The 288,358-nt window shown below is 42.4% G+C and overlaps 2 protein-coding genes across 10 annotated transcripts; one reads left to right on the top strand and one right to left on the bottom strand.

Moving 5' to 3' along the window:
- The first annotated feature begins 57,511 nt into the window (after positions 1-57,511).
- On the top strand, positions 57,512-89,748 carry ERAP1 (endoplasmic reticulum aminopeptidase 1). The gene is made up of 18 exons (XM_068979381.1): positions 57,512-58,038; positions 60,158-60,296; positions 63,224-63,358; positions 66,241-66,361; positions 67,055-67,209; positions 67,568-67,681; positions 69,037-69,168; positions 72,557-72,688; positions 72,849-72,920; positions 74,217-74,371; positions 76,629-76,708; positions 77,485-77,668; positions 79,491-79,647; positions 80,287-80,471; positions 82,163-82,324; positions 82,755-82,895; positions 83,443-83,524; positions 87,684-89,748. The coding sequence occupies exons 1-18, from the start codon at positions 57,512-57,514 to the stop codon at positions 87,837-87,839; spliced, it is 2,829 nt and encodes a 942-aa protein (XP_068835482.1). The 3' UTR covers positions 87,840-89,748.
- On the bottom strand, positions 89,531-222,545 carry CAST (calpastatin). Of its 9 annotated transcripts, none has more exons than XM_068979384.1 (32): positions 222,452-222,545; positions 206,362-206,424; positions 181,172-181,243; positions 146,966-147,025; positions 139,970-140,035; positions 139,205-139,246; positions 137,779-137,835; positions 137,268-137,381; positions 135,751-135,837; positions 131,847-131,915; positions 130,455-130,553; positions 128,867-128,947; positions 127,253-127,291; positions 126,665-126,757; positions 126,103-126,192; positions 124,985-125,086; positions 121,018-121,101; positions 120,034-120,081; positions 117,621-117,716; positions 115,737-115,832; positions 110,445-110,546; positions 109,919-110,002; positions 107,254-107,304; positions 107,017-107,088; positions 105,795-105,893; positions 104,113-104,220; positions 101,441-101,533; positions 99,832-99,879; positions 99,309-99,401; positions 97,923-97,994; positions 92,854-92,919; positions 89,531-91,673 (listed from the first exon to the last, which is right to left on the bottom strand). In XM_068979384.1, exons 1-31 carry the CDS (start codon positions 222,518-222,520, stop codon positions 92,869-92,871), a joined length of 2,400 nt encoding a protein of 799 aa, XP_068835485.1. In that variant the 5' UTR covers positions 222,521-222,545; the 3' UTR covers positions 89,531-91,673; positions 92,854-92,868. The 9 variants fall into 9 exon arrangements, with proteins under 9 accessions (XP_068835485.1, XP_068835486.1, XP_068835487.1 ...); XM_068979385.1 differs by having other exon boundaries at positions 104,113-104,217; XM_068979386.1 differs by lacking the exon at positions 137,779-137,835 and having other exon boundaries at positions 104,113-104,217.
- Positions 222,546-288,358: the final 65,813 nt, after the last annotated feature.

Below are 288,358 nucleotides of genomic sequence, written 5' to 3'. Positions count from 1 at the left end.
TCAAATGTGCAGAAAACTTTGAGAATCACTGGTCAAGGAGAGTGAAAGGGTAAATAGACCAGAACAGTTGTCCTCAATCTTTGTGGGTATCACCACCAAATACAGAGAGCCAGGCTGACGGACTAGGATAGACCCTGAGCTCTTGTATGTGCCAAGTTTCCCATTGGCTCTGATGAACACCAGTGTTTAAGAACCGCTCAACCAGGAAAGCATACATAACCATCAGGCAGCTTTCAGGGTCTCTTTGACATTGCTGGGGCATCTCCCTTTGGTTCTGTTTTTATGACTTGGTGAGAACACTGATACGAGTATCTGTGTTACCATTCTATTAACTCCCTATTTTATCACCTAAGAAGTATCTAGAACTGATTCTTCAGGGATTAAATCATGCCCTGATTGTTTGCTGCTGCTGGTAAGTAGCGTAGTGCTACTAAGAACATTTTTTATGTGGGACGGAGTGAGTGAGTACCCCAAGGTCACACAGAGAAGGGCAGAGTATGAGCAATAGCTCTGATAATCTTTAAAAGTTTGAGCAGATAAGCCTGCAACCTCAGCCTAAACCATATGGTTAATTATTACAAAGATAAATTAATCCAATAAAAGAATGAAGTTTACTGGTAATATATTTACTGACATGCACGTACCATCATTTGTAGCATAATTATGCCCAAATGGTGAGGAGTTTGACTAGATGGCTATAATTAATGTTGCTTTCATACTGGCATCCTTGTTTTTATCAATTTTTCTATCCCCAATTTAAGTCTGTGTTATATATCAATACAATCAGCACAAGAGCTTAGTTTTCCCCCAGTAGCGTACAGTTTGTCCTATGAAACATGCATGTCATTCTGTAGGCATTTGTAAACGTGGAGGAGAAGCCTTAGCACCCCAGCGTATCACTCAGTTGGCTTTGCCCCATTTGCTCTATAACTCCTCTGGCTCCCATCTCTGCTCCTCAAAGCTGCTGTCTCTCAGCTTTCTTACAGAATCGAAGATGAGTGCTTGTAAATAGACAAACCTGGTGTCCATAGTGTTTGGATCAATTGCCCTTCTTAAATATTTGAGCAGTTCTCTCCAAAGGAAGTCGAGCATGCCCTGCTGGGCAGATTTCTGAAGATAAGGCTTCTTTTTCATGCTCCCTTGCCATCCACTGCACCTGTGACCTCCTCAGTGTCTCCCAAGAAGCACACGGTGCCCTTGAGCTGCCCTTTGGCTGCTTGGTATTTCCCCACTGGAATTCTTTTACCAGGCCCACCCTCTAGTAGTTCTTCCTTCATCTCTCAGGGACTTGAGAATCTGATAGATTTTGATCTTAGATTCATATAGGTAATTCTGCATTAATGAGTGACCACATTATTTTCAGTCGTTGTTGTTGTTGTTTTTTTTTTTTTTTGGCACACACAGAAAAACTGGTTGTAACTAGCTTAAATTTTTAAAAAGATTTACAAAGGAAAATGAACAGGAAGGAGGGAGTGTCTCAGAGAATTTAAGAAAGAATTGCACCACTTTGCCCTGGAAAAGGCAAGGGATAGGGCAGAGAGAGTACTTGAATCTTACCAGAGGAGCTGAAAGTAAAGTGGAGCTGGTTCAGAGAGGCTTGGCAGAACAAGTTATATTTTCTGGAGTTTTGCAAACCAAATGACATTACGTTAGTACCTTGAAATCGGCCATAAGGTATTTACACCAAGGGAATTGGCAGCTGCTACAAAAAGCATTACCAGCATACCACCACTCAGGTCTATCTTTGTTCTGAACTTCAGATTCCAAAGGGTTGTATTGGAATGGGGCATTTTAAGTGTCCGTTTCTGTGTTAATTATGTATGGCAAGGAGAACAGGGTTATAATATACAGACACGGCAAGCACTGTTTATCAATGATGCCCCCAGGAAAGGGGATCTTTATGAACTGGGAAGCCACCCAAAGCTTTTCTGCACAGTTTCTATCCCTTTTCAAATGTTTGCTTCTTAAACGAGGTTAAGCAATTAGGAAATTATGAAATATGACATGTTTCCCTCACTGGAAGAGAATTTATGTACTTAGCCATGACTGTAATAAATGCTACAGCCACTTCAGAGGGTCACAACTGACTGCGTGTTGTAACCACTTGGGACCTTTAACAGTAGACCAATTCCTGGGCCCCATCAGACAGATCCATGCTTGAATTGAGTGTCACCAAGTTTTAAAAGCACCTCAGCATGGAGACTGTTGTTGTATAGTTGCTAAGCCGTGTCCAGCTCTTTGCAACCCCATGGATTGTGGCATGCCATGCTTCCCTGTCCTTCACTATTTCACACAGTTTGCTCAAATTCATGTCCACTGAGTCAGTGATGCCACCCAACCATCTCATCCTCTGCCGTGCTCTTCTCCTTTGTCCTTCCATCTTTCCGAGAATCAAGGTCTTTTCTGATGAGTTGTCTCTTTGCATCAGGTGGCCAAATCATTGGAGCTTCAGCTTCAGCATCATTCCTTCTATTGAATATTCAGAGCTGATTTCCGTTAAAAGAGTATTATTTTGTATGTTTGAAAGTTGCTAAAAAAAAAAGTAGATTTTTCCTGTGTTTTCATTGCAAGAAAAATAAAATTGTAACTATAGGTGGGGATGAATGTTAAGTAAATCATTTCATATATATTTCACAATATATACATGTATCAAAGCACATTCTTCTGTACATAAAACAAATACAAGATTTCACATCAATTATATCTCAACAAGAAAAGAAGAAAGCATCTCATATAATTCCAAAGAAAACCAGGGCTGAAAACAACTGAAGTTATGAGATGGCATCATTAAAGCCTTTGTTGTTGGTGTTGCTGTTGTTCAGTCGCTTAGTTGTGTCCAACTATTTGCTACCCCATGGACTGCAGCATGCCAGGCTTCCCCGTCCTTCACTATCTCCCTGAGTTTGCTCAAACTTATGTCCATTGAGTTGATGAGGCTATCCAACCATCTCATTGCCTGTCATCCCCTTCTCCTGCCCTCAATCTTTCCCAGCATCAGGGTCTTTTCAAATGAGTCAGTTCTTTGCATCAGGTGGCCAAAGGATTGGAGATTCAGCTTCAATATCAGTTCTTCCAATGAATACTCAGGGTTAATTTTCTTTAGGATTGACTAATTTGATCTCCTTGCTGTCCAAGGGACTCTCAAAATTTGTTCCAGCACCACAGTTCAAAAGCATCAGTTCTTCATTGCTCAGGCTTTTCTATTGTCTAGCTCTCACGTCTGTACATGACTACTGGAAAAACCATCGCTTTGACTGTACAGACCTTTGTTGACAAAGTAATGTCTCTGCTTTTTAATACGCTGTTTGCCATAGCTTTTCTTCCAAGGAGTAAGCATCTTTTAATTTCATGACAGCAGTCATCATCCGCAGTGATTTTGGAACCCAAGAAAATAAAATTTCTCACTGTTTCCACTTTTTTCCCTTCTATTTGCCATGAAGTGACGGGACTAAGTGCCATGATCTCAGTTTTTTGAATGTTGAGTTTTAAGCCAGCTTTTCCACTCTCCTCTTTCACCTTTATCAATAGACTCTTTAGTTCCTGTTTGCTTTTTTTTAGTTCCTCTTTGTTTTCTGCCATTAGAGTGGTGTCATCTGCATATTTAAAGTTATTGATTTCTCCCCACAATCTTGATTCCAGCTTGTGATTCAGCCAGGTACATTCTTTTCACATGATGTACCCTGCATATAAGTTAAATAAGCAGAGTGACAATACACAGTCCAGAATGAATGGAATTGTGCAGTAGTTTGAACATTCTTCAGCATTGCCCTTCTTTGAGGTTGGAATGACAACTGACCTTCTCCAGTCCTGTGACCACAGCTGAGTTTTCCAAGTTTGCTGACATAATGAGTGCAACACTTCAGTAGTATCATCTTTTAGGATTTGAAATAGCTCAGCTGGAATCCCATCTTCTCCATTAACTTTGTTCGTAGTATTGCTTCCTAAGGCCCACTTGACTTCACACTCCAGGATGTCTGGCTCTAGGTGAATGACCATACCATCATGGTTATCCTGGTCATTAAGACCTTTTTTTGTACAGTCCTGTGCATTCTTGCCACCTCTTCTTAATCTCTTCTGCTTCTGTTATTTCCTTGGAGTTTCTGTCCTTTATTGTGCCCATCTTTGCATGAGATGTTCTCTTGGTGTCTCTAATTTTCTTGAAGAGATCTCTATTCTTTCCCATTCTATTGTTTTCCTCTATTTCTTTGTATTATTCTTTGAAGAAGGCCTTCTTTTTTCTCCTTGCTATTCTCTAGAACTCTGCATTCATTTGGGCATAGCTTTCCCTTTCTCCCTTGCTTTTCCATTCTCTTCTTTTCTCAGCTATTTGTAAGGCCTCCTCAGACAACCATTTTGCCTTCTTGCATTTCTCTTAGGGATGGTTTTGGTCACCACCTCCAGTGCAATGTTACATACCTCCATCCATAGTTCTATAGGCACTCTATCATGTCTAATCCCTTGAGTCTATTTGTCACTTCCACCATATCATAAGGGGTTTTATTTAGGTCATACATGAGAGGCCTAGTGGTTTTCCCTACTTTCTTTAATTTAAGTCTGAATTTTGCAATAAGGAGCTCATGATCTCAGCCACAGTCAGCTCCAGGTCTTGTTTTTCCTGAGTAAATAGAGTGTCTCTATATTTGGCTGCAAAGAATATAATCAATCTGATTTTGGTATTGACCATCTGGTGATATCCGTGTGTAGTCATCTATTCTGTTGTTGGAAGAGGGTGTTTGCTATGACCATTGCATTCTCTTGGCAAAACTCTCTTAGCCTTTGCCCTGCTTCATTTTGTACTCCAAGGCCAAACTTGCCTGTTACTCCAGATATCTCTTGAATTCCAACTTTTGCATTCCAGTTCCCTGTGATGAAAGGGACGTCTCTTTGGTGTTAGTTCTAGAAGGCCTCATAGACTGTAGCCTACCAAGCTCCTCTGTCCATGGGATTTTCCAGGCAACAGTACTGGAGTGGATTGCCATTTCCTTCTCCAATAGGTCTTCATAGAACCATTCAACTTCAGCTTTTTTGGCATTAGTGGTTGGATATAGACTTGGATTACCTTAATGTTGAATGGTTCGTCTGGGAAACGAACTGAGATCATTCTGTCATTTTTGAGATTACACCCAAGTACTACTGCATTTCGGACTCTTTTGTTGACTATGAGGGTTACTCACTTCTTCTAAGGGAGTCTTACCCACAGCAGTAGATATAATGGTCATCTGAATTCAAGTCGCCCCATTCCCATCCATTTTAGTTCACTGATTTCTGAAACGTCGATGTTCACTCTTGCTGTCTCCTGTGTGACCACATCGAATTTACCTTGATTCATGAATTTAACATTCCAGGTTCCTGTGTAATATTGTTGTTTACAGCATTGGACACTTTCAGCACCAGACACATCCACGAATGGTCATTGTTTCTGCTTTGGCTCAGTCCCCAATTTTTTGGAGCTATTTCTCCGCTCTTCTCCTGACTTGCGGGGCTCGTCTTTCAGTGCCTTATCTTTCTGCCTTTTCACACTGTTCATGGGGTTCTCAAGGCAAGAATGCTGGAGTGGTTTGCCATTGCCTTCTCCAGCAGACCACGTTTTGTCTCCACCATGACCTGTTCATCTTGGGTGTCCCTGCATTGCATGACTCATAGTTTCATTGAATTGCACAAGGCTGTGACCCATATGATCATTTTGGTTACTTTCTATTATTTTGATTTTCATTCTGGAGGCCATGGGATTGAAGTTCTTGCTGCTTCTGTCTGCCCTCTGATGGCTGAGAATAAGAGGCTTGTGCAAGGTTCCTGATGGGAGGGATTGGCTGTGGGAAAGACTGGGTCTTGCTCTGGTAGGCAGGGTCATGCTCGGTAAATCTTTAATCCAATTTTCTGCTGATGGGTGGGGCTGTGCTCACTCCCTGTGGTTTGACCTGAGGCAGCCAGGTTCTGGAGTTTGCAGTCTCTATGGCAGGGCTTCAGGCTCTGTGGTAGGACTAAGGGTGACTTTCTCCAAGAGGATTTATGCCAGCAGGCTGCGCCTCCCAGGATTGCTGCTGCCAGTGCCCGTGACCCCGTGGCAGGCCACTGTCAACCCATGCCTTCTCCAGAGACTCCCAAAACACTCACAGACAAGTCTGGCTCAGTCTCCTGTGGGGTCACAGCTCCTTTCCCCTGCGTCCTGGTGCACACAAGGTTTTGTCTGTGTCCTCCAAGACTCTCTATTTCCCCAGTCCTGTGGAAGTTCTATAATCAAATCTTGCTGACCTTCAAATTCAGATTCCCTGGGGATTCCCAGTCCCTTTGCCCGATCCCCAGGTGGGGATGTCTGTTGTGGAGCCCAGAATCTTTGTGACAACATAAGAATTAGGGAAGTGAAATCTTGACATGTTTGTCACTTGCTGCTAAGTCAGAAGTCTTATCTATAGACTTACACCACACATAGACTTAAATTTTACATGATATTAAAGGTTCTGAATGGTTCCTGATTCATTGTGGACTGGGGGAAAGCAATTGACATGCCCTCCAGGGTCAGGGACAAGCTCACTCCCTAGGGAATGAGAAAGAGTGCAATTTCAGGCTGATAAACTGAAAAATGATGGATTTAGGAACTTGGCAATGAAGTGTCAGGCTCCCTGCTGGGGTTAATAAATTATATAATACCTATATGTGAATCTTAAAAGTTTTGAGACAGATAGTATGGGTCAAGGGATTTTCACTATTGGAAAGATAAGAATGCTTAAAAGCAGCATTTTAGTCAGCTTTCTAAGAGATGCAGTGGAAGAGACTCCGCCTGCCAATACAGGAGAGACAGGGTCCATCCCTGGGTTGGGAAGATCCCCCGGAATAGGAAGTACCAACCCACTCCAGTATTCTTACCTGGGAAATCCCATGAAGTAGTCCATGGGGTCGTAAACAGGCAGACATGACTAGCACATGCCCATAAAAGCAGCATTGACTCAGTCATTTATTTCACTCTTTCCTTTATCCAGTGATTATTTATTGGGCAGGTATTATATGCAAGATGCTGTGTTAGCCTCTCGTAAACTAGCACTTAATCCTGCTGAATTTCCATTTTAGCAGAAGAACCAAGAAATAAATCATTACACAATTAAGCATTTAGTTACGAATGTGAACAGTGCTATGAAAGAGAAGGACAGATTTTATGAGACCATGAACAGGAAGGTATGAGACCTGAGACCTAATCCTGGGAAGTCAGGTGAGGTCAGAGGAGCCTTCTGAAAGTGGTGTTTGAGCTAAAAATCTGAAAAATTGTGAGACTTATTAAGGAAAATTGAGGATGGAGATTGTTTCTAGAAGGTAAAATATCAATCATGCCTAGGTAATAAGATTCTTATAAAAATTCTGGACACCCGAAGAGCTCGGGTGAGTTTCCTGTTCTCCCCTGCCCTTTAAACACACACACACACACACACACACACACAATTGTATGGGTTGTAGGAGCTCATTTCCCCAAACGGGTTGAACCCAGGCCCAGGTAAAGCCTGTTATCCTAAACCTAGGCCACTAGGGAACTCCCTTGGGTGAGTCTTCTGGTTGGTTATAGACATCAAACGCCCAATGGTGAAATGTCCTGGGGACACAGAGGCTTCGGGACTCTGACCTTGCCCCTGTGTCTCTTCATTTGTCTGTTCCTGATGCGTCCTTTACAATAAAACTGTAATTTTAAATATGTGCTTTCCTGAATTCTGTGAGTCACCCTAGCAAATCATCAAATCCGAGGGGTCATGGGAACCCCTGAATTTGTAGACAGTTGGTGAGAAGTATGAAAAGCAAGGAATCCCCAAGCCTGTGGATTATATCTGACATGAGGAGAGCCCTGTGGGAGGCTATATCCTTTCCCTGTGAATCTGCACCAATTCTGTTGTTCAGTTGCTAAGTAAGGTCCAACTCTTTTGCTACCCCATGGACTGTAGCCTGCCAGGGTCCTCTCTATGGGATTTTCCAGGCAAGAATACTGGAGTGGGTTGCCATTGACTACTCCAGGGTTTCTTCCCCACCCAGGGAGTGAATCTGCGTCTCCTGCCTGGCAGGTGGAATCTTTACCACTGAGCCACCTGGGAAGCGCACTAACTCTGGATAGTTACTCTAAGAATTGCATTGCAAATAGAGCGTCTGTGTGCGAGGGCGAGTGATTTACTCGGTTCTTTCATGTTTCTTTACTGGGCTCAAGCAGTTGTGTACTTCCTCTTAGAAGTGCTTCCCTGTGGCTCAGATGGTAAAGAATCTGCCTGCAATGAAGGAGACTCGGGTTCAGTCCTTGGGTTGGGAAGATCCCCTGGAGAATGGAATGGTTACCCACTACGGTATTATTTTTTTTTTAATTTATTTATTTATTTTAATTGGAGGCTAATTACTACAATATTGTGGTGGCTTTTGCCATACATTGACATGAATCTGCCGTGGGTATACATGTGTCCCCCCATCCTGAAATGCCTCCCACCTCCCTCCCTGTCCCACTCCTCAGGGTTGTCCCAGAGCACCAGCTTTGAGTGCCCTGCTTCATGTTTCCAACTTGCACTGGTCATCTATTTCACGTATGGCAATATACATGTTTCAGTGCTATTCTCTCAAATCATCCCACCCTTGCCTTCTCCCACAGAGTCCAAAAATCTGTTCTTGACATCTGTGTCTCTTTTGCTGTCTTGCATATAGGGTCATTGTTACCATCTTTCTAAATTCCATTTATAAGCACTAATATACAGTATTGGTGTTTCTCTTTTTGACTTACTTCACTCTGTATAATAGGCTCCAGTTTCATCCACCTCATTAGAACTGACTCAAATGTGTTCTTTGTTATAGCTGAGTAATATTCCCTTGTGTATATGTACCATAACTTGTCCATTCATCTGCTGATGGACATCTAGGTTGCTTCTGTATCCTAGCTCTTCTAAACAGTACTGCAATGAACATTGGACTACACGTGTCTCTTTCAATTCTGGTTTCCTCAGTGTATATGCCCAGTAATGGGATTGCAGGGTCGTATGGCAGTTCTAGTTAGTTTTCTAAGGACTCTCCACACTGTTCTCCATACTGGCTGTACTAGTTTGCATTCCCACCAGCAGTGTAAGAGGTTTACCTTTTCTCCACACCCTCTCCAGCGTTTATTGTTTGTAGACTTTTTGATGGCAGCCATTCTGACCAGTGTGAGATTGTACCTCACTGTGATTTTGATTTGCATTTCTCTGATAATGCCACTCCAGTATTCTTACCTGGAGAATTCCATGGACAGAGGAGCCTGGCAGGCTATAGTCCATGGGATCTCAAAGAGTCAGACACGACTGTGTGACTAACACCAATAGCCTGGTTCTACTAATGACAGGGCTTCAACAAACTTCTGGACTTAATTTCTCATTTTTCCTTCCTCTTAAAAACTTTTCCAACTCTTTAAGGCACCATTTATACCTCCTTACTGTACTTGCATTCCCAAAGTCTTTCATTCTTTTCTTTGTTCTGATATTTATCCAATGTATGAAAAATAATTGATTCACATGGCTCATTTGGCTGGAAGCTACTTGAGGGCAGGGAGATTGCCTGCTTCTTCTTCAGATCCTCAGGCCCCATCCTAGGCCCTGAATAAATGAATGTTAGTTCAGTTCAGTCACTCAGTCATGTCCGACTCTTTGCGACCCCATGAATCGCAGCACGCCAGGCCTCCTTGTCCATCACCAACTTCCGGAGTCCACCCAAACCCATGTCCACTGAGTCAGTGATGCCATCCAGCCATCTTATCCTCTGTCGTGCCCTTCTTCTCCCGCCCTCAATCTTTTCCAGCATCAGGGTCTTTTCCAATGAGTGAGCTCTTCGCATCAGGTGGCCAAAATATTGGAGTTTCAGCTTCAACATCAGTCCTTCCAATGAACACCCAGGACTGACCTCCTTTAGGATGGACTGGTTGGATCTCCTTGCAGTCCAACAGACTCTCAAGAGTCTTCTCCAACACCACAGTTCAAAAGCATCAATTCTTCAGCACTCAGCTTTCTTTATAGTCCAACTCTCACATCAGTACATGAGCACTGGAAAAACCAAGCCTTGACTAGACAGACCTTTGTTGGCAATGTCTCTGCTTTTTGATAGGCTGTCTAGGTTGGTCATAACTTTCCTTCCAAGGAGTAAGTGTCTTTTAATTTCATGGCTGCAATCACCATCTGCAGTGATTTTGGAGCCCAGAAAAATAAAGTCAGTCACCATTTCCACTGTTTCCCCATCTATTTGCCATGAAGTGATGGGACCAGATGCCATGATCTTCGTTTTCTGAATGTTGAGCTTTAAGCCAACTTTTTCACTTTCCTCTTTCACTTCCATCAAGAGGCTCTTTAATTCTTCTTCAGTTTCTGCCATAAGGGTGGTGTCATCTGCATATCTGAGGTTACTGATATTTCTCCCGGCAATCTTGATTCCAGCTTGTGCTTCCTCCAGCCCAGCGTTTCTCATGATGTACTCTGCATATAAGTTAAATAAGCAGGGTGCCAATATACAGCCTTGACATACTCCTTTTCCTATTTGGAACCAGTCTGTTGTTCCATGCCCAGTTCTAACTGTTGCTTCCCGACCTGCATACAGATTTCTCAAGAGGCAGGTCAGGTGGTCTGGTATTCCCATCTCTTTCAGAATTTTCCACAGTTTATTGTGATGCACACAGTCAAAGGCTTTGGCATAGTCAATAAAGCAGAGATAGATGTTTTTCTGGAACTCTCTTGCTTTTTCCATGATCCCGCGGATGTTGGCAATTTGATCTCTGGTTCCTCTGCCTTTTCTAAAACCAGCTTGAACATCTGGAAGTTCATGGTTCACGTATTGCTGAAGCCTGGTTTGGAGAATTTTAAGCATTACTTTACTAGCGTGTGAGATGAGTGCAATTGTGCGGTGGTTTGAGCATCCTTTGGCAGAATGTTAGAGGCAATACAGGCAGAGCCCTGCTCATTGAACTTGAGCAGTTTTTATGGCTTCTTACATGGCTTCACATTGTTATCATGGATGGACTTTGGGAAGAAGTATCTGGATAGCAGTAAGGAAGTAATAAAACTGGACAACTTTATCTCCTAAGGTCCCACAAGGTACAGAATTCAAACTGCATGAAATAAATACTATATTATTAACATGTGCATATGGGTAAATCTACACCTCTAAATGACTGTTTGCCAAAACTGGGGAGAAAGCGTAAATGAAAGTGTTCTCCCCAAGTTGCAGTCCTTGGGACTATTCGCATCAGAATCCCCCTACAGCCATGACAACCCACTCAGCAATCCAGATATTAGCGTATCCCTATTAGCCTACCAATGGTCCTAAGTGTTTTGCTGCTTTTTCTTATAATTTTGAAAAGCTATGTACCCTTCCAGCATTTGAAACAATTTCTATCTAAATTTCACATATTTGAATTACTTAGATACTTTCTATAGCTGAAAATGATGTAATTTCTGGTATGTTATAAATATTGGCATTTACAACTCGTATATTACATTTTAGAATATGTCCAATAGAACAAAAATGTGACTAGCCTTTGATACCTATCATATGTATACTGAAACAATGAAAATGTTCTTTTTTAATAGTCAAATTTTTTCCTTTGTCCCCACTTCACTTCTTCTCCAGAATTTTAACCTAATATAATTTGTGATTGACAGTCTTTCCTCAATCATGATCTTCTGAAACAAAAATATGTATATAAATGGACATTAAGATTTAATTAAATTGAGATTTAAATTAAAGTAAATTAAATTTTAAATTAATTTAATTTTAAATTAAATTTAAATTAAATTAAGATTTAATTTCCAATAACTAGTAGGCTATTTTGTATTATAGGCTATTAACAGTCAATGTTGTGATAGTTTCAGATAAACAGAGAAGGGATTCAGTCATACATATATCTATTCTCCCCTAGACTTCCATCCCAGGCTGTCACATAACATTGAGCAGAGTTTCATGTGCTACACAGTAGGTCCTTGTTGGTTATCCATTTATAATATAGCAGTGCATACGTGTCCATCTCAAACTCCTTAACTATCCCTTTCCCCTAACCTTACCCCCAACAGCCATAAGTTCATTCTCTAGGTCTGTGAGACTCTGTTTTGTAAGTAAATTCATCTGTATCATTTCTTTTTAGATTCCACATATAAGGACTGTCATACAATATTTCTCCTTCTCTGACTCACGTCATTTAGTGTGACAATCTCTAGGTCCATCCACATTGCTGCAAATGGCATTATTTCATTCTTTTCAATGGCTGAGTAATATTCCACTGTATATACGTACCACATCTTTAGCCATTCCTCTGTTGATGGCCAATTAGGTTGCTTCCGTGTCTTGGCTATTGTAAATAGTGTTGCAGTGAATGTTGGGGCATGTGTATCCTTTCAGATCGCGTTTTTCTCTGGGTATATGTTCAGGAGTGGGATTGCTGGGTCAGATGGTAGCTCTATTTTTAGTTTTTTAAGGAACTTCCATACTGTTCTCCATAGTGGCTGTACCAATTTACATCCCTAAAACCAACAGTGTAGGAGTGTTCCCTCTTAAAACTATTTTTTAAACCTCTGGTTTGCACTATCATTAGAATAAAAATAACATAAATATTGATAATTTTTTGACAATTGACAAAACAAACATTGACAATTATTTATCATTCTCTATTTATTAAGGAGATGAATGAGTCTTACTTTTCAATCAATGCATCTGTGTATGATTCTTTATTGCTAGAAACAGTCAGAATTCAGTGTCAATTTTATTTCTATTTAAAATTATTATTGTATAACTGATGAAGAGCTTTGTTCATGTAGATTAGTTGAGAATGTAGTAAGTTTTATTCTGATGGTGTCACTCAATTCTTTGAACTATTCTCCATTTACACACCCAAAATCACACCTCAGTCTATCATTAAGAACTATTTCTAATTATCTATTAGCTATGTATTCCTTTAATTTTGTTGAAAGCAAACTTTGAAGTCATTTAGAAATGAAAATGGATTTATTACCCAATCATTAGAGGCATTCATTTTCTCAACTTCAACAAAAATACTTCATGTTTTTCTTTATTCGCATCACGGAGGTTTTCTTAACCTAGGGATTGCATCATAGAACGATTAGCCATGGGGAGAGGTTGGCTTTTCTTTGTAAAGTAAAGCAAAGGTGGAAAGAAGATTTTGTATGACTTTTAAACCTTAGGAGGCACTTGGATAATGTGTGAAGTTGGGGTTCTGGAACTGATCCCCTGAGAGCCACCTGTTTGCCTGGGCATCCCTTGGCTAGTCCTGTATTCCCAGAGGCCTGATTACTCCTATTGAAGTCTCTGACCTGGCTAATGACCTAGCTAATGAGGTTTATGATAACTAACAAGGAGGATGGGCCTGGCCCCTTACTGCTTCTCCTGGCTTCAGATGATTTATTTACATTTCTATAACTGAATGTAGCTGTCATCATGCAGTTTAAAACATGGTTATACAGGAAAAGGGCACACTATAAACTTTGACTTTAAATTCATGTACATAGAGATACTAAATAATAAAATAATCAGCAATAAAATGTTGAAAGCATCTGTTTTTCTTTTCTTTTTTTTAACATGATTGCATACATTTTACTGTTAAACTGTTTGGCAAAGATTTCTGACCACAGGATTAATATTTGAGACCAGCATCTGAGCTTCTATCTGGCTTTCATTTGTGTTTTTCAAGATCCTTGTAGTGATTCATACTATTAAATGAGGGAAATGTCCTGACCTCAGTGTTCTCAGGGAACTTGCTAAGTCCCTGAGGACCTCTGATGCAGCAAGAATCACTCAAGCCCCAGAGCAGTTCCAGACCAGCTTTTGTCATAACCCACTTGGCAGTTCCAGTTACCTTTGAGCCTCTAGGATAGTCAACAAACAGGTTATGCTTTCCTCAACTGGCAATGTTATAATATTACCCCGAGCCACAGACAGTGTCATGGTGTTACCTTTTTCACTGGAATCAAAGCAAACTTCTCAACCACCTGTATACTCTAACAGCTTCACAGTATTTCCTAAGATCTGGAAGTGTCCAACATATAGCAATTACTATTCTAGTGGTTCCAAATTGGTTGTATGCATAAGAATCATGTGGAAGTGCGTCTTTAAAATGTAAAATTAAAAGTTGGAGGGGGAGGATAAATTAGGAATTGGGGCTTAACAGATATGCACTGTTTATATAAAACAGATAAACAAGGACCCACTATATATCTTAAGAGACTATTTTCAATATCTTGTAATAACCTATAATAGAAAAGAATCTGAAAGCTGAATCGTTTTCCTGTATATCTGAACCTAATGCAACATTGTAAATCAACTGTATATCAATAAAAATAAATAAAATAAAAGTCCTTCAATCAGTTTGATTCAGTTGATCTGAAAAACTGCATGTTATTAGGGAATTATTATCTCATGTTTCTTTGTATGATCAATATTTGTATCTTAACAAAACTTTAGAAATGAATCTTCATTAAATGACAAACAGTTTGGGTTCAACACAATGCATCAATTATTCAGTAATGACAGTGAAATAGAAAAATTATTTCTTCACACAGCATCAAACACTTTCAATGATCGCATGCCCAGGTCTGTTCTCAATGTTCTTTACAGAAGAATATCAGCAAATTGCAGCCACTGGTTTTCATTGATTTCATTTTGATTATGTTCCTAAATCTATCTTTATTCTTCTTCAAGTAACTCATTTTGCTGTGTACCGGGCAAAATATGAAAATTCTGTCTCATTGGAAGTTTATATTCATCAAACTCAGGATGCCTCTTACCATACAACAATTTGGCAACTAAATTAAATTCTTTAAATTGGTCATGGCCTGATAACTGTGTTAAAATGAAAGAAGGAATCAATATTAACAAAATGCCTGCTATGCACAGCACTCTTTATGATTGGGGTTATTATTTCCATTTTACAGATGAAAAAACCCAGGCTAGAAAGCTTAAGAAACTGTCATAGATAGAAACTGGCAGCGCTGGAATAGAAACTCAGTCTGTTAAACTGCAAACCCATGAGTTTAGCTTGTTTGTCAAACTACACACACATCTTTGGAAAAAAGAAAGTTAATGTATAGAAGGAGACTCCTGTAACAGTGAGCTAATCAAATCATTTTTCTTCGATGAAATCCCACTATAATTATGGATGCAGTTGAGTTACTAAGGAGCCCCAAATCCTATGGTACTAACAATTTAAAGCAACTCTTTTTAAAAATTAATTTATTTTTAATTGAAGTATAGTTTATTTTAAATGTGTTAATTTCAACTGTATAACAAAATGATTCAGTTATATATATGTATGTATATATATACTTTTAAAGATTCTTTTCCAATATAGGTTATTATAAGATATTGAGTATAGCTTCTGAGCTATACAATAGGTCCTTGTTTATTTTATACATAGTTGTGTGTTTATGTTACTTCCAAATTCCTTATTTATCTCCCCCACACCCCACCATCTTTCCCCTTTGGAAGCAATAAGTTTGTTTTCTTTGTCTGTGGATCTGGTTCTATTTTGTAAATAAGTTCATTTGTATCATTTTGTTTAGATTCCACATGTAAGTGATAGCATATGGTATTCATCTTTCTTTGACTTACTTAGTATGATAACCTCTAGGTCCATCCATGTTGCTATAAATGGCATTATTTCACTCTTTTTCTGTGGCTGATTAGTATTCCATTTGCGTGTGTATGTATGTATGTATCACATCTTCTTTCACCAATTATCTGTCGATGGATATTTAGATTGCTTCCATGTCTTGGCTATTGTAAATAGTGCTACAATGAACATTGGCAGGCATGCATCTCTTTAAATGATGGTTTTCTCTGTGTATATGCCCATGAGTGGGATTGTAGAATTACATGGTAGCTCTATTTTTAGTTTTTTAAGGAATCTCCATAATATACTTCACAGTGGTTAAAGCAATTTACATGTTCACCAATAATGTAGAAGGGTTCCCTTTTCTCCACACCATCTTTAGCACTTATTATCTGTAGACTTTTTGATGATGGCTGTCCTGAACAGTGTAGAGTGATACCTCATTGTAGTTTTGATTTGCATTTCTCTAATAATTAGCAATGTTGAGCATCTTTTCATGTGCCTTTTGATCATCTTAGATGTCTTTGGAGAAGAAGACATGTATGTCTTGTTTGGAGAAACGTCTATTTACAGTTGCTTATTTTTTGTTTGGTTTGCTTGCTTGTTTTTGATATCAAGCTGTATGAGTTATTTGTGTATAATTGGTTTTCAGTTACATTGTTTACAAATACTTCTTCCCATTCTATAGGTGGTCTCTTTGTGTACGGTTTCTTTTGCTGTGAAAATGCTTTTAAGGTTAATTAGGTCCCTTTTGTTTATTTGTGCTTTTAGTTTCGTTACTGCGAGAAACAGATCAAAAAAGATATTGCTGTGATTTATCTCAAAGAGTGTCCTGCTTATGTTTTTCTCCAGGTGGTTCACAATATTGGGTCTTATATTTAGGTAATTAACCCATTTTGAGCTTATTTTTGTGTATGGTGTTACAGAACATGCTCGTTTCACACTTTTACATGTCCAGTTTCCCCAGCACCACTTATTGAAGAGACTGTCTCTTTTACATTGTGTATTCTTGCCCCCTTTGTTGTAGATTAATTGATCATCAGTTCACGAGTGTATTTCAGGGCTTTCTGTCCTGTTCCATTGGTGTATATTTCTGGTTTTGTGGCACTACTATGCTGTTTTGATGACTCTACCTTTGTGGTATACTCTGAAGTCAGGGAGTATGATTCCTCCAGCACCCTTTTTTGTTTGATTTTGTTGTTTTCTCTCAAGATTGCTTTGACTATTTGGGGTCATTTGTGTTTCCATACAAATAGAAAATATTTTTGTTGTAGTTCTGTGAAAAATGCCATTGGTAATTTGATAGGGGTTGCATTAAATCTATAGATTCCTTTGCATAGTATAGTTGTTTTGACAATATTTATCCCTCCAATCTAAAAATATGGTATATCTTTTCATCTGTTTCATCTTTGATTTCTTTCATCAGCATCTTATAGCTTTCTGAGTACAGATCTTTTGCCTCCTTACATAGGTTTAATCCTAGGTATTTTATTTCTTTTGATAAAATGTCAAATGATATTGTTTCCTTAATTTCCTGTTCAGATACTTCATTGTTAGTGCATAGAAATCCAGAATCTTATTTGTTAATAAACACAGCAGAGCTCTGTGTTATTAGTTTTGCATCTTGCAACTTTACCAAATGCATTGATGAGCTCTAATAGTTTTCTGGTAGCATCTTCAGGATTTTCTGTGTATAATATTGTATCATCTGTAAACAGTAACTGTTGTGTTTCTTTTTCAACTTGAATCCCCCTGTGGCTCAGAGGTTAAAGCATCTGCCTGGAATGTGGGAGAACCAGGTTCGATCCCTGGGTTGGGAAGATCCCCTGGAGAAGGAAATGGCAACCCACTCCAGCATTCTTGCTTGGAGAATTCCATGGAGGGAGGAGCCTGGTAGGCTACAGTCCATGGGGTCGCAAAGAGTCGGACATGACTGAGCGTCCCCAAAGCAAACCAAAGCTATTTATTTTTATTCTCTGATTTCCGTGCCTAGGACTTCCAAATTTTTTTTAATATAAATTTATTTATTTTAATTGGAGGCTAATTACTTTACAATATTGTAGGGTTCAGGGAACACACGTACACCCGTGGCGGATTCATGTCAATGTATGGCAAAACCAATACAATATTGCAAAGTAGAACTTCCAAAATTTTAAGTAAAGGCGGCTAGAGTGAACATTCTTATGCTTCACCTTACTGGAAATGCTTTCAGCTTTTCACTGTGGAGTATGATGTTAGCTGTAGGTTTGAATTTTATCAGAAGCTTTTTCTGCATCTATTAAGATGATCATGTCCTTTTTATTCTTTATTAATGTGGTGTATCACACAGATTGATTTTTGGATATTGAAAAATCCTTGCATCCCTGGAATACATTCCAGTTGATCATGGTGTATGATCCTTGTAATGTATTGTTGGATTTGGTTTCCTATTATTTTGTTGAGGATTTTTGCATCTGTGTTTATCAGTGATATTAACCTATAATTTTGTGTGTGTGTGTGTGTGTCTGTTTTGATATCAGGGTGATTTAGCACTCATACAATGAATTTGAAAGTGTGCATTCCTCTGCAAATTTTAGAACAGTTTCAGAAGGATGTGTTAACTCTTCTCTAAATATTTAGTAAAATTTACCTGCAAAGCCATCAGGTCCTGGATTTTTGTTTGTTGGGAGGTTTTTAAACACAGTTTCAATTCTAGTACTGGTGATTGCTCTGTTTATATTTTCTCTTTCTTCCTCATTCGGTCTTGGGAGATTTCACATTTCTAAGAATTTGTCTATTTCTTCTAGCTTGTCCATTTTATTGACATGAGAAATAGTTACTTGTAGGAGTCTATTGTGATCCTTTGTAGTTCTGTGGTATAGATTGTAAATTCTCCCTTTTCATTTCTAAAATTTTTTTATTGTGCCCTTTCCTTTTTTCCTGATGAATTTTACTAAAGATTTATCAATTTTGTTTATCTTTTCAGAGAACAAGCCTTTAGTTTTTTTTTTTTTTTTCCTATTGTTTTCTTGGTCTCTTATTTATTTCTGCTCTGATCTTTATGATTTCTCATTGATTAACTTTGGGGTTCTTTTTGTTCTTTCTCTGTTTGCTTTAGATGTAAAGCTAGGTTATTTATTTGAGGTTTTAGGGTTTTATTTATTTATTTATTTTATATGTTTCCTGAGGTAAGGGGTAAGGCTGTATGGCTGTAAATTTCCCACTTAGAGCTGCTTTCCTGCATCTCATAGGTTTTGGATCATCACAGTTTTGTTTTCATTTGTCTCCAGGTGTGTTTTTGTTTCCTCTTTGATTTCTTCAATGATCCATTCGCATGTTGTTTAGCCTCCATGTGTCTGTCTTTTTTGCAGTTTTTATTGTAGAAGATTTCTAATTTCATATTGTTATGGTAAGAAAAGGTGGTTTTAATTTTCCTAAATTTACTGAGAATGGGGAAACAATGGAAATCGTGACAGACTTTATTTTTGGGGGCTCCAAAATCACTGCAAATGGTGACTGAAGCCATGAAATTAAAAGACGCCTACTCTTTGGAAGAAAAGTTATGAGCAACCTAGATAGCATATTAAAAAGCAGAGATATTACTTTACCAACAAAGGTCCATCTAGTCAAAGCTATGCTTTTTCTATTAGTCATGTATGGATGTGAAAGTTAGACTATAAAGAAAGCTGAGCACCAAAGGATTAATGCTTTTGAACTATGGTGTTGGAGAAGACTCTTGAGAGTCACTTGGACTGCAAGGAGATCCAACCAGTCTATCCTAAAGGAAATCAGTCCTGAAAATTCATTGGAAGGACTGATGTTGAAGCCGAAACTCCAAAATTTTGGCCACCTGGTGCAAAGAGCTGACTCATTTGAAAAGACCCTGATGCTGGGAAAGACTGAGGGCAGGAGAAGAAGGGGACGACAGAGGAATGAGATGGTTAGATGGCATCACCAACTCAATGGACATGGTTTGGGTAGACTCTGGAGTTGGTGATGGACAGGGAATCCTGGGGTGCTGCAGTCCATGGGGTCACAAAGAGTTGGACATGACTGAGCGACTGAACCAAAATTTGCCAAGGCCTGCTGTGTGGCCCAGCATGTGATCTATCTTGGAGAATGTTTCATATCCACTTAAAAACAGTATGTATTCTGCTGTTGGATGGAAAGTTCTATAGATATCAACTAAGTTTATGTATTCTAATGTGTCATTTAAATCCCAGTAGTGCTTATTGATTTTCTATGTGGATAATCTGTCCATCGATATAAATGGTGTGTTAAATTCCCCCACTATTATTGTGTTACTGTTAGTTTCTTTTTATATCTGTTAATACTTGCCTTATATATTGAGGTGCTCTTGTGTTGGGTGCATATATATTTAAAATTGTTATATCTTCTTCTTGGATTGATCCCTTGATCACTATGGAGTGTCCATCGTTGTCTTCAGTGTTCATCCCCTCACTTTCAGTCTGTCTGTGTCTCTAGATTTGAATTGAGCCTCTAATAAATAACATATATCTGGGTCTTCTTTTTCATTCAGCCAGACTATGTGTTTTGGTCAGAGCATTTTGTACGTTTACATTGAAGGTAATTATCAATATGTATGTTCTTATTCCCATTTCATTAATAGTTTTGGATTTGTTTTAGTAGACCTTTTTTCTTAATTGGCTCTTTTTTTTCTCTTATGATTTGATGACTTTCTTTAGGGTTGGGTTTGGTTTCCTTTTTATTTAGGGTCCTTCATGTCTGCATACAAATTCTGAGATTTTGTTGTTGTTGTTCTAGTCCTGTGAAAAACGTCATGGATAATTTGATAGGAATTTCATTGAATCTGTAGACTGCCTTAGGTAGCTTAGTGATTTTGATCATTTTGATTCTTCTAATCCAAGGATACTCTATATCTTTCCGTATGATTGTGTCTTCTTTGATTTCTTTCATTCAGTTCAGTTCAGTTCAGTTGCTCAGTCGTGTCTGACTCTTTGCCACCCCATGAATTGCAGCATGCCAGGCCCTCATGTCTATCACCAACTCCCGGAGTTCACCCAAACTCATGTGCATCGAGTCAGTGAGGCCATCCAGCCATCTCATCCTCTGTCGTCCCCTTCTCCTCCTGCCCCCAATCCCTCCCAGCATCAGGGTCTTTTCCAATGAGTCAACTCTTCGCATGAGGTGGCCAAAGTATTGGAGTTTCAGCTTCAGCATAAGTCCTTCCAATGAACACCCAGGACTGGTCTCACTTAGGATGGACTGGTTGGATCTCCTTGCAGTCCAAGGGACTCTCAAGAGTCTTCTCTAATACCACAGTTCAAAAGCATCAATTCTTTGGTGCTCAGCCTTCTTCACAGTCCAACTCTCACATCCATACATGACTACTGGAAAAACCATAGCCTTAACTAGAGAGACCTTTGTTGGCAAAGTAATATCTCTGCTTTTTAATATGCTATCTAGGTTGGAAATAACTTTCCTTCCAAGGAGTAAGTGTCTTTTAATTTCATGGCTACAATCACCATCTGTAGTGATTTTGGAGCCCCCCCAAAATAAAGTCTGACAGTGTTTCCACTGTTTTCCCATCTATTTCCCATGAAGTGATGGGACCAGATGCTATGATCTTCGTTTTCTGAATGTTGAGCTTTAAGCCAACTTTTTTATTCTCCTCTTTCACTTTCATCAAGAGGCTCTTTAGTTCCTCTTCCCTTTCTGCCATAAGGATGGTGTCATCTGCATATCTGAGGTTATTGATATTTCTCCCAGCAATCTTGATTCCAGCTTGTGCTTCTTCCAGTCCAGCGTTTCTCATGATGTACTCTGCATATAAGTTAAATAAGCAGGGTGACCATATACAGCCTTGACGTACTCCTTTTCCTATTTGGAACCAGTCTGTTGTTCCATGTCCAGTTCTGACTGTTGCTTCTTGACCTGCATATAGGTTTCTCAAGAGGTAGGTTATTGTGATCCACACAGTCAAAGGTTTTGGCATAGTCAATAAAGCAGAAATAGATATTTTTCCGGAACTCTCTTGCTTTTTCAATGATCCAGTCGATGTTGGCAATTTGACCTCTGATTCCTCTGCCTTTCCTAAGACCAGCTTGAACATCTGGAAGTTCATGGTTCATGTATTGCTGAAGCCTGGCTTGGAGAATTTTTAGCATTACTTTACTATCATGTGAGATATAATTGTCAGAATACAGTTTTTGTAGGTTTATTCCTAGATATTTTATCTTTGTGATAGAATGGCAAGTTGAATAGTTTCGTGAATTTCTTTCTGATTTTTCATTGACTAACACTAAGTATAGAGATGTAATAGATTTCTGTGTATTAATTTTGTAACCTGCAACTTTGCCAAATTCATTGAGTTTTAGTAGTTTTCAGGTAGCATATTTAGGACCTCCTATGTATAGTACTATGTCATCAACAAGTAGTGACTGCATAACTTCTTTTTCAACTTTGGATTCCCTTTACTTCTTTTTCTTCTCTGCTTGCTGTAGCTAAGACTTCCAAAACTATGTTGAATAAAAGTGGCAAGAGTGGACATCCTTGTCTTGTTCCTAATCTTAGATGAAATGCTTTCAGCTTTTCATTGTTGAGTATGATGTCAGTTGTAGGTTTGTCATAGATGGCCTGTCTTATGTTGATATATGTTCCTTCTATGTTCACTTTCTGGAGGGTTTTTATCATAAAACTTATCAAAATCTTTTGAGATACATATTTTTTTAATTTTTCATTTTGTTCATGTGAAACTCCATTGGAAATATTGAAAACTTCTTGCATCCCTAGGTGAATCCCACTTAGTCATGCTCTATGACGTTTTTAATGTATGGTTGGATTTTGATGACTATTATTTTGTTGAGAATATTTGTGTCTATATTCATGGAACCAGAGATCAAATTGCCAACATCCGCTGGATCATGGAAAAAGCAAGAGAGTTCCAGGAAAACATCTATTTCTGCTTTATTGACTATGCCAAAGCCTTTGACTGTGGGGATCATGATAAACTGTGGAAAATTCTGAAAGAGAGGTGAATACCAGACCACCTGAACTGCCTCTTGAGGAATCTGTATGCAGATCAGGAAGCAACAGTCAGAACTGGACATGGAACAACAGACTGGTTCCAAATAGGAAAAGGAGTACGTCAAGGCTATATATTGGCACCCTGCTTATTTAACTTATATGCAGAGTACATCATGAGAAATGCTGGACTGGAGGAAACATAAGCTGGAATCAAGATTGCTGGGAGAAATATCAGATATGCAGATGACACCACCCTTATGACAGAAACTGTTGCTGAAGAAGCTGAAGTTGAACGGTTCTATGAAGACCTACAAGACCTTTTAGAACTAACACCTAAAAAAGATGTCCTTTTCATTATAGGGGCCAGGAATGCAAAATAGGAAGTTAAGAAACACCTTTAGTAACAGCCAAATTTGGCCCTAGAATACAGAATGAAGCAGGGCAAAGGCTAATAGAGTTTTGCCAAGAGAACACACTGGTCATAGCAAACACCCGCTTCCAACAACACAAGAGAAGACTCTACACATGGACATCACCAGATGGTCAACACCGAAATCAGATTGATTATATCCTTTGCAGCCAAAGCTGGAGAAGCTCTATACAGTCAGCAAAAACAAGACTAGGAGCTGACTGTGGCTCAGATCATGAACTTCTTATTACCAAATTCAGACTTAAACTGAAGAAAGGAGGGAAAACCACTAGACCATTCAGGTATGACCTAAATCAAATCCCTTATGATTATACAGTGGAAGTGAGAAATAGATTTAAGGGACTAGATCTGATAGATACAGTGCCTGATGACCTATGGACGAAGGTTCGTGACATTGTACAGGAGACAGGGATCAAGACCATCCCCATGGAAAAGAAATGCAAAAAAGCAAAATGGCTGTCTGGGGAGGCCTTACAAATAGCTGTGAAAAGAAGAGTAGTGAAATGCAAAGGAGGAAAGGAAAGATAAGCATCTGAATGCAGAGTTCCAAAGAATAGCAAGAAGAGATAAGAAAGCCTTCCTCAGCGATCAATGCAAAGAAATAGAGGAAAACAACAGCATGGGAAAGACTAGAGATCTCTTCAAGAAAATCAGAGATACCAAGGGAACATTTCATGCAAAGATGGGCTCAATAAAGGACAGAAATGGTATGGACCTAACAGAAGCAGAAGATATTAAGAAGAGATGGCAAGAATACACAGAAGAACTGTACAAAAAGGATCTTCATGACCTGGATAATCACGATGGTGTGATCACTCATCTAGACCCAGACATCCTGGAATGTGAAGTCAAGTGGGCCTTAGAAAGCATCACTATGAACAAAGCTAGTGGAGGTGATGGCATTCCAGTTGAGCTATTTTAAATCCTGAAAGATGATGCTGTGAAAGTGCTGCACTCAATATGCCAGCAAATTTGGAAAACTCAGCAGTGGCCACAGGACTGGAAAAGGTCAGTTTTCATTCCAATGCCAAAGAAAGGCAATGCCAAAAAATGCTCAAACTACCACACAATTACTCCCATCTCACATGCTAGTAAAATAATGCTCAAAATTCTCCAAGCAAGGCTTCAGCAATATGTGAACCGTGAACTCCCTGATGTTCAAGCTGGTTTTAGAAAAGGCAGAGGAACCAGAGATCCAATTGCCAACATTTGCTGGATCACCGAAAAAGCAAGAGAGTTCCAGAAAAACATTTATTTCTGCTTTATTGACTATGCCAAAGCCTTTGACTGTGTGGATAACAATAAACTGTGGAAAATTCTTAGAGAGATGGGAATACCAGATCACCTGACCTGCCTCTTGAGAAACCTATATGCAGGTCAGGAAGCAACAGTTAGAACTGGGCATGGAACAATACACTGGTTCCAAATAGGGAAAGGAGTACGTCAAGGCTGTATATTGTCACCCTGCTTATTTAACTTCTATGCAGAGTACATCATGAGAAATGCTGGGCTGGAGGAAGCACAAGCTGTAATCAAGATTTCTGGGAGAAATATCAATAACCTCAGATATTCAGATGACACCACCCTTATGGCAGAAAGTGAAGAGTAACCAAAAAGCTTCTTGATGAAAGTGAAAGAGGAGAGTGAAAAAGTTGGCTTAAAGCTCAACATTCAGAAAACGAATATCATGGCATCTGGTCCCATCACTTCATGGGAAATAGATGGGGAAACAGTGGAAACAGTGTCAGACTTTATTTTGGGGGGGCTCCAAAATCACTACAGATGGTGATTGCAGCCATGAAATTAAAAGACGCTCACTCCTTGGAAGGAATGTTATGACCAACCTAGACAGCATATTAATAAGCAGAGATATTACTTTGCCAATGTGAGAGTTGGACTGTGAAGAAAGCTGAGCACTGAAGAATTGATGCTTTTGAACTGTGGTGTTGGAGAAGGCTATTGAGAATCCCTTGGACTGCAAGGAGATCCAATCAGTCCATTCTAAAGATCAGCCCTGAGATTTCTTTGGAAGGAATGATGCTAAAGCTGAAACTCTAGAACTTGGGCCAGCTCATGCAAAGAGCTGACTCATTGGAAAAGACCCTGATGTTGGGAGGGATTGGGGGCAGGAGGAGAAGGGGACGACAGAGGATGAGATAGCTGGATGGCATCACCGACTCGAAGGATGTGAGTTTGAGTGAACTCCAGAAGTTGTTGATGGACAGGGAGGCTTGGCGTGCTGCTATTCATGGGGTGGCATAGAGTCAGACATGAGTGAGTGACTGAACTGAACTGAATTGAAGTTTGTCATAGCTTTTCTTCCAAGGAGTAAGCGTCTTTCAATTTCATGGCTGCAGTCACCATCTGTAGTGATTCTGGAGCCCCCCAAAATAAAATCTGTACTGTTTCCATTGAGAATTCCATTGAGAATATCTCTGAAGAGAACATGATTAATATGGTTGAAACGCCCTGCACCAGTAGTCAACACTACCCTGAATTTTATGATTGTTGCCTTGCTTTTAAGTTTGACTACATTATATATTCCTGAACAACATGTTATTAATACTGCTTGCTTTAGAATTTTGTATTATTAATATCACACTATATGTAATCTGCTATATAATTTTTCTGCTGAATATTATATTCATGAGATTTATCTGTACTGATGCATGTAGCAGTAGTTATTATTTTTGCTGCTTTATATTTTGCAATTACATGAATATCTCATCTTGTTGATGAACATTTGGATTGTTTCCAGTTTTTAGTCATCCCTATACTGCCATGGATATCCTTTGCACGTCCCCTGGTACATATTGCTACAGTTTTCTGAAGTTACATAGCTGGATGGTGCTCATTTTCTTCTCTAGAGAAAATTTGGGGCCTAGGATGATGTTATTTTCCTCCAAAGAATATTTTTGTTTCCTTCTATCAAGTGTCAGAATTGTCATCCAACTTCAGGGCCTCCTTAAGGACCTGGAACTGGTCTGCAGTTGGTGTGATGGTTCCTTTCCTTCCAAGTTTATCCTTATTCTTGGTGGGGGGGTGGGGTGGGAAGCAGCCTTCCCGTGTCTCATCCCACAGTGGGATAGGGTTTCCCAGGGTCCCCAAATTCGGATGACCCTGGACTCCAACTTTTTCAAAATTTCTTTCAAAGTGACCCCAAATGTCTTTCTTTGACATCTCATTAGGTGTTTGGTAAATTTTTTAAAAATTCCTTTTAAGAATTGTCATTCTTTTTTAGTCATCATTGGGAAAATTGGTCTGTTTTCCCTCATCATTAGCAAAGGAAGAAATTCCACACTTTCAACCCTACTAGTTAATGCCAACTTGGTATCCAAACATGTTTTATGTACTCCCTATTGGAGAACAGCATTCCCACTGATAAGAGTGACTTACTTTCCCATGTGTACCATTTTGTACTCTTTGCCTTTTGTGCTCGGGCATATATTAGTCATTCAAAAAATACATATAAAAATCATGAAAAATAAAAGAGTGAATCATCATTAATTTATAAGGCAATTTGCCCTCAAGGAAACTAAACCACATGTTGCAATTTCTTAATCCTAGTGTTTTCTTTAATTCAATATTGAGCTGATTATTATGTCAGCCAGGAAAGTTTTTTTTATAGATAACAATGTCTGTGTTCATAGAATCTAAAATGGTTAGTGTTGTTGGATTAGAATGTATAAAAAGATCACCGTAATGGGAAAAATTCAATCAGGAAGTCTTAATGTATATAGAAAAATGGCTAGTTCATTTGTTGCTATGGGGAAAATGATGGTTTCAATTCCTTCTCCATTAACGGCATTCTTGGATTTAGTAAAATTTAAAACAGGTCAGCATGCCAGTAATGCTAATGCTGTAGGATATAATGGTTTAAAGAAACTCATACTGAATTCTGAAAATCCTTTGTATTTTATTTAGTATGTGAAAAAAACAAGTAATCTTCTAATAGGGCAAGTATCTGTACACATGTGTAAGTTATTTGGGATGAGCTCCTAGGGAACTGCAGAGTTTGTTTAAGGTAATGAAAAAGCAGAACTAAAATGCCAGGAAGAATACAAAGTTAATTTTGATTGCAGTGAGTGAGTAATTTCTTAAAATCTAGATTATTTTGAAGCGTATTGGCTTTTCCCTATCAGGTATCTAGAGTTGCTGAAATGTAACATGAAAGTAATGTTTATAACTGAGAATTTAATATCTAAAAGACTAACACCTAATGTGTCCAATAAATGCTTATTATTATTACTAAAATACATTTAATACTGAGTCTAAAGCCTTTTATATTATTAGTAATCCATTTATTTTTATCCATTTAAATTAAATAGTTGATTATAAACTTTAAAAATGTATCAATATTTATTTTGTAGTTATGTCCCAGGTGGCTTAATGGTGAAAAATCTGCCTGCAGTGCAGAAGCCACAGATTCGATCCATGTATCAGGAAAATTCCCTGGAGAAGGAAAGGGCAGTCCACTCCAGTATTCTTGCCTGGAAAATCCCACAGACAGAGTAGCCTGGTTGGCTACAGTCCCTGGGGTCGCAAAAGAGGCAGATATAACTTAGCAACTAAACAACAAATGATCCATCAAAGACCTATAAATTAGATTATCTCAATAACAAGAAAAAAGTATTTGAGAAAATGTAACACCCTTTTTAGGAGAAGGCAATGGCACCCCACTCCAGTACTCTTGCCTGGAAAATCCCATGGACGGAGGAGCCTGGTAGGCTGCAGTCCATGGGGTCGCTAAGAGTCGGACACGACTGAGTGACTTCACTTTCACTTTTCACTTTCCTGCATTAGAGAAGGAAATAGCAACCCACTCCAGTGTTCTTGCCTGGAGAATCCCAGGGACGAGGGAGCCTGGTGGGCTGCTGCCTATGTGGTTGCACAGAGTCGGACACGACTGAAGCGACTTAGCAGCAGCAGCAACACCCTTTTTAGGACAAAAGCCCTGAACAAGTTGGTTATAGAAGGAACATACCCCAAAATAATACAGGCCACAAATAACAAACCTATGTCATACTCAATGTGAAAGGTTGAGTGCTTTTCCTCTAAGATCAGGAATAAAGCAAGGATGCCCACTCTCACTAATCTTATTCAGCTGGTAATCTGAGCTACAGAAATCAAGCGTGATAAAGAAATAAAAGACATGCAAATGGTAATTATATGATGGGATGGAAGTGTTAGCTGATGCTATGTTGTTAATCATTTTCAATACATAAATATATCAAATCAACATGCTACACACCTTAACTTAACACAAATTCATACGTCAATTATATCTCAATAACAAAAAAATCTATAAAGGCTTGATCCTGTAAGAGGTAGAAAATTCAAAGGTACTTAGAGTTAGACATCACAAAAGGGAGGAGAGATGGTGCCTGTATTTTCAAGGGTTCTATTCTGTGTGTGCTTAATAGGAAATTTCTATTTTTATTTAAAAGCCTGGAGAATTTCAGGCTGAAATTTAAAATAATTTACAAGTTGAGTGTGGGTCATTTCTAATAGACCTAATTTATCACAGTAGCTTTAAATAGGTTAGTCTGTGAATTAAAAAGTCTTATTGGAAAATAATTCTAAAACCTAATAAAGTTGACTTTAAACTGGCCCAGTAGAGAAAATAATGGTTACTGTTCCAGAACCCACTGCTCTTCTGTCACCTTCACTGAGTTAACCAGTACAGAGGTCTAGTGTTCTTTAAATAAGCATTTGAAACCTTCAGGTTTTTTTTTTTTTCTGTTTGTTTTTTGGTTTTTGTTTTTGCAGGGCTGAGGAGCGTGCAGGGAAGAGGAGGCAGAGGGAAAGGTGAGGTGGAGGGAAAGGAAATGGAAACTGCTATTAAAAGATGAAAAGCAGCCAATTCCAGAGAATGTCTTTGTATTTTCGTTCCTCAAAACAGACGGAAGCATTTAAGTTTTATTTTTAACTTCCTAATCACTTGTTTTCTATAGCCAATTGACTTTTAAAAGGATACAAAAAAGCACTTATCCCTTGTGGCCATGAATTAAAGGACTCCCTAGAACTACTCCAAGTCTTTGCAGTTTCATTCAAAACTATCTTCCTGTGCCTGGGCTTTATTAAAATCTAAGCAAAAACACAGGAAAGCTCTATTTTGGAAGGTGTGAATTAGAGCTAGGGTTTAGAGGGAGGTCTCAGATCCCAAAACGCTTGATACAATTTTAAACGTTAACATGGTGACACTATTTTTTATTCTGTCCCCTCCCCTCTTCAATACTACCTCATAAATACCGTGGCTGTTTAAACCTTGTGGGAATAGAGGCAAGGGTTATTTTTACAGCTACACCCTGCCCCAATAAGTATATCTAATAAACATTTCTATAATCCAGTTTATTTCAACTTCAGGGTATCGTGTTTTTTTGCAGTTAGAGAAACGGAACCATCTCTAATGGCCAATTAATCTCAAAATCACCGTGAAAAACTTAAGGGGCCATGGTGAGCTGGAGGTCTTCCTGGACAAGAAAACCACACATTCAAGCCAGGGGTCAAAAATTCAGATACTTTCAAGGGTCCTGTGGGTAGTAGGAATATGTGAAACTACTGCAGTAAAATTGTTCAGAAATGATGTGCTGGCCAATGGGAAAATGCCCTGGCAATTCACATGTTTAAAAAACACCCCGCTGGCGGAACTGAGAAGCCATATTTACTCCATCACAGTAAATACGGGTTCCCAAAGGAACCCATGTGGAATCCTTTTTTTAAAAGTCCTGTATAAAAGAGATGAAAAGGAATAGGATTTATTTGACTAGGGTAAAACCCTTGAGTTTTACTTCTTTTTTTCACTTTTCCTAAATAGACATTAAAAAACAAATAAAACTTAGGCAAAAACCATCTCAGTAAATCAGTTCAGTTCAGTTCAGTTCAGTTGCTCAGTCATGTCCGACTCTTAGTGACCCCACAAACCGCAGGACGCCAGGCCTCCCTGTCCATTACCAACTCCCGGAGTCCATCCAAACCCGTGTCCATTGAGTCGGTGATGCCATCCAACCGTCTCATCCTCTGTTGTCCCCTTCTCCTCCTGCCTTCAATCTTCCCCAGCATCAGGGTCTTTTCCAATGAGTCAGCTCTTCATATCACGTGGCCTAAGTATTGGACTTTCAGCTTTAACATCAGTCCTTCCAATGAATATTCAGGACTGATTTCCTTTAGGATGGACTGGTTGGATCTCCTTGCAGTCAAAGGGACTCTCAAGAGTCTACTCCAACACCACAGTTCAAAAGCATCAATTCTTCAGTGCTCAGCTTTCTTCACAGTCCAGCTCTCACATCCATACATGACCACAGGAAAAACCATAGCCTTGACTAGACGGACCTTTGTTGGCAAAGTAATGTCTCTGCTTTTTAATATGCTATCTAGGTTGGTCATAACTTTCCTTCCAAGGAGTAAGTGTCTTTTAATTTCATGGCTGCAGTCACCATCTGCAGTGATTTTGGAGCCCCCCAAAATAAAGTCAACCACTGTTTCCCTATTTCCCATAAAGTGATGGGACCGGATGCCTTGATCTTTGTTTTCTGAATGTTGAGCTTTAAGCCAGATTTTTCACTCTCCTCTTTCACTTTCATCAAGAGGCTTTTTAGCTCCTCTTCACTTTCTGCCATAAGGGTGGTGTCATCTGCATATCTGAGGTTATTGATATTTCTCCTGGCAACCTTGATTCCAGCTTGCGCTTCCTCCAGTCCAGCATTCCTCATGATGTACTCTGCATATAAGTTAAATAAGTAGGGTGTCAATATACAGCCTTGATGTACTCCTTTTCCTATTTGGAACCAGTCTGTTGTTCCATGTCCAGTTCTAACTGTTGCTTCCTGACCTGCATACAGGTTTCTATATGCCTTAGATGAGACCACAGTCCTGGATGACACCTTGAATGCAGTCTTGTGAGACGTTTAGCATAGGACCCAGAGAAGTTGTGCCTGGACTCTAGACCAACAGAAACTGAAACAATAGATGTATATTGTTCAAGCTGATAAATTTGTTACATAAAATAGGAAACAAATACAATGTCCTTAAGAGCATCTTTCTGTTCCCACCCACAGGCAAATTTTAATTATCAGATAAGAAATAATGACTTTCTATTCACACTCTTTCTCAACTTGTTCATCTTACTGAACTAGTTATAGCCTCTCTGCCCAAGACCTGGCTTTTGAATCTGTGCAGGGTCCTAGTTGGAATGATACCTCTGCTGGACTTTATGTAGCTGTCTGGGCCCACCTTTTCCCTGGATGATAATTTTTATTCTATTTCCCTTTCCACCAATCTTCTTGTATCCTAATCCCACTTTCCTACACTCCCTGCCCTCCTTCCCCATCAGGAGCTGTTCTGTCTTAATCCCTTGCCAATCTCTGGTTTCCCAGGTAAGATTTATGGGACCCTTGCTTGTATAGGGTTGGCAGTTTAGACAGGAGACAGAAAGGGAACAGACTGAATAAGGCAAAGAGATTCTAGGTTAAAATACTAGTGAAGGTGATATTATCTATATAATAACATAAGTGAAATGGTTAGAGGTTGTGGGAATGGAAACGAAAGATTCAAGACAACTTTTGGAAGTAATATTGACAGGACCTGGTGGGGCTGAGTGGCAAAGGAATGAAGGGTCCTAGATGATGTTACTTAATTGACCTAGCTTGGAGGAATAGGTCAAAGGCAAACTCTTCAGTTCAGTTCAGTTCAGTCGCTCAGTCGTGTCCGACTCTTTGCAACCCCATGAATCGCAGCACGCCAGGCCTCCCTGTTCATCACCATCTCCCGGAGTTCACCCAGACTCACGTCCGTCAAGTCCGTGATGCCATCCAGCCATCTCATCCTCTGTCGTCCCCTTCTCCTCCTGCCCCCAATTCCTCCCAGCATCAGAGTTTTTTCCAATGAGTCAACTCTTCTCATGAGGTGGCCAAAGTACTGGAGTTTCAGCTTTAGCATCATTCCTTCCAAAGAAATCCCAGGGTTGATCTCCTTCAGAATGGACTGGTTGGATCTCCTTACAGTCCAAGGGACTCTCAAGAGTCTTCTCCAACACCACAGTTCAAACACATCAATTCTTCGGGGCTCAGCCTTCTTCACAGTCCAACTCTCACATCCATACATGACCACTGGAGAAACCATAGCCTTGACTAGACGGACCTTAGTCAGTGAAGTAATGTCTCTGCTTTTGAATATGCTATCTAGGTTGGTCATAACCCCACTTTAAATAGTCTACCCCTCACTGATGCCAAGATAGCAGACAAGTAGAAAGCGGGAGCACTTAATCTCTAGAATTCATCCCTGTCCCATCGCTAACTTGGCTCTGTCATTTCCGAGCCATATATCTCACAGCTAACCTTTCAGAGCCTCCATTTTCTCAATGGAAATGATAATGGTATATACCCTGTAGGGTTGTGAGGAATAATGACACAGTTCATATAAAGTGTTGGATGGTGCTTGGCACACAGGAAATGCTAGAAATATTCCAGATCTTATTGTTGAGATGTGCTCCCTCTGGTCCACTCATGCTTTTACCAGGCTCAGATTTCCTACTGTTTATTTCTTTTTTAAAAAAATAACATTTATTTATTTATTTATGGCTGTGCTGGGTTTTTGTTGCTGCTGGGGCTTCTCTCTAGTTGCAGCCAGTGGGGGCCACTCTCTAGCTGTGGTCTATGGGTTTGGTTGCTCCACAGCATGTGGGATCTTCCCAGGCCAGGGATCGAGCACATGTCTCCTGCATTGACAGGCAGATTCTTTACCACTGAGCCACCAGGGAAGCTACCAGAGGGCAGACAGAATGAAAACTATAATCTCAGAACACTAACCAGCTGATCACATGGACCAGAGCCTTGTCTAACTCAATGAAACTATGAGCCATGCTATGTAGGGCCACCCAAGATGGACCAGTCATGGTGGAGAGTTCTGGCGAAACATGGTCCACCGGAGATGGGAATGGAAAACCATTTCAGTATTCTTGCCTTGAGAACCCCATGAACAGTATGAAAAGGCAAAAAGATAGGACACTGAAAGAGGAACTCCCCAAGTCAGTAGGTGCCCAATATGCTACTGGAGATCAGTGAGAAATAACTCCAGAAAGAAAGAATGAAGAGACAGAGCCAAAGCTAAAACAATGCCCAGTTGTGGATGTGACTGGTGATGGAAGTAACGTCTGATGCTGTAAAGAGCACTATTGCATAGGAACCTGGAATGTTAGCTCCATGAATCAAGGTAAATTGGAAGTGGCCAAACAGGAGATGTCAAGAGTGAACATCGACATTTTAGGAATCAGTGAACTAAAATGGACTGGAATGGGTGAATTTAACTCAGATGACCATTATATCTACTACTGTGGGCAAGAATCTCTTAGAAGAAATGAACTAACCCTTATAGTCAACAAGAGTCCAAAATGCAGTACTTGGATATAATCTCAAAAAATGACAGAATGATCTCTTCGTTTCCATGGCAAACCATTCAATATCACAGTAATCCAAGTCTATGCCCAACCAGTAACGCTGAAGAAGCTGAAGTTGAACAGTTCTTTGATGACCTATATGACCTTCTAGAACTAACACCCACAAAAGATGTCCTTTTCATCACAGGGGACTGAAATGCAAAAGTAGGAAGTCAAGAGATACCTGGAATAACAGGCAAGCATGGCCCTGGAGTACAGAATGAAGCAGGGCAAAGGCTAAAAGTTTTGCCAAAAGAACACACTGGTCATAGCAAACACCCTCTTCCAACAACACAAGCGATGACTCTAGGTGTAGACATCACTAGGTGCTCAACACTGAAATCAGATTGATTATGTTCTTTGCAGCCAAAGATGGAGAAGCTCTATACAGTCAACAAAAACAAGACCGAGAGCCAACTGTGGCTCAGATCATGAACTCCTTATTACCAAATTCAGACTCAAATTAAAGAAAGTAGGGAAAACCGCTAGCCATTCAGGTATGACCTAAATCAAATCCCTTATGATTATACAGTAGATGTGACAAGCAGATTCAAGGGATTAGATCTGATAAAATGTCTGAAGAACTATAGAGAGCGGTTTGTGACACTGTACAGGAGGTAGTGATCAAGACCATCCTCAAGGAAAAGAAATGCAAAAAGGCAAAATGGTTGTCTGAGGAGGCCTTTCAAATAGCTGATAAAAGAAAAATGAAAGGCAAAGGAGAAATGAAAGATATACCCATCTGAGTGCAGAGTTCCAAAGAACAGCAAGGAAAGTTAAGAAAGTCCTCCTCAGTGATCAGTGCAAAGAAATAGAGGAAAACAATAGAATGGGAAAGACTAGCGATCTCAAGAAAATTAGAGATACCAAGGCAACATTTCATGTGAAGATGGGCTCAATAAAGGACAGAAACGGTATGGCCCTAACAGAAGCAGAAGATATTAAGAAGAAGGGGCAAGAATACACAGAAGAACTATACAAAAAAGATTTTAATGACCTAGATAACCACGATAGTGTGATCACTCACCTAGAGCCAGACATCCTGGAATGTGAAGTCAAATGGGCCTTAGAAAGCATTACTATGAACAAAGCTAGTGAAAGGGATGGAATTGCAGCTGAGCTCTTTCAAATCCTGAAAGATGATGCTGTGAAGGTGCTGCACTCAATATGCCAGCAAATTTGGAAAACTCAGCCATGGCCCCAGGACTGGAAAAGATCAGTTTTTATTCCAATCCCAAAGAAAGGCAATGCCAAAGAATGTTCAAGCTACCACACAGTTGTACTCATCTCACACGCTAGCAAAGTAATGCTCAAAATTCTCCAAGCTAGGCTTCAATAGTACATGAACCGAGAACATCCAGATGTTCAAGCTGGATTTAGAAAAGGCAGAGGAACCAGAGATCAAACTGTTAACATCCATTGGGTCATAGAAAAAGCAAGAGAGTTCTAGAAAACCGTCTACTTCTGCTTTATTGACTACACCAAAGCCTTTGTGTGGATCACAACAAACTGTGGAAAATTCTTAAAAAGATGGGAATACCAGAACACCTTACCTGCTTCCTGAGAAATCTGTATGCAGGTCAAGAAGTGACAATTAGAACCGGACATGGAACAATGGACTGATTCAAAATTGAGAAAGGAGTACATCAAGGCTGCATATTGTCACCCTGCTTATTTAATTTAAATGTGGAATACCTCATGCAAAATGCCAGGCTGGATGAAGCATGAGCTGGAATCAAGATTGCCAGGAGAAATATCAATAACTTCAGATATGCAGATGACCCACCCTTATGGTAGAAAGCAAGGAGGAACTGAAGAGCCTCTAGATGAAAGTGAAAGAGGAGAGTGAAAAAGTTGGCTTAAACCTCAACATTCAAAAAAACTAAGATCATACTGAGTGACTGAACTGAACCAGGGAAGCTCATCAGATTTCCTCTTGTTTTGAAAGCTCCTTTAAAAAAAATTAATTAAAAGGTTATTGATTTACAATATTGTGTTGGTTTCTGCCATACATCAACATGAATCAGTCATAGGTATATATATCCCCTCCCTTTTGAACTTCCCTCCCACCTCTCTAGGCTGTCACAGGCCTGGTTTGAGTTCCCTGAGCCATACAGCAAATTCTCACTGGCTATCTGCCTTGCATATGGTAATGTAAGTTTCTGTATTACTCTGTCCATACATCCCACCCTCTCCTTCCTCCCTAACCCCCCCACCCTGTGTCCATAAGTCTGTTCTCTGTCTGCAGCCCATTGCCGCCCTGCAAATATGTTCATCAGTACTGTCTTTCTCAATTTCATATATATACATTAATATACAATATTTGTTTTTCTCTTTCTGACTTACTTCACTCTGTATAACAGGCTCTATGTTCATCCACCTCACTAGTATCGGCTGAAGTGCGTTCCACTATATGGCTGAGTAATATTCCATTGTATTTATGTATCACAACTTCTTTATCCATTCATCTGTTAGTGGACATCTAGGTTACTTCCATGTCCTAGTTATTGTAAATAGCGCTGCAGTGAACAATGGGGTACATGTGTCTTTTTCAATTATGGTTTTCTCAGGTTATATTCCCAGTAGTGGGATTGTTGGGTCATATTGTAGTTGGGTCATATCCTAGTTTTTTAAGGATTTTCTATCCTGTCCTCCGTGGTGGCTGTATCAATTTACATTCCCAACAACCATGCACGAGCGTTCTCTTTTCCCCACATCCTCTCCAGCATTATTGTTAGTAGTGTTTTGATGATGGCAGTTCTGACCAGTGTGAGGTGATATCTCATTGCAGTTTTGCTTTCCATTTCTCTAATAATAAGTGATGTTGAGCATCTTTCCATGTGTTTGTTATTCATCTGTATGTCTTCTTTGAAGAAATGTCTGTTTAGGTCCTTGAGATCTCCTTTGTAAGCTGTATGTTTTATCTCCTAATTTCCACTGAGCTCCTGGGTTAGACGTGTGTCACGCAAGTGTGTGTTCCTCGGTTCTTTGTCTCGTCACAACAAAGATTTGGAGTGACGGACATTAAAGCCCCCTCGGCGTGTTACAGCTCTCGGGTCTTGAATGGACCGTGTTATAGCTCTTAGACAAATCAGTGTTACAGCTCAGTGCTACAGCTCTATTTTATTTAGAAGATAGCAGGAAAATCTATCTTCGAGGCATGAGGGCACGTTGATCTAAAGACACGAGGAGAAGAGCGCCCCAGCGCGCAGGAGAGAGCGAGCTGGCTCTGGCTCCTCTATTTATACGTTTATCTCGCCCTGGGCCTGTCCTATGTAAAGTGGGCCAGCCAGGAGTGTTGTTTGTTTTACCTGAGGTCCTCACTCCGGTCCTCGGACCTTCTTTTGCTTTATTTTTGCGGGCGTTTTTCTTCCTTGTCTTGTAGCCACCGCCATTTTGGACTCCTTTTCCCGGTCTGCCTACCTGACACTTGTTTTACCTGCTTTGACTTTGGCACTCATCCGGGTATAAGACATGCTCATCAGTAGCTGGTCAAAGACAGGGAATCCCTCTGCGCCTTGCCCTTTACTTGGTCTTGCGTTTTCCTCAAGTCCGTGGGACTGAATGATGAGTCCTGCCTTTCTTCTAGATTCACCAACGGGGTCAAGAATCGAAAAGGGAAGATAGAAGCGGGTTATGGGCTTGTGAGGGACGAGGGCAGCTTCTTCTGGAGTCTGTTGAAAACTTCCCAAAATAAGTAGTGTTAATAGAGATACACGGTTCAGGAGAGAAATCAAAGTAAGTAAATACATTTGAAGTTATTAATGTAAGAGTGGTATCTCTAAAACCAAGGCAGGTAAGAGATTGCAAGTGAAACTATTACCTCCGATTGGGACTCAACCCCACATGGCTGGGACTTGAACCCAGCCAAAACCTTGCTTGGGACTTGAACCCATGTGGCTGGGACTCAAACCCCAACAAAACTCATAGTACCTGGTTTCAGGACCTAATGAAGCTCAGGTTCTGGATGTCTCCTTGCAGAAAGAATTCAGTGAGAGACAAAGTGATAGGCAAGACGTGGATTTATTCAGATACAGAGAGAGAAGCACACTCCATAGATAGACTGTGGGTCATCGCAGAGGGTGAATGCAGTCATGAAACTTGGAGTGGTTAGTTTTTATAGGCTGGATAATTTCATATGCTAATGAGTGGGAGGGTTATTCCAACTATTTTGGGGAAGGAGTGGAGATTTCCAGAATTTGGGCCACTGCCCACTCCTTGGTCATTTAACAGGGCTCTCATGGCGCCTCTGGGTGTGTCTTTTCACTTGTTGATTGAGGATTAAGGGCTAGTCTCATCTGCCATCTTGGTCCCATGTGATTCTAATCAGTTTATATTGTGTCCTTGGGCCATGTCATTCTTTCAAAAGTTGTGCCCTGCCTCTTTCCCTCCTGTTACACAAGGGAGAGGTTATAAATGACATCAAATACTGCACAAAAACGAACAGGGTAAAAAGTGAAAAAAGAGCATTTGATCTGGCAACTAACCGGAATTTTCTGTTCACAAAGGATATGAGTCTTTTTTTTTTTCTTTTTTTTTTGACAAGTGAAAGAAAATTTCTTTTTCTGGAATACTCACAGTTTTATAGGACTCACTCTAAAAAAAACCTTATGTGGTCTTATTCATGGTTTATGCTTTCATCAACAGCTTAAGGAAAACTAGTAATTTTTAGATGATAGCATATTTTCCTAAGACTTCAGTCTCAAACATCATTTGAGTATGCACTTTTCCCATGAAATATACAAAAATGCATTTTGGAATGTTAAGTAACCCCTTTAAGATACTTAATGAAATTGTAGAAGGCAGCTTCAAATTGTTTCGCTTTTGCCACCTCAGAAATTGACTGTGCCTGTGACGCTGACTTGAGACCAGCAGACGTGGACTGGGATGTGGATTCTGAATGGTTGGGCAGGACACTCAAGGCTTCTCCTGGAGCTCCAGCCAGAATAAGCCTGAGCAAGGCCTCTGATTGCTCTGGTTTGAGTCACGTGCCAGTCCTTGGACCTATCACTCTAGCTAGAGAACGCAGATGCTCTGATCATCCCAGACTCACACTGAGCCACATGACTGTGTATTTCCCAGAAGGAGCAGAAGAACCAGTGCTGAATGGGCAAAAGGGGAAAAAAATGAGGCCCTAGAGACATTTCAGAGATACCACATCATACCCTGTTGCTTGACAATATGCTTACATCACAGCAGTACTCAATCCCACTCCAAAGTACCCCATGCTTCTCATAATCTAAATGTACCATTGATTTCCCAGTTACGTTTTTGTTCATAAAAACACTCAAAATTCCCTGAGGTTTCCTCATAGTTGTTTCCTTTCTTTTTCATTTGTTCAGTCTCAACACCGTTTAACATCGGGGGTGTAGATTGTATCTGGTTCACTCAGTACCTCATCCAGCCCCTTTTCAGGATTCCTTACTCCACTGCAGAGTCTGGAAAGCAAAATCTTCATCTCCCAGAGGCCCTTGCTCCAGGTTCTGAATGTTCATCAGGCTCGGCCAAACAGGGGCACTGGTAGGAGACTTGAATCTGGAACTGAGTTAAGTGGGGAGAGAGGCAAAGCTTGAGTTATTCCTTTGGCTGGGACAGTTGTAGCATCCCCGACATAGTTCAGGAGCCAGCAGCTATAGTAATTGCTGCCCAGAATAGCAGATAGCTTCTGGGTCATGGCAAGGGAAGCAGCTTTGTTGGTGGCCAAGTTCTACATGGTGGCTTTGGGATTTGTTCTGGAAGCTCCTTCCAGTGTGTGTGTTTTAAGCCTTCCCAATGATTATGTAATAGCCTGTAATAAATCATTTTCTGGTTAAATAGCTTGAATAGATTCAGTTCTCTGTGACTGAACCCTGACTGATACAGCATAGAGGTTAGATTTTTAAATGTCACTGGTCTTTTTGGCAATTTTATTTTTCTTTCTCATCTTTGTAATTACATGGATACAAAGCTTGAAGTGAGGTTGGCATTGTTTGTTGATTTCAATGCACTGGTCAGTTGTAAGGTGATCACCGTCCCTAACTGACCTGTGGTTAGTTAGATTCCCAGGGACACACTCCATTATTCAATATACCTATGCTGAGATCTGCCATTCATGTCTCCAGATCCACTGGGCACCCCTCTCATTCCATTTCACACCCCGGGCCTGCCCAGCAGCAGGGGGCTCCCTTGTGCCCCGACTTTGCCAGTGAGGGGGCCTGCTTTATGCTGGCCCCCTGCCCCTCCCGGCCCCCACTACCCCTCCCCATCAGGGAGGCATTCACTTTGTTTTTCAGGAGTCTCCTTGCTGATTTAGCCCTCCTATCTGTGGGCCATTTTTCTCCCTAGAGTTCGAACTCTTGGAACAGTTCTCATGTATTAATTTCTCCCTGTACAGCCTCTTTCACAAGCTGAGGATTCAGAAACCAAACCCACAAAGAGAATGCCCTCTCTGGCCCTTTCCCAGCATTAAATGCACATATTTTGATCTCCAAACTTGAAACTTTCCCATTCTTCATTGGTAAAGGGCAGTTTGATGGAACGCTCTAGACAGTTGTCAACAACCATAGCAGACTCCAGACCCTGTTCGCCTCTTTCTTCCTCTATCTGCATTATTTTCAGTAGTTCCTCCCAGGTTCCAGAACTCAAATAGCTGGTGCTGCCTACTTTTGAGGTCTGGCCCTCAGGAGTTCACTAATCCTCCTACTTCTCCAGCTAAGGTAAGGAGAATGCCCTTTGTCCTCAGGGCAGCAGTGTAAATGAAGAAAGAGAAAGTTTATACTTTCCCTTGAATTTAATGTATATATCAACCAAGATCGGTTGAATCAGAATTTCTCATGGTGGAGGTAAGGAATCTTTTGCTAAGACAACTACCCTAAAATATTCTGGTGCACTTCTTTGCTTCTGTTTACTCACTGCATCAATTAATATCTGTTGAAAGGAAGGAAGGTAAAGGAAAAAAAAAAAAAGAAATTTCAGTAGTTTGGGTATTTTATTTACTAGTGCACTACAAAGGTTAAATGAGTAATATAAAATTGTACTGTATTACGATTTTTCAGTTTTCACTCTTTAGAAAGGGGACTGTTGGATGGCTAGGCTAATATAGATGCTGTAAAAGTTTAGCAAACCACCACCAGAACTGGGAAGCTCAGAGAGGGAAAACAAATCCAACACAATGCTACAGAAACAGAAGAGCCCAGTATTTTCACTAATTTAACTCGAGTTTCATTTTGACATCTTTGGTTGAACCACCCACTCATCGCTGGACTCTTCCCCTTCTTGTGGCCCTTCCGCTGAAGCAGGTTAGCAACTGAACAACCAGAATCTCTGGTGCTGGACCCAAGTGACTCAGCTCTGCAGTGCTCTGCAGCTGCCCTGGCCTTCTCAGATCTTGCCCGGACTCTTTGACTTTGGGTTATTCCTGGACCTTTAATACATTCCCTATCCTGTATAAGCTCTTTCTACCTTTGGTCACCTTCTTTATCAAATCCATGTACTGTTCAGACCATTTTATTGAGCTCTGATCTCTTTATTAGTTAGAATCTCAGATGTAATCTTTCTTCTGAGCTTGGAATAAGTTCTTCTGATAGAAGCTGACTCATTTTCCATCAGTGAACATTTTCAGCCTGCTATTAGTTTCTCATTTCTTATTTGGGAGATATTCACATTTTCAGCAAAATGAAGAATCAAATCTTTCGTTTCTGGAGTCAAGGTCCTTCCTTAGTTTCTGATCAAGTATTCCCTCATCAATCACTCCCCAGAGCTACATATCCTTCTTGCCTCAATGAGATAGACTGTCATATCCTGTGATTACAATAACAGAAATACCTAGATGTACAGTGTACAGTAATATTAATGTGGCGAATAGGCATTTTCCTCTCCCCTCTCTCATGTGAGAGAACATGAGAACTGTTCGGTAGCATGATACTCTGGTTCTTTAGAAAATATAGTTGACATCTACTTCTGCTTCATTGACTATATTAAAGCCTTGACTGTGAGGATCACAACAAACTGGAAAATTCTTAAAGAGATGGGGATACCTGCCTCCTGAGAAACCCATATGCAGGTCAAGAAGCGACAGAACTGGTCATGGAACAACAGACTGGTTGAAAATTGGGAAAAGAGTATGTCAAGGCTGCATATTGTTACCCTGCTTATTTAATTTAAATGCAGAGTACATCGTGCAAAATGTCGGGCTCTATGAAGCACAAGTTGGAATCAAGATTGATGAGAGAAATCTCAATAATCTCAGATATGCAAATGATACCACCCTTATGACAGAAAGTGAAGAGGAACCAAAGAGCCTTTTGATGTAAGTGAAAGAAGAGAATGAAGAAGTAAGCTTAAAACTCAACATTCAAAAAACTAAGATATGGCATCCACTCCCATCACGTCAAGGAAATTAGCTGAAGCTCCAATACTTTGGCCACCTGATGGGAAGAACTGACTCATTGGAAAAGACCCTGATGCTGGGAAAGATTGACGGCAGGAAGAGAAGGGGACGACAGAGGATGAGATGCTTGGATGGCATCACCGACTCAATGGGCATGAGTTTGAACAAGCTCAGGGAGATGGTGACGGACAGGGAAGCCTGGGTAGCTGCAGTCTATGGGGTTGCAGAGTCGGACATGCCTGAACAACAACCTATGTTTTCAAACCAATATTTTTATTATTTCTTTTGGAATACGCAAAGAACATGCTCACTCCTGGGTAACTCATTTGTTTTTCTCAGCTTTTTGTTGTTGTTCAGTCACTGAGTCTTGTCCAACTCTTTGGTAACCATGAATTCATTCTCTAAGTCTGTTCCTGTTTTGTGAATAAGTTCATTTTTTAAAGATTCCACATATAAAAGATATCATATGATAATTGTCTTTCTGACTTACTTCACTTAGTATGATATAATCTCCAGATCCATCCATGTTGCTGCAAATGGCATTATTTCATTCTTTTGAATGGCTGAGTAATATTCCACTGTATATAGGTACCACATCTTCTTTATCCATTTATCTGTCAGTGGACATTTAGGTTCCTTCCACGTCTTGGCTATTGTAAACAGTGGTGCTATGAACATTGGGTACATATATCCTTTCGAACCATGGCTTACTCCAGATACAGGCCAAGGAGTGGGATTGCTGGGTCACATGGTAGCTCCACTTTTAGTTTCTTAAGGATCCTCCATACTGTTCTCCATAGTGGCTGTATCAATTTACATTCCCACCAACAGGGTAGGAGAATTCTGTTTTCTCCACATCCTCTCCAGCATTTATTGTTTATGGACTTTGATGATGCCCATTCTGATTGGTGTGAGGTGGTACCTCATTGTAGTTTTGACTTGCATTTCTCTAATAGTGATGTTGAGCATCTTTTCATGTGCCTATTGGCCATCTGTATGTCTTCCCTGGAGAAATGTTTCTTTGGGTGTTCTGCCCATTTCTTTTTGACTGGATTGTTTATTTATTTATTTATTTTGATATTGAGCTGCATGAGGTGTTTGTAAATTTTGGAGATTAAGCCCTTGTCAGTCGCTTAGTTGCTTTGTTTGCAAATAGTTTCTCCCATTCTGTAAGTTGTCTTTTAGTTTGGTTTATGGTTTCCTTTGCTGTGCAAAAGCTTTTGACTTTAATTAGGTCCCATTTTGTATATTTCTGTTTTCATTTCTGTTACTCTAGGATGTGTACCCCAAAAGATGTTGCTGCAATTTATATCAAAGAGTGTTCTGCCTATGTTTTTCTCCAAGAGTTTTATAGTATCTGGTCTTAAGTTTAGATCTTCAATCCATTTTGAGTTTATTTTTGTGTATGGCATTAAATAATGTTCTAGCTTCATTTTTTTAAACATGTATCTGCCCAGTTTTCCCAGCACCATTTATTGAAGTCATTGTCTTTTCTCTGTTGTATATTCTTGCCTCCTTTGTTATAGATTAATTGACTGTAGGTGTAGGAGTTGACCATAGGTGCATTAATTGATTGTAGATTATTTCTGGGCTTTTAATCCTGTTCCATTTGGTATATATTTCTATTTTGGGGGGCCAGTATCACATTGTTTTGATGACTATAGATTTGTATAGTTGAAAGTTAGGGAGCCTGATTCTTCCAGCTCTGTTTTTTCTTAAAATTACTTTGGATATTCAGGGTCTTTTTTGTCTCCCTACAAATTTTACAATTTCTCTAATTCCAGTTCTGTGAAAAATGTCATTGATAATTTGATAGAGATTGCATTGAATCTGTAGATTGCCTTGGGTAGTATATTCATTTTTTAAAATATTGATTCTTCCAATCTAAGAACAAGGTATATCCTATCTGTGTCATTTTTTATTTCTTTCACTAGCAAGTTATACTTTTCAGATTACAGGCCTTTTGCTTCCTTAGGTAGCTTTATTCCTAGGTATTTTATTCTTTTTGATGCAATAGTAAATGGGATTTTCCCCTTAATTTATCTTTCTGATCTTCTGTTGTTAGTTTATAGAAACACAACAGATTTCTGTATATTAATTTTGTATCCTGTAACTTTACCAAATTCATTGCTGAGCTCCAGTAGTTTTCTGGTAGCATCTTCAGGATCTTCTATGCATAGTATTGATGGCTTATGGTGTCGGAATCATGATCTCCAAAGAAGATTTAACTTCAGGACCAGGGACCAGGCTTGATCACTCAAGAGGTTTTGTATAGCAGAGTTTTAGTAAAGTGAAAAGAGACCGAGAAAACTTCTGATGTAGACATCAGAAGGGGGATGGAGAGTGCCCCCCTCTCTAGTCTAAGCAAGGGAGTCATATAATTTTTTAATTAGTTATTGCAATAAATCGAAAGAATATCTCAAGGTTGTAAAGATCTTACTAGACCCACTCCCATAATTTACATTTTAAGATAACAGGATTAGCCAGAAGGTTTTCAGGAAGGAGAAACTGTCCTCAAGCAGGATACATGTTGTTATATAATCCTTAGTAGAGAGTTTAAACTGAGCTGTTTGTTGTATAATCATCAGTTCCAGGCTTAGAGAAAAAAGACATTTTATGTGACTAAGACTAAGGAACACAGAAAAGAAAAGAAACAGATATTTGTCCTTTCCTCCTGCTTGAGAATTCTAGACCCCTATCTCCGCTTTGATAGCCCCAGACCCCTTCCTCCTCCTTGGGGACCTGGGACTTCTTATCAACCTGCCTAGGAATTGACTCTCTCGGTATCATGCCATCTGCAGACAGTGACAGCTTTACTTCTTTTCCAACTTAAATTCCTTGTATTTCTTTTTCTTCTCTGATTGCCATGGCTAGGACTTTGAAAGATATGCTGAATAAAAGAGGTGAGGTTGAACATCTGTATTTTATTCTTGATCTTAGAGAAAATGATTTCAGCTTTTTGCTGTTGAGTATGATGTTAGCTATAGGTTTGTCATACATGGCCTTTATTATGTTGAGGTAGATTCTTCTGTGACCACTTTATGGAGAGCTTTTATCATAAGTGGGTGTACAATTTTGTCAACAGCTTTTTCTGCATCTGTTGAGATGATCATATGGTTTCTATTCTTCAGTTTGTTGATGTGGTGTATCACATTGATTGGTTTGTGGATACTGAAAAATCCTTGCATTCCTGGGATAAGTCCTGCTTGATCATGGTGTGTGATCCTTAATGTATGGCTGGTTTCAGATTGCTTGTATTTTGTGGAGGATTTTTACATATATTTTCATCAGTAATATTGGCCTGTAACTTTCTTTTTCTGTGGTATCTTTGTTTGGTTTTGGTATATCAGGGTGATGGTGGTCTCATAAAATGAGCTGGGGAATTTTCCTTTCTCTGCAATTTTTGGAAATAGTTTCAGAAGGATAGGTATTAGCTCTTCTCCAAATGTTTGATAGAATTTGCCTGTGAAGCTGCTAGGTCCCAGGCTTTTGTTTTGCGGAGTTCTAAAATCACAGTTTTGATTTCAGTACCTGTGATTGGTCTGTTTATACTTTCTAGTTCTTCTGCTTCATGCTTGGGAGAATGTACCTTTTTAAGAATTTGTCCATTTCTTCTAGGCTGTCTATTTTATTGACATATAGTTGCTTGTAGTAGTCTCGTATGATCCTGTACATTTTTGTGGTGTCCATCGTAAATTCTCCTTTTCCACTTCAAAATTTTATTGATTTAAGTCCTCTCCCCTTTTTTTTCCCCTTGATGAGTCTGCTTAAAGATTTATCAATTTTGCTTGTCTTTTTAAAGAATCAGCTTTTAATTTTATTGATCTCTTCTGAGTTTTTCTTTATCATTATTTCATTTACTTCTGCTTGGATCTTTATTTCTTTCCTTCCACTGGCTTTGGCTTTTGTTTGCTCTTCTTTCTCCAACTGCTTTAGGTATAAGGAAAGGTTGTTTATTTGAGATATTTCTAGCTTTCTGAGGTAAGGTTGTATTGCTATAAACTTCCTTCTTCAAACTGCTTTTGCTGCATTCCATAACTTAGCATCATCATGCTTATTCTTTCATTTTCATTTGTTTCTAGATTCCTTTTGCTTTCTTCAGTGATCCATTGGCTTTTTAAGTAAAATATTGTTCAACCTCCACGTGTTTGTGTTTTTTAGTTTTTTTCTTGTAGTGATTTTTAATCTCTTAGTATTGTGGTTGGAAACGGTTTTTGATATGATTTCACTTTTTAAAAAATTACTGAGGCTCAGTATGTCGTCCAGAATGTGATCAGCCCTGGAGAATGCTCCACGTGCCCTTGAGAAGAACGTGTTGTTGTTCAGTCACTCAGTCCTGTCTGACTCTTTGTGACCCCATGGACTGTGGCACAGCAGCCTTCCCTGTCCTCCACCATCTTCGGAAGCTTGCTCAAACTCATGTCCATTGAGTCAGTGATGCCATCCAACCATCTCATCCTCTGTCGTCCGCTTCTCCTCCTGCCTTCACTCTTTCCCAGCATCAGGGTCTTTTCTGATGAGTCAGCTCTTCGAGTTAGGTGGGCAAAGTTATTGGAACTTTAGCATCAGTACTTCTAATGAATTTTCAGGGTTGATTTCCTTTAGGATAGACTGATTTGATCTCCTTGCAGTCCAAAGGACTATCAAGACTCTTCTCCAACACCACAGTTCAAAAGCATCAGTTCTTCAATGCTCAGCCTTCTTTATGGTTCAACTCTCACATCCATACATGACCATTGGAAAAACAATAGCTTTGACTATACAGACTTTTGTTGGCAAAGTAATGTCTCTGCTTCTTAATATGCTGTCTAGGTTTGTCATAGCTTTTCTTCCAAGGAGAAACCGTCTTTTAATTTCATGGCTGAGAAGCACATGTATTCTTTTTCTTTTGGATGAAATGTTCAGTTGTTGTGGCAGAAAGAGCCATAAACAAGATCAAACCTGAATATCAGGTTTCCTGAACCACTATTTGTTTAATGTTCAAGTTAACAATATCTGGTAAACAAACTCCAACATCTCAAATAACTTAACAAAGCAGATACAGGTCTGGGATTTTAATAAACTGACATGATTCATTTAGACATACTTGCAGGATTGCTTTGAAACAACAAACCTTACTGATTGTGATATTTTACATTTTTAATAGAATTCAGGGATTTCTCTTGAGTGTCATAGAAAATTTTTATGTAACTAAGTAATGACTTTCTAGTAGATAAATGGGCAACAAACATAAACATATAATTCTCAAAATAGGAAATAAAAAGTAAAACATCTAATCAACATATATTCAGTGTAGTGTTGAACCTCACGGTAATGAAAGAAGTGCAAAGCTTAAAAACATGTGTTAATGATGACTTACTTCCTAGTTGAAATGAACAGAGGGAAAACCCACAGGAATACAGATTGTCGGCTGGAGAGGGGTGAGGTCGGCCTGTCCTTTACTGAAGAGGGACAGAAGAGGGTGAGGTTTCTGGGTTCCGTCAAGCTGCAGGAACTAGGGGCACGCTCAGATTACTCTAGGTGGCAGAAGTTTGTCAAATAGATGTCTAGGGTGGGGAGAATGGGAAACAAGTCATTAGTCCTCAAGACACCCAAAAAGTTCTCCATGAGTCCTAGCAGTCTGACTGCAGTTTTGATCACTTATTGAGAACTCTTGTTGTTCACTCTTAATAGAATCCACCTATACAGGTACACTCTGAGGATTCAGTGAGATAAGAGTACATGTAAATACTTTCAAACCACAATGTTTTAGAGGGATTTATTAGTTGTTGTGGGGTCACTGGCCTTCTTTGAAGTAGTGTTTCTTTTAACTTGACATCTATATTTTCGTCCTTTTTTTTGATTTTCAGTACAATGGTATAGATTTTGTTGAGTAGGCCTGGCTTGTGATTTCGCCTGTAGGGGAGAAAACTATCATTCTCTTTGTTAATATCAAGATATCAGGAATATCAAGAATGAGGGACATTGCTCTTTTTTGTTTGTTTGTTTTATTCTTTTTTAAGGTGGTGTTTATAAAATTAAGTTCTGGGGTCATAGGAGCCTATGGAGGTACCTAAGCATTCACAGTGTGTGTGAGGGGGTAGATGTAGGAATGGAGTTGAGAGCCAGTTGACAAGGACTGAACGGGCGGGTTTGTTCCTCTTCATCAGAACAGCTCTGTCTGTTTTTGACATCATGATTATTGGTAAGACTTTACATTGAAAAGGAAAGTGGTGACAGGTTCAAATGGTAGCAACTTTGGCAGCAAAAGAGAAGAAATGAACCCAATGCTGACATTAATTTGCAAAAGCTAATGAAGACAGAGAGGCCTGGCGTGCTGCAGTCCATGGGGTCGCAAAGAGTTGGACACAACTGAGAGACTGAACTGAACTGAACTGAATGAAGACAGAACTGATGCAATTAATCAGAGCAAAACTGAACACTACTTGATCAACATCTGGAATCCAAGCTGGCAAAAGAGAACTGATCAACAATAAGCCACTGCAAGGAGATCTAACCAGTCCATCCAAAAGGAAATCAGTCCTGAATGTTCATTGGAAGGACTGATGCTGAATCGCCAATACATTGGCCACCGGATGGGAAGAGCTGACTCACTGGAAAAGACCCTGATGCTGGGAAAGATTGAAGGCAGGAGGAGAAGGGGACGACAGAGGATGAGATGGTTGGGTGGCATCACCGACTAAATGGACATGAGTTTGAGTAAACTCTGGGAGTTGATGGTGGACAGGGAGGCCTGGCGTGCTGCAGTCCATGGGGTCGCAAAGAGTCGGACACGACTGAGCAACTGAACTGAACTGAAGCCATGGTTGTATGTGTTGCAATGGCTAAAGCCTGAGATGGACTGCCTCCTCCTCCCGGGCTCCGTCTGAGACTAAGGACGCTGAACTTTTGAAAGGTAAGACTCCTCTGACCCTGTTACACTGTGTGGAGGACAATATTAGTGTTTTCCAACCTCGCCCTGTATTTGCAGAAGACCATGTAGCTAGTTCTGGTCAATGAAATGTGAGTGGAAGGGATATATAGTATTCAGCAATGAGGTGGGAAAAAGCTGATGCCTAATTCTTTGGACTTACTCTTCCTTACCGCAGTGATCAAGAAGGCCAAAAGCTTCAGATGGATGTACCAACAGGGTGATGGTCCTCCAGCTGGCTGTGCGGGGCAGAGGACCCTGCCTACAGACAGTGCACCATGAGCGAGGAATAAAGCTTTGGATTCTTTAGCTACTGCTGTATAGAGCAGCATATACTGAATATCCACCAGGAGGTGGAGCAGCATAACTGAATATCCACCAGGAGGAAATGGGGAGGCTCCAGGAAGGTTTTTCAAGGTGGGAAATTCCCAGGGGCTGCTTGGAAGACGGCAAAGGTAGAAGTGCCAAGTGAAGCGGTGGCAGGGTGAAGTGGGTGGAGAGTACATAACAGCTAGCTGAGGAAGGGGTGTGAGTCAGTGGAAAAAACATGTACTTTGGACACAAATGGACCCACCTAGGGTTCAAATTTAGGTGCTTTTTTTTTTTTTTTTTTGAGCAAGTTGCCAATCTCTCTTACTTTTCTAAGTTTATAAAGCATAATACCTACATTACATGATTGCTGAAAAGATTTAATTATACATACATACATACAAATCCATTTAGCACAATATCTAACAGTTGGTAAGTAATCAAAAAACCTAGATGCCCCTTCTTTCTGGCCACTTCCCTCTAAGACCATTTCTGAGCTTGGTGGCTGCTAACTTTTGATCTCACGGACTCTACAAATGGGAATTCTTCAAGTTTAAAGTCCCCACTCCAAGGTCTGCATCCCACAGATCCCTGCTGGAGCTTTGAAACAGGAAGGGAATGCTGCCAAATCCTTGTCTTAATTGTTTTATTTGTAGTGTCCTTGGATTTTGAAGAGGGAATCTTAGCACTGTAACTGAGTCTAAAGTCTGGGCAAGGGGATGGCTGTGAGAAAGAAGTCTGGTGGCCAGCGTTCTCCTTACTGACATTTCAGTTCCCTTCTGCCCAGCATGGGTAAAAGAATTCCTCTCTCCCTGCCTTAACTGGTCATTTAGAGCACCCTCTGGGCTTCCCCGGTGGCTCAGCTGGTAAAGAATCCGCCTGCAATGCAGGAGACCTGGGTTCGATCCCTGGGTTGGGAAGGTCCCCTGCAGAAGGGAAAGGCCACCCACTCCAATATTCTGGCCTGGAGAATTCCATGGTCCATGGGGTCACAAAGAGTCTGTCATAACTGAGCAACTTTCACTTTCTTTCCCACCTGTTTGGTGCCTTCACTTCCTTCCATTCTGACCATCAAGAAATCTTTTCAAAAAAACTAAGCTTATTAGAAACTGAAGGGAAACACCAAGTCCCAAAATACAAATATGAAAACAAAGAAATGCAAGAGTTTACTGAACCAGTGGCTCTCATCTGAGCAAACTGGAATCATTCCCTGACACCCAGAGGCCTGGGAACCATGAGTACAATGAGATCGTGGGAAACAGGCAGAAATTACCTGATCCCAGAGTTGGTTTTATTGTTGAATTTTAGTGAAAATACTTCCCTTGGTCCCTCTCTGGTTGGGCTCAGGGACAGGGCGTTAATTTTTTATTACAAAATAACCTTGACTGGAGAGACTATGCAGAAGAAAAAAAATTCTATTTTTTAAAAGGAGGCATAAGATCAAGGGGGAAAAGAACTTGAGAAATACTCTTTGAGTAACTTAGAACCCCAGGGTTTCAAAGGCAGCAGAGAAGGAAGTGAGAAGAGAAAGCCTGTATTTACTGAGAAAAAGATCTGAGAGAGGCCAGGGCAGCATTCGGTGAGTAGGAACATTTGTGTCTTCTTGGCCTCTTACCCCATGTACTCTCAACTGTTTAAAGGTGGGCTTCTTGGGACATTTCATCCAGTCTTAATGTTCCAAGGGGAGCACAGAAATGGTCATTCGATTTGAAAAAGTAGGGGGAATTTTATTGAGTTCTTTATTTTTAAGGAACTTTAGTAAGTTCTTTATTAAGATTTATTTTACTGGCTGGGTTGACTCTTCGTTCTTGCATGAGCTTTCCTCCAGTGGCAGCAAGTGGGAGCTACTCTCTGATTGCAATGCGCAGACTTTCTTTGCTGCAGAGCAAGGCCGGGGCTCTGGGGCGCCATGGCTTCAGTGGCCGTGGTGCCTGGGGTCGTAGTTGCAGCTCTTGGGCCCAGAGCACAGGCTCAGTAGCTGGGGCGCACAGTCTCTGCTGCTCTGAGGCATCTGGGATCTTCTGAGATAAAGGCTTGCACACATGTCTCCTGCAATAGCAGGCAGATGCTTCACCACGGAGCCACGGTGGAAGCCCAGGGAGAAACTTGTAGTGTGGGTGGAGCATCTCCGCGGGGTCCGAGGGCCCCTTGTATGGGTGGGGCAGTTTTGCACCTCTGTTTCTCTCTTCTTCCTCTTCCGCGTCTGCAGCCCAACGTCTCTGCAACGGAAACGCTGAACCAGCCAGCATTTTGCAGAGCAGTTCTGGGTTCCTGCTTCGTTCTGAGGCGGGCCCGGGGCTCTCGGCTCATTTGCGGAGGTGAGATGATGGACATGCCTTGAGTCCAACGGCGCTGTGAGCTGGTTCAGGCGGGGCAGGGGCGGGGGGAAAGAGGGGAGCTCGGCTCCACCCAAGTGCCCTCAAAGAGTGCCAGCCCTCTCCTTAAGTCCCCAAACCTCCGCTGCCCCAAAGGCTAATCTATGGGGGACCGCCCCCCCCAACTCCAGAGAAGTGCAGGGAAAATAATTTGCATCCCTAAAGGGGTGCTTCTGCCCGCTGGTTCCCTGTGCCCCGTACGCCTTATTGTTTTGTGAGTCCCTGTCTTGGGATGGCATCACCGACTCGATGCCATGAGTTTGAGTAAACTCCAGGAATTGGTGATGCACAGGAAGGCCTGGCCTGCTGCGGTCCCTGGGGTGGCAAAGAGTCGGACACGACCGAGCGACTGAACTGAACTGTCCTGGGAACATGGGGGTCTGCTCGTCCTGCCGGGTTTCCCCTGCCCCAGCTAGCCACCCCCTCGGCGGGGGCTCCCCTGCGCTTGCAGGGCTCGGCGCAGCGCCCCGCGCGCCTGTGCTTGCCGCTCCGGCTTCACTTTCGCTTTCACTTTTGGTCCCGGTCCCGGGGCGGCCAGGGCAGGCGACAGCGGCGTGGTCCCCGAGTCCCAGGTACTGAGTGAGAGAGGCCCCAGTACGTCCCGCTGTGGGGGGAGGCTGAGCGTTTGGGGGAAGAGCGAGGCCAGGGCATCCTTTCCGTGCCGAGAGGTGTGGCGGTCCAGGGACCCGGGGAGGAAGGGAATCAGCCGGGGGCGGCGGCGAAGTGGGGCCCGGGGGTGCGGGGTGGGTCGCGAGGCTGGGGATCGTGTCCGCGGGGAGGGTGGTGGGGTTGGCTCAGGCTCAACAGTAGCCTTCCCTCTTTCTGCACCGGGGGCTGGCCAGGGGCGCAGAGCTCCCCTAAGCCCCGCCACTTCCCAGCAGGCAGGCAGGAACCGTCCTCTGCGCTTCTCCTTGAGGCTGGGTTCCTGCCAGCCTCGCCTGCTGGACTCCAGAGGAGGGCCAAGTGAGGTGGTGGGTGGATGGCGGGGGAGAAGGGTTGGGGTTTGCCCGAAGAGAGCACCTGGCCGGTAGTAGTTGGAGAAACAAACCTGAGTTCGGTGAGTTGCAGGCGCAGGGATGTCGGCGCAAGGACAGTTAAGCGTGGAGAAGGCAATGGCACCCCACTCCAGTACTCTTACCTGGAAAATCCCATGGACGGAGGAGCCTGGTAGGCTGCAGTCCATGAGGTCGCTAAGAGTTGGACACAACTGACCGACTTCACTTTCACTTTTCACTTTCATGCATTGGAGAAGGAAATGGCAACCCACTCCAGTGTTCTTGCCTGGAGAATCCCAGGGACAGAGGAGCCTGGTAGGAGGCCATCTATGGGGTCGCACAGAGTCGGAAACGACTGAAGCAACTTACCAGCAGCAGATCAATTCAAGTCTGTCCCTTCTTCTGCACTTCTTGCCAATAGTTGTCTGTCCTCCCTTCGCTGTGGCTCAGCCTGGAGTTTACTGAGTTTAAAGGCCCTCCTGTTGGAGCAAGTTAAAATTCCCTCTTGGTGTCTTACTAGCCTGGTGGGCCTGCAAGTTAATTTCGGGAGGAAGGAGAAAATGCAGACACTTCCTTACCTTTTTCTTGAAGGTTCTTTGTGAGGCCAGGTTCAGAAAGAAGTGCTCTGGTTTCTACTAAATCCCTGAAGTGTTTGCTCACAATCAGGATGGAGTCAACGACTTAAAAAAAAAAAAAAAGACTGAAAAATTGGCCAGCTTGTCTCTTTTTGCACGGAGTTGTAGTGGTACTGATAGGCAGCACATTTTCAGGTCGGCCTAAATAGAAAAGTTCTAATATGTTAAAAAACTGAATCAACAGTTTAGAAGTATTTACTACCGGTAACTAGCTGTCATCAGTGCTTGTTAATTTCATTGCTCAGAGCCTTTGGAAGAAGGCCTGTTTGTTACCTCTTGATGATGGATTTGACATTCCATGGTGTCCCAAAAAGGGAAGGAGGAGACAGCCTAGGACCAATCGCCCTGACTTCCTCTGTGAGTGGGAGAAGTCAGGATCACCAAAGGCAGTTAGTATCTTGAACTCTTTCTGCCTGTGAAAGAAAGTTAGGAACTCTGTTACTGCAGCACTTTAATCCACACCATTGATTGTCAAAGAACATTTAGTAAGATCAGATGTCGAAGGAAGATACTTTTTAAAACCTTAAAGGAGTACAGTCAAGAACAGGAAATTCCTTTAAAGCCGTTATGTCTCAGTCTGTGTATATTTAACTGCCTTCTTGATATTTCCCCTTGGACATCTCATAGACATCACAAATTAAACATATTAAAAAATAAAGCCTTGGTTCCCTCTCCTCCCTTTAAGTTTTTCCACCTCCGGCCTTCTCCATTTCAATAAAGGAAACCTACCACCACCCAGATGTTCATTCTAGAAACCTGGCAGCCATTCTGATACATCCTGTCCTTTCCCTCAGTCCCTACTTCTCCAGTTCCAGTTCAACCGCTCAGTCATGTCCTACTCTTTGCGACCCCATGAATCGCAGCACGCCAGGCCTCCTTGTCTATCACCAACTTCCAGAGTCTACTCAAACTCATGTACGAGTCGGTGATGCCATCCAGCCATCTCATCCTCTGTCGTCCCCTTCTTCTCCTGCCACCAATCCCTCCCATCATCAGGGTCTTTTCCAATGAGTCAACCCTTCACATGAGGTGGCCAAAGTATTGGAGTTTCAGCTTTAGCATCAGTCCTTTCAATGAACACCCAGGACTGATCTCTTTTAGAATGGATTGGTTGGATCTCCTTGCAGTCCAAGAGACTCTCAAGAGTCTTCTCCAACACCACAGTTCAAAAGCATCAATTCTTTGGTGCTCAGCTTTCTTTATAGCCCAACTCTCACATCCATAGATGACTACTGGAAAAACCATAGCTTTGGCTAGATGAAACTTTGTTGGCAAAGTAATGCTTTTTAATATGCTAAGTTGGTCATAACTTTTCTTTCAAGGAGCAAGCATCTTTTAATTTCATGGCTGCAATCACCATCTGCAGTGATTTTGAAGCCCCCCAAAAGATACTTTTAAAAACTTTGTTTCACCAGCTATTTGCCATGAAGTGATAGGACCACATGCCATGATCTTAGTTTTCTGAATGTTGAGCTTTAAGCCAACTTTTTCACTCTTCTCTTTCACTTTTATCAAGAGGCTTTTTAGCTCCTCTTCACTTTCTGCCATAAGGGTGGTGTCATCTGCATATCTGAGGTTATTGATGTTTCTCCCAGCAGTCTTGATTCCAGCTTGTGCTTCATCCAGCCCAGCGTTTCTCATGATGTACTCTGCATATAAGTTAAATAAGCAGGGTGACAATATACAGCCTCAGTGTACTCCTTTCCCAATTTGGAATCATTGTTCCATGTCCAGTTATAACTGTTGCTTCTTGACCTGCATACAGATTTCTCAGGAAGCAGGTAAGGTGATCTGGTATTGCCATCTCTTGAATTTTCCAGAGTTTGTTGTGGTCTACATAGTCAAAGGCTTTGGCAGAGTCAATAAAGCAGAAGTAGATGTTTTTCTGGAACTCTCTTGTTTTTCGATGATCCAACGGACGTTGGCAATTTGATCTCTGGTTCCTCTGCCTTTTCTAAAACCAGCTTGAACATCTGGAAGTTCACGGTTCATGTACTGTTGAAGCCTAGCTTGGAGAATTTTGAGCATTACCTTGCTAGCATGTGGGATGAGTGCAATTGTGCAGTAGTTTGAGCGTTCTTTGGCGTTGCCTTTCTTTGGGATTGGAGTGAAAACTAACCTTTTTCAATCCTGTGGCCACTGCTAAGTTTTCCAGATTTGCTGGCATATTGAGTGCAGCACTTTCACAGCATCATCTTTTAGGATTTAAAATAGCTCAACGGGAATTCCATCACCTCCACTAGCTTTGTTCATAGAGATGCTTCCTAAGGCCCACTTGACTTCACATTCCTGGTCTTGTTTTTGCTGACTGTATCGAGCTTCCCCATCCATTAACAGAAAATTGGATTAAGGATTTACTGAGCATGGCCCCACCCATCAGAACAAGACCCAGTTTCCCCCTCACTCAGTCTCTCCCATCAGGAAGCTTCCATAAGCCTATTATCCTTCTCCATCAGAGGGCAGACAGACCGAAAACCACAATCACAGAAAACAAACTGATCACATGGACCACAGCCTTGTCTAACTCAATGAAGCTATGAACCATGCCTTGTAGGGCCACCCAAGACAGATGGGTCATGGTGGAGAGGTCTGACAAAATGTGGTCCACTGGAGAAGGGAATGGAAAACCACTTCAGTATTCTTGCCTTAAGAACACCATGAACAGTATGAAAAGGCCAAAATAGGACACTGAAAGATGAACTCCCCAGGTCGGTAGGTGCCCATTATGCTGCTGGAGATTGGTAAAGAAATAACTCCAGAAAGAATGAAGAGACAGAGTCAAAGCCAAAACAACACCTAGCTAGGTGTGCATGTGACGTGATGGAAGTAAAGTCCAATGCTGTAAAAAGCAATATTGCATAGGAACCTGGAATGTTAGGTCCATGAATCAAGGTAAATTGGAAGTGGTCAAACAGGAGATGGCAAGAGTGAACACTGACATTTTAGTAACCAGCAAACTGAAACGGACTGGAATGGGTGAATTTAACTCAGATGAGCATTGTATCTACTACTGTGGCCAGAATCCCGTAGAAGAAATGGAGTAGCCCTCATAGTCAACAGAAGAGTCTGAAATGCAGTGCTGCTGCTGCTGCTAAGTCGCTTCAGTCGTGTCTGACTCTCTGTGACCCCAGAGACGGCAGCCCACCAGGCCCCCCCGTCCCTGGGATTCTCCAGGCAAGAACACTGGAGTGGGTTGCCATTTCCTTCTCCAATGCATGAAAGTGAAAAGTGAAAGTGAAGTCGCTCAGTCGTGTCTGACTCCTAGCGACCCCGTGGACTGCAGCCCACCAGGCTCCTCTGTCCATGGGATTTTCCAGGCAAGAGTACTGGAGTGGGGTGCCATTGCCTTCTCCACTGAAATGCAGTACTTGGATGCAATCTCAAAAACGATAGAATGATCCCTGTTCATTTCCAAGGCAAACCAGTCCATATCACAGTAATCCAAGTCTATGCCCCGACCAGTAATGCTGAAGAAGCTGAAGTTGAACGCTTCTACAAAGATCTACAAGACATTCTAGAACCAACACCCCCAAAAGCTGTCCTTTTCATTATAGGGGACTGGAATGTAAAAGTAGGAAGTCAAGAGATAGCTAGAGTAACCGGCGAATTTGGCCTCAGTACCAAACAAAGTAGGTCAAAGGCTAACAGAGTTTTGCCAAGAAAATGCACTAGTCATAACAAACACCCTCTTCCAACAACACAGGAGATGACTCTACACATGGACATCACCAGATGATCAATAGCGAAATCAGATTGATTATATTATTAAGGCTTACTGTTGCATTCCCACTCCCGCTTGCTACTGAGCATGTATTTCCTTCCTTCCTTCCTGTGTTTTAAGGACTCTGCTTTGTGAGCTTAGTGGGAAGCAAGGCCTTTCTCCTGCTGAGCGGCAATAAGGCCAGATGCCTGCTTTGTGTACCTGCCTGCTGGTGGTGTGGACACCTCACTTTTGCTGAAACAACAGAAAGTTGCAGGGTAGTAGAGACCTCCTCCTTTGATGACTTCACATCAACATCTACACATTGGGGTGGCTTCCTCTAAGGTCTAGTGTGGGCAGGGAGTGGTCATCTCATCACATATTGGTCTAATATAGTTCTAGTTGCCCATCTTTGCTTGTTTTATGAGCCTGGTTTCCCAAATGACCTGTCAATTCTGTGATCCATTTAAGGATCTTCAGCCAGAGCTGGTTCTTGCTTTCAATGGAGGATCCTGACTGATAGAGTTAATTTAAACTTTGAAAGCTAAATGATGCTTTTTAGTAGATGTTAATAATTGTTGTTAACCATAAACTTCTCTCTTCTTGTGACTCATTAACATAGGAAAGATAATTTTACTTTCAGGGAAAGACCTAGTATTTTTTTAAGTTAGTATTTATATCTGTTAATTCTGGGTGGATACATTCTGAAATTATGCTCTCTTGATAATATTTTAGTGATTTTTTTTTCTTTTGTACATTTGTATATCTAGCCATTTCAAGCAAGATGATATCTCCATCCATCAAATGGCCGCTTCCAACCAGGCCCTTGCTGCTTTCGACACTGTTGATTCTCTTAACCGTGGCAACTCCATCCTCATGTCAGAGCAGGGAACCAACATTTCCAAAAGCTAGCAACGGGGCACCATTTCCTTGGAATAAAATGCGACTTCCAGAGCACATCATCCCAGCTCATTATGATCTCATGATTCATGCAAATCTCACCACTCTGACTTTCGGGGGAACCACACGGATAGAAATCACAGCCAGCAAGCCCACCAGTACCATCATCCTGCACAGTCACCACCTACAAGTATCCAAGGCCACCCTGAGGAAGGGAGGTGGCGAGAGGCAAGCTGAAGAGCCGCTGAGAGTCCTGGAAAACCCACCTCAGGAGCAAATTGCGCTTCTGGCTTCCGAGCCGCTGGTCGTCGGCCTCCCGTACACCATTGTCATCGACTACGCTGGCAATCTTTCTGAGAGTTTCCATGGATTTTATAAAAGTACCTACAGAACCAAAGAAGGAGAAGTGAGGTAATTTTTGTCTCTTTTTTTTTAAGGTTCAAGAGCTACCCACACTAAATTTATTTCAGGTGGCTTGTCCTTTAAAGCTCCCTTGATTGCTGAATTCTTTCTTTGGGTTTTCCTTTGCATGTCTTTGCATATTTAAAATGGCTTATAGGCTTTTTCTTTTTTTTTTTTTTTAATCTCATTTTTCATTCTATTTGAACCAATTTTCTTTCCTCCAGCTCTATCAGAGTAAATACCTATTTGTTTATTTAATTAGACTTCTGGGATAGAATAAATGTTTTAAATTCTCTTGGCCTAGGTACCAGTTTCCAAGTGCTGCTTTAACAAAGTACATAAACTGTGTGACTTAAAATAGTAGAAATTTAATATCTCACCATTCTGCAAGGAGATCCAATCAGTCCATTATGAAGGAGATCAGCCCTGGGTGTTCTTTGGAAGGAATGATGCTAAAGCTGAAGCTCCAGTACTTTGGCCACCTCATGCGAGGAGTTGAGTCATTGGAAAAGACTCTGATGCTGGGAGGGATTGGGGGCAGGAGGAGAAGGGGACGACCGAGGATAAGATGGCTGGATGGCATCACGGACTCGATGGACGTGAGTCTGAGTGAACTCCGGGAGATGGTGATGGACAGGGAGGCCTGGCATGCTGCGATTCATGAGGTCGCAAAGAGTCAGACATGACTGAGCGACTGAACTGAACTGAACTGAACTGAACTGAACTGGAGGCTAGGATCAAGGCGTCAGGAGGCCTGTGCTCTCTAGGTCTCTGAATGGCCTCATTCTTTGCCTCTTCCTAGCTTGTGGTGCCATCAGTCTTTGACATTCTTTGAGTTGCAGCTACATCACTGGGATCTCTGCCTGCCTGTCACATGGCCTTTCTCCAGGTTTCCCTCTTGTTTTAAGGACACCAGTTATATTGGACTAGGGCTTGACCCAATGGCCTTATCTATACTTGACTGCATCTGTAAAGACCCTATTTCTAAATAAAGTCTCACTGATATTAGGTAATAAGACTTCAAAATATCTTTTGGGAGGACTCAATTCAACCTGTAACAGCCCATTAGAGGAAATATTTTGTCTCAGTTGAAACCTTTTTAGGGATCCTCTCCTGCTTGTTTTAGTTCTGTTTTTAAAAACACAATATATTTTGGGAGATTTTATGCTAAATTTTAAAATCAAAATTTTTTAGTAGCTTATACTTACTTTTCTGATTCCATATTATTTTTTGAGGTTAAAAAAAGTCAAATACTACAGAAAAGAATTTTTGAAAAGATAAAATGTATCCCCATTATAACCCTTAGAGATAACTACTGCTTCTGGTTTAGGGGAACATCCTTTAGACTTTCTTCTGGATATACGTACAGGTCATTTTATGTAAATGGAACTATGTTGTATTTTATGTTTCATGAGGGAGCTTTTTTATTAAAAATATATGTTGACATGTATTTTACAGGATGACTGTCACTTTACATCATTTTAACAACTTTATTAAAATACATGTTTCTGTGTTGATTTTTTTAACTAATCCCCCTATGGATGGAAATTAGGTTGTTTCCAATTTTTTAGCATCAGCAATACTTGGACAAGCATCTTTGTAAGTCATTTCTTTAGAATAAATGCCTGGAAGTATAATTGCTAAGTTAGGGGGTCAACAAACTTTTGATATGCCTTGCCATATTTCTCACTAATACTGTGTACTGGCAATCCTTTTAAAGCTAAAATACCAACAGATTTCCCCCTTTAATTTGTTACATTGATTATTAATGAAGCTGTGCAGCTTTTGATGTGTTTATTAACTATTTGTATGTTCTTCTTTTGTGAGTTGCCTGTTTATGACCTCTGCCTGCTATTCTGCTTGGTTGGTGGGTGAATTTTTACTTATTTTTAAGAGCTCATTATTTGTTCAGGTTATATTAACACTGTGTTAAATACGTTTTGATCAATTTTCCCTGTTCTTTTTACTTGTCTTTTAGTTTATGATAGCTTTTGTCATATAAAAGATTTTTTGGTAGTGAGATTCATCAGGATTGTGATAACTTTTGGAATTAAGACATGATCATACACCTAACTTACAGTCCCTGGTACTTCATGCTGTGATTTTATTTCCCTTTACGGAATTTTAGGGTACTTGCATCAACACAGTTCGAACCGACTGCAGCCAGAATGGCCTTTCCATGCTTTGATGAACCTGCTTTCAAGGCGAGTTTTTTAATCAAGATCAGAAGGGAACCGAGACACCTCGCCATCTCCAATATGCCATTGGTGAGTCTAAATTGTGTATCTCTGATGAGAAGTCCATTCATTCCCTGTGGCTTGCATCTCCCCATTGATAGTTAACATTCAGGCTACCTGTTTTGTTTGTTTTATTGCCTGACAGATAGCAAATTTTTCTTTTTCACTTCCAACCTATGCTTCTGGTTCAAGCAGCAATTTATTTATGGTCAAAGGAAAAAAAAAATTGTCCCTAAAACATGCAAAATTTAGGTAAGAGTTACACTACAGGTCATCCATGTTGACAAGAGAGAGACCGTATAGGAAATTCAGGTCAGGTTCAAGTGAGAGTGCCTTTCATAAAGCTCTTACACTTTTCTCATATGCTCTTTTAAAAGGATTTTTAAAGGAAATGTTCTTTCGAATAAGGCCATATTCCTATGATTTAGTTATTTCCTATAAGTTCTGTATACTATATTACTGATATTAGCTATGCAACTTGTATTAAAAATAACTGGCATGAAGTTGGGCAGATGGAAATTTAAAAAGTAATCTTTTAAGGATATAATGGTAGTGAAGGTAGCTACCCCCAGTTGCCTTTAAAGGTCATTATTTTCCAGTTCCAGAGCACATGTGGACAGTGTTCCCTCTTGGTTTTATTTTTTTATTCTACTTTTTGGTTTTCCATTATGGTTTATTACAGGATATTGAATATAGTTCCCTGTGCTATAAAATAGGACCTGTTGTTTATCTATTCTAAATATAATACTCTGCATCTGTTAGGCTGAAGCCCCTCTGATTTTTAAAAGTGGAAAGGAGAAGATGACCTTGCCAAATGAATAAAATTACTCAGTGAGATCCATTACCCTGTGATTCCGGTAGCGCTGGAAACACAGAAGCTGAGCTGTCAGTCTGTCACTGATACATGCCAACTGCTAAAGCACATACATCCTTTGTTCAGAGAAGCTCACCGTGGATGAGACTCAGGCTGGAAGAGGCTTTGCCCAGAGTCCGGAAGGGTATCACACCTCATCCCTATGCTGGGTGGGGAGGCAGTATCTTCACATGAAGGGACTCAGAGAGCCATGAGCCAACCTCCAGTGTGGTATTCCCCAAGCTTTTGAACGCTATATTGCTCACTGAATCCCTTAAGGACCCCCTAAAAGAGATTCTGACATTCTGCACCAGAAGCCTGCATAAAAGGCAGACTTGTGAATCCTTACCAGACAAGAACTTTTGTCTCTTTCCCCAACACACTTGTATATAGAAAGATGAGAAACAGTTATGCTGTTTTCCTAATATAAATTTGAGATAGAGAAAATGCTTTTTTAAATTATAATTCCCTCCCCAAATATTATGGTATTCCTGCCTGGGGTGGGAGTGACTTCTCTAATTAGAGAATTACAGCTTAAGAGGAATAAAGGAACAGGGGTGGTTGGGAAGTGAGGGACAGACTGACCCACTAAACAAGACTGGTAGAGATTTCATAGGTGTGCAGGGGGAAGGGCAAAGCCCAGAGGCTCCACAAAGATGCTGGAGTCCAAATCCGTGAATGTCCGGGACCTACTTGTTGAGGATCCGAAAATCTCTAATGTAATCTTGCTCTTGGATGGGCCATCCCTCCTCTTGGCAGAAATCTAACAGAGGCGCCTAAACTTAAGCTTCAGACATGGGGTTGAGGGGAAGGACAGCGGGGTTTCAAAGGGTCTTTTTGGAGACTAGAGAAGAAAATATACCTTTGGAGCACCCAAGTGTTTGGGGCAGGAGTTAATCACATCTAAATTTGAATTCGTTTAATTAGCTTATTTTCCTACTAATGAGCGCAGCTTGAAGAACAGAAATTTTTGTCAGGGGTAAGCTGAAGACGTTTTAAAGAGAAAGGTAATTTCTGGCCCTTCAAGAATAAAGCTAGGTTGGCTGTCAGAGTCAGGGTATGAATGCCCAAAGGCTGCCGAGCAGACAACCATAGGTTGTGGCTGGTGGGTATCACAAAGGACAAGGGCGTAGAAATAGAGGTGGAAATGGGGTCACAGGAAAGATGCGTCCTTAATGTGGATGTTCTCAGACTAGTTCAGACTGGTCTTTTCTCCAGGACCCTGCCCACTGCCTTCTGTTGGCTGAGGTAGTAGACTTTCTTCTCGGAAAGCCTCTTAGCCTGCATCTCTGTGGCTCCAGCCCCACTCTGCAAGGCTGCTCCCTGATTACACGGCAAAACCTGACTTCAGTGAAGCAGATCAGAGTCTGGAGGAGACTTTGCAGGGTCAGGCCCAGGCATGGGTTTCTTTGAATTGTTTAAGAAAGCAGAAGCTCTTTTAGGTTATCCATGGTGACACATGCACCCAGTTGGACACTGCATTTCCAGATTTTTCTTGCACTTTGTATTATGTGGGCTACATCCTGGCAGAATCGGCAGTCTCGGTTTTGCTTTTTCCCAGCCATGTTACCAGTCCTCATGTGCCAATAGGAGTCAGTTTGTAATCGTTTAGCTTATTTAGAAGAGATTTAAGTGGTGATGGTTATATAACTGTGAATATAATTAAAAAAAGAAAACACTGAACAGTATACTTTTAAAACAGTGAATTTTATGGTATATGAATTATATCTCAATAAAAACATGGAGGAGAATGGTTTGGCTTTCCTATCTAAATTACTTAAGAAAGAGATACATTTTTTGAAAAGTCTTTATCGATTTTGTTACAGTATTGCTCTCATTTTATGTTTTGGTTCTTGGTTGTGAGACGTATGGGATCTTACCTTCCCAACCGGGGATTAAACTCACATTCCCTGGATTGGAAGGCAGAGTCCCAACTGCTGGTCCACCAGGGAAGTCTCTGAAAGAGATATTCTTAAATAACTATACAAATGTCATGTCATATGCTTTCAGTATGTCTGAGACTTAGGACTATTTCTCTGTATAAAATGTTTTCAGTGTCTTGGGTAGTTGGATTCTTTGATGATCTCAGTTATCCTGATTTTAGGTTAAATCTGTGACTGTGGCTCAAGGACTCATAGAAGACCACTTTGACGTCACCGTGAAGATGAGCACCTACCTGGTGGCCTTCATTGTTTCGGATTTTAAGTCTGTCAGCAAGATGACCAAGAGCGGAGTTAAGGTGAACTTGTGATTGTCACGTAGGGTGACCTGCTTGCCCTGGTCTGCCTGGGGCGGTCCTGGTTTTATAACTGGAAGTCCCACATCCTGCAAACGCCCCTCATTCTCGGACAAAGTAGTTGGTGGGCCTTCCCACTGTCACAGATGCTCATGTTTGCAGCGGGGTTCTAATAGCAGAAACACGTGGGGAGACGCGGCCTGGCCTGGGTCATGGTGCTGGCTCCGCCAGTAACTGGCTTTCTGCTACCTTTGGAGATGAGCTTACAGTCTGTAAAGTGTATAAGTTGGATCAGATCCTGCAGTGGTTTCTCAGGTTGCCTCTTCTGTCTATAACTTTCTGCAGTGTGGAAGTGAATGTCACTGACTATCCGAGCCGGGGATTTCTAGCCATGGGAAGGAAGTAAGAGAAGACAGCTTGGAGTATTAAATGGCTCTGGGGAGAGCATCTGGGTCAGGGAGTACTGGAGTGTCATGGGAAGAGGTCTTGTTTGGAGGAGCTCTTGCCACTGGGTGGGTCTCGTGTAGTGAACAACCTACGCAACTGTACGCTGCGGCCCTGAATGCGAAGAAGATTTTCAAAGAGGAGGCAGGGGACATTTTATTTAAAATGACCTCATTTATTTGTGCTAGTTTTAACTGACGCCTGGGATAGTTAGGATTTCTCTTCTGAATTGCCTTGTCTTCTGTAGGGCCTGAATAAGGTCCTGAATAAAGGGTCTTCTTATCCTTGTGGAGATATCTCTGCTTACCTGGGGATGTGAAGCTAAGGCTTGAGACTTGGCTGTAGGAAGCAATCTAAGTTCAGCAGTGAAAGTAACAGTAAAAACACCCACTCACTGATTTGCCCACTTCAGTGAATCTTTTTTGAATGGTTATTTTTATGTGTCTTTCATACTGTGATATTGTAATTCATAATAAGAAATGTTATTTGGTCTTCATCCTTGATGAAGGCTCAGAGCTACTAAAACTCTTAGAATGTCCTATGTGTTGAGAACCATGAGTATTATCTCTTGTTATGTTAATAAAAATTTTCTAGGTAACCTAACTAAGGCTGGTTGACTGGGAACCAACCATGTGATGGGAGAGTTGGGATTGGAGACTGTTTCGTCACCAAAGGTCAATCATTTATGCCTGCGTAGTGAAAATGCCATAAAAACTCAAAGGGTGGCTCCTGTGAGCTTCTGGGTTGGTGAACCAGTGGAGGTGTAGGGAAAGTGGTTTGTAGGAGAGGGCATGGTCGTTACACTCCCTTTTTCCATACCTTGTCCTAAGGCTCCTCTCCCATGTGGCTGTTCGTTCCTGAGTTATGTTTGTTTATAATGGACTGGGAGTCTTGTAGAGTAAAATGTTACTCTTGAGTTCTGTGAAATGCTCTAGCAAATTAAACTCAAGAAGGGGGCTGGGAACCTCCAGCCAATAGCTGCTAAGTCAGAAGCACGGGTGATAACTTGCACTTTTGATTGGCATCTGAAATCAGGTTAGGGAGCAGGCTTGTAAGACTGAATCCTGTAGAATGATGCTCTCACGCCAGGAGGGTCAGCATGGAACTGAATTGTAGGGTAGCCAGCTGGTGTTGGAATGTTGCTTGGAGATGTGAGGGAACCGCCCCCTCCCACATGTATCTACATTGGGATTAGGTCCCCAGACCGCTTTTGTGTGCCAATAGTGTGAGCTGTTTTCTTTCTTTAACACATTGAACTCACACTTTATATCGTGTCTAGAAGTTGTCATATATGAAGTCTTGGTGTGGCTGGTGCTGTGATTTGTTGTTTCTGAGGCTCCCGTTCACGGTGTCTTGTTCCCTTGTGCTGTGCACTGTGAATTGTGTCTGTGAGCTTTTCTTACCTGAGTTGAAGGTGAATTTTTCCAGAGAGAATTTGTATTTTGCTCCTGTCAAGTGACCCGGAGACTTTGCAGCCTTGGGAATCACTTTAAATTATCGGCTTCAGGTTTTTGGACCACCTAGGTTTATTGTGAGTTCAGCTGTTAGACGGCATGAAGTTTAACTTTTAGCCATAAATTCTCTGAGGGCATTCTCTCACTATTCCTCATACATCACCAGGGTTTGAATAATGCATTTTTCCCCCCTTGCAGTCTCCTGGAGGAATTTGGTGATTCTTTCTAGTTTAGACTTCCAGTAAGGGCTTGGTCCTTTGGGATGTAGCAGGGGACATCTCCTACCCACCTTGAGCAGATTCTGGATTTTGTCTCCTTTCCCTGTTGAGTTCTCCAGTGCCATGAAAACCTCAGCTCAAGTCCATTTGTACTGGGCTAGTGTCTTCAGGACAAAAGCTGGCTCCAGTGACCCTCTGCTGACTTCCCAGGGTCCTGCGGTCATTTCAGTTTGGGAAAACTAAGTTGTCTTTACCTTTGCACTATCTCATGTAAACATTTAGGAAGACATTTTTATATTTGTTACTCATCATCTGTTGTTTTCAGTAGGGGGATTGATGAGAACAATCAGCATTAATATAAGAAATAGCAGCCTGCAATTGTTAACTTTAATACTGGCAACCATGTCTCACACTGCTGCTGCTAAGTTGCTTTAGTCATGTCCGACTCTGTGCGACCCCATAGATGGCAGCCCACCAGGCTCCCCCGTCCTTGGGATTCTCCAGGCAAGAACACTGGAGTGGGTTGCCATTGCCTTCTCCAATGCATGAAAGTGAAAAGTGAAAGTGAAGTCATCCAGTCGAGTCCGACTCTTTGCGACCCCATGGACTGCAGCCCACCAGGCTCCTCTGTCCATGGTTTTTCCAGGCAAGAGTACTGGAGTGGGATGCCATTGCCTTCTCCATGTCCCACACTAGGAAGCTGTTAATGTCAGCCTTCTAGAAAAGCCGCGATGGCATTTGGATAACTTCCTTGTGTCTTCCTCTTCAGGTTTCCGTATATGCCGTTCCAGACAAGATAAATCAGGCAGATTATGCACTGGATGCCGCGGTGACTCTTCTAGAATTTTATGAGGATTATTTCAACATCCCATATCCGTTACCCAAACAAGGTATAGATCTTGCACAGATGTTTCAAACTGGCATTTCATGACCCCAGCAGTAGATTATATCTTCCTAACTGGCATCTTCCCCCATCAGCTCAGCAGCCTCTCAAGTCATTAAAACCCCAGCAGGTTTTTGAGGCATGTAGCATGGGGAAACTTTTGCCTTCTGATATTAAGACAAACACAACTCTATTAGTGGGCAGATAGCAAAGGACAGAGGCTGCATTTTTTCCCATGACTGGCATGCATTTGGTAGGAACATAGAGTACTCAATAAATTTTTTCAATGAATTCCGTGATAGAGCATAAGAAAATATGCATTTTCTTTCTTACATGAGCCCTTAAAACTATTATGTGCTTGAGTTTTTAGTGCATGGGAGTCTTGGGGATCCCAGCTAGAGTGGATTATTGAGACAATTTTTAAGATTGTCCAGTCCCCAAACACCTTGTCAGAGAATTAGAAATGGAGTCAGGAGGTCTGAAAGCCAAGCGTGACTTTATCATGCAGGAGCAGAGTAACTGTGAATGGGCCACTGAGCCCCTTTACTTCATTGTGAAAGGTTCTTCAGTCCAGAACCCAAGATTCTGTGGGGGTCACTCAGTTTCTCTTTGATCCCTGCATCCATCCATTCTGAGAGTTAATGTGTTTGGGCCGTGTGTAGGTTAAGACTGATAAGATGTTTTTTGCTTCCTTCCCAAGATCTTGCTGCGATTCCTGACTTCCAGTCTGGTGCAATGGAAAACTGGGGACTGACAACGTACAGGGAATCTTCTCTGCTGTTTGATGCTGAGAAGTCTTCTGCCTCAAGTAAGCTCGGCATCACAATGACTGTGTCTCACGAACTCGCCCACCAGGTATATGAGCTCAATCACACTTTTCAAAACAGTATAAACTATGCTTTTATTGCTCTTCTGGGACATAGGCTATTCATATTGATATATGAATTCTATGGATTAATTTTTACTTTGTCTTTCTCTCCCAGAGGAAAATTGATGTCTTCAAAACATTAGGTACCATGTTTTAAAATACATATTGAAAAGTTTTTCTTTTTACTTTGAAAAAAATATTAGCTTTATAAATATGTTAACATTCATATACTGACATCACACATACAGAATATATTTCCTTCTGAATGTTGGACGTTTATGGCCGTGTAGGTAATCCGGTTGCCATAGAAATCTGTGGATAAACTGAGTAATATTTTCCTTTCAGTGGTTTGGGAACCTCGTCACTATGGAATGGTGGAATGATCTTTGGCTAAATGAGGGATTTGCCAAGTTCATGGAGTTCGTGTCAGTCAGTGTGACTCATCCAGAACTGAAAGTTGTAAGTTGTATTTACTTACTTTTTTTTTTTTTTTCTACATTTTAGGTTAATCTGTTGCTGGAAAACATTATATTTACCAATGCTTGATTATGGAATTTATAGAAAGATTGATAACCTCCCTGGGAGTTTAAATATGGATCAGGTTTCCAAAATGCTAGTGTACTTTGAAGATATCTCACAAAGACTTATTTCCACACTCAGTTGCTTATTTCCAAATCTATGAGTTATGAAGTTAGTACTAAATTGTCCTCCCTGAGTGTCAAAGAAACAGAAATAATGACAACTTGTCTGTTCTGTATCGCTTTCCCTCCTTCAGGCTGCTCACTGGAGAAGTATTAGGTACAGATTGATGCTATTTCAATAGGGTCCTACTTGCCAAATCAAATGAGTTTTAAGATAATTGCACATTTGATTGTATAAGAACCTAGACTCATGGGTCACAAACTTACTGGTTTGGAATGTCTACATGATAATTTCAAAAGTCATGTGTTTAACTTGTGAAAACCAAATGCAGTATAATTAGAAAGAAACATTATGTAAAAACAATCCTTTACCATATTTTGATTTTCATTTGTACATATTCATATTCCCATTTTCATCTTCCTATATACATAACTTATATGTGAAAAGAAAGTGAAAGTGAAGTCGCTCAGTAGTGTCCGACTCTTGGCGACCCCATGGACTGTAGGACTGTAGGACTCTAGCTTACCAGGCTCCTGCATCCATGGGATTTTCCAGGCAAGAATACTGGAGTGGGTTGATTACAGTATAGTAGATCATAATAAGTATTTTCCTGTTTCCATATAGTCTTTAATAATAAAAGTAATCATGTATGCTTATTGTTTCATTGTGTAATATGCCCTAATCAGATTATAGTTGGAATTTGTTCTCCATTGCTTTTTCTTTCACTACATGGTTAATGCTAAATTTTTTTGCTTTAAAACCACTACAATATTGTAAAGTAATTAGCCTCCAATTAAAATAAATTAATTAATTTACAAAAAAAATAGTATAGATGAAGACTGGAGATACTGAAATCATTATATATTTTAGTTTCATATTTGGGTACGATCGGGCTGTAGGCATAATGTTTTTATTTTTAATAGGAATGTTCTTTATTCTAAGGTGATAAATATTTAAACTTTTCAATATTAAGCTAAATCACTGTTTCCTGTCTGTTCCTTAGAAGACAATTCTGTTTAATTTTGTAAATTCTATAAATATATAATAAATATATAATAGGTCACATCAGAAATGTGGAGTGTAAACCTGTTATCCCATGTGCAGCCAGCCTCATTTCATAGTTTTTGATCTAAATGTGAATCACTGGTGATGTTGTCTTTTGATCTTAATAGGAAGAGTATTTCTTTGGTAAGTGTTTCGATGCAATGGAGGTGGATGCATTAAACTCCTCACACCCTGTGTCCACACCCGTGGAGAATCCTGCTCAGATTCAGGAGATGTTTGATGAAGTTTCTTATGAGAAGGTAAAAATGTATTCTAAGGATACAGTTTGCACACCAAACTTACTGGAGTGGAGAGGCTATAGCTAGGGCTGTGGGGGGACTTTCCCTTCAATAGGACCGACCTGGATTGAAGGCTTTCTCTTCTCACTCAGGCTGCCCAGAGTCAACTTTTTTAAGGCCTAACTTTAAGTATGGCTTAAAGTCCTAAAGATTATACTGTTGTCAGTTCTTCATTTACCTTTGTAAGTGAATATTCACAGTCTACAGAAACTTTTTATTTATCCTTCAGCAAATAGCTCTGGATTGAGCTTTAGCTTTGTATCAGGCAAAAACACCTGCCCTTTTGTAACTTTGGGTGCCTTCAGAAACAGTTATCATGCAAAATGTGTTTAATAAAAGAAGTGGAAATTGTTGCCGACGTATAATAGCTGGGAGATTTTATATGAAAATCCATATTACTGGCTTCTCTTTGAAGGAGATAGAATTCTGGTTATACCAGGCTTCTATTTCCCTTAGCAATTTGGACTGGAGGTAAGTCATTGCTAGTTTACGAGATCAGGATTCTGCTTTTCAACTTTCCCTTCCATCCCCAACCATTTCCATTATCCTCACTAAGGCAGAGAACGTGTCATTTATCATAAAGCTTGGCTGCTTTATGTGTAACAAAGGGAAAAGTATTTCATGTTTGCGTGTTTCCATCAATGGTGCAGAGTAGATAAAAGCAGACAAAAACAGACATATAAACTCACACACAGATCAACGCAATCGAATAGAGCCCAGAAGTCAGCTCAGGAATATAAGGTTAACATATGAGAAAAGACCCGAGAATACACAATGGTAAATGGAGTCTCTTTAATAAATGATCATTTAGTTCTTCTGACACCATATACGAAGGAAGAAAACTGCACCACTGTCTTACGCGACTCACAGAAACGAACTGAAATGGATTAAAGACTTAAATGTTAGGATCAGAAACCATAAAACACCTAAATGGAAAATAGAGAGGAAAAGCTTCTTGACATGTGTCTTCGCAGTGATTTTTGTGTTTTTTTTTAATATGTGACACCCAAAGCATAAGTGCATAAGCAACAAAGGCAAAAATCAACAAGTGGAGTCACACGAGACTGAAAACCACATGCACAACAAAAGTGGAGTGAAAGGCAGCCTGCTGAACGGGAGGATATCTGAAAACCAGGTGTCCGACAAGGGATTAGTGTCCACAGTATATAAAGAACGCATCAACTTGATTACTAAACAATCTGATTTTATTTTTACTTTTTACACTTTATTTTTTAATTTAAATTCTTTTCATGGAAAGGCATTTTAAATATAGCATTGTGTACATGTCAATCCCAAACTCCCAATCTCTCCCTCCCCACCACCCTTCCCTCCTGGTAACCATAAGTTTGTTCTCTGGGAGTCTGTCAATATGTTCATTTGTATCATTTGTTTTAGATTCCACATTTAAGCAATATCATATGACATTTGTCTAGCTCTATCTGATTCACTCCAGTTAGTATGATATAATCTCCAGGCTCATCCATGTTGCTGCAAATGGCACTATTTCATTCTTTGTACTGGCTGAGTAAAAACAATCTGATTTTAAAAGAATTGAATAGAAACTTTTCCAAAGACACACATATGACCAATAGGTACATTAAAAAGTGCTCAACGTCGCTAATCCTTGGGGAAATGCAAGTCGAAACAACAGTAAGACATGGCTCCACACCTTAGAATGGCTAGTCTCAAAAAGATGAATAGCAAGTGTTGAGATGATGTGGAAAGGGGCAACCCATGTGCACAGTGGTGGGGATGTAAGTGGGTCTGGCCACTGTGGAAGACAGGAGAGAAAACAAGATATTACAAAATAGAGATATCATAGCCAGCAATTCCACTTTGAGGTATTCAGAGAAAACAAAAACAGTAGCTAAAAGAGAGACATGCACCCCGTGTTCCTGGCAACCTTATTTGCAATAGGCCAGATGGTTATTTCCACAAGTGTCCATTCCATGGTAGAATATTCAGTCATAGAAAAAGGAAAGCTTGGTGCTTGTAACTACATGGATGAATCTTGAGCATTCTGCTAAATGAATTCAGACAAATCCTATATGGCCCCACTTATAGGTTAAATCTAAAAACAAAAACACACAAAGAGTGAGTTCATAGGTTGGTGGTTGCCAGGGGCTTAGAGAATAGGTGAAGATGTCAAAAAGTAAAAACTTGCAGTTATAAAATACATCATAGGGATATAATGTACAGCATGGAGCTGTAGTTAATAGCATTGTATTGTGTGTTTGAAAGTTGCTAAGAGGAAATCTTAGAAGTCCTCCTCACAAAAAAAAATTGTAACTGTGTCGTGATGGGTGTTAACGAGGTGTACTGCGGTGATCCTTGTGTAGTACATGCAAGTATTGTATACCTGAAGCTAATGTTCTCTATCAATTATACCTTCATAAATTATACCTCACAAATCCTCATCCTCTTGGCAGGGATATGCACCAATGCAGACCTTCAGGGACCCAGGCTCTGCCCATCTAGTGACTACTGTCTCCTAGAACCAGAGAGAGGGAGACTGTCTCTACCGTGAGGGGACCCAAGACATTCTCTTGGAAAAGGAGATTTTGAGTTATGTCTGAAAGATGAATTGAGGCATTTCAGGAAGTGAGGTAGGAAGGGTTTCCTAGGAAGGGGCACTCATGATTTCCTAGAAAACTCAGGGTGGTGTTTTGAGCGAGAGGGAAGGAGGAAGGAGGAAAAGTTCTTGGTGGTTAGTTGTATGAAAAGTTCAGGGGGAGACAAAGAACGTGAAAGCATTTCCCTTATCCTTGGACTCCCGTCCCTCGTTTGTCACCTGTCTGACCACTGGAGGTATTCGAGTTTGTGGCCCGTGATCTAGGAGAGTGGGCGAGGAGGGGGTAAGCTCTTATCGCGGGAGTGCACAGTGTCTAGTTCTCTTGCCCCCTTTCTCACCTTGCTCTTGCTGGGCCAGTTTTCTGTGCTCAAGGCTGCCAATTCTTGCCCAGTGGGCTCCGCCATTTCTCACCTGTTTTCACCTTTGATTCCATCTCTCCCCACTCCTGCCCCAGAGGGGCGGCGGGAGAGCCGCGTGGTGGTCCGAAGTCCCGTGTTTATTCTGCACCATCGGCCACTCGCCTGTGAATCATGGAAGCTGGCAGATGATGGGGAAGTTTGAATGCTGACATAAAATAGCAGTCCTGGTGACTAAAGCATGAAGAGTCGCATTGATCCCCTGCCTCAATCGGTCCAGGTGTAACTGGGTGTTTCTAATTGTTCTGCAAGTGATCAGACGCTAAAAAGGTTACGCATCTTAACGAATGGCTCCAACACAGTGACAGTAGGTGAGACGGAGGTGGAAGACAGCTAACAATTATTTATGTGGTCCTTTCAGGGAGCTTGTATTCTGAATATGCTAAGGGACTATCTTGGTGCCGACGCATTTAAAAGTGGCATTGTAAAGTATCTGCAGAAGTATAGCTATAAAAACACGAAAAACGAGGACCTGTGGAATAGTATGGCAAGCGTGAGTATGTTTTCATGTATCTCTGTGTTTGGGGTTGGTAGGCTTATTGCCTTATTTTGTTTTTGTTCTGTACCACATTAATCCCTCTGAGAAGAATCATGAGTGGTTTTTCTTTTTTTTTCCCAAAGGACTGAGTGATGTGTTTATTTTTCGTTTTTAGATTTGCCCTACAGATGACACGCAACACATGGATGGATTTTGTTCTAGAGGTGAACATTCATCTTCAACCGCGGTAAGTTTTCACATCTGTACGCGTTACCCCAAAGCCCATTCTTTTACTCCCTTTCCTTTGAAGGATAACTCTGTGCCAAGCTTTCTGAGATCCTGGATCTTATCAGTCTCTCTGTAGATAAGGCTGCATTTAAACTATACCAGAGTGACAGCCTTTTACAATTTTTCTTAAGTCTCGCTATACAAGGAAGTTTTCCAGCCATCTTTGGTAACATTATCTCACTGATATTAATTTCTTCAGCTTCACTCTCTGGAAAGCAGTAGATTTATGATGTGCTTCTGTGATAGATTAGGACTATATCCATCAGGCTGTGTCGATTGTTTCCATAGCCCTTCATTTGTGGGAAAAAAAAAAAATAGATGGTGTGAGCATTCTCAGGCACTTACGATGTGTCAGGCACGTGTGAAGCACTTATGTGTATAATCTGCTTTATTCTTCACAATAAGCCTATGAGCAAATGCTATTACCCCTATTTTCACAGCTGGGGAAATGAAATCCAAAGGCATATGATTAGTAAATTGCAGAGCAGGGATTTGAATTGAGATCTAACTCATGTCTCTAACTGCTAAGCTATAAAGAATTCATAACACCTGAATCACAAAGCAGCCTGAGTCTCTGTTTATCTGGCCTTGTGGAATATTTTCACAGGTAACTTAGTGTGAGCCTGGAGATTCAACAGAATTATATCCACTCGATTTTTATTTTCTTGGCTGTTTTGCTTTCAGAGACAGATTTATTCCATAGTTTCTAGACGTGTCCCGTGGAATGTTTTATCCTTTCATTAGCTCTTAAATATTATTTGAAAGCTTTTTTAGTATCAAAGAGTAAATGCTTGTTTGAGTTAATGGCTGGCTGTTGGGTTGTGGGCCACATCGGTTTTATCACTTGGGAAGTACGGGCTCTCAATACAGCACTTTCCCCCCACCTTGCTTGTTGGATAGACAGCATCCTTATGGAGGTGTTGCACACCCGGCCACTTTCTGTCCTTTCTCTCCCTGCCTTCATACACATGCCTGCTTTTGTGCCCAATGCCAAACCCAAGGTCTGCCCAGGAGATCCAGCTGTGGTACCTGTTTTTAAGACAGAAGAAAGGGAGAGAATGAAAAGCGACTAGTTGGTGCTCTGGTGGATATGCCATGGCTGGAGCCAGCAGGGGAAGGGAGCGGGCTGCAGGCTGGGAGCAGTGGAAGGGACAGAGGAGAGCTTCACTGGCTGCAGCCCCTGCAAGCTCAAGCTTGGGTTCTCTTAGAGGTGGGTCCAAGTAGTTCACGTATCTGCCTTTTTCGCATAAACCAGCACTGGCGACGGGAAGGCCTTGATGTGAAAACCATGATGAACACCTGGACGCTGCAGAAGGGTTTTCCCCTGATAACCATCACCGTGAGAGGCAGGAACGTCCACATGAAGCAAGAGTACTATGTGAAAGGCGTGGCCAATGCCCCAGAAACTGGGTAAGGTTCACAGGCAGAAACTCATCTGTTGCCTCGGTAGTGACGTCTGCCTGGGAGGATGAACCCTTGTACTTGAACTAGTGCCCTTCCCTTTGTTGCAAAACACGTTAATCAAACCTAAATACCCTAAGAAGCTGACTTACACACCACCATCTTTTCAAAAGGATAAAGATGATCTATAATTACTTAAACATTCTCATGGTTTGTAGTTAGACATGATGGTAATTTTCAGTTACTGGATGGAAGTCAGCTCTGAGCATTTGTTACTAAATTACAACAGTGCCTGTTGGTAGGGTTGGAGCTGAGGACATAAACATTCAGGTGATTTCCGGGAAATGCAAGGGACTTGATTCTCTTCTTTGCCAGTCTGATTTGGATCCCCAAACCTGTTTGTCAGCTTAACGCTACAGAGGGCATCGCTGGAAATGAGACACTGCAACTTGACTGACGCTGCTGCTGCTAAGTCGCTTCAGTCGTGTCCGACTCTGTGCAACCCCATAGATGGCAGCCCACCAGGCTCCCCCGTCCCTGGGATTCTCCAGGCAGGAACACTGGAGTGGGTTGCCATTTCCCTCTCCAATGCATGAAAGTGAAAAGTGAAAGTGAAGTCACTCAGTCTCTGGATGGACACTGTTAAAAAAAAATTTTTTTTTTGAAATGATTTCAGACCTCTGGAGAAGTTATAAGGAGAGCAAAGAATTTCCTTATAATCTTGGCCCAGATATGTGTTAATTCTTCACCACATTTATTTTATATGTCTATATATAACCTAAAATATCAAACAATTCCAAAAGTGTGATCTTTATTTCTTTCTGTATATATGGCAAACATATTTTTAACTGTTTGAGAGTAAGTTGGAGGCATGATTCCTCTTCACCTGAAATACTTCAGTATGTTGTCCAGTTGCTAAGTCGTGTCCAACCCTGTGACCTCATAAACTGCAGCACGCCAGGCTTCCCTGGCCCTCACTGTCTACTGGAGTTTGCTAAACTCATGTCCATTGAGTCGGTGATGCCATCCAACCATCTCATCCTCTGCTGCCCCCTTCTCCTTTTGCCTTCAATCTTTCCCAGCATCAGGGTATTTTCCAGTGAATTAGCTCTTAGCATCAGGTGGCCAAATTATTGGAGCTTCAGCTTCAGCATCAGTCCTTTCAATGAATATTCAGGGTTGATTTCCTTTAGGATTGACTGGTTTGATCCCCTTGCTGTCCAAGGGACTCTCAAGAGTCTTCTCCGGTACCACAGTTCAAAAGCATCAATTCTTCGGCACTCAGCCTCTTTATGGTTCAACTCTCACATCCGTACATGACTACTGGAAAAATCACAGCTTTCACTACATGGATCTTTGTTGGCAAAGTGACGTCTCTGCTTTTTAATATGCTGTCTAGGTTTGTCATAGCTTTTCTTTCAAGGAGCAAGCGTCTTTTAATTTCCTGGCTGCAGTCACTGTCTGCAGTCCAAGAAAATAAAATCGGTTATTGTTTTCACTATTTCCCCATCCATTTGTCATAAGTAGTATTTTCTAAAAAGAAGAAAATTGATTTCTATAATCACAGAACCTTTATCAAAATTATGAAATGAACTTGATACAATACTATTATCAAATGTATCAACCTTATTCAACTTTACTCAGTGGTCCTAATCATGTCTTTATAGCAAAAGAAAAAAAAAAGAAAAAACCTGGTTCAGGATTTAATATAGGATCAGATTGTATTACTTGTCATATCTCCTTAGTTCTTTGAGTTCTGAACCAGCTCCTCAGTCTGTCTTTCTTGACCTTGATATTTTTGGAGAGTAGAGGATAGCTCTTTTAAAGAATGTCCTTTGGTTTGGGTTTTCTGCTGGTTTTATTTTTTCACAGTCAGATTCAGCTTGTGCATCCTTGGCAGGAATTCCATGGAAGTGATGCTGTGCTCTTCTGAGTATATGATCTAGTAGAAGGCACAGGCTGTCAACTCCTCCACGTCTAGTGGTCTCACTTTTACAGTCACGCCCCCTGAGATCCCTGTGAGACTATCAGGGCTTCCTTGAGCCCAGATTCCTGGCTCTATTCAAGGAGTCCAGGAAGAATGAATCAAACCCAAACTGGCAGCTCCCACAAAGCTGGAAATGGGCTGGGATGTTTTGAGCTCTTAACTCTAGCTGTTTCGGGTACCCTCTTTCTTTAAACAAGCCAGTGCCTGGCACACGGTGGGTGATTTAGGAACTGCTTGCATTGAATCAGCAAGTGAACTGTCTGTCTTCCTTTCTCTTAGGCTCCTGTGGCATGTCCCACTGACATTCATTACCAGCAAATCAGACGCCGTCCAACGCTTTTTGCTGAAGACAAGAACAGGTAATTTATTGTGGACCTAACTAGCTTACTTCAAGAAGGAACTGTTTAAATGTATAGGATTTAGATAATCAGTTTTCCTGGGTATTTATCTTGGGTAAAACAAAAACGATTGGGTCAGACTTCATCTTCAGCAGATCCCTGACTTTCAATTTCTAGTGAAGAATATAGGTTTGAAAATACTGTCCGATTGCAAAAAAAAAAGGCCAATATCTTGCCAGGTAGGGAGTAAAACAGGTGAGTTATATAATTCTGAGGACGAGAGACACTTGGGAAAATCGCCCCCGCCTTTAACATTGATAAGTTAAGTGAATCACTCAGTCGTGTCCGACTCTTTGCGACCCCATGGGCTGTAGCCCACCAGGCTCCTCCGTCCATGGGATTCTCCAGGCAAGAATACTGGAGTGGGTTGCCATTTCCTTCTCTAGGGGATCTTCCCAACCCAGGGATCGAACCCAGGTTTCCTGTATTAGAGGCAGACACTTTAACCTCTGAGCCACCAGGGAAGCCCTTAACGTTGATGGGTTGTATCATACATGTGGCCTGAAACATTTACATTCTCATAAGTCTATAAATCTCACAAAATTCGTCTCTTAAACTAGTATTGGCTTTTGTCTATTGGGATGCTGTTTTCTGGTTTCTAAAAGCAGTGCGTTCGATATGAAACTCATTTCAGTATTAAAGTTGTTGAGTATTAAGCCTGCCTTTAGTCTCTGATCAGAAAAGCTTTTACCAGTCAAGAGAGAAAACGGAGCTGTGATTTACTTTATTTGCTCTAGATGTGCTCATCCTCCCAGAAGAGGTGGAATGGATCAAATTTAATGTCGGAATGAATGGCTATTACATTGTGCATTATGAGGATGATGGATGGGACTCTCTGACTGGCCTTTTAAAAGGAACACACACGGCAATCAGCAGTAATGATCGGGCCAGTCTCATTAACAATGCATTTCAGCTCGTCAGGTAATGCAAGCACCCCTCACAGTCTTGGTTTATTCCTGAAAGCTGCTGTTATCATTCAAATCTCTGATTTCTAAAGATGAAAACGATTGATTGCTAGTAAGAAATTGAAGGATGTTTTCTCCCAAGTTCTCCTAACAATTCAGGGTTGCTTTTAGCCTCAGGATTAACCTCTTATCTGTGTCTGCTAAGGACCAAGGTAAAGAAAGGAATCTGTATTTTAATCTTTTTCATTAACAACTTGGATCAGATGGAGGCAGAAGTGTAGAAAACCAGGAGACCAACATCCCGGAGAAGCCCCTTGCCTGGCCCTTAAAGCCTAGCCCAGCAGCTTTTCCTGGCCTTGCTGTATGTAACAGATCAGGTTTCTCCCTGCTGGGTGAAGGCTTCTTAGAAGACTGAGGTCACCCAGACCCGAGCTGTCGTCATAACATCTCTTGGACTAAAGGAGAGTGGTTCCCCTGTCCCATCGCCATGCTACCCAAACTGGATGCCTGGACATCACAGCATCTTTTTGGCATGCAGCTCAGAGGACATGGTCCAACCGAATGAACTTTGAGTGGGAGAGGATAATGTTCACTTTTTTTTTTGCCCCATAACATTGGCTTTTCAGGAAATCTTCCCCATGCCTAAAACTCAAACTTCTTCACTCTTTAGGTAGAAGTGACGTCCAAGAGGAATCCCCCAAGTGGGAGAGAATACTGTAATTCTCAGCTCCATGTCTCTCTGCTCTAAAATGTTGAGTTCTTCCTTTGGGGGGCCTCTCGAGGTGACAGAAAGCAGTGGGGGATAAAGATAGGGGTTGCTTATGAAGCCGTTTCTGCCTGCCTGAATATATTCCCCTCCACAGTGCTGCTGCTGCTGCTGCTGCTAAGTCGCTTCAGTGAGGTCCGACTCTGTGCGACCTCTTAAGTCACTGTTTACTTACGTCCGCACGTACCCTTTCCCTGAGGCTTTTAAGACCAACTCTCATTATAATGACGAATTTTTTAAATCTCTGTTCAGTTTCTTTTTGTATTGTTGTTTTTTAAAATTTGTACAAATTTTTAAAAAATTTATTTATTTTAATTGGAAGCTAATTATTTTACAGTATTGCAGTGGTTTTGCCATACATTGACATGAGTCAGCCATGGGTGTACGTGTGTCCCTCATCCCGAACCCCCCCTCCCACCTCACTCCCCATCCCGTCCCTCTGGGTCATCCCAGTGCACCATCCCTGAGCACCCTGTATCATGCATCGAACGTGGACTGGCCATCTGTTTCACATATGATCATATCCATGTTTCAATGCTATTCTCTCAAATCATCCCACCCTCGCCTTCTCCCACAGAGTCCAAAAGTCTGTTCTTATATTCAGTTTCTTTTTGAAATGGAGATGAGGATGTATTAACTCCAGGGACTCATACTGGTGACTGAGTGGCGCGCTCTCTGGTGAAGCTTCCTGAGGGATCTTTGATCACAGTTCCTGTTTCACTCTGGCAGTCCAGCAAGGTTCGATGTTTCCTAGAGGGACAGATGCTGACCTGCTGCCAGCTCTACCATTATATGTGGGTATATAATATAATATAATATATTACATTATATTATATTATATATTGTATGTGGTTAGCTCTACTATTCGAGAAAGTTCCTTCACGGTGCAAACACGCCATGTGTTATGTTATATGTGACAGGAAAGCTATTAGTATAAAGGCCATTATCTGTAAGGAGTTGTCTATATCTGACTGAATATTTTGCTGGAAGCTTGTTAAAATAACTTTTGAAGCAAATAGTTGATTTCCTGGATTTTTCTTTCAAACTGCTAACCCCGGTGTCTCTTGACCAGCATTGGAAAGCTATCAATTGAAAAAGCCTTGGATTTAACCTTGTACCTGAAGCATGAAACTGAAATCATGCCAGTGTTTCAAGGTTTGAATGAGCTGATACCGATGTATAAGTTAATGGAGAAGAGAGAGATGAATGAAGTGGAAACTCAATTCAAGGTAAAAGGCTGGAATAAATTGAATAGTTTTAGATAACTGGTTTGCTTTGGTGCGGGTGTGGAAAAGATTTCTTACCATGGTGTATATTTTTCCATGTCTTGATATATTTTAAAGAAAATTGCAATTATCTCCATATTTGAGTTGACCCATGAAGATTTTGGTTTTATTTTGGCACTGAAAATAGGCATGGCACTGTTAGACACTTATCCATCCCCTCGTGTGGCTAATTCTTTATGTCATTTTACTTCTGTGTTGTGGTGGTTGCTCTTAAGATTTTATGGGACTCAGGTACTCAGGTACTTAAGTAACGACACAGTCGTTACTTTTGGCAAAATGTCATGAAGTCTTGTTCTATAGTTTGCTCTCAAAATGTCACATTGACTGTCTCTTTTAGTGAGTTTTGAAAGTGGCAGCTCATCCTGATTTTAAGTAGACAAAGTATATAAGATGGTTAGGGAAATACTCGAATCATTCATCATTTCTTGCTTTTGACCCCTTTTATAATTAAATAGAAACCGAACCGCATGGTTTTGAAAATCTGAGTTGGCCTAAGCTTTAAGAAGCAATCCCCATCACCCGAGGGTGTGCTGAGTTCTATAAACCACGAGATGACTGGTGACTGGTGTGGCTTTCCCGCAGGCCTTTCTCATCAGGCTGCTGAGGGGCCTCATTGACAAGCAGACGTGGACGGATGAGGGCTCCGTCTCAGAGCGAATGCTGCGGAGTCAGCTGCTCCTCCTTGCCTGCGTGCGCAAGTACCAGCCCTGTGTGCAGAAGGCAGAAGGCTATTTCAGACAGTGGCAGGAAGCCGGTGGAAACCTCAGGTCTGTTTTTCTTGAGCAACTAGTTTGTTCATGTAAGGGGTTTCTTTTCTGTTTTCTATCATCATGACTCAATGTTGGGGGCAAACAAGAAACAAGTATAGATAAGACTCTTCTGGTGCTCTTCGGGGAAAATAATGTTATTTTTCTTTTAGATTTATCTATGCCCCTCTCAACTTTCTGCTTGAAGAAATGCTAAGAGGAAACTTCTATGCATAAAAGTCAAATATCTGAACAGTTAGAAAGGGATTAGAATATTTACTGGGGTTTTTTGTATAGCTAAGGATACAAAAGGGCTTCCCTGTGGCTCAGCTGGTAAAGAATCTGCCTGCGATGTGGGAGACTGGGGTTTGATCCCTGGGTTGGGAAGATCCCTTGGAGCTAAGGGAAAGATTACCCACTCCAGGATTCTGGCCAGGAGAGTTCCATGAACTGTATAGTCCATGGGGTCACAAAGAGTCGGGACACAACTGAGTGTGACTTTCACTTGGCCCCAGATAATCCTTTCTTTTGAGTTTCCCTGATAGCTCAGTTGGTAAAGAATTCGCCTGTAATGCAGGAGACCCTGGTTCTGTTGGGGTTGGGAAGATCTGCTGGAGAAGGGATAGGCTACCCACTTCTGTATTCTTGGTCTTCCCTGGTGGCTCAGCTGGTGAAGAATCCACCTGCAATGCAGGAGACCTGGGTTCGATCCCTGGGTTGGGAAGATCCCCTGGAGCAGGGAAAGGCTACCCACTCCAGGATTCTTGCCTTGGGGAATTCCATGGACTGTGTGGCAAAGTGTGACACAACTCTCACAGGAGTGACATGGGGTGGTGAAGAGTCGGACACGACTGAGCAACTTTCACTTCACTTCACTTTAAGGATACAAAGGTGGCTTCCCAGCTGGCTCTAGTGGTAAAGAGCCTGCCTGCCAATGCAGGAGACGCAAGAGACACAGGTTCTATCCCTGGGTTGGGAAGATCCCCTGGAGTAGAAAATGGCAACCTGTTACAGTATTCTTGCCAGGATAATCCCATGGACAGAGGAGCCTGGCAAAGTCAGACATGACTGAGTGCACGCACACACACACACACACACACACACACACACACACAAGGGTACAAAACCTTATTAGAACTGAGACAGCTGTGCTGGGCAGGAAGAGAGGCAGTGCCTCTCATCAGAGCTTTTTCAGGCCTCTCAAGCTCCCGACAGGTGGGGAGGGGACACAGAGGGATACGGGGCCGGGACCAAGGCCTTTTATATTTGTGGCTTAAATCCCATGCAGGAAATACTAAGCTAACAATATACATACTTCCATTTAAAGAAGTGCCTACAAACAGTGGTCCTATTGGGGTCCTGACTTTTGTTCATAGACTTCATCTTAAGTCTAGTTTGAATTTTTTTTCTTTTGTCTTGAAAAGTGACTACTATTGAGTCACTTGGCATCATTCAAGTATGTTAGAAACAGATGTATTTAAAGACGTGGCATTTCACAGTGAATTTTTGAGAAAGCTACTTAAAACCAAACTCAGTTACTCTTTCTTGCCTCTTTCATAAAATGTTGCTGAAGGAAAGAGGTTATTTTGGTTTCTATTTCCAAGCACACGTCTCTGATTGTGGAGCCGGTTTATCACTTCATAAGTAAGTCTCCTACATGCAAACACACTTTCTTCATCCCAGCCTCTCTCCTGCTGTGTTCTTTCCCACAGCCTGCCCAACGATGTGACCTTGGCAGTGTTTGCCGTGGGGGCCCAGACCCTCGAAGGATGGGATTTTCTTTATAGTAAATACCAGTCGTCATTGTCCAGTACTGAGAAAAACCAAATTGAATTTGCTCTCTGTATCAGCCAAAATAAAGAAAAGCTTCAGTGGTGAGTAATTCATTCATGTTCATGTAGCCAAGAGGAACTAAATGAGAGCAGATCCTTCTGGCACCTATTTTTGTTCTCTTGGCCAGGAACCACGTTTTCTGCTGGGAACATTTATGCAGGGGGGGCGCATATCTAATGTGTATGGTAAATAATTAGGGAGCAGCGAGTGTTAGGAAAAATATTTTGAGGAGTATGTATTTGTGTATCTTTAACACATTTAGAAATATATACTTGGTATCCTTATTTAGCCACTGTGAGCAAAAAGAGAGACTATATGAGAAGGGGTGTTGTAAATATAAATGTTAGTTTTTATTATTATGTAGCTATAGTGAGTTTCTCAGCTTTTTTTCTTTCCACAAATCATTGTATTAAAAAGTTCAGAACTTTTTCAGGGCCTCTTCATTGCTAACATGTCTCTTAATCATTCTAGGCTACTAGATCAAAGTTTTAAGGGAGATGTAATAAAAACTCAAGAGTTTCCACATATTCTTAGAGCTATGGGCAGGAACCCAGTGGGATATCCGTTGGCCTGGCAGTTTCTGAGGGAAAACTGGAACAAACTTGTGCAAAAGTAAGTCATGCCAAAAACTGTGCTGTGACTGGGAAAAATTACTGAACCTCGCTGTGTTTTAGCCGAGTTTGTCAGATACCAGGGGTTATCCAAAGGGATTCTTTTCACTGAAGATAGGAGGTAGAGGTACCCAAAATATCCTTAGAAAATATGAAGCTCTAATTCAGTGCTAACTAGTGGATCTGGGTGGTCAAGTTTTTCATGCCACGTGGAATAATCTCTTCCTGTACCCTGTGACCTATATGAAGCCTTCTTCTGCACAGTTCAATCCAAGTCTTTTATTTAGTACTTGCACATTGCATCTGCCCTTGTAAGTAGCACTTATTACTTGTGTCATTTTCTTTTGGGTACTTTATCTTTTATTCAGTGGCTGGCGTGTTTATTTTTTACAACTATATCTTAGCCCCTTGGAGCCAAGGATCATGACTTATCTTTTTCATGCCTAACTAGTGTTTGGTGGATTGCTATAACATATGTTGAGGCACTTAAAAGTACATATGGAATGAGCAAATACTTTATAACACATTTTCGCGATTTCTATTTCTAGGTTTGAACTGGGCTCAAATTCCATAGCCTACATGGTAACGGGAACAACAAATCAGTTTTCAACAAGAGCACGGCTCGAAGAGGTAAAAAAAAATAAAATAAAAAGCTTTCTTTTTAAACCTAAGTGACAGTTAGCTAATAAGTTACCTAATAAATAGGGGGTCAGCAAAATACTTGAAGGGTCTGCTGAGTTAGAAATGAATTTTGTCACTGAGTGCATATTCTTTCTGGATGTGTGTTTTGTTCAGTATGGTGGTTTTGATTTTAGCAAAAAATCAGTTACAAATAATTGAAAGCTGTGCCTCTCGCCAAACATAGAAGTCTTAGCTCTGCCACTGGAAATTTTAGGGCTTAAAAAAAATTACTTTAGACATCTAATCCCTGTTTAGGATGTTAAAAGTGATTATTGGAGGAATAAGTGACTGACATAATCATCCAGTTATTTTGAAAGAGGCCGGTCTGGAAACTAGGTTCTCCACTATTCAAGCTCAGGGTTTCCCATTGCTTCCTTTATGTACTATCTACTTGCAGAAAGGATTTTAGGCCACTTGTAAGGTCTATATATAAAACAATGTTAACAAACAGCTGCATAATGTTCGGAAAGAGGTAATTGTATGAGGGGTTTATGCTGAGGACAATTTATTGCAGTTGTACCCTACATTTATCACAGCTTCCTAGCAGCCAAGCAAAGATGAGAAAACAGTATGAGTCACTGTCAGGCAAGAGACCCTTGGAACATGCAAGTTTTCCACAAAAGCACACTTTTCAGTTTTAATGGCTCGTTTTGTTGTGGTGCATGTGTGTGCGCTGTCACCTCAGCTGTGTCTGACTCTTTGCGACCCCATGGACTGTAGGCTCCTCTGTCCGTGGGTTCTCCAGGCAAGAATACTGGAGTGGGTTGCCATGCTGTGCTCCAGGGGATCTTCCCGACCCAGGAGTCGAGCCCTCAGCTCCTGCAACTCCTGCATTGCAGGCAGATTCTTTACCCACTGAGCCACCTGGGAAGCCTGGCTCTTCTCTAACAGTGTTCTCTATAATAAAGTTGTAGAACGCATTTTACGTGGCTTTAAAAATGTTGCATTTAGGTAAAAGCCGAGAGCCTAATATTCACTTTTTTAGGAATGGTTCAGTTGTGTAGTTCCATCATCTAGCTTGATAGAGACTGCTTTGAAAAATGAAAAAGAAATGTGACAACCCTTATTTCTCCAGTTTTTCACCCAGGCTTGTAATTAACTTGTACACAATAATTCAAGCTTGAGCTTCTAGTGAGGTCTACGGCAGACATACTCTGTGTGATGACTGCAGAGCCAGCCAGGGGCTGTGACGATGTGTAGCAACAAAAGATTTCATTTACTGAGTGATCATTCATTTTCTCATTAATTCATTCAAGACGTATTTCATTCTTACTCGCCAGCAGTTAACGGTTTTAGGTGTCAGGGCTACAGTGATGAAACAGGATATACAAAGTCCCTGCCCTCACAGAGCTGATATTCTACCGGGAGAATCAGACAGTCAGGGACACGTCAGCCTATGTCGGGTAGTTATATGCCCCGAAGATGAATAAGGCAGGGGAAGGAGAGTGAGTGACTGGGTAAGGGATGATGCTGTTCTGTGGGATGACGAGTGGACGTGTGAGCAGGTGCAGACGGAAATGGAGACGTCTAGAAGGCGAGGGTTGTGTGCAGAGGGAGCATCAGGTGCAAAACCCCTGTGTCAGGACATGTAAACGAAAAAGCCTGACATGTTGTCAGAATGGAACGTGTGCTGCTGACATTTAAAATGCAGGCGCCAGCCCGAGCCCTTCCTTCCCCTCGCCTCCAGTTCCTCCTGAGTCCTGCTGGCTCTGCTTCCGGCTTGTCCATCCTCTCTGTGCTCCTCTCTGCTCTTAGCGCAGCCCAGCCTTTCTCATCTCTCGCCTGGGTCTACAGTGATAACCTCCTGACTGGCCTTCCTCCTGCTGCTTGGCCAGTGCCAAACCATTTTCCATCCTGAAAACCAACCCACCGCAGACTGGGTTGGTTTTCTTGGAACTCTTGCCCGTTGCTCTTGACATCTCAAACCCCTCCTTCCCATGTGGGTGAGTCCGCGATGACCTGGCCCCGGCCCACCTCTCTGGCTCATTCCCGAACACTACTGTGTTCTCACACACTCAGCCTCCCTCTGTTCCTGGGCCCCACTGGGTGTTTCTCCCGGCTCGAAGCCTCTGCACTTTTTCCTTCTTCTTCCTGGCTTGCTCTGTCCCCAGCTTTAGACTGGGAAGGTTCGTTTTACTCTGTAGAGGCCTGAGCTCAAGTGTCATCACCTCCGCAGACCACTTTGTCAAAGGCAGGCCACCTCCTCCCCAGTTGCGAATGTGGCCTGGGCTTATTTTTCTCCACTGCAGTGCACAGTCATCCCAGTTCACTTCTTGTCTCCTCTGGCAGACTGTAAGCTCCATGAGGACAGGGTGCTTGCCTGACTCATGGCCTCATCCTCAGTGTCTTGTGCAGTAATTAAGCCAGAGGAATGATTAAGTATCAGAGTCAGTGTTCATGAAGAAATGGATGTGGGTGAGCCCCTGGCACACCCGCTGGGCTTTAGGTTCTGCACTTAACCCACATTACACAACGGCATCCTCACCATCGCTCTGCAGTGTTACAGACGAGCAATCTGAGTCCTGGAGAAGCTAATCATTTACTCTACCCATGTATCAGACTGCTTATTGCACAGAAAATGTTCTCAAGGAGGCAAGGGTGAATCATCTATGTCCTCAGCTAAGATGCTGGATTTCCCAAGGCAGATGAAGATAGGAGTGATAAAGCTGAGCCTGGAAAAGTTGAAGGGCAGGGGTTAACAACGGGCTTTCTTAGAGCTCTTGTAGGTATCTTTTAGTACTATCGTGTTAAGCCTCTTTAGGACTAATTTAATTTGCCCAATTAGTAAAACCGCTGATGTGGTTTGACTGAAGAGTGCCTAGAGTGATTTTTTAATTTTTTACATTTTATTGAAGTATAGTTGATTTACAATGTTAATTTTTCTTGCATAGCAAAGTGACTCAGCCACACACATTTTCTTTTTCATATTCTTTTCCTTGATGGTTTATTGCAGGATATTGCCCAGAGTGATTTTTTTAAATAGCATATTAATTAATCTTGAATTCTGATAGAAAAACAGTAGGTTGAGCTACAGTTTAAGGCAGGACAGTGAAGCGGGGTGTTCTCTAGGTTGTTATAGTGGGAAGGCATGCCTTCAGCTCACTGAAAAGTTCTACTGAGATTTAATTTTAAAACAACCCTGAATCATTTAAAATTGGAATTTGATCTTTCAAAAGGCTATTCTTCCCCACCTCCTCTCCCCAAACTTATGATTATGACATGGATTTTTAAGGAATTAACTGTCTGGAATCCATGCTGAATAAATAAAACATTTTGGCTGAGACTTGCTTCCTGTCTGCGAAATCAAAAATTGATGGATTAATGCTGTGAAAATTTATGGGAAAAGGTTAAGAACCCTTGACAGTGAGACAGAGTAGCATAATGGTCAATGCTATTGCCAAGCCAACCTATTCCTCCTGTGAGCTTAAAGGGGATAAAACACCCAGAAGGGAAACAACAGCAGATATTTTTGAGGCGATAGCCAAGTGACTCTTATCTCTCTAAAACCGTGGGGAATGCTGTGTGGATTTTATCTTGAGGGAACAATGCATCAACTGTGGATTAGGAGAAAAAAAGTTGGCAAGGTTTGGGGTATTACCACCATAACTTGCTAAGAACTCCGCTCCCTGCAGCGTTTCTATAATAACATACGTGGCCAGGGCCATAGAGAAAGACTGCACTTTATGGGGCTGAAGCTGTTTGGCTTGGCAAAGAAAAGATTCTGCACATTCTGCTTTTCTCAGACACGTTTAAAAATGTTAAGTTTGCATCAGTGTGTATGTCACAGACGACACATAAAATAGATACCCAAGATTAAAACTTAATTATAAAATGGTAAACCCCGAAGTCTTTTAGAATCTGGCAACTGTGAATAAATTTTAAAAAGCTGCAGAGAGAAAAAAAAAAAAACACAACACTTGACATCATGAGGCATGAGCTCATTTCAGAGCTCAAGTTTATGTACATAATCGTATCCAGACACCTGGCCCTGCCTTCTCTGTAGAATTTTGACAAATGCTGGAATTCTGGCTTCAGTTTTAACTAGCCTGAACTTACATTTGTGTAACCTGAAAACAAAATCTTAAAAGCCTGATTTTTCCCCCACAAGGTAAAAGAATTCTTCAGCTCTTTGAAGGAAAACGGGTCTCAGCTCCGTTGTGTTCAACAAACCATCGAAACCATCGAGGAGAACATACGCTGGATGGATAAGAATTTTGATAAGATCAAAGCGTGGCTGCAAAATGAGCAGCTTAACCTTCTGTAATGGTTCTGCTCTTGGTCGGTTCCTGTGATGTGTAATCTGCAAACTTTTGTTGAATGTGAATATTTTTGAAGTGGAGATGCGCCAGCCTGGCACCCACTGAAGATGCTTCTTGCCCCTTCAATTCATTTCACTCCTTCCTTTTCGTGAAGCCTGGCTGCTTCACGTTTTCCTCAGGGAGTTGCTGCCACCACATGCTCCATTATAGGTATGACCCCAAAATGTACACCCAGGTCGGGAGTTCCCTACTGTGGAGAACTAAAGTTCCTGTTTCTTCTTATACTGTATACTGAAGCCCCGTGGTCTCCACACCCCTGCTCCCCACGCGTTTGTCATTCGTACTCTGCTGCGAACAGTGATAACTACTGAACCGTGAACCCCTGGAGCGCTGACTGAGCCAGAACGGCCCCTCTCCATCCAACTTTCTCCCTCTTGCTGCTTGCAAGAAGGCAGTGGCAACCCTCTCCAGTGTTCTTGCCTGGAGAATCCCAGGATGGCGGAGCCTGGTGGGCTGCCATCTATGGGGTCGCACAGAGTCGGACATGACTGAAGCAACTTAGCAGCAGCAGCAGCAGCAGCAGCTGCTTGCCCAGGGGCTGACCTGTCCGGCCACATCACGAGGGTCCCCTGTCCTCCAGCTTCAGCTGCACTCCCAGGAGGGCAGATCAGAGCTGGGGTTGGGGAGAGAGCACGTGAGGGTCTTTATTCCCCTGGCTCCCTTGCAGGTAGCCTCAGGCTGAGCCTCCAGCCGAAGGGCTCAGCTCCAGGGAGGTGGCCCTCTTTCCCACCAGTCTTCTGCATCTCTGTGCTAGTAAGATGCTTCCTCCTCTCAACTCTGCAGGGGGAAGTGGAAGCCTGGCTTTCATCAGTCCTCTCTGGACTTGTGGTTTTCATACAGCCTGCTCATATTCTTTATATAAAAACAAATAAAAACATATAAAAACAAAACAAAAACTCCACAAACGCCTTCCATAGAGCCCTCCTGATATGATTCTAATTAGAGGGTGCCATCTATTTCTTCAAGGCCACTGACCAGCAGTGTCCCTTTTGAAAAAGCAGAGTGCTTTCAGGTCTAGGAGAAACCTTTCATTGAAAGTTGAACCTGAGAACTATTGATCCTTCGGTAGGGGATGCTTCCCCTTCCCTGTTCCTTATTTGGTCTGGTCTCAGTTCAGTTCAGTTGCTCAGTCGTGTCCGACTCTTTGTGATCCCCATGGACTGCAGCACGCCAGGCCTCCCTGTCCATCACCAGTTCCAGGAGTTTACTCAAACTCATGTCCATTGAGTTGGTGATGCCATCCAACCACTGAAGAACGGACTCATTTGAAAAGACCCTGATGCTGGGAAAGACTGAAGGCGGGAGGAGACAGGGCCAACAGAGGATAAGATGGTCTGATTTATAATCCCTAAATAACTTGTTGTTGGCGCTTACTGCCAGTGGGCACTGCAGACTCTACTAAATGTAAGCTACTGTGGAATGGAAAGTACTTGCTTATATCAGCCTAAGTGAAGACCAGGTATGGTGTTGGAGTTGAAATCTTTTATGAGTTTAATATATTGCAAAACTTAAGATAAAGGAATAGGATATGAAAAATGTCAATGTGTTCTAATACACTATGGAATAGAAGGTCTTTTCTGGACATAAATGTGTCTATTATAATTCCATTTTCATACATACTGCCTGACTTAATGGTTTAAGAACTAAAAAACAGAAATCACTGGTCATTTCTACCCCCCAGGTGTTTTCCTTCTAAAAAACATACAAAATCAAGATTTTACTGTAAAATACTTTGCTTTAATTGCATCTTGTATCTTGAGTAATGAAACATGGAAATAGTGGTTTTCGGTTTTGGTCACCTGAGGCACCTATTTTCATTTGCTTTTGGAGAAGTCCATTTTCTAAAGAGACACGCATCACACAACAGTGTGCAAAACCCTTTTTGGTAATAAAAAATGTTATTTACCTCTAAGCAAAGCTTTGCAATTATTTACTGCAAATTAGATGGGTAAAAAGGACTGATTTAGATCCTGTAGCTTCCTCAGTTCATCATTAATTACCAGCAGACACCCAAGTCTTGAAGACATTTTGAATAAACAAAAGGCATAGTCAGAGAACCTTAAATAAATGTTTTCTTTTACAGGCATTTCTTAACTCTCCAGATTTGGTATGTAATTTAAAAAACTTTATATATGCATGTAAATTAGTAATACTGGAGTCATAGCTTTGCAAACACATCTGTCAATGTCAAAGGTTTCACTTTCTTTTTTAAAACAAAACAACTTTGTACTACCTATAGACACATAGTTAAAATCCCTCAGGAAAAGTGTTTATTTTCTTGTTAGTGCCTTGAAAAGGTCTGTTTAAGTTACCGTAATCCTGGCTTATATTTCCCAGATTTAGACTAATAATGCCTTTATCTCTCATGAGATGAAGACAGAGCATTTGAAGTGGATGAAGTTTGCAATCTCAGGCATATGCATGATTTTTAAAGAAAAATGTTAGACAGTATTAATAGAACTGGATACCCATTATAAGCAGTATTGTTATTTTGCTCGCCTCCTACCCCATTAGACAGTATCAGTGATACTACTTATTTTTAGTGAAATTGCCAAGTCCTAAGAAATAGTTTAAACAGATGTGAAGGGAGGCTGTACCCTCTGAAACCAGGAATCCCATATCAGTTTTATGATGTGTATCTGATATCTTTTCCTACGTTCACTCTCAGAAAATGAAGATGGGATTTTGATCATTTAATTTCATCAGTGCTACGTTCATCAACCATTCAGAAAAATACGAGAAACCATTCCAAGTTGTGGGATATCAGACCCTCCCTAGTTCTTAAATGGCTATGGGGGGAAAAAAACAGATTTTTTTTTAACGTTAAAAAGATCTTTTTTCTTTATTTTTAAGCAGAAGTTTGTTTCTGTATTTGGTAATAAACCCACTTCCATTAAGCCACATGCTGTACAGTGCGAGACTGGTGTGGCAGGGGCTCTAGGCTAACAGCTGCTGTTCAGCTTTCACAGAGAGAGGATGGCAAGCCCAGCTTAAGGCAGCACTGCGGCAGAGATCGAGCCACGTGAGTATTCTAAGCATTAGGTTTTGTTATTCTTGAAACTTGCTATGAAGTGACATAGTCTGCATTTTGCTCTTCTGACTTGAGTCACGTCCCGGTGGGTCTCTGCGGACAAGGTGCGGAAGTCCTAACCTCTGACAAAGAGAAGTTCAACCTGAAGGGGGGGGTGGTGACGCTTCCTGGTCTGTCCAGGGTCTCTATGATTAGCAGCTCAAGAGGAGACATGTGCACAACGCACAGTATTTTATGGCTGACTTATAAACAACAACCCAAAGAAACATCAAATACAGTTCAAAAGTCCAAGAGGAAAGGGGTCATGAGAAATCAGAACACTGAAGAACACGCAAGGCATCGTTTTCCAAATGCTAACAACAAAAATAATTAAGTGCAAATTGAAAATACTAATGGGATTTACAGGCACTGTGGGGAGAATGTGCAAAAGTCTGCAAAGGGTTTCCCTTTTATGTGTGCTGCTTTAAGAAACTATCAAATATATCTCTTAGAAATATAAAGTTCCTTTCTCTCCCAACTGAAGACAATTTTTAAAAATTTAAGGTTTATCAATACTCAGTAAAATAACACAGGTGAACCAGACAAATTCAGTTTCTTTTCAGGAAAAGAATAACAGACAATGTTTAGGATGTCAAAAGACTCAACAAATACCACTGTCTAGAAGCCACCCAGAAATTGTTTCTGTTGTCAAAGCCTTTTGTTCTTCAGACGTCACCATCTACCTGCTGCAGATTTTATATGCAGACACCTTGAAAAAGTCAAAGAAGAAAATCCAGTGAACCATTTGATATGTTATTTTCTTATTACAGGCATAATAAATCTAAGGAGGCATTTACTATAAGCAGATATTAGAGTAGAAAATTAGAAGAAAAACTTTTTTTTTTTTTTCAAATTTTGGAGAAAATCTTTGGAGCAGTTCTAATCAGTCTACCTTCCTCTATAGGAAATAAAAGTGAATCATGGTGAGAGAGGCCAATCCAATTTAATCTCCACTGTTATTTCTTTTAGATTTTTTGCAGCAAGTAGTTATATGCTTTTGTCATTTAGAATAAGACCTCTTCTCTTTGACATTAATAAGGGCCTAGGAGAAGGCAATGGGACCCTACTCCAGTACTCTTGCCTGGAAAATCCCATGGACGGAGGAGCCTGGTAGGCTGCAGTCCATGGGGTCGCTAGGAGTTGGACACGACTGAGTGACTTCACTTTCACTTTTCACTTTCATGCATTGGAGAAGGCAATGGCAACCCACTCCAGTGTTCTTGCCTGGAGAATCCCAGGGATGGGGGAGCCTGGTGTGGGCTGCCGTCTATGGGGTCGCACAGAGTCGGACACGACTGAAGCAACTTAGCAGCAGCAGCAGCAGGTCTCAAGACAGATGTCAGAGTCTCCCTCATCCAAACCAGCTCTTCAGTTACCATAAAGTAGAATCAGGGCTTTACTTTCTAAAACTAAGATGATCACAAGTTATCAGTCTTTTCCTTTGCCCTATTCTTAAAACCCTGTAATTACCATCAGACCGTAGGTGTGCCCTTCTCCTCACCCAATGAGTGTTTTGAGTAATATCTAGATCATGAGGCCATTTCACCATAAGATGTAACTTGTCAGTTTTGCTTTGCCACAGTAACCTGCAGTCATGAGCATTTGGGTTTCAAAGAGTCAACTAGACTTAGATGGTCATTTTGTTTAAGAGCCTGCCCTAAGATTTTAAAGAGCTTTTACTTACAAGATTAATGTTTTTAAACATTCTGGAAACACCATTTATTGCTTTTCAGGGAATTACTCTGCAGCTTTTGCAGTGTCCATTTCATTGCCATTAGCATAAAGAGAACATGAAATACTCAAGAAATGGACTTAGCTTCTCTCACCTATAACACACAGGCTGGTTAGAAGGTACAGTGGTCTTCATTTGTGACAAACACCCAACTTACCAAATAGTGTGAATTTTAACTTGTACTTTTTCCATCAGCTTTTGGCTTGGAAGTTTCCTCCTTTGCCTAAAAGGACAAGCAAAAACCATCCATGAGTTCTTTATTTTCTGGACTGAGTAACCAAAACTGATCAACCAGAAGAGCTTTATAAGGAAAAATGCTTTTCAGATTTAAAAAGGTAAAAGATGGCAGTTAGCAGGGGAAAATAAGATAGTCCTTTTTAAGTATTTTATTTAGCCCAAACACTGAATTCTTCCCCTTGAAGTTTATAAACTAAAAATAACCTTAAGTGATTCTAAATGTTTTACTCTAGACTTTGTTTTTTTGTTTGTTTGTTTTTTTTAATTTGAAGGCCAACATAATTGGTTTCCACTTACAAGGCCTATTTTTTTCCTATCTCTTCACTTTCAGTCTGTCCTTAAATTTGAAGTGAGTTTCTTATAAGCAGTACATATAGACATGTCATGTTTTTTTTATCCATTCTGCCTCTCTGTATTCTGGGGAGTTTAGCTCATTATTTTCAAAAGTACTTATTAATAAGTATGTACGTATTGCCACTCTGTGAACTGTTTCTGATATTCTGTAGTTCTTTGCTCCCTCTTCCCTGGCTCTCTCCTTTTGTGATTTGATGACTTCCTACAGTAGTATGCTAGGCTCTTTTCTCTTTTGTGTACCTCCCAAAGGTTTTCATGTAGCTACTTTGTGGTTACCATAAGGCTTACATATAACAGCTTACATTTATATTTTAAGTTGACAACTACTTGGGTTTGAACGCATTTCAGAGCTCTACAGTTTTACTCATCATCCTCATCTTTTATGTTTTTGATGTCCATTTTATATCTTTTTAATTATTATAGCTAGCTATTTTTTAAAACTACTTTTGTCTTTTAAACTTCATACTAGCTTTATCAGTGATTAATATACCACTTTTACAACATTAAATTATTCTGAATTTTGCTGTATATTAACCTTTACCAGTGAGATTTGTACTTTGATTGTTTTCCTGTTACTAATTAGCACCCTTTTCAGCTTAAAGAAGTCTTTTTAACGTACTTGTAAAACTGGTCTAATAGTGATGAACTCCTTTAGCTTTTGCTTATAGGGAAAACTTTTTTTTCTTCTGAATGACAGTTTTTCTAAGAAGAGAATATTCTTGGCATTTTTTTTCTTTCAGCACTTTGAAAATATATCATGATACTCCTTTTCTGGCCTGCAAAATTTCTGTTGAAAATCTGCTGAGAGTCTTAACGGAGGCCCCTTGTATGTAAAAACTTGTTTTTCTTTTGGTACACTCAAATTCCACTCCTTGTCTTTAACTTTTGACATTTTAATGTGTTTTTGGTGTGGGTGTCTTTGGATTGTTTTTATTTGAAAGCATCTGGGCTTCCTGGTTATGAATGTCTGTTTCCTTCCCCAGGTTAGGGAAGGTTTTAGCCATTATTTATGTCAATAAATTCTTTGTCTCTTTCTGTCTTGCTTCTCCTTTTGGGACTCCTATAATGCAAATGTTCATCTGTGTTGGTCTGTGTGATATTGTCTGATAAGTCTTTTTGGCTATCTTTCTTTTTTTTGCTGCTTTGACTGGGTGAGTCCCATTGCCCTGTCCTTGAGTTCCTGGATCCTTACTTCTGCTTCTAGTCTGCTGCTGAACCCCTCCAGTGTGTTTTTTGGTTCCATTATTGTATTCTTCAGCTCTGTGACTATCTGTTACTTTCTTGTATTTTTCCTATATCTTTGTCGAAGTTCTCACTGTGTTCATCCATTCTTCTCCCAAGTTTGGTGAGCATCCTTACGACTGTTACTTTGAACTCATCAGGTAAACCGCTTCATTAAGGTTTCTATCCTGAGGTTTTAATCATTTGGAATGTATTCTTCCATTTCTTCATTTTCCTTGAGACTCTGTGTTGGTCCGTGTGCATTAGATAAAATAGCCACCTCTTCCAGCCTTGAAGGAGTAGCCTTGTGTAGCAGATGAACTTTACTGTTAAACCCTGCCCTGACTCTTGATTATCTCTCAAAACACTGTAAGCAGCCTATTTTATTTTCATTGGTTCAATATACAGACATAATAGTCTTGAAGGGCCACAGCAGGTGATCAGGAAGTACCCCTCTGGGGGGCAGTTACAAAAATTTGGCCTCTAGGTAAGTGTCAGAACCCCCTTTTCTGGGAGATACTGGAGCAAGATGGAGCAATAGCTCGATGGTGGTGAGCAGCCAGCTTATGTCTCCTAGGAGCACATCTGGGCATCTTCTGCCAAATCGGAAGCCTGCTCCTTACACTGGAGCTGCAGGACAAGCAAGGAGGCCTCTTACACAGAAAGCTGGGGTGTGTTTTGGTCTGCGGCCTGTGCAGCACTCTGGGGATGGTGGCCGGCTAAGAACTGTAGCTCTGATTGCTTTGTTGGGGGAGCGGGTGCGTCTGAGCTCAAGAGCCCTTGAAGAACCTTGCCTCAGTTTGTTATGGCCTTCTCGACACAAGCTCCACTGGCTTCCCAAAGCTAGAGGTTTGTGTGCTCATTTCTCAGGTGGCCTTTAAATGTTGGGGTACTGCCGTGGGGGTTCAACCTAGTTTGCTCCTCAGGAGAAGCTCTGAGTTTTGAGTTTTCTTCTGATGGTGAGTTGACTGTGTTGGGACTGGATTTATGCTGAGAGTCTGTCCCAGCCTCTTCTACCGTCTTTGATGCTGGTCTTCTTTTATTGGCCCGATGGATAGGAGTCATTCAGATCACTGTAGGAGTTTTTTCCTAGAGGAAATTGTTGCAGACGTAGCTGTAGACCTGGTGTTTCCATGGTACGAGGTGAGCTGATCTTTTCTACATCACCACCTTGAACCAGAACTCACCGTCTTGCTTTTTAAGAGTTTGGATGCAGCTGGATTATTGTTTCTGGACCTGTATCTTTTATTTCTCATTATAATTGGAATTAACAGTCATAACCATTTGAATACTATGGTTTTAGAATTGGAGGGGGCCCAGAAGTTGTTTATCCAATCCAACTTCCATTCCTTTCCTAACCACAGTTTGAGTTATTTTAATAATAGGAAACTTTGAAAGTGCCATGCTGCATTAACGCCTAGCCCTGAGAAACCAGATCCACTCATTAGCCTCAGTTCTGCTTTCTGTAACAATGTGAAAAATGAGATACCACTTGGGAGGAAAGACTACAAGTATTTAATGTGAGTATACTGGATCTCAGAAACTGTAAGAGCTTCTCTAGGTCTCTATACTACTTTCCTATTCCAAGATTCATAGAAACTACGTTCTCTGGTGGTGTCATCTCCTTTGCCACACACACATATTTTAACATCTTAATTTGCTGTTATGATGACTAACATCGTAATCAAACTGTTGATTTTTTTCTTAATAATTGGTGATGATTTAGACTTGATGAAATAATGTATATGGATCCGTACTGTCAATGTTTATCCAAGTGGAAACGTGAGGTAGGAAGTGTTAGTCTGGGTCTTTGGGGAGGTGAAGCTATAACATATTCCCCCATCCCGAAGTCTCAGTCATTACAGCATCAAATCTAATGCCCCAAAGTACACCCCGAGAGAACACGCAAACTAAGGACTGATAAGGAAACAATACAGCAACCAGCATGTCATTGCTCTTCTCAGGGAGAGCTCAAGAAGTGGGAGCAGGGGTCACAGAGACAAATCTTCCAAGGAGGTGAAGGGATGGAGGGAATAGGGCTTTTGAGTTGCTGAAGAGCTTGAATATGTTTGTATACAAAGGAAATGAATTGAGACAAAGAAACCAGAGAGAATTCAGTTCAGTTGCTCAGCCGTGTCCGACTCTTTGTGACCCCATGGACCGCAGCCCGCCAGGCCTCCCTGTCCATCACCAACTCCCGGAGCCTACTCAAACTCATGTCCATTGAGTCGGTGATGCCATCCAAGCATTTCATCCACTGTCGTCCCCTTCTCCTGCTTCCTTCAATCTTTCCCAGCATCAGGGTCTTTTCCAATGAGTTGGTTCTTTGCATCAGGGAGCCAATGTACTGGAGTTTCAGCTTCAGCATCAGTCCTTTCAGTGAGACTGACTCTTTGGGACCCCATGGACTACACAGTTCATAGAATTCTCCTGGCCAGCATACAGGAATGGGTAGCCTTTTCCTTCTCCAGGGGATCTTCCCAATCTGGGGATCAAACCCTGGTCTCCCCCATTGCTGGCGGATTCTTTACTAGCTGAGCAACCAGGGAAGCCTGGAGAGAGTTAGTGACCCCTTGAGAGAGAAGAGGCTGCAGGCAAGGAGGGGAGAGTGGGTTTGTTAGGAGGAAGATAGGAAGGGGGTCTTGGTTATTTCCTGCAAGGCACCCTCAGTTTTCTCTTTAAGTAGAAGGCAAGGCTTTCTGCACACGGTAGGGGAGAGTAGCAACAAGGGAGTGCAAGGTGTTTGGGGCTGATGAAGGGAGAGGGCCTCTGCTCACCCCAGACCAGCACAGCTGACACTGGCTCTTTGTGCGACAAGGGCTGGCAACGCAGGACGCTTCAATTGCGTTCGGAATCTTTGTTGCTTCAGTAAGTTGATACTTACTGAATACTGAGTATTGATAAGTAATAGTGATACTTAAGTATTGATTACTTTTAAAAATAATATATATCATGGCTGATTCATGTCAATGTGTGGCAAAAACCACTACAATATTGTAATGGAATTAACCTCCAATTAAAATAAATAATTAAAAAAAACAAACATCTTTAAAACTTCAGTTTCTTTGGCAAGATGTGCTAGGGTATAGATAGTGCTTAAAAACGGTCTTATTCTAAATAGACCCCAGGCAGAAAGTAAATGACTAAGAACGCGCCATTCCCTGTAATTGCCAAGCTCGTTTGTCATCTATCTACTGCTCTGGTGGGGACTTCCCTGGTAGCTCAGATGGTAAAGAGTCTTCCTGCAGTGTGGGAGACCCGGGTTCGATCCCTGAGTCAAGAAGATGCCCTGGAGAAGGAAATGGCAACCCACTCCAGTACTCTTGCCTGGAAAATCCCATGGATAGAGGAGCCTGGCGGGCTACAGTCCATGGGGGTCACAAAGAGTCAGACACAACCGAGCTTTGAACTTACCTTTGTGGAATCCTTTGCTTTCCCGCCATTCCTGGGTGCTTTGTCACTGGAAGCAGGCTTCTTGTCTTTGTCCTAGAGCAGAGGAAATGTAATGAGGCTGCTGCGGTCAACACCATCTAGCAATTAACTGCTGCTGCAAGCAAACTGATCCAGACTCTTCTTTTTAGGAGCCTGGACTCTCCAGTTTAACTAAATAATCAAAAATTGAGTATTTCACAGTCATGACTTTTTGAACCACAGTGAACACACACAGAGGTATTCAAGGTGGGAGGTAAGAAGGGAAAAAAATGAGGAAAAGGTGACTCACGTTGATGTCCTGCCAATTTTCATGATGCACTGACTGTATTTTGCTCATCAAAATAGAGCCTGGTTCTATCAGGGCTGGTTTCTATGTGCCAAGAGGACACTGCTTTCAGAGTTATGGAAGAATAATCTAACAACTAAGAATAATCTAACAACTCTGGAAACAACCAGAGTGAGCTAGGGCCAGTCACATACGAAAGTAAAGTCCATTCACCAAAAAGGCAATATTGATGAGGTTCCAGGAGTTGAGAAATAGGATACTGATGTGATCTAGAAATTAAATCACGCAGGATAGGGAAGACTGACAATTCAGTGACTGGGAAATATGTTTAATACCCGCTGAAACCATGTGCATTTTAATTCTTCTGAAAATAACAATGCAAGACACTCATTTCACTTTTCTTTCTATTTGGTGGATTACACTTTTTCTTCCATTTGCATTCGATCTCCTCTGCTATGCACCAGGCATTTTGCTGATGCTGGACACATGACTGCTCTCTAAAGCCCACAGCTCAGTGGGGTGAGGCCCCCAGGACAGGTAACTCACAGCGCAGGGATGGCAGAGGAGAAGCCCCTGACCTGGGAAGGGAGAAGCAGGCAGGGAGAGCTTCCTGGAGCAGCTGATGCTTGAACCGGTCTCTGAGGGGTAAGGAGGAGAGCTGCTCAGGGCAGAAAAGGGGATGAAACCCCAGAGGACAAGGGGCACGGTGTATACAGGGAGGGACTGCTCTCCTTTTAAATGATCACAGATAAAGCAGTACTGTTACACGCCAATATAGCTTGGCAATCGAAAATGGTGGCTATGCAGCTTATAAAGCAACATGGAAAACATTTATGATATACTCTTAAGAAATGTATTATATGTAGAATCTAAGTATAATTATGTAAAACCTACATATGTGAAAAGACAAGAAATAACACCAAATAATGGTGTTTGGGGGAAGTAGAATTTTTTTCAAGTTTTCTAGGGCATTAATCAGTTTATTTTATGGTATAAAATTATATAATATGTGTGTGTGTTGTTTGTACAGAGATACAATAAAACAAAAACCCAAAAAACGCCAAGAAGAAAAAGCCCAGTACCTTTGCTGTGTTTGTTGAGGTTTCTGTAGTTGAGGGACAGCTGTCCAAGTCCCCTGAGAGGGCGTCAATGGGGTCCTGGGCACCTGCAGGTTTCTGAGATGTCAAGAGAAATAACCATCAAGATTTGCTTTTTGGAAAAGCAAAGGAAAGATGCTTTGTGGGCCATTTCCCCACAGCCCTGAAAATGTGTTTGTTTAAAGCAAAGCCTTGCTGACATTCTTTTCCCAACAAACTATTATAAAAGAGATATTAAAACAGGAAAATCTTGACAGCTCTATTTTCTTCCACTCTGTTATACAAGGTGCTTAGTATTCTCTGAGCTATGATGTCTAATCTGGAAAATGGAACTGCCTATGTTGAGTGGCTCTTGGGAAGACAGAAATAATATACTCTCATATACGTGCCTTGGCATCAGACCAAGCACAGGGTAGGCATTCGCTGAATTTTAGATTTCTAAAATGTGAAAGCTGCAGCCAGAGGTTAAAAACATCCTTTTCTGGAAATACACAGCTATGATATTTACCTCTGATGCCTCGGGCTTCTCTGATGCCTTTGGCTTCCCGGGTGTGCCCTTAAAAACAAAGCAGACAATTGGTTAAACAGATTGTTTTTGTAAAGGTTTTACTTGGGCCTAAGTCAGTATTTACCTGATCTTTTATCCAGTGGAGTTCAGTCATCCCCCTGCATCTGTGGCTTCTGCAGATTGAAACTATTTGGGGAAACAGAATCCTAGGAATTTCCAAAAAGCAAATCTTGAATCTGCCACATGCTAGCAACTGCTTATGTAGCACCTGCACTGTATTAGGTATTCTGAGTAATGCAGAGATGATCTAAAGTCCCCTCAGATTTTGGTCTCTGGGGGTCTTGGAACTAACCCCCTCTAGATACCAAGGGACAACGGTATACGTTGCATAACTGATAAACCTGGGTCCGTATTATCTCCTCACCAGGTTTGCTTAATGACTACCTCATAACTATTTCAATAGCCTTGGGGAAAACGCAAGGATGAGTCTGTTCCTGGAAGTGAAAGAAATACAATTGTAGCAACTCTGTCACTGCTTTACTCTAGTTAAAACATCACAAAAAGTAACTTGTGCTTTTATGTCTTATTTGCTATTTTACCATATACCTATCTACTACAGCTTATTACACTTCAAAAGGATTTGGGGCACTGAAATGGACCAGAGGTGATTGTTTTTCAGTGAGGATTACAAGGACAACTCATCAGGGATTTTTCCCACCGGCAAAGGCCAGGACACTAATGAATACATTTCCCAAAGAACACAATAGGGTCAGATGGGACCATCAGAGCAGGGGGCATTCTAGCAGGGTGCACAAGCGCTGTCATGAATACTGAATGCAAGCGAGGGGAACTGATTTTTGTAACAGAAGACAGTGAAGCTGATAGTACTTTACACAGTCAAACCCTTCACAAATCATCAGTGCAGAAAGAGAAGCTGTCATTTGGACTTCCTTGTTTTTATCTGATGAACAGATCTGGAAAGGGTTATTTAGCATCTAGAAGCCAAACAGGAAGGGGCAGGGAACACAGCAGGCTGACCAGGAGAGCCACAAAGACAGATAAACTTGTTGACGATACTGTTGCTGTATTGAGATAGAGCAACAGAGCTTTCGATTGGGAATATGGTTTTGCCAGTCTTCACTCTCAACAGCGCTGGTGGTAGTGGTGTCGGGGAAGAAAGAGAGACAGCAGCCCTTGGATCGTATTTGCCCCATGAATTATTTCCATCCTAGCTCTTTTTCTGTTCTGCTTCAACAGAGAGACTCTGCTTCAAGTAAGATTTCAAATATCATTCACTGTTATTATAGCCTTTTCTTGCAGAGAATTCATCTGTGTACCTGCCTCGGAATCACTGTTAAGCATCAGTGAGTGATGGAACATTCTTCAGTTCTCTTTACACCACAGTGCCCAGCACAGTAAACATTCAATGATACTGACTCAAATAAATATTAAACAGAATTCTAGACAGCCTGCTCAGTGGGGACAGATTAAATGTGTCAGTCATGTTACATTTTTATGCTGTTGTTACAGTGTTCTGTTCATTTCAAGTGAGGTTTGAATCTCAAAAGCTTTGGAGCATAGGTCCACCCAGGACACCACCTTCACTTACCTCCTTGTTATCATCCAGAAGATGCTGGTATTTAGGTGGGATGGTGTCATCTCTTTCTCCCAGCTTGTCTCTGTGTTCAGCTTTGGCTTTTTCCTGTAAACAGTGAACATACAGAATCCCTATTCTGCTCCACCTTCATCTAGCCCATTCGAAAATGCAACATTCAGCACTTATTGGATATTTCTGAGGCAAAATATAGTCCCTCTAAGTTTTATAAGCAACTTAGAGCAACAATGTTAACAGATTTCCAGTTGGATAGAAAAAAAAGCAAACCCAGTGCTTCTGTTTGTCATTCCACACCTATGAATTTTCTACTTGTATTTTAAACTGAAATAAGCTTTTTAAGTAGTTGTTTTCAGTCACTCAGTCATGTCCGACTCTTTGTGACCCCCTGGCAGCATGCCAGGCTTCCCTGTCCATTACCAACTCCTGGAGTTTACTCAAACTCATGTCCATCAAGTCAGTGATGAATTCTCCAGGTAAGAATACAGGAGTGGGTTAACATTCTCTTCTCCAGGGCATCTTTCCAACGCAGGGATCAAACCCAGGTTTCCTGCATTGCAGGTGGATTCTTTACCAGCTGAGCCACCAGGGAAGCCTGACTCCAGGCAAGTGAGGGCTATCAGTTCAGTTCAGTTCAATTCAGTCGCTCAGTCGCGTCTGACTCTTTGCGACTCCATGAATCACAGCACACCAGGCTTCCCTGTCTATCACCGACTCCCGGAGTTCACTCAAACTCATGTGCATTGAGTCAGTGATGCCATCCAGCCATCTCATCCTCTGTCATCCCCTTCTCCTCCTGCCCCCAATCCCTCCCAGCATCAGAGTCTTTTCCAATGAGTCAACTCTTCACATGAGGTGGCCATAGTACTGGAGTTTCAGTCTTGGCATCAATCCTTCCAATGAACACCCAGGACTGGTCTCCTTTAGGATGGACTGGTTGGATCTCCCTGCAGTCCAAGGGACTCTCAAGTCTTCTCCAGCACCACAGTTCAAAAGCATCAATTCTTCAGTCTTCAGCTTTCTTCACAGTCCAATTCTCACATCCATACATGACCACTGGAAAAACCATAGCCTTGACTAGATGGACCTTTGTTGGCAAAGTAATTTCTCTGCTTTCAATATGCTATCTAGGGTGGTCATAATTTTCCTTCCAAGGAGTAAGCGTCTTTTAATTTCATGGCTGCAATCACCATCTGCAGTGATTTTGGAGCTCAAAATAATAAAGTCTCACACTATTTCCACTCTTTCTCCATTTCCCATGAAGTGATGGGACTGGATGCTATGATCTTCGTTTTCTGAATGTTGAGCTTTAAGCCAACTTTTTCACTCTCCTCTTTCACTTTCATCAAGAGGCTTTTTAGTTCCTCTTCACTTTCTGCCATAAGGGTGGTGCCATCTGCATATCTGAGGTTACTGATATTTCTCTCAGCAATCTTGATTCCAGCTTGTGCTTCTTCCAGCCCAGCGTTTCTCATGATGTACTCTGCATATAAGTTAAATAAGCAGGGTGACAATATACAGCCCTGATGTACTCCTTTTCCTATTTGGAACCAGTCTGTTGTTCCATGTCCAGTTCTAACTATCACTTCCTGACCTGCATATAGGTTTCTCAAGAGGCAGGTCAGGTGGTCTGGTATTCCCATCTCTTTCAGAATTTTCCACAGTTTATTGTGATCCACACAGTTAAAGGCTTTGGCATAGTCAATAAAGCAGAAATAGATGTTTTTCTGGAACTCTCTTGCTTTTTTGATGATCCAGTGGATGTTGGCAATTTGATCTCTGATTCCTCTGTCTTTCCTAAAACCAGCTTGAACATCTGGAAATTGACGGTTCACGTATTGCTGAAGCCTGGCTTGGAGAATTTTGAGCATTACTTTACTAGCGTGTGAGATGAGTGCAATTGTGTGGTAGTTTGAGCATTATTTGGCATTGCCTTTCTTTGGGACTGGAATGAAAACTGACTGGAGATGGGAATGGCAAACCACTTCAGTATTCTTGCCTTGAAACCCCATGAACAGTATGAAAAGACAAAATGATAGGACACTGAATGAGGAACTCCCCAGGTGGGTAGGTGCACAATATGCTATTGGAGATCAGTGGAGAAATAACTCCAGAAAGAATGAAGGGATGGAGCCAAAGCAAAAACAGTACCCAGCTGTGGATGTGACTGGTGATAGAAGCAAGGTCCAATGCTGTAAAGAGCAATATTGCATAGGAACCTGGAATGTTAGGGCAAATTGGAAGCGGTCAAACAGGAAATGGCAAGAGAGAATGTCAACATTCTAGGAATCAGCAAACTAAAATGGACTGGAATGGGTAAATTTAACTCAGATGACCATTATATCTACTACTGCGGGCAGGAATCCCTTAGAAGAAATGGAGTAGCTATCATGGTCAACAAAAGAGTCCGAAATGCAGTACTTGGATACAATCTCAAAAACGACAGAATGATCTCTGTTCGTTTCCAAGGCAAACCATTCAATATCACGGTGATCCAAGCCTATTGCCCCAGCCAGTAACGCTGAAGAAGCTGAAGTTGAATGGGTCTATGGGTCTATGAAGACCTACAAGAGCTTTTAGAACTAACACCGCTCCCCCCCCGCCCCGCCCCCGCCAGCCAAAAAAGAGGGCTATAAAAACTTTCAATTTAAATGACTTTTTTCTTGTACCTTGACTTTATCCTCTACAGGTTTATTCTCATCTGGATCAGGCTGTCTTTGCCCGAGACTGTCAGAAAGTTGATCCAGGGCATCGTCAAGTTCTTTGTTGTCACGCTGCTAAAAAGTAAATCTGAATTAGTCACTGGTTAGCCGCATTAGGTCACCTGCAGCCCCAACAGTGCCTCTAAGACTTCCGTAAGCTCGTGGGTTTTCCCCAGGGAGGGGGCAGGTGGGCAGAGGCGCCGGATCTTCGTCCCTTGCTTTTCACTTAGCACCTCTCTGCACCTGTCTACCCTGCCCCACCCCTAGATGCCTTTTTCTTCCTAGAAAATAGGTCCCTTCCTAAAAAGCTGGGGTTCTTGGCCTGATTTTCTAGAAGCCTTATGATGCCTTCAATACATGTAATATTATGTTCCCCGCAAAATCACTACATTTACTCTTTGATTCCCAAGTGTACTGTTGTAAATAAAGCTTTATACCTAGTTTTAATGATAGCTTCAAATAAAATATTAACTAAAACTAAAAACTCTGATGGAGGAAGTGATGGGGAAGGGATCATTCTAAAACATACTGTGAAAGGTCAAAAAGGCTTTTTGATTGTGGATGTTTCTTAATAGCCTCGATCACTATTCTAGGGACTCCTAAACTCCGAGTATTAAGAACTGATGTGTAAACGGCAGCCTGGTTATTGATGGGTCTTCCTCCTGTTGCACAGGGCCTTTTGTCACTGTCGGTGTGTGTACAGACATACACACAGACAAGTGGAGAGAGGGCATTTTACTGGTTTTCAGTGCTTCATGAGAGCCCAGGGTTATGGCAGCTAATGGTGGCGCCGCCCACAGCCAGATCTGGGCTTTGCTTTTTGTGCCTCTCGATATTTTCAGATAATCCAACAGGAGGAAAATTCACTCAGGATCTCAGAGCGCAGCAGGAAGCAAGCTGTGCTGCTGCATCAAAAGGAAAGGGGGCCTAGCTGACTTCACTCAAGCTACTTCGTCTCCAGCTCACGAAGCACTTCCATCTCAACCCAAGGAGCTGGGGATCTGGTTTAGGGCCATCTCTTTATCTTTTGATGTGCCGTGGTCTCCCGCATCATGTATAGTTTGGTACCGTAAAGAAAATTAATCAAGGAAGTCAGGAAAAGCATTGGTCAGGACAAGACTGGTCCCACAGTCTTGCCTCAGAACGTGTAAATAATTAAAACAATATTGACACTGAGGTTTTTCCATTACTAGCATGAAAATGACAAGTTTTTACTGGTATGACTGGGAGGAAAACAATGCTTTTCTACCAGGAGTCTGTGATTTGGTGGGCAGAGAGAAGCTCAAACACTGAGTAATTCCTTAAAGTAAACTTAAGGTTAAATGATGAGTAGTACTTACAGCATGTATCAGGAAAAATATAAAGGAAGGAAACACTGTCAAGAAAGCTAAACAATTAAAAAAATCTGAATATATACACAATGTGCATTATTGCACTTCAGTTCTAATAAAGCAACAATATATTAAGCTCCTTCACTGTGTGTAAAATACTTTCACAGGTATTGTTTTATTTAATCAGTTTGGATAGTCTCTGTCATCTCCCTCTCGCCAGTCTTACTTCTTCTGAAACAGAAGGTGACTGTGGTAACAATTTTGTCAACCCTCTAGTTGCTGCTCAAAAACCAAGTACTTATAAGCCATGCTGCTTACCGCAGAGTCGCAGGGTGGACCGGCTGCCTGGGTGGTTGGAGCTGGGGTTTGGGAAACCACTTCAGAGACAACAGCTGAAAGTTTAGCATCTTCAAATTGCTTTTGTAAGAAAACAATAACAAGAAAAGGTTTGACTCATAATATGTTGTAGCAAATTATGCCCACAACGCCATTCCTTAAATAAAACCCTCGGGACAGCTTTATGATGGTTGTTCTCTTGATCCGAATGGAAGCACAGCAACACAGCAGCTTAAGAGCCATTTTATTCTACTTTCTACTCCAAGCATGATTTTATACAGTTTCCTATTTTCTCTTCCTGCTTATTATCCTAAATATTCAATAAGCTAATTGTTTAAGAGTTTTATGGCTTATACATTTCTTGTTGCACATTTAGGTTGATGGAAGTGTTTTAGTTTTGCTCTTTGTAATGAGTTGCTCTGAGTAAATTTCAGAAGTGGCTCTCTTTATGGTGCTAGCTGTATTGTACCAAATACCTTCTCTTTAAAAGCTGCTAGAAAATCATGCTGCTAAAAGCAATGAATGGGTATGCCTGTCTCCAATAGCCTTGCTTGCCTAAATTAGATACTTATCCTATTTTTAATTCATGTATTAGGTATAAAATATAAGTGCTACTATTGCTTTAATATTTGGCATACAGGATGAGGTTTCAGTTGTATCCTTTTTTTCTTAATGTTAAATAGTATATTATTTTAGCATCTTTCTGAAATAATGACGTTTCTCACTTTAAAGATATACTAAATCTGTCATTGATGGGTTATTTTCCCATTGGCTTTTGGCTTCGCTTTCTGAATCAGAACTTTACTTTTTAACATTGCTATATAATAAATCCTGGCACTTAGTTGGATTGATCTTCCCTAAAAATACTAAAAAAAAAGAAAAAAAAAGCTTTTCAGTTTTTTTCATATTTTTATGCATTTATTTTTCAAATATATTGGACAGCTCAATTTTAAATTCTCTTTTCACGTGTAAACTTGATAGAGTACATGCCATTGGTTCGATTAGTTACAGTGTTGAAAACACCCACTGTGTTGGACCAATCTTTCCTGATAGAGTGCACCTTTAATGTCCACAATGGGCTGAGGGCCACTGATTTCAGGACTGTTTCCTCATCTCTCATGTCAGATTCTGAGTCACAAGTTTCTACTTATTTCTGCTACCCTAAAAAGTGAGGCACTAAACCCAGGACTCTCAGGAGACTTACAGGCGATGATGTGTCTGAGGGGACAGTGAAGTCCTTGGACAGAGCATCGAGGAGGAAGTCTTCACTCAAGGGCTGTAAAGAACCAGAAGACGTGTCAGCAAATACTACCTCATCAGTCTCCTCTCCAAAGTACTGACACTGCTGATCAGCTCACTACACAGAAAGCTCTGCTCTTCCTAAATTAACCATCAGGACTAAAGGAGAAAGATACACTCAGAGAAAAACTGGCTTGCTTACTGGGAGCGGTTCCTTGACCTCTTTTGGCGGCAGTGGTTTTCCGTCTTTATCCTGTGCAGGTGGAGAAAAACATGGCATTGAGTCATCTCACACGTATTCTAAGTGTGCACTCTGTACTTGGCATTGAGTCATCTCACATGTATTCTAAGTGTGCACTCTGTAAACAGCATAAGAGGTTGACAGGTTATATCTGATGATGTGCATTATGAAGCCGATTCCTCATTCCAGGAAACAGATTCTCTCACCAGGAAATAGGCTCTGATGAGCTCATGTCAAGAAACAGCTGACAGACATCCCCTAGGCATGGGGGCTGCTAATGGGGCTTGCCAACTCCAGAAGCCCACGCACAACAGCTGCTGTGGGTGTGGCACAGGACACTTTCATGGGGGTGAGACCCTCGCTGGCCTGGGGAAAGCCGGGTAACTTTAGAGGCAGTGCATCCAACCACTATGCACCGACTCTGTGCCAAGCACCTATACCAAGCACTGGGAAAATCCACCCTAGGGCTGTGACGCTCAAAACCTACAGTTCAGATGATGCCAACCTTCAAATGACCCTAAGTGCCACTTCTGAGCAATGGGACAAAATCAATAAAGCATTTGGAGCTCTTTATTATTAAAAGGCGATTTATAAATAAATGGTAAAATCCCATTTGTCTACACATGCAAAAAGTGTAAGCACAAGATTCTCTGTTTGTACACACAGTTAACCCTTGGAAAACTGCAGGGGTTAGGGCACCGACATCCCAAGCAGCTGAAAAAATCCATGTGTAATTTACACCTGGCCCTCGGTATCCTCAATTCCGCATCCGTGGATGCAGTCAACCACAGAAGGTGCGATGCCGTAGTGTTTACTAGTGAAAAAAGTCCAAACAGAAGTGCACCCAGGCAACTCAAACCCGTGTCGCTCTGGGGTCAACTGCACAGTTCCCCCGATAACAAGGGGTCAAGGTGGTTTTTGTTTGCTTTGTTAACATTCGAGGAGATGCAGAGGTCAAGGGTATCACCAGCTTCTCTTGTTTCAAAGTGCTTTCCCCCATTTCCACATCCTCTGAGTCCTCACGGACCTTCTGATCACTGTCCAGTTAGGAGGGGAACAGAGCCTGGGGCGCGCTTTCGGCCACCCCTTAGCTGCCAAGGCAGCAAGTCTCCCAAGGGGCACACAGGGGCGGGGATGCGGGCACACTTGCTCCACACTCACACTGAGATCACCCCGAGTTTGGAAGGGGAAGCCTGCAGTCTACCTCAGGGAGCTGACTCTCCTGAGGGGGCCTGATGGGAGCAGTTGAAGAACAACACAAGGTTTAACCCCGAGACTGACCAGCACCTGGACATGTTATGAAGCCATAGGTAATTCATAATGGGTGAGATTCACAGTTGAGGAGGAAACAACCACAGAATAAAGTGGTCAGGAAAGCTAATCGGCCACATTCTTAGAAGCTGCAAAGCGAGAGAGAAAGTAACCAACCTCCAACCTCCTGCTCTAAAGAGAGTGCAGGCATTTGACCAGCTTTACTGACGCGACAGCTACTTACGGGCCACGTGGTCTAAGAAGCTTATGAACAAACAAGCCCAAACCAACAGAAATGCCACAGTTTCGACTGAAGAGTGAAATGCAGAAAGGAAGCAGACTAGAGACCAGCGTAATAAACTTTCAATGAGGGGGAGCGCTCAGTACAGTTCCTATCTTTGCCACATAAATGGACTAGAGCAAATCGATGAACACAAAGTATCAATTTGATTTTCCTGCCTCATTCATGAAGTCTGGTAGAATATTCTCTTAAGTAGTGCTCTCTCTCATTTCACTTATTCTGTACAATCTGTATATTCAAAATAAAGGAAATGGGTCAATTTATCACTGGCTATATTGAGTCGCTCAGTCATGTCTGACTCTTTGTGACCCTACTGACTGTAGCCTGCCAGGCTCCTCTGTCCATGGGAATTCTCCAGGCAGGAATACTGCAGTGGGATGCCATTTCCTGCTCCAGGGGATCTTCCTGACCCAGGAATTGAACCTGGGTCTCCTGCATTGCAGGCAGATTCTTTTACCATCTGAGCCACCAAGGAAGGCCGTATTGCTCACTATAATACAATTTCAAATAGCCTATTTTTCAACTCGTATCTAAGTTTTGTAAATCCTTCCTCAGGAAGTGATTGGTTCTCAGACGGTAGAGCGTTTATCTGCAATGCGGGAGACCTGGGTTCGATCCCTGGGTTGGGAAGATCCCCTGGAGAAGGAAATGGCAGCCCACTCCAGTACTCTTGTCTGGAAAATCCCAGGGACAGAGGAGCCTGGTGGGCTACAGTCCATGGGGTCACAAAGAGTCGGACACGACTGAGCGACTTCTCTTTTCTTTGGTTTTCCTATCTATCTGTATAAAGATTTCCTGAGTTTTCTTTATTTCTGGTATGGCAACAAACCACGTTATCAGACAAGAAAATGTTAGACTTCTTTCACCTAAGGAAGGAATGACAGGCCACTGACAAATATTTTAGCTTTACAGCAGGTGTGCTAACAGGGCATCAGTTAAGTAATACCACTTGATGGTTTAACGACTAAGAAACACGACTTTTATATCCCAGGTCTGTTCCCATGTCCCTTCTTCATGTCTATGAAATTCAATATGAGTGAAAATAAATTAGAAACAAGATCCCAGCCTGTTTACCTTGGCCTCTTCTAATCTGTAATCAGGAGGAATCGTTTCTTCTCTTTCACCAAGTTTCTCACGATCCTCTTCTTTGGCTTTCTCCTGAATAAAAATTAAACCGTTTTCATTGTTAATGCACCGTTCTCTGATAAAGTGGATGCCTGAGTGACTAAATCCGAGGTCAGTGAATCCACTGTGAGGTTCCCACAGCAACTGTGTCTTTGACGCTGTATCCTCCTGGGTTAGCAGGCTCAGACACCACTGGTTTTCAGCCTGCCGGGTTAAAGGGCAGCTGTGAGGAGCAGCAGGCAGTACCACTTCCCGCCTTAGTCCTTGGCAATGGAAACCAGGTGGACAAGGTGAGACTCAGAACTCCGATCTCTGCACGCCAGCCATCCACTGCTGCACCTAAACACTGGTACTCACTCTGGTTTCACTCATTAAACAGGACACACACCGTAACAGAGGAATCCAGCTGGCCAGGTGTTGCAGGAATTTTTTTGAAATGATAGCTCCTTTCTAGAAGTTTCTGAGCTGCCATTACCTTGACTTTATCCTCCACAGGCTTTCCGTCTTCTGGATCTGCTTCCTTTTTGCCCAGGCTTCCCGCCAAGGCTTCGACAGCATCGTCTGGCACCATGCCCTTCTGAAAGCACAGCAGCGGGTATACTAAATAGATGGTTAACCACGCCTTTTAAGAGACTACAACGAACAACTCAGATGAGCATATCCTTCTTTCAGGCCTAGATAAGAAGCACATGTCATCTTTTAATAATTTGGAAAATCTACAGAATTAGAATCTAGGTTTAAAAAACCTGACGGGTTAAAAATGAGGGCAAGTTTCTTACATTAAACATTAAGAGTGTGCAATTTGTAAGCTGGCACTGAGAAGCTTATAAGATCTAACCAGCACTCTGGTTCAGGAATAGGGCAGTTCACTGAATGGGGAGGACCACGGAGAAGCCAAAAGCCAAGAAAGAAGAAATAGATGTGATCTTCGGGCACCTGTCCTAGAGATAGCACAGGAAAGAGGCCCAGAAAAGCCCTCGAGAGGACCTTTTTCCCACTGAAACAGCCAGGCCTGCCCTGGAGGTGATGGCTCTGGCTGAGCCTGTAGGCACAGAAGCCTGTATTCTCTGTGTGGCTTCTACTGGTCAGAGTGGACTCATGCCAGTTCAGATGATGGTCTGTGTGACCTACTAATCTGAGTGACACAGTGAGAGCAGCCTGCCTGTGGTCCAGCTGATGAAAATGAAACATGCTCCCTATGATAGAGTAATAACATTGGACACACTGTTATTAAAAACAAAACAAAACTGGGTGAACACAGAATGTAAATGGCATAAAGGGAAAATAAAGAATAAGTTATGTTTGGGCTAAGAGATAGGACTAGAGCTGCCTTTTTTTCAAACTATAGGTCATGATCCATATGTGAGCAGTGCTTAAATCAATTTAGCAGGTGGTGGTCAGGCCTATTTTTAATGAAGGCTATAAAGCTGAATGCATCATGCGTATCAAGGATAAGGACCGTTGACTAAACCATTGTTGCTACTGTGTGGGCTGCAGAATTGATGAATTTCCCACAGTTGATCTTGATCCAAAGTGTGAAAGGTCCTGAATTAAACAGTCTCAAAGATTATTCTTATCGTAAAAGATATATGACCTCACACGGAGTACTTATTGGAGTAAGAGCGTCTTTCTGTTTTCTATAGCTTAGCTACCCTCCTAAGTAAGAAAATTTGTTCTGCTGCTAAGCTGCACCACAAAAGATCACCAGGGAATAAAGGGCAGTTAAGTGGGAAGGGATTTATCACCATCTAGTGGTTAGAATATTCATTGGAAAAGGACTGATGCTGAAGCTGAAACTCCAGTATTTTGGCCACCTGATGCGAAGAGCTGACTCACTGGAAAAGACCCTGATGCTGGGAAAGATTGAAGGCAGGAGGAGAAGGGGATGACAGAGGATGAGATGGTTGGATGGCATCACCGACTCAGAGGACATGAATTTGAGTAAACTCTGGGAGTTGGTGATGGATAGGGAAGCCTGGCATGCTGCAGTCCATGGGGTTGCAAAGCATTGGACATGACTGAGCAACTGAACTGAACTGAGTGGTTGGAAACTCCATAGATTTTTTTTCTCCCTCAGGGACAACAAACATCCCTGATGTCTTCAACCTGCTTGGTACTGTAACCGAGAGTTGCTGGGGTCCCCAGGTCTTACCCAAGCCATCTCATTGCTGCCTGATCCCAGTCACTCGCTCACACTTTTGTTTTCTAGTCTCTGCTGCAGAATCTTTGGAAACCAACGCTGCCTTATTCTGTGTCCTCTGGCTCAAGAAATAAGTGAAACAGCATTAGAAAAGCTAGGAGAAGCAGCAGTCTTGATAACGAACGGATCTAGAAACAGGACTACGGACAAAGGCTTCTGTTTCCATTGACAAGTTCAGAACTAGAACTCAAATCTCCGGATGTGCTCAATAAACTTTCTTCTACAAGAATGCAGACAGCAGACACTCATCCCCGCCCTTCTGGCTTACTGTCTGCTTTTGCTCACTCATCCTCCAGCCTCTCTGGAGTTCTCTGACCTTTATCATATTCTGTGCCTATTCTTTCTGGCTCCCGTGGGCGTCACAACCCCAGAAATGCCAAGTGACCTCAGTGGTGAGAAACTCAGCAACCGTGGTAACCAGAGTTGGTGGAGTAGAGGCCCAGGAGTGGGGATAAGAGAATGGAAAGTCCAGCGCTCCTTTTTTTCCCCCTCTCCAATGCTTGGCTCTGGACAGTCAAGGTAAAGTTGGAAAGGAGCTAACTTGCTCTTAAGCCCTGGCAGTCACACTCAGCATGACAGGCAGCGGCCGTATGTTTAGGTACGAGAGTTCTGCACTGGAATGTTGGCTACCGTCTTTTTGACTCCAATCACTGATTCTGTGCCTACTCCCTGCACAGTCTCTGCCAAGATTCTCTCTCCCACTTCTGTTCTTTACCACTCTGGTCTGTGGCCTGACTCCCACAACGTCATAGTTTTTGGAGGGTACCCTGAGAATCTCCCATGCAAAGAAGGAGGTCACATCCTGTCCAAGGAAGGAGGGAGACTGTGACGGGATTTGCCGATGGCACCCAGGGTTCCCTGGCAGGGGGCAGCCACTCGGGGTACCCAGGACACACATCCCACACCTTCCCCAAGGCCCTCTTCTCTCAAACAACTAAACGCACAGACCCCAGTATCCCAAGGGCTCCACACCTCTGTGCTGGCCTGTCCCGGGCTCACTGGTCTCCCCAGGAAACAAGTGCTATTCTCACTTCTCAGCAGGATCCTGTCCTCCACATGCAAGCCTTTCCAAGTTCCTCCAGGAGAGGAGTTTCTTCACCCGCTTTCCTTTTTCCATAGGAGAATGATCCAACTGAACTGTGAGCATCAGACCTGGCCCATATCCACACCAGGCTTGAAGGGGACTGGGTGCAGGACCCTAGCTGAGGTTCTGAAGGGGGAAGTGAATTGCTCAAGGTCCATTCAAAGTTCATTTTCCTCATTAATAAGAGAGACATGATCAGAACAGACTTCACGGTGTCCTCATGAAAACTGAATGAGAAGATACTGCAAAGCATCTAGCAGAAGTTAGGTGTTTAGCCTGTAGGTTCGCTAAGTCTATAGTAAGGAAACAGTTCCATCAGCTGGTATCCTCTGAGTCAGAATCTATCTGCTAATGAAAACAGAAGAACACAGATTCAACCAGTTAAATACCATACTTCATACAAAAGTCAAAAAGTCAGAGACACAAAAAGAAGAAAGGGAAAGGAAGTGAGTCCATCTGTCGCCATTCAGTTGGGAGAAAAAAGGAGTCATGATGATAAAGGTTCTTCTGGGTTCTTCTGTGTATTCACAGAATTCCGTCTATACACAGAACTACACAAAAAAGATCTTCATGACCCAGATAACCACGATGGTGTAATCACTCACCTAGAGCCAGACATCCTGGAATGTGAAGTCAAGTGGGCCTTGGGAAGCATCACTATGAACAAAGCTAGTGGAGGTGATGGAATTCCAGTTGAGCTATTTCAAATTCTAAAAGAGGATGCTGTGAAAGTGTTGCACTCAATAAGCCAGCAAAGTTGGAAAACTTGGCAGTGGCCACAGGACTGGAAAAGGTCAGTTTTCATTCCAATCCCAAAGAAAGGCAATGCCAAAGAATGCTCAAACTACCACACAACTGCACTCATCCCACACGATAGTAAAGTAATGCTCAAAATTCTCCAGGCCAGGCTTCAACAGTACATGAACTGAGAAATTCCAGATGTTCAAGCTGGATTTAGAAAGGGCAGAGGAACCAGAGAGCAAATTGCCAACATCTGCTGGATCATCAAAAAAGCAAAAGAGTTCCAGAAAAACATCTACTTCTGGTTTATTGACTACGCCAAAGCCTTTGACTGTGTGGATCACAACAAACTGTGGAAAATTATTCAAGAGATGGCAATACCAGACCACCTTACCTGCCTCCTGAGAAATCTGTAGGCAGGTCAAGTAGCAACAGTTAGAACTGGACATGGAACAAGAGACTGGTTCCAAATAGGAAAAGGAGTACGTCAAGGCTATATATTGTCACCCTGCTTATTTAACTTCTATGCAGAGTACATCATGAGAAATGCCAGGATGGATGAAGCACAAGCTGGAATCAAGATTGCTGGGAGAAACATCAATAACCTCAGATATACAGATGACACCACCCTTATGGCAGAAAGCGAAGAACTAAAGAGCCTCTTGATGAAAGTGAAAGAGGAGAGTGAAAAAGTTGGCTTAAAACATTTAAAAAACTAAGATCATGGCATCTGGTCCCATCACTTCATGGCAAATAGATGGGGAAACAGTGGAAACAGGGTCAGACTTTATTTTGGGGGGCTACAAAATCACTGCAGATGGTGACTGCAGCCATGAAATTAAAAGACACTTGCTCCTTGGAAGAAAAGCTATGACCAACCTAAATGGCACATTAAGAAGCAGAGAGGTTACTTTGCCAACAAAGGTCCGTGGAGTCAAAGCTATGGTTTTTCCAGTGGTCATGTATGGATGTGAGAGTTGGACTACAAAGAAAGCTGAGTGCCAAATGATTGATGCTTCTGAAGTGTGGTGTTGGAGAAGACTTTTGAGAGTATCTTGGACTGCAAGGAGATCCAACCAGTCCATCCTAAAGGAAATCAGTCCTGAATATTCATTGGAAAGACTGATGTTGAAGCTGAAACTCCAATACTTTGGCCACCCAATGCGAAGAACTGACTCATTGGAAAAGACCTTGATGCTGGGAAAGATTGAAGGCAGGAAGAGAAGGGGATGAAATGGTTGAATGGCATCACCGACGTGATGGACATGAGTTTGAGTAAACTCCGGGAGTTGGTGATGGACAGGGAGGCCTGGTGTGCTGCAGTCCATGGGGTCGCAAAGAGTTGGACACAACTGAGTGACTGAACTGATGATAAAGCTGCAGACTTTTGCATCAGGACAGTCAATAAAAAGTACGTCTGGCTGTTGGTGGGACTCCAAGTCAGCTTGAAACACACAGGAAAGTGAAGAAGCATGATTATCCACAGTAGCTGAGGAGCTAGAAAGCATGTCAAGAGGTTAAAAACAAAACCACCTGAAATAGTGTAAACATTTAAATCTAGCCTGAGTTTCCAGCTCCTCCCTGGAGCTGTATTATCCTCCCTGGAGATAGTACAGCTATCCAAGATTTCATTTTTATCTTGTTAGAACAAGGTAATACATTGGTAATACACAGCAGGAAGGGCAGGGGAGGGAGAACACTGCTTTCTCAATGCATTTCTCAAGGCCCAGAGGGTCACTCACCGCTGGAGCTGCTGTGGGTGGAGCCGACTGCACAGAACACATGGAGGTCCGAGGCACGTCCTCTGCCACAGGCACGGGGGCAGCGGCCGGGGATGCCTGCAGAAAGAAGCAGACACAACGAAGGATTTCTGTAATACCCAGTTATTAAAACGGGACAACAATGAACCAACAGTATGGTCTGCTACCCTACCCGCCATGAGCATGATTTTCTTGAATGCCTAAGGATCCTGAGCAGTGAATAATAACTCTAGGCACGTTCAACCTCTCCAGCTTCCACTACTTCAATTTGGTTTTACCTCTTACCTTAGGTAGGTTACTTAACTTCTCAGACACAGTTTCCACATCTGCAAAGTGAGAACAATGACAGTACCTACATCTCAAGGCCCTGAATGAGACAAAACATGCTAAGTGCTTTGCATAGTACGTGGGAACACAGTAAGCTCAAAGATTGTTATCAACTGTCATTATTTAGATGATTTGCCATCATATAATACATAATGTTATACAACATAATATTATATGGCTGTATTATATATATTGCAATTATGCAATATTTAAATATATCATTTTCATATATCTAACAGCACCCTGTGAGTTGTAAATAGCTAGGTACAAATGCAAGGTAGTAAGACTATCTCAGGGGTTCTCAAAATGAGGTCCTGCGACCACCAACCTCAGCACTGCTAGGGAACTTGTTAGAAATTCAAATTCTTATGCCCCACCTTAACATACTAAATCAAGAATTCTGGGGGTGGGGCTCAGTAGTCTGTGCTTTGATAAACCCTTCCGGTCATCTTGATGAGCACTGAAGTTTGAGAGTCACTATCATTTTGTCACAAGAGCAAAATTTCAAACAGGTTGCTTTTATTCCAGACATTTATGGAAGCAAATCCTGTATGCAAGGTGCTTACCAGACGATCATTAATAGTGTATGATCTCTTCTTTCAAGAAATTTACTATGTAAAAATATGTACACAGGTGAGAAGTAAAGACCAAAGCAGCTAAAACCTTGTTTGCAACAAATGTCCCAACAGGGATATAAAAAGAAAGCATGACAGACTTCCCTGGCGTGTTGTATTCTGCTTCTTAAAAGTTGTAAGTGTGGTAAGGTTTGGGAGACACGCAGGAGACAAACGCCATATTTTAGCAGAGCCTTTTAGGGCTGACTACAATTTTAGCTGATCTAGAATCTGGAGAGGTTATTCCAAGCAGAAGGAACCACATGAGAAAAGCTTGAAGACGCATAAGTACTTACTATCAGAGTTTAGTGATGGGGGAAGGAAGCTGCTGGTGGTGGCGTTTAGTCGCTCAGTCGTGTCCAACTCTTGCGACCCCGTGGACTGTAGCCCACCAGGCTCCTCTGTCCATGGGATTGTCCAGGCAAGAGCACTGGAGTGGGTTGCCATTTCCTTCTCCAGACCCAAATAAACCAGAAGGAACTTTTTGGGGAGGCTCTTGGCATTGGAACAGGGGGATGTTGTGGCTACAAACATGCCTGAGAAAGAATAGTGCCAGTGGACACATGGGGTGGGCTGGAAGGAGACCAAAGACAGAGGCCACGGCCGTCTTGAGGTGATGAGTGATGACAGCTTTAAGTAGGTCAGTTACCGAAGCAAGAAGGGAAAGAAAAGCATTAGTGTCAAGGCTCTCCTGAAGGGAATACTTGAGTACCGGACTCAAACTGCAAGAATATCAGGGTCAGCTTGGGAAAACAAAGCACATCCATGACAGGCAAGACGAACACGGCATGCGAGAAAATATGGCAAGACGGGCCTTTTCATCAATTGCTTCCTGTTAAAACAGTTTTGGTCTCGGCATTGTCAAGATCATAGAAACACACTGGAAAACAACCAAAACTGGAGATTTTAAGTTTTAGAAACATACCTCTGTTTTTTCAGTTGACTTAGATTGTTTTTCTTTACACTTAGACCAGTCAAAATCTTCTGAGAGTTCATCGATGAGTTCCGATTCACTCAGGGGCTGTAATATAAGGAATATTATATAGTATGAAAAGAATTATTATTATTTTTTACTTTGATAGAAGAAAAACGCTTTCCTAGAGAAAAAGTTTTTCTAGGTAACATATATTAGGTTGCATTTTAGGATCTAAAACCCAAAGCTAATTTATACAGGGCATACATTTCATTCATCAATATAAGATAAATGTCACACAACAAATAATGAACGCTGAACACCTGAGTACCACAAAAAATGTTAAAGGTTTATTCAGCTAAAATTTTCCTGATATTTCAATTTCAAAGTAATTTTGTTCAAATAAAACTGCCCATTTCCAGTGAAGAGCTGCATGGTTTTTCTTTATGTGATTGCTTTTTCTACTTCCTTCTGACTTCCGTAATGAAGAAGTCGGAGGAAACACAGATCATATGTTCCCTTTCTATGAGAACGTGGGCTTTGGCAGGAAGGTTCTGTTATCTCTAGTTCCTTCCAGAGAAGTGGTATTATTTATTTACTGTCATTGGTCAAAATCTCCACATGCCCTAATCTAAGAGATGGCATGTAATTCAGAAGCTCGGCCCCAGAGATAGACAGGCTGAGTTTTGAGCCCTGGCCTTGTTACTTCCTAGCTACTTGACTTTGGGCTATTTACAGGATCCTTTTATGTCTTAATTTCCTCACCTGTCAAATGGGGATAATAATAGAGTTCTCAAAATGATAACACACAAACACCATTCACTGTAGTGTCAGGCACACAGTTCAGTTCAGTCTCTCAGTTGTATCTGACTCTGCAACCCCATGAATCGCAGCATGCCAGGCCTCCCTGTCCATCACCAACTCTCGGAGTTCACTCAGACTCACGTCCATCGAGTCAGTGATGCCATCCAGTCATCTCATCCTGGGTCGTCCCCTTCTCCTCCTGCCCCCAATCCCTCCCAGCATCAGAGTCTTTTCCAATGACTCAACTCTTCGCATCCGGTGGCCAAAGTATTGGAGTTTCAGCTTTAGCATCACTCCTTCCAAAGAAATCCCAGGGCTGATCTCCTTCAGAATGGACTGGTTGGATCTTCTTGCAGTCCAAGGGACTCTCAGGAGTCTTCTCCAACACCACAGATCAAAAGCATCAATTCTTCGGCGCTCAGCCTTCTTCCCAGTCCAACTCTCACATCCATACATGACTACTGGGAAAACCATAGCCTTGACTAGACGGACCTTAGTCGGCAAAGTAATGTCTCTGCTTTTGAATATGCTATCTAGGTTGGTCATAACTTTTCTTTCAAGGAGTAAGCATCTTTTAATTTCATGGCTGCAGTCACCATCTGCAGTGATTTTGGAGCCCCCCAAAATAAAGTCTGACACTGTTTCCACTGTTTCCCCATCTATTTCCCATGAAGTGATGGGACTGGATGCCATGATCTTCGTTTTCTGAATGTTGAGCTTTAAGCCAACTTTTTCACTCTCCTCTTTCACTTTCCTCAAGAGGCTTTTTAGTTCCTCTTCACTTTCTGCCATAAGGGTGGTGTCATCTGCATATCTAAGGTTATTGATATTTCTCCCAGCAATCTTGATTCCAGCTTGTGTTTCTTCCAGTCCAGTGTTTCTCATGATGTACTCTGCATATAAGTTAAATAAGCAGGGTGACAATATACAGCGTTGACGTACTCCTTTTCCTATTTGGAACCAGTCTGTTGTTCCACGTCCAGTTCTAACTGTTGCTTCCTGACCTGCATACAGGTTTCTCAAGAGGCAGGTCAGGTGGTCTGGTATTCCCATCTCTTTCAGAATTTTCCACAGTTTATTGTGATCCACACAGTTAAAGGCTTTGGCATAGTCAATAAAGCAGAAATAGATGTTTTTCTGGAACTCTCTTGCTTTTTTGATGATCCAGCGAATGTTGGCAATTTGATCTCTGGTTCCTCTGCCTTTTCTAAAACCAGCTTGAACATCAGGAAGTGACTAATAAATGTAGTTGTTTAGTATCATCATGACAGGTAACTATGCTAGTTAATACCAAATTAAGTAAAGGTAATACAGAATCAGAGCATTTGATAATAAGATTAGGATCAAAGTAAATGCTAATGACCTAATTTGAGGGCCCTCTTGATATCAGCTCCTATGTTCAATGAATGTCACCTGTAAACTTGTAATAGTTAATTCATGATGTAAATAATCATTAAAATGCGTGAAATGGCCAAATGCTGCTGTCAAAGGTTCCTTTCTCCTTAATCCCAGGCTGGCATATGAGTCTCCACAGTGAGATCGGGTCTATGAAAATTATCTGTTTATATCTTACAGTTGTATTGTTTTTTTTTAAGTATCAGAAAAAAACTTATTTCCTCACCTTGGGTTTTTCTTCAGCCTCTGGCAAGAGTGGTTTTCCATCTTTATCCTGTGAATGAGATTGAAAATTCATTTAAAATGAAACAAAAAATTTTGCTTTCTTATACCATTAAGTTTGTTTTTGAAATTTCAGGATATGAGAGAAGAGACTGTCTTTTTCTGATATGGTTGAGTGAGTTTGTATTTCAAATTAATTTTTAAAATAAAGTATCAGAATAAGGAGCTGGGTTATAAAAATCAAGACCAAATTCTATAAAGTTCAATGCAAGTACTTTCTTTTAAAAGTTACTAGAAAATAATTTCCATCTTTGGATAGGGAAGTAGAATTTTTTAAAAGGTTCTTTGGCAGGAAAGATGCAGCTTCATCAAAGAAAGGCTGAAAAAAAGGTTTTGATTCTCCAACCAGGGTGAAGAAGTAGATCTCATTCCTATAAAACTGTTTTAGTTGTTTGGACATTCACATTCTAGAATATTTCTTAAAATACTTTATACTTTCCATATATAACCATTACAACTATTTCCCATCATACGTTTATGTGCATTATTTCAAAGATAAATGACAAAGATAATTACAGGGATAGGTCCAGTCTCCTCACACCAAACCAAACCCACTTGCACTGAAGACACTGGTAAATCATTATACGTTTCTCTACCACTTACAAGATCAATGTACTTTTATCCATCGGCGGTTAGAGAAAATATAAACTCCCAATTATTCCTTCCGCTTCAAGGTTAAGGATCTATGTCAAGCATGGTTAATAGCTGAACCACTTGAATTTGTGGGAATTTTAGTGACCACACACGGTCACTACTTAGGAAACCCTCTTTTAAAGGGTTCAACTGTTCAGGACAGAAAATAAGTTTCAGGGTTTCCAGAGTTGTTATCTGAACTTGGCCAGACATGCCCTGAAACCTCCCGGGGACAGACAGGGCACCACGGGCAGGAGCAGCGAGCCGCCGGCACGCAGTGAGGTGAGCAACGTACTGTGGCCGGCTTTAATCTATACTCCGATGGGACTGTTTCCTCATCTTCACCACATTTCTTTACTTTCTCTTCTTTGGCTTTTGCCTGAAGAAAGTGGAGAGGAGAAAAAATAAGGTAAAATAAGACGTCCCTTTATGTACTCCATGGGTGTCGAGAAGACCCAATCAGATTAAAGGGCCTGGTGAGCGGCCGGGAGGAAGGTAGCATAGGAGACTAGAGGCAGAGGAGAAACAAGCCAGCCAGGAGTCCCGGGGAGGCGTCCCGGCCCTGCCTCCGTGACCCTGGGAAGCCACCCAGACTTTCTTTGCCTCAGTTTCTTCAGCTGTAAAATGGGGCTACTTCTTTAAGAACCCTTACCGAGCTCTCTTGATTTGTAAAGACCAGCAGAGAAAATGAAATAAATATTCTTTGAAGAAAGTTAAGAAGAGTGCACAAGTTAGCTGCAATGATTTTACAGCCTTCATCTGTCATACTCAATGGGGTACTTAGCTAAGGGGGAGGAAAAAAATAAACAATGCTCAGGAGTGTTAAACTTGTTCAGTGTTAAACAGATGAGAAATGGGAGAACCATCCCATCACATATCTGGTTGATCCATGGATAACTGGTTTTACTTCTTTTAAAAGAACTTGGTGGCCCTTCAGTACCACCAAGATTCACTGGATTACTGAACCATGAGCAACCAAATGCATGTACATAAGAGTGCACTGCCACAGCAGATCAGTGGCTGTCAGGATGGGACATCTGCATTTTAAGTTGCTGGTGGGTAATGTGATTTCATGCTATGTAATAATTTGTATCAGTATCAAGTCATGGATTTAAATCACAAGCCAAGGAGCGACTGGGCACAAAAGTGTGTGTATGTATGTGTGTGTGTGTGGGGGGGGGAGTGGGTGGTATTTAGCTGATTCTAGCTCACCTTATTGCTCTCATCTACGTCTCAGCCTAAAATCGTGGTTCTCTTTCGAATGCTTAGTTAGTTGATTAATTTTAAAATATTTAATGAGCACTTTTAATAAGCCAGGTACTGTTTCTAGGCTTTGGTATTATAGTTTCATTGTTCTATAGAATAATAACCGTCATTAAGGGATGAAAGGATTTTTAAAAAAAATATTTCCAGTTATATTCTATTTCAGGATATAGTAGACGTCATATTACACCGTAGTTCTCCCCAGTTCAGGGGTCTGTGAGGTCTCTAGCTATAAAACAGTCCTCATGGAAGAGTCACCCATATAGGACTGTGCCCCGACTTGGGCTTGTGAACAGTGAGTCATATGCACAGCTAGATACCTTTCTATTCCTCTTCGATCTTTACATTTCTTAAATGTCTGCACTGTGGTCTGCATTCAATAGGCAATGAAAACGAACATCCCTGAACTGACATAATTCCAGACTAGTTAACTGCACTAGAAACGGTGGTGGTTTAGTCGCTAACTCATGTCTGACTCTTTTGCATCTCCCGTGGACTGCAGCCCACTAAGCTCCTCTGTCCATGGGATTTTCCAGGCAAGAGTGCTGGAGAGGGGTGCCATTCTCTTCTCCAAGGGATCTTGCAGACGCAGGGAGTTTCCTGCATTGCAAGCAGCTTCTTTACCAACTGAGCTACCAGGGAAGCCCTAGAATCAGGGGAGATTAATAATGAGGTGTCACTAGAGAATAAACATGCCATGGTGCGTTATTTATGAGAACGACAAGCAGGCATGGACCTCCCCTCTGAAGCATCCCCTGGCATAGAATGTGCTCGAGCGGCCATGGACTCCTGTACCATACCAATCTTTATGGGGTTATCACAGCAGACTACCCAAAGTAGTGAATTCACCATCAGCTGAATGTAAGGATTCAATGTAAGGATTGAGGATTTCCAGAGGATTAGAAAATCTTCATACTTTATATATAATTAAAAAGGAAAACTAGTGGAAAGAGTGAAAAGGAACTGTTCTTTTTGTTTAAATTTTAGGAGTTTGCTAGTTTTCTGGAGGAAATTTAACACATTCCCTGGTATTAAAAAGCAGAGACATTACTTTGCCAACAAAGTTCCATCTAGTCAAAGCTTTGGTTTTCCCAGTAGTCATGTATGGATGTGAGAGCTGGACTATAAAGAAAGCTAAGTGCCAAAGAATTGATGCTTTTGAACTGTGGTATTGGAGGAGACTCTTGAGAGTCCCTTGGACTGCAAGGAGATCCAACCAGTCCATCCTAAAGGAAATCAGTCCTGAATGTTCATTGGAAGAACTGATACTAGAGCTGAAACTCTAATACTTTGGCCACTTGATGCGAAGAACTGACTTTGGAAAAGACCCTGATGCTGGGAAAGATCAAAGGCAAGAAGAGAAGGGGATGACAGAGGATGAGATGGTTGGATGGCATCACCAACTCAATGGACATGAGTTTGAGTAAACTCCAGGAGTTGGTGATGGACGGGGAGGCCTGGCGTGCTGCAGTCCATGGGGTCGCCAAGAGTCGGACACAACTGAGTGACCGAACTGAACTGGTGCCTCAGAGGGTAAAGAACTTGCCTGCAATGTGGAAGACTTGAATTCGATCCCTGGGTTGGGAAGATCCCCTGGAAAAGGGAATGACAACCCACTCCAGGATCCTTGCCTGGAGAAGTCCATGGACAGAGGAGCCTGGAAGGCTACAGTCCATGGGGTCGCAAAGAGACACGACAGAGTGACTACCACTTTAATTACTCTATATCCGTAAACTCAAACTGTTTTACTTTGACATAACTTGTTTCAACTCTACTCATCTGATTTTAGTCGCTCCTAAGAGTCTTTTCATCCTGGGATTTATGTCTATACGTTCCCTCCCCAAATTATCACCTCCTTAAACCACCCTAATCAAACAGCCCCAAGGCAGAAGTGCCCTTGGCAGGCTGCCACGGAGCCCTCAGTGGTGGACCCCCAGGGTCCTGCCAGGACCACCCTTTCCTCGAGATGCTGTGCCCCCTCGCACCCTGCTGCAATCCAAGCTCCCCCTCTCCCCGTACATTACTTGGTCCTGGAGGACAAGGGTGGCTTCTCCCGATCCCTTGCCTTCGCCTTCGTAAAGCCTTTTGTGCCATATGGCACCCTGTGAGCCCTCAAAGAAGGTCGACGATAGAAACTGGCCCATTGGGGACCGGGCGGTCCCAAACTCCGGGGGAGCTGCTGGAAGTGGCTGAGACCCACCTTCCCCCGGAGACCCGGAACAGGAAGTGACAGCAGAGGCTGCCGCATTGTGACAGCAACAGCCGCCAGGCCCCACCTGAGCTGGGAGGTGGGTGCTCCGGAGGGTCTCCCCACCACTGCCTGGCCAAGGGTGCCCCCAGGACATCCGTCTGCTTCCCCTCCTCTTTTCCCCGCAAAGGACTCCTCAACAATCCCTTAAAAACTGAAACAACATGAAAACTCTCTTCTACCAAACACGAGCAACTCCCTAGCTCCATACTCTAAACATGCATTCGTTTAATTATAAAGCAATTATTGCTTGATTTTGTTCTAATTGGCAACAAGGTTTCAACATTTTTCCCCAGAGTTATATAAAGGATTTCGCACCCCCATCTGCAGCCATCTCCCCTCTTTCTTTATAAATAGAAGTACCTAGAACCCTTGTGCAAAGACAGATTTCTAATTTCCGTACGAGCAGACAAACTTGTTTCTCACCAGGCCACCAGCTCTATGTTATCTTGTTTAGCCAGGTGTCACTTAAGAATTGGCAAAGGAGATTAGTTGTTCATTTGAAGCATTACAATTCTAGATGATTTATAAAACAAACACTCAAATATCCTTCCTGGTTGTTAACTCCCCAGCAATAAAATACCTGAATTAGCCAGAGCCTGAAAGTAAGGCAGAACAAAGCACAGTTCATTTGAGATCTCTAATAAAAACAAAAGTGGTGCAAAACTTCTAAACATGTGTTGGGCATTAGTTTTGTAACCTTGTAAGCTGCAGACTAACAGGCTTTGTACGTGAGCCCCCAGGTCAGTACCTCATCGACCTCCTTAATGGAGCTGGGGTCGAGCTCGGGCTCCGGCTTCCGGGTGCCCAGGGAGGCTGACAGGGCGTCCAGGGCTTGCTCAGTCATGGTATCCTGCGGAGAAGCAAAGAATTCTGTACGTGAAAAAAGAGATGCTCTCCTCAACCTCGATAAGCCACCTACTTCTTTGGGACATTCATGTTTTGTCAGTAAATCTCTAAGAGTGAACTGTGGCTTGAGGAAGGACTCTAGGAAGGCAGTTTTACTTGAAACCCAGCAAAAAAAAAAGCGAAAGAAATAAGAACTTACCGGTGAGAGGAAACATGGGATAGGACCCGTTTGCACAGTAACGGTGCTCCTGTGCGGGGGTACACTTCACCTCGTAGCAAGCGAGAGGTGCACGTAGAGTAATAATTGTATAATACTCGTATCAAAGTACTGTTTTTCTTTTTCTAAACATAGGTCCCTTAAAAAAGACTCTGACAACCCTGTCCTTTAGCCCAGCGGAGCCCAGGAAGCAGGGGGGCCTGAAGTGGCTCACGGCTGTAGGAATTCCCACTCTCAGGGGTGTGGTGCTCTCTGCTCCTCCAGATAAAAAATAAACGGCCACCCTACGAGCCAGAGGCAGAGCGGCGCCCACAGAAAGCTCCTCCCTGCAGTATCTGGGTGATCTGCAGACAGGGCAGGTCTTCTCATCCAGCCCAGAGCTGCAGGGCCACCTCTCAGGATTCCTGAGAATCACGTTATAGCTGCCTGTGGTCAAGGTGAACAGAGTAACTGCAGCAACGCTCCCTTTGAGGGTCACAGGACTCCAGGCCCTTTAGAAAATCAAGTCAAAGATCTGATGTCCCCAGAGAGTGGTGTGCAGAGTAACAGTGAGACAGTCTTCTCCCATCACCAAGGCACATGTGCCAAAATCACCCATAAGCATCTGCAGAAACAGAGAAGGCCTGCCTGACCAATATAAGCCTTACTGGTTTCACTATGCCACGCAGGCCCGAGGGGAACAAAGGAGGTCTACGGGTATAATGCACTACTGAGATTCCCCCCCAGTCAGCTGGATCAGCCGCAGGAAAGCAAACTGCTATCCAGGGGACCGTGCTGAAGTTCAAAGAAGTAATCATTGATACCTCTTCCACTTTTCTTCTTTTCTCTTTGGGTGGAGCAGCACTTCTGATCACCCCAGCTGACTGAGCTTTTAAAGTCTCTTCTGTAGATTTCTGAAAAATGAAATACAAAAGAAGGTTTGACTGGCAGATGAAGGAAACATATTAACCAGACGGTAAGAACCAGAAGTAAAAAGCCTTGGCATCTTGGGGCTTCCCTGGTGGCCAGCGGTTAAGAGGCCACCTTGCAATGCAGGGGACACGGGTTCGCTCCCTGGCCAGGGACGATCCCACGTGCCATGGAGTAAGCCTGTGAGCCACGACCACTGAGCCTGCGCTCTAGAGCTCTCGAGCCACAACAACTGAAGCCTGTGCACCCAGAGCCCCGGCTCTGCAACAAGAGAAGCCACCTGCAGAAGGCTGCACATCGCAACTAGAGAATAGCCCTCACTTGCCCCAACTAGAGAAAACCCGAACACAGCAATGAAGACCCAGCGAAGTCAAAAATAAAGTTTAAAAGAAAGTTGTTGTCTTAAAGTGGGAGGTAGTTTCTAACAAGTTTCCCTGAGTGTATTAAAAACAATACCTCTTTCTCAGTTTTCTTTGCATCAGCTGTAGGGGAACTGCAGGTGAAGTCTGATGACAAGGCATCGATGGCATCACTGGGCCCCAGGGGTTTCTAAAGAAACAGGTAGCATGACGGGTCACACATGGGAATCATTCAAGTGCCAGAACAGATTATAAACCCAGCAAATGGTGAATGCACTCGTGCAGTTCTTTGACTACCAAAGGAGATACTTAACGAAATAACTCAGATGAAAGCCTATGTTTGGGAGGAAATTGGATGCTCAATGAATATTATTTTTCTGTTTCTCTCAACATACTTGTTACTATGTTGGGAGGATATTCTCATCCTATTTTTAATAATATTTATTCTGTCCTAAAACTTTCTTGCCCCATTCTTTTTTCCCCTCAAAAAAAAAACTAATTAGGAAATAAACAAGCACTGAAATGACCCCCATCCCCACCCTCTTCCTCTGAATAGATGGAAACTTCATCTGATTTAGAGATCACTATAGTCATAATCCAAAAATACAGAATTGATAACTATTCCCCCAACCAAAGACATGAAAAATGTTAAATCTGATCTTGGAAGACATTTATGTAAACTCACCGAGGAGTCTGGAGGAGGCCCTGCGATCCCTTCTTCTTTCTGAAACAAATATTAGTTTGATGATGCTGAGAAGGCAAGATTAATCCTTACAGTCACCAAAATGCATACCTCAGCGAATGCAATGGGCTGAACTGTATCCTCCCAAAACTCACATGCTGAAGTCCCACCCCCCAAAACCTCAGAATGGGACTCTATTTGAAGATGGGGCCTTTCAATTCAGTTCAGTCACTTAGTCGTGTTCGACTCTTTGCGACCCCATGAACCGCAGCACACCAGGGCTTCCTGTCCATCACCAGCTCCCGGAGTCCACCCAAACCCAGCTCCATCGAGTCAGTGAGGCCATCCAACCATCTCATCCTCTGTTGTCCCCTTCTCCTCCTGCCCTCAATCTTTCCCAGCATCAGAGTCTTTTCCAATGAGTCAGGTCTTCGCATGAGGTGGCCAAAGTATTGGAGTTTCAGCTTCAGCATCAGTCCTTCCAATGAACACCCAGGACTGATCTCCTTTAGGATGGAATGGTTGGATCTCCTTGTAGTCTAAGGGACTCTCAAGAGTCTTCTCCAACACCACAGTTCAAAAGCATCAATTCTTCGGCACTCAGCTTTCTTTATAGTCCAAATTTCACATCCATACATGACTACTGGAAAAACCATAGCCTTAACTAGACGGACCTTTGTTGGCAAAGTAATGTCTCTGCTTTTTAATATGCTATCTAGGTTGGTCACAACTTTCCTTCCAAGGAGTAAGTGTCTTTTAATTTCATGGTGGCAATCATCATCTGCAGTGATTTTGGAGCCCAGAAAAATAAAGTCAGCCACTGTTTCCACTGTTTCCCCATCTATTTCCCATGAAGTGGTATTTAATTTAATTACCGAGGTAATTAAGGTGAAATGACAACATTAAGATGGGTCTTATTTCAATATGACCAGTGTTCCTATAAAAGGGGGAAGTGACCCAGAGATCCACATAGAGAAAACACGACATGCAGATATGTACACGTGGAAAGAAGATGTAGTATTCCACATGGAGGGATCTACATGTGGAGACCAAGCAGAGGGCCCTGAAGCAGAACCAACTCTGCCCACATCTTGACTCCAGTCTTCGAGCCCCCAGAACCGTGAGACAGTAAGTTTCTGTTGTTTAAGCCATCCAATCTGTAACACTCTGACATGGCAGCCCCATCAATCTAACGCGGTGAGCTTCAGAGTAATGATAGTTTCACAAGCCCCTTATTTTATCTAAGTTAAAATAACTGGATATATTAGTTATAAAAATTATAATTCCAAAGAGAAAACTGCTGCTGCTGCTAAGTCGCTTCAATCGTGTCCAACTCTGTGCCACCCGATAAGACGGCAGCCCACCAGGCTCCCCCATCCCTGGGATTCTCCAGGCAAGAACACTGGAATGGGTTGCCATTTCCTTCTCCAATGCATGAAAGTGAAAAGTGAAAGTGAAGTCGCTCAGTCGTGTCCGACCCTCAGTAACTCCATGGACTGCAGCCCACCAGGCTCCTCCGTCCATGGGATTTTCCAGGCAAGAGCACTGGAGTGGGGTGCCATTGCCTTCTCCTAAAGAGAAAACAATAAGGTGTAAATATGTCACTGTTTAACTTACATTCAAAAGTTCCCTGTATTTTGGAGGAAGTGTGACTTCTCTTTTACCCAGTTCCTCTATGTAGGTAGAACTCATTGGATCCTAGAGAAAAAAAAAAGTACATGTAGGGATTTTAGCTGAGAATGTTGTATACAAAACTCTTAAATCAAAGTACTACTGCATTATTAACTTATGGAACCATTGAGATTAAATACAAATCATTAAGAAGCCAGCACTTTGTGCAACTGTGAAATTTTATGTTTCTACAGATACCTGCCATATTATTTGGCTTAACCCATAAATAATGCTATAAAATAGTCAAACCAATATATTAAATTTGATTCCTATATAAAATACATTTTATTTTTAAATAATTTGTATTATCTAATATTTCTATACCTACAAAAGAGCAGTTGATAACAGTGAATTTCTATATAACTCAATAGACCTAGTTATTTCTTGTGTAATGAAAAAAAGCCAGAGTGATGTCTCTGTTTTAGCACTCTGCAATCCAATTTTTCTTCCTTGTTTTCCAGAGATAGCCACCACCCCAAACTTTATCACATCCATCAGTATAAAGCTGAGTATATTTCAAAACAATTATTCCACATGTAGGTATCCATAAACAATATACACCATTACTTTGCCTATTTTCAAGTGTTACATAAATGGTATCAGATCAAATTCTACTGTCATTCTGCAATGTACTATTTTTTATTCAAAATTATGCTTTTGTAATGAAGCCAGATTGATACATGAACAAACCATTTTAACCACCATAAGGCATTCCACTTGTCATCATTTTGTTTCCTGTTGAATGAAATTATTTCCAAATGTTTCACCTATTCTTGTAACTCCTTACACACTGGGCAAGGCCCCCTCCAGGGAATCTGTCTTGACGTGGAACTGCTGGTTAGAGGGAATGCTTATATTCATGTGATATCCACAGCCTCTGTCACATGTCAGACTTGTACACTTCTGCCAATCAGTTAAGTGTGAAGGGCTATCCCTCTGTGTTTCAGTGTCATTTTCCTAATTACTAGAGAGACTTTCATGTGTCTACTGGTCAAATTTTCTCCTAGTTTTATACTGGATTGTTTTTTTCCTCTCTCTCAAAAATTCTTCATAAACTCTAGAAACAAGTCCTTTGTTGTGTCTGTTGCAATATTTTCTTCCAATCTATGGAATGTCTTTCTTAATACCAAAGAATGTATAATTGCTTTTTGTGAATCAGGAATAGAAATGAACTGAGGGCAGAAAACATCTAGAAATCAGAATAAGTTCAAGTCACAGGATGGAAATATCTGGAAACCATGAGGACGTAAACCTCGAGGACAGAAAACAAGTCTTTGTGACTCAACAGAGCACATCCCAGCTATAGTCTCAGAAGAAACAAGCAATCAGTGTTTGCTGATCAACACAACTTGCATAGCTCCCTGGGACAGTTTCCAACCACAAACTCATGTTCATTTGCTCTCACTGACACCAACAACATCCTGTTCCTCTTCAAGTGGCAGAGCACGGCGCATCCTTGTGTGCATCAGGGCCATGACCTTCTAGGCCTCTTACTCACTAGGCATGAATCTTTAGAGACATCAAGATCACGTACCGAAACTTCCGGTCCAGTATATGTTGTGGTATCTTCTTTCGTCTCTTCAGGTTCTCCTAAAGTGTCTATTAAGTCATCCAGAGCAGTATCCATGTCTGACTGGAAAACGGAGCAGATATGTAAATGCTACCTGCTACACCTCCTTCCCTTTGACATTTTAACTACCAAAAGAAATTCTACGTAGAAAAATGCCAAACACCAAAAGTTCTTCAGCTATCAAAATGGTTAAAATCTGGCCTGTAATAGAACTTATTGAAGTCCCAGCGTACAGACTCTAGGTTGGCAAGGTAGAAATCCACATTCAAGTAAGAATCACAATTTCAGTAAGTCTAAAGGCATTAACTGGGAGAGCAAGCACATGATTCATTACGGCTGCCAGACCACTGTACCAACAGCCAAGAGAGAGAAGAAGACAAAATACAAAGACTGATGATCATGTTGCTGCATGAAAGAGGGGAAATGCTTGGTATTTTTTATCAGTTGTTTCCACCTCTTCCAAATAAAATGTATCCTGAAAATGGATTGCCCTGTGCTCTTTTTTTCATCTGTGGTTTTCTGTTCACTTGCTTGTCTGAGGATGTTTACAAATAGAAATTTCCTGAAAGGGATGTTAAATTTATATGAAGTGACAGTTTATTCTGTCGAGATGGGCTTAAAATGGTAAAAGAAACAGTGACTCCATCCGATTTCTGAGGTTAAGAATCATACATTGTGGGACTTCCTCTGTAGTCCAGTGGTTAAGACCCTGCACTTCCACTGCAGGGGACATTGCAAGGCAAGGGTTCCACTCCTGGTGAGGGAAGTTCCACATGTCTCACAGTGTGGCCAAATAAATAAAACAACTTGCTATTTTTTTTAAATGATTCATTGTGAAGACTAAGTTGCTTTTAAAGGGAAAAATAACAAGTTGAAGAAAGACCCTTTACTATTTAATTCAGCTTAAAAATGATCGCTTATTCTTTTTTTTTTTTGCAACTACCATATATCTACTATAACTTCAGGAACTCACCAGACTGTGTAATAGAATCTGGGGTCTGTTAGCTTTGGGGTGATTCAACTGGAAATTTCAGAATAAAGAAGTGCCTGGCATTCTTTAGATTTCTTTAAACCTGTGTTTAAAGAAAGTACATTTGCAGGAGGGAAACTGGAATGTAAACTCCTCGATATGTTACTGGAGTTTTCAGAACAGAGGGTTACAATATAAAATGTTACAAACATACACGAAAAAAGTCACACTTCCAACCCAGTTACATTAGCTTCCAACAACAATTCATTAAAAAGGTCCTTTAAGTTACCCTCACCTCATATTGCTTGCCCTCGAGAAATGGGATCATGATAAACACAGAGACTGTGAATAAATACCTATGCAAAAATGCCCTGCTGTCTTCATACCTTTGCAGAAGGTTTACTTGGCTTGGATTCAACTGGTACGGCCGATGTTAACAATTTACTTTCTTTATTCTGGTGGGGTTGAGAAAGAGATAAAAACTCCTCATATACTTTCATCAAGTTTAATAATATTACATACTTGAAAGTGAGTACACTATAACATAAATAATATTGATCATACACTGGACATCTGCTCTGTGCCAGACACTACATGTGTTATATAATACTTTCTAGAACAGCAGAAGTAATAATAACAATGATATTAATCTCATTTAGTGATGCAAGAAACAAGGCTCAGAGAGGCTGAGCCACTTCTCAGGTCACTCAGTAAAGGACAGCACGAGGATCTGAATCCAGGTCTACCATCTCTTCATTGCTCTTGGCTGCCTCTCCCAGGACCCACAGCTAGTCTTTGCAACGCTCAGGAATTCTTTCTTATCACAAGGCAGCCGCTGCTTCTAGGTGCTGTTTTCTCGGTCTTTGTACCCACACGTCAAGACCTCCACACCCCTCGTTTTGTCAAATCATCGCACACTCTTTCCTTCCTTTCCGTGAAACGAATGCCCTTCCCAGCACCGCTTCAGCTGCTCCGTTAGTAATTGCCAACAACTTTCTAACCTGCGATTTCCATGCCTTTACCCAGACATAATCTTCCCTCCGTTCCTCTGCCAAGCACCCGTCTCCTGACTCTCATCTCACAGCACCATCCTGGTTCCATGCTGGCACCTGTGGCCTCTGTTCTCTGCCCCCTCTGGCAAATCTTCTGCTTTGCCCCTCGCCCCGCACACTCTGCGTGTTTCTGCTGTGCTGCTCGGCCCAGGCAATCATTCTCTAGGGTCAGGGGCCAGATGCTTCTGGGGCCAGGCAGAAACTAAATGGCGAGGTTGTTGGGTTGAAGACTGTGGGAAACTGTCTTATTTGAAGGTCTCTGCAATCTGCGCAGTAGAGCTTGGAGGCGGAGTGTACAGGCTCAGACGCTCTGGGTTTGCACATCAGCCCCCACACACACTGGCTGCAAGAGGCTGCTGGCAGGTCATGTCTCCTTCTGAACCTCTGTATCCCCGTGTGTGAGAACCAGGGCAGTCACTGCACCTACTTCAGGGGGTTGTGAGGGTTCAATTAATTAATCGATCACAGTGCGAAAGCCGGTGGTTGGGCACATGCTAAGCTCTTCCGAAGTGCTGCATAAGCAGGTGCTGTGATTGCTGTATTAAAGATACTGTGCAGGCACCAGGGTGAACCGAAGTCCTGGCAACTGAATTCAGTTCCCCGATTCATCCACAGCCTCGCGCAGGTGTTCACTCAGTGTCATTCTCTCCCTGCAGCCCGCTTCTCCTTCTCCATCGTCACCTGGGCTCCAAAGTGATGTTCGAATTGCCTGTCTCTTGGGACATCTCAGAAACGTCAGTTCAGCCTGTCCAAAGGCAGGCATCCGTTTTCCGCCTCCACCAATTCCCCTCCTTCTGACCTCTGTCCACCCGTCAGTGGTAACCAGGGCCGGGCTCACTGCTTAAGAAGATGCTCGCCTCACGGGTGCTGACTCTGCACTGGCACAAACCTAACAGTACCTGGCTCGGTACCCAGCTCTCTTGTCTCACCTTAGGGTTGCCAACCTAGACCATTCAGACGCTGAGGCCCCAGGTCATCTGAGATTTTACTGCTGCCCATCGTTTGCTAAAGCCTGAAGCCTGCACCTCTGCAACACCTCCTGCCTTGCTCCCTGCTCACTGATTCTAGCCTAGCTCTAATTCAGGCTGACTTCGGACTCCCCGGAACAGCCCCTGACCAGCCTCCCTCTTTCCAATCTCTATGCTGTCTCATCACAGCCATTGCGGTCCCTTAATCCTCCTGCAGCCTGGTTTTAATCCCATCGTATCGCTCCATCTGTTCTCTGATCCCCAGTGTTTACCTGCTGCCAGCTGTAACACTGCCATGGGGATTAATGCATCTCAGCGTGTTCCTCAGCAGTGCCTCGACCTGTCTTACTCTCCTACTCATGTCTCCAGTGCCTCACCCACACTGGAATGCCCTTTGTACTCAGATCACACTTCTATTTTTCTTTCTTGTTATGTTTGCAAGGCTGCAATCCCAGTTTTCCTTTCATGACTTACTCAGACCGTATTCACTCAAAGTCTTCCTGGGTTCTCCAAATCAGACAGAATCCCTGTCTCCACAAACAGCTCCCTGTGGGGGCCTGTTTCAATCTGTTTGAATGCAGCCCCAAGCACACTACAGGAGCCAGGGATACCCAGGTGGCTCAGTGGTAAAGAACCCGCCTGCCAACACAGGAGCTACAAGAGACTCGGGCTCAATTCCCGGGTTGGGAAGAAGCCCTGGAGGAGGAAATGGCAACCTGCTCCAGTGTTCTTGCCTGGAGAATCCCCGCGGACAGAGGAGCCTGGTGGGCTACAGTCCATGGGGCCACAAACAGCTGGACATGACTGAGCAGGGTACATCCTAAAAAAGAGAGGCCAGCCTGCAGCCCAGTGTCCTGCAGAGCCAGCCCGCAGTCCACAGTACTTCACACACGGTGTGGACTGAAAAAGAAAACGCAGGTCTCATCAACCTCATCTTCTGGGAGACAAATTAGAGGCAAAGAAAAGTGAAATTATTTGCCCCAAGCCCCAGCACAAGCCAAGGCAAGCAGAATCCCATACAAACCTTGCCTAACTTTACTGTTTGATTTTACAGATAACCCTGGCTACATAATGTGTGGCATACATTTTCAAATTTTGAGTGCATTTTAAATCTATTCCAAGAGATCCAATCCTCCGCCTTCAATCTATCCACTTTTCCATCTGTAGCATCTAGGTATCTCTCATCAACACAAGAGTGAGGTATACCCTGGGGTCGGGAGCGAGAGTCTCAAGGTACATACAGGGGGTCTGCTGGGAAAAACAAAACAGTTTAAAATTCGAGTATTTCCATTTAAAGTTCATTTAAATTTTGCCATCATGCCACCTGGTATCTGCGTTAGTTTGGAGAAAAATAAGCGTGCCTTTTCCTTTTCAAAATCTAAGAAAAACGGATGTTTCAGCGAGATGGGCCATACTTTTATCCTATGACTTTCCTTACCATCTAGTCTGCAGGGGGATAACAGTTCCCATTTTGAGAAGCAGGAAAATAAACATGCTACTTTTTTTTCTTTTTGCTTTCATTTCCATCTTATTGTTGCTGCAATTAGTTACCTGTGGCTTTAAGAGAAATAAGTACTAGCAATTCTGGGACAAGATGACTTCCAAACTGATTACTAACCAACTGCTAACTCTGTATTGCTCTAAGCAGAAACAGCAGAGCATTTCTTGTCTTACACTCTTGGGCTAGTTCCTTCAAAGGATCCAGGGAAGCTGCCCATAATTTGCTAGCAGGGCACATATACTCCTGAGAGGGCTTGTGAGACTCCCTCGAAAATCTCCCCTATCAATTAATGTAGGTGCCGTGACCACACATGATTTACTTGCTTCAAGAGGGTAGTGTTCATATGAAATGTTGAGAGTAATGCTAATTCAAATGCTAACGGCAGTTTTATGTGCTTCATTCCAAACCTATAAATCCTGCTGGCAGGGTCTGAGTCCAGCTGCATTTTAATTTTCTTGGTATTGACATGAGGCCTTACACATGGCAGGTGCTCGGTAACTGTATTCAATACAGGAGTTTAAATTCATTTTTGGTGTTTTGCTCTCTTCTTTATTCTTTAGACGCACGCTCCTCTTCATCAAATGTCACACAGGACGTGTTCAGTTTTACCGAATGACGGGTTATTTGGGTATGACAGCGCTGGAACGCTGAATGGTTAAACAGAGGCCAACCCAGGGAGAGCGGGTCTTCGCTGAGCATATGTTTCTCATAAACAGACCTGACAAGCGTCAAGGCCCATGCACACGCCGTATCCTTCACGTGTGCTCACCTTGTCAGCTGGTTCAGCAGATGCTGCAGCGGCAACAGCAGGAACAGCGCTCTTTCCACCACCGGAAATCTCGTCCTGTGACTTGGTCTAAAAGATCGACAGAACTAAGTTAACTTTGAATGACCATTTTCAAGATCATACATTTCAAATGTTACCAGGGAGCCCATTTCCCCTCGTGGACATCTTGTAGAGAAATGGTCAGTAGCTTCTGCTGGACATGATGCAATGTGGGGGACACAGAGCTGGACTCCAGAGCTTACAGAGGCCACGTGGGTAAAACACACAGGTGAAGTGGGCCGGGGAGGCTCACACCGAGCTGCAGGGATGCCAGTCAAGTGTTGCCATGGGGGCCCACTGCTGCCAGCGATTCCAGTTCTTCAAGAGAAGCTAGACATTGGCATTTTATGTGAAGTATTCTGACTGTGACTGTTGGCAGCTAATTGAAATTCATTTTGATTAGGGTAAGCCAAATAGAACACACAAGTGGCTGCAGCTGGTGGGCCACACAGCAATCCTGATACAAGGTATATTGTTGGGTACGAGATATATGGTCTTCCAAGAGCTCATAACGAAAAAGTTCTTCTCACAGATGCTTATTCTTCTTATATATGACTACTGTTACTTCTGGAAATACAGAATATTTTTCTAATTTTTTTGGCTCTGTAAGTTGATGTCTCCAGTAAGAGCCACAAAATTCTAAGACCTCCAGGTAAGGAGCAGATCACGCAGGGCATCTGAATTCCCACAGCCCATAAGGAGAGGGCTTCCCTCATAGCTCAGTCGGTAAATCATCTGCCCGCAATGCGGGAGACCCGGGTTCGATCCCTGGGTCGGGAAGATCCCCTAGAGAAGGAAATGGTGACCCACTCCAGTATTCTGGCCTGGAGAATCCCGACAGAGGAACCTGGTGGGCTACAGTCTATGGGGTTGCAAGCATCAGACACAACTTGGCAACTAAACCACCATGAGGAGAGGGGTGCAGGGGGCAGCCTCAACTCCCAGCTTCCTCTCTGTAAGATACCAGAGCCTGCTCCCTCAAGGTCACAACTGGGCACTGCTGGGCAGTGGCAGGGTGTGATGGAACATCCCCCAGACCCATCTGATGCCCTCTTCAGGCCTTACATAGTCCCAGGTCCCCTCAAGGCTATTTGCAACACCAGGAAAGTGATAACATCAAATCTTGACTATACCAGATACATTTGGCATAGCTCCGAAGAGTCACCTGCACACATCAATGTAGGCAGACGATCTGTATCTTATCCCCTAGCTGACATTAGTGTTTCCCCATCTATCCACCTGGTAAAGCATCTGCCTACAATGCAGGAGACCTGGGTTCAATCCCTGGGTCGGGATCCCCTGGAGAAGGAAATGGCAACCCACTCCTGCACTCTTGCCTGGAAAATTCCATGGACAGAGGAACTTGCTAGGTTCCTCGGAGAACCATGGGGTCTCAAAGAGTTGGACACGATTGCGAGACTTCACTTTCTTTCTTTCATCTATCTGTCTGCTTTATTTACCTTTGGTTTTGTTGATTTCTCTGATGGTGGCTGCTCGCTTGATTTGGAAACAGCTTTTTCCTTAGGAGCATGCTTGCTTCTTGTATCTGAGGGGTGCTTGGGTAGGCTTTTTGGCTGAAAACACACACACACACCCCACAGGGTTAACAATATGTCACATATTGCTACCTTTCTCTGAGGAGTAGAAAGCAATTTATAACAGTTGTGTTTTATGTAGTCAATTGTGAGAATTTAAATTAGTATGATATACGTGTGACAAATTTCACTTTGGGTACAAAATTTGAAACAATGGCATTCCTTCTCTCCCAAATTCAGCAAGAATCACACAAGCAAATTGCAATGCCTGCTGATGCCACACAGAGGTGCCATTTTAACAGAAAAACAAATAACTGCCATTCTAGGTAGGACTTAAGTGTTGAAAGATGAGAGTTCAAAATTTTATCCTTCATAAAAATAAGGAAAAAAAAAAAGCTTCATCTTATGATATCAAGTCCTAATAATGATCATTTACCTCTGTGTGTTCCTTTGGCTTTACTTCTTGGGTTTTTTTCTCATGAACCACAGATGGCTGTCAATTTCAAAAGATAAAATTGCAATTACATTCTAGGCCATTGTTTTTGTATTTTGCAAATAAGCTCAGAAACAAAGATCCCAATTAGACCATTCTGCCTCTCTTGGGAAAGGCCCAGTGAGAGAAGTGGCTGTTGATGTCTGGTTGATAATAATCCTACCAACAGTCTGAAAATGATAATTATTTAAAAAATAATGGAAAATGTAGTGTTTCATCTGGAATGACTTTTCACATAGGTATGTATCTAAATTATAGGCTGTTTACCACAATTCATGTAGATCATTTGGTAACTGCAAGTCCATCCACAGAAACATCAAAAAGATCACTCTGAACACTGAGTTTGTTTATAGGGGGATCCTACTCTAGAAATTAAATTAATTTTTTAAAAAACCTCCTTTCATAGGACATGAACACTATTTTTTTCAGTTAAATGATTTACACGATCTTTTCTGTGTTACAAGTAGAGAAGACAGGTATCACCAGAAACCCAATTCTCCCGAGGCTGGGCAACCAAAAACATTTAAATTTGGAATAGAAGACAACTTCCACCAGCTGCTGAATTATACGTCTACAGGGGCCACCAAGAGGTCTTACACAGAATCACGTAAGCTTCATCTTTTACCCAGATGACCCTGGACCCCCACCCCTGCCTGCACTTAAAGTCCTCCAGCCCAAACCGCGTTTGTGCTTTCCGACAGGAAACCTTGCGATCGTATCTGAGTAACTGCTCAAGTGTGCTTGACAGAAGTAACGCACAGCCCCTTACGGAAGAGAGACGCTTGCCCCACCTGCAGACATTCCGGGGTCCGTCTCCACACAGACGGGAATCGGCTTTCAGTCTAGACAGCCATGCATCAGGAAAGAAAGGGAAGCTGTTCCCAAGGGCAAGTGAGAGCTGTATCCTAAACAACTGATAACTAGTCCACCAACGGAGGTGAGACCACCACGGTAAACTCAGGGCCTCTGGGGAGAGGCTGTCATCTTCAAGTTATCTAGGTGCTGGGTTCAATAGACACCTTTATTCTCCATGTCTCATCATTAATCAGATACTCATCACCCTTGGTCTCTTGTCCTTTGCTCCTGTTTTTTAATTACTTCAGCTAGAACGAAGACCTAGATTTGAACAAAATGCTTTCTGAAGTAAACTGTTTTCATTTATAAAATATTATTCATCTTAACTATATATATATAGTTAACATTATAATTATTTTATATCCACTCTATACAATGATATTCAAAAGGGTAATCCAAAATTAGTTAGCTCACAATTTTCTTTTTTACCATTCAGCAACCAATGTAGAAAATTGGCTATTCATTATTATTTCAAAGAATTCCAATAATTCATTAGTTGACTTAAATCATTTACCTTAGATGATTGTGGCTTCTTCTCAGGTTCTGTTTTTACAGCCTAAATGCAAAAGAAAGAAAAAGAAGGGAAGGAAAAATAAACAGAGTTTATAAAGTTTATCATATATTTTCTTCAACTAAGGGAGCTAAAAGATAAGTTTTATGTATTTATAAATGTAAGTGTTGTGAGGTAAGATTATTATGCTTCTCTTGGAACTGTAACTGCTATTTATGTGGTCATGCCACATGGCTTGTGGGATCCCGGTTCCCCAACCAGGAGTCAAATCTGTGTCCCCTCCAGGGAAAGCAGAAAGTCCTAACCACTGGACTGCCAGGGAATTCCCGGAATTGTAACTCTTTCGATAAATACTGAAGCACGTCTGCTCTTATGACTGAGATGGCAATCTGCATCTTACTTCTGCGTGTATTACAGATATGTAGAGATTTGTTATCATGAACACTGTAGCTCACACATAAACAAAAATAAAAACCCTCACCCCTCAAAGCCACTAACATGACTGACCTCTTTATGAGTGGAATATTCAGCACAGGTTTCAGCTGATGAGGTACAAGAATGGGATGCTGACAGTGTTGAGAACATTGGAAGCAGTGAAGTTTATTTTTAGGGCCAGAATGTGAGTGATGGGTAAACTAAGCCTACTAGAAGTCTGTGATGGGCCAAAGCGTTACAGAAGATGGTGAACTGAAATTATTAGCTCATGCTAAGCAGCTGCAGTGACGATTAGTCAACATACGTGTCCCCTGGTACAATGAACCACATCACCTGTTTTTTGTGTCTTTTCTTGTTAGGAGAATGCGGTCCTTCCAGCTGTTTGCTGCCTGGAATAGCCTAATATAAGAGCACAGCCCCAAGTGTGACTTTATTTTATCTGACAGTCAGGTAAGCAACACGAATTAACAGAGCTAAAGGGTTTATCAAAAGTTTTCTGAAATGCTGTCTGCACAATATTACAATGGTTTGATCAAAGAGCGCATAGATTCTTTGTTGCACAATAAAAATCTAGTGATCAAATCTCAAGTTTGAGGAATGCTTCTGAAGAGCTGGCTATGATTCACGTTCTTTAGTGGAGTATTGGACAATTTCACCCAACCAAAAGTTACCTGTGTCAAAAAAGACAATTCCTTAAGCGCACACATCCCTTCTCCATATAGGGAGGAAATGGAAACAAGAATAAAACTTGACAAAACAGTTTATGAACTTCTCAAAAGAAGGGATTAAAAATGAAGCCCGATGCTTCCTGCTATTTCCTTCCTCTTTATGTGCTCGGTGGTATCAGCACAGACTTCTATATTTTACTATCTTATCTGAAGACAGTGATTAAAACTCCTCTTAATTTATCAGGTCTTACGCTTCAGTAATGAAGGTACATGTGCTCCTCACGTAACAAGCCCTTTTATGCCAGCACACATTGCTTTGGGAAGGAAACAAAGTTCATGAACAAAGAAATGTTTTTAAAATTTAAAATTTTGGTTCCTTTCAAACTCGATCCTTGTGAATGAGTTTCTATACTTGCAACACTGCTTTTTTTAGTTTATGCAAATGTAATCTATTAAATGATTAACAAGGAAAATAAGCCAGCTGGTATTGTAGTGGTTTGAGTCTATCAACAGTTTCTAATTTGTAATCTGGCATTATGGCAATATTTTGCATGGAAGAACTCTACAATACAATTAAGAATGTATAATCACAAGAAAGACTGTATAATCACAGAATCAAGCAGCTTCTAATGAGATATACATTTGAATCAGTAATCACTAATACATCTCTTAAGTTTATTTTTGGTGGCGGTGAGGCTGATGAACATAATAATGATGACAATAATAACTAATGTTTATTGATAGCCCCTCAGTACAAGGGACTGTTCTAAACTCTCTGAGTCCTCACAATATTCCTATAAGAAAGGTATGGTGAGTATCATTATTATCATCACCACCATCATCCCCATCTCACGACACGAAGAATCACTTTGCTGTACACCTAAAACTATCACAACACTGTCCATCAACTATGCGCAAACATAAAATAAAAATTAAGTTTAATTAAGTTTAAAATCAAGTTAGGAGGAGTTTTCCAATATCATAGCCAGCATGGAACCAGGAATAAAAGCCAAGCCATTGGGCTCCAGTGTCCACTCTACAGAATCTCTAAGGGATCTCCCCTGATTAACAATGATCTGACCTTTCACCCTACCCATAGCAGTGTGCATGACAAGTGTGAGGGACAAGAGAGAGAACTGAGACCCAGACATACTGCGCACAGCTAGACTGACTTTCATTTTAAAGGTGCCGAACATGACAAAGATCTCATACAGGCTTTACCTTGCATTAACACCTTTTCTCTAAAAGCTCAAAATATTTAGAGAAATATGCTCATACAATTTGCAAAAATCCCCAAGAGGAAGCTAGTATAAATGTTATAAGCCAAATATCAGAAGTATATGAAGGGAGGTGGGGACAAGACATGGAGTGGGAGGACATGAGCTCTCATGGACACACTAAAATCACAACCACTGAACAGCCAGCAACAAAAATCAAACAACAGCAGCCAAAAAAAACTAAATATATATTGCAATCAAATTGGCAAAAATTAAAGACAAGGAGAAAATATTGAAAGCATCAAGGGAAAAACAGCAAAGCGGGCATGGAGAGAACACACCCCAAAATAATAAAGGCCATATATAACAAACCTATAGCTAACAACACACTCAACAGTGAAGGGCTGAGAGCCATTCCTCTAATATGAGGAACACTACAAAGGTGTCCACTCTTTCCACTTTTATTCAACATAGTTTTGGAAGTCTAAGACATGGCAATCGGAGAAGAAAAAGAAATAAAAAGAATACAAATTGGAAAAGAAGACCCAAAAATGCCCTTGTTTGCAGATGACACGATACTATATGTAGAAAACCCAAAAGATGATTCCAGAAAACTATTAGAGCTCAGCAACGAATCTGGTAAAGTTGCAGGATACAAAATCAGCACAGAGAAAACTGTTGCATTTCAAGACATCAACAATAAAAGATCAGGAGAAATTGAGCAAATAATCCCATTTACCATCACATCAAAAAGAATAAAATACCTAGGAATAAACCTACCTCACGAGGCAAAAGACCTGCACTCCGAAAGCTGTTAAGACACTGATGAAAGAAACTGAAGATGACATAAACAAATGGGAAGATACACCATATTCCTGGATTCCAAGAATCAATATTGTCAAAATGACTATACTACCCTAGGCCATCTACAGACTCAATGCCATCTCTACAAAATAACGGCATTTTTCACAGACCTAGAACAAAAAATTTTAAAACCTGTATGGAGAAACAAAAGACCCCAAACAGCCAAAGCAATCTTGAAAAAAAAATGGAGCTGGAGGAATCGGGCCTCTAGACTTCAGTCTATACTACAAAGCTACAGTCATCAAATAACTATAAAAACAGAAATATATAAAAAGAGAAACACAAATCAACAGAGTAGGATAGAAATTCTGGAAATAAACTCATGTACCTGTGGTCAATTAATCTCAACAAAGGAGGCAAGACTATACCATGGAGAAAAGATAGTTTCCTCAAAAAGTGGTACCAGGAAAATTGGACAGCTACATGTAAAAGAATTAAGCTAGAAAATTCTGTAATATCATACACAAAATTAATTCAAAATGGGCTGAAGACCCAAATACAAGACCAGATACTTGTATAAAACTCTCAGAGGAAAACACAGGCAGAACACATTTTGACACAAATCGCAGCAATATATTTTTGGAGCCATCTCCCAGAATAATGGGAGTAAAAATGAAAATAAACAAATGGGGCTTAATTAAAAGCTTTCTCACATTAAAGAAAACCACAAACAAAATGAAAAGACAACCTACAGAAAGGGAGAAAATGTTTGCTAATGATGTGACTGACAAGGGATTAATATGCAAAATTTACAAACAGCTCATGCAACTCAGTATTAAAAAAAAAAAAGTTATAAAATGGGAAGACCTAAATAGGCATTTCTCTAAAGAAGTCACACAAATGGGCCAAGAGGAGCATCAAAAGATGTGCAACATCACTAATTATTAGAGAAATGCAAATGGAAACTACAATGAGATATCACCTAACACCAGTCAGAATGGCCACCATCAAAAAGTCCACAAACAATAAACGCTAGAGAGGGTGTGAGAAAGGGAACCCTCCCATACTGTTGGTGGGAATGTTAAATTGGCACAGCCATGATGGAGAACGGTATGGAGGTTCCTTCAAAAACTAAACAAAGGACTACCATAAGATCAAGTAATCCCACTCCTGGGGACAGGTCCAGAGAAAACCATTGTTCAGAAGGATACGTGTATTCCGGTGTTCACTGAAGCACTGTTTACAACAGCCAACACATGGAAGCAACCTGTATGTCTTTCAACAGATGAATGGATTACAACTTATTTACAAAACAGAAACAGAAAAGAAGCTTTTGGATATTAAAGGGGAAGGGAGGGGGCATAAACTGGGAGTTTGGGATTATACACACTAGTATTTAAAATAGATAACCAACAGGGATCTTCTGTAAAGTACAGGGAACTCTACTGCCCACTATCCTGCAGTGAATGGAAAAAGCATGCGCACCACAAACTAACACAATCAACGGTGGGTGTGGGGGCTCGGTCGCTCAGTCGTGTCTGACTCTTTGCGACCCCATGGACTGCAGCCCGCCAGGCTCCTCTGTGGGATCATCCCTCCTTATGGGACTATCCAGGCAAGAATACTGGCGTGGGTTGCCATTTCCTCCTCCAGGGCATCTTCCTGACCCAGGGATCAAGCCTACAGCTCCTGCATTGGCAGGCAGATTTTTTACCACTGAGTCACCTGGGAAGCCTACTACAATATAAAATACAAATGAAAAGTAATTAAAATTAAAAAAAAAATTAAAGAAGCACATGAAGATAAGATGATTGATGAGAACAGTGTGACTGAAATCCACCAAGGACAGAAAATTAAGGCCAAGAGTGCTTCTGAGTCACCCACTGGGCATCCTAGTCTTGTTCCTCCCTCGCTTCCCTCAGTCCACGTCTGCAGGAGTGCCAAGAACTCTCATGATTCACGCTCAGCAAAGGCTGAAGCATTTGCTGACATTTACTCTGGAAAACAGGACACACTTGAAATAAGCATCGGCCCTTAAGCTGAGAGTCAGCAGGGATGAATTATAATGAGGCGTTGTGTCAAACGTGAACCAAAATAATAAATAAAAGGAAATTCCATATTTCTGGCTCTCCTTTTTATCTCCTTACTTTAATTTTCATGGACTCTAAGTTCAATGAGAATTTTGGGGGGCAGGGGCTAAATATTGTTTCTATAGTCTTAAGACCATTTTAAAGATCAGATTTTCTGGTACTTTTTAAGATTAGTTCAGTTCAGTCGCTCAGTCGTGTCTGACTCTTTGCGACCCCATGAATTGCAGCATGCCAGGCCTCCCTGTCCATCACCAACTCCCGGAGTTCACTCAGACTCACATCCATCAAGTCCGTGATGCCATCCAGCCATCTCATCCTCGGTCCTCCCCTTCTCCTCCTGCCCCCAATCCCTCCCAGCATCAGAGTCTTTTCCAATGACTCAACTCTTCGCATGAGGTAGCCAAAGTATTGGAGTTTCAGCTTTAGTATCATGCCTTCCAAAGAAATCCCAGGGCTGATCTCCTTCAGAATGGACTGGTTGGATCTCCTTGCAGTCCAAGGAACTCTCAAGAGTCTTCTCCAACACCACAGTTCCAAAGCATCAATTCTTCGGCACTCAGCTTTCTTCACAGTCCAACTCTCACATCCATACATGACCACAGGAAAAACCATAGCCTTGACTAGACGGACCTTAGTCGGCAAAGTAATGTCTCTGCTTTTGAATATGCTATCTAGGTTGGTCATAACTTTTCTTCCAAGGAGTAAGCGTCTTTTAATTTCATGGTTGCAGTCACCATCTGCAGTGATTTTGGAGCCCCACCCAAAAAAATTTTGACACTGTTTCCACTGTTTCCCCATCTATTTCCCATGAAGTGATGGGACCAGATGCCATGATCTTTGTTTTCTGAATGTTGAGCTTTAGGCCAACTTTTTCACTCTCCTCTTTCACTTTCATCAAGAGGCTTTTTAGGTCCTCTTCACTTTCTGCCATAAGGGTGGTGCCATCTGCATATCTGAAGTTAGTGATATTTCTCCTGGCAATCTTGATTCCAGCTTGTGTTTCTTCCAGCCCAGCGTTTCTCATGATGTACTCTGCATATAAGTTAAATAAGCAGGGTGACAATATACAGCCTTGACGTAATCCTTTTCCTATTTGGAACCAGTCTGTTGTTCCATGTCCAGTTCTAACTGTTGCTTCCTGACCTGCATACAGATTTCTCAAGTTAAGCTTGGTATAAATTTTAAGGTTAAGCTTGGTATAGCGCTTTGGGCTTCCCTGGAGGCTCAGAGGGTAAAGCGTCTGCCTACACTGCAGGAGACCCGGGTTCAATCCCTGCGTCAGGAAGATCCCCTGGAGAAGGGAATGACAACCCCCTCCAGTACTCTTGCCTGGAAAATCCCATGGACTGAGAAGCCTGGTAGGCTACAATCCACGGGTTCGAAAAGAGTCGGACACGACTGAGAGACTTCACTTTGGTGTAGATAAGTAGTGACACCTAATAGGTGGTTAATCACAAATCAGATAACACATATTTTGAAAAAATTAAGAAATTAATTACTAAATAAAAACATAACTTTACATTTAAAACTAAAAATGAGTGCTAAATGACACTGGATAAGGGCTTTGAGTTTGACAGTGTGTTTCAAGATATTTGCAATCTCCTTTAAATACAGTTCAAGTAATGCCACAGGATTACTAAATAGTACTAAATTATGGTGCCAGTATTAAATTATGGCATAGGATTCTACTTGGGACAGTAAAGTAACAAGAAAAACACAAAGCAAAAATATGTTGGTAATTTTAAACAAGGGCAATTTGATAATAATGGAGCTGGGGTAGCTCTTAAAGGCACTGAAGAATATTAACTCATTAGAATTAGCTGAGAGCATCTTGAAAAATGCTTCCTCTTTAATCTTCCATCCTAGAACATTCCCAAGAAACTCAGTTCAAGTCATAGTAAGTAGGTGAGAGGGTTTCGGTCGCTCAGCCAACTCTTTAGAAATAGGCTTATTATCCTATGTGGCAATCCCACCGTAGGCCATTCTTTTATTTTTAATTCTGAAATTCCAAGAAATTGTCAGAATACACCCCAAGAGCTCAACAACGGTTTGTCAATAAGATGGTGACCCACATGACTCAAATGTCAGAAAAAAAACTTCAGAAAGCACCTGAAATAACCAGAATCTGTGTCACTTCTTTCTATGTTCATTTAGTGTAAACTTTCTCATTCTTGGATTTCGTTTTAAATGGTTAGGATAATAAAACCATTTTAGTAAGACACTAAAAATTTATATTTCTATCTATGCCCTGATATATATACTTAGAAAAATTATCTTACAATTAAAAAAACTCAAGGCTAGAACCAAAAGAACTCTCACTGACTACACTTTTCTAGATATTCTAAAATGATGTATAAGTATATAGATAGTGTTTGAAGGAAATACTGAAAGGAAAGCTGAGTTTTCAAAGACCCTCATTAATTAAGAAAATATTTACTTCCATAGTGTAGGTCTCCTAGGACACACAAGCTATCTGTCAAAGTCTCTATTCATTTTGCTTTACAAAATGAAGGGCATACACCCAAGTTGACCCTTGAAGACTCTCCATACCTTGGCTTCTGTGGGATTCATACTGGAAGACTTGCTGGCTGAAGCAGAGGAAGTAGTCACCTAGAAAGAAAAGAAACAGCAAGTTTGATTCTAGCTAACCTACAACCGGCTTTGTCCTCCAGCTCCTTTTAACCATAGCAGGGTAGTAGTGTTAGTCACGCAATCGTGGCTGACTCTTTGCAACCTCATGAAGTGTAGCCTGCCGGGTTTCTCTGTCAATGGAATTCTCCAGGCAAGAATACTGGAGTAAGTTGCCATTCCCTTCTCTAGGGGATCTTCCTGACCCAGGGTTGGAACCCAGGTCTCTTGCATTGCAGGCGGATTCTTTACTGAATGAGTCATGGTGGAAGTCCCTTTAAAGCATACTTACTTTTAACTGTTTACCTTGGTTTTATCTCACCTAGAGATCTTCACGACCAAGATAATCACAATGGTATGATCACTCATCTAGAGCCAGATCTCCTGGAATATGAAGTCAAGGGGGCCTTAGAAAGCATCACTACGAACAAAGCTAGTGGAGGTGATGGAATTCCAGTTGAGCTCTTTCAAATCTTGAAAGATGATGCTGTGAAAGTGCTGCACTCAATATGCCAGCAAATTTGGAAAACTCAGCAGTGGCCACAGGACTGGAAAAGGTCAGTTTTCATTCCAATCCCAAAGAAAGGCAATGCCAAAGAATGCTCAAACTACCGCACAACTGCACTCATTTCACACGCTAGTAAAGTAATGCTCAAAATTCTCCAAGCAAGGCTTCAGCAATACATGAACCGTGAATTTCCAGATGTTCAAGTTTGCTTTAGAAAAGGCAGAGGAACCAGAGATCAAACTGCCAACATCCACTGGATCATGGAAAAAGCAAGAGAATTCCAGAAAAACATCTATCTCTGCTTCATTAACTACGCCGAAACCTTTGACTGTGTGGATCACAAAAAACTGTGGAAAACTCTTCAAGAGATGGGAATACCAAACCACCAGACCTGCCTCTTGAGAAACGTATATGCAGGTCAGGAAGCAACAGTTAGAACTGGACATGGAACAACAGACTGGTCCAAATAGGAAAAGGAGTACGTCAGGGCTGTATATTGTCACCCTGCTTATTTAACTTATATGAAGAGTACATCATGAGAAACGCGGGGCTGGAGGAAGCACAAGCTGGAATCAAGATTGCCGGGAGACATATGAATAACTTCAGATATGCAGAGGACACCACCCTTATAGCAGAAAGTGAAGAGGACCTAAAAAGCCTCTTGATGAAAGTGATAGAGGAGAGTGAAAAAGTTGGCTTAAAGCTCAACATTCAGAAAACGAAGATCATGGCATCTGGTCCCATCACTTCATGGGAAATAGATGGGGAAACAGTGGAAACAGGGTCAGACTTTATCTTTGGGGGCTCCGAAATCACTGCAGATGGTGACTGCAACCATGAAATTAAAAGACGCTTACTCCTTAGAAGAAAAGTTATGACCAACCTAGATAGCATATTCAAAAGCAGAGACATTACTTTGCCAACAAAGGTCCGTCTAGTCAAGACTATGGCTTTTCCAGTAGTCATGTATGGATGCGAGAGTTTGACTGTGAAGAAGGCTGAGTGCCGAAGAATTGATGCTTTTGAACTGTGGTGTTGGAGAAGACTCTTGAGAGTCCCTTGGACTGCAAGAAGATCCAACCAGTCCATTCTGAAAGAGATCAGTCCTGAGTATTCTTTGGAAGGAATGCTGCTGAAACTGAAACCCCAATACTTTGGCCACCTCATGTGAAGAGTTGAGTCATTGGAAAAGACTCTGATGCTGGGAGGGATTGGGGGCAGGAGGAAAAGGGGACAACAGAGAATGAGATGGCTGGATGGCATCACCGACTCGATCGACATGAGTTTGAGTGAACTCCGCGAGATGGTGATGGACAGGGGGGCCTGGCGTACTGCAATTCATGGGGTCACAAAGAGTCGGACACGACTGAGGGACTGAATTGAACTGAAGTCTATTGCTGCCTGGTAATTAAGTGCTCAATAACCTCAGATATGCAGATGACACCACCCTTATGGCAGAAAGCAAAGAGGAACCAAACAGCCTCTTTATAAAAGTGAAAGTGGAGAGTGGCTTAGAACTCAACATTCAAAAAACTAAGAGCAAGGCATCCAGTTCCATCACTTCATGGCATAGAGATGGGGAAACAATGGAAACAGTGACAGACTATTTTCTTGGGCTCCAAAATCACTGTGGATGGTGACTGTAGGCATGAAATTAAAAGACACTTGCTCCTTGGAAGAAAATCTGACAAACCTAGACAGTATATTAAAGAGCAGGGACATTACTTTGCCAACAAAGGTCCATCTAGTCAAAGCTATGGTTTTTCCAGTAGTCATGTATGGATGTGAGAGCTGAACTATAAAGAAAGCTGAGCACCAAAGAATCGATGTTTTTGAACTGTGGTGTTGGCGAAGACTCTTGAGAGTCCCTTGGACTGCAAGCAGATCCAACCAGTCCATCCTAAAGGAAATCAGTCCTGAATATTCATTGGAAGGACTGATGCTGAAAATGAAGCTCCAGTACTTTGGCCACCTGACTTGAAGAGCTGACTCACTGGAAAAGACCCTAATGCTGGGAAAGATTGAGGGCGGGAGGAGAAGGGGACGACAGAGGATGAGATGGTTGGATGGCATTATTGACTCAATGGACATGAATTTGAGTAAGCTCCAGGAGTTGGTGATGGACAGGGAGGCCTGGCATGCTGCAGTCCATGGGGTTGCAAAGAGTCAGACACAACTGAGCAGCTGAACAACAACAACAAAATATCATTGTAATTTTTGTTTGTATTATTTTCAGAAGGAACATCGACTTGGAAACTTACAGAATTTTGCTCAAATGTCAGCTTTCACCATTACTAGCTCTGTGACTTTGGGTCTTAACTTTTCTAAATATATAAAATGGAGCCTATAAGACCTATTTTGCAGGGTTGCATGTATTTGAGATAATGTGGGTAAAATGCCTGGCACATTCTAGGTGCTCATAAAATTGCCAGGGCATTATTTCTAAGGTATTATACAAGACAGAAGAGTAGGCACAGCTCTCGGAAATAGACTCACATAGATCAGAACTCAGAGAAGGCAATGGCACCCCACTCCAGTACTCTTGCCTGGAAAATCCCATGGACAGAGGAGCCTGGTAGGCTGCAGTCCATGCGGTCGCTAAGAGTCAGACATGACTGAGAGACTTCACTTTCACGCATTGGAGAAGGAAATGGCAACCCACTCCAGTGTTCTTGCCTGGAGAATCCCAGGGATGGAGGAGCCTGGTGGGCTGCCGTCTATGGGGTCACACACAACTGAAGCGAATTAGCAGATCAGAAGTAGAGGGCAAAACAGACTCCTCCCTGGAGGGCAAAAGGTGATAAATGGTAACTGAAGTATTCAAGAAACCCCTTTCCTAGTGGTGTGGTGTCAGTCCCTGCAATCTAATCACCCCAGGAGGGCAACGTGCACGGTACTGAGAACTACGTACTCTAGTACTTAACTTGTATTACACTGGCTAATATTAAACACACAATTAGTAACTTTGAGAATTCCAACTCAGGCTCATGTAAACCTCCTTAACATGTGAGTCCAATGGGTATTAGAGTCCAGGGGTTCCATCTGGCGCAGTTGCCTTCTTAAATAACTGGCTGTCTTTCTACCAACCAGTTCTCTACCAACAGCACCTGGAGCCCCGGGCCTGAGGGCTGGCCTGGAGCCACATCCAAGGCTGAGTCCCCAGGCAGGATATGACCATCCCTACTGGTCCCCAGCTCCACACCACTCTCAAGGTGACTGCATGAACCCACTGTAACCCATGGCCCATGAACATGATCACTTCTCCTACTGACCTCACTTAATGTTGAACAGAGTGGTGCTTACAGTTAAATTGCCACAATTGACAGATTAAAGCCCAAAGCTTTATTATACTGATTTTTCAAACACAGTTATATAAACTTAATTATTCCTGAGCACCCTTAGGCAACAATTGGGCACCCCCACTCCAAAGCACACGCATACACACACAGACACACACACATACATATACCTGGCCACTGTGGCAGGCACGCACGGTCTCTCTTACCTTCCCTTCAGGATAAAGAACTGGAGGACGTACCAAAGTAGATTGTCCCCCATCAAACTAGCAAATAAATATGTGAATATTTAGTCTTCTGTGATAATTTTTTTTAATATGTGGGAATTAACATATCCTCTTGGCTTCCCCGGTGGCTCAGTGGTAAAGAATCTGCCTGCCAATGCAGGAGACGAGGGTTTGATCCCTGGGTCAGCAAGAGCCCCTGGAAAAGGAAATGGCAACCCACTCCAGTATTCTTTCTTGGAGAATCCCATGGACAGAGGGGCCCAGTGGGCTACAGTCCATGGGGCTGCAAAGAGTCGGAGACAACTGAGCAACTAACAGTTTCACTTTCACTATCTATATATTAATGACTGTCCTTCCACAGGTATAATTGGTTGTACAGATTTCTATTCAAACTCAAGTTCCACTTAGCTATATCCCACTCCTTCGATGATTTCTCTCAGCCATCTAAAACCACCCAAGACCAAACACTCCATACGAAAGTGCTTTTTTAACTGCAGATCTTCGGGTGAATAGTCACTTATTCTAAACATCCAAATTTATTAAAACATTCTTGCAATTCCATAGCCTTGGGTTTTCTAGTGTGTCTTACTGGTTTATTAAGCGATAGCTGGATGGGATCCTTAAATCCTAGAAAGGAGAAGACCTTCAAAGGCTCACCAAGAACAGTAAAATCTCCGTGGAATGCCTATAAATAAGCATGGAGCAGATTGTAATGGGAACTGACCTGCAGCCTTGGCTGCACCTGTTTTCAGCATAGATTCCTTCCTTAAAGTTTTATCCCACTTCTAGGGCATTAAATATTTTGAAACTAAAAGAGGAAAACCAATTCATGGGGGCTGGAAATGAAAACAATCCCACCCTGTTAAGGGCTGGTTCAACTCTGGCTAAGTGTGGTGTGTTTAATTTTTATTCTATGTATAACTGAATAACCTTGTTGTACAGAAGAAATTAACACATTGTAAATCAACTATACTTCGATAAAATAAATTAAAAAGAGAATAGTCACTTTAGTAACTACTTGTGGTAAGTGCTATAAAGGAAAATCACAGGGTCCAATGAGAACACAGCCTAAGGTAACCACATCTAGCTGAGGAGACAGTTAGGACAGGTGAGGCTGAGGATGCAACAATTGACATGGAGACTGAAGGATAAGCGGGCATCACCCAGAGGTGGGGCGGCCCCTCTGAGCTGTGATTTCTAAACCACTGCCTCTGCTGCAGGATCTACGACCCAGTGGCTCCTGCAATCAAGGGACATCCAGATTTAAAGCCATGCTGGTGCTGCTAAGTCACTTCAGTCGTGCCTGACTCTGTGTGACCCCATAGATGGCAGCCCACCAGGCTCCCCCGTCCCTGGGATTCTCCAGGCAAGAACACTGGAGTGGGTTGCCATTTCCTTCTCCAATGCATGAAGGTGAAATGAGAAAGTGAAGTCGCTCAGTCGTGTCCGACCCTCAGCGATCCCATGGACTGCAGCCTACCAGGCTCCTCCATCCATGGGAGTGCTCAAATACCAAAATCTCTCTAAGGGAGCAGGACTGTATATCAGACTAAAGTGCAGCCATAACGGTGCTCTCCCTCCTAAATGACCCAGGCAAATCTCTTGACATACATACAGAGTGTTATTATGTATAATCTTAAATTAATGTATAAATCAGAGCAACAGCAGAGAAAAAGTAATTATTTTCCAACTACCCACTCAACAACTGTCTAAAAGGCAACGAGCCTGGGGCCGAGGATACACAATGAATAAGTCGCCATCACAGCTTTGAATTTATGTTTCATCATAAACAGACAATAAGCAGTCGGTGCAACAGACATCAAGCAGGTTTAGCTACAGCTTGAATGTTCTAACAGGTATGGAGAAAATCCTACGGGACTGGGCAAATGTTTTGGTTCTATGTAAGCTGCAGGCCCACCTGAAATAATCTTACTGGGTTATCAAATACCATTAAAATGAGCAATTATTAATAAAGAAAAAGTAACTGCAGCCATAAAAAATTAATGTTTACTCCTGCACTTACCCAGGTTGGCTTCTTATGTTCTGGCATTATTCAATAAAACCTCTTTAGATTTGTTCACCTGCTACAGTAAGGATTTTGGAAGTTTACTGCTGGAAATGATGAGAGATATGAAGGGCTTTTCAGATCCTTCAGAAATAGAAACTGATTTTCTTGTTCACATGTATTTGGCAACGGTCTCCCCGACTACAGCCATTTAGCTCTCTCACCCATTTTGGCCACATGAGTCTTCCTACATATCTCTCTCAAGCCTCCCTCTAAAGTAGATGCAGGGGGCATGATGCCTGTAAACCACTGTATCACACAGAAAGCCTTTCTCTTGCCTTTAAAGACCCCCAGTCTCCAATCCCAACCATCTCCCAGCATAGAACATCTCCTCCAGGCAGCGGGCCCATCCCTTTCTCAGAGCACACCTCACTCATCTCTCCCTTTATATTTTTCTTTTTTTTCACAAAAGTGCAACTGGTTGGGATGCTTCTCTTCCCCAAATATCCAAATCCTAAATGCCTTTCTTTCAGGTACATCTCACTAGCATCAGCCCTGACATTGTAACATCCAAACCACCACAGTCCAAAGTGGGCATCCATCCATCTTTGTTAATCCCCACTTGCTTTCTCAAAATACCTTACTGCTGCTGTTGTTGAGTAGCTAAGTTGTGTCTGAATCTTTGTGACCCCATGGGCTGTAGCATGTCAGGCTTCCCTGTCTTTCATTATCTCCTGGAGCTTGCTCAAACTCATGTCCACTGAGTCAGTGATGCCATCCAACCATCTTATCCTCTATCATCCCCTTCCCCTCTTGCCCTCAATCTTTCCCAGCATCAGGGTCTTTCCCAATGAATCGACTGTTTGCAGTCACCATCCACGATGATTTTGGAGCCCAAGAAAATAGAATCTGTCACTGTTTCCACTTTTTCCCCTTCTATTTGCCATGAAGTGATGGGACCAGATGCCCTGATCTTAGTTTTTTGAATGTTCAGGTTCAAGCCAACTTTTTCACTCTCCTCTTTCATCCTTATCAAGAGGATGGTATCATCTGCATATCTGAGGTTGATACTTCTGGCAATCTTGATTCCAGCTTGCGATTCATTCAGCCTGGCATTTCACATAATGTACTCTGCATATGTTAAATGAGAAAGGTGACAATCTACATACAGCCTTGACATATTGTTTCTCCATTTGGAACAAGTCAGTTGTTCCATGTCCAGTTCTAACTGTTGCTTCCTGACCCACATACAGGTTTCTCAGGAGGGAGGAAAGGCGGTCTGGTACTCCCATCTCTTCAACCGTTTCCCACGGTTTGTTGTGATCTACACAGTCAAAGCCTTTAGCATCGTCACTGAACTAGAGTAGATAATTTTCTGGAACTCCCTTGCCTTCTCCATGATCCAATAAATGCTACTTCCTCTGCCTTTTCGAAACTCAGCTTGTACATTTGGAGTTTCTCTGTTCACATTTTGCTGAAGCCTAACTTGAATGATTTTGAGCATTACCTTACTAGTGTGTGAAATGAGCCCAATTACAGTAGTTTGAACATTGTTTGGCATTGCCTTTCCTTGGGATTGAAATGAAAACTGACCTTTCCCAATCCTGTGGCCACTGCTGGGTTTTCCAAATTTGCTAACAATTGAGTGCAACACTTTAACAGCATCATCTTTTCAGATTTTAAATAGCTCAGCTGGAATCCCATCAGCTCCACTAGCTTTGTTTGTAAATAGTCCCTTACACAGACAGATGATGACGTAATTGCGTCTCAAGGTGTCTCCTCCACCACCTTGGGGTCCGTTCAAAAGATCAGCATTGGCTATACTCATCTACTGACCCTACTCTCACTCAAGGCAGGTCTCTGTCGAAGGCTTTCCCTAGATTCTGCAGGGTGCCTCGTGAGGCTGCAGGAGAAGAGAAGCAAGACGCGGGGTGAGGTCCACCATCCTGTGATGCTAGGTGTGAGTGGCCTCGCCCATGGGTCCCAGCTGAGAGAACAAGGGTTTCTTCAGAAGGGGCGGTGTCCTAGACGGCTGAGTCATCCACTCCTCTGCCATGAAGTGCGGCTGATGAAAACATCAATCCCTTGGCCCTCTACTTCTCCATCTCCCATGGCGCAGTCTTTTCACTTGCGCGGGCTCCTATCAGCTTCTTTCTGGACACTGTCAGAGGGTTCACAGGGACCCTCAGTCTCTCCCCTCCATTCTCTCCACCTCCCTGTGATCACCCTCCCTGCCCCCAGCTCAGTTCAGAGAGCACACGCAGAGGATGCCAGCAGATGAGTCAAAGGCCACGCCTCGCCTCAGACCTGGCTTCCTCTCTCCACCCCTCACTGTCAGCATGCCCACTCACCCTTCACACCGGAGCTGCCTTTGTTTGGGGAGGTGATGAAGATCGCTGGCCCAAGTCCGTGCCAGCCTTCCCCACCTGACAGTCCATCTGCAGTTTCACTCTGAATCACTGACCATCCTCTTCCTCCAGGGCTACTGTGACCTGGAGAGCTGCAGGACCAATGCCCAGCCCTCTGACCTGTTTCTGTCTGGAAGCCTCTTCCACTTGGCTCCATTCTGCCCTGCATTCTTTAGTATGTAGTCACCAACCCTCTGCCTTCTCTCTCATATTCCTGCGTCCTTGGAGATGCAAGAATCCCCATGACTTTATCGTTTCGTCTGTGAACAGTTCTCAACATTTTAACAGCAGCCTTGCGTTATTACCAAACATTATTTTTACCTTAAAGGGAGGAAATCGAGAAAGAGGGAGGCTCTAAAGCCTGCTCCAGCCCTTAATTATTCTCCCAGAAGCCATCACCCTAATCTGCAAAAGGCAAGTAATACTACGTGCCTCTGGAGTCGCCCAATGATGTAATGGGGGAGACTCGCCTCTTCTGAATCAGCTGGAGTTGGCACAGGGCTGCCTCCAGTGCTCAGCACCATCCCACCCTTCTGCTTTGGTTTCCTGCCCACACTCCTGGTCTCATCAGGCAGCTCCCACACCTGGATTCTATCGAGTCCTTTTTATAGCTTTCATGCCTTGTTCTCTCCCACCCCCAACCCCACCCCAATCTCCAGCTCAGTCCTTCTATCACTGCCTGATTTATCTGAAATAAATGCACACCAGCTTCCCACTCTGATGAAACACTACACTCTTGGGGGTTTCCTGCCATCCTTGATGAGGTTCAATGTCTTCCGCCTGGACTTCAGACTCTTCCTATTCGACCTCATCTGCTGATTCCATCGTGCCTCTTGCTATGTCCTGTACCATATCTCCCCATCACTCTCCCCCGCCCCAGGATGCTGTCCTTCCTGTTTTAGGAGAACTTCATCAGGCAGCATCACTCACTGGCTAAGAGAGTGAGAGCGAACTTGAGACTGGTGGAATTTCAGCCAACACTGAATTCATGTGCAAGTTCAAGCAGGTTCCTTAACCTCTCTGTGCCTCAGTGTCCTCATCTGTAAAATGAGAAGAGTAAAAATTCTTCCTTTACAGGGTTGTTTTAAGACTTAGCTAATGTACACCAACCCATTATAACAATGCACGGGAAGTGACTAATGCTGGACACAGGCTAGTCAGTGTTAGCATCACCACCATGCTCCCATCCACCACTGAGCCTTGCATCTTGCCATCCCCATGGCAAGGAAGTCTTTCTCTGCTCAGATTCCTCCTGCCCTTGAAGACTTAGCTCAAGATACAACACCTATATCTGCTTCAGCTCCTCCTATCTTCTCAACTCCCTTATATGTTTGTGCTTCTTATTTGAACACTTAATTTTATATGCTGTCGAGGGTTACTGAGTCTCTTCTATGTATCAGTCATGTCTTATCAAAAAAGCTGTAAACTGACCAAGAGACAGAGATCATTTCCACTCCTCAAGGTGCCTACCATAGTGTGTAGTAGCAGAGAGGAGCTCAAAATCCACTGCTGATTCCAATCTTTGTTTCCATTTGCTAATTGTCAACGTTTCATTAAAACAAAGAATGAAGTATGGTTTTAATACCTTGCTTTTTTTTTAAAAAAGAAAGCTAAAATCAAGAAAATAATTAATAAATCAGAAGAAATGTTCAATCTGATTGCTTCTTATGGCCATGAGTCCACAAGCAAGTCAATTAAACCTGAAAAGTGTTTAGTTTCCCACATAGGAATACCATGTACTCCACAGGGTTACTGTGAGAGAGTCAGATACCAAATACTAGCGCAATTTGAGCAAAGCACAAAACAAATATTAAAAAAATTTAAAACTAAGAAGTTCTGACAAATCAGTAACTAACTTTTAGTTAGGTCTGCTAGATGCACAAGAGAGGAATGTATAATTTGTTTCTGAACTATAATGAGATTCTTATTTTAATGATTCATCTCAAAAAAAATGAAAGAAAAAATCATAGATTTTCTTTAAAAACTTATTTTTTCACAGTTTCTGTCAGAGACCCAAACTTGAACTCCATGAGGCCAGGGACCATGCCTGTCTCAGCAGCTACACATATCCAAATGTCGCACACAATAGGTGCTTAGTAAGTATTTGTTAAATAAATTAACGTATGAATTTGTACATGAATAAACATGAGTATTATGTGATGGCTCAAATCAACATTATATTAGTTTTATTAAATCACCAGAAGTTTTGTTTAAAGCACAGGTCAGAAAACAAGTTAGGAAAACAAACATCTAGTCTTCTATACCCTTGCTGCCGGCAGTTGTATAACTTCAAAAAAATACTCAGAGGCACACAACCAAACCCTTAGCTGCTTCCTGTGAGACACCTGGAACAAACAATAGATGGCCCATGAGGGGCTTTCTAAAGAAAGCACTGCTGTTCTTCATAGACACCGTTCAGGGACCAGTGAGAACACGTTTATGGGGATGGACTATTCACTTTAGGAAATGAATATTCAGATGTTTAACTGTCTATTGTTTGCCCTGCAGTCACACCATGACATACCATCTTGTCTCACAATGCTTTTAATTATTTTCCATAATAATGATGCTTCTCAAGAGAACCACAGTTCAGTTACCTAACAAAGTATGATATTTAATCCTAACAAAAAATATGATTCCCATGAAATGGGTCATTTATGAATGAAGCTGAGCCATCTCTTTCAGGGAGAACATGGCTTGGTGCCAGGAGACCTAGTTAGGGCACCAACTTCCACATCCGCACGTGTGCAATATGAGGCCAGGTCCACTGTGAGAGGATCCTAAGTACAACACCAAGTTATAAGAAATCAGAAGAGGTAGACTGTATTTCTGAGATGCAGGTTTGAAGATGGCTGGGAAAACGTCACAGAGGAGATGGGAACAATTTACTTAGTGTTCATGGCAGCTGGGATCGGGAGGTAGGTGAGGACTATAGAACCTTCCATGGGCCAGGAACTGTGGCAGGTGCTTTAGGCATCTGATTTCAGAGTATCTTTATAAACTCTAGGATCCAATCATTATTACTTGCATTTTACAAAGGAGAATATTGAGGCTCAGAGAAGTTAGGTAACTTATCTAAGATCTCACAGTTGAGAAGCTGTGGAGCTTGGATCTGAACACAGACACTGACAATAAGGTCCATAAGCTTTATGCTATAACAAGTTGACTCCCCTACTTTCAAAAAGTAAAACGAAATATTTCAGTTTTAGAAAACAAAGAGTTGGAGCCAGGGACAGGGTAGTCATTCCAGATGAGCAAAACAGCTTGAGCAAGACTCAGAGGCGGGGAAGTACCAGAGATCATCAGTCCGGAGTCTGACCGGCTGGATAAAGTAGAACATGGCAAAATGAGGCGACCTGAACACTGCCTGGGGGAAACAGAAAGTGATTCTATCCAGGCTGAGGATGCTATACACTCATGAAATATATTAAAAGGGACTGCACAGCCTTAAGATAAAAATAGAAAGCCTGAGCTCTACTTGCTCTGGGAAGTGGAGAGCACATGCATCTTTGGCCTCTGATGCAACCCTGTGGGCAGACCTCAAAATAAACATCCACACGTTGCCCGGCAACTGGGACAGTGGCCATAGCTGATCTGTGATCAAAATCCAAGCCCGAGAGACCTTAGAACAGTTGGCCACACCCTGTGAGTGCCTGATTATGAGCTGAGACACAGGAGCACCCCAAACGCTTAGGAAAAAAGCCACAAAAGGCGTGAAGCTCGGTACCTAAGCCAACTGCTGCATTTTCATTGCTTTGTGAGCCCCACTTTTCCAGAGTTCCCCTTCCCTCCCTCCGGGGCTGATTATTTTGTAGGCAAGGAAAGAGCAAGCCACGCAGCCTGGATTCATCAGAGAGGAGAAATGCAGCTTTTTTTTGGTTTGTTTTGTTTTTTTTTAAGTTGTGTTCATGCCTTTGGGAGCCTGGTTACTTTACTTGATACATGAATAATTCCAACTATGTCTGACTTTGGCTGCCCCAAACAAGCCAGAGAAGTTAGACCCGGAAAAGACAGCTTACTTTCCTCTTGTGGTCCCTCCCCTAGAAAAGGTTTGCTTGGCTAGGACATTCTTAAGCTTGTGAGTCATGCAATTTAAGCAGATTAGAAGTGACATAATGAACAATGAAGAAGACAGCTCATGACAAGTTCTTTGAACTTAAATCTTAACCTCTCTAGAACACAGTTTCCTCATCTGTAAACTGTCAGGTTTGAGAACTCTGGAGTTCTGCAACTCTAATATGATACGCTATAAATACGTAAAGTTTGTTAAATAGTGTACCCAGTGATAGATGTTCAAAGGGAAAACATAGGAGTTTAGCTTCTGGAATTCCATAGACCTGGGGAATCACACTATCCGTGTAAGTTCAGACAAGTTGCTTAAAGTTTCGTGTCTGACTCTTTGTGACTGTAGTCTGCCAGGGTCCTCTCTCCATGGGATTCTCCAGGCCAGAATACTAGAGTGCGTTGCCAGTCCCTTCTCCAGAGGATCTTCCTCACCCAGGGATCAAACCCAGGTCTCCTGCATTGCAGGCAGATTCTTCACCATCTGAGCTACAGGGAAGTACTAAGCTTTCCAAGATTGCGTTTTTTTATTTGTTAAATGGTATAAAGGTGCCATCTACCTCATAAGATGGTAGTGAGGAATTAATGAGGGTGTGTTCATAAGGCCTGGCACATCATAAGTTAGTAAACAAAAGTAATTTGTATCATTTACATATATCAATTGCCTGGGCTTCCCTGATAGCCCAGTTTGTAAAGAATCCGCCTGTAATTTGGGAGACCTGGGTTCCATCCCTGGGTTGGGAAGATCCCCTGGAGAAGGGAAAGGCTCCCCACTCCAGTATTCTGGCCTGGAGATTCCACGGACTGTATAGTCCATGGGGTCACAAAGAGTCAGACATGACTGAAGGACTCTCCTCAGTCTCAGAATGGTGAAGCACTTCAGTGGTGACCACTGCTTTGAGAAGTCTCATATTGTTTACCCTACAGAGAAAGGGCAATATTATTTTACATGACAAAATTTTGTTTGGGTTGAAATGCATCACTTATTTATCCTAAAAGATTATGAACTCATCTGAAGCATATATGGTTACTGGCGATATGATTATTGTACAAGAATTAAAAATTCTGAGCTCTGGTGAACAGTTGCCTGAGAGCCTTTCAGCTTGGTTTTCATAGTGCTTTCAAATTCATTCCTTAGGCACAAAACTAACAAAGAGTGAAAGAAATGAGAACTTTTTATGGACTGCTGTGTAATAAAACCAACGGCCCATCTCAATCTCTACAGGGATGACAGGCTCAAAGTGACTGAGAGATGAGTCTATCACACGGCCATTCTTGTAGCTGGCTTCTCCCTGAAGCATGTTCTTAATAAGAAGACTTAACTGACAGGAATTAGTACAAAGTTCCCTTCTCCAAGCTGATTTCCAAATAATGAATATGAAAATGCAGGGTGAAATAAAACATTGTTCTAGAAACCACGTAAGAAAAACAAATTCAGAAATGTACACTAACAGCAAGCTTAATCTTTGCAAATATTAAAGAGGTAATGTTATTTAGTCAGGAGAACAGCTGTGGAGCCCGACCACTTGCGTTTGGATTCCAGCTCTGCTACCAGCTGTATGACCTTGCGCAAATCTCCTAACTGCTTTGTGCCTCAGTTTCCTCATCTGTACAGTGGGAATAATCAATACCTTCCACATTTCATCCCACTTTCCCTGAAAATTAAAAAAAAAAATTCAATAGAATAGGAGAATTGATTTTTAAATAGGTTTCATTTTAAATATGTAAAAAGTTTGTAAAAATATGAACAGTGCTGCTTATCCTTAAGTCTAAGCAAAAGTTCTGCATTCCGACGCCAGAAGGATGTTTTTCACTACGTATTTTACCTGTTTTTTTTTTTTCTTAAATTTCCCTATATTCAGATGTGTAATTTATTCCTTCTTTACTGCCCATTAAGACATCTGACCATGGGGTCGCAAAGAGTCGGACATGACTGAGTGACTTCACCTTCACCTTCAAGACATCTGAAGAAACTCTGTCAACAAAACTCTTCTTTGCTAATTCCAATCAGTGTACAATATACTCTTTCACAGAAGCAGGAAATTTAATCAATCAGAATTTCCACAGCATTAAGATGTTGAGCATAATATTGAGGGCATAATATAATTTGTAGTGCTTTTCTGAATTTAGATACAAATTCCTCTCTGTTATTTAAACTGCCTGAATATAAACTACTGAGTCTAGGATTTTATGACTGGTCTACTGAAAAAGACACTGGAATCAAATAGAACCTTGCTATCTATGTGACCCAGAGTAAATTATTTAATCTAAGCCTTAGTCTTCTCATTTTAAAAACTATCCTAATACCCATTTACCTAGTTGCAAAATATGCAACTCTTAAGAGGATTAAATGAAATCCATAAATCACTTAGCACAGTAGTTGTTTAACAAATTAATAAACAGTTGGGTTTTCTTCTTTTCATTTATTTTCCATTTATCTAGATCCTGGAGAGCTTCTCCAAACTACAGACATACTGCTGGACCTAACCCCTCTCCCACAGCATTCCAGAATTATCTACAGATTATCAGAATGTCCTTTGTTAATCGTTTATTTCCTATCGGTTGTCTCTCCATTTTAAATAGTAACCAAATCTTCAGTTCATTGGTCAGTAGAAGAATGTGGAGAAGTTATACACAACAGAGAAAAGTTACGGTTTATCACTGGTTCAACTGGAAATCAACTGGGGTATTTGGCCAAGATTTTAAGTGCAAATATGTAGATCAATGTTCATCACATTTAGGCTTTGGAAACTCAAGTAGAGGTGTAAGAATATGATTGTCAGAGGACTATAGAGAATGAGACAGTTCTAATTTGCCAGGCTAGGAATCCTACCACAAGAACACTATCTGAGAATAATTCAGCACTCATTCCTGTAATAATTGAAAAAAATGCTTGAAACCAAGGAAGAACTCAAACTCAACAGCCAAAAGAGGGGAGCCTTTCCCTAACATTTTCAACAAGGGGGTACACTGTTTCTTAATAATGTGTGGACACTTTATGGCTAAAATTTCTAACAATAATTAGCTAATGAGCCAATTAAGTTAAAACTCAAGTTACAGTAGGACATCACATAGAAGATGATATAATTTTATAATATTGCTCGGGAAAAATGATCACTAATTTTAATCAGTGAAACTACACGAAATATGCAGGAACCCATATATATTTAACTATTTTATACTAAAATTATAATGATTGCTGGCAATGAATGTTATATCAAGCTATTGGGCACTGTGCCAGGTCAAGCATTAACACCTTTGCTGGTTGTTTAGTCACTGAGTCGTGTCTGACTCTTTGTGACCCCATGGACTATAGCCCGCTAGGCTCCACTGTCCTTTGGACTTCCCAGGCAAGAATACTGGAGTGGGTTGCCATTTCCTTCCCCAGGGGATCTTCCTGACCCAGGGACTGAATCCGTGTCTCCTGCGCTGGCAGGCGGATTCTTTACCATGGGCTAATAATTAATAAAGCCCTGTGGAGGGCAGGCAAAGAGCAGCTGAGAACCACGATCACAGGCTTCGAAGACAGGCAGCACTGCCCAGTTTTCCAGTTTCTCTCTAGACAGGACCTCTGCATAGGAGGTGTGAGTGAAGTCACAGAGCTGCCTGGCACTCGAAGCGCTCCCCAGCATGCTCGCCAGCTTGTTGCAGGACAGGCTTGCCAACTTGGAGATGTTCTTCCCATGGTTCATCAAGGAGCGACAGTTTTTGGCTTTTATCTCTGGCATTTTTAACAAGACATTCTGGGCACCAGGGTTATACTTCTCTGCTTCAGGGAGGGTCTCGGAATTGGCAGTCATAGTCGATTAACACCTAGCTCAGTGGTTTGGGGGCTTCCCTGGTGGCTCAGGTGGCAAAGAATCTGCCTGCAACGCAGGAGACCTGAGTTCAGTCCCTGGGTCGGAAGATATTCTGGAGAACAGAATGGGTACTCACTGCAGGATTCTTGTCTGGAGAAGTCTGTGGACAGAGGAGCCTGGTGGGCTCCAGGGAGTCCATGGGGTTGCAAAGAGTCAGACAGAACTGAGCCAATTCATTTTTCAGTGTTTTTTGGCCCAGAAGCAGAACCACTGTTGGGCACTGTGTGGGGAGGGGCAGGGCAGGAATGGACACTTAGAAACTTACAAAGGAGTTTGTCCAAAAGCATAAGGCAGGCGGAAGAGAAAGGAAGGGTTACAGCCTAAAAAGCTGTAAGCCCCCCAGGGGATTCTGAAACTCTTTGACACTGAGAATGACTGCTTTAGGTAGTTTTAAAGGAGATGGCTTTATAGAGAGTTGGTGGAAGGGCCACTATTTTCTATTAAAACCATCTATTGTTATCCATGGGCACTTTTCTTCCGGTAACAAACTTAAGTCTCTTCCTGCTTTCATTTGGTCAAGAGAAAGGTACCAGAATTCATTAGATAATGAGTCAGATTCACAAAATTACTTTTCAAAAGTACTTTCCAGCTGGTTTTGAAAGGAAGATTTGTGGTGCTGACATGGCCAGTCCAGGTTACTAAATAGCACAGATGCTCCCTAAAAAAACAGTCCTGTAATACCCCAAAAGTACCTGTCTTCTCCAGTCTCATGACCGCAAACTCTGAGGACAATTGATAATTGGGATTATGTCTATAGTGTACATCTTTCTTACACCAGAAAAATGTAGAATATAGGCTTCGCCAAGCTCAGTAGTGCTGTCATCTTATAGGCAGATATTCTGGCCCAGAGGTGTGAGTGAAGGAACTCACAGAGGTGTGAGAGAGGAACTCAGTGTTACACATATCCACACATCTAGCATACAGCTCAGTTGCAAGGATTTATTTAAGAAAAAAGTGAAGTTTTTTTCTGAAAAATTTTCAGAAACATAATATTTGTCTATCTCTGTAGGTCAGGATTCTAATACTCAAATGAAAATATACTTTGGGGGATGTGAATGAGTCTAACAGGCCAGGATGAAGAGGGGGTAGGAGGCTTCATGACAAAATAGAACGTGCAGTTATTATCTAAAGGCTTTCAAAAGTTTTAAAAACACTGTGCAGGCTTAATAAAATTAATCTCAATTCTGATTCAAGAGCCCCTTTCTGTTCTAGACACATAGAAATACTGTATAAAATTTAACATTAAAACATTAATTAAATAAAGCGATAAATCAAGAGATGGTGAGTATAAAAGAGAAGTCAAAAATTCTGGAAGATAAAAATTCTGGCCACAAGTTTCAGTTCCCTGCTGTAGACCAAGCCCTATGAACCTCATGCATCTTTGTAAACAAAATATTATGAAAAGAAGCATGTCCAAAAGCATATATCCCAGGATCTGATGATGACAAGTCATGGTAATGGCATTATATTAGACGATTTTATTTGCCTTGTTAGATATAAACAGAATTTCCTATTCCACGATAAGAAGGAAACAGAAAAGACTTACACGACTGAAAACCATACAAATAATTTTCCCTCTGCTACTCTGGCCAACCTTAGTACAGCTAATGAGGAAACAATACGCAGGAGGCTGAGTCTCTGGTTTCTCTGCAGGAGCAACTCTCTGCCCCCGCAACTCTATTCTAGACAACTCTGGAGGGATCAAGAGCTCATCGAGGTATTTATATGGAGGAGCTCAATCCATGACAGGGTCCAAAGAGTATGCCTGCATACTCACCCGGCTGCCTTCTCTTATACCAGCTTTGAGTGAAAGAGGAGTGGTTCAGGCCCTTTCTTAGGCTCCAATAGAGATCAATCAGGTCAGTTCAGTGGGGCCACTCAGGATGGCTCAGAAGTCTCAGCTTCCGTCAGTAGAAGAGCCACAACTCTCAGCAAGACTGCACTGCACCGCTGCTCACAGACCGACTCTGGTGAGCCAACTCCCTTCTTAAAGCAGTGCTCATTCCACTTTTACAGGTTTAAGGATTTACCTTGAAAGCTTACTGGGCCATAGATTCCAGCAATGCTGACTGGGCAGGTGCGACCTGGGCCATCTCCATTTTTAATTAAGGATCTCAGGTGAATTTCACACAGATGCTTTCCAGACTTCATATCACGAAACACTGCATTAGAGAATTCCAAGAGGGAGAAGGAAGTACAACCCCAGGACACAGGTCAGGAGAGTCCCAGGCCCATAGATTAGCCTGGGATTATCCCACTGGACTGCCTTCTCTATTTGAGAAACAAGAAACCTCTCTCCTCTGAGGGGACCCTGCTGCTAAAACACAGCTCTGTGCAATTAAGGAAGCTCTGCTGCAGTTACAGTCCACTTCCCCATTGCTTAGTATTACCAGTCCATGGCAGGGCTCCCTGGGAAACTCCTCACGTTCCAGAACTCGGATGATGGCGAGCCACGGAATCATCACCACTCACACACATCTTAGCCATTATGATCAGTATGTACCATGGGACCTAGAGAACTGAGGATAATTCTGTTTTGGCAATATGTAAACCTGTTTACCAAAGCTAACTTGACTAATCAGTAAAAGCAGACCCAAATCTTCTTTCCAACATATAAGAAATCCTCCCAAATAAAACTGATTGTTAGGGTTTTGTAAGTGTTGCAAAGACATCTAAGGGAAAAAAACAAATACTATCAACAAAAGAGACCAAGAGGCACCTTTGTAACTAAAATATGCCAATTATTGCTAGCGAAGGAATCAATAAAAATGATAAAGGGTGAGCAGGTGAGCATCTGAGCTTCTTCCTTGTTTTGCTAAGGATACGTATCCACCACGTGGCAGCTGGCAAACATGAAATATTCAATCAGAAGCGAAATGGAGACAATGTGCCCTTAGAGGTAAGTGTCTGGAATGCAGGGGTAGGTTATCCTGTTGGTGAGCTTGTCTGCCCTCCCTGCATCTCACCTTGGGTTGTGAAGCAATAGGAAGATGAACAGGACGACCTGTCACCCTCAAAGCTGGTTTGGCAGACAGACAGCACAGACTCAGGCAGCTATGGAGTCTCCAGTTAATCTGTGCACTGCACAGGACAAACGGAAATCTCAGGTTGTCACTGACATCTGATGGGAATCCTGTCTGCAGGGGACAGTTGTCAAGAACATCTCACGAGAGAACCCTAAAATGAATCCGAACTCTCAGCCCCACATAAGAGTACATGGAAAAGTGTGCGGGGGGAGATCAGAGTAACTCCACTGGTAGTCAGGGGCAAGTCTGGAAAGATGGGTCAAGAAAATAATGAATGAGGCGAGCCAATGCTTGGGGACTTGGATGTATTCAGATCTCTGAAGAGGCCGACCTTGACTGGTTACAGATCTCCTTTAAGGGACTCGTTTTACTAATGTTTATTCCCAGAAAAACAGGCCCATCATAACCTCATCCCCCTTCCCTCAAACTTGCACTGCTTCATAGCACCTTGACAGCAATGCTTTTCAGCACTTTTTACACTGTGTTTTTATACTTGTTATATGGGCCATGCGTCACGTCTGTATCCTCTGCACCATGACTGGCCATTGTAGAAGTGAAACAAAAAGAGTTCATATTGAACTCCCTGATGTTCAAGCTGGTTTACAAAAAGGCAGAGGAATCAGAGATCAAATTGCCAACATCCGCGGGATCATCAAAAAAAGCAAGAGAGTTCCAGAAAAACATCTATTTCTGCTTTATTGACTATGCCAAAGCCTTTAACTGTGTGGATCACAATAAACTGTGGAAAATTCTGAAAGAGATGGGAATACCAGACCACCTAACCTGCCTCTTGAGAAATCTGTATGCAGGTCAGGAAGCAACAGTTAGAACTGGACATGGAACAACAGACTAGTTCCAAATAGGAAAAGGAGTGCATCAAGGCTGTATATTGTCACCCTGCTTATTTAACTTCTATGCAGAGCACGTCATGAGAAACGCTGGACTGGAAGAAGCACAAGTTGGAATCAAGACTGCCGGGAGAAATATCAATAACCTCAGATATGCAGATGACACCACCCTTATGGCAGAAAGTGAAGAGAAACTAAAAAGCCTCTTGAGGAAAGTGAAAGAGGAGAGTGAAAAAGTTGGCTTAAAGCTCAACATTCAGAAAACGAACATCATGGTATCCAGTCCCATCACTTCATGGGAAATAAATGGGGAAACAGTGGAAACAGGGTCAGACTTTATTTTGGGGGGCTCCAAAATCACTGCAGATGGTGACTGCAGCCATGAAATTAAAAGACGTTCACTCCTTGGAAGAAAAGTTATGACCAACCTAGATAGCATATTCAAAAGCAGAGACATTACTTTGCTGACTAAGGTCTGTCTAGTCAAGGCTATGGTTTTTCCTGTGGTCATGTATGGACGTGAGAGTTGGACTGTGAAGAAGGCTGAGCGCTGAAGAGTGATGTGTTTGAACTGTAGTGTTGGAGAAGACTCTTGAGAGTCCCTTGGACTGCAAGGAGATCCAATCAGTCCATTCTGAAGGAGATCAGCCCTGGGATTTCTTTGGAAGGAATGATATTAAAGCTGAAACTCCAGTACTTTGGCCACCTCATGCGAAGAGTTGACTCATTGAAAAAGACTCTGATGCTGGGAGGGATTGGGGGCAGGAGGCGAAAGGGATGACAGAGGATGAGATGGCTGGATGGGATCACTGACTCGATGGATGCGAGTCTGAGTGAACTCTGGGAGTTGGTGATGGACAGGGAGGCTTGGCGTGCTGCAATTCATGGGGTCGCAAAGAGTCGGACACGACTGAGCAACTGAACTGAACTGAACTGAACTGAACTGATGGATCTTTTTCAATTACCTAATCTTTAGCTAATGGACAAACAGATATTAAGCTGTAAATGCTCATACAGCTTAGAGAACAAAAACGAATATTGTTTTACCTTTTCTGCCTACCTAGCGTAAATCTCTACACTAGCGCAACAGTATCTTAGGGCTCTGTTCAAATTGAGGGGAAAAAAAAAAATCTTCTTTTTCAATTCAACAAACATTTATCAAGCAATTAGTATGCAGAAGGCACCATGGAAGATGCGGCGGTGGTCCAAAGATGTGGATCGTGTCTTCAAAGGCCTCACAGTAGAATAAAAATCTGCTATTCTAACAAGAGTAACCATAGCCAAATGAGACGATATAGTCAAACGAGACTTCAATGTGCGTTAACTTCACCCACTGCAACTCATTTTTTAGGAAGTGTGTTATGGAGAGCTGTTAAACATGTCCTGAGAAACAACACAGGGCAGTGGTTAAAAGATCAGGCTCCTGCTCTCTTAATCTGTAAAGTGGGCATGATAAGGGTGTCTGCCTCCTCCCTTCCTCGTCATCAGATCATGTAAAGTGCTTGACATATGCCTAGAACACAGTAATTGTCAATAAGTGTAGTTATAACTATTAATGCTGTTTTTTTTTTTTTTTTTTGCTATTTAGTCAGTAAGTTATGTCTGACTCTTTTGTGACCCCATGGACTGTAGCCTGCCAGGCTCCTCTGTCCATGGGATTCTCCAGGCAAGAACACTGGAGTGGTTTGCCATTTCCTTCTCCAAGGGATCTTTCCAACCCCGAGACAGAACCCATGTCTTCTGCTTGGCAGGCGGAATCTTAACCACTGAGCCAAAACGCTGATCTAATACAGACTGTGTTGATCTGTTCGTTTTCTGAAACCTATTAAAGTCACTTGCTAATAATTTATTATTATTGCCTAATGTGAACAGGAGGGCACAAGGCTAACAATGTCACTTTAGCACTAGGATTACACATAGCCTCCACCCAAATCTTCAAGGTTCAAATATATGTATGGACTTGCTCAGAAGTCAACCTGTCTTAAGAGATGCTGTAAAGGACCCTTAAAGACTGGAAACAATGGGACTGAGTAATTATATTTATGGCTTTATAAAAATACTGTATCGACTGATCTTAACCATGGCGGGGGTGGGGGGCAGCATCCAATGAAGGGGTATTTTAAAATGTGTGCATGACAGCGTTTTTGTCATGCTCTGGCATTTAGTGGGAACAAGAGAGCCCGCCCAATTAAGAACTGTCAACCCAAATGCCATTAGTACTCTGTTGAGAAACACTGGGTAACTGACAGTTTTTAGTTAAAAGCTATTCACAGAGAAAAAAAATAAAACACAACTGTTTGTGAAGACCCATTGTACTTTCTCAGTATCAGTTCAGTTCAGTCGCTCAGTCGTGTCTGACTTTGCGACCCCATGAATCGCAGCACGCCAGGCCTCCCTGTCCATCACCAACTCCCGGAGTTCACTCAGACTCACGTCCATCAAGTCATCTCATCCTCGGTCATCCCCTTCTCCTCCTGCCCCCAATCCCTCCCAGCATCAGAGTCTTTTCCAATGGGTCAATTCTTCGCATGAGGTGACTGAAGTACTGGAGTTTCAGCTTTAGCATCATTCCTTCCAAAGAAATCCCAGGGCTGATCTCCTTCCGAACAGACTGGTTGGATCTCCTTGCAGTCCAAGGGACTCTCAAGACTCTTCTCCAACACCACAGTTCAAAAGCATCAATTCTTTGGCACTCAGCCTTCTTCACAGTCAAACTCTCACATCCATGCATGACCACAGGAAAAGCCATAGCCTTGACTAGATGGACCTTAGTCAGCAAAGTAATGTCTCTGCTTTTGAATATGCTATCTAGGTTGGTCATAACTTTTCTTCCAAGGAGTAAGCGTCTTTTAATTTCATGGCTGCAGTCACCATCTGCAGTGATTTTGGAGCCCAAAAAAATAAAGTCTGACACTGTTTCCACTGTTTCCCCATTTATTTCCCATGAAGTGATGGGAGTGGATGCCATGATCTTCTGAATGTTTTCTGAATGTTGAGTTTAAGCCAACTTTTTCACTCTCCTCTTTCACTTTCCTCAAGAGGCTTTTTAGTTCCTCTTCACTTTCTGCCGTAAGGGTGGTGTCATCTGCATATCTGAGGTGATTGATATTTCTCCCAGCAACTTTGATTCCAGCTTGTGTTTCTTCCAGCCCAGCATTTCTCATGATGTATTCTGCATAGAAGTTAAATAAGCAGGGTGACAATATACAGCCTTGACGTACTCCTTTTCCTATTTGGAACCAGTCTGTTGTTCCATGTCCAGTTCTAACTGTTGCTTCCTGACCTGCATACAGATTTCTCAAGAGGCAGGTCAGGTGGTCTGGTATTCCCATCAATTCAATATATAAAAAACTACAGGATAAAATAGCTCCTTCTTATGAGGCCAGACACACTGATGCTAAAACACATATCCCAGATTCAAATAGTCTCTAAAATGAGGGCACTGTGAGGTAAAGAGAAGAGACAAAGATATCTATGTATACAAGAGAACATAGATTGTGGGCTTTTTATTTAAATAGGGCTGAATGATTAAGTGGTTCATATTGTGGGAAATGTAAATACTTCCAGCTAAGAAGTAGTGATGCCTTACAGATAGTTGTTATTATAAGCAATGAATAGGAACACAAATATTTGGCTGACTTTATGAACTGAATTCAAATTAACTTCCCATGTTACCCTTAATCTTTTTCAAATGATCAGTTTACTCGTTCTCTTTTAAATCTTCATTGCTAAGAGAAGAATTATACTCAGCCAGTTCATGGACAATCAAGAAACCTAACTGACCACTAATAAACTCCTCTCCGCACTGAGAATCTTCTCTCAAAGCATGAGAACTGAAACAGACACTGTTTATAGTTGAAGGCACTGCTTCGTAAACACATCAGGCAGTCTGCAAAGGTCACTTTTTTTTTTTTAAACAGTCATCAAGGGTTCTTGCTGCCTGTACCAGGATTCCCCCTCTATCCTCACTGCTACTGGCCAACTACCCCTTCTCCAAGTCTGTAGATGTAGCCTTGGCTAGTCTAGCATGATTTTGCCAAGTGTCACTATTCTGTTTTAGTCTTACACAGGCAGCAATCTCCTCCCCAACCCATTCCTAGTAATACATATCCTTTAGATACTGAAAAATCAGCGTGCAAAAGTTAAATTCAGTTTCCACAAACAACATGTCAGGAAGAGGCACTCTTCATTAGAAAATAAACTTGCCAGCTCTAAACAGCAGGTGCCACTCCTTATTGACCCTCCCTGCAATGCAGAGGTTTTCCCTCTCGAAAACATCTCATATAACAGGAACTTTCCAGAACTGCCAATTAGGCAGTCCCATGCCTCTGATGTAGGTACAGGGGGATTCCCCAGGGGACTAGTCAGAGGTCCCACCTTTGGAGGACGCTTCTTAAACTCTCAGCTTCCTTTTCTCAAGCTGTAAAACGGGAATAAAGAACCAGCCCGGTACGCGTTTATAACTGAGGCACAGGACCACTCTAACAGTGCAGAAGAGACTGTCAAATCTCCACGAAAACATTTTGCATTCTTGAAAGACAAGCACTAAACACCGCTCTTTGTGATGTCATCCGACCACTGCCTCAGGCTGTGTTCAAGGAAACAGAACCAAAACAAGTCACAACATCGGCCACGCCACACCCAGCATGTTATCAGGTACACGGAGAGGTCAGTTCAGTCGCTCAGTCGTGTCCGACTCTTTGCGACCCCATGAATCGCAGCACGCCAGGCCTCTCTGTCCATCACCAGCTCCCGGAGAGGTTACACACAGTGAAGTCATTCTCTAAAACGTAGGCCACCACGGCGGAGAGGGCAGGGCGCGGGGAGAAGACGGGGTCTAATCCCAAAGATCACAGGGCCAAACCGAGTCCACAGAGCTGCTGCTCTTTCTTTTTTGTCTTTCAGCATTTTTTCCAGGTCACACAAATCCCTGGTTTTGGAACTCTACCCTGTACGATCACGAGATTCATTCCCAGTCCAGCAGCCAGCCACTGCGGCACCGACAGGGAGGAGGGGTCGGCAAGTAACGCAAGGGAGCTTAGAACCCACTGGAAGGAGATGGATCTTAAAGGTCAAGGGACTGGTCGGGGCGCCCGTCCAGGCGCTGGGAGCCCGCCGGCCCGGGAAGCCGCCGCAGCCTCGGGGACAAGCGGCCGAAATCAGTACTCACTCTGCGTCCGGCTTCGGGGCCCTGGAGACTTCAGCCGGGCTTGCCGGAAGTCTGCATTCCCGATTGCGCTTGGCCCCCGCGGTTTCAGTTTGCAGCCGCAGCCGAGCGCTCGGAGAGGGACGCGGCGGGGCGGTCCCGAGACGCGCGACGCAGGCCGCTCCCCGCCCTCCTCTGCCCGCCCCGGGCAGCACCTCCCCCGGAGCCCCGCGCGGTTCGTGGAGGGGGCGATGCCCGCTCTGACTGCGGGGCTGGCATCCTCCGGGCTGGCTAACAAAACAACGCGAGGCAGGTCACCCGCTGATGGCATTGGTCTACCGCTCCAAGGCTGTCTCTGCGAACACACGCCCCCAAACGTCGCTTTTAAAACTACGGAGTAAATTAACATTTTACATCCCATAACAGATTTTGCTTTCTAAAGAGTGGTTTAACAGAACCAAAATTCTACTGAATTACTGTACATTATACATTATGACTAAACATTTCAAAATAAGAATGGATTTTAAGCCACTGAATAAAATAAGAATGCTAAATTCATACTGCCATAAATAAATGTGTTTTTATATTACTCAACCAATTCATGGGCAATCAAGAAACTTAACCGATCACTAATAAATTCCTCTCCGCCCTGAGAATCTTGTCTCAAAGCATGCGAACTGAAACACAGACAGCGTTAGCCACCTACTCCTTCTTCTGTTGGTCAGCTACCCCTTCTCCATCAGCCGGCGGATGTAGCCTTGGCTAGTCTGGAATGATTTTGCTAAATGTCACTATTTCGTTTTAATCTTACACAGATAGTAATCCCTCCCCACCGCATTCCCACCAATAAATATCCTTTAGATACTGAGGAGAGATAAGAAAATGCTTTTCCTTATACAAGAATACTCTTGCACTTGAAGTTGCTCAGTCGTGTCCGACTTTTTATGACCCATAGACTGTAGCCTGCCAGGCTCCTCCGTTCATGGGATTTTCCAGGCAAGAGTACTGGAGTGGGTTGCCATTTCCTTCTCCAGACGATGTTCCCGACCCAGGAATCGAACCTGGGTCTTCCACATCGGAGGCAGACGCTTTACCGTCTGAGCCACATGGAAAGTCAATAGAAGAATTCTAACTAATAAATATAAAATAAGTGATTAGGGTTAGGGAAAACACTTACAAAATTTTAAAGAAATATGGGAAGCCAGTTTTCCCCAAAGCCATAAATTGGTTACAATAAAGGCTCTAGACAGGGAGCTGGGGGTGTGAGTGGAGGAGGTAGTGGCAGTGGGTAGTTAAGGACCAGAAATTCAGGCCTCACTAGTGACAGCTGAGCAGTGACTCACTCCGTGTCCAGCCAAGGCAGAGGTGACGGCCAGCAGGCATTCAGAAGAGTGTTCATCTGGGCAGGCTGGTACCCACATCCACCCAGCAATCAAAGCATGCGGGGTCCCACTGACTTCTCCTGCAAGATGTTCCCCACAGCCACCTTATCTATTATCATTTTTCATTTACTTCTGTTAAATAAAGTGAAAGAAAAGCCCTTCCAACACTAATATTCTATAATTCCCCGAGGAGAAGACCCCGTCCTCATAATTCTTCTAGATGAAAATGTAGCTTAAATTCCTTTTTGGCTCATGGTCACTATGTTCTCTGCTTTTTTGTTTCTTAACCTCAGCTTATCAGTGACATTTCAAACAACCAACATGACTTACTTGGGCAGCTTCTCAAGAGGGATGAGCCCTGAGTCCCACAGCTCCAGGGTTAAGCAGCATATCTCTCAGTGAGGGTGAGTATATTTGAGCTCTTCAAGGGTACAGATTACTAATTACATGGTTATGAAATAAAACTTCCAAAGATGCTGATCCTGCAGGACAGGTAGAAAGGGACTCTTTTGCTTGGAGATGAAGAAGGACGGTATTGCTCCCAGATAAGCTATGTCTATTCTAGTCCCTATTCTAGTCCTTTCTTCCAGCGTGGCCCCCACATCACCTGCATCTAAAAAACTGGAGGGTATTTATCAAATAAAGAAAATCCTGGGCCTTACCCCCTTATGAGGAATCAGGTTTTTGTGGCTTGGAACCTGAGAATCTGCATTTTAACCAGATTATCTCTGTTAGATAATCTCATTCCCTGATCAGTTTAGGTAATCTAAGATACAAGTAATCTAAATTACCCACATTCAGCACAATTCAGCATCTCTGCAGCTCAAAATGCAGTTGCCAAACGACCAGCAGCAACTGGGAGCTTGTTGGAAAAGCAGAAAGAATCTCAGTCTCACCACAGACTTCCTGAGTCAGAATCTGCATTTTAATAAAAAACCTCACTGACTGAATATGCACATTAAAATGATACTTCTCCATCCATGGGATTTTCTAGGCAAGAGTACTGGAGTGGGTTGCCATTTCCTTCTCCAGGGAGTCTTCCCAACCCAGGGAGTGAACCCGGGTCTCCTGCATTGGAGGCAGATGCTTTACCCTCTGAGCCACCAGGGAAGTCCTAGAATGATACTGCTCTGAATCTTGTTTCCCAAACCTCGGTTATTTGTGTATGTGTGTTATCGTCCTTCAATCATGTTCAGCTCATTGCAACCCCACGAATTGTAGCCCACCAGGTTCCTCTATCCATGGGGTTCTCCAAGCAAGAACACTGGAGTGGGCTGCCATTCCCTTCTTCAAGGGATTTTCCCAACCTAGGGATTGAACCTGGGTCTCCTGAATTGCAGGCAGATTCTTTACCATCTAAACCACTATTTTTTTTAAATCTGGCATAACTATATTTACTTAATATTTTAAAAACAGATTTACGTTTTAACCATATCTAGCTTTGGCTTCCCTGGTGGCTCAGCCGGTAAAGAATTTACCTGCAGTGCAGGAGACCCAGGTTTGATCCCTCCATTGGGAAGATCCCCTGGAGAAGGAAAAGGCAACCCATTCTACTGTTCCTGCCTGGAAAATCCCATGGATGGAGGAGGCTGGTAGGTTACAGTCCGTGGGGTCGCAGAGTCAGACACGACTGAGCGACTTCACTTAGCCTTGTTCTAAGCAAAACTACCCAAGAGATCACAAGCTGGAATCAAGACTGCCGGGAGAAATATCAATAACCTCAGATATGCAGATGACACCACCCTTATGACAGAAAGTGAAGAGGAACCAAAAAGCCTCTTGATAAAAGTGAAAGAGGAGAGAGAAAAAGTTGGCTTAAAACTCAACATTCAGAAAATGAACATCATAGCATCTGGTCCCATCTCTTCCTGGGAAATAGATCGGGAAACAGTGGAAACAGTGTTAGACTTTATTTTGGGGGTCTCCAAAATCACTGCAGATGGTGATTGCAGCCATGAAATTGAAAGACACTTACTCCTTGGAAGGAAAGTTATGACCAACCTAGATAGCATATTGAAAAGCAGAGACATTACTTTGCTAACAAAGGTCCATCTTGCCAAGGCTATGGTTTTCCCAGTAGTCATGTATGGATGTGAGAGTTGGACTATAAAAAAGCTGAGTGCTGAAGCATTGATGCTTTTGAACTGTGGTGTTGGAGAAGACTCTTAAGAGTCCCTTGGACTGCAAGAAGATCCAACCAGTCCATCCTAAGAGAGATCAGTCCTGGGTGTTCATTGGAAGGACTGATGCTAAAGCTGAAACTCCAGTACTTTGGCCACCTCATGCAAAGAGTTGACTCATTGGAGAAGACTCTGATGCTGGGAGGGATTGTGGGCAGGAGGAGAAGGGGACGACAGAGGATGAGATGGCTGGATGGCATCACTGACTCGATGGACATGAGTTTGGGTGAACTCCGGGAGATGGTGATGGACAGGGAGGCCTGGCGTGCTGCGATTTATGGGGTCACAAAGTCGCACACGACTGAGCGACTGAACTGAACTGAACTGAACTGATCCAAGAGATCATGAGTTTGGAAGTTCTACTTTACTTTTTCTAGCACACTGAAACACATGCAGAACTATTGAAATAAAAAAGCTTGCTTACTTAACAACATACAGAATCATCTCACCTACCACATGTGGTCCAAAGGTTCTGCGGGTGAGGCTGACACTGAACGCTGGGATGCCTGAGCGTTCAGTGTCAGCTGAACATGAGTGTCCTGAGCAACCCACAGGATGCTCAGTTTATTCCCTGCCCCCTGCCCCTTATTCACATTATGCATGAGGAAAGTAGGGCTGTGCTGCCAAGGTTAACAGGTATTTATGGCAGAATCAGGACCAAAAGCACAGAAGGAATTCTCTGGTGGGTGCTTATTCCTACAGATCTTCTCCCCTCCAACTGGGAGCAAAGCTGTATGTGCCCTCTTCTGTTTAAAGGGTGTAATGTTGCTACATAACCTGTTGTTTGTTGTTGTTTAGTCACTCAGTCATGTCTGACTCTTTTGTGACCCCATGGACAGTGGCCCAGCCAACCAGCTCCTCTGTCCATGGGATTTTTCCTGGCAAGAATACTGGAGTGGTAACCAGCGATTTTCCCTCCAGTTCAATTAGGCAGTTCTCCTGTTTTCCTTTCCATAGTAAATAGCTGGCAGCTGGCAATACATCTGAAAATCCTCATTATTGAAAGTCACTCAGTCGTATCTGACTCTTTACGTGGAATTCTCCAGGCCAGAATACTGGAGTGGTTAGCCTGTCCCTTCTCCAGGGGACTTTCCCAACCCAGGGATCAAACCCAGGTTTCCTGCATTGCAGGCAGATTCTTTACCAGCTGAGCCACCAGGGAAGCTCAGTCAATACAGCGTGAGCCTTCCCAGCCCCAGATTCCTCTGCAGCAGGGTTAAGGCACGTGACCCGCACTGGCCAATCAGCTGTGCCTCACACGAGGGAGCCTGGCAATGAGCCCAGTGGAGGCGCCACCCTCTGGTAGGTCTGAGTTAGAAGGCCTTCCAGCCTTCAAGGTTGTCAGTGTCCAAGTTCCCAGCATCCAGGCCTAAACGTGATAGGTGCTGAGCTGCAGTGGCAGCGAGGAGGAGCTGCCACAGGGAGGCAGGGCGTTGTTCCAGGCTGTGAAATAGATTCTTTCTGCTGGACCCTTTTGGATTTCTCTAGGAACTACCTGCTAGCCCTTACGAATCCCTATAGCGTGAAGTTATCAGAGTGGATTCCAATGGGAACTGATAACTTTACCCAGCATATCTTCTGCCACAGTCTTCTGCAGAGACGTTCTTAATGTAAGTTCAACCTTGCTTTCCTCACCAGAGTTAGTTGGTGGTTACAATAGAAGTTGCCTGAGACTTTCGGTAAAATACAACTGCATGACTGATTATGGATCCCAGCTATTTATTCAGTAAGAGTCTAATTTGTATAGCCTCATTAGACCTCATTATTAATTTATAAAAATTAAATTTTAAGCACTAAACACCTTAAAATAATGATTTTGAGTTAGAAATATTTATGCCACTTAACACAAGCTGGAATCAAGATTGCCAGAAGAAATATCAATAACCTCAGATATGAAGATGACACCACCCTTATGGCAGAAAGCGAAGAGGAACTTAAAAGCCTCTTGATGAAAGTGAAAGAGGAGAGTGAAAAAGTTGGCTTAAAGCTCAACATTCAGAAAACGAAGATCATGGCATCCAGTCCCATCACTTCATGGCAAATAGATGGGGAAACAATGGAAACAGTGTCAGACTTTATTTTTTTGGGCTCCAAAATCACTGCAGATGGTGACTGCAGCCATGAAATTAAAAGACGCTTACTCCTTGGAAGAAAAGTTATGACCAACCTAGATAGCATATTCAAAAGCAGAAACATTACTTTACTGACTAAGGTCCATCTAGTCAAGGCTATGGTTTTTCCAGTAGTCATGTATGGATGTGAGAGTTGGACTGTGAAGATGGCTGAGCACTGAAGAATTGATGCTTTTGAACTGTGGTGTTGGAGAGTCCCTTGGACTACAAGGAGATCCAACCAGTCCATTCTGAAGGAGATCAACCCTGGGATTTCTTTGGAAGGAATGATGCTAAAGCTGAAACTCCAGTACTTTGGCCATCTCATGCGAAGAGTTGACTCATTGGAAAAGACTTTGATGCTGGGAGGGATTGGGGGCAGGAGAAGAAGGGGACGACCAAGGATGAGATGGCTGGATGGCATCACTGACTCAATGGATGTGAGTCTGAGTGAACTCCGGGAGATGGTGATGGACAGGGAGGCCTGGCGTGCTGCGATTCATGGGGTCGCAAAGAGTCGGACACGACTGAGCGACTGAACTGAACTGAACTGATGCCACTTAAGTGTTTTGGATCCTCCAAACCCAGGACTGTATGGCAGAAATGATATTATTTGTACACATAATTACTGATTCTGTAAGAATTCTCATAAAGCATTTCTGCAATACATGGTAACCAGTCTCTAATATACAGCTATATACAGCTTACATAAGCTTAAATACTAAATTTTTAATACAGACTGTTTTTCTTAATAATTATAAAATTGTCACTTACTTTAACTTTTGAGTTGAATGTGTCCAGAATCAAGAAAACCAGAACTAATTCTCACTACCAATTATATCTACTATTGTCATGTTATGTGTTGGGAGAATATCATTTGCCTGTGTGTTGTGATACTTTATTATGTAATAAAAGGCTTCAAGGGGTCACAAACGCTATTAAATGATGCATGGGAGTGGTCATTTTTAAGTGATGATGATACTGAGGACTTTCAATCTGGTATCAAAAGGCAAAGTTAAAAAACTAAGAAAGTGTATACATATATATATATATATATATATATATAATGTATATGTATGCACATATATAAGTATATATTTCTAATACTCTGTAAGAGTTAAAGATATAAAAAGGAAGGAATGAAGAATTAAATCCTGGAAAAACCAATATTCAGGAAATTGGTGAAGGAACTCCAGTCAGGAAACCACAGTGATAAAGAACAACAGAAGAGTGGGATTGGAGAAGCCAAGGAGAGAATTACAAGTTTGCCAGTAAATACTAAATCAGTCACTGTGTGGCTAAATGTCTCTACCTCCCAGCTAAGCTCCCTCCCACAGCTTCCTGAGGCAGGGGCAAGGTTTGAGGAGAACTGCCAAATTCTTTACAAGAATTCTACCTAGAAATGAGTGGATGATACTCCTGGGTAGAAAAAAGATGTAAAAGAGACTGGTTCTTACCACTAAATTCGGGGCGGGGGGCAGTGGCGGGGAGGTGGATCGGGAAATAAGGGAAACAAAACAAAAATACCTAAGTGTGATTTTCCACAAGTACTGACCCTCCAAGAGTTTGAATGAGTGAAATGAGTAAAGGCCCTTCCCAGGCAGGAGATCTGGAGAGTGTACTGACACTCCAAGAGTTTAGGTAACAACAACTCTGGAAACCATTTACAAACGATTCACTAAGAATCTCCTCAGACTGAGATCTGGCTAATGAAGCTTTGGCCACCTGATGCAAAGAACCGGTCTTTACACTGGAAAAGACCCTGATGCTGGGAAAGATTGAAGACGGGAGGAGAAGGGGACGACAGAGGAGATGTTTGGATGGCATCGCCAACTTGATGGACGTGGGTTTGGGTGAACTCCGGGAGTTGGTGATGGACAGGGAGGCCTGGCGTGCTGCAGTTCATGGGGTCACCAAGAGTCAGACACGATTGAGCGACTGAACTGATGAAGCTTCGAATTTTTAGAGGCATAATTTAAGTGCAAGTTAAATAAAAGTCATAATATTACAAAAGATAGGACATGTCCAGAAAATATATTTTAGTTGGAGACCTCCAAACAAGAGAGTTTGAGGACTAGCAAGGGCAATGGCAGCAGAGATACCCTGGCAGCCTCTTCTCATGTCTCAGCTGGGTTTTAGTTTGGGTACTTATAAGGGGTTTGGACAGCAGCTGAGGCTCCAGGAGGCTCTAAAATATGAACCCTTCACCAAGCAAGCAACATACATGAATGAGGAAGTCCACAGCCCTCCACAGGAGAGCTACCAGTTCCAGTGGAAAAAAAAAAAAATGCTTATTTTCAAGAGTCATATAGGCAATCCTGAAACAGGTTAAGGTCTGGATAATCCTGGACATACTGGAAGATCACCAGCCGAAGTGGAAGGAGCATAGTTACTTTATATATTGAAAACTACTAGCTCAAATTGTAGTTACAGCTTATCTTGAAAGATGAAATTTCAGTGGTTTTGATAAGCTGCAAAATTTGGTAGTGTTATACTACCAAAGAAGGCTTGGTCAGACTTTAAAAGGTCCAGGATCTTTTGTGAACTGGAAGCCTGGGTTTGAACCCTACCTCCATCTCACTGGCTTTGTGATCTTGTCAAGGTTACTTAACCTCTCTGACCCCAGGTTTCCTCGAGTATAAAGGAATAATAATTATAAGGTTGTGACGGATTACATAAGATAATTATACAGCACATTTAGCAAGAGCCTGCTATGCTTAATACTCATAAAGATATTTGAATTATTTTCAGAAGAAGTGGAAAGACTATATTTCATAGTATGTGCAAAAATCAAATATTTATAAACATTTAAAATAATGATTAATATTTTTGGACACTTTTAGATGCCAGTAAGAATAATAAACAAATGTCTTTATTAGGTCTTAAGTCATCAAGTCCTTACTAAGAAATGTCATGCCTGTTGCTTTGTACCTCCCCCACCAGCCCAGAAATGATTACTTTGTTCGATTTTCAGTGATATATTTGACAAGTTTGCTTTCCCTACAAGTCCCACCCACTAGTGATACATCTGTAAAGTAGGTGTCTTTTCATGTCCAGGAAATAACTGACCTTGGTGACCGGGGCTTTTTCACCAGCTTGACTTCTGGAGAGCTGACTGCTCCCAAGGCTTGTTGCTTTTTTCTGGAAAGAAAAAAAGAAAATATTAGCTTCAGTGGGGGAAGATACCTTAACAATGTGGTCAAGCGCAAATTTTTCTATCAATACAAATATCTTTTCAAGCAAAATTCAGACTAATATACTCAATGCTAAGCACACAAAAAGTGAAACAAGTTTTTTATTTTTTATGTCTTAGCCTGCTGCCAAGTCACTTCAGTCATGTCCAACTCTGTGCGACCCCATAGACGGCAGCCCACCAAGCTTCCCCGTCCCTGGGATTCTCCAGGCAAGAACACTGGAGTGGGTTGCCTTTTCCTACTCCAACGCATGAAAGTGAAAAGTGAAAGTGAAGTCGCTCAGTCGTGTCTGACTCCTAGCGACCCCATGGACTGCAGCCTACCAGGCTCCTCTGCCCATGGGATTCTCCAGCCAAGAGTACTGGAGTGGGTTGCCATTGCCTTCTCCTATGTTAGCCTGAAGACTATATAAATATTAAAAGGAAAGAGTGCATTGAATAAATGGCAATTGTTCAATAGTCAATGGTTTTGGAAAACTGCCAAACTCCTCACATGGGCAGGTGCCATTTTCCACCACCATGCATTCCCAGAACAGCATCACTCACTGGGACAGGGTGCGTTCTTTCTCTCTTACCCTGAGCGCTGCAGAGAAGGTGTTAGCACAGCCTGCAGAGAGTGACTCAGCAGCAAGGATCAAAGATGCAATCCTATGTCTAAGAAACTTATCTTAGGGAAATAATAGTGTAAGAGCAAAAGCCTTTTTTTCTTCATAGATATTCATCACAGTATTCTGACTTCAAAAGGCAAAAACAATATGGGTAATAATGAATGTTTATTGAGTTTGTTATTACCTATAGTATTTTTTGAAGTTAGAATATGATGATGAATAATAATAAATGTTTATTGAGTTATTGGGCTTCCCTGATAGCTCAGTTGGTAAAGAATCTGCCTGCAATGCAGGAGACCCTGGTTCAATTCCTGGGTTGGGAAGATCCGCTGGAGAAGGGATAGGCTGTCCATTCCAGTATTCTTGGGCTTCCCTTGTGCCTCAGTCAATCTAATCACACTGACTGACTGACTGAGCCACAAGGGAAGCCCGAGACTCTGCACATGGACATCACCAGATGGTCAACACCGAAATCAGATTGATTATATTCTTTGCAGCCAAAGATGGAGAAGCTCTATACAGTCAACAAAAACAAGACCAGGAGCTGACTGTGGTTCAGATCATGAACTCTTTATTACCAAATTCAGACTCAAATTGAAGAAAGTAGGGAAAACCACTAGACCACTCAGGTATGACCTAAATCAAATCCCTTATGATTATACAGTGGAAATGAGAAATAGATTTAAGGGCCTAGATCTGATAGATAGAGTGCCTGATGAACTATGGAATGAGGTTCGTGACATTGTACAGGAGACAGGGATCAAGACCATTCCCATGGAAAAGAAAGCAAAAAAGCAAAATGGCTGTCTGAGGAGGCCTTACGAATAGCTGTGAAAAGAAGAGAAGCAAAAAGCAAAGGAGAAAAGGAAAGATACAAGTATCTGAATGCAGAGTTCCAAAGAATAGCAAGAAGAGATAAGAAAGCCTTCCTCAGCGATCAGTGCAAAGAAATAGAGAAAAACAGCAGAATTTTCTTTAAGAAAATTAGAGACACCAAGGGAACATTTCATGCAAAGATGGGCTTGATAAAGGACAGAAATGGTATGGACCTAACAGAAGCAGAAGATATTAAGAAGAGGTGGCAAGAATACACAGAAGAACTATACAAAAAAGATCTTCAAGACCAAGATAATCACGATGGTGTGATCACTCACCTAGAGCCAAACATCCTGGAATGTGAAGTCAAATGGGCCTTAGAAAGCATCACTATGATCAAAGCTAGAGGAGGTGATGAAATTTCAGTTGAGCTATTTCAAATCCTGAAAGATGATGCTGTGAAAGTGCTGCACTCAATATGCCAGCAAATTTGGAAAACTCAGCAGTGGCCGCAGGACTGGAAAAGGTCAGTTTTCATTCCAATCCCAAAGAAAACCAATGCCAAAGAATGCTCAAACTACCACACAGTTGCACTCATCTCACACGCTAGTAAAGTAATGCTCAAAATTCTCCAAGCCAGGCTTCAGCAATACGTGAACCATGAACTTCCAGATGTTCAAGTTGGTTTTAGAAAAGGCAGAGGAACCAGAGATCAAATTGCCAACATCCGCTTGATCATCAAAAAAGCAAGAGAGTTCCAGAAAAACATCTATCTCTGCTTCATTGATTATGCCAAAACCTTTGACTGTGTGGATCACAATAAACTGTGGAAAATTCTGAAAGAGATGGGAATACCAGACCACCTGACCTGCCTCTTGAGAAACCTATATGCAGGTCAGGAAGCAACAGTTAGAACTGGGCATGGAACAATACACTGGTTCCAAATAGGAAAAGGAGTACGTCAACGCTGTATATTGTCACCCTGCTTATTTAACTTATATGCAGAGTACATCATGAGAAACGCTGGGCTAGAAGAAGCATAAGCTGGAATCAAGATTGCCGGGAGAAATATCAATAACCTCAGATATGCAGATGACATCACCCTTATGGCAGAAAGTGAAGAGGAACTAAAGAGCCTCTTGATGAAAGTGAAAGAGAAGAGTGAAAAAGTTGGCTTAAAGCTCAACATTCAGAAAATGAAGATCATGGCATCTGGTTCCATCACTTCATGGGAAATAGATGGGGAAACAGTGGAAACAGTGTCAGACTTTATTTTTTGGGGCTCCAAAATCACTGCAGATGGTGACTGCAGCCATGAAATTAAAAGACGCTTACTCCTTGGAAGGAAAGTTATCACCAACCTAGACAGCATATTAAAAAGCAGAGACATTACTTTGCCGACTAAGGGCCATCTAGTCCAGGCTATTGTTTTTCCTGTGGTCATGTATGGACGTGAGAGTTGGACTGTGAAGAAAGCTGAGTGCCAAAGAATTGATGCTTTTGAACTGTGGTGTTGGAGAAGACTCTTGAGAGTCCCCTGGACTCCAACCAGTCCATTCTGAAGGAGATCAGCCCTGGGATTTCTTTGGAGGGAATGATGCTAAAGCTTAAGCTCCAGTACTTTGGTCATCTCATGCAAAGAGCTGACTCATTGGAAAAGACTCTGATGCTGGGAGGGATTGGGGGCAGGAGGAGAAGGGGACGACAGAGGATGAGATAGTTGGATGGCATCACGGACTCGATGGACGTGAGTCTGAGTGAACTCTGGGAGTTGGTGATGGACAGGGAGGCTTGGTGTGCTGCAATTCATGGTGTCACAAAGAGTCGCACATGACTGAGTGACTGACCTGAACTGAACTGAACTGTGGCTCAGCTGGTAAAGAATCTGCATGCAATGTGGGAGACCTGGGTTCAGTTCCTGGGCTGGGAAGATCCCTGGAGAAGGGAAAGGCTACCCACTCCAGTATTCTGGCCTGGAGATTCCATGGACTGTATAGTCCATGGGGGTCTCAAAGAGTCAGACACAACCGAGCGACTTTCATTTCATTTTCACCGCACATTGAGTTCTTACCATGTATCAGGTAATTGTTCTATCAGAACAATTGAATTATAGATAATAATAAAATAATGCTCTAATGATACATTATAGTACTATTGTAAGTGCTCTGAGCATCATCATGTGTAACGTGTATAACATCATATAACAGGTATAACATGATATAATATGTAACATATCATGTGTAACAAGTTAGTTAATCTTAAAATTACACAATATAAAGCTGCTACTATTGTTAGCCCCATTTTATGGGTAAGGAGATGGAGGAATGGGGTGAGTATATAACTTGGCCATGGTCACAGCTCGTAAAAAGCAAGATGTCTATTTCAGACCTTATTCTCTCACCTACCTACACTGCCTCCCACATAAGAGGTCATGCTATGAACAGCTACAGGATGAAATGTCATGTGGTTGTTTAAAGATCATGTTTAGAAGAACACTGCCTTAAGTGAAAATATTGAACTTATCTTTTACATAAAGAAAAGCCACATTATAAAGTAACGTGTGTAGTATGATCTCTGAAGTTCATATGGGGTTATTTTCTGATAGTGGGGTTAAGAGTGCTTCCTTGTGCTTTTTTTTTTTTTGTATTTTCTTATATAACTACTTGGAGAAGGCAATGACACTCCACTCCAGTACTCTTGCCTGGAAAATCCCATGGATGGAGGAGCCTGGTGGGCTGCAGTCCATGGGGTTGCTAAAAGTTGGACACGACTGAGCGACTTCACTTTCACTTTTTACTTTCATGCACTGGAGAAGGAAATGGCAACCCACTCCAGTGTTCTTGCCTGGAGAATCCCAGGGACGGTGGAGCCTCATGGGCTGCTGTCTATGTGGTCGCACAGAGTTGGACATGACTGAAGCCACTTAGTAGCGGCAGTGGCTTATAACTACTGAAGTGACAAAGGATAATAAGGCGGGAAGATGAAACATACAGTTGCTTTCTCCACAAGGACTTGATATCTTGTATCTTTTACTTATGAGTTTTACTTATGTATTTCAGAGAAGCAAGCATATAAAGTTTATAATGCAACATGGCAAGATTATGATCCAGTATCTATAAAACATGAAGCATGTACTATAAGCATTGAATACATAGGAGGGGTTATCATGCAGATTAGGTAATATATAACACCGTAAAGAGTTACATTTCCACTTACACACAACTTTGGACACTTTTTGAAAAATATATAATTGAGAAGAATTTGGTTGAATTCTTTAACATTTAGAAGATATTCAGCAAAATTTATATTGTTTAACTTTGTGAAATGGTCTGCCACAATTTGAGCTGAAGTTTGAGCTGAAGCCTTGTTTCCCTTCAGGGCAAATACTGTCTCAGCAAGCGGAAAAGATGAAACTCAGCTTGCTGTCCTCAAAGTCCAATGGTTATGTGTCCACTGGTTGGCCATTCTCAGAGCCCTGCAGGGTGCCCATTGAATCAACAGGGTGGACACGTTTTAATGGGTGTCTGAGGGTCTTCAGAGGCCTCTGCAGGGGCCCTAGGCTCCAAAGTATTACCTGTAAACTAAATAGTCTCTCCCAAGCATTCAAGCACTTCCATCAACCAGAGGAAGAAAAAAATCCTAGATAAATGTGATAGAAATTAAAGAGGGCTTCCCTGGTAGCTCAGATGGTAAAGAATCTGCCTGCAATGCAGGAGACCTGGGTTTGATCCCTGGGTGGAGAAGATCCCCTGGAGAAGGGAATGGCTACCAACTCCAGTATTTTTGCCTGGAGAATACCAGGGACAGAGGAGCCAAGCAGGCTATAGTCCATGGAGCTGCAAAGGGGCGGAAACGTCTGAGCAACTAACACTTTCACTAAAAAGTTAGTACTTTGGGTGTGATATGGGAGATGGTAAAAGGAGGGGATGGCCTAAATTTTATCCATATCACAAGTCTCTTTTCTAAATATAAGCTAAACAAATAGCTTCTGATAATCATAGTGCATAACGTGGATTCTGTGTAGGGGGTTGGATATAAGAAATGAAGACAAGCATATAGCATTGGGGCTCTTCATTATTCTTTCATTTTCCATTTCAACCTCCTCATTTCCAGTGAGGAGACTGAAGCCTGGAAAAGTCCAATCACTGTCCACTGCTCCAGCTATTAACTTGTGGTCTCAGCTGTAATCAGGGAAGGTCACGTTGCAATCCTGCACTAACTGCAGCTCCAATTCTCACATAAGAATGCACATACCAGACCCAGATTTATCTGTAAATGACTTCTACTCCACCCGTTAGCTAAGATTTGCCCACAAAAATTAAAAACTTTTGGCTGAGTTATGAAACCACTAAGTTAAAAATAACTTAATACACATGCTGTTTTTTCTAATTTAACATACATAATGATTTTTATTTTACCTGTGTATAAACTTAACGTTTACTTTAAAGGGTAATTTCAAACTTATTATTAAATTCAGTATCTTTTAACTCAATGGAGGATGGATATCTCAGCTTTCCTGTGGGTATGACCTTGCTTTGTTCTTTGAGACAACTGAATTACCTAGTTTACAAAGGACCAATTTAGTTTAGCTCAAACAGGAGTAGAAGTTGTAAAAAAAATGATCTTCCATTATGTAATATTTATAGAGCTCTTAATAATGTCAGGCACTTGAAACACAGCACAAAAGCTTAGATATGCACACGTAAACCACAGCACAGACCCCTTATTCTCAGATTTGTATTGTTACGCATTGTTTTTGCTGATACATGACATGGTTCTCTCTTCAGCTGTACTTGACTTCACGCATCCCTTTACTCCGGGCTTCCCTCGTAGCTCATTCGGTAAAGAATCTGTCTGCAATGCAGAAGACCCAGGTTCTATTCCTGGGTCAGGAAGACCCCCTGGAGAAGGAAATGGCAACCCACTCCACTATTCTTGCCTGGAGAATCCCACGGACAGAGGAGCCTGGCAGGCTACAGTCCATGGGGTCCGAAGCCTTGGATACAACTTAGCGACTAAACCACCCACTACCACCATCCCTTTACTCACTGGACGTTCACTGAACCCTGGCTAGAAGCCTGGTCCTGTTCTAGGCAGTGGTGATATAATGACCAATTGAACAAAATCAGGTCTTACTCCTGTTCTGCTTACATTCCAGTCAGAGGACTCGGACTCTAAATAAGTCAATGAAAACCAAGATGGTTTCAGAGAGTGAAGAGTGTTGTAAGGATAATAAAACAGGGTCATGTAACAGAGAGTAGCTGGCTGAGGGTTCCTTCAGACAGGATAGACAAAGAAGTGATATTTGACTGAGATCTGACTATAAATAAATCAAGCATAAAGTGTGGCAAGAGGGGAAGGGAGGCACGGATAAAGGTCCTGGGCTGGGTTTAGCAAGCTGGAGGAACAGAAAGAAGTCGCTGCCGCTGAAGCAAGGTGGGCACCAGCATACATGGAACACGGTGATACAGGATGCTGAATCAAGATGCTTAGTCCGAAGGGATGTGGGTTCATGACCGACCCACAGTCAGGTGGGCTGGGATCACCAGTTTCTTCCAGCCTCGGCTGGCTTCCTGCCTTCTCTGGGTAACTACCCTCTAGTCCTTAGGAGTCTTTCTTGTCTCCATGGGAAAAGTTCTCAAAGTCCCTTGGCTTCACATCACCGTGAACTTATCTTGGGCAGTCTTCCTCACTCTCACTCCCTCTACCCCCCTCACCATGAGCATCAGTCCTGAGAAATCCCACTCTGGCCTGGACACGTATCTCACCCAGCTAGGTCTGCACATTCACAGCTCTGACAGGGCTGGGTCTACCCCTCAGAAAGAATGGAATTCATTTACTCACAGTAAGGGAAAACTCAGAACAAGCTCACTCCCATAGGATTCTGCCTTTGTCTTAACACACAGACACGCTCTGGTCTCTAAACAATTAAGCTGTTACATGAGAACACCAGTACCAGGATAATTCAAAGTTTGAGTTCAACTAATTTTTCTTCGAGGCCACTGAACACATTTTTGCTTGCCATTCAACTGCATTCCTCCTAACATTTACGAGCATGTCTCTGTTTTACTTAAGTTTTATAGAAAGGAAACGGTCAGGAACGGTCTGCTCCTCGTCTGTGGCTGAGTCACTCTTCCAGGCAGGCCAGCCTGTCATAGGGCCTCAGTCTTAAAAACAGTTGACAGAAGTGTCACCATCCATACTAGATCTGCCTCTACTGGACTCTGACTCCAGGACATCAGGTCCGGTCCATTTACAGGGAATTTGTGTGATTTTTTTTCCTGCTCAGGTGCAGACTCCTGAGAAGACATAGGCCCTGTTTCCACGGACCATGAATCCACACCTCCTGCTAGAAGCTGCCCCTCCCATCTCAAAAGAAGTTCAGAGTCTGCTGGCCAGGAGACCCATAAAACGGGCACCTCATCTTGAGCAGACAAAATGGATAAAGAACACATAGATTATATCCATCCTATCCGCTGTTGCAGGAGGACATGAAAGAAATTAACGGCATGCCTTTCTTGGATGTCTGTTGTGGTTCATAACAAAAGTTGAGTATTGAATGGGTTGGGTATTGAATGAATCGGAACTCAAGTCTCAAAGTAAGAATGCAGGTTTTCAAAGTAACAGTGAAATTCCGAGAGGCAGGCAAAGCTGCTGCGTCACTATCTTCTAAAATCTCAGGAAAGGCCCCTTAAGTGAGGCCTCATGCCAGCCTGAGACCTGATGACTCTACATAGAAAAGTGCCAAATCCTCTAGAATAATGGTCCTGCTGTTTGATACATGTTGGCAGGAAAATCCTGGCTGCAACCAAATGCCAGCTGTGAGACCTCGGTCAAGTTTATGAGCACTTCTAATGGCCGGATGGCATCACTGACTCAATGGACGTGAGTCTGAGTGAATTCCGGGAGTTGGTGATGGACAGGGAGGCCTGGTGTGCTGAGATTCATGGGGTCGCAAAGAGTCGGACACGACTGAGCGACCGAACTGAACTGAACTGAAACACTCACTTTCTCACCTGAGCAATGAAAATAAGCCTACTTGTATCTCAGAGAGAGACTGAGAGGACTGTATGAGAAGAAGTGTGGCCTGAAGTCTGTGGCTCACAGGTTAGAAATCCCTGCTCTGGGGGAGAGAGAGGCCCAAGGCCTTGAACCAGTGGCAGTGGGACAGACTCATCTACACAGGGCAACCCCTGTGCATCTAATTTTAAATCATAATGGGTCTTAGTGGCTGCTGAGAATTTTTTTTGAGCTTTGTTATTTATATAATACATGTGCTTAGTCACTCAGTCATGTCCCACCAGGCTCCTCTGTCCATGGAGATTCTCCAGGCAAGAATACTGGAGTGGGCTGCCATGCTCTCCTTCAAGGGATCTTCCCAACCCAGGGATCGAACTCAGGTCTCCCACATCATAGGCGGATTTTCTATCATCTGAGCCACCAGGGAAGCCCATTTATATAACAGAAAAATAATTGTTTTTTCATTGAAAAGAAAGTGATTTTTTTTTTTTTTTAGGACTGGTCATGATTCTATTACCTGGAAACAATTTGATCCTTTTGAGGTGTGCTTTTAAGCTTTGTTAGGTTGAACAAGAGCAGCCCTCAGAGCAGAACTAATTTTTTTCAATACAGTGAGTACTGTACCCAGCGATTCTGACTGGTGAGAACATGTCCTGTGACTGGTCTTACAGGAACTCTGGAGATGATATGAAATTATATATGCAATGCATCTTAGCCCACACTCAGAGATACTGCGATTACTCAATAACTGCTGTGCACGGTAAGTCACTTCAGTCATGTCTGACTCTCTGCGACCCCATGGACTAGCCCACCAGGCCCCTCTGGCCATGGGATTCTCCAGGCCAAGAATACTGAAGTGGGTTCCATGCCCTCCTCCAGGGGATCTTCCCAACCCAGGGACTGAACTCATGTCTCTTAAGTCTCCAGCAATGTAGGCGGGTTCTTTACCACTAGCGCCACCTGGGAAGACCAATAACTGCCAGCTGAGGGGAACCTGGGACCACTTCCGGGGTCAATGCTGAAAGGCTTCCCTGATGAGTGTGGCCTGCCAGAGCCAGAGCAGCAAGTCCTGGTGTTCGTGCATCAGTTGTCAAAGATGACGGCCCCTCTGGACCTGGCTCTCTTAGGCCTCCCAGGTGTTGACAGGGTCACATGGTGTGTGAGTGTGTGTGTGGGCGGGTGATCCAGGGTCATCAAGATCCGCAGGAATAAACATGACCTCAGTGTTTCTGGGAGTGGCAAGGCTCCTTCTGAGGTACTACAGGGTGTCAGGACAGGATATGGGATAGGCGATTTCAACAGCCTTTGTGGCACATTTCAATATTAGTAAAATACCTGCAGAACACTCAAGCTCATTGCTAAATGAACAAAGAAGCAAGTCAGTGACCAGGCATATAAATGAGAAAACTGTCACAACTCAAATCCCTTCACAGTAAAAGAAGGAACTTCGGTTTGTAAGCTGGGCCACAGCCTCCTGGCAAACACAGGTTTGTTTCCCTTTTACACTGGTGACAGTCTTATGTAAGCAAATTGAGATGAAAAAGGAAGGAGTGTTTCTGCCTTAAATAACTAAAGAAAACCCTAGACTACTATATGCTACAGCAGTTTCCAGATGCTGGATACCAGTCAGCAAGGACATGGTCCCCCAGCGAGGGAAACAAACCAGGGACGTCCTGTGATTGCCACCGTCTACTGCCTGCAGAGTTTCCAGTGGTCGGATCATGCGGTGGCTGTCTGTCTGGGCTGAGGAGATGAAGTTGGGAGTTCAGAGGTCAAGGGAAGGGCACCAGAGAGGAGAGCTGCAAAAGTTAGCTCCAGAGATGTGCATGTGAGGAGAGCCCGAATGTGGGGAAAGAAGACCCAGAAAGAAGGAGCAGAGACAGAATCAAAGGGTTTCCCGGGGGCCAGGACCAGGACGTGTTGCCAGCAGTCAGAACCACTGGGTAGGGAATGAAGAAGAAAAAGGCTCCTCCTCTAAAAGCTGCTCTGGTCCAGCCAAACAAAGGTTAAAAGCAAAGTGTCAAAGTGATCCAAGTGTCTCCAGTAACTTAACTATGTTCCAGAACCAAGCTCCGGAAAATTTAAAGTAACAGTAACAAAAAGCACTCACACAATATAAAAATCACATCTGTTTGTCATCTAATAAAAAATTACAAGGCATACCTAGAAGCAGAAAAATGCAACTTTGGGCTTTTCCATACACAGGAAAACTATAATGTGCAAGAAGCTTAGTATCTTGATTGCAGGGCTGGCTACGTGAATCTACAGGTAATAAAATGGCATAGACTATATATAAGTTTCCTAGTCTTGATATCATATTATAGTTGTAGACCATGTAACCAGTGGGGGAACGGGGTGAATGGTATGTCACATCAGCTGTATTATCTTTGCAATTTTCTGGCAGTCTATAATTATTTCAAAATAAAGAGCTTTCTAAAAGTATGTTTAGGAGAAAAATAGCAAATATCTTAATAAAACCACCCAGGGACTTCCCTAGTGATTCAGTGGTTAAGACCCTCCACTTCCATTGCAGGAGACATAGGTTCAATTCCTGGTCAGAGAACTAAGATTTCACATGGCCAAAAAAAAAAAAAAGTGAGATGAAAAATACACTGCAATTAAGAGCTGATGAGACACTGCAGAAGAAAAGATTAGTGAACGTGGAGACATGGCAATAGAAACAACCCAAAATGAAATGGAGAGTGAAGACCTAGAGGACAGACAACAGAGCATCGCTGGGCTGTGGGGCAATCCCACGCCGCTAATGCACGCACAGCCACAGCCTCCAAAGAAGACAGAGATGAGGAGACAAAACAAAATAGTTGAAGAAATAATGGTCAAACATTTCTGAACTGCATGAAAAATATAAACTCACAAGAAGCTCAGTAAATACCTATTAAGAGTGATGAGTTGGGTATGAAGGAGCAAGCTGGGTTTTAGACTCCCATCCCCCAAAGATTCAAGAGATAATGGAGTCAACCCAAAGGTGAGAGGTTTTCTTCTGCCCCAGCTAAGTCCTGGTGCCGTCCACTGCTGTGAAGGTGTCACAGAGTTCCAGTGATTCTCCTCTCCACCCCAAAGGGTGAGAGGGAGCTTGTCTACCTTTCCCCCAAAGTTACAGCCCTCCAGAGGAAGCAGACTAGGGATTCTTCAGCTTGCAACAATCTCTTAAGTAACAGATCAGATGCTACATTTGATGGGATTTGTGAGCACACAATTACCCAAAAACTTTTGCATTAAATGAACACTGTAAGCCCTCAAAGGTTTAACTTGGTAGCTGGTGTGCTTGCGTGCTCAGTTGCTAAGTCGTGTCTGACTCTTTACAACCCCATAGAATGTAGCTCGCCAGGCTCCTCTGTCATGAGATTTCCCGCGCAGGAATACTGGAGTGGGTTACCATTTCCTTCTCCAGGGCATCTTCCTGATCCAGGGATCAAACATGCATCTCCTACACTGGCAGACAGATTTTTTTTTTGAATCACTGAGCCACCAGGGAAGCCCCTTGGTATCTGGAATACTCAAATCATTGCTTAAGCTGTTTTAAAAATCCTGTATGTTGAATGGTCTGCAACACATTATCTGATTATCCTTAAAAGCAAAACAAATATTTATCCTCTGAATGTCAATTTTAAGTGTTTGAAACTACTGGAAGTTAATCAGATTCATATCTGATAAATATGGGAAGGCTATCAAAATGAAAAATCGTGATTTTAATGAAAAAAATATTGAAGGGGGATATGAAACAGTTTTGTGTCCTGAATGCAAAAGTGAAATTAGTTTCAGAATTATTTGAACAATGGACATTGTAAATACATAAGTTTTCAAGTTACTACTGAATTTCGTTTTATTGATTTTAAGTCACCATTTTCTTTCCTATTGCATACTGATGCATCTTAAAATCAATATAAAGCTTTGGTCAGAGATTAATTGATAGTTATCTTTCTTTCTTAGCATTTTCTAATCAGTGCATTTTTAGATCAGTGGTGTCTTAGGCTTGATGAAATGTAGTATTTTTCAGGATAAGGACTCTCATTAAAATGTTTTGACATATTTGTCAACAAGTCAGTTCCATTAGTTAAGTCATCCCATAAAATGAAAAGCAAATATTGTGTTTCCACATGAAAACACATGATTTATTGGAAAATAGTATCTAGAAAAAGATTCTTTCCAAGGAGAGACAGGTTCCCCAATACTAGCAATTATAAGGCTGTGACTTTTATTCACAAATGTTCTTTTACACCATGGTTGTTAAGTAGTCTGTGGACAAATACAAATTGCTTTCACTACAGAAACACGTATAAATGGTGTTACCCCAAACTCAGTTCAGTAAATAGGCTATGTTAGTCCCCTGCGAAACACTGCTAAACAGGTCACAATGATAAACCCTAAGATTAGCTCATAACCTATTACACAGAAATTCACTCACTGAATGAATCATCCCGTCCACAACAGTCTTAGTAACGCACGTTATGGTGGCCACCATGGAGCTCGTTTCCCGATCCCTCAGCGCCATTCACGGTCTCCAGGCAGAAGGCCTCGGGGTGGCCTAGCTCAGGCCTCTCTATCTGAGGTGGCCTCACTGACAGGGGGTGGGAGGGTGCATTCTTCCCCCACTCCACTTGGGCTGGGGCTCAGTTTCCCTGTGGCCCCACTTCCCACCCACCAGCAGGGCGCAGCTGTCCTTACACTCCCTTACATTTTAGAGCCAAGGGAATGGAATGATTTAACCTTCTTTAAAGATCTTTCGAGTAAAAAGAGGGCATGAGGAAGGAAGACGGCAATGAATAGTCAGGGAAGTGAGTTACAAAAACTGACAACAGCCTTAAGAAAGTCTATGAAGTTGGCATTAGGTAGAATTTTTTAAACAGATAACTTTATAAACAGTTTTGGATACTAGTTAAGAGTATAGACTCTGGAAAATGAGTTCCATCCTGGGGTCCACTATTATATAAATGTGTGACCTTGGACAGGTTATTTAATCAAGTTGTGCCTCAATTTTCTCATTAGGAGAATGGGGGTTGTTGTAAGGAGTGTGTGTGTGTGTAACCCCTACATATGTTCAATATCAAATGATCACTAGTTCTTTACTACCATTATCAAATCTATAAAGATAGTGCTTACATAATTTGCTTTCTCTCTTATTAAACTACTTCTCACTGAGATGTTAATAATTAATATATTATCCCTCCTACAAATATCTACAATTTAAAAAAGGATGCACAGGAAGGCAATCCTTAATTCAGAGGTTAAGGAAGTTGCTACTGGTGGAATTTCAGACATCAACACTAATCCAACTGGGAAAATATTAGATGATACCTCCCAAACATAGCTACTCAGTAAGATTCCTCCCCCTGTCCCAGGTAGCGATGGTGTGTATCTCTGAACCTATGTAAGTTTTATGTCACTTAAAAAAAAATTCTTTTATTCATAAAAATGTGTCATTTTCAGAGGAAACAATTAGTTTTCATTGGGTTTCAAAAGGACCATAAACTAAAAATAATTAACAATCCCTGCCCTCTATGCAGCCTTAGTGCTTAAATCCTGATGCTCTGTCCATATATAAGAAGTGCCCTCCTAGCCAAACACGTGTGTACACACATGCGCGCGTGCACACACACACACACACACACACACACACACACAAAGGGTGGCAGCAGCAGCTTTACTCTGGAAACATCTCTTGAAGGTTCCAAAGGAAAAAGGCACATAAAACATTTCTCCCTTTAAGGTCTAAGCAGATAGATTCACAGGTTTAGCTTTGATCATTGTTAAAACACTTTCTTCCATTATCCTTTTATTATCTATGCTGTTTATTATTCTTCTCCCGCTAATGAAAAAAAAAAGTTTAGAATAAAGAGAAAAGTATAAAGAAGAGAATATAAAGTACTCAAAATCTTGCCACTCAAGACAACCACATTCATTTTTCTATTTTTATGCAAATACAAAATGTACACAATTTGTAAAATATATGGAATTACTGGTCTCTCATCGTCGTTTTTTTTACCTATCATAAACATCTTCCTCCATTGTTAAATGTTCTTGAAAGCATGGTGTTAAAGATGCTTTACTCACTATTTCTGTGCTGTTAACTTCACCAGTTCATTAAAGCTGTATGTTTGTTTCTCTAGTTTGTTATTACTATAAATAAAGCGATGGTGAGTATTTTGGTACCCAGGCATCAAGCACACCTCTGATTATGTATTTGAAACAACTTTCTAGAAGTGGAATTTCTGGGTCAAAAAAATTTAATTGTTTTTCTTATTTATGACCCTAGGTTGCTGATTTCTCATTTCTTAATATTATTATGTCTTCATTAAAAGAAAAGTTTAATCATATTTCTAAATTTCTAACCTTAAAATTTGTAAGTTTTCAAATACTTGAAGAAAATTCATATAAATGTCAAAACCAAGGCCCTTTATTAAAGCGCACACATACAGCTAACATATGCTCATTCAGAAAGACAAAATCATCAATGTATCAATATTTTGACTGCTGAGACCAGAAATACTTATTCCAACTGAACACTGCACCTCAGGAGGAATTTCCTCCTTTTAACCACTGGGTGTCCCCTGAATCCTATTTTTAAAGTTAGGCAGGTATCACCAGATCCCATCTAACAAATAGTTCAGCAACCTCTCACTATATAGCTGGTAGAAGGAATCTTTATTAGTTTTTAAATGCATTATTTTAAAAATTAGTCATTCAACTTTCTTGTCAGCTTTCATTTTTCAGGGAAATAGATGCATGGTTTCAGACTTTACTGAGTAAACTCAGTGTTTTAAGAAGGTAAGCAGAAAAAAAAAAGTAACAAAATTGCATTCAGAGAAGTAATTTTTACCCCAAGCACTAAGTGAAACCAAAATTGGAATGTGAACATGAGATCACTTTAGCTCTCTGTTTCCTGTAAGAAAAGTGTTTTCTTTGAAACTGTATTTTGCAGACTTCAGAGTGATATATTTCTGGAAGGTGCTGAAGTCCAAACATTACGTACCTTGAGCTCAAATTAGACTGCTTAGGAATCAGAGACTTGGTTTGAAAAAGAAAGAGAACAGGGGTGCCCACCTTAATGTGAAAAACCAGCCACGAAGTCCACAGTCCTAATGATTAAGATAAACATATGTGCAGAATTCATTCCTGAGCTCTTCCCAAATAAATGTCTTTCTTATGTGATATTGGTCAATTGATAAAAGAATCCATTTACCTATAAACACCTGGCAAGCAATCCAAGAAATCTGTACCATGTGATACGTGGAACACTTATCTCTTTCTGTGTAAATAAACACTGATTTAAGCTTTTTGTTTTATCTGATGCTCACTATAAATGCACGTACACTGGAAGAAAAGAGTCATCGGTGCAGAATCTCCACTGACTCAGCAGCCTCTGGCTCATAACAGAAACAGCTCTCAAATGAATGACGATATCCCAGTCTCCAAACAAGAAAGCTCCCTCAGCCCCCAGTCCCGGGTCTATCCCCGGCCTAGACGCTCCTTGCAGCCTTCCCACCCATGATCCGGCAACACCCAGGCTCCCCTACCCCTCTTGTTGCTGCTTCTTTGACTCGTTCACTGGTGTCTCCTTCCTACCTCCTTCAGGCAGCCATTTATTAACATTTGCTTTTAGTTTCTCTCTTCTTTCTCCCCATTCTCTTCTTCAATAATTTCAACCAAGAATTTTGGCAGTGAGGGTTAAAAAGGAAGATGGAATGGGAGCTTGAGCAGCTTCAAAAGAAATATTTTAAAATAGTTCATGATGAGGAAAACGAAACTGAAACGTCGTCTAAAGAGGAGTCATTAAATAAGGAGTAAAAAGAAAGAAAAGAATGGGTGACTCAACAACAACAAAAGGAATGAGGGAAGAGTTAAGGAACGAGGTCCTAGGAGAAGTAGGAAGAAATAGAGTTTGCATTTCTGCATTTCTCCCGGCAACCAAAGCCTCCTTTGTGGTCCAATGACTCCTTGAAACCAGTACCCTCAGTGTGCTTCAGGGCCACGCTGTCCCCAGGACATGGAGACAGGAGATGGCTGAGGGATGGGGTGGGGTGGGCAGGCATTTTAAAAAGAAAAGGAAATGAGAAAGGAAGAAAAGGAAGAAAAGCTTATATTTTCCAGGAACTGCGTTATGAGCTCTGTAAGAATCCTCTGTGTTACTCGAAATGTGCTCAGAAGACCACCATCGAAAGAGTCACCTGAGATGACTGGGAAAAATACTGAAAGCCTGACTGCACCCTGATCTGGGCCCCCGAGTCTCAATATTTCATACTATCTCCAGGTGACTCATAGGCATGCTTAAACTTGAGAAATACTGCATAATCTCATGTAATGTCCTAGGAGATGAGGAACAAAGTTTAAAATAAATTTTTATGATACTAACAAATTGATGCTTTTGAACTGCGGTGTTGGAGAAGACTCCTGAGAGTCCCTTGGATTGCAAGGAGATCCAACCACTCCATCCTAAAGGAGATCAGTCCTGAGTGTTCACTGGAAGGACTGATGCTGAAGCTTAAACTCCAATACTCTGGCCACCTGATGAGAAGAACTGACTCATTTGAAAAGGCCCTGATGCTGGGAAAGATTGAAGGCGGGAGGAGAAGGGGATGACAGAGGATGAGTTGGTTGGATGGCATCAATGGACTCAATGGACATGAGTTTGGATAAACCCCGGGAGTTGGTGATGGACGGGAGGCCTGGGGTGCTGCAGTCCATGGGGTCGCAAAGAGTCGGACACGGCTGAGCGACTGAACTGAAAGGAACAGTGCTCTACGCATTCACTACGCGTTCTGGAATAATGCCGATTGAAATAGACTAATTTATTATGTCAACTTACTAAGAGGTTTTGACTTCACAAGTGAACTGTTTTGGGAAGGTCTTAACAAGTTATTATGTATATTGGTATATGATAAAATATTACTGACTTTATGACAAGAATCATACATATTCAGTCCTTAAATGATAAAGGTTTATTGCTATGGGCACAATTTTAGGTCATCCTCCCTTCTGAATCAGTCATTCCATTATCTTTTAGAAGCTAATAAAGCTTAGAGAGAAGACTGAAAAAAATATACATGTTAAAACAGGATATTTCAGGATTAATATTTAATTGATTTTGTCCCTCGGGTTTCCAGGACTTAAGATCTATTCTAAAGTCAAGAAATGTAACTTCTGTTAAATTCCTTTGGTATTTTTTTAACTTTGATTCTAATTTCCTATGCTATAAGGTACAGTCTTCAGAGACAATTTTGCTGGGACCTAAGATCTTATGCAGTTAGGCTCATTACTCTGAAGTGCAATAATAATAATAACTATTTTTATTAGTCACTCCCTACTACTTATACAACATTTTGTATATCACAGATTCTTAATTTAACAGCAAATTATTTTCATGTTCTTGGTTACAGAGGGACTGTATTTTCTAGCAACTGGCATATATTTCTGGGTGTTAACAGAGTTGTTTTGAAACAAAAAAAGACTACTAAGCTTAATGAACTACCAAACTTCCTTCCTTTTTTAATGGGAAAGGCTTGGCAATATATAGTCAACAAGAGACTTTGAGTCCTGGCTCTAAAGCAATAAGGGGCTTACCTTTATTGCCAAACAAGTTCTCCTCATTGGCTAGTAAAATTAATAACAGTAGTAATAATAACAATAATAGCAGCTAACACCGTCACATGTCCCAGGCACTGTTCTAGACACTTCATTTGCTTGGTCTCATTGATCTTCACATTAACTCATGTAGAACCTATCACTGTCTCCATGGACACATGAGAAAGGTACCCTTAGGGAGGCGAAGTAATCTGCCTAAGAACACCCAGCTAGAAAGCTGCAGAGCTGGCGACAAGTCCACATGCTGGGACTCCAGGGCCTGCTCTCAGCAACTACAATGTGCTGCCTCTGTGGGCACCGTGGACTGGGGGCAGGCTAACTGGGTGGGGAGTGTGGCTTTTCAATGCTCCCACGGCACGTGAGAAAGAAGATACTCTCACCATAGTCTCAAGATGGCAAAGAGTTTTTGTCTTGAATTTGAGAAACTCCCTGCGTTTTTCTCAGAATTCAACCTGAAAATGTCTTCAGATAAACAGGCTGTTTGAATGGCTACATAATGGCTGGTACTCTAACCGTAGGTTTTGAACTTAAATCCATAGATGGCTCCTGAAGACCCATATGGCAGGCTCCACATAAGAAAATACAAACTCTAATTACCTACATAAACAAGTATCAGTCGCTGAAAGGCAAGCAGTACCTAAAGTACGTCATGATGACGTACACACAGAACGAGGCACACGCACCGGAAACCACTTAGAGAAACTGCAGAAAAGAGGAGACACGGAATGCTCCCAAAATCCTAAACCTCAAGCCCTTCTGTTGAAACTCATGAGGAGCTACTCACGTTAATAAACAGAACACAGTCTGCAATGAAGGCCTACCTCACAGGTTATACCCAAAGGAGTGTAGAAAAGGGGAGCCTGGATTCAAGACGTGAAAGAGAGTCATTAGGAGACCACCCCAGGAATTCCTACTACAAAATAATCTCAACAGCAGGTTCTACTCATCTTCTCACAGAAGAGGCTGGAATTGACTCAACAACAAAGGAAGTCAGGGAACTGCCAAAACTGGAGTAAAATCTCCACCCTGACGGTCACTGAGCAGGACCCTGTGGAGGCTTCCCGGGAAAGACCACCTCCCACCCCCTCACCACGTCCTCCACCTGCCTCTGGTTTGCAGAAAAACTTTGGCCTTCTAGGCCTTGCCTAAGTTCCAAAAAAAGACATTGAATCAGATAAGTGAGAAGATGAAAAACTAAAGGAAAACAGTCAAGAAAGACGCCATTTTCCTGACGACTGAGACGGTATATCTCATAAAATGATACACTACAAGAAAATTTCAGAAAAGAAGACTGTCTGCATCCTTAATAGGAAACGAGATGGCACTGCCCCTGTGAAACCTGGGTAGAGAGCCACAGACGCAGAGAAGATGGAGATGGGAAAACGACAGGGTGAGAGAGAGAGATGCGGGAAGATTGGATTGGAGAGGGGTACAATGCAACAGGGGAAAAAGGCAAAATTTAAACCTGTATTGGAAGTTTCAAGGAGCAGAATTTAGATGGCAGAAATAAAAATATGGGGGATAAACTTCAGAAACTCTCGCAGAATACAAAGGCAAAGGTCAAAGAGAAAACTAAGGCAGTGACTAATGAATGTCTGATCTCACAACTATATGTCTGTTTAAAAAGAAACTGAAATAACACCAATAATTGCATAATAGACATTCTAGAAAAAAATTAATAGAAAAACACACATGTAGGCACATCCTGGCAATTTTTTAAAACTGTAAGAATAAAAGAAAAAGAAATCACAAATACACCAAAGCAGGAAAAACAAGTCCTCTAAAAATAAATAACAATTAGACTCCCTCAGACATCTTTTCTATAGCACAAAAAGTCAGAAAATTATGGAGCAACAGGTAGAAAATTTTAAGGGAACAGAACTGTTACCCCAAAACGTACAATTTTGTAGTAGCATCTTGTGTGAGGCCAGCAGAAAAGCATGCTTAGATCCACACAGATGCAGAAAATCACCATCCATGTGTCTTCACTGAAAAATAAATTATCTTAAAGATATTCTAGTTAATGGGAAAAAAAATCAAAATTTAGAATTAAAAAAAAATTGGAAACTGCAATTGAAAAGAATTTTGGAACTTCCTTTAGTGAGTTTGAAGTGAAGTGAAGTCACTCAGTCATGCCCGACTCTTTGCGACCCCATGGACAGTGGCCTGCACCAAGCTCCTCCGTCCATGGGATTTTCCAGGCAAGAGTACTGCAGTGGGTTGCCATTTCTTTCTCCAGGGAATCTTCCTGACCCAGGGATAAAACCCAGGTTTCCCACATTGTAGACAGACACTTTACCGTCTGAGCCACCAGCGAAGTCTAGCGAGTTTAGTGAGTTTAGCCTTTCAAACCGGACATCCAGCAGAGTTCTGGATCTCCAGGTAAGACAGACAGGGACTGCCCTTGGGGCACCTTTTCAGTGTTGCCTCCTTCTTGGCACTGGGACATGAACTTGTCCAGCACAATCAAGTCCCCACAATTAAAGTGGACAAGAGATTGTAATGACTTAACACCCCTTAAAATAACATTTGCTGTGGCACTCTTCCAGAATTTGCTAAGGACGGCTTTATCACTTGCTGGCGGGAACACTGTCCCAGAAAACTTGTTAACAAGAAACATGTTTTCCTCTCTCAGACACACAGCACAAAATAATAACCAGATTAAATACTATATGAAATGCCAAGGTACTTAAATATGATTTTCTATGTATTTAAAAGTGGAAGTGTTAGTTGCTCAGTCGTGTCTGACTCTTTGCAACCTCATGGGTTGTAGACCACCAGGCTCCTCTGTGGGCTCTGTGTCCGTGGAATCCTCCAGGCAAGAACACTGAAGTGGGTTGCCATCCCTTCTCCAGGGATGGGACCATCCTGTACTCAGGGGTGGGCCCAGCATCTCTTACAGCTCCTGCTTTGGCCGGCAGGTTCTTTACCACTATCGCCACCTGGAAAACCCCATGTATTTAAAAGCCACACACAACGATGACTCCTTTCAATTGGAAAGTATTTATCTATCACAAAGCACACTGTTTATCATCTTTAGTCTAGGCCCTTTTAGTCTAGTAATGTTCCTTTGTTATTTCAGCTTAAACATAAAATATGGCTTCTCTGGTGCCTCAGATGGTAAAGAATCTGCCTGTAATGCAAGAGACCCAGGTTAGATCCCTGGGTTGGGAAGATCCCCTAGAGAAGGGAATGGTTACCCATCCCGGTATTCCTGCCTGGAGAATTCAATGGACAGAGGAACCTGGTGGACTGTGGTCCATGGGATCGCAAAGAGCAGGACAAGACTAAGTGACTCACACTAACACACACAGAAAAAAGATGAAGGAAGGTACTCAAAGATGGAAAGAGTGGCCGTCTCTCCAGGGGCTGGAATTCTAGATGACAGTGTTTTTTCTTTAAAATTGTTGACACTTTCCAAATTTTCTTTAGAAAAAACATATTGAAATGTTTCAATAATGATACATCAGAGCTGCATCATTATTAAAAAGCTACAAAAATCAGTATATATAATAACTATGAACATATTCTATTATCATGATGATTTGAGAGTACACACAAAATTTTGTAGCAGCAGTTACAACTTAAGTGGTAAGACTGGGTAAATACTTCTGCTTTTCACAAGTACATATTACTTTTGCGATGAAAAAAGACTAATCTCATCAAGAGAAAAAATATGTTAGAAAGAAATTTTAAACTGTTGGAGTAATTCATGGACTTTAGAAGGAAGAGAGGTAAACACACTGAGGGAAAGAATACCACGAAAGCTGTTATGGTAAACAGAATTTATCAAATACCTTTAAGGCACAATTTCGACTCTATACATCTCCCTTTCTTTACCCATAAAAAAATATCCATTATTAAATCTAAAGTCCTTAAAACAGGCTCTGTGAGATCATGTGCATCACTTGTCTTAAATTCTATTTCTCAGGATGTCACGGAAATATGCTGCTAAGATGCTCACACTCCCCCAGGGTGGTCAGATGTGTCAGTCAAACACTTTAAATAGATTTGATTGCAGGTTTGGAAAGACTACTCTGTTCCACTGTATTTAAAGGTGCTGCCAAATGTTTTCATTTTTCTCTTTCCTACTCTGTAGTCATTTTATCTTTGGTTTTTTAAGTCCATTCAACTTTTGGTCTCACAGTTCCGCTACACCTGAGAAGGACTTAGGTTCTTAATGATTGCCACAAAAAACAAAACATACATTTTCAAAGAAACTTACTCAACTCCATCCTCAAGCATTTATATTGCAAATGCAACGTGACAAATGATATTTTAGTTGCAAGAGTCTATTTAAATAACTGCAGACATCCTAGGATCACTTAGTGGGTGTATAGGGGTCATATTCAAGATAAGTAAAAACCATTTATGGTAGCAGGAGAGAAAGAACTCTGAAATTCACACAGCTGCATTCATCCCCAGGTATTTTTACCTATGACAATATCATAATGGTTCTTGTCTAAATCTAATCATTTTCAATTCTGGTTAAATCTTCCCGAAGCCCTTCTCTTTCACCCTTTTTCTTGCATCTCCAAATGAAAGGCACTGAAGAAGTACCCCTGAGCAGAGAAAGCACATTTTCAAACTGACTTTGTTTCAAAGGCCTGGGTTAGTCCTTGGAAGCGTAATCAGTATGTTTGCATATGCTTGGGGACAACAAGCTATTTACCCTTTGGAGGTAGATGCTAGTTTGAAAATGGATAACCAAAACCCCCCAATAAGCTTCTTAATCTTACTTCTTGTTCAACAGAACACTAGATAAGAAAGCATTTGTGAGAAAGAATCAGTTTTAGGAAATCTTTCTCTAGTAATCTGAAGAGGATAGTAACTGGTTGTGGGTGGTAGGCAGGGCAGATGACAAGTCCAGACTGCATGTGGTTTTATAATCACAAACACAGAGTAAAAATAATGCCCAACAGATTTCCTTGAATTGTCTCCAGGGCCATAATATGTCATCCATGACATAAAGAATGAGAGACTCCTTGGAGACAGACCACATTGGAAATATAACTAGACCACTAGATGATTCCACCTACACATCCGTCCACCCTATCATATAGATATGGGCAGAATTTGGCAAGATAATAAGCAGTCCTCAGTCTCAGGCTCTCTGAACCTCTGCAGTGATTTATGTCACGGGAGCAGGGCAAGGCCTGGCTCTCCTCTCTGTCAGCCAGCTGGGGTGCAGCAGAACAGACCCAGACGACCAGGTTCTGGCACAAACGCAAGAGCTGTGAATCTGAATTTCCCAGACGTGTTATGAAACAAAGTCAGACTTGCTTGAACTGTTGATTAAAAAAAAAAGAAAAATTCTTTCTTTCTTCTCCTGAGATGGAAGCTTAGCTTTCACTTTCAAAGAACTGCAAGCACAGTCATCACACAGACACAGAAGTCTCGAATTCTCCTCTGGTTGTCCTCATAACAGGACTCCTTATCAATTTTCCCAAGCCCTTTATAAAAATGAAAATGAGGCATTTTATAGTCCAGATATCAGAAGAGGTCTAACACTGGGTGAGCAGCTGCTGCCTTAACCAATGATATCTGTACGCTCAAGACATAATATTTAAGCTTCCACATAAAAACGTAATTGTTGAGAATAATCCTCTAAGACCTAGGATTCTTAGAACTAGGTCACTATCCAGTCACTTGATTGAACTGGAAGATTTCCTTTCTTGTGCAAATGTTTTCAACTTGATTAATATTAACATAAAGAATAATATCTAAAAACATTATTTCCTGATCTGGACAATAAAGAGACACTATAGTTGTCTCTTTATTCAACAGGAAAACTATCTGGTAGATAACTTATCTGGGAATATATTTAAAGAGTAGGATTGATAGGGGAACTGAGTGATATTAGGTACATAGATCTTCGTGCTAGTAAAAGTTGGCTTATTCCCATGGAAAAAAAGTTTAAATAATTTAACTAAGAGCCAGGATAAAACCTTAATAAAAGTTTATTTTTACTTTGTAAAGAAAATTTTCTTCCATGGAAACAAAACAAAACTATTCACTGCAGGTTTGCATGGTAAGAAATAATCTAAATTATATTGACTTGGGTGTTGGTAACGGAAACAATAGTAGACAGCTGAGGACTATAAACCTTCGTGCAGAATTCATAGCAAGTTCTAGTCATAATGGCCCTCTTCATACTGAATATACGGAAATATATGGAATATTTCAAAACTGCAGAAAATAAGCAGAAAGAGAAGCTAGATTTCTGGAAGCATATTAATAAGAGAGAAAACCCAAAATGGTTACTTTATGCTTTTTAAATTTCCAGGTACCTTTCAGGACCTGGCTCTTTTACAAACTGGTGTGAATGATGGTAATTATTTCTACTGGATGAAGATGAATATTTCATTGAGATTTAAAATGTAAAAAGCAGCAAAAGGAAGCAAGCCTAGGAGCCTCTCAGAGGCTAGAACTTTCACATGACCCTTCCATGGAGACCAGACGATGCTGATGGTGAACATAATGGGGTATCATTCAGTGAAAGGAGAAATTCACGGACTCAAAGACAACCCATCTCACAGTGAGGCTTGCTTTCACCAGTATTTCCACAGGATGGAACCAAATAAAAATAGTCCTTTTCTCTCCCTTTTATTTATGAACCTGAATGACTGGTTTAATCTAGGTTATCACTGTTCTCCTTTCACGATGACTCTCATAAAAAAAGATTTCCTTTTCAACAGTAGCATTTGGCTTCCCTTCTGTATGTTTTTGTTCAAAAAAAAAAAAAAAAAAAGTTAAGATTCACCAATTCCTATAAAGACAACACCCTAAATAACTGAGTTCTACTCCTAAATAAAAACTATTTCTGGAGGAAATAGTTCTTCTCTGAGGAACACTTTATTTATTTTTAATGATTTCCTCTTACAGCACTGAAGCAGCTCTTAGTTAAAACTAAATTTGCGAACATTTTAATAGGAGATATTTGCTACCTCGTTATTTATTTCACGATAGAATTCACAATTTAAAAACAAGAGAAAATGAAAATTCAGTACTGTAGAAATTACCTCATCTGATCCTTTCTTTTCTCCTGACTTGGAAGGCGATCTACTGGTTCTTCCACTGACATGCTGTAAAAATATTAAAAGAGATAACATTTAATAGAGGGAGGTGATACAAGATAATATAATAGTGACTTTAATCCCAAAGAGCTAAATATACAGACTATTAAAAAAGGACGCCTTTAATCTTCCTCCTGAGAACTGTTAATAATTCTCCATCGACATAGGTGGCCTTCAAAAATAAAGGGAAGCTACAGACATTTATTTAGGATGCAGAAAGTAAGTCTGTAATTAACCAGACACAGATCTGATGGTGGTGCCAAGCCGGCATCTCGTCTCCTACAAAATGCCTCCTGGAATTTCAAAGCCCAAATTGCCAGCATAGGCTACATCTGGCTCCTCATGGAGATGAGATGTCTGAGGACCATACTGAGCTGAAGCCATTACTTAAGCCTCAGTTCAGCATGAACTCAAGGGAGGAAATTCTCTGGAGTTCTGTCTGTTTATTTACCAACACAGAAAGATAAAGCGTGCATTGGGAAGACCATACCTCCAACGCTCATTACCTATGGCTTTAGAATTTCATTATGTCCTGAATCAGAATTGTTTTTCTCACTAGGACACTGGTAATGAATGGAAGTATTTTTGCATGCATGTTAGGTTGCTTCAGTCATGTCTGACTCTTTGCAACCCCATGGACTGCAGCCTGCCAGGCCTCTGTCCATGGGATTCTCCAGGCAAGAACACTGGAGTGGGTTGCCATGCCCTCCTCCAGGGGATCTTCCCAACCCAGGGAGCCAATTCACATCTTTCTCTGACGTCTCCTGCACTGGCAAGGAAGTATTTTTATGTGGTATATAAAAGCTTCAAGCAGTTTACATGCTATTTGGTTTGATAAAAGAAGCCATGAAGATTATTGAATTTTTTAAAAAATATTTATTTTATTTATTTTTGGTGGCATTGGGTCTCAGGTGAGGTGTGTGGCCTCTGTAGTTGCTGGTGTGGGGCTTAGTTGCCCCATGGCATATGGGATCTTAGTGTCCCCATCAGGGATCAAACCCTCACCCCCTGCACTGGAGGACAGACTCCCAACCACGGGACGAACAGGGGAGTTCCCATTCTTGAATTTTTTTGATAAATGAAAATATTTCATGTTCCTGAAAATTAAGGACAAAGAATTGTTCTATTTCTTGTACAAGTGGGATATGCAAGAAAGTGGGAAAAGGAACCTAAATATAAGAAAATGAAAAGCTCACTATTGGGCTTTAGCCCAGTCTTCTTTAGTTAAATTGAAACATAAAACCCGATCATGTTCCCTACAGTGGAATCAAACCTGGATATGCAGGTGACTTGTTATTCAAATGAAAAAGAATGACAATAATAGTAAAAATAATAATAATGTTTACCATTTTTTTTTACTCACAAGGCACTTTCATATACATTTTTATCTGAGACAAAAAAAGATGCTCATGTGATTTCATGGATTAAAATAATTAAGAATAAAAGTCATGTGATGTGCTTTTCACAAAGACATATATCTAGTAAATGAGAAAAGCTTGCAAAGCTGGTTTTCTGACTGTAAATCTATTGTCTCTATACTATGATAAGAGCTTCCCCTGTGGCTCAGTCGGTAAAGAATCTGCCTGCAGTGCAGTAGACCTGGGTTTGATCCCTGGGTTGGAAACATCCCCTGGAGAAAGAAATGGCAACCCACTCCAGTATCCTTGCTTGGAAGATCTCATGGACAGAGGAGCCTGGCAGGCTACACTCCATGGGATCACAAGAGTTGGACATGACTTAGCAACTACACCACACATACTATAATAAATAAAACAAGATAATGTTTCTTTAAATCATATCAACAGATATTTTTGTAAAATAAAAAGGCTAAGCAATATTAGACATGTGTGTGAAATCTTTTGGTAGTTCTTTGTATAAAAACTAGAAAGAAATCACTTTCACAAATGGAAAACTTTTCCCCAAACAGAAACCTCTCATGAATTTCTGCCCACAGAAAAGCAGGCAGACTGCAGTAGCTTGGTGAATGAAGCTCTCTACAGGGCTTGTTTCACCCAGATGACCTAGTCAAGAGTTTGCCCACCCCTGGAGAAGGAAATGGCAACCCACTCCAGTATTCGTGCCTAGGAAGCTTCATGGACAGAGGAGGTGGTGGTGGCTTAGTCACTAAGGTGTGTCCTGCCCACGCGACCCCATGGACTGTAGCCCACCAGGCTCCTCTCTCCATGGGACTCTTCAGGCAAGAATACTGGAGTGGGTTGCCGTTTCCTCCTCCAGGGGATCTTCCCGACCCAGGGACTGAATCCGCATCTCTTGAGTTTTCTGCATTGGCAGGCGGATTCTTTGCACTAGCACCACGTGTGAAGTCCCATTTTAGAAACGAGAATACAGACCCATAACTCGCTCTTATCTTGGGCAAGACTCCATGCTCTGCGCAAGGTCCCACTTTGCTTCTTGCTCAGGTGGCAAATATACATTACGATTTACCCTACGGTAAACATGCAGACAGCCTTTTCTCTTTAAAATAAAGGTAGATAGATATCTTACTATAAAACGTTTATAAGGTTGATTCCCTGGTATTTCAAAATTGCAGTCCTCCAGATTAACCAACATCATCAGTTATTTGCTTCCACTGAAATGCTCAAAATCCCTCACAATTACATAGTTTCCAAATAATAGTTTGAGAGGGATATATATATATAAAACAAATGCTTTTTTTTTTTGCTTAAAATGTCTATTATAAATATATGTTTTACAAAATGAGGTTTTAAAAACACAAATGCTTTTTAAAATGTTGAATTGTAATGACAAATTATAAAAATTATGTACTATAAAAATTGTCATTTTTTAACTTCAAAAGAAATATTTGCTCTCAATAGAGTAAGTATAATAATATAAATAAAAGATCACATAGTGAAATGACAACATTTTTTAGTAACTATCAGGATTATATTTTTTCCAGTTTTCTTAACCTGGCTTTTTATTATAAAAATTTTCTAACATACAGAAAAGTTGAAAGAAAAATACAACGAATATCCATAGTCCCACCACTGAGAGTCAACAACTATTAACTATTATTGCCATATACTGATATCTCATCATATATTATGGACAGACACATAATCTACATATATTTGCATATGTACCAGCATTTGAAAGTAAACTGTAGATATCCTGAGACTTTACCCCTAAACATTTTATCAAGCATGTCCTTAAACTGAGGACTTTTTCCTCTATAATTACAATACATCCTCACTCTAACAAAACTCTAACAGAATTAATAAGAATTACCTAATGCCATTCAATTTCCAGTAAATGGAAACTTTATAAGTGAATCACTGCCCTCACCATTTCTTGGCGCTTATTCATATTCAGTAGCAGGTGCTGTGCTGTGCTTAGTCGCTAAGTCGTGTGCAACTCTTTGCAATCCGATGGACTGTAGCCCATCAGGCTCCTCTGTCCATGGGAGTTCTCCAGGCCAGAATACTGGAGTGGGTTGCCATGCCCTCCTTCAGGGGATCTTCCCAACCCAGGGATCGAACCCAGGTCTCCCACACTGCAGGTGGATTCTTTACCATCTGAGTCACCAGGGAAGTCTATTCAGTAGCTTATTAATGACACAAAATCAGTTATATCTTTTCATTGAGAGAGATTCAAAGTGCCTGATTTCTACATTCATGGAATAACTGTGTACTTTCCACATACTTTTCATTCTGCTGATGAAATAAATGTTTGGAAATTACACATTTCAGATTTGATCCAGCTTCGGAAACTGCAGCAAGTGTCTCAAAGAGTGAAGAAAGAAACCTTTGTCTGCTATCACTACATGTAGTTGATGGTTTGGGATGAGCTGAGAGAAACATGGAAAAGGGAAGAAGTCAGGAACTGAACCACAAACCTGAAATATCCAGGAAGGACTTTTCTCTAAGAGTGGAAAGAAACTAACATGTTCTAGGCATCTCCTTTGTGAGCCCAGCGCTGGGCATTTCCTCTCTGTGGTCTCCCTGACTGCCATAGCAGTAAAAAAAACTCTAGGGACAGAACTGGCAGCTTATTTTATTGATAAAGAAATAGGGTGTGAAACGTGAGCTCCTCCTCAGTCACACTGCATGTCAGCTACATGCGTGGGTTATAGTCTGGAGGCCAGAGACTGGGCTAGTTAGCAGCTAGCTGAAAACTTTTGATGCCCATCAAGAAAGTCTCAACCCAATGTTCTAAAAGGAAAACAACTCAAGAAAATCAACAAAACCCAATAAAACCTTCCTATTCTAAAACTATTCTTTTTTTTTTTTTAATGAAATTAATCAGACACACAATACCAAAGTGTCATCCTGTTTTAGGATGTTTTAGGAGCTGGACAGGAGCAAAGCCAGGAAGTGCAGGATGCTGGCCCTAAAGCAGGAGACATTTCACTAGGAGGATAAGGCCCTGGAAGCCAGGAGCTAAGATGAAAACACATGAGAGAACAAGAGAGACAGGAGTTTAGAGGCAGAGAAAATATCAGCTAAAGGGCTTTTTGGTTTTGCTTCAAAGAGAATTTTCCAACCTGTTTCCACTTCCTGGCATCGCTATATATTTGGTAAGCATAGCTGTCCTTTGTCCTCATTCTAGAAGACAGCATTAATATGCATCCAGTTTTCTGCCCTAGCAATCTCACAAACGTGTCAGTAAATCAACAGGAGCAAGGAGCCATGAAGCTTGGCACTGTGCTCCCACCCAGCTAAGGACGTATGCCAGCGGCAGGCTTTGGCTCTGCAGCATTTGGGGCCGCCTCCCCAGTGCTACCCAGATACACCCTGACACACTCAGAGACAAGGGTATACGTCACAGGATGAGCTGAAGCTCAAACTTCTACACATATTAGAAGAGAAGGAAGACAGACAAAACCTGAGCTTCTGCAAGCCTAAGCTCAGCTCTGAAAGAGCACCAAAACCTAGTGTGCTTCTGAAATGCCTCTATTAGATTTAAAACCCCCAAAAAAGGTACTGAGTTTCATTTAGGGGGTAACAAAAACATTGCAAAATGACCTTTAAGAGATGCTTGGACAACTCTGTACTCAGTACTAATAAAAATAATAACACTGAGTTAATAAAATGGGGCTTCCCTTGTGGCTCGGCTGGTAAAGAATCCGCCAGCAATGCAGGGGACCTAGGTTCAATCCCTGGGTGGGGAAGATCCCCTGGAGAAGGGAAAGGCTATCCACTCCAGTATTTTGGCCTGGAGAATTTCATATAGCCCATGGGGTTGAAAAGAGTCGGACATGACTGAGCAACTTTCACTTTCAATAATAAATATTAAAATAATAAAATATTTAAAATACCAAATTGTATGTTTTAAAGGGTAAATTATGAATTATATCCAAATAAACCTGTTTAAGAAAATAATAAAGATTATGTGAAAACAGCTGGAAGGTCTTCCTTCTGCAATTTGGGGAATGCTGATGGAGATCAACGTTTGCATGTCAGTGACAGCTGTGGCAAAATTAACAAGTAATGAAACGTGATCCAAGGGCCCTCTGGAGCCTGGTGCACACCGCTTAACTCCCTCCCTGCACCACTGCTGCATACAGAGACAAAGGCTTGCTGGGGAGGGTGGGGTAGGGGTGCTCCCTAAGGGTCAAAAAGCCTTCATTTAGCTGTGGGTTGCTCCATGGAAGAAAAGCTATGACAAACCTAGACAGCATATCAAAGAGATGGGAATACCAGACCATCTTACCTGCCCTCCAAGAAACATGTATGCAGGTCAAGAAGCAATGGTTAAAACTGGACATGGAACAATGGACTGGTTCCAAATTGGGAAAGGAGTACATCAAGGCTGTATATTGTCACCCTGCTTATTTAACTTATATGCAGAGTACATCATGTGAAATACTAGGCTGGATGAATCACAAGCTGAAATCAAGATTGTTGGGAGAAATACCAATAATCTCAGATATGCAGATGACACCACTAATGGCAGAAAGCAAAGAGAAACCAAAGAGTCTTTTGATGAGTGGGAGGTGGGAGGGGGGTTCATGTTTGGGAGCTCATGTACACCCGTGGCAGATTCATGTCAATGTATGCCAAAACCAATACAGTATTGTAAAGTAAAATAAAGTTTAAAAAAATTTTTTTTAAAAGTCTTTTGATGAAAGTGAGAGGAGAGTGAAAAAGTTGGCTTAAAATTCAACATTCAAAAAACTAAAATTCTGGCATCTGGTTCCATCACTTCATGGCAAATAGATGGGGAAAAATGATAACAGTGACATTTTATTTTGGGGGGCTACAAAATCACTGCAGATGGTGACTGCAGCCATGAAATTTAAGAAAAACTATGATCAAACTAGACAGCATATTAAAAAGCAGAGACATTACTTTTCTGACAAAGGTCTATATAGTCAAAGCAACGGTTTTTCCAGTAGTCATGTACAGATGTGAGAGTTGGACCATAAAGAAGGCTGTGTGCCAAAAAATAGATGCCTTTGAACTGTGGTGTTGGAGAAGACTCTTGAGAGTCCCTTGGACTGCAAGGAGATCAAACCAGTCAATCCTAGAGGAAACCAACCCTGAATATTCATTGGAAGGGTTGATGCTAAAGCTGGTGCTCCAGTACTTTGGCCAACTCATTGGAAAAGACTCTGATCCTGGGAAAGACTGAGGGCAGGAGAAGAAGTGGGCGACAGAGGATGAGATGATTGGATGGCATCACTGACTCAACGGACATGAGCTTGAACGAACTCAGGGAGATGGTGAAGGACTGGGAAGTCTAGTGTGTGGCAGTATATGGTGTCGAAAAGGGTCAGACAGGACTTAGTGACTGAACAACAACTCATCTTTCAGTGTAGGTCACAAGAGCCCAACCACTTTTGGAAACGCTTAAGCTAGAGTCCGGGGATTCAGATTTAGTTTATACAGGGTGATGCTGGGGACAGATGTACATCCCTGAACTTCCCCAGCTGAAACTAACACCCAGCTAGGACTGAAACCACTGCTTGGAGAGGAGCTCTGTGGGCACCATGTCAGGAAGTGGAGGTTTCTACTCCTCCAATCACCACACTGAGTCAGCACCCATGGGAGCTTCCCCAAGTCAGACAGGCCAGGGCAGCTCAGGGCTCCTGGGTAAACCAACTGCTCAAGGCAGAAACCCAGTGCCCTGTGTTCAACCCAGCATTTCCTGACTAGTTCTGAGCCTTGTCCTGCTAATGGCACATCAGATCTTCATGTTGCATGGAAGTCTCTATTTTCTTAGTAAAGCAAACGAATCAGCACTTTATTATATATGCTCCTGCTTACTGATTACTTCATACATGTGTATTTTGCCTGCTCAACCAGATGGTAGATTAAATTCTTTTTTTCCTAGTCCTGTGGTAGCGGTCCGACAAACAATTCTTGACTGATGACTGCATTTCCACAAATCTCTAAACATTCCTTGAGAAATACTTTTGCTCTTTTCAGGTTAGTAGACTAGGTAAAAGGCTTTTTTAAAAGCTGAAAAAAAAAATAGCCTGAAAAATTAAGAGACTATATGCAAATTGGATTTCCTGCAAAGTCCCTTAAAAATCTATTTTTGCTTGTATCTGCTTTCTAAAACAAGACTGTTCAGCAAACAAACATAAGGCTCAAGATGGAAAGCTGGTTTTGCTTTAAAACAGGCTCCCTGGTGCAGACCGATGTGGACCTGCTTGCCCTAGGGTGGGCTCCATGCCCTGACCCCGGTCAGTTGGTGTAGCAGGAGTGTATGATGGCTGCCTCCATGCAGGCCTCCTGCAGGACAGGCCAGCAGTGGTTTCAGCTTCTGCAGGGTGATCCTGCTTCCGCTCCAGTCTAGGAATGGTAGCAGCTTCCTAGATTTCTAGCCCCTGTGTTGCCTCATCTATCCCAGTTGGCTTCCTGGCCTCTTCTGTTACCTGGCAACCAGCTCCCTGCATTCCATTCCACTCCCCCAACTCCGATAAGACATGAGGAATGTGGGTCTGAAATGCTATGAGACTTTGAGCCAATAATTTAAACTTTCTGATTTCTCCTTGTAAAATGCAGGTCATAATGCCTACTCCAGGGGCTGGCTTACTTATGAAACAAGTGAGGAGGAGTCTGGTCCACTGGCTCATTCATTTTAAGAACACAATAAAGGTCATTTCACTCCCTTCTTTTTCATTGGCATGGTGAATTATGAGACAATAAAATGAATATGAGAAGAAACAAAGGTTTAAGCTTTCATTTTCTAAGGCTATAAATAATATAGCAGGGAATTTAGATTTTAACTTGCCATAAGTACAAAGGAACAAGATTCATCTGATAAGTTTACGTTTAGTACTTTGCCTACCTCAGGACACTGTATTACATTAGTCTCACATTTCCATGTTACAAATGAGGAAACGAGGTACACAGCGAATAGAGAACTCATTTTTTCAAACAACAAACACCAAGCTGGTCACAGGGATAGCACTTATTGTGCAATTCCTAGGCTATAAAATACTTCAAGGGTGTGGGGTGTGTGTGTGTTGGTGGGGCTTCTAGTAAGATAGATAAGGCAGGATAGACACAATGTTACAACGTTGATAATTATAGAAGGTGATGGGTACAAGAGGAGGGTGTTATATTATTCTCTCTGCCTCTGCGCTAAAAAAAAAAGTTTTAAAATTTTTTGAATCTTCTTAAGAGCTTGTATCTCCCTAAAGTTACACAAAGGGTTTCCCTGGAGGCTCAGTAGTAAAGAATCCACCTGCCAATGCAGGAGACATGGGTTCAATCCCTGGGAAGGGATGATTCTCCTGGAGAAGGAAATGGCAATACTTAGGAAATCCCACGGAGAGAGGAGCCTGGCAGGCTGCAATCCATGGGGCTGCAAGAGTTGGATACAACTTAGCAACTGAACAACAACAGAGTCACACAAAGGGAATATCCTAGCTATTTTTACTTGCTTTTAATACTGAAAACCCCAAAATAATGGAGAAGGCTAGTATGAGAGGAAGAATTCATTTGCTAAAAAACTAATCAGTGATGGGGGGATAATTATTTAAAGAAAGTAAATGAAAGATGTGATGCATGATATCTTTCTGCTTCTCTAAAAACATTTATTATCAAACTATAGAAATACAGGATAACCTTCTTTGGGGTTCTCATATAAAGGAAGACACAAATAAAGGTTTAACTGCATATGTATAATTCTGAAATCCTCATGTTTCCCTGAACTCCGTCTGCTTTTCTCTAACATTTTAACATTCTGGTGGGTACGCCCAGGTGGCAGTGCAAGGGCACACCTTCATTTTGCTCAGTTTTCAGAAGTAACATTGATTACCTTTCTGCCTTGTTCAGCTTAGGGGTTCCACTGCAGTAAGGCTTTTTAAATTTCCTCTGAGTCAAAGATGCCGCCATGAGAATTTCAATAGCTACTCTGCTACTTTTGTACTAGTCTTTAGGCTGTGCTTGTGATTTTTATCTATGAGAAATGCAAGAGAAGACCAAGAATGGACCATCAGCACAATTTCTGTGTCCAGGGCACCCTGTTCAAAACAGGACGCACAGTAGGTGGGCAATAAGCAACTGTGAACCTCTTTGGCCTTTACCAAAGCACTTTTATATTCTATAAGTTCTCCAGAGTCAGAAGGAATTCCATAAATTTTAGGAAAACTAACCATAGACCCTTTTTTTTCTGGAGTTAAATGACTCTCCCATCTGAGGAAGCAACTTACATAGATGGTACTCACTGGATCAAGTAATTTCACACTTCTCTTAAGTGAAAGACACTGGATATTTTTTCTTAATGGTAGCTGCAAAGCTTTCTGGGTCATTTTCTTATGAAAAGAAAATGAGACAACTTGAATAACAGAGGTTTAGAATCACATTAACAGGATTTCAATCCTTAAAGGGAAGATTCTGGGAAGATGAAGTAAGAGGTACCAGGAATCCATCCCCCTACCTGGAACAAAATCTCCCTGGCAGAATCTGTTTGATGTAACTACTGTGAAGTTCTGGAATCTATCAAAGACTTGCAACTTCCAGGGGAACATTTAAATGGTAAGTTTTGGTTAATTTGCATCCATTTCACCTCTGCTCAGCGGCAGTTGCCCATTTCTCGTCCCCAGTTCTCAGCTCAGCTGGCTCAGGGGTAAAGAAGACTCAGGAGACGTGTTTGATCTCTGGGTTGGGAAGATCTCCTGGAGGAGGAAATGGCAACCCACTCAAGTATTCTTGCCTGGAAAATCCAGTTGTCAGAGGAGCTGGGCAGGCTATAATCCACAGGGTCGCAAAGAGTCAGACAGGACTGAGTGACTGAACACACACAACTCACAGCAAGCAAGTGTGCACTGGAGCATGCAAAAAGGACTCTGCCTTCCAAATACCGCGCATCTGTATTCTGATCACGGATTGCTCACGCCCAGGGAAAGGTGCAGAATCAGAAAAGTCCTGAGAAGCTCTTCAGTGTACGCTTTTGGCTGAACCTTGGCACAAAAAGCTGATCATTATCAAAAACAAAATGGCAAACCCTAGGGAAAGAGGAGAATTTGATTTCCAAAATTTTCAATGATTCAAATGTCCAGTTTTCAACCAAAAAAAAAAAAAAAGAAAAGAAATCACAAAGCATGCAAAGAAACAGATGTATTGCCCAATCAAGGGGAAAAACAAAAAACAAATAAAAACCAGAAACTGTCCCTAAGAGCTGATAGTAGATACACTACATAAAAACTTTAAAACAACTGCCTTAAAGATGCTCAAAGAACTAAAGCAAGTGAGGAGACAGTCAAGAAACCAATGCATAAACAAAATGGAAATACCAATAAAAAATAGATAATCTAAAAAGAAAGAAAAAAAAATTCTAGAGTGGAGACATATAATGACTGAAATGAAAAAAATCACTAGAGGGATTCAAAGGCAGACTTGAGGAGGCTGAAGAAAGAATCATTGCAATCAAAAATAGGACAGCTGAAATTACAGAGTCTGAGGAAGAGAAAGGAAAATGATTATAGCAAATAGAGCCCACAGGGTGTCCCTGGTGGCTCAGATGGTAAAGCATCTGCTTGATGCAGGAGATCTGGGTTTGATCCCTGGGTTGAGAAGATCCCCTGGAGGAGGGCATGGCAACCCACTCCAGGATTCTTGCCTGGAGAATCCCGTGGACAGAGGAGCCTGGCGGGCTCCAGTCCATGAGGCTGCAAAGAGTCAGACACGACGAGCGGCTAACACAGCAACAACAATCAGAACCTACAGGACCTGAGAGGCGTCGTCAAGTACACTTGGGTTGCTTCCGTGGACGGCCGTGTTTTGAGAAACAACCTTACTGTTTGCCACAGTAGTCGTATGGATGAGCACAATAATGTGTGTGTGTGTGTGTGTGTGTGTATGTGTGTGTCTGTTTCAGCCTTAAAGGGAAGAAAATTTTGATATATGCTTTAACACGGATGAATCTTGAGGGGATTAGTGAAGTCGCTCAGTCATGTCTGACTCTTTGTGACCCCATGGACTGTATAGCCTAACTGGCTCCTCCGTCCACGGGATTTTCAGGCAATAGTACTGGAGTAGGTTGCCATTTCCTTCTCCAGGGGATCTTCCCAACCCAGGGATAGAACTCGGGTCTCCCGCATTGTAGGCAGATGCTTTACCATCTGAGCCACCAGGGAAGTCCAGTGAAATAAGCCAGTCACAAAAAGGCAAATACTATAAAACTCCACTGATGTGAGGTGCCTAGGATAGTCAAAATCATACAGACAGAAAGGAGAATGATGGCTGGCAGGGACTGACGGGAGAGGAGAATTCAGAGTTACTGATCAACAGGCATAAAGTTTCGGTCAAGGGAAACGAACAAGCTCTAGAGATCTGCTGTACAATATTGTACCTCCAGTGAACAATAACACACTGTATACTTAAAAATCTGTTAAAAGGGTACATTTCAGGTTAAGTAAGTAAGTAAGTGTTAGTCGCTCAGTCGTGCCCAACTCTTTGCGACCCATTAAATGCTTTCATAATACAATAAAAGTGATAAGGAACACAGATAGTGGAATATAGTACCATGCGTTTAAATGTAGATATGAAAATTGAATGAGAATTTATTAATGGGTATAGAGTTCCAGTTCTGCAAGATAAAAACTGTTCTGAAGCTAGATTTTGTAGTGATAGTCGCACAAGAATTATGAATATTTACTTCCACTAAATTTTACAGCTATAAACGGTAAAGACGGCAAATTTTCTGTAATTTTTAAAAAACCTCAAGGAAAAAACAAAACAAAGATGGGTTGCTTAGAGGTTTTATACTCCATTGAGACAAGTCTACTCAGAACTAATTACCCACTAGTTCACCTGGGAACCTCAAGTGGCCACCCACCGTTTACACCACCAGCAGCAAGCTACCTCATTGTTTAAAAAGTATTTATAGAATACAATTAAATTTCTGGGAAGTATTAAAATGGATTAAAGAATATCATCAGGTGTTTTCTTATCTGCAATGGGAAGCAAATCATTTCAGAGACTGTGGCGGGGGGGGGGGGGTGGGGTGGGCTGGGGGCAAGGCAGAAGGTGGCGGTGCTGTGCCCTTTCTGCAGAATCTATGATTTACATTCCTTACTCTTAAAAGTCACTGCAGCCAAGTGGTCTGTCCTGCCAGGGAAGGTTTGTGACACTCTTCCCAGGCTGGTCACAATGACGGGGCCTCCCAAATGACTGCGCTCCTAGGTGACTCCGTCATTGGACCAATAGGTCTAATTAGGCTAAGAAACATCTTTAATTAACACAGTCTAATAGAGTCAACTTATGACTCAGAGATATGATTACTGGTGTCAGCCAACCAAATTTATTCTCCTTCATGCCTCATCATTATGAAGGTCATCAGATGTCCTTCAAATCTAGCTTTGTAAATTTTGTTTGTTTTTTTTACTAAAGCCACATAGTTCTTCAAAAGATCAGATCCATAATACTGGTGGTATTCACTGGGAAAATATATACTGAAGCGTTTCTTTGATTGGCTTTATAGGTGGCAATCCCTTAAACAAAACACATCACAGATACACCCTTCAATTATTTTACCTTATTCTGCCCAAATTTTTAAAGTTAGCTCATTCACAATCTTTTTCAGTAATTAAAGGATCTCATAAAGACGTTTTAATTATAGGACTTAGTGAAGCATGATATACATATATGCAGATATGCATTATACAGTGTTTTGTATAAAATTTTTGTATTAATAAACTGCATAAATGTTATATTTAATAGTATATAATATAAATCATATATATGTGTGTATACACATATATAAATTGGCTCCATGGGTCTTTAAGGGATTATAGATGGTCTTCTGTGTGCGCGTATATTTTGTTGTGGGAAAGTGGTCCACGACCTTCGTTTAATTCTCCAAATGGCTGTGGTCATCCCCTCACAGCCACCAAAGGAAAGTGGCTGGAAACCAATGTCTAGAGCTACGCTGTCCAACACAGTAGCCATTAGCCACTCATGCCTATTAAGCACTTGAAATATGTCGTGTTAACTGAGATGTGCTCTAACTATAAATACACACCAGATTTTGAAGAAAATTAAAAAGAAAATTTATAATATCCCAATGATTTGCACATTGATTCCATGTTGAAATAGTACCGTTTGGGATATAGTGGGCTAATTAAAATATGTTGTTAGTATTAATTTCCTGTCCAGCTAATGAAACTACTAGAAAATTTAAAATCACATATATGGCTCACACTATATTTGAACAGCTCTGGCTGGGGAAAAGTTAGAGCTTCATCACTGGCAGGTTGCTGATTCTAGGAGGTTCCGACTAGCAGAAAAAGAAAATTTAGAATAGTTCCAACACTGAATTATAAGAGAGGTTTCAGCAAAGATGTCAGACTGTGCCTAAACATAATAAGGTTAAAAACATACCTTTAAACTATTCTCATCCCAATATTCCAACATAATCTCCTTTGAAGAATCATGAATTTGGAAGAAAAGTGATGTTAGCTCTGAACCACTGTTATTGATATTTGCAGATAATTCATGTGATGCATTTTGATAAGAACCTTTAGGACAATAATGACTCAAAGTAAACTTTTGCTCTTAGCACATCAATAAGATGCTACATTTAAAAAACAGAAAATGTACAAGGAAATGGAAATTTTCAATCATTAACAATGTATGGGTATGGTACTTTTATTCAGGAATTAAGTCTTCAGCAACCCGTATGTGGTACCTATTATCACCCACGTTTTATAGATGTGGAAACCGGTTGAAAAAAGAGAACAAGAATTCTGTCCCATTTTCCACTTTGAGGCTAATACTGAGTCTGGCACATAGTAGACGCTCAGTGAATGGCCACTGGATGAAAAGGGACATGTTACTGATCCCAATACAAGGTTTCTCTCTAAAGAGTGTCTGATTACAACACTCTTGCTGTTCCCAATACCACATGATGAGAGAGAAGGGTGTACTTCACTATATCTTTTTCCAATTCTCATCATAAATCAATGGGATATAAATATTTCTATCCTTTCTGTCAACAAGACTTAAGTGTATTATTATTGTTTTGGAAAGCATCCTAATATATTAAAGCATGCTTCCTGGTTCAAAACACAAGTACCAGCTTGACTGGATATCACACTTACATGGTTGGACAACCATTCAGTGCATTAAATAAATGGAACATCCAAGCAATAAAGATAGAGTCTCCCTCCCTCTCTCATTCTCAACAAGGGTCTTGATCTCAGTTGTTTATTCCTTGGAGTTTTGGGATTTTTCTCCTGCCCCACCCCACTATCTTTGTTACTTCTCTACTTCGCGCTGACAAATGCACGCCCCAAAACACGCCTCTGAAAGTTTTGCGCTTTACTTATGAGTTAAAAACAAACTCTAGAGCTGAGCGCTTTCTGAGTCCACGTTCATCCAAGAATCCGCGTCCGGGGGCAGAATTCGTCCAGAAACAATCCCTATGCCATTCAACTTGTGAGCCTGAACTCACGCCGACTAGCACGTGTACGTATGTCTGAGCTGGCTCCCACATACCACAGCAGGGTGGGTCTCAGCCTCTCCCGGAGCCTCCCCTGAAGGTCTGAGAGGAGGTATCAACCTGCTCCCCAACCTTCGCCCGCAAAATCCTGAACAGTGACCTCGCCTACAGCCCAGGAAGGCAGAGCACATTCCCTTCCCAGTCCTGCCCAGGGACGATCGCTCCTATTTACCGTCTTGTACCACCAGCTTGCAAATGCCATGGCGACGATGGATGTGCTCCGAGAGACGCAGCGAGGGACCCGGCGAGGACACGGGTGCAGCACAGCAAGGGGCCGCCGGCTCGCACTCCACCTGCCACAGACCTGGCTGGGGCTGAGCTCTGCAAGTCCCACGGCTGTCAGGGGGTGAGCAAGGCAGCTAGGCGGGGCCTATCTAGACCCCGCCCCTCCTGTTGACCCCGCCCCAGCCCAGCCCCGCCCCACCCCGCCCCGCTGGTTTGGCTCAAAGCTGCTTAGGGAAGAAGTGTTATTGCTCCAGGCAGCCACGCCCTGCAGCCTGGACTGGACGCGGAAGACCCGACTTTTTTGCTTGTGCCCTACAGACTCCGGAATGCCGGAGGGGGGGGGGGGGTCCCAAATGAACTTCACTCTCCTTTTGCCCTTATCCGCTTCTCACCCACCCCTGTCTCATCCACCAACTTTTCCCAACGCATGAGTGAGAAGTGAGCAAAAGTCGCTCAGTCGTGTCCTGACTCTTTGCCACCCCACGAACTATCCAGTGCAGGGAATTCTCCAGACTAGGATACCGGAGTGAGCAGCCAATTCCCTTCTCCAGGGGATCTTCCCAACCCAGGGATCGAGCCCAGGTCTCCCGCATTGCAGGCGGATTCTTCACCAGCTGAGCCGCCAGGGAAGCCCACTCCAATGTGGCTTGCGCCGCGCCCAGTGCACTTGGCCGGCACCCAGGGCCATCCGCGGGCCCCTCCAGTCACCTGCCCAGAGGCAGGTTCTGAGTCCACACCCCCGTCTCTCCAGATGCTTCTCCGTGCCCGGGAGGGGTGGCGCCCAGGGACAGCAGGCCAGGCAGGCTAATCCCCCTCTGGAGGTGGACCCGAGGCTTCGAGGGGCCCCGAGATCCTCCCCGCGCTCAAGCCCGGCGGTAGGAGCGCCACTCACCTCCTGGGTGTGGCGGTCAGCGCGCCGGGGCCGCGGGGAGGCGGCGGGCTTCGGACCCGGCTGGGACATGACGAGGCCGGTGCGAGCGCTGCCTCCGGGCGGGCGCGGCGGAGCCTGGAAGGGAGGCCCGAGCCGGGGAGCGCTGGGAGGGAGCGAGGGAGCGGAGGGGCTGGCGGGCGCGCCTGTGAGGCAGCTTTTCCGACCCAGCCCCGACCCGCGGGAGCTCCCCTTCGCCGGGCAGGGCCCTCCCCTTCCTGCCTGCAGCTGGCTGCGCCCGGGCGGCAGCGGCCCGGGGCTCCCTGTTTGCAGCTCACACCCTGAGTCCCGTATCTTCTCCCAGGGACACCCCACCCGACCCGAGGTCTCCTTGGGTGCCCCAGTGGGTAGCAGAGAGGAGGGGCTGGAGATGGCGGGGTTCTCCCTCCGACTTGCCTAGACTTGGCTTGCAGTTGTGCAAGGAGAGCGGAACCGGGGCGTGGCCCCGTCTACACCTCAAGCCCCCCTCCCTAAGAATCTCAAGAATTAGACAGCTTTTCTGCAATCTGCTCTGGGTTAACTAGGAGGATAATTTACCAACTCAGATGGCCCGGGGCCTGAACCCTCTGGATGAGGAAGCGGATTGCAGAAACAAATTGGTCTATGTGTGACTCCGTGTGTTGTGAGTGTGTGTGTGTGTGTGTGTGAGAGAGAGAGAGAGTGTGTGTGTGTGTGTACACACAGGGGCCTGGGTATGTTTTATGTGGCTTTACTTTGGGGTGCGGTGGGGAGTAGTTTTGAAAGTGCAATGATGTTTCATGTGGAAGAAGTCTTAGGTTCCAAACAAAACCTAAGAACAGTCCCAAGTTTAAACCCCATTGCCTTTCAGGAGGCTGTTGAATTTTGTTTGCGAGGAGGCCGGATTGCTTTTGTCTTTGGTTCATCTTAAACAGCACTTCCTGGTTTGGGCCTGTGAAATAGAACAAGCCTGAAGTGAAATGTTACAAGCCAGACTAGAAAAGGCTCCTCTGCAGTGAGTGCCTGCCTGTGGTTGCTGCCAGTTTGTGAAGATCTGACAGAAGAAAACCTGTTAACCCCACCATGGCATTGACAATGTGGGCCTCGGGGGTCACTGCCTTCTGCGGTGCTGTGTTTCAGACAGTTGGGGAGGGGGGGAGTGCAGGTTACAAGGAAAGGCTGGTCATGCTGAATGGACCTTGGCAGAATGAAAGCCTTGTTTCCTTCTCCCTTCTCATTTTGGGCATTCTGACTTCCCTTTATTCAAGGGACTGGCTAGCTTCATTCTTTCTGGGGGGTGGGGGTGGGGGGAGGAGAGCAGGGAGGGATGATTTCAAAGCATTTCTTCACTAAGGAAATATCTGTGTATCTGATATTTCCAAAAAAGCAGCATTAACAGGTTTACTTCTGTTGTATCGTCACAACCAGCAGGAACCACAGGCAGGCAATCACTGCAGAGGAGCCTTTTCTAGTCTGGCTTGTAACATTTCACTTCAGGCTTGTTATAATCCACAGCCCCAAACCAGGAAATGCTGTTTAGGATGAACCTAAGACAACTTATACGTAATTTGAACCAACTTGGCTATGGGGCCTATGATTGCCCGTTCAAGAAAAACTGATTGATGGCATCAGTTACATTCACAATTAAAGAAAATATGTCATAAACCTGAAAAATGCTTTTATGATTGTGATCAAACACCTGCAGTAATTTAAGCAAATGTAAAACGAAAGGGGTGATATAATGGCCCTACCTCCAGGCCCAGGAATTGGAACCACCTCTCCCAGGATCCTAAAGGGCCTAGATTCAATATCCCAGAGTACGTTATTCTGACTCTGGAAGAACAGTTCCCTTTAAAGTCTGTTATTTTTTAATGGAGTATTGAAATTGAACTTAGGACTTCCCTGGTGGTACAGTGGATAATAATCTGCCTGTCAATGCAGGGGACCTAGGTTTGACCCCTGGTCCAGGAAGATTTCACATGCCACACGGGGCAACTAAGCCATGACTACTACCATGTGCCATGACTACTGAGCCCACAGGCTGCAGCTACTGAAGCCCGTGCACCTACAGCCTGTGCTTCACAGCAAGAGAAGCCTCAGCAATGAGAAGCCCATGTGCCACAATGGAGGGTAGTGCCCCTCGTCCAGCCAGAGAAAGCCTGTGCACAGCAATGAAGACCCAGCGCAACCAAAAGTAAAACTGAGCTTAAACTGGCTAGTTCCATATTTGAAAGGCTTCCATGTAAAGCACGATGAAAGGACTGTAGAGGGAGCAATATAAAGGTTAAAATACATATTTCCTGCCCTCCAGGGACTTCACAGTTTAGCCGAAGTCATATAGCATTTGTAACACATGATCATTCAGGTGGCATTGAAAGATACACAGTGGGTCAATAAATACAAATGCACTTTGGGAATTTGGGGTTCTATGGGTTTGGGGAACTATAAGAAGGGAAAGCAGGTTTGAGCTGGCTGACTGGCTGGTGGGATGTGGTTAGAAGAAAGTGGGGATCAGTTCAGTTCAATTCAGTCTCTCAGTCATGTCCAACTCTTTGCAACCCTATGGACTGCAGCGTGCCAGGCTTCCCTGTCCATCACAAACTCCCGGAGTGGAAGTGAGAAATAGATTCAAGGGATTAGATTAGACAGACTGACTGAAGAACTATGGATGGAGGTTCCTGACATTGTACAGGACACAGGGATCAAGACCATCCCTAAGACAAAGAAATGCAGCCAAGCAAAATGGTTGTCTGAAGAGGCCTTTCAAATAGCTTAGAAAAGAAGAGAAGTGAAAGGCAAAGGAGAAAAGGAAAGATATACCCATTTGAATGCAGAGTTCCAAAGAATAGCAAGGAGAGATAAGAAAACCGTCCTCAGTGATCAGTGCAAAGAAATAGAGGAAAACAATAGAATGGGAAAGACTAGAGATCTCTTCAAGAAAATTAGAGATACCAAAGGGAACTTTTCATTCAAAGTGGGGATAGATCAGGAAATAAGAAGGAGCCCACCCACCTGGCTAGAGCCACTGGTTCAAATTCAGGAGTAATCAATCCATGTATGAGCTTATTATTAAACAGCCACACTGTGCTCATGATACAGTTGATACCAAAATCTGTAAGAGAATGAATTACTTCAGCCTTTAGGCTTTGCTCAAGAGTCAAAATTCACATAAACAGAAAAATACAAGCTAAACAGCACATTAATGACTACGAGTAAAGAAGAATTTCAAAAACGGTGAAGAAGAAGATTGATGTTTTCACTTTCTCTCGTAATTGGTGAGGAACTGGGAACTTTGATACCGTGACCACCACTTGAGGATCTTGGGAAGCTCATTTTAAACATTTATGGCAACTTTTACTGTATTTTTATTAGGACATATTATAAGTAGAGGCATACCACTGACATATTGCAGGTTTGGTTCAAGATCACTGCAGTGAAGCGACTATCACAATAAACCAAGTCACATGAAATTTTTGTTTCCCAGTGAAGATAAAGGTCATTCAGGTATGACCTAATCAAATACCTTACAACTGTACAGAGAAAGTGACAAATAGATTCAAGGGATTAGATCTGATAGACAGAGTGCCTGATCAACTATGGACGGAGGTTCATGACATTGTACAGGAGGCAGTGATCAAGACCATCCCCAAGAAAAAGAAATGCAAAAAGGCAAAATGTTTGTCTGAGGAGGACTTAAAATAGCTGAGAAAAGAAGAGAGCCAAAGGCAAAGGAGAAAAAGAAAGATATACACATTTGAATGCAGAGTTCCAAAGAATAGCAAGGAGAGATAAGAAAGCCTTCTTCAGTGACCAACACAAAGAAATAGAGGAAAACAACAGAATGTGAAAGACTAGAGATCTCTTCAAGAAAATTAGAGATACCAGGGAACATTTCATGCAAAGATGGGTTCAATAAAGGACAGAAGTGGTATGGACCTAACAGAAGCAGAAGATATTAAGAGGTGGCAAGAATACACAGAAGAACTGTACAAAAAAGATCTTCATGACCCAGGTAAACATGATGGTGTGACCACTCATCTAGAGCCAGACATTCTGGAATGTGAAGTCAAGTGGGCCTTAGGAAGCATCATTATGAACAAAGCTAGTGGAGGTGATGGAATTCCAGCTGAGCTGTTTCAAATCCTAAAAGATGATTGCTGTTAAAGGGCTACACTCAATATGCCAGCGAATTTGGAAAACTCAGCAGTAGCCACAGGACTGGAAAAGGTCAGTTTTCATTCCAATCACAAAGAAAGGCTATGCCAAAGAATGTTCAAACTACCACACAATTGCACTCATCTCACACGCTAGTAAAGTAATGCTCAAAATCCTCCAAGCCAGGCTTCAACAGTACATGAACCATGAACTTCCTGATGTTCAAGCTGGATTTAGAAAAGGCAGAGGAACTAGAGATTAAATTGCCAACATCCACTGGATCATTGAAAAAGCAAGAAACTCCCAGAAAACATCTACTTCTGCTTTTTTGACTACGCTAAAGTCTTTGACTGTGTGGATCAAAACAAACTGTGGAAAATTCTTAAAGGGATGGGAATACCAGAACACACGATCTGCCTCCTGAGAAATCTGTATGCAGGTCAGGAAGCAACAGTTAGAACCGGACATGGGACAACAGACTGGTTCCAAATAGGAAAAGGAGTACGTCAAGGCTGTATATTGTCACCCTGCTTATTTAACTTATATACAGAGAACATCATGAGAAATGCTAGGCTGGAAAAAGCACAAGCTGGAATCAAGATTGCTGGGAGAAATATCAATAACCTCAGATATGCAGATGACACCATCCTTATGGCAGAAAGTGAAGAGGAACTAAAGAGACTCTTGGTGAAAGTGAAAAAGGAGAATGAAAAAGTTGGCTTAAAACTCAACATTCAGAAAACCAAGATCACGGCATTCGGTCCCATCCCTTCACGGCAAATAGATGGGGAAACAATGGAAACAGTGACAGACTTTATTTTTGGGGGCTCCAAAATCACTGCAGATGGTGACTGCAGCCATGAAATTAAAAGACGCTTGCTCCTTGGAAGAAAAGTTACGACCAACCTAGATAGCATATTCAAAAGCAGAGACATTACTTTGCCAATAAAGGTCCATCTAGTCAAAGCTATGGTTTTTCCAGTAGTCATGTATGCATGTTAGAGTTGTACTATAAAGAAAGCTGGAACTAACATCCATGGACCTAACATTCCAGGTTCCTAGGCAATGTTGCTTTTTACAGCATTGCACTTTACTTCCATCTTAAGTCACATCCACAACTGATTGATGATTTTGAAGAATGATGCTTTTGAACTGTGGTGTTGGAGAAGACTCTTGAGAATCCCTTGAACTGCAAGGATATCAACCACTCAATCCTAAAGGAAATCAGTCCTGAATATTCATTGGAAGGACTGATGTTGAAGCTGAAACTCCAATACTTTGGTTACCTGATGTGAAGAACTGACTCATTGGAAAAGACCCTGATGGTGGGAAAGATTGAAGGTGGGAGGAGAAGGGGACGACAGAGGATGAGGTGGCTGGATGGTATCACTGGCTCAATGAACATGAGTTTGAGTAAGCTCCAGAAGTTGGTGATGGACAGGGAAGCCTCGAGTCTACAGTCCATGGGGTCGCAAAGAGTTGGACGTGACTGAGTGACTGAACTGACTGAACTAAAGATGAAAGTTATGTTTACACCATATCCATTAAGTGTGCAATAAACAACATTTCTTAAAAAGTGATGTACATGTATTAATTTAATATAAACCGAAATCAATTATCATGTTAACATCAAAGATCAATCATCATAGATCACCGTAACTATAATAATAATGAAAAAGTCTATAAATTTGGCGAATTTGCAAAAATTTGAGATACGATATGAGCAAATGCTGCTAGAAAAATAGCATTGATAGACTTGACCCAAGGAAGGTTGCTGCAAATGTTCAGTTTGTAAAAAACAAGGTCTTTGTAATGCACAGTAAAGTGTGTTTTTTGCTCAGTCACGTCCAACTGTTTGTGATTCCATCGTCTATAGCCTCTTTTCACAAAGCTCTCCAGGCGAGAATACTGGAGTGCGTTGCCTTTCCCTTCTCCAGGGGATCTTCCCAACCCAGGGATTGAACCTGGGTCTCCTGCATTGCAGGCAGATTCTTTACTGTCTAAGCTAACCAGTTCAGTTCAGTTCAGTCACTTAGTCTTGTCCAACTCTTCCCAACCCCATGGACTACAGCACACCAGGCTTCCCTGTCCATCACCAACTCCTGGAGTTTGCTCAAACTCATGTCCATCACATCAGTGATGCCATCCAACCATCCCATTCTCTGTCATCCCTTTCTCCTCCTGCCCTCAATCTTTCCCAGATTGAAAGGCTGGGAAAGCTAACGAGGGAAGCCCTTATGCACAGTAAAGCGAGGTTGCAATAAAGCCTGGACGCATGGCTCTGTTTTATTCCTTTATTTAGCCTGTAACAGGATGCCTGCTCTATGTCAGGCTCTGGGGAGGCAACAGGAGCTCAGGGACCTCACAGTCTAGTAGGGAAGACAGACAAATTAATCCACGATGACCATGTGATGAGGGCAGCTGCCAGCAGAGACAGCCTACGAGCCTTGTTGGTTCCCTGGAGGGGCTTCTCTTTCTGACTGAGGGACGGGTGGGCTGGGGACAGGGGAGAGCTCAGGGCTGCGTCCTCCCCTCGTCTCTGACTTGAGTTGAAACCTGCTCTGAACAATCTCCACGTTGTATCTCCTCCCCAGCCTCACCACCCGCCTCCTCCACCACCACTGTGCAGGAACTCATCACTTTTCATCAGGAAATGTGTGAAGGAGAAAAAGAAAGGCAAGATGATGTCCGGAGAAGAAGCCAGGGCGGCCTGAGAAGGTGCGGGCAAGGAGCAGAAGGAAGATGGTGGAGAAGTGAGCACTAAGGTTCTGGGAGGAGGGCCTTCTAAAAGGAAAGGCTGACCCCCGGTGTAAGTGAAGGGAAGGGAGGTGAAAGTCGCTCAGTCATGTGCGACTCTTTGCGACCCCATGGTATACAGTCCATGGAATTCTCCAGGCCATAACACTGGAGTGGGTAGCCTTTCCCTTCTCCAGGGGATCTTCCCAACCCAGGGAGGGAACCCAGGTCTCCGCGCTGCAGGTGGATTCTTAACCAGCTGAGCCACAAGGGAAGCCCAAGAATACTGGAGTGGGTAACCTATCCCTTCTCCAGTGGATCTTCCCCACCCAGGAATCGAGCCAGGGTCTCCTATATTGCAGACAGATTCTTTACCAGCTGAGCTAACAGGGAAGCCCTGCCCCATAGTATAAAGCCTCACTCAAAAGTTGGGTCAGACAAAGCAGGGAGTGTCCATTGGCTCTGACAGCTGAGAGCTTTTTGGTAACGCAGCTAGTGGGTAAAAACTTAGAAGGAGGCAGAGCATCTTTCGAAGGGATCCACAGTCTGGACAGTGCCCTTCACTTTGGATGGTATTTCTTTCTACACCCCCAGAGGGGAATTTACCCCTGAAAACCTGGATCTCCTGGCTGACATCCAAGTGCCCCCTGATGCTACTGAAATGTGCCTTTCCTGGTGGCCATTTCAACATTCTCAGCCAAGTTTACTCCATTGCATAGTAATGTTTGCCTAAGTAAACCAGAAAATCAACATTCGAGCAAACCAGCAAAGACGGAGTAGTGAAATATTCAGAGGCTCTCAGAGGCTCCTTTCCCTTTTAACAAACATGTCTCTGAGTAGGAGCTTCGTGCTTCTGACTTGAATTATCTAGAAGAATGCCGACAGGGGTGAAAAAGTGAAAAGTGAAAGTTGCTCACTCATGTCTGACTCTTTGTGACCTCATGGACTATACAGTCCATGGAATTCTCCAGGCCAGAATACTACAGTGGGTAGCCATTTCCTTCTTCAGGGGAATCTTCCCAATCCAGGGATCAAACCCAGGTCTCCTGCATTGCAGGTGAATTCTTTACCAGCTGAGCCACCAGGGAAGCCCTGAAGTTCTGTGCATAAAGGAAATGGAGTGCTGACCTGGAGGAGGCGATGTTTAGACCACAGGAGGCTTGCCATTGCCTGAATGTGTCCCCTCAAATTGCTAAGTTGGGATGCCAATGTCTAAGCTGGTGGCGTTAGTAGGTGAGACCTTCCAAAGTGTTAGGTCCTGAGGACACAGACCTCATGAATGAAATTCATGCCCTCATGCAATATCCCTGTGAGAGCTCCCTTGCCCTTTCTACCTTATGAAAATGCAACAAGAAGTCTGCCATTTGGAAGCGGCCCTCACCAAACCAGGCTGGCACTCTGATTTCAGACTTCTGGCCTCCAGAACTTTGAGAAAAAAACATTTCTGTTGTTTCTAAGCCCTGCAGTCTGTGGTGTTTTGTTATAGTTGCCTGAATGGACTAAGACACCTTGCTTCTCAGCTCACCCCGGGCTTGTGCGTGGATGGCATATGAGGAGGGGAAGGGAGAAAGAATGGAAGATTAGAGGGTCAGAGGAGGAAGACAGGAAAGAGAATCAAGAGCAGATTAAATAGCTTTTAGTTTTCACTACTAGCAAACAAGAACTTGAATCATACACACACCTATACAGGGGATCTCAGGTTTTACTTCTCAGCCTTTATGTCCCTCCAGGGAGTAAGACATTACTTTGCCAACAAAGGTCCATCTAGTCAAGGCTATGGTTTTTCCGGTAGTCATGTATGGATGTGAGAACTGGACTATAAAGAAAGCTGAGCACCGAAGAACTGATGCTTTTGAACAGTGGTGTTGGAGAAGACTCTTGAGAGTCCCCTGGACTGCAAGGAGATCAAATCAGTCCATTCTAAAGGAGCTCAGTCCTGGGTGTTCATTGGAAGGACTGATGCTGAAGCTGAAACTCCAATACTTTGGCCACCTGATGAGAAGAGCTGACTCATTTGAAAAGACCCTGATGTTGGGAAAGATTGAGGGCAGGAGGAGAAGGGGATGACAGAGGATGAGACGGTTGGATGGTATCACTGACTCAGTGGACATGAGTTTGAGTAAGCTCTGGGAGTTGATGATGGACAGGGAGGCCTGGCGTGCTGTGGTTCATGGGGTCACAAAGAGTTGGACATGACTGAGCGACTGAACTGAACTGAAGGGAGTAAGACACCCGCATATACCTTCAGGCCTTGTTCTTGAGCCGGACACAATTTTCTGCTTCTTGTCTGGGTGGAACACTGAGGGCTGAGTTTCCAGGGCGATATTAAGGACTGCTCTTGGGCTCAGTACCTGGTTAAGGTAAGGAAAGATGGGCAAAGGAAGAAGTTGAGCTGGAGTGCACACCTGGCAGAAGTCTCACATAATCCTGCAGGGAATGACGAAGATATGATGCCCTTTAGAGATGTCCAGGGTTGGCAAGAGAGAGCTGAGCCTTAATAAGTCTGCATCAACCAGTCCTTAGATGTAGTTGGAGGGGGAGGGAGCGTGACTTTAAGGAAGGGGGATGTCTCCCTTAAGTGGTGGGAACCCCTAAGGGGGCTGATGCGGGTTACCAGCTGGGGTAGGAGCTGAGGTAGGAACCTGGGTAGGGCTCTTTCATCCCTTGGTGGGATTCAGGTAGTTTATCACATCTGCTACACCCCTCAAGGCTATGTAACACCGTGCTAAGTCACTTCAGTCGTGTCCGACTCTGTGCGACCCCATAGACGGCAGCCCACCAGGCTCCCTGTCCCTGGGATTTTCCAGGCAAGAACACTGGAGTGGGTTGCCATTTCCTTCTCCAATGCATGAAAGTGAAAAGTGAAAATGAAGTCGCTCAGTCGTGTCTGACTCTTAGCGACCCCATGGACTGCAGCCTACCAGGCTCCTCTGTCCATGGAATTTTCCAGGCAAGAGTACTGGAGTGGGGTGCCATTGCCTTCTCCGATGTAACACCATAGAACTTTGCAAAAAGAAAAGAGGAGAGAATAAATGTTGCAAATACGTGCTGTCAAACTGCTATATAACAGAACATTAGGCTTGAAAGCAAAACCCGTTTAATTAAAATTTTCCTCCTTTTACAGCTGAGTTTGTCTTCAAGAAGGCGAAAGTGAAGAACCCCTTGCTTCACAGAGCAGCCATGCTGTCAATACTGCTATCTAGATACACGGAAACAACAATTTTACAACTGTTATTGCTAAGAATGGGTAGAAATAAAGAGAAAACAACCTTTTTTTTTCCCTAGCTTTGTCTCGTAGTATTAAAACAAGCAAACAAACAAAAAGATTGCTCTGTAGGTCCAGCAGCAGGTGAGGAGGTGGGTAGAAGACATCCTCTGCTTGCCCGGAAGCTCTAAGCCATCAGCTGCTTCTGCATTCCTTGCTAATTCCCCAAAGTTTCCTTGCTAGTTTCCCCAAAAAGTAAGTTTGCAACTTTCCATCCTGAGAGTACCGGTTCCTAAAAAGGGCTCAGTTTGCAGCTAGTGTGCTATGCTCGCGGGCCAACAACTAACGAGCAATGTGCAGTCATCCCTCTTCTTATTTACGGTCCCTGCTGGTTCCTCGGTGCCAATGGGGGTGATCCCTTAACATAGCCTCCCAGGACCTGCAGGATGGTCCTGTCCCGGGAAGCCCTCTCTGCAACCTTGTACCTTCAGGCCACTGTGTTCCAGCCGTGCCTTCCTGCCTCTAGGTCCTGGGGGACGCCCGCTCTTCCCAGTTGCTCCCTTCACTCACTTTCCTTCTGAAATACTCCTGCCTTCCCATCCCCAGGGCTCTAACCTTCCCCCGCACTGCATTACGCTGCAATGGTCTGAGCCCATAGAAAGCCCAGGACACGGCTCAATCCTAAATTTGGCTTATATTTAAAGAAATAGTGGCTCAATGATCCAAAAGGAACTAAAAGCATTTCAATCTTCACTGGAGTTGAAGGTGCCTGAGTGGGCACAGAATCTGAACACTCAGCAAAACATCTTTAAAATCCTTTCTCTCTGTATCTTACTTTAATTACGTTCCCCACAACCCCTTGCTCAGAAACTTCTTCTATAAACACTTCAGAAATCAGCCAGATGTTCTCTTGTTCTAATCCTCCTTGTTTCCTTCTGCCATGACGCAAGTCCTCCTAAAGGGTCCAATGGAGGTAAAATCATTGTGAATATTAATGTTCTCTGAGTCAACTTTTGCCTGCTTATCCGTATCCTCCACTAGACTCCATGATGAAACGGACCATTTCAATCTTATTCACAACACTTGAGACTCTCCCTGGCACAGATTGTCCTCAAAAAATATTTATGGAATGAGTAAGAACACATTGTTGAGTGTTTCCAGGCTAAACTTCTGTCTTCAAAAGATGAAAGGGTAGATTGGGTAATTTAAAAAGATGCTTATGACTGAAACGGCCTCTGATCACATAAGATCAGGAGGTCAGCAGAGCTGTCTAAACACTTAGTGGCACTATTTGCATTGAATGACTCTCCACGCTCAGTCATATTTGCTCGTTTCACCCTTATGGCGTAGGGACCGTTACTTCCCCCATGCTACAGATGAGGAGACCAAGGCCCAGAGAAACTGAATAATTTGCCCTGGGTTGCTGAGCTGCTAAGTGGCAGCCTTAGCATTTGAATCTGGAGCTCTCGCTCTCTGGAGTGGGTGCCTAACCACTATGCTAAGGTTATTCTTTGCTACTTACAAACACTGATAATGGCCTGGGGAGTGGAATGTGAATGGGCTACATACATCTTGTGGGTTGGGGATTGAGATTATATTTCAAAATGGGTCATTCAATATCTGTAATGATAACAGTGAATTTTCCAAGGTACCTGAACTATCTGTTCTTCAGAGTACATCTGGAGATTATAAAAGTAATATGTCTAGCCAGTCATCAAAGGTCATATATTATATGGCTCCTTTTATATGAAATGCTCAGAATATGCAAATCTATAGAGACAGAAAGTTGATTAGCAACTGTTCTGGGTTGGCTGCTGGGGTGAGAAGGTTGTAAGGACAGGAGAAAGTGAAAGTCGCTCAGTCGTGTCTGACTCTTTGTGACCCTGTGGACTATACAGTCAATGGAAATCTCCAGGCCAGCATACTGGTGTGGGTAGCCGTTCCCTTCTCCAGGGGATCTTCCCAACCCAGGGATCGAACCCAGGTCCTCCACTCCCACATTGCAGGTGGATTTTTCACCAGTTGAGCCACCAGGAAAGCTCAAGAATACTGGAGTGGGTAGTCTATCCCTTCTCCAGAGGATCTTCCCGACCCAGGAATCGAACCCGGGTCTCCTGCATTGCAGGTGGATTCTTTACCAGCTGAGCTACCAGGGAAGCCCTATGACAGGAGGGTAATAGCTAAAGGGTTTGGGGTTTCTTTTTGAGGTGATAAAAAAATATCCTAGAATTGACTGGTGCTTTCCATGTTCGTGAATATACTAAAACCCACTGAACTGCATAGTTAAATTGAGTGAATTGTGTAGTATGTGAAAGATATTTTGATGAAGCGGTTTAAAAAAAAAAAACTTCTTTAAAAAAAATCTGTTTCATCACGATGGGTATCTATGAATTTCAAAAGAACACTTTAGGATCCTTCTGGAGTACAAGTCTTCCACTTAAACTTCTGTTTACCCACTTACATTTGCTGCTCCTCCAAGGATTTTGGAAAAGATACTCACCACAGGAGTGCTTGTGTTACCTGGAAGAGTCAGGTAGTGTGTTGGTTAGCTCCTTCAAGCAATAAGTGTGTTACTGTAAGATTATCTTTAAACCGGTAAACATGGTGATTACAAATAAAATTTTATTTCAAATTTTTAGGGGTGTTTATTCTCAGAAATGGAGAAGGAAATGGCAACCCACTCCAGTGTTCTTGCCTGGAGAATCCCAGGGACGGGGGAGCCTGGTGGGCTGCTGTCTATGGGGTCGCACAGAGTCGGACACGACTGAAGGGACTTAGCAGCATTCTCAGAAAATTCTTGTTAAAATAGGAAATCATTTTTCTAGTAAAATTTTATTTTGTAATAATTTTAGAGTTAGAGAAAAGCTGCAAAGGTAGGATAAAGTTCCCAGTTCCAGTTGCCCTAATGTCACCATCTTATGTGATACATTCATCAAAGCTAAGAAACCAACATTAGTTAGTATATTACTGTTCACCAAACCCCAGACTTTATTTCTCCAGTTATCTCATTAACGTCCTCTTTCTGTCTGAGGCTCTAATCCAGGATCTCGCAATACCGTCCCATCGTCTCAGACTCCTCTGTGGACTGTGACAGTTCTTCAGTCTTTCCTTGACAGGCATTCACGACTTTGACAGTTTTGAGGAATACTGGTCAGGTGTTTTGTAGAATGTCCCTCAATTTGAGGCCATCTGATGTTTTTCTGGTGAGTAGGCTGGGGCTGCGGGTCTGGGGGAAGAATACTACAGTGTAAGTGGCTTCTCATCACGCCCTCTTGAAGGTACAATGATATCCATATGCTCTGTTACTAGCGACAGTAATCTCCATCCCTTGAGTAAGGTGGTGTTTGCTGGGTTTCTCCACTGAAGAGTTCTGATCGCTCCCTTATACTCTATTCTTTGGAAGCAAGTCATTAAGTCCAGCTCACACTCAAATTATTTTTAAATATGAAAACGTTATTCTTATTTTTTGAATTATTTTGTAAAACTTACAAAGGTGATTACAATTGGGAGGGTGAAGTTTAACTGAGACCCAGCCTCTCTGCTATGAACTAACTAGCAGGTGAAAAGTTTATTGGATATTGAAAAACTACTCCAGAAAAAGATGGCAGGCCAGGGGATATACGTTTGCCCCGTGTCCTGCCATCTCTTTCTGGAATAATTTTGAGACTTGGATTATTTTTGTCTCTGTAAAGTGACCTGACTTTTCTGCTGGTACAGCTCTCATGTCTGTAATGGGATCAGTGGGGGGTGGTTGGGTGGTTTGTTGCTGCCTAGTTACACACAGAGACTATAAGGGAAACTCTACTCTGCTAACAGCCCAATTCTCTGTATCAGCAGGGTCAAAAGTACCCTTTTGGTTTCATAACACTGTTTGTTAATTACACCCAGTTCAGACTCTAAAAGCATGGATAACAGAAGATCTTGCTTTAAGCATGACATGTTATTCAAACCAACACAGCATAAGTCTGTGGTAAAAACAGCCTTCTTGCAAAGAAGCTTCATTGCATTGTAAAACTCTTTTGCTTCTACAGGAGTTTTACTTGATATGAATTAGCAAATACAGTATCGCTTTGTACTATTGGGGCCTCCCTGGTGGCTCAGACGGTAAAGCGTCTGTCTGCAATGCAAGAGACCCGGGTTTGATCTCTGGGTTGGGAAAATCCCCTGGAGTAGGAAATGGCCGTCCACTCCAGAACTCTTGCCCAGAAAATTCCATGGATGGAGGAGCTTGGTAGGCTACAGTCCATGGGGTCGCAAAGAGTAGGACATGACTGAGCGACTTCACTTCACTTCACTTTGTACTATTCAAACCAATAGTACTTTAATGATGAGGTCTGTTTCCTTTTTTCTGTGTTATGAGTTTAACTGTGTCCCTCAAAAAAAGTTACGTTGGAATCTTAACCCCATACAACAGAATTTGACCTTATTTGGAGATAGGGTTTTATAGAAATATTAAAGGTAAAATAAGGTCATTAGATGGGCTCTAACCCAGGCAATGGCACCCCACTCCAGTACTTTTGCTTGGCAAATCCCATGAACGGAGGAGCCTGGTGGGCTGCAGTCCATGGGGTCGCTGAGGGTCGGACACGACTGAGCGACTTCACTTTCACTTTTCACTTTCATGCATTGGAGAAGGAAATGGCAACCCACTCCAGTGTTCTTGCCTGGAGAATCCCAGGGACGGGGGAGCCTGGTGGGCTGCCATCCATGGGGTCACACAGAGTCGGACATGACTGAAGTGAGTTAGCAGCAGTAGCAGCAGCAACCCAGGATGATGGGTGTCATAAAAAGAAGAAATTGGGGTGCCGATGCACACAGGGAGGACATCGTGTGCAGATTGGAGTTAGGCTGCTAAAAGCTGAGAAACTACCAGAAGCTGGAGAGAGACCTGAGACAGGCATCTTCAAAAGGACTGAGACCCTGCCGACACACTGCTTTTGGGCTTCAACCTCTAGAACTAAGGCAGAATATATTTCGGTTGTTCTAAGCCAGCCCTAGCCGTTGTTATGGCAGCCTTAGCTGACAAATACACTCAGGAGGCAGAATGCTGGACACAGGCATAAAGACCCAGCTCAGAAATGATTCAGACCTTGTGCAGTTTCTTCCTGTACCATTAAATGCCTCTTGCAATTCTGAACTCTGATTCGAGCATCTAGGCTAGAAAGAGTTAACCACCTTTACTCAGGTTGTGTCTCCACAACATTCTTAGGAAGAAGGGCTTCCTTCTCTCTGTGTGGTTGAGCTCACCTTTTAGGTTGTCTTTTTGAGGCTTTGGATCTCCTTGCTCAAGTTTTCCTCCTCCACTCTTTCAACGTTCCCTTTCGCAACCTGTCTGAAGCGCACTTCCTCACGGGTCCTGGCAGCCTCGCCCTCCCAGACCAGGGCCACCCAGCGACACCCGTGCTCTGCGGCGGCACCTTCGCGTTCCCACCCTCACAAACCCGTCCGCTTCTCTCTCTCTCTGGGGTGAAATTTCAGCTCTTAGTATTTGGGGGACATTGCTCTCCTTTAAATGGCAACCTCTTTGAAGGAAGGGTTCTTTCAACAAATGCTCATAAATATAATGGTTACGGTTCATGCAGTGTTTTATTCAGTACGTCCGTACTGTGAACTACTATATACACACGTCTTCACGATCACACAGAGCCAGGAATCACCATAGGTCGGGTGTGATAAATGTATATATTTATACACATATATAGTGTATATAATATATATAGTGTGTATATGTATATAAATATATATACATATATAGTTTATATAGTATATATACATATATAGTATATATATTATATATATACTATAGTATAGTATAGTGAAGTGTATACATATATATATGTGTGTATATATGTGTGTATATATATGTGTGTATATATATATATGTGTGTATATATATATGTATATATATGTGTATATATATGTGTGTGTGTATATATATATGTGTGTGTGTGTGTATATATATATGGGCTTCCCTGATAGCTCAGTTGGTAAAGAATCTGCCTGCAATGCGGGAGACCTGGGTTTGATCCCTGGGTTGGGACGATTCCCTGGAGAAGGGAAAGGCTACCCACTCAAATATTCTGGCCTGGAGATAAACTGTATATAGTCCATGGGGTCATGAAGAGTCAGACATAACTGATATATATAATATATCATATAGATTGTGTATATAATATATAAATGTATACACATATATAGTGTCTATATAGAGAGATATATAAACACTTCTTCATGATCACACAGAACCAGGAATCACCACAGATTGGATGTGATAAATATACATATTTATATACATATATAGTGTATATAATATATAGCATACATAATATATAGCCTTATATATTATATATAGTATATATAATATAGAGAGTATATACTATATATGGTATATATATTATATACAGTGTGTATATATATACATATATGGTATATACATTATATACAGTGTGTATATATATGGTGTATATATAATATATCGTATATATATAGTGTCTAATTGGAGAAGGAAAGGGCAACCCACTCCAGTATTCTTGCTTGGAAAATCCCATGGACAGAGGAGCCTGGTGGGCTACAGTCCATGGGGTTGCAAAGAGTCGGACACGACTGAGCAAGTGACTTAGCTGATAGTGTCTAATATATATGTCTATACACTTATATAGGGTCTATAAAGAGAGATATATAAACACTTGTTTAGGGTCACACGGAGCCAGGAATCATGACAGGTTAGATTGCCTCTGAAGCCCTGACTCTGGGCATCACACACAGTAAGGCTGACCTGTTAAGCCAAGTCTGACTAATAGAGCAGTGGCGACTTTGTCTCTTTTGCTCACTGATCTTTCCTCAGGGCCCAAAGAGTGTTAGCACGAGGGAGGTGCACTAGTCACATTTTTGTTGCAGGAGGTGTTTGTGGCTTTGTGTGGGTACGACTCTGCTGCATGAAAGAGGTATCACAGGGGAAGAAACCGCTCTACCCCAATTATGAGGCTGTAAAATTGCTTACATTCAAAATTCTTGAGATGACCATTTCATAAATTTCAGTTCAGTTCAGTTTAGTCACTCAGTCGTGTCTGACTCTTTGCAACCCCATGGACTGCAGCACACTAGACCTCCCTGTCCCTCACCAACTCCTGAAGTTTATTCAAACTCATGCCCATTGAGTCGGTGATGCCATCCAACCATCTCATCCTCTGTCGTCCCCTTCTCCTCCTGTCTTCAATCTTTCCCAGCATCAGGGTCTTTTCAAATGAGTCAGTTCTTCCCATCAGGTGGCCAAAGTATTGGAGTTTCAGCTTCAACATCAGTCCTTCCAATGTGTATTCAGGACTGATTTCCTTTAGCATGGACTGGTTGTTCAACTGTGAAAAGGATTTAAGCTGAAAGAAGGTTCAGCTGCTTAATTTGGGATATATGTATACCTATGGCTGATTCATGTTGAGGTTTGACAGAAAATAGCAAAATTCTGTAAAGCAATTATCCTTCAATAAAAAATTAATTAATTAAAAAAAACCATTGCTGCCATATCCATGAGCTGTGATTCCCACTGCACCCCTGGTTTCTGAGGAGGAGAGTCCATTATTATATTTCTGTTAGTGTGTGTTCCTGACCTTAGCAGCTGTCTCACATCTAGACATTTTGTTTCAATAGGCAGGGTTCAAGTTCTCCTGCCATGAAGCATCACTGGTGCCTGAGACTGGAAATGTTGCTCCTCCCAGGATCCACTGATGACCACCTTCTCTTAAACATTGGACGTCAAGGGACCAGATTTTTAACTCTTTCTCCTCCACTGATCTGCTCTGTGGCCCAGATTCAGCAACCTTTGCCATCTAGGTTTCTACCTTGATAAGACAGCAACCTTTGCCATGTAGGTTTCTACCTTGGTAAGACAGTCTGGGACCAAAGACTTATGAGGAATGGACTTTAGCCTTCCTCCCAGAGCTAGCAGTGGGACTTTGACCCACCTGAGCAGTTTCTTATCTTTCTTAGTTAATTATATGGGAATTATCTTCATCATGCATGCTTTCCATATTTATTATGGCTATTTAAACCATAAAATGCTATGCATGTGTAATGTGTTTCCTTAGCATTGTGGCTAAACTTCAAATTATTAGAGGCAATGAAGATTAGCCAAACTCTGGTGAACATAGCAAGGTAGTTACTGCTGATGAGAATATGATAGCTATCGATAATAATCACTGAGAACTTTGTGACAGCAACTGCTCCAGATGCTTTACTTGAATACTCCCATATAATCCTTATAACAAACAGTACCATGAATTAGATGCCATTGCGTCTTATAGTTGTAGAAACTGAGCTATGGAGAGGTTAAGTAAATTACACAATACCTGGTAGAGCCAGGCACTGTATCCACACTTTCAGCCTGTGGTAGAGACATTTAATGCTCACCAAATACCCATGTGAACCCCCTCATTTCCCAGACTCCCTTGTAATTATGCTGGCCTTGTGGGTTGATCTGGCTACTTGACTAGAAGTGTGGTGATGATGTGGGTTATTTCAGGTTGGAACATAAAAGAGTGATGATACCTCCCACACCATTGGTGGGAATGTAAGTTGGTGCAGCCACTATGGAGAAGAGTAGGAAGGCTCCTTTAAAAACTAAAACTAAATCTACTAGGTGCGTGCTAAGGCATTTCAGTCGTACCCAACTCTTTGTGACCCTATGCACCATAGCCCGCCAGGCTCCTCTGTCCATGGGATCCTCCAGGCAAGAATACTGGAGTGGGTTGTCATGTCCTCCTCCAGGGGATTTTCCCAACCCAGGGATCAAACCCAGGTCTATTACATCTCCTGAACTGGCATGGGGGTTCTTTACCACCAGTGCCACCTGGGAATCCCTGGATCTACCACAGGATCCAGCAATTCTCCCCCATGCATATATCCAGGGAAGACTACAAGTTGAAAAGATACATACACCTTGATATAAATAGCAGCACTATTGGCAATAGGTAAGACATGGAAGCCACCTAAATATCCGTCAACCTAAGATGGATAAAGAAGATGTGGTACATATACACAGTGGACTATTACTCAGCAAAAAAAAAAAAAGAATGAAATAATGCCATTTGCAGCAACACGGGTGGGCCTATCACACCAGGGTTATCACACCAAGTGAAGTAAGTCAGAAAGAGAAAGACAAATATCATACGATATTTCTTATATGTGGGATCTAAAATATGACACAAATGAACTTATATATGAAACAGAAGCAGACTCACAGACCTCAAAAACAAACTTAAGTTTACCTAAGGAGACGGGATGCGAGAAGAGTAAATTAGGAGTTGGGGATTAACATGTACACACTGCTATATGCTGGTGGCTCAGAGGTTAAAGCGTCTGCCTCCAATGCGGGAGACCTGGGTTCGATCCCTGGGTTGGGAAGATCCCCTGGAGAAGGAAATGGCAACCCACTCCAGTATTCTTGCCTGGAGAATCTCATGGACAGAGGAGCCTGGTGGGCTATGGTCCACGGGGTCGCAAAGAGTCGGACACGACTGAGCGACTTCACCGACTTCACCTCACCTCACTGCTATATGCAAAACAGATAAACCACCAGGACCTACTATAAAGCAGCCAGAATTATATTCAACATCCTGTAACAAACCATAATGAAAAAGAATATATACGTACATACACACACATGAATAACCGAACCACTTCGTTGTGCACCAGAAACCAACACGACGTTGGAAATCAACGACTATCCTTCAGTATTAAAAGAAAAAGAGAGGGAGGTTATGAACTTTCCATGCCTTCTGCATTCCCCTGCCTAGGTCTCGGGTTGAAATGACATTATAGGTAAAAGACAACACGGATAAGTTGAAAGTCGGCTCCCTTGGGGAGCCCATGGACCTGCAGTAAAGTTTGCATAAGAAAGAAATGTTCTATTTGACCAGCCATTGAAGTTTCCGATTCGCTGGTTACTGCATTACAGGCTATTCTATCCTAATAAACTGCTGCTTCCTGAAGCAAATGTGTTAGTATTTCTCCTTGGCCTGTAGAAAGACATTCAAAGGTAATAATCAGACAATCCTCCTCCAACGGGCTTCGTCCTCAAAAACTTCATTTGCAAAGTTAATTTATCTGCAAAGTTTGCTCCTCTACTTTCTCCACCCATCAACCTAAGATATTTTTTCCATGTACCTATTTGTTTACCTATTTCCCATCTACCTGATTCTTGTGTGTAGGTAAATGACTATTGGTCAGTTCCTCCGTTTTACTTTTATTTTTTTAATGTCACTACTTGATTATATCCTTCCCTCTACTGCACGTCTGGATTTGATCTTCTAATTTTCTTATCTTCTCCCTGTTCCGGTTCTTTCTTGGTGAGTCTCTCATATTATCTGAGGTTGGAAAGGGGTAGTTATCTTGCTGTGTGGGATGGAAGAAAGGGCCTGAGGAGCTAACCTCAGTCTGGAGATACTCAGCCATTTCCCTGGATTCAGCCCATGCCCCACTTCTGAATTCCAAACTTCACCCTGGCATTCACCCTGGCTCACTTCTGGCAGTAGCTTCTGGTGGTTGGGCTGCCAGTTCCTCCAGTCTCTAAGTCAGTTTCCATACTCCGCTCTCACTACCCATTCTCCAGGCATGTCTGTAATTGTCTCCTGTTCTATTCTTTCTGTCTTGGTGGGCTTATAATTTTCCTATTTGTTTTAAATTCCTTTACTCTCCTTTCAGTGGAGCTTCAGAGGAGAGAAGGAATCAAGAGACATGCCCAATCTGTGTATTCAGTCAGAAGTTCCCTGTAACCTGTTTTAAAATATAATAGCCCTGTAAGGTATGGAATAGTAGGCTTGTTTTACAGATAAACGTACTGTGTCTCAGAGAGATTCAGCAAATTGCCTAAGAGCTCACAGCTAAGCACCAGAGTTGTGACTCAGACCTATATTTAACTGGGTCCAAAGCCCACGCCAGTGCAGAATCCTGCCTGCCGTAGTCACCTGGGCAGAGACCAGATGACCACGGTCAGGGATGGTCCTAAGAAGATACCATTCAGTTAATGCAAGGTCTAGACAAGCCTAGGGTCTATTCCAACTCTGGCCATATTATTTGCCTTTGCTTTTTTGATAATCAAAGCAAGTGGTTACAGGGATCTTTTTAAGGAAAGACAAGTGATTTATGTCATTTTAGCTGAAGCACTAAATAGTGCTCAATTAAAACCCTAAGGAAGGGGAAAAAAGCAGAAAAGTCCACTGAGTAATCCACAGTACTTAATTACACATTTAGCTACAGATACAATCAGCTCATTGCCACACACAGAGAGGAAGACATATGTTTAGGTGACTTCTCTGCGACACCTCCACTTAAACGCCCTATGTCATAGAGCCTCCCGACAGAGCACTTGGCCAAGCCCACTCAAGGAATGACTTGCATACCATTTGCTTATTTTTTAAAATTCACACTTGACACATATATTTGGATATGTGATCCTCTTGTCTGTATTAGAACAATGCAATGCAAAATGTAAGAAGTGCTACTTGAAGTCTTCCCCCAAAAAATTGGTGAAAGAAATAATGGTCACAGGGATTGCAACAATGAAAGCCTGACTATCTCATCCTTCAGAGGGAGCACACACACTCATACATAGTATAAGCTTTTACATGATTTCACTCAGATATTATCAAGAACAAGCTAATCAATCAATGGATCATATCAAAAAGAGCAGAACAGAAAAATGAAGATTAGAAGAACCAAGGACGTATGATCTGAATGCTACAATGCACTTGGAAGTGAAAGCTATCCTGAATAAATGAAAGGAAAACAATTCAAGACCATGTAGGTTTGTTCTATATTTTGAGACAACACGAATTATGGAAGTCCTTAAAAGTCAAAGAAAAAATTTTCATTTTATTATTTTTATTGTACCTTAGGTGTTTAATGTAGAAATAACTAAAAAACCATAAACTGGGAAAATAAAATGAAAATTACCCTCAAATCTTATCACAGTTAATTTGCCGACATATAGGTTTCTCTTTATAACATCATAATTTACATGGTGAAATGCATTCTTCATCTAACACAAGATTCTGAATGCTTTTCAGTGTCAATAAATATGTGGCAGAATCTTCAAGGTCGGAAAAGGACAAAATGTGGGGCAGTGACTGGTCAGATCTCATGGCAGGTGGGCTTATGCTGGGCCCTGAAGGACATGCAGGATTTAGACAATAAGGGGGTGGGGCTTTCCAGGCAGAACAGCAGCATGGAAAACTGCAGGGAAGGAGAAAGGGACAAGGCTCCTGGTCCAGGGAGGAGACCTCCCAGCATGGAGACGGCTGACTTCCTGCAGAGAAGGGTGAGGACAGCTGGGAGAAGCAGGGACCCAGACGCAGGGAGGGCTTGGGACAACTCTTCTTAGGACGTCTCTAGGAATGGGTTTGAATGGCAGCCCAGAAAGAAATTTGTGAATGTGATATGCAGGAGTGAGAGGAGGGAATTCGCAAGTGATGCTCTGAATTTGTTAAGACTTTCATTGTTAAGTAACAGAAAAAAGCCAACTTTACTCCACAAAATGAAGGGCAGCTTCATTCCATAGATTAAGGGTCCTTAGAACTAAAGAGGACTTCCCTGGTGGATCAGGCGGTAAAGAATCTGCCTGTGATGCAGGAGACCTGGGTTCAATCCCTGGGTCAGGAAGATCCCATGGAGAAGGGCATGACAACCCACTCCAGTATTCTTGCCTGGAGAATCCCATGGACAGAGGAGCCTGGTGGGCTATAGTCCACAGGATCGATTGAGGACTTAAGGGCCTCCAGAACTAAAGACTCTGGAGGAGGAAATGGCAACCCACTCCAGTATTCTTGCTTGAAAAATCCCATGGATAGAGGAGCCTGGCGGGCGACAGTCAGGCAAAGAGTTGGACACGACTGAGCAACTAAGCACGCATGCAGAACTAAAGCAACAAGGCCCCCATTGGGACTGGAGCTCATAGCTTGGAGGCTGCAAGGACACTCGCCTCCTCTGTTGCCAGTGTTGCCCCCTGGTCCCCTGGCGGACCTGCCATGCCCTTTCACTGCAGGCTGGCTTGAAGGACTATCAGTTCCCACAATAAACCTCAGGTATACGTGCTTCATGTCATAATTTTTGCTACTTAGTTTTTCTCTGTCTCCTTCATTTCTTCATCCTGTCCCTACCTCCCAATGAGGGAAGCAAACCCATTTAGGTCAGTGTAATCAGGTCCACCCCTGGTCCCATCAACTGTGGGTTGAAAGGAATGGGGTAGAGTGATGAAATGCTAATGGGCTCTGGGATTCCACCCCAGAGAAGAAGGAACTGGATTGGGCTGGAAGGATGCCACACAGGGTTCCTGGTGCACGCTGTCAACTCTCCACTCCAGAAAGTGGGGGATTTCTCATATATTGGGTTAAAAAATCAAGGTTATGTGAATGTCCAAAATAACTTCGAGTATTATAACCAAAGATATACATTCTCTCAGCAAAAGGAAACCTGGACCATGATGAGCATACAGGCCAATGGAAACTCTCTTAGAATGGGCTCATTGTCCACCTGTGACAATTGGTTTAGTTCAGTCGCTCAGTCGTTTCCAACTCTTTGCGACCCCATGGATTGTAGCACACCAGGCCTCCCTGTCCATCACCAAATCCCAAAGTTTACTCAAACTCATGCCCATTGAGTCGGTGATGCCATCCAACCATCTCATCCTCTGTTGTCCCCTTCTCCTCCCACCTTCAATCTTTCCCAGCATCAAGGTCTTTTCAAATGAGTCAGTTCTTCACATCAGGTGGCTGAAGTATTGGAGTTTCAGCTTCAGCATTAGTCCTTCCAATCAATATTCAGGACTGAGTTCCTTTAGAATGGACATGTTGGATCTCTTTGCTGTCCTTGAAACAACAGAAATGTTGGGGGGCTGTGGGTGTGATAAAAATCCTCATTACGTTACGTAAAGTGATCTGCAACAAGAAAGGACAAGACTATTATAAACTCTAGAAAGAGGTGACATTAAGCACACAAGGCTAAACAAAAGCTTGCCCTGCACGACAGCTTTAATGTCTTGACTAGACCTAACCAAAGAATCTGCAGTGCTGTGTGGTTTGGGTGTGGTGGTGGAAGCCCGAGTGAGTCACGCTGATGACCAATTGTGGTTTCTTTTTCTCTGTAGTGAAGAAATATGATTTGCTCAGTGTATCAGCCAGTCTAAAGACCTTCTGGAAGTGCTTCAAGAAACAGTGCTTAATGGGGGAAAGACACGCTGAGAGAGGAAATGAGGGTCAGGCCTAAGGAAAGTTTAGATGACTATTTTTTGGAGTGGGAAGGGTAGAATAAGACATATAGAAAGGATAAGAAAATCATTTGAAAACTTCTATATCTCAAGAATATAATAATTCTTTTAAATTAAAGTTGATTCCTATGAACTACTTTGCCTTGGTAAATTCCAGACAGAAACAACACATTAAAGAATTAATCCGGATTTGTTAAGAATCTGAAGCAAGCTGTTATCTGCTGTTGAGAGAACTGGACCGCTAAAATTTCTACCTAGAAAGTTAACTTAATAAAAAACAGTGTTTGTGAGTGGAAGAAGAATGGAAGCTAGAGGGAAGGAGCCAGGTTTCAAGACTAGAACTCAATTTCCAGAGAGCCACTTCCCAGCCAGAATAATTAATTGCATGACTGTTTCCTGTGCTGCCTCCAGGCCTGAGGAATCATAACAAATATGTCCCTACCCCAGGATGGGAACTATAGGACCTAGTGTTTGGTGTATTCATTACCATGAACACATAGGCCCAAACTTGTTTCCTGGTTGCCTAGCAAATGCTAGAGACGTTTCAGATAACCAGCCATTCTGTTGGCACACACACAAATGAAACAAGTTATCTCCATCAAGTTTATATTTCCTGAGGAAATGGAAAAAAGTACCATTATCGGGGATGAATACATCAGGGTGAGTTTTGCCTGTTAGCTCAGTCAGATGTGCGGGTCTGCAGGAGCACTTTCCTAGAGTACTGCTCGCCTCTGGATCCTCCTGTGGTCCAGGAAACGTCTGGAACGCTGGCTGAATGGGGACGGATCTAAAATATTCAACAGCTAGGCAAGAGGTTGCTTCTGACTTGGAAGCCAGCCAAAATTGGTTTGTCCCTATCAAGAGGATACTCTACAGTTTAAAATTTTTCAATTAATGATGACAGACACAACGCAATAACTGCAACTGGCATTTATTACACAATTATAAGACAGAAGGCGCTAAGCTAAGTGCTTTTATGCACCACCTCATTCAGTTACCAGAATAATCCTAGGAAGCAGGTATTCAGTTTTCTCCTCCAGAGGTAACAGATGAGGAAACTGAGGTTCAGAGTGACTGTGTAACTTGCTCAGGGTTATACAGTCGGTAAACGGCAGAGCTGGGATTTGAACACAGCTGTGTGGAGCTAAAGCACTTACGCTTCATCCATTGTGCTGTTTGCCAAACTATGACGGCCTCAGGCAAACAGAACTGATGTTCACTTTGGCGTTTACTTTGTTCTGCTCTTTACTTCTCTATGGGAATTCTGATTCAAGTATATATTTATATGAAAATCTATTCCTAATTGCTTTAAATATATTTTTATATTAAATAATTTCAGAGGCATGGAAAGGCTGCAATACGGCCAGCATCCAGTTTCCCTATTGTTAGCACTGCATGGTACACCGCACACTTGTCATACCCAATGAACACGTTTCTATCAACTAAACTCCATACTTCATTCTAATTTCCTTCTTTTCCCCCTGATGTCCTTTTTCTCCTCCAGAATCTCATCTAAGATATCACATTAGATTTAGTCAAAATGTCTCATTAGGCTCCTGTACTATAAAAGCTTCTCAGACTTCCCTTGTGTTCTGATGAACTTGACACTTCAGAGGAATACTGCTTAGGTATTTAAAGAATATCCCTCTTTGGACTTGTCTGATGATGCTTTTTTTTTGTCTGGGATTATGAATTTTGAGAATAGGTTCCATAGAAGTGAAGGCTCATTTTTATAACAATTACTCACTATCAACATGACTTATTTTCCCTGGTGGCTCAGTAGATAAAGAATCCACCTGCAATGCAGGAGACCTGGGTTCAGTCCCAGGGTCGGGAAGATACCCTGGAGAAAGAAATGGCAACCAAATCCAGTATTCTTATTGGGAAATCTCATAGACAGAGGAGCCTGGTGGGCTACAGTCCATGAGGTTGCAAGAACTGGGCATGACTTAGCGACTAAACCATGTGTTAATCTTGATCACTTAGCTATCATGGTGTCTGTCAGTTTCCTCCACTATAAAGTTACTTTTCTACACCTCTCTATACTCTTTGGAAGCAAGCTCACACTCAAGGGCTGGAGAGTTACGTCCCAACTCCTTGAGGATGGAGTATCTACATAAGGTAGCTGAAGTTCTCCTGTAGGGGATATTTGTCTCTTCTCCCCTACTTATTTACTTAACAATTTATTTTTATCAGTGTGTGGACTCATAGATATTTACTCTGTGCTTTGGGTTATATCTAATATTACACTGTTTCTTTAGTTGCTCAAATTGTCACAGCTTTGGCCACTGGGGGCTCTTTCAGGTCGGCTCAGGTTTCTCGTTGACATACTGCATGGTTTTACTTGTGAACACTCCCTTACTTTCTGCCACTATAAGATGCTTCAGGCTCATCTTCTACATGCCCTCTTGCAGCACTAGCATTAGCCATTTCTTCAAGGAGCCCTGATTCCTTTTATTGGAGAAATCGTATTAGAAACCAAGATCTGGGGGTTGGCTGTGATCATTGCTACTGGAGTATATCATAACTTCCAGGACTGAGCTAGGAAATAGGCGTATGTATACTAATCCATGTTTATACACACATCTATAATTATTACGGTATCTATATTAAGCTTAACATGAGCTTATACTAATATATCCAACTCTGATCCATTCCACAGGGTCCATTCTAACCTTCTAAAGAGAAGGCTTATCTGGAACTTTCAACTGCAAAAGTGAGTGAACTGGATTTCATCATCTGCCACTACTTACTTACTTGTTCAATCCCAGCTTATAAGTACAGTAGTTTCAGAATTCTTGATCTTTACCCCTGTAAGGAAGAGCTTTACTATCTACATTCCCTGGTGGCTCAGATGGTAAAGTGTTTGTCTACGATACAGGAGACCCGGGTTCAATCCCTAGGTTGGGAAGATCCCCTGGAGAAGGAAATGGCAATCCACTCCAGTACTATTGCCTGGAAAATCCCATGGACAGAGGAGCCTGGTAGGCTACAGTCCATAGGGTTGCAAAGAGTCAGACATGACTGAGTGACTTCACTCACTCATTCCTTTAATCAATCTGTAGTTAAAACATGGCTTTCCAAAGTCACCTAGTTATTTTTAAAAATTATTTTCTTATTATGAAAACCATGTATAGTTTTATTGTTGAATATATGAAAAGTAGAGCAAAGTTTAAAGGATATTCCATAATCTTATATTAAGCACTGTTAATATCTTGGTGCTGTCCCTCTTTCTTCCTCTATCTCTATTTTATATGCTTATCTTTCTGTATTATCTCCCTCCATATACGTATATCTCTGTATTCATGTAAGTTATCAAAGCAGCAATGTAGTCAACAGTGGTCCTGCAGAAGATTTAGAAATTATGCCATAACATATTCATAAAGTGAACTTAATAAAAGCCAAGGGTATAGAAAATAATTCCAGTACATTTAAGTGGATCTAAAATACTTTGATGCTTTTGAACTGTGGTGTTGGAGAAGACTCTTGAGAGTCCCTTGGACTGCAAGGAGATCACACCAGTCAATTCTAAAGGAAAGCAATACTGAATATTCATTGGAAGGACTGATGCTGAATCTCCAATACTTTGGCCACCTGATGTGAAGAACTGACTCATTGGAAAAGATCCTGATGCTGGGAAAGACTGAAGGCAAGAGAAGGGGACGACAGAGGATGAGATGGTTGGATGGCATCAGCAACTCAATGGACATGAGTTTGAGCAAGCTCTGGGAGACGATGAAGGACAGGGAAGCCTGGCCTGCTGCAGTCCATAGGGCTGAAAAGAATTGGACACAACAGAGCAGCTGAACAACAACAAAAATATTTCTAACACATTTCTGTCTGGTGATCTAACTTCCTGTAAAGGAGAACTCAAGTTCTTTAACTTGTCCAGATATGATACTGCCCTCATCTCTATTAATAGGACCTGAATAGCAATTATATCAAGACTGACCTCTGTAGTGAATGCTATAAGGGCAACTATCCTGCTTTGTTGGTTAAAAAGAAATCCCTAGCTATAAATACCCGAATGTCAGGCAACAGGTGCAGCATTCCTCTGTAAACATTTTGGCTCCAAATGTACATGCCTGCCCACAACTGAGGACAATCCACCAGCTCAAAGAAACAGACTACAGAGGAAACCCCAAGAAAAGCCAACTTATATGTTTCTCAAACACAGTTTCATATGTCCTTAAAAGCACGGATGAGTGTTTGGCTGAGACTTGACTTCTCTATTCCACGGAGCAAAGAGCTCACTGTGGCTTCCATAACTCTAGGCACAGGTTGTAGTGCTCAACCACCTTGATCACAAGTGTGGGTCCCTGCAGTTCAATCTGTATGAGCTTCTAGGAACTCTGCTTTCATACCCTCTCACTGGCTTAGAGCGATTTCATCTTTCCCGGATGCATAAGATGAACAGGCCTACATGTAAGAGTTATCTAATGTTGGTGGATGCTTATTGATGCTGAACAGGGGGCAGGACCAAGAGACAACACAGGGACTGAAAAACGAAAGGTAGAAAAAAGTTCTCAAGAAGAAGACAGGAGTCACATGCCAGGCCCAGTGTGTCTAGAGAAGGGGAGAAGTCCCCAGCGGCAGGCTGGGCCTTTTTGCTGATAATCTGCCTGGGGGCTGTAGGAGAGAGAAGGAGAGGAAACAGAGAGGGACAGAAATGCATGGTGGTGAGAGGTTCCTCTGCAACAAATGTACAATTTGTGCAGAAGAAACTCTTGCAACTAGATGGAGCAGATATAAAGTACTGAGACCCAGGAGTCTCATGGAAGTTGAAAGTTGCCTTGGCGTTGACAATGGCCATGAATGCGTTCACTGCTGGGAGATGGACAAGTTGGGCTGTTCGTAACATTCTTTCTGGCTACACCCGAACAGAGGCTTTGAGCCTACTGATCCGAAAATAAAGGAGCGGCCGTGTGTACCTCCCACCTGACACTGTCTGGCACAAAATCCCCAAGGTCTTTGGGGCGGTCTTAGGGAACCTCTGAAGGATGTAAATGGCTTTTTTTTTTTTTCAAAAGAAGAGAAGCAGTTGAGGTGTAGGGCCGGGTAAGGTAAGGGCATTACTCACTGCTGTGCATCTCGTAGAACACCAATGAGGGGCCCGGACTCTCCACAGCCAAGCCCTGTGCTCTGCCCGACACTTCCATCAGGGAAGGCGGTGGTCCATTCGGGCCACCCAGGGCTCTGTCTCAGGTTTCCATCAAGGCTTTATAAAACACAGTGGTGACCCAGAGGGCCGGTCATCTTTCTGTAAGGCCCATTCACACATTTCTTCCCACTAGGAACCCTGTACATGAGTTTCACCTTTAAGTTTTAAAATTTACTCATGTGGACAGAATACTACATTATCATGTTTTGCTTAAATAGTAAAGCCTATTTATCTTGTAAGATTGCTTTATCAAAATTAACATCAACTAGTTAGTAATAAAAAATAAAAATTTATATTCAGATGTAAGCTCTTTGATTATGTATATTTTGGAGTTATTCTTTTGGGGAGATATCATTACCATAACTCTTCAAGGTTCATAAAGCTGGGCCAGTCGTTATGGGATTAATGTTACTTTATGGTCTTGAAATTCCTTTGGTTACTGATCCTACAACAGCTCACCAGGGGAAGTTATTTGAAAGATGTGTCTTAAGAAGCTGAATTTATTTACTCCTGGATTGGGATTATTTAAAATGGAACAATGGAGGGCTTGAAAGTCACATTCCAGAAATTTGGGGTTATGTGAGACCCTCTCTGAGTAGCTGTGTGAATGTTCTGGCTGAGTAGACTTGGGCAAGCTACCTGGCCTCTAGGGGCCTTCCTTTCTCATTTGTGAAATGGAACTTATCTCATATGGTTGCTATGAAAATTAACTAAGAAAATCAGACTCAGCACGTAGTAAACACAGTAGTAAAATTACATTAGCATTAGTACAACTGATGTTGGGATGACCCAAGACACAACCGGCCAGCTCCTCAGCTTCTCTTACAGATTATGCTTTGTTCACTCCTGTAAAACTGTGTTATCTGAATAGGAAAGATGCTCAGAGAGAAAAGCTATTTATTTACATCATTAAACTGTGCTATTATCCTGTTTTTACATAATTTTTTATCGTGAGTCTCATTAATTGAAATTTTATTAAAAACATTATAAGCACCTCTTAACACATGAAAAGATGCTCATATTCACTCATGATAAGTGAAATGAAAATTAAAATTGCACCTCATTATCATTTTTTCTACCTTTCAGAAGTGGCAAAGGTAGAAAATTTCAATAATGATGCATTGGTAAGAACACAGAGAAAGTGAAGTGAAAGTGAAAGTGAAGTCGCTCAGTCGTGTCCGACTCTGCGACCCCGTGGACTGTAGCCCGCTAGGCTCCTCTGTCCATGGGATTCTCCAGGCAAGAATACTGGAGTGGGTTGCCATTTCCTTCTCCACAGAGAGAAACAGGGTATCAAATAATTATCAATATCTATAAAAATTACAAGTGCATCTAACTTTTTACTCACATAACTTCTAGAACTATACATTATAGACATATTTGCACATATGCAAAATGATCTCTGAGTTTTTAATAGAAGTGTTGCATTTAATGAGAATATTTTGGAGGCAACCTAAATTTCTATCAATAGAGCATTCATTAAATAAATTATGGAGCATACATCTAATAAAAAACAATGGGGAAGTTCTTCTTATACTACTAGGGAATGTTCTCTAAAGTATAAAATGCAAAGTTCAGAGCAATATGAAAAAAGAGGCAGCTCTTCGGCTAAAAGGGGAGAAAAAAGAAAAAGTATTAGTATTATACTAATACTAAGAAAAAGTATTGGTACTATATAAAAGTATTAATATCTATGGGCTTCCCAGGTGGCTCAATGGGAAAGAATCTGCCTGCCTAGCAGGAGACATGGGTCCGATTTCTGGGTCAGGAAGATCCCCTGGAGAAGGAAATGGCAACCCACTCCAGCATTCTTGCCTGGGAAATCCCATGGACAGGGGAGCCTGGTGGCCTACACTGCATGGGGTTACCAAGAGTCGGACATGACAAAATCTATGGAAGACACAAAGGAAACCACTCATACTAATTGTCTATTAGAGGAGGAGCAGGAGAGAGGTCCCAGGTGGCAGAGTGGTAAAGAATTCGCTTGCCGATGCAAGAGAAGCAAAAGTATACCTCACTGGTCAAGAGATGATCCTTACTTTTCCCAGTTTGGGTGGCAGTTTTAACATAGGCTTTGATGAAAAAATGAAACAATCTCAATTTCTTGCAAGTTTAAGATTTTAGGTAAGAAATGACATTGTTAGTACTATTATTATAATCCTTTTACAGATAAGGAAACTTGAGTTATAGAGAGGTCAAGTCAGGCATGCGAGTGTTTTTGACTTTCAAAATCCTGCTCCTGACATGTGGTTGTGTACCTGTACCAAGAAGAGTTTGACATCACCAAGATTAAATATTGACCAGGGTTAGTTATTGACCAGGGTCTTAGGAAGCAATAGGAAGGATGAGTTGATGTAAAAAGTAGGGGGAAATTAAGCTATCCAAGTTTATCTCTTATGAGCCGAGTCAAAGAATTTTCAACCTGAAGCAGAAGCAATTTTTTCACTAAGCACAAATAAAACATATTTACTATTTAAAAAAGGCTATTGCCATTTGAATGGCAGCTGCCCAGTCTTGGAGTAGCTAGTGGAATTGGACGCAGGCTTCTCTTCCTGATACCCACTAGGACAGAAGCAAATGTGATTTTATAAATAGTCTTCTTGATCTTGTAAATAGTTCTTAGTTCCCAACCAACTCAGAGTGGTTGTAGCTGTGTCTTCTTTTAATGGGTGCCTGGCAATATTTGTTCCTTCTAGACGTTCTCATCTCTCCCCCTCAAAAACAAAACAAACAGGTAGTTTAGATTTGGAAACAAAGAAAATAGCAAAGTCTGTATGAATTGATTCTAGCTCCTATCATTTCCCCATAACTCCCATCACAAAAGCTTCCCTTTGGTCAAGATGTTTTAAATCTCCTACCAGGTACAATGACTCTGCTATCATGCTTTTCCATGCTTCAGGTGCTCTTTCTCATAGGAAATCCACCCACCTAATGTGTCATATTCTACTTAGAGTTTAAGGTCTCCCTCTGTCCATAAAGCCTCTGAAAATAATCCTCTTGTCAGAATTTCTATGACAGCTAAAATCTGAATCACAACGTTTAGTGCCAAATTACTGTGATTCGTTGTCATCACACAATATTTATTCTTCCAAATAGACAGTGAGTTTTTTAAGTAAAGACACTTTGCCCAATGCTCTTCTGAATCCTCTAAATTGCTGAGCAGTCAGAATGCAAATGTTTGTTTTTAATCACACATAGTTTTGTAGGTCTCACCCTTGAGGCTTAATGAATGTAAAAGCTCAAAAAGACCAAAAACTTATAGTCCTGGTAGAATATACCAGAAATTGGTCAAAAATGTAAAACTATGTTGGGTACAATATATTTCATTTCAGAGGGAGCACTCCTGATTTTTTTTACTAGTAGGATTCAGAATGGAAAGGCCCTTAATGTTCAGGAAATGAGACTGCTTCTATCCTCTCCAACCCCAGCTCTCTGTTTCCCTATTTCAAGGCAAAAGCCCATTCCACTCGACTTGGCTTATCTGAAGTCTAAGGGTGGAAAGCATGCCATATTTGGAAAAAGAAGGAATGGAAGAAGAACGTAATACACATATTTTGAAAATATGTGTGTAAGCGTCTCTCTATAAGGGACTTGACATATTCATGCATAATTTCACATAACCTTTACAATAACTCTACACTGTAAAAATTGACTTTCATGAAACTCAGATAATGTGCATAGGTCAATGAATAAAAGAACCAAGACTTGAACCCCTTTTATTCATTCTGATTCTACTATGAAGGTTAAATTGATTTAAAAAGTACAGTAAGGAGCTAAATGGAACATGCCTACTCTGCTAAAAAAAATCAGCACATTCTTCCAATATCAAAACACTGCTTTGTGTCCTTACAGAAGATAAGCTCTTTATGTAGTCAGACAACACAAACATAGTATACACCACGTAATATTTGGCATGCTCAAGGAATTTATACTACCAGGCTAGCCTGAACTCAGAAACGCATTATGGGAATAAAGAAATAATTGCTCTCCATTTTCAGACTGGAGGAATCAGGATGAGTCATGAGTTGTTCTAAATGGTTGGAAAATTAGAGACGAGATATATACTGGCTGTGATTTAACAGAGAGGAATAGAGTTTATGAAAGTGAAGACTTGGATGCTGTCTCCCAGAATGATCAGTGGAGACTGTGTTTCTGAGTGAAGGGGAGCCTTTTGCTAAAATTGCCAAGACCATCAAACTTTCATCCCCAGTTTCATTCTAAAACTTGGCGATTTCTGTCCATTTTCTTGGCCTCTCATTATCAAAACATTATAGCCATTGATTTCCTCTTCTTCAAATTTAAACAGCTACTAAATCTCAAAAATTATGAATTCCCAACACTTCTCACGTTCTTTCCTATTTTCACACATATTAACACACATCAGACTCGCCTCCCCATAACCATATGTAAGCAAGTTCCTGGAAGGAACTCTCCAGGTTGACATTCCCCTGATATAAACAACCTATCAATCATCTTCAAACACCGGCAGAGTCATCCTCACCTTGCTCTTCCCCTTGGTGTGAATAGCGGGAGACCAGCTCCAGCCTCTGTCACCTTCATCTCCAGACTCAGTCCCCAATCTTCCCTCTCCCCAGCGCTCCTGACTGATCTGCCCAGTCTCGTTTAAAAGCCTCAGTGGTGGGAATTATTTCCTCTTTTATATTTTCTATAAACATTTACTGGGTTGCTGTTGTATGATTGCCCCTAAGTAAGTATTCAGGGGTTCTCAAGGCAAAAAAAAACTGGTCGTTTGCCATTCCCTTCTCCAGATCCGAAAGGAAATCAGTCTTCAATATTCATTGGAAGGACTGATGCTGAAGCTGAAACTCCCAATACTTTGGCCACCTGATGTGAAGAACTGACTCATTTGAAATGATCCTGATGCTGGGAAAGACTGAAGGTGGGAGGAGAAGGGTATGACAGAGAATGAGATGGGTGGAAGGCATGAGTCTGAGCAAGCTCCAGGACTTGGTGATGGACAGGGAGGCCTGGTGTGCTGCGGTCCATGGGGTCGCAAAGAGTCGGACACGACTGAGCAACTGAACTGAACTAAACTGAAAGTATTCAGAACGATAAAGGGTGACTAGAACATGGTCCCTTCCTACAGGTAAGGCAAATTGACATTCCACAGATGTGGGACATTTTGTATATTACAGTGGGTATTATAATATGGATATATGGCAAGTACGCAGGGAGCATTGAGTGGAGAGTTATTTGCTCTCACTTGGGGGAGTAAAGGTCAGGGAGAGTTTTACATAAGAGAAAACGCTTAACCTGAAAACCAAGAAAAAATTCCATTTACAATAGCATCAAAAGGAAAAAAACACTTAAATGAACTACCGTATATATATCGAAAACTACAAAACATTGTTTTAAAAAATTAAAGAGGATCTGAATAAATCAATTGTTAAGACTTAACTACTGTTAGTATGGTAATACTATGAAAATTAGTCTACAGATTAAACGCAATCCCTATTAAATTTTAAACTGCAAGGGATGCAGAAGAGCCAAAACAATCTTGACAAAGAAAAGAGAGTTGGAGGACATCCCCTTCCTGATTTCAAAACTAACTACAAGTCTAAGTGATCAAGAGAATGTGGTCCTGGCCTAGAGATGGTAATATAGACCATTGGAGGAGAACAGCAAATCCAGGAGTAAACTCACACATTTATGGTGAGCTGATTTTTATGAGCATCAAGAACATTAAATGCAGGGGAAGGTAGTCTGTTTTTACGAATGGTATGGAATAGTGTCGTGTAGTAGTGTTAGCCGCTCAGTCATGTCCGACTCCTTGCGACCGCATGCACTGTAGCCCACCAGGGTCCTCTGTACATGGGGATTCTCCAGGCAAGAATACTGGAGTGGGTTGCCATGCCCTGCTCCAACGGAATAACCAAATGTAAAAGAGTGAACCACATTCCTTCCTCACACTATTTACGAAAGCTAACTTTATCCTTATGATTATACAGTGGAAGTGAGAAATAGATTTAAGGGACTAGATCTGATAGACAGAGTGCCTGATGAACTATGGACGGAGGTTCGTGACATCGTACAGGAGACAGGGATCAAGACCATCCCCAAGAAAAAGAAATGCAAAAAAGCAAAATGGCTGTCTGAGGAGGACTTAGAAATAGCTGTGAAAAGAAGAGAAGTGAAAAGCAAAGGAGAAAAGGAAAGATATTCCCATCTGAATGCAGAATTCCAAAGATAAGCAAGGAGAGATAAAAAAAACCTTCCTCAGCGATCAATGCAAAGAAATAGAGGAAAACAACAGAATAGGAAAGACTAGCGATCTCTTCAAGAAAATTAGAGATATCAAGGGAACATCCCATGCAAAGATGGGCTTGATAAAGGACAGAAATGGTATGGACCTAACAGAAGCAGAAGATATTAAGAAGAGGTGGCAAGAAGACACAGAAGAACTCTACAAAAAAGATCTTCATAATCACAATGGTGTGATCACTCACCTAGAGCCAGACATCCTGGAATGGGAAGTTAAGTGGGCCTTAGAAAGCATCACTACAAACAAAGCTAGTGGAGGTGATGGAATTCCAGTTGAGCTATTTCAAATCCTAAAAGATGATGCTGTGAAAGTGCTGCACTCAATATGCCAGCAAATTTGGAAAACTCAGCAGTGGCCACAGGACTGGAAAAGGTCAGTTTTCATTCCAATCCCAAAGAAAGGCAATGCCAAAGAATGCTCAAACTACCACACAATTGTACTCATCTCACAAGCTAATAAAGTAATGCTCAAAATTCTCCAAGCCAGGCTGCAGCAGTACATGAACCATGAACTTCCAGATGTTCAAGCTGGTTTTAGAAAAGGCAGAGGAACCAGAGATCAAATTGCCAACATCTGCTGAATCACCGAAAAAGCAAGAGAGTTCCAGAAAAACATCTATTTCTGCTTTATTGACTATGCCAAAGCCTTTGACTGTGTGGATCACAATAAACTGTGGAAAATTCTGACAGAGATGGAATACCAGACCATCTGACCTGTCTCTTGAGAAACCTGTATGTAGGTCAAAAAGCAACAGTTAGAACTGGACATGGAACAAGAGACTGGTTCTAAATAGGAAAAGGAGTACGTCAAGGCTATATATTGTCACCCTGCTTATTTAACTTCTATGCAGAGTACATCATGAGAAACACTGGGTTGGATGAAGCACAAGCTGGAATCAAGATTGCTGGGAGAAATATCAATAACCTCAGATATGCAGATGACACCATCATTATGGCAGAAAGTGAAGAGGAGCTAAAAAGCCTCTTGATGAAAGTGAAAGAGGAGAGTGAAAAAGTTGGCTTAAAGCTCAACATTCAGAAAATGAAGATCATGGCATCCGGTCCCATCACTTCATGGCAAATAGATGGGGAAGCAGTGGAAACAGTGTCAGACTTTATTTTTTGGGGGGGCTCCAAAATCACTGCAGATGGTGACTGCAGCCATGAAATTAAAAGACACTTACTCCTTGGAAGGAAAGTTATGACCAACTTAGACAGCATATTGAAAAGCAGAGACATTACTTTGCCAACAAAGGTCTGTCTAGTCACGGCTATGGTTTTTCCAGTAGTCATGTATGGATGTGAGAATTGGACTGTGAAGAAGGCTGAGCACCAAAGAATTGATGCTTTTGAACTGTGGTGTTGGAGAAGAGTCTTGAGAGTCCCTTGGACTGCAAGGAGATCCAACCAGTCCATCCTAAAAGAGATCAGTCCTGGGTGTTCATTGGAAGGACTGATGTTGAAGCAGAAACTCCAATACTTTGGCCATCTCATATGAAGAGTTTACTCATTTGAAAAGACCCTAATGCTGGGAAGGATTGGGGGCAGGAGGAGAAGGGGATGACAGAGGATGAGATGGCTGGATAGCATCACCGACTCAATGGACATGGGTTTGTGAAGACTCTAGGAGTTGGTGTTGGACAGGGAGGCCTGGAGTGCTGCAATTCATGGGGTCACAAAGAGTCGGACATGACTGAGCGACTGAACTGAACTGAGCTGAACTTTATCCTGCACCGGCAGTTATGTTGATTTGCAGTTTATTGGGTTCTCATTTCTAATCTGATAGAAAGCATTGAAGTCAGGGAACATAATTGTTTGGGTCAGTGATACATGCCAGGTGCCCAGGACTGGGCTCCACACAGATTAGTTGAATGGATGCCTAACTGTGAAGGCAGAGATCCGTGATCAGGAGACCCAGGCTCCTCCAGGCTGAGATGCCCAGTGGCCTGGCACTGCCTTCTTCTGAGACGGATTCTGTCGAGCCTCCTCCACAACATCCAAGGCTTTGCTGGGCTAGGGCATGGCTGTCGCCTAACACCATGTTTGCAAAATTTATAGCACTTAAGTGCAAAGAAGTTCACCTCTGCCAAAGTCAACACCAAATAAGGGCTGTGACACACGGTCCAGCCTGGGAAAGTCAGGGTTAGGCAGAAAGGGGTAGGGAGGTCCTTTCTCTAAGGCAACAGAGCAATGGATCGGAAGACAGGAAGTAGGTAAGCCCAAGCTGCTTGAGTAGAAGCTCTTTAATTCTGCCTTTCATGCTACCATCCTCAAGAGAGAGAGAGAGAAAAAAGAAAGCCAGGGAGGAAATGAAGTTCACTGAAGTCCCAGTGCCAAGCTCTCAGAGGCAAACTTTCCATATTAGGTGTCATTTAATTAGAAGGAATTCTTTCACAGATAGGTCACTGAATACAAGGAGTCAAGGTGTTCCCTGCCTCTTATGCCTGTGAGGTCAAGGCATCATTTGTTACAGATGCTAAACTCTTCTAAGGACTTCAGCACAGGAGGTGCAGACTCCCAGTTCACTACGAACCAAGAAGGGCCAGAACACAGAAAACAGTCAGTTGTATGATCACATGAGCTGTTTCTTCAGCGACAAGATCTTTTGTTAACTGGGAGTGTTCTCATCGTGCAGGGAAACAGCATCCCGTTCTTGCTTTCCAATCTGGGCTCTGAAGGTTAAACTAATTGTGAAAGCCACTTAACTTCCCAGCTTTCTGGGACTTGGGTTATCTGAGGATATTATTATCCGCACTTCACAGATAAGAAAGCTGGGGTGTGAGTGATGAATGACGTTGTGAGGCCTCACAGCTGTCAAATGGCTGAGCCCAGCCTGGGCAGATCTGCCTGCTTGGCTTCAAACCAACATACTTTCAACTACATCAGGCAGTCTCTTAGATTCTTAAAATGAGGAGGCTGACTGGCTGATCTCTGTTATTTCCTTCCATTGTTAACGTTCCGTATGTGGTCAGGGCACACTTGTCGCAGAGAAGTAGAAGCCTTATTCAGTCCATATGTACAGTTTTTATGCTATGTGACTTATAGAAGGGTTAAAGCTGATGCTCACCAATGTTGAGGGCATCTGTTCTAAGCAGTGGGCTTCCTTTGTGGTTCAGTGGTGAAGAATCCACCTGCCAAGCAGGAGATGCTGGTTCGATCCCTGGGTCGGGAAGATCCCCTGGAGAAGGAAATGGCAGCCCACTCCAGTATTCTTGCCTGGGAAATCCCATGGACAGAGGAGCCTGGCGGGCTACAGTCCATGGGGCCACAAGAGTCAGACTTGACTTAGTGACTAAAAACAACAATAAATTCTGAGAAGCAAGTTACTGAGTGACACCTTTTCAAACTGCAAACATTATAGCCGTGGGGGAGTTTCTGATCTGCTCAAGTAACTTATTTATGAAATTTCTTTTCTATAGAACAATTGTTAACAAAATTGCCAAAACTATTTAGTGCATATTATTGCAAATGGAGCCTTTGTGTAGTGAAAGATAAATAGATAATTTTACATGGAGAAAAGTTTTTGTGCACTGAGATGGTCACTTTAAAAGGATGCTTAAAAAAAAAAAAGAAAAGGATGCTTTAAAAATCAACAATGCTTAAAAGACTTTATCTTCTTTCTCAATGTCTGTATAAGAAATGGTAACATCTATTTTCACTTAAAACAGGTATTCTCCTACAATAGAGTCACCAAAAGCAATCAATGGAGGAAAAAATATCGTTCTTCTTCGCCTTGTAGGATAAGGCACTTACCCAATGAAATGAAAAGGAAAGAATGACAAAAAGGTAAATTTCACCTTCTTTGTGACCCATCTTTACCATCTGAGCCACTGCTGCTAAGTCACCTCAGTCATGTCCGACTCTGTGAGACCCCATAGACACTAGGGAAGCCCAAAATTTCACCTTCGGGATTTTCACCTGGTTACCTTCCTATGACCAGGAAGCTAAGAGTTCCTGAGGAAGGGGACCCGAAGAGGGTCCCCACACCTTCTGGTAGCACCTCATGGGGCACGAGGAACTAATGGTCTCCTTGAATCCTCCTCTGCCTTCCTAACAACCCCACAATTGCAATTAATACAGGAGACAGTAAAGATATTTACATTTCTGGCCAATAAGCATAAACTTTTCCCCTTCAAACAGGAGCTTTCTCAGGAAGTATTTTCTGCTTAAGAAAATACTAACACCTCATTTTTTTTTCAATAGTTTTCCTACCATTTTCACATGGTGGATTGCAGACTTTTATTTCATAGACTAACTAAAATTACAGAAAAGAAAGGGATCAACAGAGTTCCCAACTTTGCATTTTGTCAAGAAAATATTTAAGAGAAAAAAAAAATTACTCTCTACAATCACCATCACTCATGAAAGAAGCTCCTGATCACAGCAAAGGAGCAAGGAGGTCATTCATATAAGGAGACCCTGAAGCAGCCTAAGATGGACTTCTTGGCAGATTCACGATACTACCCTGAATATTCTCACTCTTCTGCAGAGCAGTAAAAAAATTCGTCAAAGACTTTCACAACCAGTCTCTAAAGTAGGCAAAGGGGGTATTACTCTCCTCTTACCTGTCATGAAACGTGGGCCAGAAGGTGAAGTAACAAGCTCTGGGGACGCAGATACGGCTCATTCACAAACCACACTTTGGGCGTCAGACACAGACCCTGGGCTGGAATGCTGGGTTTTGCTGATGCTCACCAGCTGGGAGAGCTCGGGGACATTTTAGTAACACCAGAAAGCCCTAGATGAGAGACTGCAATCAGATTGCCCTGAGGCCCCTGAGTTTTACTGGAGGGCCAAAGGGCAGGTTAAGTTTCATTCGTTCAGGTGCCTGTTCTTGACTCACCTGCAGGTTAGAGTGACCTTCTCAAGGCCAGGTCACTCTGTGTCTTTCCTGGATTTCCCAGATTACAACCAGGGTCCAGTTGGCCAAACCAGCAGAATGCCACTTGTGCCTGATACCCACCGCGATTTTGCAGAGAAAAAGAAACACTGCTCTTCACAGTCTGGCCTTGTTGGAAAGCCTATGAACTCCCTAGTACCCTGTAAGAAATTTCTCTTCCTCCTAAAAAATGTTAGGGAGAATTAAAAAAAAAAGAAGAGAGAGGGGTTGTTGTTTATTCTGAAACTAGACCTACATCCCTGAATGTCAAGATAAATTTCAGATCAGTCGCTCAATTGTGTCTGACTCTTTGCGACCCCATGGACTCCAGGCCTCCCTGTCCTTCACCAACTCCTGGAGTTAACTCAAACTCGTCCAGTGAGTCGACGATGCCATCCAATCATCTCATCCTCTGTCATCCCCTTCTCCTCCCACCTTCAATCTTTCCCAGTATCAGGGTCTTTTCCAAGGAGTCAGGTCTTCGCATCAGGTGGTCAAAGTATTGGAGTTTCAGCTTCAGCATCAGTCCTTCCAATGAACACCCAGGACTGATCTTTAGGATGGACTGGTTGGCTCTCCTTGCAGTCCAAGGGACTCTCAAGAGTATTCTCCAACACCACAGTTCAAAAGCATCCATTTTTCAGTGCTCAGCTTTCTTTATAGTCCAACTCTCACATCCATACATGACTACCGGAAAATCCATAGCCTTGATTAGACAGACCTTTGTTGGCAAAGTAATATGATTTAGTGGGTATAAATTTAATGGGCCATTAGATAAACCAGCTTATATCACCCAAGTTGTATGGATGTGTGGGGGCTGTAAATACACTGCTTGAACCTGAAGGGAACAGTAACCTGGAGACTGTTTGGGGATCATATGTGCACTTGGCCAGCAATGGGGTGACCTCTTTCATTCCCTCTTTCCTTCTATGGAGCCTGCATGTGTGGCGGGAACGGGAACAGAAGTTGTGTTGGAGTGGGGATAGAGGCAATCCTCCTTTTCTGTTTTCTACTTTATCACTCTTCTTTCAAACTGGTTTTCCTTACTTTTATTAGCTTAGATGATTTTACTGATAGGAATTGGAAGTACAGACAGATGAAGAAAACTGCCCAAGATCAGAGAGGCTGTGGCAAAATAAGACCAGAATTCTGCCTCCTAACTCTCTGTACGATTTTGTCACTAGTTTCAAGCATTTACCAGGAAAACACTAGACGGGGAGAATTTTGGACAAAATTTTGGTCTATCCTATTTCAGTAGAGATTAAAGGAGAATTCATATTCTACTTTATAAAGTGTATATGTGTGTATGAGAGAGAGAGAGAAATACAGAAACTTAACTAGAAAACTGAAAACACCCTCATTGTCATACTCTAAGTAGTATTCCTAAAAAGAATTTTGCTTTGAAATCTTTTTAAGAGAGAGCGCTCATGAAAAACGAGCTATTTTTCACAGCGCTAGTTAGTGCTCTTTGTCGCTGTTCACGGAATTGCTGACATAAACAGAAGTTCTGAAAGTCAAAATTGTATCTCACTTCTGCTTCAGATGCTGCTGTTAAGTCACTTCGGTCGTGTCCGACTCTGTGCGACCCCATAGATGGGAGCCCACCAGGCTCCCCCGTCCCTGGGATTCTCCAGGCAAGAACACTGGAGTGGGTTGCCATTTCCTTCTCCAATACATGAAAGTGAAAAGTGAAAGTGAAGTCGCTCAGTCCTATCTGACTCTTAGAGACCCCATGGACTGCAGCCTACCAGGCCCCTCCGTCCATGGGATTTTCCAGGCAAGAGTACTGGAGTGGGCTGCCATTGCTTCTCCAATATTTACAACAAATAAGACAGTCTCACAGGAAATTAACCTCACTAACTTAGAAAGATCCTGCGCCCATGAAAATTGCACACGATAAGTAACAAAGGCACCAAAAGCTCTTCCCTGAATCCAAGTGTTGCCATGGAAATAGATAACCCAAATGATGCCACAATTTCTTATCTCTAGACGTAATCCTTGTACAAAGGGAATACAAACACAAAGCCATATGAAGGGATGAGAATATTTGCTCCCTAAATGATACTGGTTCATAGTGATTAACTCCATGGCAAACTTGTTCACTTTGCCATTTTTTTTTGAGATCAGTTAATTTTTTCAGCCTCTGAAAAGTGGCAAAGATGATATCAAAGATAATTATTATTAGTGATCACAGTCATAAACAAGAGACGGTGTAATGCTAACAGGCTTCATGCTATATATCTGTGCCTCCAGCCACTCATGCTATGCTTTGGGAATTTTCATGTCCATTAAAAATATCACTTTGGGATACATTATATTAGTGATACCCATTTATTTTAGGAAATTTGGACAACACCAAAGAGAAAAACACGCTTGGAATCCTACTGGTCAATGGTAACTGTTGTTGTAATTCTTACATAATTCTTTCCAGATTACATGCGTAAAAGACAAACTAGACCTGTGTATTGACAAGATTGGAATCTCACTAAACTATTTCCCAGACTGTTCGAAGCTTGTTCAATGATAGACACTTAGTCAGTGAGTAGAAAGACTCCACGGTCTGACTAAGAGTAGTCGCTTCTTTCCCACAGAAAGGTGTGCCGAGAAAGACACAAGGTTGGTGTCAGAACACTTCCCCTTGAAGCAGCAGTGGTTATTTCCTCATTAGACCTATAAATATTTGTGGGAAGCCCTAGTATAGCACAGGGATAAAAGGTCCAATAATGATCTAGAAAATGTACAGAAGGTGTGGGAGCAACTTAGATCTAGCTAAAATAATGTCGCTTAAATGTCTCTGAAAAATTAACAAAATTATTGTGTTCTGGAAAAAAAAAAACCCTAGCATCTCTCTTCTTTTCTTCCAAAAAGTTATGTTAAAATAATATGAGAGGAGAAAGGAATCTGAACCTTCATGAAGCAATTAAATGGAGGAGAAAGTAGCATGGATTTGGATTGAGACAGGTCCAGATTTAAATAATAGCACTGCCGCTTTACCTCAATAAGACCTTGAGACTGTCTTTCCTATTCTGAAAAACGGGGGGCATAAATATTCCTTAGAGCATTGCTGGGAGAATTAAATGAGACTATGAACGTAAAGCTATTTGTACAATGGGTGCCTCACTTAGCTGCTGTTTTTACCATTACTGACTTTGAAAAGAATTAACCCAAGGGCTCCATGCTCACCCCCATGTATTTTACTATCCTATGAATTTAGCAGTGTCACTTAGCTTTAATGTTCTCTTTACTGGCTGCTATGGAATTGCTGGAAACATCCGCCATTACTACATTTTAGATTCTCTGGCCTGCCAGCCAGGCGAGAGCACAGAAGAGGGCAGCTAAGAGGGTCACGATATACGAATCGCTGAGGCACGCTGCATATGACGCAATCTGTGAAACAGCAGAAACACAATCTATTTGTGGAGGAAAACCAATTTATATTTCTTGCGTAATGAGGCGTTTCACAAAGAGACACAATTGGCCAGTGACTGCTTTGAATTCAGGAAACAGCGCTAAATGCTCTTTCTCCATCAGGGCTAACGTACTCTGGCTGCTAGTGCCACTTCCTGCAGTATATCATCTCCTTCTAGAGGGTTCCACAAAAGGTGAGTCAGCAAATGGCAGCGGCCTGCACAATGCAAATTTTGCTTTTTCTTCCTAGAGAAAAAGGCCCTGCTTTTCAGTCTAAAATGAAGATACCTCCTAGTTTAGTTTGTTCTCAATGCTTTCTTTAAATAGAGCACTTAATGATTCCTAAACTCTCTTTCCAGTCAATCAAACTCACATATCTAGTGATGCTTCCCCGCTGGGTCAGGGCCGTGATATTTGTGAAGCCAACTCTAGCACTTACTTATTACTATTTTTAGCTCAAAGGTTGATTTAGTTCATTGCCTTTACTTCTGAGATTAAGCCTTAATGTTAGAGATAATCATGTGTCCATAGAAAAAGAATCAGAAGGATTTCTTTAGCATCAGGCCCAATACTGTATGCATCGCACCCAGCTAAGTCTTTGGTAATGGTAGCTCCAGCTTGCACATAGCAGCTGAGCTGAAATGATTTACTCCTTCTTGGACAAGCTAGAAATTGTCTCATAAGATTTATTTCTCCGCAGCAATCAGCCACCACTATATTACCAACTCTAAGTCATGAGCTGAAGGCTCATTGGTCATTTTATATTTCCTATGTGAGTCACGATCAATAAATGTTGGAGAAGAAATAGCCTCTGTTCTTAAGAGTTCCTGGCTGCTTTCAGAATTTAATTTCATTACACAGATGAGGAACAATCAGGAAGCTATATATAGAACCTAAGAGAACACAATAATCCTTAAACCCCCGGATAAATGAAAAGTCTATACTGTAGGTTTTTAAAGTCCTGAGACCAAACATCCTTTGGAAATCTGACCCAATGATTAGTGACTGAAGCAAATTCTTGCAATAGCTTAATTCCCTTCATTCTTTGTTTTATTGATCATTGTAGGGTGATTAAATTTGGGCTGGTCACCAGAACAAGGAGACTGAGAGATCTGAAGCTACAGTGATTCTAGTCAACCTACCCCCAAGGAAAACGACAAAAGCTTTCACTAAGAGTAGGTTCCCTGTTTGGTACATTTTCTAAGTGCATGCTCCCCTTTCTTCCTTAGTATGTGAGCCCTGATTTTAGATAAGGCTGAAATCTACCCAGAAAGGAGTCTATTTCCCAATATCTTTTGCAACTGGTGGTAATCATGTAATTAAGCTCCGACCAATGAGATGTGAACATAAGTGTCCCCTGGACTTCTGGGAAGGCTGCTCAAATGGGACTGACTCAGCAGTCTGACTCTGAGCCCTTGACCTTTCCTCTTTCTTATGCCTTAAATGGCCTGTAACAATGGAGCTCCAGCAGCTATGGGGACTAGGAAGGGACCTTTAGGATGAAAGCCAGCTCTGAGCAGGAGAGAGAGAAAGACTGACAATGCTTTGGTCTATGACAGCCGTAGAACGGCCAACCCTGGCCTTTCAGGGAGCGGAAATGCCTCTCCACCTTGCTTAACTGCTGCAGTCTTAACCGCTTGCTTCTAAGAGCAGCTGAACTCCATGGAACTGACACAGCCACCAAAGAGTCAAACTTTCCAGTGTGGGAATTTCTTTTGTGTGTGTGTGACTCTGTGACCCCACGGACTGTAGCCCACTGGGCTCCTCTGTCCACTGGATTCTCCAGGCAAGAGTCCTGGAGTGGGTTGCCATTTCCCTTTCCAGGGGATCTTCCCAACCCAGGGATTGAACCCGGGTCTCCTGCACCGCAGCTGGATTCTTTACCTGTTGAGCTGTCAGGGAAGCCTTGGAATTTCTTTTACAGGGAGACAAGGCCTTGTATGTTACATTTAAAATGCCAACTCTTTTAGGAGTTTCTTTTAAATCACTTAAAGTACAGATGTCTGCTAGCAACTCCGTTCCTGAGGGCAGATTTTTGAAGGGAAAGGCAGAGAATCTGAGGTTTCTGTGGGAAATTTCAAGAGTTCTAAGAAGGAAGAGAAAAGAGTTTAGAAAGGGAGTTAATGGTTGACTTAGCCGCTATCACATTTTAATCTTAGGCTTGTCCTCCTGACTCCAGATGGATGCTGGGCTTCATTACCTGCCCAGGAGGCCCTGGGAGACTTGAGGAGGGAACCGTAGGTATTCTAATAGCCCTCAGTTCAGTTCAGCCGCTCAGTCATGTCTGACACCTTGTGACCCCAAGAACCGCAGCATGCCAGGCCTCCCTGTCCATCACCAACTCCTGGAGCTTGCTTGCTCAAATTCATGTCCATCGAGTCGGTGATGCCATCCAACCATCTCATCCTCTGTTGTCCCCTTCTCCTCCCACCTTCAATCATTTCCAGCCTCAGGGTCTTTGGCTAAGAATACTGTTCAGTAGGTTAGGGGTATTAAATGCATTTGCTACTTAAGATACTTTCAACTTATGATGGATTTATTGGGATAAAAAGTGAAATTCACTCAGTCGTGTCTGACTCTTTGTGACCCCATGGACTATACAGTCCATGGAATTCTCCAGACCACGATACTGGAGTGAGGAGGAACCCCATTGTAAATTGAGAAAGACCTACACATGCATTTGTGTGCGTGTTCTCAGTCATATCTGTTTGTGATCCTGGGAACTGTAGCCTGTCAGGCTCCTCCTTCCATGGGATTCTCCAGGCAAGAATACTCGAGTGGGTTGCCATGCCCTCCTTCAGGGCATCTTCCTGACCCAGGGATCAAACCTGCTTCTCCTGTATTGGTAGGTGGATTCTTTACTCTAAGCCACCTGGGAAGCCCTGGACATGTGTTATCACCAATCTAATCTTCATAAATTCTGAAACACAGGTTTGATAGCCTTAGCTTACCGATGTGTGAGCTGATGCTCAGAGAGATTAAAGATCTTGCTGAAGGTCACTATCCAGGGCTCAAGGTGGGTGACCAACTATCTCGGTTTGCCCAAGACTAGGGTTTCCTGAGATGCAAGACTTTCAGGAGAGCAGCACGCAAACCAAGATGGAAGAGTGATGGCAAAGCTCTGTCATACCATCTTTAAACCCCAAGGAGCACAGAGCCCAGACAGAGCTCCTCAAGGGCTGGCTCCAGCCTCCTAAGGTGCTCAACTTTACCTTGGACTTGGGAGTCTGCTCCCCTCTCAAGAGGGGGACTCTGGAGTAGCCCTGGCAGTACTGTGTGATGGAACTAAAGTCTCCCCTGGTCTGTGCCCCCAACCCAAGCAAGGACCCCCCAACTCCACACACCCAGTAGCTAACAGCAAAGAAGAGCCCTATCCTTTCCAGGGAGCAGGTCCATGCACTCTGTGGGGCAGAGTCGAGGTCCTTGCCCCACTATGAGGTGTCCTTAAAATCCTGCTTCCTCATTTTTCACCTGATGCAACCACTTCAAACAATTATATTACCTTTAACATATTCCTATGAAAATGCTTCTTCTAGAGCTTTCAAAGCACTATTATTTATGCTCACCTAAAGATGTAAGAGAAAACGTTGGCTTAAAGCTCAACATTCAGAAAACGAAGATCATGGCATCCGGTCCCATCACTTCATGGGAAATAGATGGGGAAACAGTGGAAACAGGGTCAGACTTTATTTTTTTGGGCTCCAAAATCACTGCAGATGGTGACTGCAGCCATGAAATTAAAAGATGCTTGCTCCTTGGAAGAAAAGTTATGACCAACCTAGACAGCATATTCAAAAGCAGAGACATTACTTTGCCGACTAAGGTCCGTCTAGTCAAGGCTATGGTTTTTCCTGTGGTCATGTATGAATGTGAGAGTTGGACTGTGAAAAAGGCTGAGCCCCGAAGAATTGGTGCTTTTGAACTGTGGTGTTGGAGAAGACTCTTAGAGTCCCTTGGACTGCAAGGAGATCCAACTAGTCCATTCTGAAGGAGATCAGCCCTGGGATTTCTTTGGAGGGAATGATGCTAAAGCTGCAACTCCAGTACTTTGGCCACCTCATGCGAAGAGTTGACTCATTGGAAAAGACCCCCTTGCTGGGAGGGATTGGGGGCAGGAGGAGAAGGGGACAACAGAGGTGAGATGGCTGGATGGCATCACTGACTCGATGGACGTGAATCTGAGTGAACTCCAGGAGTTGGTGATGGACAGGGAGGCCTGGCGTGCTGTGATTCATGGGGTCACAAAGAGTCAGACACGACTGAGTGACTGAACTGAACTGAACTGAAAGATGTAAAATGTATGATTCAAGATAACCTCCAAATTCTGTCCCTTTCTATTCTATCTTATTCCTTACTAAAGGGTGCCAATGGCATTTTGTGAGTGTGCCTCAATTTAAATACACCAAATAATGGTCATTTAAGGCAGGGGTTCCCAGCTTGAGGTTTCAGGATAGAATTCAGAGGGTATATGAGCCTTCCTGAAGTTGTGTATCCGTGTGTGTGTGTGTGTGTATGTGTGTGTTTTATAGGGTAGGAGGTCTGTAGCTTTTCACTACATTCTCAGGAGAATCTGTGACCAGAACAGAGTTGAAAACCACTGGCGAGATAACAAGAATTAACTGAGAAGAATTTTTATTTTTATTTTTTTACAAAAGATGTCTTTGTTCTCTGAAATGATTCACGGTAGCAACTAATCCCAGGGTATTAACCTATGATTCAGGCTATCGCCTTGACATATATCAAAGGAAGAAGGCGAAGAGCCATAAGGAAGGTGTGGGCAAAGCCACAGCAGGGAAATGTGGCTGAAAGTTCCAGAGCCCAGGGCACCACGCCTCATGGGGACAGAGGCGGAATCCTCAGACCCAGAGGAAAGCTGTGGGGCTCAGAGCTGATTGTCCAAGATCTTCTACGTCTTGTTGCCACTCACCTGTCTCTAGATGATTGGTTTCTTATTTCTGGTGTTCTGTGTGTGTGTTTTGCAAAATAAATGAATTCAATAAAACAACTATTGGGGGCTGTAGCCCAGCCTCTGAGAGCTCACACATTGGAGTCTTGTGTTACCTCAGTCTACACTCTGCAGCCACAGGATTTGGAGAAGTGGCCCTGACCTCTCTGAACTTCAACTTTCTGGGCCTCACTGGCATGAAACCTGTCTCCTGAGCCCTCCTTCCCAGCAAAGGCTTGAAGTGGTGGTCCTTAACTAAAACGGCCAGTGAGAGCCTCATCACCATGATCCCCCGGCCAGCCCTCTCAGGCTCCCTGGCCCGCCTGGTTTCCTGAGCAGCGGACGAGGTTATATTCTCCTTCAGTGCTGGTCTCAGCCAAGCAGAGCCCCCAACAACCCTTTTCGATCGGCTTCATTCTCCATGAGCTCATGTGCCCCCTGATGAAGCCATCTGAGAGATGTGGGCAGAGTGCTCGGAGAGATGCGCGCTTACACACCAGTGGGAGAGATGGTTACTGCGGAATGAGGACCACGAGGAGGTGGGCCTTCCCCAGGGACTGACAACACCTCCCCGTGCTGGAGCCTTCTTCTCAGGGCACCCTGGGGCCTCCCCAGGGCTCAGGCTCAGGCTTCTGCGTCAAAGCCAGGAGTCTTGCATCCTTCTGTCTTCACCTTCCCAAGCTCAGGATGGGAACATGAGAATTCCTTTCCATAATTAATCTTCTTCAGGTTCAGAAAGTGAAAGTGAAGTCACTCAGTCATGTCCGACTCTTTGCAACCCCCATGGACAGTAGCCTACCAGGCTCCTCCATCCATGGGATTCTCCAGGCAAGAATACTGGAGTGGGTTGCCATTTCCTTCTCCAGAGATCTTCCTCACCCAGGAACCAAACCTCGGTCTCCTACATTGTAGGCAGATGGTTTACCATCTGAGCCATCAGGGAAGTCAGGTTCAGAAGAATTAAAAAAAAGAAGAAGAACTGAGTAGGAGGGATGGTCTGAGGACCCTCAGCAAAGCCGGGTCTGGGCTCCTGCCTGAAGTGACTGGTCTGCCCACATATTCTTTGAATTCTCCCTGAATCTTTGGACTCTGCTGCAGGTTTATCTGACTGAACAGTTTTCTCTCCCCACCCCCCGCCCCACCCCATAATGAATGAATCATTTCCTCCTCTCATATCCTGCCAAACATTTCAAATCATGCCTCCCATTTTTGGTTAAGTGCCTAAATTGACCTTACTATGATGAAAGTAAAGGGTAGGAAACAATTTTTCACTCTCATTTACAAGCCTCTTGAAATAAGCTTTCTGAGAGGAGCTGTGGGCACGATACCCTGTGCCAAGCTGGATGCTCCTGCTGAAAATCCGACATGCACAGTTAAGCCCTATGGTAGGAAGGGGATCACAGAAATGCAGGGAGAAGAGAACAGGATTTCTCTCCTTGAAGTAATCTAAGTCAGACATCCGCCAGGAACAATCAACAGGGAAGTGGAGTCAGTTCAGTTGCTCAGCTGTGCCCGACAGTTTGCAACCCCATGAACCGCAGCACGCCAGGCCTCCCTGTCCATCACCAACTCCTGGAGTTTACTCAAACCCATGTCCATTGAGTCGGTGATGCCATCCAACCATCTCATCCTCTGTCGTCCCCTTCTCCTCCTGCCTTCAATCTTCCCCAGCATCAGGGTCTTTTCAAATGAGTCAGCTCTTTGCATCAGGTGGCCAAAGTATTGGAGTTTCAGCTTCAGCATCAGTTCTTCCAATGAACACCCAGGACTGATCTCCCTTAGGATGGACTGGCTGAATCTCCTTGCAGTCCAAGGAACTCTCAAGAGTCTTCTCCAACACCACAGTTCAAAAGCCTCAACTCTTCAGAGCTCAGCTTTCTTTACAGTCCAACAGTCCAGGTAATATAATGAGCTTCTGCTGCCCTCTGGTGGAGTTCTCCCTTTTGAAACGGCTTCCCTGGTGGCTCAGACAGTAAAGTGTCTGCCTGCAATGCGGGAGACCCGGGTTCAATTCCTGGGTTGGGAAGATCCCTTGGAGAAGGAAATGGCAATCCACTCCAGCACTCTTGCCTGGAAAATCCCATGGATGGAGGAGCCTGATAGGCTACAGTCCATGGGGTCGCCAAGAGTCGGACACGACTGAGCGGACTCTGCTGCCCTCTGGTGGAGTTCTCCCCTTTAATCGTTGTTAATTAAAAGGGTAGAGCCGTGGTTCTCTAAGTGAGCTCCTTGTACCAGCAGTATGGGCATTACCTGGCCATTTACTTACTACTTATGACAACTGGTGAATAACTTAATCTTTTCAAGCTTAGTTTCCTTAGTTATAAATGTCTAATTCACAGCATTAATGAGGATTTAAACAGAAAACATAGACAACACGAGCAGGGATAATAAAAGATGTTAAGGAGCCTAGCATCAAACCTAACAAAAACTGGTAATTATGAAAACAGGTATAACATTGCTGTTATACCTACATAAAAGAGCTCCTTGGAACAGAAGAATCTCAGACTCCAGACTTACTAGATCAAGAGGAACAGTTAACAGGATCTCCAGGTCATTTATATAAACATTAAAGTTTAAGAAGTACTGTTCTTGATGTTTTCCCCAGAGACATAGATGTTTACTCATCTTCTTATTACTTTAAACACAAAGCTGTTTAATTTGAAAACGCTGTCACTGAAGAAACTCATCGCAAGACGGAGTATGGACTGGAGACGGAGAGCCCTGGGCTGGGGAGTCAGACAGCACTTACTTTGCATCCCATCCATGTCACTTGCTGCCAATGACATGTGATAAGTTATCTAATCTTCTTGAACCTTACTTTCCTTAGTTATAAAATAGACAAGAAAATATCTAACTCGTAGCATTGTGAAAATTTAAAGTGTGAGTGAAGTGAGAATCGCTCAGTCGTGTCCAACGCTTTGTGACCCCATGGATTCGTCCATGAAATTCTCCAGGCGAGAATACTGAAGTGGGTAGCCTTTCCTTTTCTCCAGGGGATCCTCCCAGCCCAGGGATTGAACCCAGGTCCCCCGCATTGCAGGCGGGTTTTTTTTTTTTTTAACCAGTTGAGCCACCAGGGAAGCACAAAAGTGAAGCATAAGAAAAATAGACCGTGCCTACATTAAAACTAATACAAGATGCTCAATTTTAAAAAAGAAAAGAAAGTACAAAATTTCTTAGAAAGACATTAAAGAAAAGACAACGTGAGAGAGGAAACCAGGTTCAAGGATAGGAAGACCCAATATTGTAAAGCTGTCAGTCCTCTTCCGGTTCCAGTTCAAATGACAACCTTAACTGGGCTTCTGTTGAACTTTTACAAGCTCATTCTAAAGCTTATGTAAAATAAAATGGCTGGGCATAGCTTAAACAACTTTGAAAGAGGAGACCAGATGGGAGAGTCACTCTACCAGATATAAAAACTTGCTATACAACTATTAATATAAAAATAGTGAAGGTGGTGTGGTGTGATACACTGGTGGACACAGTGATCAGTGGAACAGAATAGAGTTCAGAAAGAGTTCTGCACATATTTGGGGATTTGGTATATGACAGTGGTGGCATTATAAATCAATTTGGCATGACCCTGTAAAGTTAACAGCAAGACCTTGTAAAGCCATCATTCCCACTCATGTGGGTCTGTTCTGGAAACACTTTAGCACACGCTCTCACTGAGGCATTTACAAGGATTTTATAGAAGCTCTTTTCTTGTAAAAACAAAAATATTGGGAAGAACCTAGAAGCATACTAACATAGTAGAATAGATGAATACATTTTCTTGCAGTATTGATTGCTATACAGCAGTTAGAAGAAATGGATTAGAGATGCATATAACAGCACATACCTCAGAAGAATAACATTAGGGGGGAAGAAGGCAATTGCTTAAGATATAGGAAGAAAATACTATTTGTAAAATTTCTAACCTGCAAAATAATATAGTATTTCTGTGGCTATACATATGCACTAAGAAGTAACATAGGCATATGAATAATCATCACCAAATTTAGGATGGTAGCTCCTTCTGGAAAGTGAAGAGGAACTAAAGAGTCTCTTGATGATGTGAGAGCTGGACCATAAAGAAGGCAGAGCACCGAAGAATTGATGCTTTGGAACTGGTGCTGGAGAAGACTCTAGAGAGTCCCTTGGAGAGCAAGGAGATCCAACTAGTCCATCCTAAAAGGAGATCAACACTGAATGTTCATTGGAAGGACTGATGCTGATGCTGATCCAATACTTTGGCCTCCTGATGAGAAGAGCCAACTCATTGGAAGAGATCCTGATGCTGGGAAAGACTGAAGGCAGAAGGGGAAGAGGGAGACAGAGGATGAGATGTTTGGATGGCATCGCTGATTCAATGGACGTGAACTTGGAGAGTTCATATCTGGGAGATATCTTCAAACTCTGGGAGACAGAAAGGGACAGGGAGGCCTCGCATGGTGTAACCCATGGGGTCACAAAGAGTTGGACACAACTTGATGTCTGAATAACAGCACCAAGGCTGCTTTTGGAGAGGGAGAGGTGATGGCATTCCAGTGAGGATACTGTGTCCTTGCAGGGAAAAGATCTGCAACATTGAATAGCTCAGTAAGATCTGTATCATCTAACAATTTAAGGTCAGTGATAGATTCTTCTAAAATAGTATTTTCTAGAATTTTTATGTTTGAAGGGATCCCCGGTGGCTCAGGTGGTAAACTATCTGCCTGGAATGAGGGAGACCAGGGTTTGATTCCTGGGTCAGGAAGATCCCCTGGAGAAGGGAATGGCAACCCACTTCAGTATTCTCACTTAGAGAGTCCCATGGGAGCCTGGCAGGCTACTGTCCTTGGGATCGCAAAGATTCAGCCATGACTGAGTGACTAACACATACAAACATACGTAGAAAGAAAATGTACATAAAATGAATGACATATATTAAAATATGGCTGTGATCATTAATGAGGGTTGAAATCCTTCCAAATAATTGATTGTGAGATTAAATAATTATATCTGGGGAGGAATGTTTTTAATTTCTCCTTAAAAGATCCAGCTTAAACTTATTTTGTTTTATGAACATGTTTACAGAGCATCAGTTCACTTCAGTTCAGTTCAGTCACCCAGTCGTGTCCGACTCTTTGCAACCCCATGAATCGCAGCATGCCAGGCCTCCCTGTCCATCACCAACTCCGCGAGTTCACTCAGATTCACATCCATCGAGTCAGTGATACCATTCAGCCATCTCATCCTCTGTCGTCCCCTTCTCCTCCTGCCCCCAATCCCTCCCAGCATCAGGTTCTTTTCCAGTGAGTCAACTCTTCGCATGAGGTGGCCAAAGTACTGGAGCTTCAGCTTTAGCATCATTCCCTCCAAAGAAATCTCAGGGCTGATCTCCTTCAGAATGGACTGGCTGGATCTCCTTGCAGTCCAAGGGACCCTCAAGAGTCTTCTCCAACAACACAGTTCAAAAGCATCAATTCTTCGGTGCTCAGCTTTCTTCACAGTCCAACTCTCATATCCATACATGACTACTGGAAAAACCATAGCCTTGACTAGACAGACCTTAGTCGGCAAAGTAATGTCTCTGCTTTTGAATATGCTATCTAGATTGATCACAGCTTTCCTTCCAAGGAGTAAGCATCTTTTAATTTCATGGCTGCAGTCACCATCTGCAGTGATTTTGGAGCCCCCCAAAATAAAGTCTGACACTGTTTCAAATGTTTCCCCATCTATTTCCCATGAAGTGATGGGACCGGATGCCATGATCTTCATTTTCTGAATGTTGAGATTTAAGCCAACTTTTTCACTTTCCTCTTTCACTTTCATCAAGAGGCTTTTTAGTTCCTCTTCACTTTCTGCCATAAGGGTGGTGTCATCTGCATATCTGAGGTTATTGATATTTCTCCCAGCAATCTTGATTCCAGCTTGTGTTTCTTCCAGTCCAGCGTTTCTCATGATGTACTCTGCATATAAGTTAAATAAGCAGGATGACAATATACAGAGCATATTAATCAGAAATAACTTTTTTTCTGGGCACCTGTCAGGGGTCTAGTAACAAGCTACTCACTATGGGGAGGCTACAAGGGAAAGAACAGCCAGCCTGTAACATATCTGAAATAAAGAAGGAAAAAAAAAAAAAAAGAAATGGGAGGGGGAGAAGGGACAAGAGAGAGAGGGGGGATGGGGAGGGGAGGAAAAGGAGGGAAAAAACCCCCAGGCAGGTTGGAGGCAACTCGCACATGGCTATTTTAACAAGCAGACTATTTCACAGATAAAAATGAAGTCAATGCAGCCTCCTCATGATGTGAGACATTTATCCTGATGATTTCACTAATAAGACATTTCTAGAACTCTTTATAGAATTATGTTCAGAATATATACCGCTCTAACTTGAGTTTCTCTAATGGGGAAGATAACTGGGAGATAAATTTGATTTGGGGAAGAGTCAAGAAGAGTGGGCAAGTCAGATAAAATGGCTTTTGGTCAATAGCTCAGTTCATTTCAGTCTCTTAGTCATGTCTGACTCTTTGCGACCCCATGGACTGCAGCACACCAGGCCTTCCTGTCCATCACCAACTCCCAGAGTGTACTCAAACTCATGTCCATTGAGTCAGTGATGCCATCCAACCATCTCATCCTCTGTCGTCCCCTTCTCCTCCCACCTTCAATCTTTCCCAGCATCGGGGTCTTTTCCAGGGAGTCAGTTCTTCAAAGTATTGGAGTTTCAGCTTCAGCATCAGTCCTTCCAGTGAATATTCAGGACTGATCTCCTTTAGGATGGATCTCCTTGCAGTCCAAGGGACTCGAGTCTTCTCCAACACCACAGTTCAAAAGCATCAATTCTTCAGTGCTCAGCTTTCTTTATAGTCCAACTCTCACATCTGTACATGACTTCTGGAAAGACCATACCTTTGACTAGGGCCTTTGTTGTCAAAGTAATGTTTCTGCTTTTTAATATGCTGTCTAGGTTGGTCATAGCTTTTCTTCTGAGGAACAAAGGAGAAAAGGAAAAACATACCCACTTGAATGCAGAATTCCAAAGAATAGCAAGGAGATACAAGAAAGCCTTCCTCAGGGGCTTTTTTCCTCCTCAGAAATAGAGGAAAATAATAGAATGGGAAAGAATAGAGATCTCATCAAGAAAATTAGAGATACCCAAGGGAACATTTCATGCAAAGATGGGCATAATAAAGGACAGAAATGGTATGGACCTAACAGAAGCAGAAGATATTAAGAGGTGGTAAAAATACACAGAAGAACTGTACAAAAAAGACCTTCATGACCCAGATAACCACGATGGTGTGATCACTCACCAGGCATCCTGGAATGAGAAGTCAAGTGGCCCTTAGGAAGCATCACTACAAACAAAGCTACTGGAGGTGATGGAATTCCAGTTGAGCTATTTCAAATCCTAAAAAATGATGCTGTGAAAGCACTCACTCAGTATGATACCAAATCTGGAAAACTCAGCAGTGGTCACAGGACTGGAAAAGGTCAATTTTCATTCCAATCTCAAAGAAAGGCAACGCCAAAGAATGTTCAAACTACTGCACAATTGTACTCATCTCACACGCTAGCAAAGTAATGCTCAAAATTCTCCAAGCCAGGCTTCAACAGTACATGAACTGTGAACTTCCACATGTTCAAGGTGGATTTAGAAAAGGCAGAGGAACCAGAGATCAAATTGCCAACATCTGTTGGATCATTGAAAAAGCAAGAGAGTTCCAGAAAAACATCTACTGCTTTGTTGACTATGCCAAAGCCTTTGACTGTATGGATCACAACAAACTGTGGAAAATTCTTGAAGAGATGGGAATACTAGACCACCTGACCTGCCTCTTGAGAAACCTGTATGCAGGTCAGGAAGCAACAGTTAGAACTGGACATGGAACAACAGACTGGTTCCAAATAGGGAAAGGAGTACATCAAAGCTGTATTATCGTCACCCTGCTTATTAACTTATATGCAGAGTACATCATGAGAAATGCTGGGCTGGAGGAAGCACAAGCTGGAATCAAGATTGCCGGGAGGATTATCAATAAGCTCAGATATGCAGATGACACCACCCTTATGGGAGAATGTGAAGAAGAACTAAAGTCTGTCTTGATGAAAGTGAAAGAGGAGAGTGAAAAAGTTGGGTTAAAAGTCAGCATACAGAAAATGAAGATCATGACATCTGGTCCCATCACTTCATGGCAAATAGCTAGGGAAACAGTGGAAACAGTGACAGACTTTATTTTCTTGGGCTCCAAGATCACTGCAGATGGTGACTGCAGCCATGAAATTAAAAGATGCTTGCTCCTTGGAAGAAAATTCAGGTTTATCTACCTAAGGAATGATGCTAAAGCTGAAACTCCAGGACTTTGGCCACCTCATGTGAAGAGTTGACTCACTGGAAAAGACTCTGATGTTGGGAGGGATTGGGGGCAGGAGGAGAAGGGGACAACAGAGGATGAGATGGCTGGATGGCATCACTGACTCGATGGAGGTGAGTCTGAGTGAACTCCGGGAGTTGGTGATGGACAGGGAGGCCTGGCGTGCTGCGATTCATGAGATTGCATAGAGTAGGACACGACTGAACTGAACTGAACTGAACCTGCAAAGCACTCTCCTCAGGGCAGTGCTTGGTCATGCTGGTTAGCTATTAGGGTCCACTGATGCCAGGGCCCCACCCCAGATCCATTAGATCAGAATCTCAAAGCTGGGGCCAAGGGTGTTATTTATTTATTTATTTTTAAATCTCCACAAATGATTCAAATGTGCTGTCAGGATTGAGAACAGCTGCTTTTATGGGTATCTGTTTGACTCCATTACAGATCATTACAGATATATTCGAACACATACACACGTATGTGTATATATACACACACATACACATATATACATATAGATTTTAAAGTGATACTGCCCCTTTGACATTGACCCAAAGGAATAGAAATGGTAGAATGTTCCCATATCTATATATTTAAGGGATAATTTCAAATCTCACCAGCAGGAGCAGTTTTGTCTAAGATATACAAAGTCTTCTTGAAAACACATTGTCACAAGCTGTTTTACTAGGTGGGGACATTATGATCTTGAAATACTAAATTTTGCAACACAGTAACTAGATTCAACAGCAGAAGTAGAGCCCCAATCTCTCTATACAGAGTCTGCTATTTAATATAAAGCTGATAATGATGGTTATTCACTTTTCTAAAATTATGGTTATTAGTACAATATGTACTATACCTGTGGGATGGCATAGTTGCTTCTAGAGCCTAAAAAACAGAACTCAGAAAACTGCCTCCTGTTTGTTCTGTTTGCTCACCACTCCCCTGGAAGAATTCAGTTAGAAGCCTTTGAGCATGAAATATGTGAAATATTCTTCTTATTTTTCCTTTTACCCTGGCTAACAATGAAGTGAATGACATAAAACTTCTCTTTTCAGGCTGAGAATTATACACCTATTTAAACAATTAAGCTGAATTGTCCCTCAAGAAATAAGGAGGAGAAGTGCAGGAGAAAGCAAAATATTGAAAACCATGCAGACTTTAGAATCAGGCGAAACTGGATCCAAATTCTGGTTTTGGCCCCCGTTAGCTGTGTGAATGTGGGAAATTTGAGTGTCTGAGTTCTCTCTCTCTCTCTATTTTAATCTGAAGGATGTGGCTCCTGATATCTACTTTAGTTGTTATAAAACTTACCAGCACGTGGCAGACAGGGCATGAAAGGCAGCTCTCAGTATGTACCATCAAGTGCCGGAGACTCAGTTCTAAGCTGAACGGCTCCACCTGAATGTTTCCCTGAAGTCTCACACGTGATGTGTCAGGAGCTTCAGTTTGCTCTTTTCTCCAGTTTTCTGCCTCAGTGTGTGGCCTCAGCGTCCCTCAGCCCCTAGACGGAGAGGATCCTTGGAGGCACATTCGGTGGCTCCCTCCCCTCTCTGCCCCTCTGCTCTTCATCTCCAAGGCCTCCTGGAACCATCACTCTTCTGTTTTCACAGGTGCCAGCAGAGGTCAGATTTTTATTTTCTGCCTGCGCAAATGGCAAGGCGACAGCTAAGGGATACTTTGCCCGCCAGCCTTCTCAGCCTCTTGTCCACTGAGCTTGTTCTATGAGCTGCTGACAAAGACATCGTTTTGATCACGCCTCTTTGATGGATTGCCATTGCTACAGAACAAATTCTAAATCCTCTGCACGGACACTGCGTGGCCTCCATTCTGCCTTCTAGGACTTAAAGCCTAATTTTCCATCAGTCCCAAATTCTTTGCTCCATTCTAATGGACTCAACGATTTATTCCTACAAGATGAGTCCACGTTCCTCCAACTGATTCTTTAGCACTCCTCTCCAGTCCTTTTATGAGCTTCTCTGGTGGCTCAGACGGTAAAGCGTCTGCCTGCAGTGCTGGAGCCCCGGGTTCGATCCCTGGGTCGGGAAGATCACCTGGAGAAGGAAATGGCACCCCACGCCAGTACCCTTGCCTGGAGAATCCCTTGGACGGAGGTCCCGTTATGTGCCCTGTCCCCTGTACCTGGAATTTCTCTTCCTCCTTCACCTGTTCAAGCTGTTCAAGTCCTACAGAGGCAATTCCATCACTGTGGCCTCAGTGCCTCCTCCCACAAACCTCAATCACCATGCATTGTTTCCTCCTGAATACATCTCTGATGCATTGTTTAAAACTCACCATGTAGCCCTAGCATCATCCTTATCTGTACACTTATCTGCAGTGAATCTCAAGTGAACCAGTGCGGGACATAGAAGCATATCAACAGAACTTGGGTCAAGAAAGAAGAAAAAATCTTGTTGGGAAAAGAACTAAGGCTGTCCCTGGCTATGTTCAAACTAACAGAGCCTTTTAAGTTCTTTAATGCATATATACTTCAAATTACTATCAGAAACTCACTGACCATGCTGAATGAAAAGGGGATGGGGCACAGAGGGGCCAGCTGAGAGAGAGTGGCTGGCTCATCAATATGCCTCATCAGAGGGGACAGTAGCCAAGACTCCCTGCCCCCAGATATCATTTAGGGGAGAGTCACCAGGTTTCAGCTCCAGGATTTTTTTTTTTTTCTTTCTGTATTTTAATGGCTGAACAAGACTTAGAAAAAATACATTCTTTCTTTGGGTAGTATTAATATCACTCAATACCTCCTTGTCTTTCTTTTTTCTTTTTAATCTAAAGAAACATCTTACTGACATGCTAGCTTTCATAGGGTGTGGCATATTTCTTTTTTCATTTCTGATAGACAAATCAGAGTGATATTGATATCCCAGGGGCCATGTTCCCGATCCCACATAATTCCTCTGCCTTTGCAGGAACTGGCCACAGGGGTGGGCACAGGACAAAGGCTATCTGGGCCATAATCCCTTGCTCCCCTGACCACAGCAATCGGCTCAAGGAGTAAGACAAAGTCAAGGTAATCGGAGTCCCTCCCTGTGGTTTTCAAACTGGGTTGGGAGGAAAAACCCTTTGCTTCTTGCTTGATTAGGAGGCTGTATGAAGCTCAGAGGTACCAGCATCTGTGGTTCTAGACTAGTGCTAGGACAGGCAGACTCTAACACGCACACAGAAGCAGAGAGAGCTGGCGACATGGACACCCTGGCTCCAGCAGCCCCGGAGAGTATTCCTTCTGATTCCATGAAAAATCCTCCAATAAAACCCTCCCCTATCAACTTTGTTTTCTCTTAATTTGCTCTGGTTTAGATTTCTGTCTCTTGGAACCAAAAAGTGTCCCGGTAAATAAATAATCCATCACGTACTGATCTCAAGATTTAAGTCTCAGAGGGCAATTTTACTTCTTCTCCTGTCCCAAACTGGCAATGTCTAGAGAACAACCACCACCCTGTCCCCGTCATCACACTTCAGATATTGATGCACTGTTCTGTTCTCTGGCCCTTGGACATGCCAGGCTGCTTTCTTTTTCCAGGCCTTTGCACTTGCTGTTTCTTCTGCCTAGAAGGACTCTCCCCAGCTACTTTTATACTTGGCATGTTCTCAGTATGTGAGTCTCATTCAAATGCCAGTTTCTGGAGTAAGTTTGCCCTGGCCACCTTAAAAAAAGCTGTCGAGAAAGTTTACCTGCCGACCCTGTTTCTTTCCTTTATATATATATCCCAATATGAACTTCTCTTGTTTGTTTGTTACCCATCTTCCTCATTTTAGCTTTCCAAGGGCGAGACCCTTGTCTGACCCTGCCTGTCTCATTCCCAATGCCCAGCCTGCAGTCAACACGTAAACATTTCTAAAATGTTAAGTGAAAACATAGTTTCGCTCACTGCATATAATTATCGTCGAGGTAACCTGTAACATGGACTGCATGCATTTTGAACACTTCTCACACCATGTACGCCTTGCCCATTCTCAGTGCCCCCTGGCTCCCCCGTGAAGCTCTGAGTTAGCTCACTCCTCTGGATGCTCCCATGTACAGACCCCGGGACCCCACCTGATGTCACAAGCGGGATTCTGCTGCTCAGAGTGGAGAGGCTGGGTCTGGTAGCCTCTCATAAAGGGACTTGTCTGCTGCCTAGAAGGGTCTAAAGCTAAACCCAGAGCATCCAGCCGGGAGTTCATGGGAAACCTGGCTGAAGGCATCACTTACTGCAGTTTTTAAATTAAGACACTAGGTGGCAGATGACTATGCTCTTGGAGACAAATGAGCAATTAGCATTGTAATGCTTAACAAACCATGGATAACTTTCTCTGGTGACATTAATGTCACCAGGAATTATAATCATTTGACAGGATGGTAAGAATTATGACTGGGGCTACGGTCTGGGCCTATGAAGGGTAGGATATGTTCTGAAACTTTTTACTTTCAGATTCACGAAGGAAATGTGCAGCCTGGAAAAATTAAAAGACTAATCTAGCAGCAAGATTTATATCAGCTACAGGGGACCACCAAGAGAGCTAATGTCTATATAGTAAGGCTAAAATTGCTATTTGCACTGTAATAAGAATTCTGTATCTTTTGAATTAATAATCTAATTAAGAAAATAATTGATCACATCTTTCTCTTTCATTTCTCTTTTCTACTTAAACCCCAGGGAGTGTTTCTTTCTTTCTTTTTCTTTTCTTTTTTTTAAGTCTTTCAAATAGAAACTGATCAGAGAATCCATTGTTTCCCTGGTAACCTTCTATGTACAGTCCTGGGCTTGGAGAGCCTTTACTTTCTGCCAAGGCCACAGCGCATGGCAGAAAACAATCGGAGGGGCACATGCAAAAGCGGATTGCATTGGTATTTCTTTTAATTAATCACAAATAAAATGCTCAGATCGCCTGCTATTAAATTAAGAATACAGAACACAAAATACAATAAACACAAGAAATCCCAATACACATATTTCCTTTTCATGTGCAGTCGTTAAAGAATGGCAGCAAGGAAAGAGATGGGAGGAGAGGCAGCCAGAGAAGGAAGGGGGTGAAAGAGTGAGGGAATGAGAGGTAGTGAAGGGAGTGGGGTGGGGGGACATTGACACAGAAGGGAGAGACCGGAGGGAGAAGGAATGGGAAGAGGCCAAGAGAAAGGAAAGTCACACAGGGGAAGATAAATCAGAGAGGGGGGTGGGGAGCAGGAACAGGAAGCTGTAAGGAAAGCAGAGGAACACAGAGAGGAGGAGGAAAAACCCAGAGGAGGAGGAACAGGGGAGCCGTCTAACAGGTTTCGAGATGTTTTCATCAGCGCCTATTTCTCCAGGGCTTCCTTATCTTCAAACTTCAGAAAGGAAAAAAAAAAATCACCTGTTATTTGTTGCCCTTTGAGATGTTTATTAATCAGTGAATCATTGTTTACTGCTCTTTGACTGCCCTAATACTTAAGCCTTGGGAGTCTTGCTTCAGATAGATGTGAATGAGCCTCTTGTAGGTTGCAAGGACCAGAGAGAGGCTCGGGTTGAGTCAGAGGATTAGAGAGTGTGGAAGGGATCTGCAGAGACGGAAGGAAAACAGGAACCACATGTAGCCAGGCTCTTCAGAAAAAAATCGGATCTGGAGGGTCTTTTAGGTGAGAACACTCTGACAGCTCAGTTGGTAAAGAATCGGCCTGCGGTGCAGGAGACTCCAGTTCGATTCCTAGGTTGGGAAGATCCGCTGGAGAAGGGATAGGCTACCCAGTCCAGTATTCTCGGGCTTCCCTGGTGGCTCAGCTGGAAAAGAATCTGCCTGCAATGTGGGAGGCCTGGGTTTGGTCCCTGGGTTGGGAAGATCCCCTGGAGAAGGGAAAGGGTACCACTTCAGTATTCTGGCCTGGAGAATTCCACGGACTGTACAGTCTATGGGGTCTCAAAGAGTCAGACACAGCTGAGCGACGTTCACTTTCACTGTTGGAGCCACCACGTGTCCTGTCGCTAGGACAGCAGCACAGAGCTCCTGTTCTTTCTTGGGTTCTTCTCCATTCCTGTCACTTAACTTTTCAGCTCTGCGTCTGCAGTTCTCCCCATTATCCACCACTTTCTCTCTGTCTCTGGACTCAAACTGGGTAAGACAGAACATCCAGGTGTGGTCATCACCATGCACTTAGGGTGCTCTTAGGGGCAGAACTCTTTCTTGAGGCCATTTCAGAGGATGGTGGGCCTTGGGTTAGGTGTTCACTTGTGGTTCAAGTAAGTCTCATCAGGATAAGGACCAGGAGGTACAACATGTATGTGAGAGACCTTTCTGTATTGCGGAGCTGGTATGACAGGAATCCAGAAACGGAAGGGATAAAACCAAAAGGCATACTGGTTGGTAAGACTGGTGCATCCCAGGCTTGCCCATCAATCATATATTTTTTTTTTTGGTGGGGGTTGGGGGGCAGATACAGCTTCAGCACTGCCCACGTTGTACTAAACCTGATCAAACCTCACAAACCCAGGGCCAAGTTTAGCCACTACATCCAGGAGATATAACATGAATCACTTCAAAGTGTTTGAAACACTTTGGGTGTTTTTGAAAACTAAGCCCAATGAAGCAATAATGCAGAATGTTTTGAGTAGAGGGAAAGGGGAAATACAAGAAGGGAAGAAGCTCTTTGGGAGAAAGAGAAGGGAAAGAAAAGAGATTTCCTTCTGGTGAGAGAGGGAGGGAGGTCCGTGGACCTACCTGCGACCACACCTGAACCCAAGGGAGGTGGCAATACTTCAGAGATGATGGATCAGGACACCTTGGGAGGGGGATTTCCAGCCTCTGCAAGCATTTCCATACCTCCCATGAGGCTGACTTCAAGCGTGGGAACTCTGACAGACCACTACCGGTTTAAGCAATGCAGATGTCATGGTGTCCTTGATGGCTTGAGGGATGAAGACCCCAGAAAGGCAGATAGAAAACAGATGTTACAGGATACTGCAGGCTTCTGGGTACTCATCAGACCTGAATAGGAAGCCAGTTCCAATATTACCTGATGTGAATTCCCTGACAGCTTGGGAAGATGTTTGCTTAAATTCACATTTCATTTGATTTATAGAAAATAAACGAATAGAGATATTTTTGAATCTCTGAGTTTAGAGACTGAAAATTATACCACTTGAACATTTTTAAGCCTGGGGAACAGATTGGGTCACTACTCTTCAATATCCTAAATTAAGATAGGCCTTAGTCAAATCATGATTTTTACCTTGTCTATCTGTTTGGTGACTTAAGATTTTTCGATAAACACAACCATACTTCTAGAAGTCTTACAAAAGCCCTGTGTCAGTGATTGCTTGGTCTTCTCGGGATGCTACAGCAAACACGCCTAGATTAGGTAGCTTGTAAACACGAGAAGACTCTTGAGAGCCTCTTGGACTGCAAGGAGATCCAACCAGTCAATCATAAAGGAAATCAGTTCTGAATATTCATTGGAAGGACTGATGTTGAAGCTGAAACTCCAATACTTTGGCCACCTGATGCGAAGAGCTGACTCACTTGAAAAGACCCCTATGCTGGGAAAGATTGTGGGCAGGAGGAGAAGGGGACCACAGAGGATGAGATGGTTGGATGGCATCACCGACTTGATGGACATGAGTTTGTGCAAGCTTTGGGAGTTGTTGATGGACAGGGAGGCCTGGTGTGCTGCAGTCCATGGGGTCGCAAAGAGTCAGACACGACTGAGTGACTGAACTGAACTGAAACACCAGACATTCATTTTCCACAGTACTACAGGCTAGAAGTCCAAGACCAGGGTGCCAACATGCTCAGGTTCTGTTGGGAGGCCTCTTCTGGGATGCAGATAGTGAAGTCACCCTTGTATCCTCGCACGGCCCAGAGCAGAAAGGGAAGCCCCTCTCTCGTGACTCTTCTAAGGTCACTAATCTCACTCACGGGGCTTCCCAGGTGGCGCAGTGATAAAGAATCCACCTACCAACGCAGGAGATGTGGGTTCGATCCCTGGGTCGGGAAGATCCTCTGGAGAAGGAAATGGCAACCGACTCCAGTATTCTTGCCTGGAAAAATCCCATGGGCAGAGGAGCCTGGTGGGCTATAGTCTATAGGGTCACAAAGAATCGGACAGGACTGAGCAACTGAACACTAGTTCCATTCACGAGTGTTCCACCCTCATTACCTCCCAAAGCTACCTCCTAATACCATCACCTCCTAATACCACCACCTGGTAGGCTTTCAACATAGGTGTTTCAGAAAGACACAAACATTCAGTTCATAATAGTGACCATCATCACTTTTTCTCATAGGAAAATAGAAGCAGGACAGTATTTATTGGCTTGCTCTGTGGCACCCAGCCCACGTGGGCCAGCTCAGAGAGAAAGAAAGTAAGCAGAGCCAAGCCATGGCCTGTCTTCCTAAAGATCAAGGCTGTTCTCCTAGAGAAAGCACAGCCGGGAGGGAAGTGGGTTTCCCACTTGTTTCTCCCAGTGGTGGCATGGCTGGGACGTAACCATATTTTTCGGTCCTGAACATGATGGAGGCTGAGTGCAGGGAACTGGCTGGCCCGTGCGCAGATTTAGGGCCCTTTCTCAACTTGG

Source organism: Capricornis sumatraensis, chromosome 9, assembly GCF_032405125.1.
Source record: "Capricornis sumatraensis isolate serow.1 chromosome 9, serow.2, whole genome shotgun sequence".
Classification (NCBI taxonomy): domain Eukaryota; kingdom Metazoa; phylum Chordata; class Mammalia; order Artiodactyla; family Bovidae; genus Capricornis; species Capricornis sumatraensis.
The sequence above is the reverse complement of the archived record's forward strand: the minus strand, read 5'-3'. Positions and strand labels throughout refer to the sequence as shown.

Excerpts from the sequence above, each read along its gene's own strand:
- CAST (XM_068979384.1), bottom strand. The coding sequence starts at position 222,520 with ATGTCCCAGCCGGGTCCGAAGCCCGCCGCCTCCCCGCGGCCCCGGCGC. Across the intron at positions 121,102-124,984 it reads CCATTAAGGAGGTCGATGAG|GCAAAAGCCAAAGAAGAGAA; the intron begins GTACTGACCTGG and ends CACTTTCTTCAG. Across the intron at positions 101,534-104,112 it reads CTGTAGAGGATAAAGTCAAG|GAAAAAGCCAAAGCTGAACA; the intron begins GTACAAGAAAAA and ends CACTGTTTACAG.
- ERAP1 (XM_068979381.1), top strand. The coding sequence starts at position 57,512 with ATGATATCTCCATCCATCAAATGGCCGCTTCCAACCAGGCCCTTGCTG. Across the intron at positions 77,669-79,490 it reads AATGCATTTCAGCTCGTCAG|CATTGGAAAGCTATCAATTG; the intron begins GTAATGCAAGCA and ends TCTCTTGACCAG. Across the intron at positions 82,896-83,442 it reads TGGAACAAACTTGTGCAAAA|GTTTGAACTGGGCTCAAATT; the intron begins GTAAGTCATGCC and ends TTCTATTTCTAG.